Source organism: Nesoenas mayeri, assembly GCF_963082525.1.
Source record: "Nesoenas mayeri genome assembly, chromosome: 2".
Taxonomy (NCBI): Eukaryota; Metazoa; Chordata; class Aves; order Columbiformes; family Columbidae; genus Nesoenas; species Nesoenas mayeri.
The window spans coordinates 46518244-46773422 of NC_137543.1; the positions used below are offsets into that span (position 1 = coordinate 46518244).

The window sequence follows — 255179 nt, forward strand, 5'->3', positions numbered from 1 at the left end:
TAATGACAATGCCTTATGCCTTCTTGATGATCTCCTCTGCATGAGGATCTCTTCCTTTAATTGCAAGATGTGATTCAGTTTCTTCTGCAGTATTGACCCTCCTACTACAAGTCTCTGCAATGAGGCTTCACTAAGTTGAGGAGTCTGCATGGCAGCGAAGAGATGAGCTAAGGGAAGACTAGTAAAAACACAACATCTACCAACCTCTGGCTTTGAAAAGATGAAAGCACGGGGCACTGCCTGCTGTTCTTCAGAAATGCTGCTTAGGGACAGAGCCCTAAAGCTACAGTTGGGAAGGCTCAGCAGTTAGTATGTGTTCAGTGCCTCGCGGGAGATGCTTGCTGCTCTCAATGGCAAGTCTGTGATGGTTTTAGGCTTATAAGCTAGAGACACAAAGTCCCTGCTTAAGCCAAGCGGCCAGTACATCTAGTTTTGCTCCAAAGGAAAAAAATGGACAATTTTACATGGTGCAGATCTGGAAGTAACTGCAGAAGAAAGAAAACACATGGCATTTTTCTGCTGACAGATGCCACCTTTAAGCGGCGAACTTAAATTTTCTACTTTGCAGATGAAAAGGTGTAAAATTTTCAAAAGCACCCAAGAGAGTTAGAAACTTTGAACTCTCCTTTCAAAAGCACTCAAACCCATTTAGAAAACACCATAGCCACGACCTTTAGCAATATTTGTCAATTGTAATTCGTAAGTGACCACAAATCATAGACATAAGAGTGAACTTTATTTCAACTTGTGTTAGTGTACCAAAGTTAAATACAAATTAACCAAGTCTTGTTTTCATTAATGAGGAAAACATACCAGTATGCTAGTCCCAGAAACTTGCTACACATTGGCACAGACCTATTTTGGCAGTTTACAATGGTATAGGAGTGTGTTACACATCACTCAGTGAAAACTGATACAAAATCCCGTGGAGACTATTTACAGCTATTACAGCAGAAAAGTTCAACAGCACAAGCATGATATAAAAATTATTCTTCCCATCTAGTACAGTTGGGAGACAACTCGCATCACTGAAGATACCAGCTATTATCGAAATGGAGGCGTCTTATAATTCATGTTTCTCTTCACTTGAACAGGGTCAAAATCTGGGTGGCAAACAGAGTACAGCTGGAAGGAAGGGGTGAGACAAGAGGCGCAAAGCAAAGGGTTTTAGAAGGAGCATATGATGGTGTAATTAATTTGGGAAGAATACCATGCCTTAAAACAACAGCCACCTAATTTCTCTAGGAAATTTCTCGCAGAAATAATTGATGTCAAAGAGAGGAGTAAGGGAGCTATCTGGTGAGGAAAAACAGAGAGGTATGGCAGAACTTCTTTTTTAAGGTCACCAGAAAATAAATGAAAGCAAAACCTGCCTTGATGCCTTTCAGTTCCAGTCCTTTGCATTCCTGAGCAATCTGACTCCAGCTCTGTAAATGCATTGGCATCCTTGGGCAAGTCAAAGGGAAAGACCATGAGACCTGGCATTCAAAGTCCGCTCTTGGTGTTTATTTTAATTAATGGGAGCCAGAGTATTATCTGGGAAAGGGGAAGGGGCTCGTGGCTTTCACATCAGGTACAACTTTCTCTAAGTGCTCATTTCAGTCTCCTTTCATGCACATTTCATTCAAGGGCATCCATTCCACCTTTTTTTGTTTCATTTTCTTTTTTCTTTTTCTTTTGTTAGTTTGTTTTATTTTGTTTGGGGTGGTTTGTTTGTTTTGGTGGTTTTGGTTTTTTGTTTGTTTCGTTGGTTTGGTTTTGGTTGTGTGGCGTTTTTTTGACAATTGGAGGTTTGACAACAGAAGAACAGAGCTATAAATGTGAGGGTGCAATATATCATGAGGTAAAGCGTGGAGAACATGTCCTCTGCCAAAATGCCCCTTGGTGGAAAGAAAAAGCCATAAATGCCTACAATGAGAATTCCCTCTACTTCTTACAACTATAAAGGAGCAAAAACCAAAACAAAGCCCCAACCCGTGGGCTGTGCTGTGCACGTTTCTAGGCTATCAGCTATGGCAAAAAGTTGAAAGGTTATGTTTGTGAAATAGCAGCTGCTTTTCTGCCATTTGATTCAGGTTTCTGCATTGCAAAGTCTTGAAACCAAAAGACAAATCTGACAATATGCTAATCTCCCAATAAAAAAAAAAAGAAAAGAAAAGAAAAGAAAAGAAAAGAAAAGTGACTTCTGAACCCTTATCTGTTGAAGAGCTGACAGTGAAGTTCAGAGACGGTTGTCTAACCAGACAAAACGATACAGAAAATATGCCTTCAAACAAGATCATAAATCTTGAACAGTGCAGGGGAACAAATGTAAAGGGAACGTTTTACCACTAACACCATTTAGTAGCCTCACTTTCTTTCTCTCCCTTCCACCCCTCCAGCCTCATCATACTTGCAAGAAAGGAGGATGTATCCTGTCAATGCAATAATATAAATACAAGGTGGGTGGGGTGGGGGTGAAAATATATCGGGTACTGAAATCAGACATTATTTCCATCACATCTAGGGTGCATCTGGGGTGCAGGGGGAGAGCAGAGACACAAAACAAATACTGTGCAACCTGAATACAACAGACTTACCCCCACCCCCCCAGCAACACACACACACTCGCACACAAAAAGTTTGCATATTGCACAAGGTGCTTGAAGATCATAAATCTATGCATGAGAAAGATGTAGTGGAAATTTTTGGGGGGATTAGAGTTTATTTTTGTCATCTCTGTGAGACAGCTACTCATTCATCCAGATCACAGCTAAGAAAAAAGCTGGTCACAGAAATTAGCAGTTTCAGCTCAGCAGCAAAGTCGCCAGCCTGTGAAGGCAGAGAGAAATTGACTAATTAGCAATGCGCACTAAAACTTGACGGTTCTTTATAGAGAGAGAGAAGAGAGAGGGAGAGCGAGAGGGAGGGAGGCAGAGAGGAGGGGTGGGGGGGGCTCGCTTTTTCCCCTTCTTTCTTCCAAAGATGTTTGAAATCGCAGTCATTTACGCTCGACAATTTTTACAATAGCCTTGAGCCATAATTTTGCGAGTCTCTCCAGCATCCATCCCCCTGTATGGTCTCTCTCCACTGGCCATGCACGACCGTTTCTCTCCCCAACCGTGGATTTCCTATTACTCTCGTTACGACTCACTGAGCCCCAGGCCCAAGGATAATGATGTGTTGTTTCTTGGTAGCATAATTTGTCACACGTACATTTTTTCTTCTTCTTCTCTTGCAGAAAGCTCTGTGCTCTCTCTCTCTCTCTCTTTCTCTCTCTCTCCTTCTCTCTCTCTCGTACATTTTCTTGCTGTTGCTAATTCATGGTGATCAAATGATGTACGACAAAATAAATTGTAAAGAGTGACTGCTCCGAGTTGGGAACCAGAAGGTTTTTTTTTTCTTTCTTTCTTTTCTCTCCTTTTTTTTTTTTTTTTTTTTTTTTGGAAGGAGCGAGCAAACCTTTAAAAAGGAAGGACAATTGATTTTTTTGGGGGGGAGCTTAAGTGAACCTTTACTTTGGCAGCTGGTTGTGGAGCAGGTAAGTTTCTGGCCTTGTGTCTAACCGTCTCTGTGCATTTTCTTGTGTCTCCTGATTTGTTTGTTGTTGGGGGAGAGGAAAGGGGTGTCTGTGTGTGCGCTGGAAGTGTGTGCGGGGGGAGGGGGGGGGCAGTTGTGTAACGAACGCGTTTGCAGAATAAACTCCGATTGCAAGAAATGGGCAAAACGAGGAAGAAAGAAGGGGAGGGAGAAAGAGGAGGAGAGTGTGTGTGTATGTGCGTGTGTGTGTGTGCATGTATGTATGTGTGTGTGCGGTGGGGAGGGGGGACTGACCGGGTCCACTTAAAGGGAGAGGCTCCGGGAGGTTTCTGTTGCCGGCGGCGGGGCGCGGAGCGGGGCTGAGCCGCGCCGGGGCAGGGGAAGCGGCTGGAGAGAGCCCCTCACTGTGTCGATAAATCGGGCTGGGTGGGTGAAGGGAAGCAGAGGAAGCCCAGAGCTGGCGAGGAGTGACTGAGCGCGTTGCAATGGCAGGAGCGGGTCTCGGCGGGATCCCGCTGAGGAGGAGGAAGAGCGGTGGCGGCGGCGCTCCGCGGGGCGAGATGCGACCAGCGCGGGTCGGTGGCTGCGCAGTCCCCGCAGGTGCGGCCGCAGCTCGGGGTAGAGGAAGCAGGTCCCGGCACCGCCGAGTTGCCAAAGCGTCCAGCGGAGTCGGGGGCTGGCGGCGGGCAGGGCTGTTCGCCTCCCCGGCAGAGTTTCAGTCACTTGGTAGTTTCTCTGGGCATCGCTGAGTTTGGGGGGGGTGGGGAGGGAGGAGATCTTACTTCCTGTGTGTTCGATTGTTTGGGTGGTTGGTGCGGGTTTTGGTTTTTGTTGTTTTGTGGGTTTTTTTTTTGGGGGGGGGGGGGGTGGCTCAGCTCTGAAAACGTCCCCAGTTTCCTCGCTCCTCCCCTGGAGAGCAAACCGGTGTGCACCGAGGAGGGAGGAGAAAGGGGTTGAGTGTGTGCATGTGAGTGTGTGTGGGGGAAAAGACGAGGAGAGGGGGCGGGGGTTGGAAAAAAAAGAAAGAAAGAAAAAAAATCTCCAGCCCTCCCAAGTTGCGGCTCCTCCAAGCGAGCCCGTCCGTACCCGGGCCGGGGGGGAGCGGCTCGGCGGGCAGAGGGGAGCCCGTCCCTCGGCCGCTCCCCCCCGCCACCCGTGCGTACACGGCCGGGATGCACCCTCCGGGCCTCTAAAGCTCTGTGTTTATTGATGTGTCGTCCCGTGTGTCCCCCCACCCCGCTCTCCTCCCCACCCCTCTGCCCAGGTTGGAGGAGGGTTTAAAAGGCAGGTGTGTCGGAGGCCGCTCGCCATGTCCAGATCCGGGGACAGGACCTCCACCTTCGACCCCAGCCACAGCGACAACCTGCTGCACGGCCTCAACCTGCTCTGGAGGAAGCAGCTCTTCTGCGACGTGACCCTGACGGCCCAGGGCCAGCAGTTCCACTGCCACAAGGCCGTGCTGGCCTCCTGCTCCCAGTACTTCCGATCCCTCTTCTCCAGCGGCGGCGGGAGCGGCGGGCACCCCCACGCCCTGGGGCTGGGACCCGGCGCCCAGGACGGGCTGGGGGGCCCGCCGAAGGAGCCGCCGCCGCCGCAGCCGCAGGAGGAGCCAGGCACCCCGTCCTCCTCCCCGGAGGACAAACTGCTGGCCAGCCCGCGGGCCATCAACAACCTGGTGTTGCAGGGCTGCTCGTCCATCGGGCTGCGGCTGGTGCTGGAGTACCTGTACACGGCCAACGTGACCCTCTCGCTGGACACGGTGGAAGAGGTGCTGTCGGTCAGCAAGATCCTGCACATCCCGCAGGTCACCAAGCTGTGCGTGCAGTTCCTCAACGACCAGATCTCGGTGCAGAACTACAAGCAGGTGTGCAAGATCGCCGCCCTGCACGGCCTGGAGGAGACCAAGAAGCTGGCCAACAAGTACCTGGTGGAGGACGTGCTGCTGCTCAACTTCGAGGAGATGCGCGCCCTGCTCGACTCGCTGCCCCCCCCCGTCGAGTCGGAGCTGGCGCTCTTCCAGATGTCCGTGCTCTGGCTGGAGCACGACCGGGAGACCCGCATGCAGTATGCCCCGGACCTGATGAAGCGCCTTCGCTTCGCTCTCATCCCGGCGCCGGAGCTGGTGGAGCGGGTCCAGTCGGTGGATTTCATGCGCACCGACCCCGTCTGCCAGAAGCTGCTGCTGGACGCCATGAACTACCACCTGATGCCCTTCAGGCAGCACTGCCGGCAGAGCCTGGCCAGCAGGTGAGGGAGGCGGCGGGGAGGGGGGACCTTTCCTCACAGGCGTCCCCTCGGCGGCTCCTGGCCGCGGGAGCCCGGGGGAGCGGGGAGCCCCCGCAGGGCGCGGGGCCGAGGCAGCGGCGGGCAGGGACCCCGCGGGGGCCGGGCCGGGCCGGGCGCCGTCCGGCGGGGCAGGGAGCGGCGCGGCGGCTGCGGCCGGGCCGGGCGGCAGGAGCCCGCCCGCGGCAGCGGCTGGAGGGGGGCGGCGGTGCCGATCTGCCCGCCCCCAGCACCGCCAAACTTTTCGTCCCCTCCCCTCAGCCTGGCGGGGCCGCTGCGGCCGGGGGCGGGGGGGTGGCGGTCGGCGCCGCGCAGCGCCTGGCCGGCCGCTGGCCCTTCGGTGCGCGCACAGCCGGCCCGGGGCGCCCAGGCGGCGCTAAGGGCCGGACCCACGGCAGGGCAGCGGCGGGGCCGAGAGGCCTCCTCGGAGGCGGCCGGCGGGGTGAGCGGCGGAGGGGGCCTCCCAGAGCGTGGGCCCCTCGGGAGCCCGGGCGGGGAGGCCGTGCCCGCCGGGCTCTCCGGCCTCCTGGCGGGCTGGCGGCGATCGCAGCTCCCTCAGCCGTCGTGCCTGGTCCGTGGGGCTAAGACGCGAACAAGAGGGACCCCGGGCCCTGGGAACCTGTTGTTCTGTATAATGATTATTTATTATAGGCCATATTTATTTATTTACTTTCCCGCGATGTTACTTGTACCAAGGAGTTGCATCTTCAGGTTGCTTTAAGCTCTAATATTCAAGTCCTAAACCTAATTAGTTATTTTCATAAATAACCACATTATTTGTGCGTTTCCTGGTATACCTGGTATTTGGGTGATGTCCGTAGCGTGCATGGAAACCTGTGACTTCATAGCCCTTATATCTACGACATGCCAGTTATTTTCATTTAATAAGGTAATGAATCATGATGTCAGAGATTGACAATATGAGGTTGGTAGTAGAAAGTGAAAGCACAGTGTGTAGTTTAATGAGCAGTAAATATACCCTAACTGAAGGGGGTATTTATTTTTTTGTCTTTTAAAATACGTTTATACTTCATTTCATTCAAAAATTGAAAGATAATACCATCTTTCAAGTACAGTGGCACAGTAGCGTAGAAATCAAAGCACACGTTGTATAATTCAGCTTTTTAACTAATAGGTCCATATTATTAATGACTTAGGAGCAAGAAAAACTAGTACGTTATTATATATTTTATATAATACGCTCTGTTAGCATTAATGTATTCTTTGTATCTTCATGTAATAGGTACCCCGATGATTTAACTTTGAAAACGCTATGCCTTCTTTTATTATCTCTGGCTAGCGCTGTGTTAGTGTTTTGTTGCGCTTATCACCTTGCTGTCTAACCGACTCTCACTCCAAAATCCTACAGTAAAGGACAAATAGCGGCATTTTGCAGTGTATTTTTCAGACGCTGTTGTTGCAGCTGATTCGTACCCTTTGCATTTCAATATTCAAAACTGTTGACTCTCAAAAATGCAAACCCCACCACCTCCTTCTCAGTGGCGATTCTGCACGCTGCCGGGGGCATGCCGGGGCTTGTGTCCTGGTGGATTGCTGAGATACCAGCCGGCTTGGTTCAGTGCAGATACCTTCCAGCTTCACTGGTCCATGTCATTTGAAGGATATGTAGTGGTGTTCTGACCACTGAATGCTTACAAGTGTCATGGATGCTGCAAGAATCTGATACCCCTGGTGCTGGGAGCTGCCTCTCCCTGTGAGCAGGACTGTACACAAAAGGGACACGCTTTTAGTAGACCTAGATTGGATTCTAAGTTGCGCTTACTTAATGACTTACAGGGTACTCCATGTATCACAATCAGCACGTTTTTTTGTTTGTAATAGGTTTGTGTGTCTGTGAAGAGAGTGGCATTTCAGAGACCCCTAACAGTAGTGGAAGAAAATGTACTGTCACTCTCGACTTTAATGTGTGTTTAATGACAGTGTCATAACTAGCTTTTCTTGATTGGGCTCTACAGTGGTGGTGAAATCGGACCAAAACTATTTAGAGTTTTTTTGTTTATAAGCAGGCATTAGAACTTACTCAAAATGTTAACATTGGAGATGTTGAAATGCTCAATGATAGAGAATACAATTGGTATATTTTCATTTTGGGTCTTGAATGATACTCCTGGGAATTTCTGAAGGTCACAAAGGCTGGTCTTTGAATCTTAATAGTTTTAAGATTTCATCAGGCTACCTAAGTGCCTTCTTAAACATGAATGAAGAAACAAAATAAACATACCTAGCACTATAGAGATTTCCAGACTTGTCCTTCCTGTTACTCATAGTTTCTTTAAAGCTGCAGTGACAGGTGTCACTCAGTAAAATTTTATTTTAAGGAAGAAAATCTGCAAAGAGTTTCTTAAGTTACAGAAGGAAATCTTAAAAGTAACTAACAGTTAAGTACATGTGCAAATAGAGAAAAAATATTAGACAGAAAAGGACTTTAAAACTTTGATTACTTTTTCTGTGAGCAATGGTGACCTTGGTAATTTGGAATTTAAAGTTTAATGAAAGGTCATTCACCAATGATTCACATGTCTTTAGAAAGAAATTAACTATTCCTCCTGTGCTGTGTAATGTATACTGCACAGTACAGTATGGGTCAATGAGAAATACAAGCAGCACAGTGCCATAGCCACCTGCTTACTGAAGAAATAAGGAGAATTGCACTCAGAATTAGAACTTGCCAATAATTTTTCTGCATTTTTAAAACAAAATTATATTTTTGTAACACACTACTTAAAGTGTGTACTCATAGGTACGTACATATCCGTATGCCACTTTGGAGTACTTTGGAATTTGGGCTATATATGTTTCTTTTAACAAAATGAGTGTAATGTGAAGCTCGAAATACGGTGATTCTCCTTTGAAATGTAACTGTAAAAATAGCACTGATTCTTTCTTTAAGCTTATTTTTTATTTGGTAAATCACATGTGCTCACTTTTCCAACGAACACAAGTTTTTGCTCTTGTCAGGGCTGGAGGAAAGCAATTTTGGATCTTAAGAGCCAGTCTGCACACTGTGAATGGAGTTATTTATAAAGTTTGTGCTACAAATGCAGGTCCTACAGCACAAGTGATGCTGGGGCTAGAAGGCACCCAGGTTGCCTTTTGTGCCACAGTGAAAAACACTATTTACCTCCAGGGAGAGCAGATTTTTTTTTTCCATGAAATTTCCCGAAAGAAGGTAACAATTGAACTCCCTCCTGCATTTTTGCAAAATTATTTTTCCAAGTGCAGCAACTAAACAATCATCGTTTAAAAAGTTGAGGAATGATGTTCCTGACTTGTGAACCTTGCTGTGCACTCAGAGGTTCAGGACTTTACCAGGGGGTGGGTTTTTTGGCTCTGATCTGGCATTCAATCAGGTGCTCAATTCTAAGCAATTCTAAGTAAATCTGTGGACTTTGATCTCCCTTTTTGAGGTTAATGCTGGAGCTTTCTGGCCTCTGTGATCCTCACCTACAGTGAGCATCAGCACACAAGCTGCTGTTAAAGCCTCTTGAGGCACAGTCAGTTTTGCCATCAGTAGGAAAAATCCCAGTTGATTTCAGCATGGACTGAATCAGGCCCATTACCGTGACCATGAACATCAGGCTTAAGTGACATTTGTATGTCCCTAAGAGACACAGGTAACTCTATGCTGTGTCATGTTTTCTGTCCTTCTGGGAAGAAAATGCATTTAGATAGAGGAGCGTTCATCTTCCAGTTATTTATTTGACTCTCGGGACTTCACCAGAGTATTGAGTTGAATGAAATGCCTCTGTGCTTTATTGTGTAATATAATATATTTTATTCAATACACGGTATGTGTTTTCAATTTTTAAAAAAGTCTGGGTTAGAGCATCACCGTGTTGCTGGAAAGAATTTCACTTTTAAAGATGAGTGAGCTAGTGAGAATTATTACTGCTTCCATGTTTACTTGCAGCAATGAAAATGGTTAAAAACACATCACTGCTATGAGACGTTGAGCTTTTAACTTTAATTTTGCTTGTACTGATGCACAATATAGCTGTAGACAGAGACCGGAGCATTATGGAAAAATATTTAAATTACAGGACTTATTATTAAATGTTTTTACCTAAATATTGTGGCTTTTTTATAGAACATTCCCGTGATTTTATGGTTCCACTTACCTGCAACTATTTACAATGGCTTCTGTTCCAGACAGGGATGCGAAGATAGGCTGGGTGCAGAGAAGCAGCCCCTTACGGCCTGGGAGCTGTTTGTCGGCTGCAGGACACAAGCAGCTCTGCTCAACATCCATGGGCGTGTGGGCTGGTTTGCTGGCAGAGCAGCAGGTAGATGTCTATACAGCTGCATCAGGTACCTGAAGGCAGAGGGGAGTGAGGAAAGGAGAGAGGAGAATGCAGAAAAAGAAAGAAATTGAGGTAGCCCAGGGGAGAAACAGGACATAAGTAGCGGAAGCAAGGAAGTACAAATGAGTGAAAAGGGGAGAGAAGAGCACTTTTGAAGGGAAAAAAGTGAAAGAATAGGATACTACATAGGAAAGGAGACAAGCAGAACAAAAAAAGACCTTGGCAGATAAGAGAGGGAATGAAGCAAAAGAAAAAAACTCTAATTCTTAGCAGAGGCAGCATCTGTTGTCAATAACAGCTGAGTATTTCAGTTTCTGGTAAAGCTATTTCAGATGTGGGGGAGGAAAAATGGATGGGGATTGAGGAACTGAACTGAAATTCGATAAGTCGTGGGCAGGAAAGATGGAATTAAAAAAAGAGAGAAAAGAGGAAAATAAAAAGACAAAGAGATAAGAAGGCTAAGCCTGACTGTGCTGTTTCCTGGGTTCAGTAAAGTCCCAGCATTCACAAACCCAGCTGTTTTTCTATACTTTTGTTCCCTGGACTATTAGACCTTGGGGAGATTAGAAGTGCAAATTCTAGTCTTGTTGAAATTAATTATAGGGGGGTTTATTTTTCTTTAATTTCAAGGAAGAGAGGATGTCATCCACACTGTTTAGTGTTACATAATATTAGTGAAAATGACAGTAAATTAAACAGTGACAAGTGATGAAGATGATATGACCAGTTTTCATTCAGTAGGAAGGTGGCAACTGTTGAAGAAGGAAAATGTAAAGTGCTGAACAGTGTGAGATGGTAGCATTTATGTGGAAGACATATAACAGAGGAGATTATATATTATATGTTATATATTATATAACAGATATATACAGAGGAGATTAAAAATTTGAAGAATCCTTGGCAATTAAACAATTTCCTTCTTAAATGCACTATTTGTCTCCAAATCTATCAGACTGTAGTTAGATTTGACTTGTTTTTCTACTGAGATTTCTGTAGGATGTCAGTAGGGCACGTTTGATGGTTGTAAAAATTTGCTTGTTTTTCACTCAAGTACATTGTTGTGTGTTCTGCTGATAGCTGCTTGCCTATCCCTTTGTGATCCTGACACCAATATTTGTATTTTTAACTAATACTTGTACTCATGGTTAATTGCAAGTGAGAAGTATTTCAGACCCGAGATTAACATTCGGATAAAAATCATACCTTAAAATGTATGTGAATTAATTATTAACATTTGCATTACGGTGTGGATGAAGTGAATGTGAGGCTCCAGTTTATTTTAGTGGGCTTTGGATCGGGTATTATGTGCCTGAATTAATATGAGGAAATTGTACCTGTGCCAGGACTCTCTCAGCTGAGCTGCAGAAGGAAGACTGACACATTAGAGGCTGTGGGGAAGTGAACCACAGACCTGTAGTCAGTTTAATCCTGGTTAGTCTCACCTACTTGCCTTGCTTGCCTTATGTGCATTCATTTGCCTCTAGAGACAGGCTAGTGCTGAAGTGTAAGTGGAGAAATGTTGAGTATCCAAGAGAGAGGAAGGCTTGGAGCTCAGGTTAGGGTCAGAGGCAGCACTGTTCTCCTAAAAGGACTGCTGTGGGTCAGGACACTCCTTGGGAGCCTTCTCAAAGAGACACGTAGGTCCTGGCTGATAAAACCCTTGAGGGCTGCGGTGGCACAGGTCATAGCCAGTTTCTTGTCACAGTTATAGTACTTGTTAGAACAAACATAATCTATGGAGGGCATTTAGTGGCCTTTCTTATGGGCAACCATCTTTCCAACAGCTGTAGATGAAGAAGGGATGCCAAGTACCATGTGCAGGTACTTCTCTTCCCCTGCCAGCCACTGTCCTGGTCAGGGGTACTAGTTGGGATAATCTCCTTTGTAAACTGCCAGCCCCTCCTGATTTATGTCCTTAGGTGACACATGGTCCCAGTATCTCCAGCACCTTCCCCACCTCCTGCCCTCCTTTGCTCCAGACCTTCAGTTCCTCAAAATCCCCTACTTCAAAGCCTTTTGGTTGTCCAAAATAACTCATTTCCCTTACCAGCCTGTCTCACAGGCTCCTCCTTGCTCCCGGGCCACTCTGCCAGATAGGGCTCTTCCCAAGATCCAGCCTACCTGAGCTTCACCTCCACCTGTTCCTTCTCTTGAATCCTCTGCTGCCATGGCCCCTCGCCCCTTAGTGCCCCTTTCCACCAGGCTCCCTTCCTCACCCACACCAATGCTGACTGCTCCAGACCTCTCAGCTTGGGCTTCCAGAGGCTGCTGTGGCTGGTTGGGCTGTGCTGCTCCTTGGCTTTCTGTCATCCTGCCTCTTCTACCACTTGAAGCAGCTTTAAGTATCTGCATCTGCTTGTCCAAACTCTTTTTCCAACAGGGGAAATCTTCCACTGGATTTCAAGGCACCTTGTTCTAGAGGGAAAATTAAGTTAAAAAAGATAATATTACTAAGCTGCTCAAACTGAGAGCGAAGAGCCTGGAAAAATGGGAGCTTCTTCCTCAAATGTTGTATTTAAGCAAAAATTCCCCCTTCTACCACCTGCAACTGTCTGTGCAGCTTCTTATAAACCCTAAAAAAATGGAGCTGACTCCCATGAGGTCCTGTGCTGTTCTTGCCCATGCTTTGGCAGCACAATCCAGGACTGTCCTGTCAGGGAGAACGTAGGTCACATGTGGTGCAGAGTCTTCTGCATAAGGAAGTTCCCTCTCAAACAAAGTCCTCTTGGTATGAATTATATTACACTTAGGGTGTACCTTTTACAAATGGAGTGTGCTGTAGGATGACAGTGATCATCACATACACCTGTCTTGACTGCCTGTGTGTCCTATCTGAGGCTTCTCTGTTCACTCTTTGCCTGATGTGCGTCCCCTTCATGTGGAGAGAGGAGATAGAAAGGAGAGGGTCTTTGAAGGCACGTTGTGGCCTGGAGTCACTATAATTTTTTCCTTATGGGAGAAGAATACGGAGGTTCTGACTCTGTAACTGCTGAGCAGTAAATGGAACAGAGCTGAGACAGTGTAATTGTTTGGATTTGTACTTGAAGAAAAAGTACAGCAAGCCTTGGGGCCAAGTGGAGTGAGTAGAGCAAACGTAGAACACAAAATCAACAGAAAATAGCTGACCGGGAAAAAGGCTTTGGTTCTATTAAACTCACATTATGGAAAAAATCCTCATAATGTGTACAAACACTGTTTTATCTTTTCAAACAGCTCCTGCTTTCTAAAAATCAGAGCAGTTGTCTAAATCACTGCAAAGTTTGTTATCCTTTGCAAAGTATAGCCTTCATAGATTGAGCAGGAAGGTAATAGGAATCCTGAATTAAAGTTGTGAGCTGGACTTCACTGCTCTGTAAACATTTCTCCTGCTGACTTTGTTGAAACAGATCCTGTCTGTATTACTGGTTCACCAAAGGACCATCTAAAGAAATTAAATATGAGAAGTTGATGTTCATTAGTAGATACTTTCTGGCATCATTTTTCATATTTGCTGCCTCCCTGCAATTTTCTTTAGAGACTGTCATGCCTAGTACTTAGTAGTCAACACTTCTTGCTGTATTCTTGGAAAGCAGACAATAAACTTTGAGCAAATATTATCAGCTGCCAAATTCAGTGGAAGCAGACGGTTCGCAATGAAACTAGAAGTAAGTAGAAGTTGGTGGCACAGTTGGTTCTTTCTGCCTTCCTGGACTGCTGTCTCCTTTTAGGAAAAAAAAAAAAAAAGCAGTGGAAAAGGTAACCAGTCATAGTTTGGGTGACACAGCAGCAAGTTGTGTTTCTTCTCCTCGGTTTCCTAAGGAAAAGAAGCCTCAGCTGGGGAGAACAAAGCCTCTGATGCAGAGACATCCTGTCATCATGGGCATATAGAATTAAACAAAAAAAAAGGACCTTCTTCAATTTTCACAGTCTGAAAATCAAAAAGAAAACTTGGTTGAAACTTCCTAGGGGAAAAATGAGGATTTCACCACCCTGAAGCCTTCTATAAACATTTCCTTTTTACCATCTGTGTCTAAAACAAATGAAAAATCCCACAAAAGCAAACAAACCCTGACAGAAAAACAACAGAAACAAACTAACAAAAACCAAGGAGGTAGGGAAGGGAAAGCAAATTGCAAAAGCATCCAGCTTTGACATTGTCTTTAGTTTTAGTTTTGAAAGTGCTCAGGATCAAGGGAGTTTCTCTAAGGTTTTTGAGATCTTCCAACAGTATGGAAAATCAGTTGTTCGCATAGTTTTGCCATTAAGATTCATTACATGGGAGGTTTTGTGACTCATTTACCAACAGAAGCTTTGCTAGTAAAATTCCTTTGATTCAAATCCCTTACAATGTTTCGGACAAGTCACTGTGTGGCTCATAAGGATATCTTCAGCATTCAGCTCTCAGTGAGACTTGTTTTCAAATGATCTGTTTGTGTAGGTATTGTCACTATAGAAGTACTGTTCATGATCTCACATAGGCAACACATCTATTAAAGCCTGTCTCGACTATAAGGAACAAGCATTGTGTACGAATACAGCAACCTTGGCAGGACTCAGTACGAGAAAGCTACTGAGCATCTTTCTGGGGAGCTGTACCAGTCTCCTGTCAACATGAAGAGTAAACTGGTAATACAAGGAGACAAAAATGAGAAAGACATTCCTGTGTGTTCCTCCCAAAGCAACGCTGGTAGTAGATGCCACTCTTCCAGTATAGTTGCCCATCCATAAGCTGCCAATTAGTTCAGAGGCTTTTATGCCAAAAGGCAGGGGACATTGCCTTTAAAAATCTTCCAGGTAAAAGAATACTCTAACTCTTGAATATTTACTTAGAGACCATTCCACATTAGAAATGGCAGTGGTATTGGATTCAGAAAGAAAAACTTGGTGTTCAGAGCTCCATACAGATTATAAGTTATTTTAATATAGGGGACAGAAAATCATCTGGCAAATGTAGGAATAAAGGAGACATGAACTTGACAGGTAACTTCGCAACAGCTGAGTGTGGCCTGTCAGACAAAAGGTTCACTTACCCTTAGATTTCTGCTTTTTAGATAGAGGCAAAAAGGAAAGATTGTTGGAGCAAACAGTGACTTTCCTTTTTTTTCTATGCATTTATTATGTTTTTTTTTTTTAAATAACATGGGACAAAGAAAAAATTCTAGTAGATTCAGAGGCCGAAACCAACAATCAATGTCTGCAGCAAATCATTCCAAACTTAGTATTTATATTGCTAAACTTCAGTCTGTCAGTGGTCAGCAACATGTGTTAAATGAGCAGGAGAGCGGGTGTCTCTTGGGCATCACCGAACCTCTTCAGTGAACATTATGGTGAGCTCTGCTGCAAAGGAAGCTTGTGCTTGGAGCCTTCTGCTAAGCATGCACTAAAGTGAATTATAAGACTCATTGTCAGGTATAATATTTATAGAAAGCTTTTTCATGTTCTTTCAAGTGTGCCTTGGGCAATAGATGTGCCATAGAAGACTCAGAAAAATCTGGTCATAAAGTGACATTCATACATTCAGCATATTTTTGAACATATTTTGTACCTAAGAACTAAATAATTGCTTGGTCATAATTCGAAAGAGACCTCCACCTGCTTTAGGTTTTGACAAAATTGAGATATTCTTTTAGGTCTGTACTTTGCCCATAAGAACAAAGATATTCCTGATGCGTCAGAGTTTTAGCACACGTCTGACCTGCAGGACTTGGTCTGGTAACTGTGAGGGCTCATATCCTTCCCCTGGCAGTGCTATAGGGTTAAGAGATTCTAGATGGCTATTCACCTGTAAATTGTCATGTCCATTAATTCATTTATTGTGATAACAAAACCTCGCAAAATTTCTCCATTCAAAATAATTTTTACATCGCATCTTCTGGTTTTCGTCAAGTTCATAGTTAAATTCCTGGATAATTATACTTCCTGTCTATTAAACATGTGTTGCCAGTCATGGCTGTCTTTGCAGTCAACCGCAACAGCCAAAATCCATTGAAATAAGCAGTTTTCATGTGACAATTTTGTTGTGCTGAAATGCCTATCCAGAAGTGTCGAAGGTGACTGTCAAAGATCTCATCACATGTTCTGTGATGGCAAAACAGTTTCTTCAGTCACGGGTAAATGGATGCTTGCAGCATCAGTTCAGATTTGCAGACTGCAGCTAGATTCCCCATTAAATTTTTATTGGACACAATGCTCCTTCAGATGCTTTTTTAGAAGAAAAAGCTTGCTAAGGACTGTTGTGGTTTCTGAAGATTAGATTAAGTCTTTAGAGTTAACAAACAAAAGGTCTTCAACTGAACTGCTGATTGGGACGGTATATTTGTGTCTTTGTTACCTTGAGATCAGTATCTAAACCTCACTGCAACATTTTGGGTTAATATGGACACTTTTTCTGACATTCTTGCTACTTATTATTTTAACAGTACCACTATGTGTCAGCCACCAGTTTCTCAGATCCTTTGATGTAATGAGATTTGCGCATTTAAGTAAAATTCACCACTCCTTCACCTGCTCTTGCTGGATCTGGGCTGGTTTTCTGGCTGGTTTTGTTTGCACCTGAGTTCAGTGAGCAAACGCCTCAAGTTCAGTTTGGCTGTGCTGTATTTGAGGTCAGCACTCAAGGCATCCCATGTCTGTGAGAGCCTTGGTCTGAACAGGCACCTGGCTCGCTCCATAATCAAAGCCATAGTGATAACCTATATTTAAAGAGAATCAGTTATCCAGATTTTTTGTTTTATTGTAGCCCTGAGTTAGAGGAAAGTATAGTTGGATAATCTTTTTTTTAATTGTTTACCATGATCACCTGTATGTCCAAGACGCACCTTTCTTACTGATCTGTAACACTACACCAAATGCATTAAGAAACACAGGACTATCACGTCATCGTTTTATTCTTTCTATTTCTTTGCATTCACTAATGTGAAGGGGAGCTTTATTGCATTGTTTAGAACTGGAAGAGTCTGGAGCCAGCCTGTTGTTTGAGGCTTGTTTTCTTGCCAGCCTTGGTAGAATGAACTTCTACTAATTGTCCAGATAAGGAAAACCCATCAGTGCAAGTTTGATGGATATGCTAATAAACAATATACAGTAAGAGTATTTCCCATTCATGCATTTTCCATTAACATAAGATTATCAAGGTTGCAAAAGAGCTTTGGGTAGGAGTGGTTGTCAGGAGTATTGAGCTCTGTTTCTGTCTTTTCTGCTGATACCATATGAGTTTATAAACTCTCTTGAGCTCAGCATCTTGCCCTGTGTATTCACAGTTAGTTTAGACTATGGGCTAGTGACCAGAGTTTTAGAGCTGAATCACATCTGCTGCTACCTTTGAAGTGAGCAGGATTTACATATGTTGATGGGTATTCGACATCTCTGAAAATGAAGCAACTTTCATGAGTTATCGAATTCCGAGTTTGGTGTGCCTGAAGGAATTGTACAAATTTGAAAATATTGACTTTAAAATACACTTTGGTTTCTGGTCTTCCAAGTAGACAAAATAAATTTCCCATCACATGGGGTACTCAGGAACTTAATAAGGGTGAATTAAGTGGTTTAGAATCTTTGCAGAACAAGATCTGTAAAGTGTATATGTAATAATAACAGCAACATGTATGTTCATCAGTGAGAACTTGAGTTTTGTATTCTAGGTATAATAAATGCTTTTAGAATAAGAGATGGATAAGTTTATCTCAGCTTTTTGCCATGACATCAGCCTGCCAGGTCATGGTTAACATTATTTTAGCCTCCCCTGACCACAACCTACAACTATTAATTGAACATGAGATGATAATAATAGCCTTGCTAGGGACACTGTGAACCACAGTATGTAACAGAATAGTATATTACACTGTGAAATAAGGACTATGAGTGTTTCAGATACAATGCACAGCGTTTCACATAGTAATGTTGAGTTATCTGAACAGCAAACATGTAGTAAAGCAAGAAAAGGAGAAACTTTACCTTGCTAAGGTATTTCTAAATCCTGCCTTCATTGTAGTATTTCACAGAATTACATTTTTATTACTATTTGGAAAAGTCTTCTACATATAAGCAGTGATCATTTCCATGTCTCTCATATTTTAGAATGTATTTTAAGATTTTAGCAGTACTACTTGGTGCAATATGAAACACAAATATAATAGATTTTTTTTTTTTTAACCTAAAATGTAGCAGTTCACACCAAAACTTAAAAATAAGAGTTGTCTCCAAGAGAACACATCACTTTAAAACATGCATATCTTTAGTAAATGTATTATCTTTACTTGGTTCACTGGGAGAGCTTTCAAGATAGTTTAATTAGATACTTTGAGTAAAAGAACCCACCTCTTCTTTGCTATGTGAGAGTTCCCTGTTCTTTTGGTGGAGACTGTGCTGGCTATTAAGCTCTTATTAAACTTTTTATTAAGGGCTTCTGTTCATGCAACTTCCCATTTTAAACGTGTAAAATAATAAATATTTTTAAACATTCCCATGTAGCAGTGCTGCTCCATCTCAAGAAACAGTAGCTTCTCAGATTGTTTAGCTGAAAAAGTAATGTTAAGGATAGTTGCAGCTGCCAAAGTCTGGAAACTCGGAGTTACCTCTGACATTTCATTCTTCACTTTAGCTATTGAGCCTTGGCCATTCATTGGTATTTCACAGTGCTTTGGAGTTAGAAGGGAGTTTTACAGATGAAAGATGAAAATCAAAATAAACTCCTTTATCAAGCAAACCTTGCAAGGGCATTCTGAATTTTACAATACACAGGGAGTTGATTGTGATATAACATACAACACAAGAGGGTTGGAATAAACAATTTATTCTCTATCGTTAGGGATGACCATGCATAACTGACTTATGGCTCTGGTTTGCTCTGCCACTTGTTACGTGTGCAGTCATCCCTAACTTCATACCAAAAATAGTTTATCATACTCCTGTGTTGCATAGTTTTTATAAACTGTTCTCTCATTAAAAACTTCACTGGGATGCTGGAAACGCTTCTGAAAAGCTTTGCCCAGAGCTTGGTCTCACTGAATGGAGTTGGTGCTGATGACGACCGTGAGATGGTTCCTGATATCCTGCACAAATGCAGTCTGCTGGGCAGGTAACTGTCATCATTTGACAGTATGTAGCAGGTTCAGTGCAGAGGTCAAAGGCTGGCTTGTCAGAAAGATTGAAGGACTCCAGGGGCTCCCCCCAAGTTGGGAGCAAAGCAGAGGGGCAGGACAGCAATGGGAGAATGTCGCAGTGTCACTGCTGCCCCTGCAGTGAGGGCTTCATTTCCTCTCCTGTCAATTCAGGACCTTCCCTGGGCCCTAAAGCCTTTCAAAACCAAACAAGGCCATCTGCCAGATAATTCCCTGGCCATCCTTGGGACAGATGTCTCTGCAGTCTGTAGTTGTCTTTTGGATAGCCATTTTAAAAGGTTTTATACCTAAGCATTGTGTATATTGAGCCTTCAGCTGCCTGCTCCCTTCCTGAAGGAGGTTACTTTTGGGTACTGCATGTCTACAGCACAACCTCGATCGTTTTGCCCAGTCTTCACAAGAGAGGACAGAATCCTGATACAAATGGAAGTTGTTGGGTCCCCAACACTCGTTCTAAGTAGCAGTTGGAGCGAAGCCGCTGGTGTGCCTTGGTAGCAAAGCACCTGCTGCCAGAGTGCACTGCTGAGCTTGGGGCTCCCGAGCAGTGGTTTGACCCTGCCACGTGCAGTTGGGGTAGTGGGCTTTGGTTTGTGGCATTCTGTACCTTTCTTGGTGAGGAGCATTTGCTGCAGACTGACACACAGACTGCTGCAGTGGTGTTGTTGTGCTTGGAGAGAAAATGTTGGTGCTTGACAAGGGTGCTTTCCATCAAATGCGTGGTCCCCCTGCACATTCATTCGTATCGATGCATGTTTTCTGGGCTACGTCACCTGCCTACTAAACAGGAACATTTTGAGCACAGACCTTTATTTCAGCATTTTCACACCCAAGCTTAGTATAACTGATGAAAGTTCAATTATATGTGAAGTGACTATTAAAGCATCAGGGCTCATCTGGGGGTCTGGGCCTCCCCTCCCCTTTTCGCTTACAATTGTGCTTAATCCCTTAATGTTGCAAAGAAATCGTACATTCATCAGGTGGAGCGTTGGAGGCCGGGGTGCAGATAACCGCTTTTACTGCCTATGAGACATTGCAGTCCTGTTCTTAAGAACTGCCAGGCAGATTGGGAATCACGGTCACGGTTAATAGCAGCGAATTGCCAGCTCTTGATGGGTGGGTAGTCACTCCTTTCAGTGGTTGCCCCCTGGGGGAGAAGGTAGAAAAACAGAGGGAGGGAATTAGAGTGACTTTGCACAGTTGAGCAGGTTCATGCCGCTGGATCAGTGGCAAGCATTGGCAGGGCTCCACTCTGGGGAGGCTCACAACAACATCACAGTCTCATTTTTACCAATTGGTGTTGCTATAGCCAGTGGTGCACAGGGGGAGAGCAAAGAGAAGGAAGGGAAGCTTTGGGGGGGAGAGTGAAAGCAAGAGTCTGGACTAAATTAAACAAACAAAAGTGCTTGTAAGTAGCATTTAACCCATAGCCATTAGCCCAGTGCTGCTAATTGCGCTAAACAATATATCTGAAGTTCAGTGTGTGATTAAAGAGTTGGCTCACAAACTCTCTGCATAACCTTAATTTTTTCAAGGTTCTTTGAGTGTAGAATGGCTTATAATAATGATTTTGACTAATACGATTTTTGACATGCAACTTTAATGCTTAACCTTAGTACAACTCCAGAGCATTTCATGTGTATTCAGCTGTAAAGAGTGATGATTTAAAGGGATAATATAAGAAAAAGGTCGTTCTAGAATGAACCTCTAACAAATTGCATAAAGGAAGCTTATTATTCCATGAGTAGAGAGATATGCAGCTTTTCTGATCATTTTTCTGCTTGGTTCAAAAAATTGTTGAGACATGATTGGGGAAAGAAACACAAAAAAATGAAATAGAAAACTGCAAGCAGTGAATATTCTTTTGATGGTTATGATTTTGTTGCCACTAAAAATACCCTCAGTAATGTGGTTGTTCATCTTTCCTCTTGTTTTGGGTGAAGAATTCGCTCCAATAAGAAAATGCTGTTATTGGTTGGAGGATTGCCTCCCGGACCTGACCGGCTACCCAGCAATTTGGTTCAGTATTATGATGATGAAAAGAAGACGTGGAAAATACTGACAAGTAAGTGGTTTATTTTGGTACAGTTGTCTTGATGAATTTAAAAACATGGTTAATCAAATTAGACACTTTATTGATTTGTTTCTCTTCAGAGATTTGTTTATGTATCACAAGGGGCTTCACAATGGAGCAATAAATTGAGATTGTAGAAGATGTTAATTTTATAATAGGATAGGCCTAAATTAACATTGGCTTAAAATCATTCCAGTAAGTTTTTTAAGTCAGCTTGTAAGTCTTTCTTACTGCGACATGAATACGTGCATATTTATGTACAAATGAATAAAATCTGGTTTAGGAAAAAAAAAAAGGCAATATTTGAGACAGTTTTCTCCGAGTCAGATCACTGGTAAGCAACAGTACTAGAGCACACCTTTGTTTCTCTTTTGCATTTTCATTGCCTTCTTCTAGCTTTATCTGTTGTCCACAATCATTAAAGAAAGGGTTTCTCTGTGCTGCCCTGCATCCATTGCTGACAGAAGCCTTGGTGGAATATATCAGCTACAGCAAATGGTGCACAGAGGCTCCTATCACAAAATTATTTCCCACCTTCTTTTAAAGGTTGATTGTGTTTTAGAGTAAGTATTTTGCCTCGAGCGTAGAGATTTGGAACTTATTGTTATGTTGGTTGCGATTCCCAGTCTGGGTTGGTCATGGAATCAAATCATAGCTTCTTGAGTGCAGCAAGCTGTGTGTACATTAGTCCCCTTGTGGCTAAACTGGCTGCATTGGTCAATAAAACTAAATTTTAACTGTCAAAATTGCCCAAAGCAGTATAGATAAAATAATAAATGAGCAATTTTGATCCATGAATCAAAGCCATGCTTCTGAAACTGGACAACTGGTAAAACCTGGATTTCCTAATAGACGTGCTTTTTTTTTTTTTCCCCAGTAAAATACATTTTAGAGAGTTCTATTCTTTATCTCTTATCCAAAGCTCTCTAATGGGATACAGCCACTTCAGTATTATTTGCACAGGTTAGGATGAAAAAGAATTAAAAAGACTGCTGTGATGCAGGACTCGAAATGATGCCTTTGGAAGTTGCTTTCTCCCATGGAAAATTTAGGAGCCTTTCTCAAAGCACTGCAACATAAAGACTGCTTAGGTATAGATGCCCTGGACTAATAGTTGTATGAATAGTGGTATGAACTGTACATTAGAAAAGTGTACAGCATCTGTACTAGGGAATAGACTATACTTCACATTTTTCAGAGTAGTGAGATATAATACTCATGTCTGTATTCTGCTTCTAAGAAATTTGTGAATATAGTAAATCGGTGAAAAATCAGTGATAAGGTAGAAATGTTCAGGTTTTTTGAATTTGTTGTGTCTACTCCAGTGGCTCACCAGGAGAGACAGAAGAAATCTATCTTATGCTTCAAGATCTGAACTCTCCACATAATTAAAATAAAAAACTCTATTTTGAACCTTACATATCTCTAGATAGGTCAGATTTTTTAAGAATTAAATTTACGCAGTTATTGATTACTTACATTGTGATGCTGTCCCCAAGACTGTGGGAAACTGGACCTGGAGGCGTGATACCTAAATGCTCTGCTAAGAAGTCCATCACTAGTATTTGCATAACACCACGTTCTGTGGTGTTGTTGAAAGATTTTTCTCAATTATTTTATGTGATTTTATCAAAAGAATGTAGTCTTTATTAACTCTAACAAATAGTAAACAAAAATTCTCGTTCCAGTCTGGTTACTGCACATGACCTTCTGTGCTGTGATTAAAAGATAATGGTTCTGTTACAGCAAGCTCATGTTCAAGCTCTTGGTTCTCAGCACTCAAAGTCCTGGAGGTCCCAGGATCTGTCTTGGTGTTGGCTGAGACAATGGCTGTCAAATACATAAACCTTTCATAACACAAGTCTTAGAATACCCCCTAGAAAAAGATGCCCTCTTGTCCTGGACTACTGTTCAAGGAATGTGGAGGAGAATGCTTGTCTATTCACACTGAAAAAGACTAAATGTTAGCAAGCATGATTTGTTAGAAAATATTATTACTGCTTACTAACTGGTAGCAACAATTTTTTTTTAAAGTTGAAATAGGAGTTTAAAGTATCCACTGCTTTATTTTCTAACTTAATTTAAGAAAGGATAGGAAGTAGAGACAAGTTGGAGTAGAACTGCTGTCCTGTCCTTCCATAAAATGTTGAAGGACTCTACAGCATAAGAGCACAGGGACTCGAAGAATTGTGACCAAGCAGTTTTAGGGAGGACCACAAACTAATCTCCTTATAACATGGTGCTAGTTCAGTGCAGTCATGAACATACTATGACATATACGGTGTGTGGGAATTTAAGGACATTGTTCTATCTTTATTTTACATGTACCTTTTGCAATTTAGGAAGAAGGACATTTATTTCCTTCTTTTACCCTTTTAACTCTCTCCCAGTCCACAGTTTTGGAAAATAATTGGTTAGTTTATTCTTATCAGAGATATACAATCAGCAGTGAAAGAGGAGGAATTTTTTTGTTTCTTTTTCACTTGTTTAGATGGTACTGTCAGTCCTAAGGTTGCAGTTCACTCCCATCTCATCAGTGCAAATGAGGAGTTTGCTCCCTAGTGAGCAGGGACAGAGCAAAAACCATGTCCTGTTCATGAGTTTCTGTGATGGGAAGAATCTCAGTACTTGTAGTCTGGTATTTTAGGTTGTTCTATCTTACTGTCACCTTAGATGTATTTAATTTCCTTGTGTATGTGCAAACATATGTCCCTCCTGAGTCTGTACTGGTACCAGACAGCTTAATATCTTAATCAATGACATAGACATTGGGACATAGGACAGGCAAAGACAGTTGGGGTTGTTCAACATGGAGAAGGCTCTGGGAAGACCTTATTGCAACTCCCTCACATACCAACAAAAAGCCAGGCTTTGTGCTTAGAGGCTTGCTAATCCAATGTGACTGTGCACAGAAATTCCCCTTTCCCTCCTCCAAACCCATCTACATTAGTCATTTTCTGCTCACTGTACCAGTGGCATTTGAGCATAGGGAAAGTGTGAAAGAAGCTTGCAGACACTTAGTCCTGGGTGCAGTGGCAGGACAATAGAAGGAGATAGATGAGGGGAGACTGAACCTGCTCTTGTCACCCTCTGCTGAGAGGGGCCCTGGAAGTTACTCAGCAGAGCCTACAAACCCATTTGAGGGGGAGCTGCTTGCCTGTTGCCTTTTTCCTTCTTGGAATGGAAAGTGCAGCCACTCAGTTGTTTGTGGCTCTGTGTCCTGCCTTGTGTGATGCATAAGAACAGCAGAAGATCAGCCATCAGAAACTGCAAGCCATGGCACTGCAGCTGGAGCTCTGAAGACAGTTGCAGGTGGAACAGCACAAGCTATTGAGTATGACAGCTCAGCGGAGTAGCAATCCCATTTTGTTCCCGCTACAAGACTAGATCTATTGGCAGGGGATACTGCCCACCTCTCTCTGCCTGGCTACCCAAAGCACCAAATGTATCAGTACTAATGGCAGTAATTCTAAAAGTATCAGGAAAACAACTTGCCTTGTTCATAGATCCAGAAGAGGAGGGGAAGTATGCACCCATTTCCAATTTTTTAATGTCATCGTCTATAGGCAAGAATGCTATGGCTCAAGAGATCGGTAGATTTTTCACAGTCTAGTATTACTGTGTATTTTTCCTGTCTGGTATTTCTCAGTTATTTTCTCTATGTTGGCAAGAAAGAATAGAGACAGAGTCAAGAAAGAAAGGAGAAAGTAAGTGGCATTTTACAAACATTTTCTGCCACCTAATTTTACTCGGTGTGGGCACAATCCCAATGTGAGATTCATAATGTGCACGTTGCTGTTTAATTTGAAACATTGCTTATTGCACAGTTGTGCCTGAGTGAAGTAGAGGCTTTTATAGACTGTATGGTAAAGTGCAGTGAGCAGATCTTCACTGTGTGGTTTCTTTTCAGGCTTGCCTACACACACACAAACACCAGTTTATTTTTTAACTGGGTACTACCTGTGTCACAGCAACAGGCTACCACTGCCTGGTGACACAAGCTGAACAGCTGATGGGTGTTTGACAGTACTTAGTAACAGCCAAAGTTCTGCTCTATTAATGAGGTTTCATTATTCCAGGATATTTCGGAATCTTCATAACTACTTGCTGGATGTGGGGCAGTCGGGGGTTCCCTGTGTCACCACCTCATGCCTCACTGCTCAAAACCAGCCACTGCAGCTTTGGTTTTAATTGCCAGCTGCAGCCTTGCCAGGAGTCCTTGTTTAATCATAGAACTCCTTGGGTTGTTCATTTTAACTGCAATGTTTAAGATTAATTAAACTTTAAGGAAGTGAAACAATGTTTTGTTTGTTAGAATTATTCTATAATTATTGCACATTTCAAAATCCAGAGCCCATAAAGATTTTTGTGTGTTCAGAATTGCACAGCTCTCCCAAAAACCCTACTGCTAAGGCAATGATGTATTACTTTCACTTTCATTATATGTTTTTAATCAGAGCATGACTTCACACTAGACAAAGCGATGCTTTATGCATGGTCTCCCTTGTTTTTTGCTAAAATCTTTTGACATGATTAATTTTACTTTAATGCTTTTGTCTTGTTGTAATGGTAAGGATGATGGGTATAAACCAGGGCAAAAAATACATGCTTTTCTGTCATAGCGCCTCTAAGCATTTAAAAAATATATTAAATGAAAGAAAAAAATATCACAAGAGACTGATCCAACTGGAATTAAATTTCTTGCTGTGTGAACAGAGAATGCAAGAAATAAATAAAAATGATGCAGTCATTGTTTTATTTTTTTTTTGTATTTTTTCCATAGCAATGTATCCATCTGTCTGATTAGAAGCAATGAATAGGAGAGAAATTGTGTCTTACAGATTTCTAGGTATACAGCAAATCCTCCTTTCAATGCACAATTCCTTTCTCTCGAAAGCACAAAAGGGTAAAACATTAGAAATGTTACTGAACTCTTACATGGTGTGTTCCATCCATGTGATGCTGCAGCTACAGCAGACCTTTTTTCATATTGGTATTTTGTTTTTCAATAAGATGCTAATTGTAACATTTCTTAACCTCCCTCGTTAACCACATAATCTTGGTAAACCGTAGAGAAGGTCCATGGGGCATCAAAATAGTGGCAAATACATGTATGGGCAATCACACAATCACAGAATGGTTGGCTTTGAAAGGGACCTCTGGAGATCATTTAGTCCAACCCCCTTGCTAAAGCAGGTTCACCTAGAGCAGGCTCCAGAGGATCACTCCCGGTCAAGTTTTGAATGTCTCCAGAGAATCACAAAATCACAGAACGGCTGGGGTTGGAAGGGGCCCCTGGAGATCGTCTGGTCCAACCCACCCACTACAGCAGGTTCACCCAGAGCAGATTGCACAGGAATGTGTTCAGGCAGGTCTTGAACGTCTCCAGACAGGGAGACTCCACAGCCTCTCTGGGCAGCCTGTTCCAGTGTTCTGGCACCCTCAAAGTAAAGAAGTTTCTCCTCATATTCAGATGGAACCTCCTGTGCTTCAGTCTGTGCCCATTGCCCCTCCTCCTATTGTTGGGCACCACTGAAAGGAGTCTGGTCCCATCTTGTTGACATCCACCTTTGAGATATTTAGAAGCGTTGATAAGGTCCCCTCTCAATCTTCTCCAGGCTGAACCAGACCCAGCTCTCTCAGCCGTTCTTTGCAAGAAAGATGTTTCAGTCCCTTAATCATCTTTGTAGCTCTCCACTTGATTCTCCAGTAGTTCCTCATCTTTCTTGAACTGGGGAACCCAGAACTGGGTGCAATAGTCCAGATGCAATCTCACCAGGGCAGAGCAGTGGGCGAGGATAACCTCCCTTGACCTGCTGGTCACACTCACCCTAATGCACCCCAGGTACCATTGGCCTTCTTGGCCACAGGGCACATTGCTGGTTCATGGTTAACTTATTGTCCACCGTGACTCCCAGGTCCTTCTCTGCAATGCTGCTTTCCAGTCCTCAGCCTGTACTGGTGCCTGGGGTTATTCCTCCCCAGGTGCAGGATGCTACACTTGCCTTTGTGGAACTTCATTAGATTCATCTCCACTCAGCTCTCCAGCCTGTCCAGCTCTCACTGAATGGCAGCACAGCCTTCTGGTGCATCAGCGACTCCTCCCAGTTTGGTATTGTTAGTAACAGAACCAGTTTTACAAAATGTTCCTGAAAGGCTGAATCAGTTTTGTAAACTGTCCCTGAAAGGATGTTCAAGCATATCATGTTCGAGTATACTCTTATCTTAACAACCTAGCTTTATCTTAGCCTAAATACACATAGAGTGAGGAGAAGTACACGCAGTATCTCCGGAGGTTGAGCAAGTCAGCAGTTATCTAGCTATAGAAGTAGTACGCCTGTGCAGTACCCAAAGGTGAAAGGGACAGAAGTGATGAAGACTACTTACTTCATCCTGAAGACCCCCTGAAAGACCACCAGAGGACACTGCACATGATCAAAATAGTTCCAAGATGTTGCAATCAATGTTGCAATCAATGTTGAGTAACCGTTACGTATCTTAATTAATATATGAATATGTATGTGAATGGACTGTATAAATACTGTGTAACTTAAACTGACCAGTGAAGCCAGCTTTGGGTGCGAACCCCTGGTTTCCCAGCACTGAAATAAAGCACCGCATATAACTATGCCCGTGGTTATGTGTCCTGATTGCTAACGGTATCATCAGCAAACTTGCTGAGGGTGCACTCAGTCTCTTCATCCAGGTCATTGATGAATATGTTGGACCCAGTATGACCCCTGGGGAACACCACTAGCTACAGGCCTCCAACTAGACTGTGCTGCTGATCACAACCCTATGAGCTCTGTAATGCAGCTAGTTCTCAATCCATCCTACTGTCCACTCATCCAGTCCCCACTTCCTGAGCTTACCTATGAGGATGTTATGGGAGACAGTGCCAAAGGCCTTGATGAAGTCAAGGTAGACAACATCCACTGCTCTCCCCTTATCTATCCAGCTAGTCTTGCTGTCATAGAAGGCTATCAGATTGGTACAGCATGATTTCCCCTTGATGAATCCATGTTGATTATTCCTTATAACCTTCTTTTCCTCCACATGCTTAGAGACAATATCCAGAATGAGTTGCTCCATCACCTTTCTTGCCCTTTTTGAAGACTGAAGTGACATTTGCTTTCCTCCAGTCCTCAGACACCTCAGATACCTTTCAAAAATGATGGGAGAGTGGCTTTGCAATAACATCTGCCAGCTCTCTCAGCACTTGCGGATGCATCCTGTTGGAGCCCATGGATTTATGGGTATCCAATTTGCCTAAATGATCTATAACCCAATCCTCCTGGAACAAGGGAGAGTCTTCCTTTCTCCAGACTTTCTCTCCTATCTCTAGGGTCTGGGATTCCTGAGGGCTGGCCTTAGCAATAAATGCAATAATGCATTTATGCTTAGGGCTTGCACTGGGTTTGGATTTTTGTCCATTGTAAAAGCCAACATCACTGTCCAATGAGAAGAATGACACAGGTGATATATTTGGTTAGGAAAGACAGGGAAATGTCCAGAAGGTTGCCAGACTGAAGAGTTTAGTTGGAATGATCAACATCTAATTTCTGGTTACCTCTTTCCCTAGTTATCCCTTAGTCTTATTTTAGTTATCTTGACCTTCCTGCCCTTTGCTAGGTATATTTAAGTCTGCTGTGTTTGGTCAATGTGTAAGGACAAAATCAGGCACTTTGATTTCCTTCTCCATCCCTCTCCTTCATGTCAGCAGCAATCACACAATATCAGGGAGCTGTCATTTATTTGTCTTCCTCTGACTCACTGATCATAACAAGCAGCTGGTAACCTTTTCATCCTCAGTGCTCTGATAAAGGCAATCTGCCTGCTCCTTCCTTTCCCGGGTTGGCTGTGCTTTCATTTTTACATGAGGTGGTCTCCACTGCAGGTAGTCTGGTCTGAATACATCTTTTTATTTCTGTCATCTTGACTTTTTAAAATTTCCCTTGAATATATTCTATGACAGTGCAGCCGCCTTTGCAGTGGTCTTCCATCATTCATTTTGAATGTCAGCCAGCACTTAGGCATACTAGTGGTTCTAGAAACACTTTCAGCATCATTACTGATGTATTTTATCCACAGGAAAGTCAAGTAAAAGGAAGGTAGAATGGTTTGCTTCATGTCACAGTCAGCATAAGAGACCCTGGGTCACTCCACTCCCCAGCCTACATCACCTCTGCTGGAACAGGTTATATTTTGTTCTTCTCTGTTTTCTGTGACAATTCCATGGTGCTCAGTTGTATCAGCCCTTCCCGTACAGGATGATACTTTGTCCTTCCTGGGTAAATTACTAACAAACTCCTGTTTCTCTGTTTTTCTGAAGTGGCTTTGGAGTCACCAAACACTTCTTGGTCCTTCATGTGTTGGAGTGCTCTATCCAGTTTTCTCTTTTCCAGGCTGCTTATTTGCAAGACAAACAGTATGATTGATATTCTTACATGAGAGGTTCTTGGGAGAAATTTCCAAAGGCTTAAGTACCACTAGATGCCTAGCACATATGGAAATGTTACGTTGTTTAAGTAAATAAATTAATCCACTGTAGAGCTTTTACTTTTTAGAAGAATAACAGTGTGTTAGAAACAAAGGTTTCCTCTGTCAATTTAACCCAAAACAGTTGGTAGCTGAATAAAAGAAGTGCTTGTGAAAGGTGAGTTGAGTCGGATGGACAGGTTCTCTTGACACATGCCACTTATAATTTCTTCCCACTTTCTTTTGTCACTTGTGAGGACAGTGCACACTTAGGTTATTCAAAAATACATCTTGATGAACACTTCTTGGCAGCACTGATGAATTTCATCTCTTCTTCTCCATTTATCCAGCAGCCTGGGATGCTGCAGCTTCTGCTTCAGTGCTGCGTCAAGGATGGTTTCAGCACTGCATTGAAAAGCTTGAATAAGCTTTAGCGTCTTGCTAAGCAGAAGCCTTCATATTAACCACTAGACAGGTTTAATAAATGTGGTAGATATATGTAGAAGTTGTACAAGTACATGTACACATATGCACATGCTTATATGTATCCTCTTTCTTAAACAAAATCACTAATTTTAAACAGAAATTCCATCCGAGTTTTCCATCCTCATATTTAGACCCTTTTAAGAGGTTCAAAACCAGGAAAATATAGTCACAAAAGAAGAGGGATTCATCCACAAAAAAGTTGACTGGTATGACTATCCAACTTTAAGCCTGGATTTAAGAGATTAATTCAAGGTGGTCAGACACATTGCCAATAAGCCACATGTTTTACACATATAGAGAAGTGAGCACATAGAAGTAAGAAACAGAAATATAGCAAGGAGTCTTTTTTATGTGTGACATACCAGAGGTTAGCCACAACTCCTATTCTGAGAATGATGCAAGGGAATTCAACCATGCAAGTGCCATTAATGGTGCACGCCTGCGTATCTAAGAGCAAGACAGAACTCTAAGAAGGAGTGAAAATGTACCATGTTCTCACAGTGAATGCTGTATTTGTGCATTAAATATTGCTTTCTTCTGCACTGCCATTTGAGATAACTTTCAAGAAATGTCAGCCCTTTTTCTGTGCATTTTTCTCTTTGATTACAATGTTATTAGCTTCTGCTTTTACACAGATGTTACTTGACGGTGTGTGTCTTTTGTGATAACCTCTGTACTTTGTACCTCCTTTGTAAGCATGGTGTCTTTGATTCTGGATAGCTTTTTTTTTTTTCCTATATTTCCAGTCCCTTTAAATCTTGCTATGCTGTGTCTTTGAAATGGCTGGTCTCGTCACTGTGTCCAGTCTGTTTGTGCTGAAGGCCTCAACAGTGTTTCAGCTTCTCTTGTCTACTTTCTGCCCTTTCTTATGGACTTTTGAATACCCATGTCTCTGGATACCAGGCTGTTCGTTTTCTTCTGCATATACAAAGATGCCTGAATCTACCCACCCTTATCCTCAGAAACTACACTGGCAAACAGTTACTTTTAGGTAGAATCCAGAAGTGTTACCTAAATGTCCTGATCCTTGCCTGCACTCAGCCAGGACTGTTTGTGGTTGAAAACGTGCGTGGGACAAGAGAGCAGGACACAACCCTTTTCCAAGACATCCTTAGGCAGGACACTGAGACAGTGCAGAGCACAGCTGTGGCTGGCTCTGAGTAAGAAGGCAACAGGTGAAAGATGAGTTATAGATGATACATGCCATTTCCACAGCAGATGCTGATGTCAGGCTTCTGCAGAGATGTCTTACAGTGAAAACTGCTGGTTCCTGGAGATGCTGCTCCCTGCTGTATCCTTACAAATACATTAGAACCTTTGACTCAAAACCTTCCTCCTGGATCGCGGAACTTACCTTTTCCTATCTCATATTTCAATTTGGGTTATGTATCTTTACAGATGGCTTGAGGATGACAGTTCCATTTTGCAGCAAATTCTACAGCTTTGTTCCAAGGCAAAATGAAAACAAATTCCTTCAAATGTTTTTGCAAAACCAGAGTTGTATCAGAACATCCCTTTTCATCTCAACATCTCTTGCAGGCTGGGGAAGAAGCAGGCAGTTGAGGTTCAAGTCTCTGCTTTGCTTAAGTCAGAGTACAATTTTTTAACTTAGGAATCCCACATATATATCTCAATGAGTATTTCACAGCACCACCAAAGTTTTGTCCAGCTTGGCAAGGCTCACTGCAAACCGGAAACTGCATAGCTACAAATAACAAGCTGCTATGACTTCACAGGTAAACCCTGGTGATCAGCAGAGCATAGATCCTCAGGCTTATTGCCGTTCTAAAGAATCTGCAACATTTCGAATCATCTCAGCCTATGGACGTTGTGTCTCTGCTATGAACACACTTATCCTGGTCTAGTAGGAACTGGGAGCTACATTGTCCTGTCTTCTGTCCAAAGCAAGTGTCTCACCTGGCTAGATACAGATGTCAGTAAAGTCACCTAATTTCTAGCGAAAGGAAATATCATCAAAAGTGTTCTCAGCAGATCTGTTTGTGTAGGTCCATTAACACTATTTGGCCACTGTCTTTAAAAAATCAACCATCTGGAATAACTTCCATGCAAAATTATGTGGCATTGTGTGAATTTAGTACTCACTGCAACCATGGCTTTCTGTTTCTTAGATGATTTCAGGTAAAATTTACGTGTTTATTCTCATCTAGTTACTCTGGGATTTATGTAGCCTTAATGGGAGGTAGGCATGTATGGAGATGAAAATGAACTCTGGTGTGTTTCTAGTTGCTTACTTTAGAGAGTGCTCCCTTTTTTCAGTATCTAATGTGTTATTTTATTTATGTACGAATGGGTTGCAAACAGGATGGCAAAGGACCACTAGCTGGGCAATATGTTATCATAAGAAATTCTCATAAAAATCCTCAGGCTTTTTTGAGAAATTGGTATATAGTTTATAAACTTTCTCCTCTCAAATGTTCCTAAAACAAAAGGCAGTTTCCTCCTAAGAAGTGTTTTGTGCACAATTATTTGCAATACAGATACCAGAAGCCTGTCTTAGCTTTCTCAGTTTTGTCAGTGCTATTAGTGTGCATTTTGCATCCTCAAGCTTATTTGCTGTTGTATGTCCTTCCTGTGTTGTAGTGGCTCTTTGCAGGGAATCATTCTCTTGTCAATTTTCCTCTGTTTCCTCACAGCTTGATTAAGTTTTTTTCTCCCTTCCTGTCTCCATCCTTTCCCCCTTCCCTGCTGGCTCCCCTACTCCCATACCTTCCCTCTGTTTAAGACAGAAATAAAATTTATTACAGACTTGAGAGAGGCTTTTTCTAAGCTTTCTGTCTCATACCAGGTGTTGTATGAGCTACTGCTTTCATTTAACTGAAGGCTGCAGTATCTGCAGGAACAGACTAATATGTCTTTACAGGGATGGGTTTTGGTATGTTGTTTTGTCATATTTATGTATTGTGATTCGACTCCCAAATGGGGATTGTGCTGCTATAGGGTATGCAACTGCAGAATGACTGTTCACACTGAGCAAAAAAGTGTTAACAAATTGAATAGTAATGAATTAACCTGCAGAAAAAGCATTTTACCCTAGTACACAGAAACCCTGCATAACTAGAGCATATAATTTTAAATGAAGCAGGCTCTAGGAATGCCTCAATGGGTGTGATGTCGACAGTAGCTCATAATTCATGGATATGAATTATGGCTGAATATCAGGAACAAACTTCCTGACATTGAGATCTATTAGGTTGTGGAATAATATCCCATGGGAAATGGCAGAAATCCCATTGCTTAACATCAGCCTGAGCCCTAGGAAAGGCACAAATTCTGGCCTGGCCTCAGTCTTTTAGGGCAGATGAATTAATTGCTTTAACATAGGCCTTTCCGTCAGTCTAGACGAGTGATGCCCTCCGCTATTTGCCAGGCACGAGCAACAAAGGCAGCTGTAGTAGGAGCTGCCTCACCTTGCCCCGTGGCTGTGCCCCTACTGTTGGTGAACAGATCATCCCCAGGCTCAAAAAAAAGAAGTCAGTGGACGAGGGCAAAAACCAGACATAGGGTGGTCTTGTCTGTGGCACCTGCAGGAAGCAGTGTGTGAAATAAGCTGGGCTGTATTTTTGGCAGGGTGGGGGCGGCTGATTTCCATCTGTGATGCCCTGAGCTCACCTGCATCATGTGAAGAGCATGTGAGGGCTGAGGTGTGGGAGCAACCCCAGCACCCTAAGCACTGAGCGTGAGAGAGCCCACTTGGGCTTCTTAGGAGGTAGTGAGAGGGACAGCAAAAGGGAATTGGGATCTTTTCCACAGTGGGAATGTCTGTTTTCCATGAACCCAGGTAAGCCTACCCAGGTGCTTCCTGAGCCCAGCAAACACCCAGAGCTTCCAGTGCCTGATGCAAGCCTGCTGTTTGCAGTAACAAATTATCTGTGACTGAATCATTTCAAAATTTCCTATTTTTTTACAAGTAGATAGTGTATTTAATGGACATGATTTTGGGGATGGGAGGGAAAGTCTTCAACTCTGAGATGACTAGAGCTAAAACTATTAAATCATGCTCATTTCCTTGTGAGTAAAAACTAAATAGGTGTGAGTGGAGCGACTGTTTTGCAGTGATGACAATAAGCAGCACCTTAATGTATATGAGTAAGCCAGTGCTTTGAGTTCTAATTATTAAAAAAAAAAAAGGGTTTGACTCCAAAACTTGAAAGTAGGAGATGGCAAAATGCATCTCCCTAGGTTAAGCAGGAAAGGGGAAAAGTGAGAGAGAGATGCACTTGCATCACTTTCAGATGGGAAGGCTTGGCAAATTATGTTGTTAGAAATCATTAACATAGATTTAAATTGAATTATGATGATAAGTGATGCAAGAGCCACGTTTCTTCTCTCCTCCTCCCTCCCCCCAAGTTTTACATGCAGAGCGCAGGGCTCTGATCTGTACTCATGAGCAGCTGCTCTCTTGCTGGTCAAGAATTACAGCTGGTGTATTTGCACAGCCTTAACAAACATACATACCATATGTGAAAAATACTTTTCTGACTGAAAGGACGTGAAGTGAATGTCAAAGAGCTGCCAGATCAGAGAGAAAGAACCAGATTTTGTTTTCCTAGATGAATCGTTAAAGACTAACAAAAAATAAGTCCAATTAAAGGTAACGGAACAGTCTTCTGCCCTCATGCATGTGAAAGGCATTGTGCAGGCATAACTAAGGCAGAATTCGACTCCCAAATTAACTCATTTGCTGGTTGCAAAACTGAAAGAAAATCCTTATGACCAGCTTATAATTGTATATAATGAAAAATTACAACAGCAGAAAAATGTATTCATATCATATCTCTAATTCAGCAAAGTATTAATCGCACTGATGTTCAGCAGTGTGTTTAAATACATGCTTAAGTACTTTACTAAGTACTGCCTGTAAACAGCTCTATATGACAATGCATTACCGTAGGACATAGTTTATCTGTACGCTCTCTCCAGAGAACTACAATTATTTCAAGCACCGTGGCAGCCGGTAGCACAGAGCTGGATGATCTGTGGTGTCCAAATCCCAGATTTCTGGCTAGTCCCTGTGCAGTCCTTGTCTCCCAGCTGCATTACCACCCATTTCTGCACAGGCTCACTTAAACTTTGTTTTATTCAGAAGAATCATAGCCACTGGAATCATCTGGGCATTTACTGGCTCACATTAACTTCAGCTCCAGGACAGAAAGAGTCGTCCAGGGCATTGGTGTCCCATGTAAAGATTTATACAGTGCTCAAGTCTCTAACTTAAGTCTTGAGCAGGGTGTTTCAGGGGTTTCTGCACTGGGACGCATTTCACCCTGCAAGGTTGGAGCCACTGTCCTCCTGTCAGCTCTTAGGCTGTCTCCAGTGCAGCTCCAATAAATGATCATTTCTGCACTCAGAAGTTTGATTTTTCTTAACTGCAGAGATTTACAGCAGCAGTAAAGCCCTGACATAGCGTCGCTTTTCCTGAAGCTGTGATTTGGCTTCACCCAACTGCTTGATTTTAACAGCCTGGCCTCTCAGGGAGGCAGGGCTGCTATTGAAAGGGGTGTACTTCCCGGTAAAATAGCACTGGTACCCACCTGAAGCAGTTGCTGCTACTTGAGGGCTTTCATTGGAAACTTTCAATATTGGAAAATAGTTCTTTGTCCTCACAGAAAATAATTGATTCCTTAGAGAAAAGTCCTCTGGCTTTACATGGCACAAAAGAGTAGGGTTCAACTGGAGTGAAGATACATCTTTAAATAATAGAAGAATTTGTTTGAATAATGCTAAACTCACTGTTTCAGGGCAAAATGTTTTTATACAGAAAACTGCTATTGATCTATCACCTTCTATTGATTTTCACCAAAAAAAATTCTTCCAGGGTTGGGTTGGCCATTTAACTGTACAACACCACTGTTACTTGAAGTCAGAGAGCTCTTGAGAGCTCTGCATTTCCCCTGATGTTCAGAGGCTTTGCGGAGTGCTGCGGGGGTTACGTAGCAGTGGGCTGCTGGAGCTGCCCATGGGTGAATGACCAGGGGTGGAAAGTCTCCTTCTCTTGGCACAAGCAAGGCTGGAGAGGTAGCACTGACGTACACACCATTGTAAGGAACCCCATGGAGGGTGCAGGAAGGATGTGGGAGTGTCTGCTTTTGCTTGGTTGGGTTTGCTGGGGGTTGTATGGTTGGACAAGGAGGGCAGATAGCAGAGCTGCCCACTGGTGCCACAGCTGGAATTCATCTTGAGTGGGTTCCAGAGCCTGGAGCAAAAACGTCATCTGGGTGTCACAGGAAAAAAGCACAAGCAAAGGAGAGTCTGGGCTATTAGGAAAAGTGAACTGTGTAGGAAAAGTGAACTGCGTGGACCGAATTCATATCACTTTATGAAATCTATGGATGAAATCTCTTATAAATTTGATGTCTGTTCCACTTTAAAATGATTTGTGGTTGTCTGCAACTCACAGATACTAAAAAAAAAACAGGAAGAAGTATTTGATTTACCAATTTGTTGATCATTTCTATATGCTTTTTTAATGTGTTGTGTCCTGCAACCAGTGGATACAGCACCTGCTGAACTGGGTCCTGGACCAACTAGGACCTTTGAAACAAAAGAGGATCTGAAAGTACACCAGTTTCGACTCAGTCAGCAGCATTAAGTTAGTTCAGGTATCCCTATCATAACAGTTTTGGTACTCACAGTTCTACCCTGAGACTATCCCTGCAGAGCGCAACAATAATACTGCCCTTTGTCATGTGTCTAAATAAAGCCAAACTGAGTACCTAATTCTGAGTATTTCAGGGAAGTTGTTGCAGAGTTACATTAGCAGTGTCGCCAACAATCTTATCTCTGATCTTGCACATTTAGTATATTAAGACAAAGCTTTGTGATTCAACTGATGATTTTTAAATGGGAGGTTTTGGTCTTATGGTTGAAAATTAAAAGGAAATTGAAAGTAAATTGAAGAAAGTAAATTGAAGGGGCTTCAAGAATATGTAGCATCTTGAATTTAGTGGTCTGGATTTAAATTTTCGAAAATGTTTTAGATTATCAGCACTTCTACTGTGGAGAGGGGAGCAAATAACAAATCCCAAAAGATTTGTAATGTGCGTTGAAGACAAGATTTTTGCAAAAATGGTTAGTTCTCATGCTTATCAAAACTGTGTTTATGTACCCTGGTAGCGCAATAGGAAAGAGTTTGTGAACCCCCAGTGGCATTGAACTCACCAAGTGTCCCAAACAGGTTTTTGTAATCGCTCAGAGGTTCTACGTATTGCAGAACACCAGAAAGTACTTATTTATGTCAGTAAGCAAAATCCATCAGAGGACCTAAAATTTCAAAGTCTATATATAGCTAATCAAATGGAGTTGTCTAAAGTTTTGCTTTAAGGAATTTACAGAATTTTAACAAAGGTATTTCTCTAATAAAAACACCACACTACTTCTTGGGATATGTATAGTAAGTGCAAAATTTCCGTGGTTTTGTACTGTGTAAATGAGGTAAACTGGCATAAGGAGTAGGCTGATTTTACCAGCTCATTTTGCAAGTAGTTGCTGGTATTGTTTGCCATCTCTGAGGTTTTTTGAGTCTAAATCCTTTGTAATTTTTTTGTGGTCAAAGGATTGCAAGAAATCCAGCTTATCTACTTTTCTCCAAGGTAGCACCCACTAGTTGAGACACAATGCCTGCTAGTGCTCGTGTTCCTAGGTGGTTACAAATGTAAGGTAAAATGTGCCATTTTAAACAATCTAATCAGTGCTTTAAGGTAGTTTAAGCTAGTGGCTTTTTGTAATTGTAAGAGACTAGAAGCAATTACTGCAGCCCAGCTGTTAAGTGGTGACTTTCACAAGCACAGTGCTAAACCAAAGCAATTGCGTTGATCATCTGTTCGTGCTCTGTAGTATGAATCAAAACTGTATCAGTGGTAACCTAATTTGTGTAAAAACACATTTATTTTAACCAGATGTGGATCAGCAGTGTCCTTATGAATATATATGATCAACTGCACTGCATTTGGGATTATGTTCTGTCTTTATTAATTTACAGGAAGACTGCAAACTCCTCAGGCAGGATCAGTCTGTATTAATGTCCAGTAATGATGCACTGTGCATTTTGTCAGTGTTTTCACAATGAATTAAAAACAAAAAAAACAAACAAAAAACCAAACAAAACTAAAACAAACCAACTAACCAACCAAAAAAAAACCCCAACAAAACAAAACTACTCAAGTTCACTCTCTAATTTTATTTCCTTTGTGTTTCTTTTGCTGCCACATTTTTTATCATGTGTTTCTCTTTGTGAAAATCCAAGTTCATCAGGAATGAAACTTGAGTTTTCACGTGCAGGCTATGCGACAGGACATGCTGTTGGGCAGCACAAATCTCTCTGCCCATGCTCATCTCCCAATTCACAACTATAGGCCTGTGCTGCACCAGCTGTGACAAGCTGAAAAATGCAGGTACTCCCATTGCTGGAGTAAAGAGGAGAACTGAGGATGTGCTTACCCCTCCCAGTGTTGCTGCCCTGTGTTAGGAGCATCCCCAGCATCTGCCCTCGGTAGTCTTCGTCCACTGAGTGCAAGGAGGACTTTCTCTACTCATGGTAGCCAAGCAAAAGAAAAGACTGACTTCCAAATGATCCTGGCATTTTGCTCTCTTTCTCTTGGCCATGAAGAAGGAGTCTGCAGGAGATAACATGGCAAGGTCATGAGAAGAGGCTGTGTAGGAGGTCTAGGGTATCTGTATTTTCTTGGAGGGCTGGAAGAAGCTGGATGTTGGACAGGAGTGCTCGGTTGTATTTTATTTACAGGTCTAGTAATAAGTAGTGTTACTGGAATGGATGATGCTTTGAGGGGAACAGTTCTTCTTGTAGGCAGTTGGGAAAGAGTGAGAGAAGACGTAATTCAGCAGAGGTGTGTACACAGGTACATATGGGTCCCTTTGCACATTCGTGATGGAATAGGCACCCTTCAGCTTCTGCGTGCCTTCCCAAAAAAATCATTCTTTATGGCTACAAGAAGAAAGCTGTAATCCAGCCACCTTAATGCAGTTCTCTTTGAGATTAACCTTGAGTAAAGTGCTGTGTTTCCATTGGAAAGGAATGACTATTTTAGAAAGGATTCTTTTTTTTCCCTGTGATTCTGTAGTTTGGTTGGTTTGTTTGTTGGGTTTTTTTTAAGCACAGTTTCCTCACATCCTCTTTCCCCTTCTTTACCCCTGTAACGAGGAAGCACGCTCTTTGTCAAAAGCGAGCATGTTGTTCTACCCAGCTTCCAGATCATTATTAAGAGAGAAGAGGGAGTGAGATTTGGAGGCGTGTTGGTGGGGAAGGGAACCGTGCCTGCTGTATTTTGCTGGGACTGGCGCGCAGAGTAGCAAAGCAGATGTGTGCGGACTGCCAGAGAATTCGCTGGCTGATCCCCGCGCAGTCTGGGTTCGGGGAGCTGAGACAAGACGAGGCAAAGCAGGTGTGACTGATACCTGTGCCAGGGCCCGAGCACCCTCCGTGCCCATGGCAGGCAGTGGGAGCCAGGGGGGCTCAGCACCCGCCAGGATTGATGCGCTGAGCATTCGACAGGGTTTGCACACTCCGTTTGATTTCTTCCCTTTGACACCGAACACGAGGAACAAGCAGAAGTTAACTGCTTAGGAGGAAGCTGGCTATGTCCTTTTTTTTTTCCTTTTTTTTTTTTTGTCTGCTGCGTTTCACCTATTTTGGTTTTTTGGTTGGCTGCAAAACCTGAAACCAAAAGATGATTGAAATGCTTCTCCCGGGGGAGGGGGGAGCCGAGCACCCCGCACCCCATCTAGTGGCTTAGACTCAAACTGCCGGCGGGAAGGAAATGCGGCAGGAGAAGGAGGGGGGTGAGGAGGGCTCCTGCAACTCCTGCCGTGGGCTGGGTAGATTTGGGACTCCAGAGCGACTGCCTGGGTGATCCTGGGACGCTGAAGCAGCTACCAGGTAAAGAAGGCGCTGGCTGCCTGTCAGACCTGGGGTGGATCACACACAAGGGACTTGCACCAAGCTTGGAAAGAGCGTGAGACAGACGGCGATACCAACCCCTCTCGAGTTAGGAAACGTGAGAATTAAACTGCTTCTGCAACCTTAATTTGGCCTCTGTTTGCATAAGCGTTAAGATACAATCTCTAATGATATCACACACTATTCTTTGTCACATGTCAGTGCACAGAAGGGACTGTGCTGAATTTCTCCTTACGCTATTTTGTTTTCTCTGTTGTTCAGCGAGCAGATCCTGTCCATCACATACCACTAAAATCTTATGAAGACCATTTTTTCACAAGGTTTCCTTTATAGTGTTCATAAGAAACAGGGGCCAATTGCTTCATTGACATGTTACAGTGTTTTTGCACTATCCTCTTTGTGAGGAGTGTAGTCCATAGTTGTTCCCATTTTGCAGATGAGGAATGGAGGTGCAAGGAGGTTGAAGTCAAAGGTATCCTTTATTTTGGGGTGCCCATTTCAAGACCCCTCACACCCTGCTTTCCAGACTGCCTCTCCCAGCTACTTCAGTTATAGCAGCGAGCACAGAGTGCTCCTGCATATCAGGCACAGGGATCAGAACAGGCTCTCCAGAAATGAACACACATAATCAGTGTTCTCAGAACAGGGGAAACAGGTAGCTGTGGAAAAAATATCTTAAGGGATTTGTCTAGCACTACAGTAAAATCCTGTGGCAAAGGCAAGGACAGGATCACATTCTCCAGCTCAGGGCACAGCTGCCTTAACTGTGAGATAGCCCATCTGCTCCTGCAGCCCCCTAGCCTCTCCCTACACACCTTCCAGAAGTGAAGCAACCTCTTGCAGTCAGAGGTCTTGTTCACTGTCACCCAGTTCATTCGTAAGGAAGCTTCGTCTCCTGCATGGCCACATGGTAGATGAAGCTGTTGCTGTCGTTTCAAGTTCCTTTCCACCCAAACCCCATCCCATAGTCCTGTCTCCTCCTTCATACCAACGCTGCAAATCACGGGTGAGCCTGCTCAGGGCATTAAACCAAAATGGAAATATACTTTCTTGTTTTCTGGTTTACTTTTCCACCAGATTATTACTTTGAAAAGGGTTCACTGAGGGGTGCAAGCACAGGGAGACTATGCTTGCACAAAGAGAGACTTGGATTGCCTGGTCTGCATGAAGAGCAGGACCACAGCAGCACTGGGTTAGACCCATTTAAATGGTTTGATATTGTGTATTGAGGTTGTAGAAGCTGTTGCAAGCCTGTGCTGCTGCTTGTACATCAGTCCTTTCCTTCCCATGGCCTCGCACTCCCGCTAACTCCAATTTGTGAGGCCAGGCAGGGAAGCTTAGTGGGGAACACATCTGGGTTAAATTCAATGCACCTTAAAATAACAGTGTGGTTTCTTGCTTGTTGATTGCTTGGCTGCATGCATGCATCAGCCATCACAAGGAGTGATGGGACCTGGGACAAGAAATGGCAGAAATGTTTCTTGCAGTGGCAGCTTCTGCCGGTCTCGGGTGTTCGTGGGACTGAACCTTCAGCAAGATGGGTAGTTTGGAAGTGTCACGGTCAGCTGCTTAAGGACCAAAGGTGCCAGAGGAGATGCGCACTGCAGCTTCTCATAATCGCAGTCTGTAACTTTTGAGAGTCCCACATCTCCTCAGCATTTTCATAGACTTGGAGGTGAAACTGTCTTTTCAGGGTACGCTGAGAAACAGTTCATCATGTAGGCTGGCTTTGTAGACCTTCTGTGTGTATCTCCACCTTTTGAATTCAGGTGGTTGCTGGTGACAGAGGAGGCTCTATGCCTGGGGAACCAAGTGGTGTGAACAGCACAGGTTTGCACCCAGATGTGCTGACAGCAGGAGAGTGTGAAGAGTGCAGGACTTGGGGCTCTGGATCAGTCTTTGCTGCTGTGTTTGCCGATTTTGACATCTCTTCCTCCAGTCTTGGTCTCTTCTGCCACATCCCCTCCAACGTGGCCCAACCCATCTCTGTCCATTTCAGTTTTATTCCCTTCTTGAATTCAGTCTCCACCAGAACCTGGTCCAAGGCATGATTACTAGCACAGGGAGTCCTAGTTTCATTTGTGCAGACTGTGTTGCAGTCCTCGCTTCCCTTCACCTAACTAATGGAAAACGATACTTTAATGAAGAACACTGTCTGCAAAATTAGCTTCTTCAACAAAAGATGCAGGCCAGTTGAGGATACTTAGTTTTGTATACTTTAAGTGTTTGTGATTAATCATAATTAATTTACTCTACTGTAGACATCAAATCCTGCAGTCCTGACATGGCTAGTGATTTAAATGAACCCGACCTTTCATCCTGTTTGTCAGCAGTCCATGACCATGTACTAGTGTGTGATTTGTGAATTATTTGTGATTCTGTGTGAACGTGGTCTAGACCATGAATTTTGACACTGCTTGATTAAAATAGCAGCTGCTTGTGCTAGGATATTCAGCTCCATATTCAATTTTAAGAAACACAGTTTTGCGTCTGTTTCCTGGCTAGATGCTTTCTAAATCCACAGAAAGTCTTTGAGGAGATAGAACAAAATTTCTGTTATGAGTGCTCATATGGAGTGAATTTTTCTGGTCATTATGATTAGGCATCACAACACATTTTTCACAGCAATTTTTCTGAAAATATTAAACAACTGTTATTATAGAAAACAAAAGAAAATTAACATAAATTTAGTCCAAATCTATTTAAGGATTTTTTTTTTCAGAGCTACATTCCAATTTCATCTTCTGTGTATAGATTTATGAAGTAAGTGATCTGTGCCAGTTTTATAGAAGCATTGCCTGTGAGTCTGCCATTTCCCTTCCCTGGGAGCTGATCTGTGGGGAGGGTCTAGGAGAACATTTCTGCCTGGATGGAGAAACCAGTCTTTGGTGTTACTTGACTTATGTGGATTGATTCCTGTGTTTCCTTCAGTATTTTTTTTGCCCAGTGGTGACTACATTCTACAGTGGGCTTTTATTGTCCATCCTGAGAAAATATACATTGTATTCCTTTCTGTCCAACATGGAAAAGGTGTCGACAGTAAAACACTAATTTCCTGGTACTTGAATGACTACATTCATTATGAGAACGTTAAGCTCCAAGTGCCTCTTTTCTCAGGGTGCTGATAGGGATGTGCAGAACTGAGGGAAAGGCTGGGATGCTCTCCTTGCTCAGACAGCAACATTCCTGCCTCTGTGCCAGGGTGTGGAGGGGCTGGTAGCTCCATGAGGACAGGCCTCAACATGTGTCCAAACTCCATCCAGGAGACAAGGCCAAAGACAGGACTTGAAGATGTGCCACAGTGTACCTACATGGGGTCTATCCAGGCCAGATCTGGACACCCAGGCCTAAGCTGAAATAGGGCTCATGCACCCATGGGCAAGTGGTGTTGGGGGTCAGGGTCATTGAGCCGTATTGGTGCCCTCAGCACCCCGGCGATGCGTTATCTGAGTGGCCTGTCTATTAAAGATGACCTCAGAACCTTCTTGTGGTCCCTGGCAGCAACACCTGAGCTTTACTTAGGCAGCCTGGGTACTTTAATGTAATACCACATGGACATTTGTGCTTCTACATGCTGTGCTTGGGGATACAGGAGGTTTGGCATGTTGGAAGTTTCAGACTTATCTTCAGATACCCATACAAGGTATATCTCTTCTGAGAAAGAAAGGATTTTTTAAGCTTTTTTCCTGGTGGTAAGCACTGGACAGATCCTTCCACCCTCTTCTGCTTTATGTTTAGTGCTTTACGTATGTGCTGGACTCTCTTGTAAACAAAACCTTTTGTTTGCGAATACTGAAGTATTTCAAAGGAAAAAGTAAAAAAATCTATAGCCGTGCAATTCTGAAGGTTTCAATTTATCTGTTATGAGTGAACTAAAGTATATCAAAAGTGCTGTTCTAATATGGTGAAACATGGGCACATCCCTCTTCCATGTAGAATTTTCAGAAGGGAATATCACATTTTAATTCATCTTCTGGAATGGCTTCAAGACCTAGCAGGAAGAAAAAACCTTTTGTTTCCTTTAAAAAATGTGTTGATCAGGAGTGGAGATTAGGATAGGTGCTGAGACCAAGAAAGAAAATAGTGAAAGGTTCAACTTCTGGGACAGTGGGGGCCAAGTAAGATCTTGGTGCATGTGATGCATACTTTTAAAGACATGGGTCCCTGAGCAGGATCCTGCCAGGAGAACACAAGAAGTGGTTGTGGTTGTTCTGAGCTTGGAAGGTTACCCTCAGGGGAGACTACAGAATGCATACATCTCAAGGTTGGGTAGAAATTGAGTCACAAATGGATGCAACTGGTCACAAACACCTGGGCACTGACACATCACTCCTGGTCGGGGTCTTCTGTCCTGTGGCTCTTTAAGAAAAGGGAATGCATGTCCTTGAGCTGCCATCTTGGACGATCTGAAAGCCTCCAGTGGGACAAAATAGTATTTATTTCTGGAGCTTTCTAGTAAATCTGTGGTTTTCTCCCATCAGGGACTATTCATCATTTTCTCCATGAGGAGATTTTGTTGTGCAAAATGTCACACAGGAACATTTCATCATGTGACTGTTACGGTGTGACGAGATATCATTTCCCTGTACTATATGTTGGGCTCTACTTTAGAGACCATAAACCCAGGCCTGAGTAAGTACACAGCATATTCCACTGGGGAGCAACCATCACTGAGCTAGCGTTGCATAACTCAGGGTGGTGGACAACAAGTGCCTCCTCATAAACCGTCTGTGGGAATTGCTGCAGCATTTGGGTGGCCAGGAGCAGCCTTCAGCAGGTTGACAGGTAGGCAGAGGATAATAAAAAGAGAGAAATTGTTGCTTTGAACCTTTGTGTAGGATTGAGCATTACATTCGCCTGCTCTGCGTCATGCCAAGAAGTTGGGTGTATTCATTTATATGTGCTCCTCAGATCCTGTATCAGCGTTTCAGCTGCACGGGGTCATTTCCATGGGAGGGGCAGCAGAGTGTGCATAGCTTTGCTATATATTGCATGGAGAGGATCGTGTCAGGATTTTGGTACAGCAACATCCGTTTTTAAGGTGAAAATACAGTATTTTTCTCCTTTATTCAGACACTGTTGATCCAAGTAAGCAGCTTTATTTTATTATTCAAATGAAATCCAGATGGGTGCATACAGCTTTTAAAATACATGGGTAAAATTTGTTCTTGCAAACAGGCAAATGCATGTGTTGCTGAAAACCCAATAGAACCTTTTGCCATAGGGTGAATTTCATCCATGGAAGCAGACAGGTCTGTACTGAGAACTTGCATCCAAGTAACTTTAAAACAATTTATTTCAGGGCGGAGTCAACCATGCCAGCTATTCCTGATGCTAAGTTTGCCTGATCTGGTGCATCAGCATGAATTTAAGTGTCTTATTTCAGATGCTCACGTGCAAAAAATTGGCCCATTAAAACAATTAAACTGAGAACCCTGCTGAAAAAGTCTGGCTGGCATTATTCCAGAGAGTGTATCAAAAGAATAACTCCTGACATTTGAATGAAAATATTGGTATTTCCATTAATAAGAAATATCTTCGTAATGTGAAATATCGTAATTAATATGAAATATCTTAATTATATTAAATACCATTCACTATGTTGTGAGTGATTCCAAGGACTTCCATCTGCTCAGATAACTCTTAGTGCTTATGTTGTCTTGACTTGAAGGTAGATTTGGGGTGGCATTTTACCTTTGCTATCCTGCAGCCTCAGTTGATGTAGGGGCTGTGTCCTAGATGAACTCAGCTGCCCTATGCACATCCTACCTGTGATGGCTTGGATGGAGGTGCCACACGACTGGCACGGGGATGAAGAGGTGGTGAAGTTTCTAGCTGAGCTGATAAAGTTCTCTGCAGTGCTACTGGACCAGAGCTTATACCAGTTATTTGTTCTCAATTATGACTTTGAGGTGCAGTGCTTCATGCTGATCATTTTAGGATTTTCTGTTTATGGTGACTGCTGTTGAATTGTCCCAGGCTTTACCCACTGACCAGAGCTCAGACACAAGATTGACATCGGTGTGTTACTAGAAAAAATACTTCACATGTATTTGCTTTAGTTTGAGGTGAGGGGTGCATTTTGGCCATAAGTATTTGCCTTATACTGTTGATTATTCTCCTCTTCTAACTTTTTTCTTTATCTTTTGAGCAGAAAATACCAGTGATTTAAAACCCAATGCCTTTAAAGTCAATGGCAAAACTTGCACCATGTTCACCAAGGCTAGAATTTCATACTTATTGTGGTCAGTCTTTCCCCACAGCTAGTAAATAACAAACAATTGAAGTGAGCAATTCACAGAGGAATCCTAGCATTTATTTAAGTAACCTCCTTGGTTAGAAATAATAAGTAACATAGAGTAATAAGTGCCTAGTCTTCCTGCAAATGATGTATGAACCAAAGAAAGGTGAACAGTATCTGATATTCTATTCTCTGCAAATAACAGGACCAGCTGTGGTCTGGACAGCATTTTAGGGAGAGAGTTGGGAATGAAATTAATATTGTGTCTCTGCCATGAGCAAATTAGTCTCCTAAAGTGAGTTTGCAGGTGCCTCCAGGACTGGAAAGAGACATCTTCTTACATTACTCTGCCCACTAGAGAGATGTGAAAATGACCATTTCTCAAGTATCAGTAGTTGCATGTTGTGTAGCCAACAGGTTAGGCTGTGGAAAGTCATTATTGACTCCGTATGTCCTCTGGTAATGACATCCTTGTTCTGAAAACACACTCTTGAGTCATCTGCACAGGTCATTAGAGATGATAAGCACGATTTCTGGGTGCATACTGAGTCTTGGAGGGGCTATGCTCAAGCTATGCCGTACCTGAGGCAGAGATTTCTTGTCTTTCTTCATGGTACCTCCTGCATCCCAAGCAGTTGAATGGTTCAGGGCGGTGAAAAATCTGTGGATTTTTTTTTTTTTTTTTTTAACTTTGAGTAGAAGAATCAAGTGCAGTTTCTGAAAGGAGTTTTTAGCACATCAGGGGAACGGCTATGGGCTGTATCACAGCTTTCAGACCTCCTGGGACCACAGCTCATCCTTCCTTCTGTCTTGAGAAATGTCATTCCTGTTCCCCCTTCTTCCCTGCTAGTTAGTGGTGAAGTGAAGATAGACAGGGGAAGGTGGGTTGTAAGAAGGAAGAGCTGATGACCCCTTGATTAATGTTGGAAAACAACCAGATGCTGTTTCCTAAATGTGCAAATGTTGGCAGAAACTAAGAAAAACACAGGGTAAGACCAACAGCACACACTATTGTTTGTTAGGTGAGTGAGGTGTGTCATTGTCACCCCCATACGAAAGCTGGAGATGTCTTTAGAGCATCATTGCATCTGGCTGACCTCATAGGCTTCATGGTTGAGAATGTTTGGTTTCATGAATGTTTATAAGCTGTAGGCTCTGCTTTTGAAAGTAGGTCCCAGAACATTATGTGGTACCTTTTATTAACTAAGGTATGGCATATGTGAGGATTTTTTGCCTGGGACAGCTATCCTGATATGTAGAGTGCTACTGTCTTCCACCTGCATCTGCGTCTGAAGAACGTCCCCGAGTGTCACCTCCTGCGCAATGTCACTGGTGTTTGTGTGATGAAGTATTTCTTAGCAAACAACAGCAGCCTTGGACTCCACTGCCTTCCAGATCATTCTCAAGGATAAATCACTTGTTTGGTTTTGACCTAGAAATCTCTGCGTGTTACATATCTGTACCTGAGAAATTGCTTCCCACCTTACCGAGGGTCTGCTACCAATCTTAGCTAAATTACATGGGCAGGGGGCTGGTGGGGGTGTTGTCCTCTGTAAAGCTGCTTGGACTCCTTTGTGCTTTTGTTCCAGGGAAACACAAGCTTGTTAACTATGGACCCCCAAAGCCTTGGAAGTGTGTGTGAAGGGCAAGGGTTTCAGGGGGTGGTTTCTGCCCGCTCCGACTAGCCTGTTTATATATCTGCCTCCTATAATTCGCTGGTACCTATTGCCATGGTACCTAAACATGTTTCTCAGATGACCATGGCTTTTTTTTCCATCTTCTCCTCTTTTTAATAGTCTTTTCTCTTTCCTTTAAAATGGGTCTTTAATAAAGTTGAGAATTCTTGCACAGGGTTTTATAAACATGTGTTATTAAATTTTAAATCTGTTTTGAAAGTGCCTCTATCCTACTCCCTCCTAGTAAAGTGACCTTTTTAAATGGAGGGAAGTGGGTTTAGATGACAGTCATGATAAATGCGGTCATGTTCACTCAATAAAATAAGGCCCAGTGCATTTGAGGATAAATCAGTGAAATGTACAGCCCCACCTGTCTGTCTCCATCATTCATTTCCACTGTCACTTTCACAGTGGCTGATGGATCACAGTTGCTGTAAAATTAGACAGCCTTTAATCTCATTTCATCCTGATTAGCTTCTCCTTACCCTTTCCCTCTAACTCACTGACTGACACGCTAAAAACTCACACCGGGCTGTGTTTGAGCGTGGCGTACAAACTTCTCTTCAAATACCCTTTTTGCGGGGCAGGCAGGTGTTCCACTGGGTTGAAACCGAAAAATGAGAAGATGGGATTTTCACATTATTAAAGGAAAACAGCAGACAAAGGCTCATATAAAATTAATGAAAGCAGCAGCTTGGCCAGACTGTGTGATGGGCCAAATTCTTCCTGATACACCCTGGCAAGCCCAGTGAGTTTCAGAGGCTGTTTCTTCCAGAGACTGAATTTAGCATACTCATTGCCATGTAATTTTGACTATATCTGTGAAAAGTTACGTCTTGTATGGCTGTGTGTTCATAAAGAATTACGGTTTACAGCACAAGTTTTCTGGTGCTTTCAAGAGGTGTTTTACAGCAGTAAAAAAAATTGTTCCTTCCCATAGTTTTGATTTCTGTGGATCTCTTATAATTCTGAGGGACCCTGAAAATGGTTGGGAAGAAAGACTGAGATGTTCATGATTTCATTATTTCAGGGACAAAACTCTCTCTCTCTTCGATGTCCACAATGTTGCTCCGTCCTTCCTGTTTTGTCCATCACCCTCCAACCCCATGGGCAGATTCATGAGACCAAGAACAGATTTTCCCCAAAGCTCTGTGAGAAATAAAGGTCATAGTAAAGGTCTGCAGTGTTTTATTGCAGTCACCTTTCCTTTTGAAGCCCAAATACTGCCCTCCTTTCTAAGGCAAGCTTCCCTTTAGCTTTCCCGTGAGTTATGGATGGTATTTTGGGTCATTTGGGCCCAATCCCCTATCAGTGGGAATGTTGCCATCAAGTTAAGTAGGAGCCAGGATTAAGCCCTTAGTTTTCAAGGTTTAATTATCATCCTAAGTGAGGGAGTCTTTCTGCATAGTTTATATGCATGGAAACAGCAGAAAAGCTTAAAACATAATTTCTTCCTCTACTGGCCCTGTTTGTGTCAATATAGAGGATAAATAAACAAAACTGTTTGTAAAAATGAAAACATGTGAAAAACATGCATGTACAGTTCTGATAAATGCCAGCTCTCTCCAGGCTGCCCAAAGGAAGACCCTGGCTGAGAGTACAACCAATTCCTTGGATGTAATTTTAAACCATAGCAGAGCATTGGGTGAGGTAAGAATTGAAGCCTCTGTGGACTGATCCTTCTTGAGAGGAGGGGTCCCAAAAAATATCTAAGGAAGACAACAAGTTTCCCGTGGGAGACACAAATCCATTGTGTGTTACAAGTATCCACAAGATCAAGGAAAGTACTGTGTTTTTGAGCGAGATATTTTTAAATAGAGAAATATCTGATTTTAAAAATGATATAAATATTATATGGGGGCTAGGAAGAAAACAAAAATATTTTCATTCTTTCATCCCACTGTAGGAATCTGTAGATAGTATAAAATCTTATACAGTGCCTAGTATAGGATTACTTACCAGTTATAGAAAGTATAGTAGTAACAAATAACCTCAATTAATGAACTTTCAGTGTACCTGGCTGCCCAGTTTAAGAGCTGCTTCACTTACGTGACTTGTAAGAGCACAGACTATGAAAATTATATTCGACCTTTACTAGAAACTAAAAATGTACCTTACTTATTCATCATTGCCTTGGCAAAAACTTCAGTAAGAAGCTTAAATGAACCCACTTGATCTCTAAGAAAATGTGTCCTAAATAACAAAGCTGCGCATATTTCTTCTTATTATTATTTGCATATGCTATACTGCACAACTGCATTCTGAGAAAAATAAAAGATAATAAAACAAATGAAATGAGAGATATATCACCCAAAATAATCCAAGTGTGAGATAGGCTGCCTCTTTTTTTTTTTTTTCTTTTTTTTTTTTTTTGGCATTGGCAAAAGAGCACAAAGTAAGAGCTGGCCCTGAGTCATATTGATTTCCCACTGCACTGGTTTCCTAAGTGCTCTGTTGATCCGTGTCAAGCAATAAGTTCCCTGCCTGTACATGCACATCACCTCCCCATTTGTCCTCACCTAGATTTAAGGTGCCCATATGATGAGCTGAACAAGGACATCATTTTTCCTACTGGTATCACTGGGCCAAAACTACTTTATGTGGCGTGATAACTAATGCTGTGTAAATTTACACTTACCATATAATATCACAACAGCGCTGTATGGCACACCACAATGATATGTGCATATTATATATATAAGTGCCTTTATTTTTTTCTCTTACCATTTGCAGCGGAAGATAGAAATTTGGAAAAAATAGATTATTGTGACTGTAGCTGGTCCGTAGTAAACGCGACACCTCCAAAAAAAAGGGATATTGCAAACCTAATGCCACAGTTTTGATCTTTGTTAACAAAGGGCTTCCTGATTAGATGAATAGAAAATGTGTGATTGTGCTGCTAATGACATTGTACAGGAAATTAAGCGTATACATTTGGAAAAGGCATTAAATCAGCAGGACCTTAATTTAAAAACTTAAAACTGTATGGAAATGCAGCTTGTTCATTGCTGTGTAATAGAAAGCTACTGAACACACTGACTCTTCTTGTGGAAACATTACCAGCAGAACAAAGCTGGGCTGAGGGTTGTTTTAATGTCGCCTAGCATATTTGGATTCCTAGCATCTGCTTGTTTTCAGGGAAATATCAGGCAACTTCACTCCTTTTTACAAGTTGTTTTTAGGGCAGCATATATGGCAGTTGGGCAGATGGGGGGGTCACTGAGGGGCAAGAGTTCCAGCTTTTTTCCTCAATTATTTATAAGATTGCATAATGTTAAGATTGCTGATAAGTGGCTTTGTCTGCTGCTAACTCAGTGGACATACATGCTTGGGGTGATGCATTCCCCTATTGTTTCATACAGACGTAATCCCAGTGCTGTATTTTGTACCTTTGGAAATACCTGATGGGATCATGGGCTGACAAAGAATTCTTGCTTTGCTTGCAGTTATGCCATATAACAGTGCCCATCACTGCGTCGTGGAAGTGGAAAACTTCTTGTTTGTGCTGGGAGGAGAAGACCAGTGGAACCCTAATGGTATGTACAGAATATTAAAAGGCAGCACCAGCCTTCCTCATCTGTCCATCGGGTCAGCTGATGTAGTCATTAGCAAGGGATTTTGAGGACCCTCAGCCTAATTGTTGAACCTAGTAAAGGCTACTTCTAGATATTGATGCAATAAATATCTGTTACTTTAGCATTAGCATCTCCGTCATTCATCAGCTCCCACATCCCTTGAGAAATGCCACAGGCAGCAGAACAGACTCTTTCAAGTGCATGCACCAGGCAGCAGCTGTTAAGAATTTTAACCTTCATTTCCAGTCTCCTTCCAGTCATAATATAATAATGCAATTGCAGTAGATGAATGCTTCCTTTCTATTGTCAAACCAGATACTCGCAGCTAAAGTTGTTAATGTGTTAATTATCTAGACTCTGAGATTCTTAAACCAGTCCTTTTTTTAGTCTTGTGCAGGAGCTTCTTGTATAGATTATCTGCTGCTACCTTCTTTGATTTGATTACTTCATAAATTTACCGCAAAGAGAAATTAAACAATTTAACAGGCTTCTGAGCAAAGCAAAAGGAGAATACCATGCCTTGCAAAATTCACAGAATTGTCAAGACATTGTTAAAAAGCTTGCACACGAAGAAAGAGTTGTAGTTGTAGCAGTCTGTGTAACAGAGATAATTATGACTGAGAAACCATAAAACAGCTTGCAGGTACACATTTTTACTTTAAAACACCAGAGGATCCAGCTGAAATTACATATACTGCATATATTTTATTGTGAATGCCCCATTTCAGCATCTGCACTAAACCAAATTATAGAAAATTGTTACATCTGTTCACTTCCTAAAACCTGAGACAAACAAGCCAGTCCACCCTATAAGCATATTTCCGCTGTAGTTAAAAATATCACTAAACGTCTTGGGAGAAGAGCCCTTCACTTCTGTTGTTGCATCTCCTTTATATTGAACAGGAGATAGCATGGTATCATTAACGACAATTATTATTAGGAGCATCAGCCACATCCAACAACCGAGGGCCCCTGTTGTGCTTGGTGGTAGGCATATGGATAATAAGAGGCAGACCTTGTTCCAGACAGTTTATAATTAAATAGCCATGTCACATGAAGGAAGAAAGAAAGAAAATAAGTATAATTACCCACAATTTGAGGATGTGGACACTGAGTTGCAAGATAATGGAGAGATGTAAGAACAGGTACATATCCTGCATCTGAGACAGGAGTTGAGCACAAGTTTGAGATGGATAGTACCTTAATTCTGAGGTCACCTACATCAACTCCTGACCTGAAGACGTTATCATCGGACATCTAACAGCTTCCTTGTTCTATGAATACCAGAGCTGTGATTTGTCTATAGAGGAGACAGGAATAAAAGATGTAGGAGCATTGCCGATACTGATCTCTTTACAAGTTTGCCCACCAAAGAAGTGGATCTTATTTGTCACAAAAAATGGACTTGAAAATCATAACCTGCATCCTGTGCTATTACTGGGCTAGTTCTTTCTTGAAACTGATTTGGTCTAAATGTGCAGCTACATGGAAACTGCTCGCACATACCCACTTGAATTTATGTAAAGGCCCTTGTCTGCATCTTCATAGTACCAAAGGGACTTCCTATGGACCTAGCTGGAACTCTCTTGCCCAGAGCATGACAGGACTTTTGATTTGAATGAGAATGTGCCAGGTGTTTTTCCAGTGGATAGAATTATCTTTGAGATGAGGGCAATGGAAGGAGCACCATGCATTTCTTCAGCCATCAGACCTGCAGGTTCTGGAGAAGCAGGATGGACACTGAGGAGTGCCCATGTACCCTCCGTGCTGCTCCTATGTCTTCCCAATTATCTAGAGAGCACGGGATACATTTTTTCTCTCTTTTTACATCCTCCTATGGCTATGTCTTTCCAGTCACAAGAGATCCTTGCGTGAGTAAATGCTGATGAGAGCAGGCTGCAGAACACAGACGTGGATTAAAACCAACCTTCATAACTGTCAGAGCCCTTTGCCTTTTGGCATGGCTGCAGAGACCTTCCTGTAGAAAGCAGAGAGCAGCAGCATCTGCCTCTTTTTGTCCCATTGCCCTGATGTGCTAATCCTGATTTCTAATCACTTGTTAGAGTTTCTGCATTCTGGCAGGTGCCTAATGTGGGTAAACCTCCCCACTGGTGAGCAAGACAAAATAATAGATACAATTGTCTTGCAAACTGAATTCCAAAATTAAACTGGAGTCACACCAGTTACACCAGGAAGCTTAAGTAGGTCATTGAGTCCTTTTCTTGCCTTCACAGGCATCATATAGTCCCATTTTGTACATTTTCTAAGCACCTTTCAAAAAGCAGTTGGATTTTTAGCCCCTACTGCTCCTGTTGGAAAGCTGTTACAGAATCCAATTGCTTTAAATGACTAGGAGCCTTATTCTAATTTCCAGTAAAATGTATTCTTTGACTGTTTGAATCACCTTGTTCTCATGCCAAAGTTGTCCTTTAGCTTAATAGTTTTTCCCCTCCTGGAGATTTGTTCCTGTGATGTATTACAGACGGCACTCCTATCCCCTTTTAGCTTTTGTTTTCCATGGTACAGCAAGCCAAGTTCTTTGTCTCTTGCCGTAAGATAAACTTTCTGTTCCTCCTGCCACCATAGTGGCTCTTCTTTGGGACTGTTCTAGTCTGACTTCATCTTCCTTCCTGTGAAATGACCAGATTGTATCTTGTATTCCCACTCCAGGGTCACTAAACCATCTCTCTCTACCCTATGCTATACAATCATCTATGTATGTGATATTTGTAGTGAATACGTGTGTGACACATGTTGTCTTAGGAGGCCAGGGTCCCCAAATCAGATGTTTCTATAACATAATTAAAAAGCTGCTATATAATGAGTGACCACTGAATTCCCCAGTAACTCTGAAAGATGTAGTGAATACAGCAGCATTAAAAACTCCTACTAGAAGTCCAAACTTACAATCAATACGTACATTGCTTTGAAATTCTGCTTTTTGTAACAGAAATAGAATAATAAATATCCTGAACAGTGATGGTCAGATGCCTGCTGTTACTGCTTTCACTGTTTATTGAATCTATAGCTGTCAATGCTTCTTTTACTAAATTGTCTGCATAGACTAAAGTAATTCGGATAGGGACCAAGAGCAAAGCCTCTCTTTACTAAACCCAGTGGCAAAATGATCAGTTGCCCTTAGCATACGGGGATATCGTCCTGTGTCTTGGGATGCATTTGAGTGGTGCTCAGCATAAAGACCTTTGGTCCTTACTAGGCATCGCACTGGATTTGAAGGGGAATGTTGCGTTACTCGTCAGTCTTCTGCTTTACCCTCCTCATATGGACCATGCTTATAACGTAGCAAGGGAATGAGTTTGCTTCCAGATGGAGTGGTCAACCTGGTTTCTTTCTCGTGTTTCCTTGTAGAACATGATCTTAAATTACTACGAATACAAATTCTAGCTGTGTCGTTATTCTTCCCTACAATCTTGATGGTCTGTTTACACATGCTGAAGTAAGTGTGGAAAGAAACAAGAAAGCAAGCCAATCCTGCAGAGGCTCTTCCGATGCAAAAATATTTGCCTTGTAGAATACCCAGTGACCATTTATAGAACTGTGACATACACAGTTGGGTTATTCTGCTGGCTTGTGAAGCTTCTAATTCAATTTTTTAGTCACACATACATAAACAAAGGTTTCTGTTTCCGAGATCCTCATCTGTTGAAGTCTCAGGTGTTGCAGGAAATTGCCATACACTCTTCTTGCTTCAATTTTCTTGCTTTGATGTCAATCTGCATGTAAAATAAGGTGAAATCTTAATATTGTGAAGACATGAATACAGTCCTTGGGCTTGACAGCAGGGATAAGCTAGTTAGCTGGTGTATGTTGCTCATGTTTCTTATTTTAGCTAACACACTTGGAATAAATCTAAGAGTGTATTCCCCCTTCGATGCACATGTGTAATTCCTTCTAACTTAACACTGAAAGTACATGGTAGAATAAACCATTTAGTGCAAACACTGCATACCCCATGCTGATGGCTTATGCAGCTCCTGGTTATTTGCACAAGGTTTTTTTTGCCGTGTTCCACACAGAGATGATGTGAGGAGAAGAAAAGCACATGTTCTCCCTTTGATTCTTTTACCTGACACAAAATACTCTAGTCATAAAAATACTGCGGGGATGCCCTCTTTTGGGCAGTAATTTTGTTTAGTGCTGTGATTTATTGTGGCTGTGAAAGTACCACAGCATCTATAAGTAAATTTAAATACACATTTTCAAGATCTTATTACAGAGAGCAAGAATAATCTCTATCTGCTTCTACTGCTAGCAATTGCTAATTCAAACCTTACAGTGCCCCATTTGTTGAATTATTACTGTACACATAGTGTAATCATACATTGTTGTAAAAGGGGGAACCCTTCATAAAAGCTGTCAACTTGTAAAGTATATGTAATATATATTACAATCATGATGTTAAATACATGAAACAAACAGCTGAGTGTCAAAATAATCTATCTTTACAGGGAAACACAGTACAAACTTTGTTAGCCGATACGATCCCAGGTTTAACAGCTGGATACAACTTCCACCCATGCAAGAGAGGTAAAAACCTGCTATGTGTTTTTCAATATATGTTTTATCATCCTAGGAACAGCTGAAGTTTGGCTTAGTTCTGGGAGTAAGGAGGCATACAGAAGCATTGAAAATACTGAGATAAAACTGCAGCGTGAAGTTGCATCCCATTTGTCTCCCAATTTTTTTAAACTTCCCAAATTCAAAACTCCAAATGCCAAATCCTGCAGTGTTAACTCATGCAAAATAACCGTGGACTTTGTGCAATTACTGGTTGCCTGAGTACGGTCTGAAGGATTTTTCTGAAGTCTCCGTAGTGTCCTGTCATATCCCCTGACTGAAGTGTCATGATGAGTTTGCAGTAAACAAGCAGTAATTACAGTCAGATATCTTACAGGGAACTGAAACCTTCACATGTTGCCTCCATCCTGTTTTACCATGCCAGCCATGAAAAGTTCTCCTCACCATGACTCACCTTGTCAGAGAACTCTTAATCCTGGGTGGTCTTTGAGTGAGGTTGCTGTCAGTCAATGCATACTAGAAGAGCATACGTTTTAATCTTACTGTATACCAAAGTGCAGAGGTGCATGTGGACTTGCGCAATGGTCCGTAAAGATGGTTTAAACTTAACGCTAGACCCCAAGTCCTACCCTGGCAGGAAAAAAGTGCCCCAAATCTGAACTGAATTATGCGTGTTTCATAAGGAAAATCTCAAAGGCATGAGATCCAAAGTTACAGTGTTTCATGAAAGAGCATTGCATGTCCATCTTTCGGTTTGACACCCATCTTCTCATGGATCCAATGTACAAGAGAAGATCTCACAAGGTCTTCCTAAGACACTTTACTCGTTCCCCGTGCTGTCAGTGCTACAGATCTTTTTCTGTTGGCTGCGCCAGTGCTCAGGCGTCTGACAGTCATATACTGAACTCAGTGCGACTTTGCAATTCAAGGTGTGTAATATGAGATGCATAGAAATATGGCTGTCTCTTCAGATTTCCGGAGGTAAAATGTCAGTCTGCGGGGTTTTTGAAAGGCTTTTGTCCAGGATTCAGTTTGATTGGCCTGAATCCATGTGCAGGCCCATGTGTAATGCCTGTCACCCAAAAATGCTGCATTGTGCCACTGCACGAAAAAGCACAAGTGGAACAGATCTGAGGAGGCTCCCTGTTGGAGCGGAGCAAGCCGATAAAATTAGCAATATACATAGAGATAGGAAGAGGTTCACAATTTATCATAGTCTCTGGCTTCTCCCTTCCTCCCTCCTGCCAGCACTGCAGGGTGACCCCACGACTGGATTATTTACCTTAAAACAAAAGGACACCTTTCCCTTTGCTTGAGCTCCCTGGACTGAGTCACCACCAGCCCAGGTGTTGGCACGGGGGAGAGAGGAGCTGTGCCTGAGATTGAGCGTCGCCGTGCAGGTCATCCTCAGTGAACCGGGAGGCTGACTAGCGGTTGTACGGAGCCTGAAGCTCCTCTTTGGAGCCTAATCTGTGTCCTAATTAGGTCCTCTGGGTATCTGCAAGCAAAACTCTTGACGGGCATATGTGGCTGGCTGAACGGTTAGGTTTATTTGGCTGACAAACCTCAAAAGGCAGAAGTAGGTAGTTGAGGGTTGGAGAAAGCAGACAGTAGGAGTTTTTTCCACCTCCAAAGTGTCCAGTTGTGTTTCACTAGAAAATGAGTTTATAATCAGAGGTGCTGAATGTGACTTGCCATGTGCTCTGGTGGAAGCTGCCGCCTTCAGCCACAAGTCAGAAACTCTGCTGGACATTGTGATAGTTTAGCAGCTGCCTGGTAATAAACCGCAATGCGTTAGCATCCCAGCTCCTTACAGTGTTATTTAAATGCAATTTAAATAACTCATACATCATTCCTTCTGCAAGGGGCTTTACTATGGCAATGTTAATTGTCACCTCTTTTGTTCAGGATACATAACTCATGGGCTTGCCTGTTATTTTTCTCTAAAGGCTCCTAAGTATTTGGGCTATTGTTAGAAAACAGGAATTTTCCAATGACTTTCTAAAATGTTTTTAATGGTTTATTTACTCATCCTTCATGACTTCCTCAGAGTTGTTGCAGCCTGGTCTGGCCCAGTTTTTAGAAGATCTTACAAACAAGAGAGAGTTTTAATGCAGTCTCCTTTTACAGCTCCTTTAGTCAGATAAAGTTCCCATTAAAGTCAACATGCTATTTTTTTTCCCCTAGGAGTACAGGGTCATGCCCTGTCTCTGCTGGCATAATGCAGGCATCATTGACAAGACAGACTATTTAATGGGTTTTTCTGAGTCATTATGGTCCATCAAGTCAAAACCTGCTTAGGAATTTTAGTCTGAAAATAATTGGTTGGATAGACTATAATAGCTCCTTTGAAATGGCTGCCAGGTAAATGTGGGTCTCATTCACAGACAGTATATTCTGAAGTTGAAAATCTGTATGAAATATTTGATGAGTAAACTTTTATCTTATATGCTAAAATCCATATCTGATTGATTTTACTGTATGAGCTATAAAGCAAAGTCTAATCCCATTACAGACTCAGAGCCATCAGCGCGGTTTTTCTTTAAAGCCAAGTTTGGTTTATTTTCATTTGAAGAACATCTCAAAAACACATGCTTTCAAAAAGTGTGTACTACTTCCAGGTGTATGTTGTTTAGAGAAGCAGCAAATGACTCCTCGACTTTTGAAATACACATCTGCCTGATGATACAATAACAATGGGATGCTTTTTGGAGAGCAGTTCTGTTAGACTAGGTCTGGCGAAGGAGTGAGTTTTGCAGGAGACATGTCTGAATTTGTGGAATCAGCTGGACACCTCAGTCGGAGTACTGTTGGATCTTGCCAGCTCAGCCCAGAGCTGGATGACGTGTGTAGAATATAGTAATACCTAAAACATCCTTTTTCTTACATCCTGAATGGAAAGATTTTGCTTAAAGACCAGCAAAAGATAAGGCATAGCACAGGTGGAAGTGAGCAGGTGAGGCTGAGCGAATAGAGAAAAGAAGCTACAGAGAAAGAGATGAAACAATATCACATTTTATGTCTTTGACTTTAATAATAGTAGTTTAAACCCTTATTAATACGACTTTATTTTTTAAAAAGCAAAGCATTAGCTCTGACAGTGACTCTGAAATCAGGTCCAGATATTGCAATGATCAGCAATAGCACTGGTAGGTTTAAGCCTCCAACTGCTAGTTGTATTTCTTGTTTCAGGGCATAAATTAATCATCTGTGGAAATCAGAAATTCTTCCATTTTATGTGTGTGTACTTACGAGTAGTTAGTTGGGTTGATTATTGAGTGAAGGGGTGTGAAGGGAAAGCATTTCAGAGATCAGTGACTGTCAAGTACTTGCAGTCCTGAAGAAAACCACAAAATAATTGTAGTCTTTTCCATATTCAGATCCTGAGGTGGATTTTATTTATCTCATTAGAATAGATAGTCTCTTCCCAGTTTTGTGAGGAAAGCTGTCGTGCAAAGATTGTTGTATTATATTTTAATCTGAATCATATTTTACAGCAGTTTTAAGAGTCATCACTTAACAACATGCCCCTTGCACACTGTATCATTGAAAAGTAAAAAACCAAAAAGCTTAAAATACATGTTACAGGAGCAACTGAGTGAATATTCACATCCAAGCAGAAGAGTGAAGCATGCTGACACTTTCATTTTTGCTCCTTATAGTGACACTGTGTGGATGAAACCAGGAGTACATGTACAGAATAATGTCAATGAAATCCTAGTTGAAATGGTGAAGCCTGCAAGTTGTACCTACCTCCGTTTTTTAAACCTGAACTGAAAAAAACACACTGAGAGCAGTTTGTTAATGGGTTTGTCAGTGATGCACAAGGACAGATGAGTGGACATGTGAGCACCCCCAGTATCAATGCCAGGCATCCTGCTGGTTTGTGCCTTGTGGCTGCTGGACGCAGAAGGGTCAGAGAATGTATGCCTGTCCATGCAGGGTCTCTGATGTTTCATAAGATGTGACCTCTGCAGCTTTTCCGATTTTGGGGGCCACTACGGGCTCTCTTGCTTCTGGCCTGTCACATACTCTCAGGAAGCGTATAGACACTTGATTGCTTCTAACACCTACACCCTCTGTCAAATTAGAGTGAAATCAGCCAGACGGTTGTTGTTGAGGAGACAACACGCAGGCAGACATGGATACACATACAGCGTAATCAAATAAGCTTTGTTTCCATAGAAAATCAGGCTAAAAACATAGATGCACAATTTGCTGCCCGACCATGCAGAGCAATAAATGCCATCAGCTTCTATCTACCCATTGACAGATAAATTAAATGATCTTATTTAATTCGTCAGCTGAGCTGAAGGCACTTAGCAGCATTCCTGTCCTCCTGTTTGCATCATTTCTTTTGGTAGCCTTACCCCTGTGCCAGTGCTGCTGCTCAATGAGGGGTGCTGTCCTGCGGCATCCAAGTTGTCCACGTGCAGGCAAGGTGAAGGCCAAGAGGTAGGCAGGAGGTCTCAGTGACATAGCTCCTCTCCAGTCGGGTGAGGAGTCCTGTCAGGTGTGCACCAAATCCGAAACGTAAAGCCAGAAACAGGCAGCGTTGCATCAGGTCTGCTTCTGAGTGCCCAGCCAGCCCTGCCGTTTCCACTGCCATGTCTTCATGTCTGCCTGACCTCTCCTCCAACTTACGAACCACCAGCCAATCTCAGACACGTTTAACAAAGAGGGAATTTCTCTAAAATGTTAAAGCATACTACAGATTTAGTGAAAATCGGCAGCTGGGTAAAGGGCAGAGATCTCACTTGTTCCTTCACTGAAGGAAATGCTCCTGAATGTGTGCCTGGAGAGGTGGCAGGTTGGAGACACCGCACACCAGGCTTTGCGAGCTCACCTGGTCACAGGGTGACAATAGGGAAGCCTGGGCAAGAGTTGGGACATACCAGAGCTGTTCACTGCAGGGTGTTGTGTTCTGTACTTGGACTGCCACTCATCCCAAATGCCTTGCAGCGCTCCGTAGGATTGAGCCCTTGATGGTGCAGGTGACCATTGAGCCCCCAGGATTTACTGTGCAATTGAGGAGCGCAACATGCAGCTGCTCCCAGATTCAGATTCGGGTCCCTGGCCAGGAACTGGAGCACATTGTGTCAGCCACGGAGGGGGTTTGGCAAGCTGCAGCCACACTCCAGCGTGCCAGCTTTGCAGGAGCTATCAGAGGTAGACCTTGCTGTGCCTCACCTGCCTGCTTATCTCTGGGCTTGCATACCGTTCCAGTTTCACCCAGGAGAAAATTTGAGGTTTGGGACTGACATTTCTTCTCATTCAACATTTTGTACAAGTCTTCATCCTAGCCTGGCTGTGCTCTTTTGCAATTTTCTTTCTCATATCCTTGCAGCTTAAAATGAAAGGCCTCTACCCTAGCAAACCTTCCTGCTGCTGTATAATCTGGGGAGCTCTCCCTGCAAGTAGATTACACCAAACGGGGTCTCTCAAAACCGTCTACTTTTACTTCAGCAACAGACACTTACCGTCAATTTTGGAGGTACAAAGAAGATGAACCAATATATGCTTAGCAGTCCTGACCAGAAAAAATCTTTTCCTGCATACCTGAGTTGCATGTGAAAGCAAACAGGTGGCTAAATTTTTTCTCGGAGCTAGCTGGATGGAGACAGACCTCTTTCGAGTTAAAGGGTGGAAATACAATATTGTGCCTAGCATAAGGAAAGTTGTTCTATTTGCAGTACTGCAGAAAGAAGAAAAAAATGATAATTGAAGAAAAATTTTGATGATGTGGTTCTCTTAGTAAATTGGGAACAATGACCCTTGAAGGACCATAAAGAAAGTGAATGTCAAGATAATTTATTATTGTTACATTATCTACCTCATTTTTCACTTTGTCTTACTGAGTTGTTATATCCCTTACAAGGTAATGCCCCAAACATTAATGAGCACCTTTTTATCTTTCACGGGTGTGAAAAAGCAACAAACAGCTTTGAGAAAGGGTATTTTCTTCCAGAATTATGTGTGCTTAATTATTTTGACACCAAAAAACTAAGTATTCATCTGATGTGGAACGAGCATTAGATCAGCAAAGCAGCCACAGTCTCTGGGATAGCTGTGAGCATGTGAGGCTCCTGGTTACGTCTCTCTGAAGCAGCGTTTGAAGGAGCCACTACCTTAGTTCGCAGAGGGAAGAAACAAGGTTGACGTAGCTAATTAGTTTGTTGTTGGCTTCTTTTTGTTTTGTTCTGCCCTGTCCTTCAGGAGAGCCAGTTTCTATGCCTGTCGCCTTGACAAGAACTTGTATGTGATCGGTGGAAGAAACGAAACTGGCTACTTGTCCAGCGTGGAGTGCTACAATCTGGAGACAAATGAGTGGCGTTACGTGTCGGCCTTACCACAACCTTTAGCAGCCCATGCAGGAGCAGTTCACAATGGCAAGATTTATATTTCAGGCCAGTATCTTTTATAATTCCTGCTGTATAACAAAAAAACAACCCAAAGCAACAACCGTGAAAACCCAGAACCCAAAATCATGGAGCTAAATTCCTGCTGCAGCACAATGTCTCTATTTACATTAATTAACAGAAGTATCTTTACTTTGCAGGAGGTGTTCACAATGGAGAATATGTCCCCTGGCTGTACTGCTATGACCCTGTGATGGACGTCTGGGCCCGAAAACAGGACATGAACACAAAGCGAGCAATCCACACTTTGGCTGTAATGAATGATCGACTGTATGCAATTGGAGGAAACCATTTGAAAGGTCACATTTTCAATAGTGAAAAAGCATTTCAGTGTTTCCCGTCTCCTGATAAAGAATATTTTTGTTAGACAGTCATTGTTAAATACATTATAAACCAGGCAACACAATTTAACAGGACACTTGAGCCAGCAATTTTAAAAACATTTTATGCAAATTATTTTAAAATTATAACAGTACATTAAATATATGAGTAATGAATGCTTTAGATAATAAAAATGGGAGCTTCCATTACTCAAAGGCATGGACAATTTGTCATTACCAAGAATTCAATGAAACAAACAGATTATTCTTTGACCCGAAAGTACCAGCAATATTTTCCTCTGTAAATCATTTTCTAAAATTTGCAGTTAGAGAGAGCTTTATTCAGGGCAACATACAAATACAAGCTCCTGATTTAATGAAGAGAAAACAAAACAAACCTTCAGCCATTAACTATTAGGCTCTTTAGATTCCTTTTTAGTATTAAATATAGCTTGTTAATTAGAATTCTTTTTAGAGGTCGTTTTCATCTTTTGAAAAGGTCTCATATTAAAATAACTACCGTTTAGGCATCTGGTAATTTTATCTTAATACCTACATACTGTTGCTCTTACTGCTAAAGAGATTCTGCTTAATCCAGCCACTTAGGCAAAAAGCACAGCTCCTGCTCCTTTCTCCCCTGACAATATTTGACAGTTTTTGTTCCCTTTTTTCCTTTCTCCTTTCATGCAAGATTGTAATGCAAAAGGAAAACTGATGTTAACTGCTAGTAACACCGGCCCATGTGCCTGGTTGACTCTGGTACCCGATTCCCTGTGAGGCTCTGAAACCACGTGCTCTTTTTGAAGATCTGAATGGCTGTCGAGCATGGAGGGGACAAAGTCACAGATGTACATTTTCCCTGGTAAATAGTAGTGGTGCATAAACCCCTGCAGCCAAGTGCAGGGCTGCTGTGCCTCCATGTCCCACCCCCAGCTGTGATGGGTGCTCCTGGACTGGACCTTATGGGCTCCAGCAAATGTTGTAGAGGTTGCAGAGCTACATGTTGTGGGCTTTTTCACCCGCTAAAGGGAAAGTTTACATGTCACAGCCCTCCTACAACCAAAGCCTACTTTGGTTTCTGTAGGCTTGAGTTGTTTCCATCCTGCCTTTTTTTTTTTTTACCCAGTTTCACATACCATCCTCTGGGAAAGAAGGAACTTCTAATAAAAATTGCATTTTTGCCTCTGCAACTGCTGCCCTAGATGCCTTTACTAGGTATGAAGTGCTTGCTGTTGTGAGAGGTATTTAGCATCCAGGTTTCTGGAAGGCTGCCTACTGTCTGGAAGAAGGGCTTTTTGCAAAAATGGTTTCTTCTGCACAGTGAAATAAAAGGAAGAACTGCAAGGAAAGTGAGAAGTGGCGGAACTGAAGCATGGGTGAAATGCTACAAATTCTCCAAACTGGTGGGAATAGCTGGTCTCCACAGCAAAACCCTTCCTTGTGACGCTGGATCTGTGTCAGCAGCGCATTTACCGCACCATGGCCAGCCATGTGCGTGCTGCAGTTTATTATGGAGCTTTTGACAGATTCTGGGTGCACTGAGGTGGCCTTTCTGTGGCCCCTTACAGTCTTTACAGTGATGAAAAATTATTTTATCGCAGCTATTCTTTCCTGACATAAATAATACTCATACAAGCAGCATCATTGTGAAGTACTGAGATCACCATATGCCCTTTTCCAGAAAATCTAACTTCTCTTTTCTGTCATACCTTGATGGAGAAGACAGCATTGTCAAGTAAAGCATCCCAGCATATTAAGAAACCCATCATTTTACTGCGGTGCTCTGATAAAGAAAGTAGTAGGAGATAGTGAAATGTCTAAATATTGGAGCAGGAACCAGGACTCCTGGGTTCTATGTCCATGTTCATCTCAATTGATACCTGACATCACAGCTTGAGAGTCTTGATCTGAGACCCATCTGCCGTTTGGTGACTACATGGAGCCTTTGTTGATCTGTCAAAGAAGGATGGGGCCTCCTTTTTTTTTTTTGTTACATTTTCTGTCACCTTAAAGACTTTGACACATGACAACTACTCAATTAGGGTACACCTTAAATCGGCTGGAAAATTGAAGCTAGTCCGTAGCATCACATCCCTTGTGCTAAGCACCTTGTCCCTCTGGAACCAAGTGGCATCCTCAGTTGTCTAAGGTTTACCTTGACTTGTTAGGCATTGATTTCTAAGCAAGATTTAATCTGTCAACCTTTGAATAGATTAGATCTGCTGACCTTTGAGAAGGACTGACAGGAGTCTTTTTGAACCTGTTCAAACTTGTATTAGCACTGAGAGATGAGGAGAAATACTGCTTTAATCTGCTTGCGCCGTTGATAGGTTTTTATTGAGTGTTACTTTCTAATTTGTTCAGGCTTTATTTGTGTATTTGCGATTTGTAGAAGACTGTACAACTGATGATAAAAGCTTTCAGTTTTTGAACTGAAATAATGAGACATTAATGTTACAGAAGATGGCTTAGATGTATATGGTAATATTTTCTAGAAGAAAGTTGAGCAGTAGTGTTATAATTGCAATAATATAATTGCAACTGTAATTTAAGAAATTTAACCATAAAACAAATAGTAAAACAGTATGTCAGAACACACGTTCTCTTTTGTCAATGCTCTCATCTAGGTTTCTCCCATCTCGATGTAATGCTTGTGGAATGCTACGATCCGAAAGGCGACCAGTGGAATATCCTCCAGACTCCAATTCTGGAGGGTCGCAGTGGCCCCGGCTGCGCAGTCCTTGACGACAGTATTTACCTTGTAGGAGGCTACAGCTGGAGTATGGTGTGTACCTGCTTTCTGCAGTGACCCTTCCACTCCTTTCGAGCTCTTGCAGCCAGTCTGTATGTAGCTCAGATGGGATGGAGGGGACACAAGGGATAAAGTAGCTGTAGGGGCAGGTTTTGTTTTGGCTTTCAGCACATGGAGAGCATGGAGTATTTTTTCACCTTTGTGTGTTTCTGTTTAGATGAGTTATTACAAGGTTGTGTTCGCTGACATAGAGTAATATAAAAATCAGAGGTAACTTGGCAAAAGTGACTTACGGGACTGTATGCTTATAGATCTGCTTATAAGGGACTTGTGGAGGAGCCTGATTTGCAAAGGCTGGGTGCTCAACCCATACGAAAACCAAGCCTCTTGGAAGGCTCTCAAATTAGGGCCCAAAACGGCGAGTCACTTTCAAAAGTGGCTTTTCATCTTTAAAGATGATGTGTAACTTGAGTTTAATGTAGGCCACACTTAATATGACTTTTTGTTCTGTTACAGGGAGCCTACAAATCTTCTACCATTTGCTATAGTCCTGAGAAAGGGACTTGGACAGAACTAGAAGGAGATGTCGCTGAGCCACTTGCAGGACCTGCTTGTTCAACTGTCATATTGCCAGCCTGCGTACCATACAACAAATGATAGTCAAGGAGCACTGACACGAACACTGATTGCATTTGGGAAAATAATGACGGGTGACATAAATATTTTATTAGAACAGGATTCCTGTTAAAACAAAAGCTACCATAATTGACCCCTTATTCCATATTTATGCTTTAGGAGCAAACTAAAAGAAAACAAAACCCAAGTATTGTCCCATCTCAGATAGATGCCGGTGTCTTATGAAGCAAGTAGCTAAAACACACCGAACATTACATGCTGACAGACTGCCATTTCAGACTGATTTTAACTTTTTTCCTGCTGCAGAGATGTTCCTTACGTCAAATCTAACTTTACAAAAAATGAAGGCTAAATTTTCAAATACAGCCTGAAGAGACAAGATCAGTATTGTGCATTGTATCTACCTGCATGTGATCTGTGTTGAAGTCATGGGGATGTTGTTTTCATGAATGCTTCAGAATTCAGATAGTGAAAAGCTCGCACTGCATTGCAGAATTATCTCCTCCTCTGTAATCCTAACCTACAGCTACTTCACATGCTCTGCAAGCAACACAGCGTCAGAAGATTATAAAAGGTAAAGAAATATCATTCAGGTTTTGCACAGCTTGGCATCTAAAATGCTCTGCCTTCAAAGTCCCCATGTGTAAGTGCAGCAGAAAGCAGACTACAATGAACGCCATGCTTTACAGAGCACTTCTTGTAATAGCAGCTTAGGGATTAGGATCAAATTCTTCTAATCACACTTGTGTAAAGTCAGAGTAATTTCACTGAAATCACACGGAATGACTGGTTTTGCATCGGTATAGCAGAAATTTGGTCCTACACCTTAAATTTTTGGTTCATAGAGTAAGTTATTTCTATGGCCACTTAACAAAGCACCGGAACCCTTACTTACTTTTGGCTAACCTGGTAGATAGGAGCATCTGTGCTAGTTGCTTCCAAAGACAAGAAGACTGCATTTAACTTTGGACTCTGAAAAGATTATGCACAATTTTGGAGAGATGCTGGTAAGTAAAAATACTCCTGTGTGGTTCATCTTCAAATGTACTCTGAAAGATTTTTACTGTTTATCCAAAGTAATATGAGGCTAGACTTTCCACTGCCTTATAACCTGTGTAGTTATTTACACGTTACAAAGCAAGTTCAGAATGCTACCACGTGGGACCAGTAGCATTTAGAACTCGCTTCATATGAGCTCATGGTTGCTTGCACAAATCAGGCTGTCCATGCTTTAGGCTTCCGTCCTGGCTTTGCAAAAGCAGTAACAAAACCTGAGCCTGATTCTTCGCCACCTTGCAGCTAACACAATCATCTACACCTCAGCAAAGTATATGTATAATTCTTCCATTGCGGTTTACTGGTGCTGCATCCATTACTCTCAGGAGCATCCTCTTCTCTGGTATAAACTGACATTGCTCGGTTGAAGCCAATGGATGTACTTTTGTTTATGTCCGCTGCAAACCTGGTCTTTAATTTGCCCAGCTGTAACTGGCTGCACCAGATAAAAGGCAAAGCAGACTCAGATCCTGCATTTTCAAGCCTCAGCGTATCTTTCACGACTTAATGCTAGTGCATTAAGCAAGGAGCAGGCAACTACTGGAGATTGGTTTCTGCTGCAGAGGCAATAGATGGGAGGAAGAATTCATTCTTTGCTTTGCAAAATAGAAAGAGGGTGAGTGTACACAGAAATTACACTATATATTGATGCTTGAGAGCAATATAAATAATGGAGAGCAAATACCATGGGACTGTTTCTCTCTGGCATCAGTCCAGTTTTATTGCAGTGCAACTCCCTTGCTTGCAGCAGAATTACACAGTTGTAAAACTGGAGTAATGCAGTAAAGACTGATATCATACAAATGCAATAACCCAGTGGATGAGGTAGCTGCACGCCTGGAAAAAAAATTGTTTAAACAAAGTAATTATCTGAAGATGCTAATATTTGAATGTGCCGTTGGGGAGTTTTCCATTGAGCATCACTAAGGAACTCAAAAAAGTGGAGTGTATATCCTGAAATCTCAATCCATTTCTACTATATAGTGCAATCTTAGTTGGTTTTCTATTTATTTATATTGTTCAGATCCAAGGGATCCCTTGTAAAATATATTTGGTGCAATCATGACTTTTTTTTCCTTTCCTGTTGAAAGTATATAAATATAAATATATATAAAAAGGAAACTGTTAAGATACTAAATGAGGAAATCTTGAATGACATTTAAGATCAGGATAAGGTCTGCCATTAAACACTGACTGTCACCTGTCGCTACTGAAATGTACCATTTTTAAAGGATATTTGTTGTCCTTTTAAGTGGTCCTTTTTTTACCAAGATAATTTAAAGATTTATGAGGACTGTATGTAAATCTTTCTATCTTTCAGGAAGGCATGACCAAGGAAAGTGCTAACTGAATAAGTCACACAAAGAATGTAAATTTTGTACAGTACTAGACTGTGTAAATGAAGCTTGCTTGTAGGGGGGAAACTTTAAATAAAACTTTATGTACTAATTCAACTGTCTGCCATATTCCTACTTACAAAGTGTATGTATAAATAATATCTACATTAAATCCTTTGGAACTTTTTTTATCATGTAGATGCGTAAACTTCTTTTATTTTGTGGCCAAACACAACAGCCTCGTTGTTCTCAGTGCCTGTACCTACAGCGACACAGTAAAATGTAGTGACTCAGGTTCTTCTCCTGAGCCACATGTCCGGCCTGTGCTTCCAGCAGGGAAAGCCCCACCTGCGTGCTGGTGGGCAGAGTTGGACCTCAGAAAGTCACCGATGCCATCATATGCCTGTGAAATGCCTCTGCCTTGAGCTGCTCGGCCCGTTCCTCCATCCCACGGTAAGATAAGTGAAAAGGATGCCACCCAGTTAAATGCCATCTTACCTTGGGGAATTTAATGCTGGTTGTGGCAATTTCTTCCCTCTTCAAAATGTCCCTCCTGTGGTGATTGACCCTTCTAATGATGGGTATTTGTATTCTTGGAGGGGAAGGGCTGGCACAGGTGAGCAGGAGAGGAATTTGGGACAAGAGCTATTGCCAGGCTGAGAAGACAAGGTCAAGGCAGAGGTTTTATCAGGAAGCAGAATCATTGTCAATACCAGTTACTATACTACATGTTTGATTTATTCATGCCTACCAACCTTTACATGGACCAGAACCTTCCTATGCAAACCACCAGCGGGTGCACTGAGCAAACAAAAAGCCAGGCCCTGACCCCGCATCTATAGCAAGTGTGGGCTGTGCTGAAGGTGGCCAAGAGTGCAGTGGAAGAGTCTGGTCTAACAAGAGGGGATTGATCCTCTTCACATCTTTTATGAGGAAGGGTATGGCGAGCCAACAGCAACTATGGCAAGACAGCACAGCATATAAGACTGTTTGATTAATGAGGTTATTTGAGAAAGGGAGATTTATATATATTTTTTAAAGTAATGCAAGAGAAGAAAGAAGAGGAGAAGCTGGAAGCAATGGGCAGAGATATGATTTGGAAAGGAAGGGGTTGAAGCAAGGAAGAGGTAAGAATGAAAGGGAAAAAACAGAAAATGAGAGCCAGCAAGAGGAGAAAGTGAAAAGCTCTTGTGGATCAAGGGCACAGAGAGAGTAAGGGCTGGAGTAATGAGGAAGGCAAAAGTGGTTTCTGAGAAGCACATATCAGAGCAAGCCTGGGAAGAAATTACCAGTGAGACCATACAGAATGCAGAAGAAAAACACGAGAAAATGCAACAAAAGAGGACAGGAAATGCACATGAAACTAAATAAGCACTTGGTGATGGTACTGCTCCCATTTCCTTCGACTGATCATTTGCAGTGGTTTATCTGTCAAGAAGAAGGAGCAAGTCGGCAGAGAACTTAGGTGTTGCAGCATTCAAGCTTTCAATGCACAGACTTCAGTGCAACAGAAATCAGGACACAGCTGCCCAGTGACACATCTCTGGGGTGCCTGGGCTGCAGGAAGCACCCAGCTACAGCCAGCACTGGTGGAAAGGGACGAAGAGCTGCCGTCAGCAGCGAGAAGCAGAGGAAGAGCAGATGTGTCACAAGTCCAGATGCCCACTGGGCTGGAAGGAAGTGTCTTCTCCATTTCCAGTTCACAGACTAAAGTCGTCTGTGGGAGTCAGACACCTGGACTGTTCCTCCATTCTCCTTGTCTGCTGTCCTTCTTGCCAAACATTAATACAGTCATAGAATGCCAGGTTGGAAGGCACCACAAGGATCATCTGGTCCAACCTTCCTTAGCAAAATCAAGGTCTAGACAAGATGCCGCAGCACCCTGTCCAGCTGAATCTTAAAACCATCCAGTGTTGGGGAATCCATCACTTTCCTGGGGATATTATCCCAATGACTGATTGTTCTCATTATGAAAAATTGTCCTCTGATGTCTAATCGGAATCTCCCCAGGAGTAACTTGTACCCATTACCCTTTGTCTTTTCCATGTGACTCCTGTTAAAAAGGGGGTCTCCATCTTTGTAGCCACCCTTTAAATACTGAAACATGGTGATAAGATCTCCCCTAAGCCATCTTCTCCTCTTTGTCCTCAGCATGACAAACTTGCCAAGGTACATTTGTGGAGCTGGGCCTGGCAAACAACAGACTGGTGAATGGAGCTGTTTCCCTGTCCCTGAGCTGTGGTCCCATCCTCTGCCCAGGAACCATGAGAAGGGTGGCTTGCTGCTGACTTGCAACCTGTATGTGTGCCCTTAAGGAGGGCGGAGATGGTGCTTCAGAAATATGCTTTTCCATTCATTATAGCACTGCCTTCAAAGGCACTGTGTGCACCCACCTCCCAAAAGCTGGCATTGCTTTCCATCACAGGTTTGTCCCCCTTCCCACTTTTAATACAATAATTTACTCAGCTAGCTGCATCTGTGAGCCAATTTCTGAGAAAAATCCATGCCAAAGCTCATTATATGTACCGGTTTGTAATGTATTATAATTGCTCACCAATACAGTACTCTAGTTTTCTTGCTTTTAAGGGACACACCGTGTTTTAATTTAAATGGAAGTCTCAGGTCCAGACCAAAGAAATAGCGTTGGCAGCACTGGAGGTCAGAGTGGTTAGCGGGAAGGAAAAGTACACTAATGAGTTCTGGAGGGCTTGTAATACCATAAAAGATTCAGTTAATCTGCAGCATAGATGTTGATCAGCGAAACTGAACGTAATTCTCTGGACCTTGTCAGATGTATTCTGTGCATGTCAGTGTTCCACACCAATTACAGATTTTAGAAGATGCTCTCATGCAAAACTATGTGCCCTAATATATAAGCCAGCTCAGATGTAACTAAAATTAAAATCTGACTGTGGCAAATCTCTGTGATCCTGATATATGAAAATCCAAATAAATGATTTGTTCCCAGAAATGAAAAATAACTTCAGCAGGAAATTTCAAAATTACTTATGCAGGATTAATCCAGTTCAATGAATGCATCTTGCGTTGATTAATAAAGCATTCCTGAATTGCAAAGTAAAATGAGAGGAGACTTCTGGTGCTGATACATTTGTGTATTTCTGAAGCTAGAGAGAAATGTGTGCTTGCAAGTGATGTGGTCAACCAGTGTAAACAGAGATTGAATACAAATAGTGATTTTCTAATTGTCTGTTTTCTCCCTGCAGCAGAAAACTAACTTTGTGTCATTGATCCTTTCTTGAAGAACATAGGTACTATGTTACCTGCCACAATATTGAATGAGAACAGGGCATCTAACACGGTTGTACAATGACTCCAATTAGCATCCAGATGACATCTGCAGTCTCATCTAGCAAAGAAAAGCAAAACTTGAGCTACTTGCTGCTGATTTTCTTGCCACGCACAGTAGAGATTTTGGTCAAGTAACACTAGCTTTTGTGATCTACTGCCCTTGAATTTAATTGGGTTTCGAGGTGAATAGGTACAGGGAAACAATTTAGAAAGCAGAAACAAGGGAAGGAGATTTTAACAAATGCATCATTTTCCCAAATTTTTCTTCAGCATACACACACACGAACAAAAACAATTGAATTTATTTAAAGTGGTCACATTTGTTAATCTAAAAACCTATTCCTCAGTTTGGAGAATGACTTTCAATCATTGCAGTGTTTTCCAAAGCAATATTTATAAATGCTGGAGGTATTTTGCAAAATACCTTTAACACCCTTATGGTTTTATCTTTAAGACATGGTTCCTCAAATCACCCTTAAACATCTCCCAGAAAACCACACTGGAAAGGTCATATTTGTAAAGCTTGCTTAGGATCCTGGTATTTTGTGGGGTATTCAGTTCCTGATTCTTTGCAAACTTGTTCCCATTTTTGTTTGCATTTGTGCAAAACAGTTCGGTTTTCAAAAAAACTTTGACTGATCAAGAATAATTCATATGAATGGAGTAAGTGAACTTTAAACATACTTCGCTGTGAATAGTAAATACCAAGACTGATGATCCATTGCATGAACAGTAACAGAAAAATGGTTGCTTCCTGTGTATTTAAGGGTGTATAAATATACATGTACATATTTGCACCCAAAAAATGTCAAGTTCAAAGGCCATAGCAAAGTCTGCTGCGCCATTGTTTTCACTAAAACTGTGAACTTGGTAACAGCACTGCAACTTGGATCTTTTTCTTTAAAAAACACCTCTTGAACTGCGAAGATGCCATTAGTCACAGCGGGGAGCGTAACCAGAAGGAGGATGTCTGTAACTATAGCAAGAGAGCACATTAAACTGTAGGTCAAAATCACGACTGACTGATTACCTTCAGGGTGAAAGTAAATCTTCAGACTTGCCGGAGTGACAGGAAGCAGGACTGACGGGGGCTCGCCGAGGTCATCCCCTGCCTTCCCCACGCCACGGTGGGGCTGGCGGTGCCCAGCGCTCTCCCAGCAGACGTTTGCTGACTCGCCGAACCTCTGTAGCGATGTGTGACGGGATGCAGTCATCGTCATCATTAGAAAATGCTTCCTAATGTCTAGCTTAAATGTCTCATTAGTCTAAAGAGATGATTGCAGGAAGAACCTAAAAGAGAAAACAAATATTTTCCAAAAATCTAAGTCTGCAATTAAATCGTCTGAAACTTTCACAAATGGCACAACCTTCAAAACTGCTTTTCCTTCTGCTCTCAGTGGATGAGAAGTGCTTATTCTCACTATTTTGCAGCAGCTTTTTTTTTGCAAACCTGAAGACTACCAGTCTTCACCTTTCTTTAGCCCTGTGATTCAATCTCTTCTTCCTGACTATGAATTTTACATGTACCAGCAGTCTGATTTTTCCCTTTTTAGATGAACTCCAGCTGACCCACCTCTTCAGCTGTGCATTGACCAGCGCAGAGAAGAGCAGAAGATTCCTAACATGCAGGAATGCAGTCCAGGGTTGCAAAGGAATGAAGCTGTGCAATGAGGTCTTTCCTTCATCAATAAGCCTCCCACAGGCCAGAGCTGATCAGACTGATATTTAAGCAATATTCAAAATGAAGCATCCTCTTAGCAGCATTTCCACTAGGGATGGCAATGAAAGTTACAATCTGGCTGTGCAGGATTCAGGTATAGAGTCCAATATGATAACCTTTAGTGAATGGTATTTACATACAGGACTGCATAAAGATTAATTATACTCCTGTAGGAAAATGTGGCACTTTTATCGGTGGCTGGGCACTCATTAAAAAGTACTGTAGTCTTTTAAGACCTTGCTTCTTTTTAGTGGAACAAAATTAAAGACTTTTGTGAAGAATCCTGTCTGGTACACCACCACCTCTTGTGACTTACTCGCCAAGCATTCACTTTTGCCATGATACATTCCACCACTTTCAAGAGCTACTGAGCACTGCCAGGACCTGAAATGAAAAGATAGATCATTTCTCCAACAGTGATTTATTCTGATTAGCACAAGGGTGTAATTCTCTGCATTCTCTCCTCTGGCTTTTAGATGGTGGCTTGAGGCAGAACAATTTTTGTAGCTATGTTCGTGCTTCTGATCACAAAAACACTACCTCTCCTGTTTGTCCTGTGAAAAACATAACCGGACATCAATTTCAAGTGATCCCAGCATGGTTACTTATTTTGAGGATGTTTACCATCTCCATGTCCATCTTAGATTCATCTCATGAAATGTGAAATATTGCCATTTGAAGGAAAGAGTGCCTGGTGTAAACAGAGCCTCCAGCATAGTCCCTGACAAAACCTGTGTTGTTCTCCCTTTCCTTCCCAAGGTCTGGCACAGAAAGGCTGCCCGCCCCTGTCTGCACCCTGTCTTCTCCAGAGACACATGTGGCCGGGCCCTGTAGGGTGGGCTGGACCCACTTCACATCAAACCATCTCCAGCTCAGCCCTGACTTCTCCCAGTCAGCTACAGGCTGCCATACGAGCTGGGTCAGACCCACTGGTAGTTGCTGAGTTACTGTACTACAGAAAAATAGTTGCATCTAACCAAAATGCTGAATCACACTTTTAATTGTATCTTATTCGGACTGAGGTTTTTTGCCCATTATCCCTCTCTTTTCCTCCCTTTTTTAAACACAGGTGAGATTCTCAGCCTAGAAGTAGGTACCTCTGGCTAGTTGTATGTCTCATGTTGGCAAATGCCTTGCACTGCCGCTGTAGTTCAGAGTTTAATCAGAAAACCTTTTGTTGCAATCCTTAGCAGTGCTGGATGCTGTTACTGAGCCTTTGCCCGCTGTGTTGCAGTAACACTGGCGTTCATCTTATAGTGGGAAAAAAATAAATGGTCATAGACTTGGCCTGCAAGAGTAAATTGTATCTTAGACTCCATGTTTGGTCCAGCCCAAAATGTTGGTGAGTGAAGCCTCAAACTGGCCTACACCCCAGTCACTGTAAACCTTGCGTTTCCATGCTAGCCCATCAGGCAGACCACTGGCTGTGTGACTTCACTTCCTCCTCTCTCCTCCATTCCCTGGAAATAGGCAACAACTCATCCAAACGCCCCCAGGGTGATCCCCCCGCCCCTGCAGCACAAGGTATTCCCAGCTCTTGCCTTCCCAAGGGCCCGTCACCCACAGCTGGGACTGTCACTGTGCCCTGACACTGGCTTGTTTCAGATGAAGCAATGGAACTACACTATTTTAGGCAGTTAACCATGTAAACATTTTAGGACCCAGCTGCGGAACAGAATCAGCACTCACATGCTTCACCAGAGGACACTTATTGATAGCTATGGAGAGGACTCACAAAATCATGTTTTAGACCTGGAACAACACTTAATAGATGAGAAAAAAGAGTCTTCACTCTGTAGTCATTGGTTCCAATTAGAGGATGAACTGTCCCCTATTTTCCAAAGTATGTTTAATTTTGAATGGGTTTCTCATGGACTGTGGGCTACCATAGGCAAATCTCATTTTGACAAGTACTAATTATGGACAACGCAGTGGCAGACTGTAATCTCTGTCATGAGAGCTATCAACAGGGTCGCAGTGAAGGCTTTAACAGTGGGTGGCAGTACTCCGGGTCAAATTAATCACCACCATAATGACAATGAAATCAGTAGAGCTTTGGGATGTTAAGGTTGATAAAAGAAGCCATTCTGTTCTCTGTCTGGCTATTTACATCGCAGCCTGGCCTCTGCTTGAGCTAATCCTTTGTCATGGTCTTCAGGGCTGGCTTTTTTTGGCACAGGGGAGAGAGAACAAAGAGCAGCCCCCCTTGCAGAAGCAATGTTTTCATGTCCAGATCTGAGCTGCTGCAAGTGGATTACCTAAGTGTGAAGGAGACAGCCCCAGATTTGCACAGGCTGCTGTTCTGAGGCACATGAAAGGATTCAAAAATGTAAGTGGAATTTCTGGGAGATGCAACCTCAGAAGTGCTGATGTGCATGATCAGCTCTGTTTGGCCTTGGCTCTTGTCAAAGAGGTTTAGACAGGCCTGTTCTGCCTCCTTTTGCCATGGCTACAGGGCTTGAGGCCTGAATGAATACTTGGTTGGAGCGTGATACAGGCAACGACCAGGCATGAAGAGATATGCAGTGACTGCAGATGCAGCTGAAAAAAAAGACTTTTCTACAAATAACCAGGTGAACAGATCCTCCATGTAATGATGCTACGCTAAACTGTGTCAAATTTTAGCCCAAGCCAGCCTTGCCCTACAGCTATGGACTTGCTCACCGAGAGTGCTTCACACTGCTTTATTCTGCTTTAGACACACGTTTCATGCTCTGCTGCTAATGGCTGTTTCTGTAACACAGAGCTTTGGAACATTTCTCAGCATCTGTATCCATGTGTGCACTCCCTCTGGACCCCCAGAAAGGATTCGTGCAGGGGCTGGACAGGAGCTGCCACCCTCCCTAGCAGCTCTTTGGGCTGTTATGGGGGTAGCAGGGCCCAGGGCATCATCCCACACATCCCAACAGGTCTGTGTGGACACAGACACAGTGAAAGACTTTGCAGCTTGTGTACTGATGTGGCCTAAACACAAAACACCTCCTTGTTTTGCCACTCAAGTCTCCTCCATCCACTCCCCTGCACCACTCGGGGTTATCTCCCCATGTCTTCTGACAAATTATCAAATGATGCTTCAATGAGGGAGATGTAACCAAGCTTTTTGTCTGGGGCTACCATGGCAAATTTTCATTCCTGCACCTACACTCTCATATAATAGGAAGAATCAAATGTAAAACAATGTCTTTCCATTCATCTGTTTAGTACCAGACTGGTCACAAAAATATATAACTACCCTAAAATCCAACTAAACTGCCAACCATCCGTTTTGGATCCATTTTGTAACTATGCAGAATAATATGTTCTTTTATTAGAGCGGTTAAAGGAGATTTAGAGGGAGGAAAGAGCATGGTGACTTCCAAGGGAAGAGTGAGTGATTCAGTGCAAAAAGGGTAAATTTCATCTGCACATTCTTAACTGCGAGGACATTCTGCACATCTCAGGAGTGCACTAAGTGGTGCAGTAAACCAGTAAATTAGAAGAATGTAAATTCTTTAGTAGGAATTGCACGCAAGGGAAAAATGCTTCCTCACGCTCATATTTGTTTTCATGAAAATAATGTACACTCTTCCTAAAATCAAACTGGTACAGAGCTGAGTAAGACATCAAAACCAGTAATAGATATTACACTGGACTAAGAAATGGCAATGACACGATTATCTTCTGTGTTTCTGATCATCACTGTGATAAAACGAGGAGGTGGCATATTTAGAGCCTTGCACCGAGCAGGGAGCCTTGTAGCTCCCTTCCCCTCTCATTCTGTCTGTCTTATTTATCTCTCATTAAACTAAATTGTATTCTTGTTGGCTGACTGACCTCTGATATTGTTATTAATTGATTTATATAGTGCCTTCTGCAAGCCTCAAGGCACTGCAGAGAATTGCAAATATATATAGGGATCACTTCACCAACCACCTAAGTGCAGCCACCTTTGTGGTGGAAACTGGTGGCCATTGCAGTGGAAATAGTTTGGGTTAGAAAAGAAGGCAGATGAATGGAGCCAGCATCTCCAGCAGTCCTACTGCTCAGGAGCTGCCTTGAAATCAGACGGGAAGGGTCAAAAAGCTTTAAGAAAAATGACCATGTCTGGTAAACGATGAGTCAACAGAGCATGTTCAAAAAGAAGTGCGAGGCAGAATATTTTTGTGGTGAATTCAGTTGTGGTAAGGGCATTTCTATAGGAATTGAGACCAGAGACTGAAGCTGTCTTTAGCTCAGGACCCAAAATATCACAGTCTGCGATGGCAGCTTAGCACCACTGAAGTGTTTCCCTGATGCTTACACCAGTATGAATCATGAAGAGAAAAAGGTTACAATAAGCTAACGCACAAATAGTTGGTGGCCACAAAGAAAGGAAGGGGGTGCACACACTGAAAAATGACACAGGTCTTCTCCACAGAAGGGCACACCATCCTCCCTTCCTTACCCTCAGCAGTGAGCCCCAGCACCACAGCAAGACCACATCTGTGGTGTCTGTGAGCATCAATGCCCATTTCTCAAATGCGAGGAGACTGCAGTTTTTCAGTGTAAGAGGTTGAGCACTCACAATAAACATTTTTAATACTTTCCCATCAATTATAGATGAGAGGGCTTTGTGTTTTTTCAGAATATTACAGTTTTGTCTTCATTTGAAACATCTGAATGCCTCTAATTAAAAAAAAAAAAAAAAAAAGAAAGAAAAAAAGTGTTTCCGAAGGTGCAGATGTAGCAGGGAATATCAGAAATATCTTTGTTATGTTGGGTCATTAAAGCTACTTAAACCTGAGTGAAATGCATCGTATAGATCTGAAGGTTTTGAACCTTTCCCCATTAAAACAAACCCTGAATATGAAAAAGTGCACCCCTTTCCAAAGCAGAATTAATTTCACTGCCTCCATTAACAAGCAGGTCTGCTCTCATCTTATCTTTCAAGAATTCTATGCCTGATTGCATTTATGTTCTCATTTAGCATCTCAAAATGGGCACTTTCTTTCAAGAAGGGTTAGTGCATGACTCACCCGCTTAGTTAATCTGACTAATTAGCATACTGTCGCCCATTAACAGCATTAGAACAACAACTGTAGCTCTCACTACCTTGGTGTGTGGAAAACAGACCTCTTCTAGTTTGCAAGGACATTGGTCGCTCTCCATCTTTTGGTAACCATGGGGTTATTTATCACACCGGCACAGGATTTGCAGATAGCTCTGGAAGGGGCGATATAATTCTTAATATCCTGCAAAAACCCTCAGCCCATAATCTTGCCTGGTGACTTATTGGAAATTATTCTAAAATTAAGTCTTTAACTCTGCAAGAAACCTCTCTGGCATTCGAGCTGCTCTCGTGCACTTCTTCCAACTTAATTCAAAGAAACTGATGGTGGAAATTAAAGAAATATTTCTTACGTATGATAAGTCACAATAAGTGTATCAATATTAAAATCTTTTATACTTCAACCAGCCACGGTGGCCTTGTACTTATTTCCCACAGCTATTCTAGGTGTATCAAGCCGTGCTCAAGCAGAACTAAGGTTTATGGGTCCTTAGAAGAGTGATTTTCCGGGAAGCATGCCTTGCAAACCAGGAATGTTTTTGTTCATGGATGTGATGCTGGGAAGAGCAGGTTAAAAGACACAACTAGGGAGGCCAAGCCAGCAACTGTCACAGCTCCTTCAGAAAACTGCAGAGTGCCCAAGGTGCTCAAGGAGAAGTACACACATAGTTTCAGCCTGCCCCAAATAGGCTGAAAAGCTGAAAGGCCCATGTAGGGGTGAATTTCCACTCTTTATCTCAAAGGGCTGTTCATGGGAAGCCTAATTATGGTCACTTAAGTTCCAGGACAGTTAATGACTTCACTGCAGCTCACCATATCAGAAACACGTGTCATCTAACAGGCTTCTTCCATGCAGGTGCCACACACCCTCACACCACACTCCCTGGGAAAAAACCTGTAGCGGCCAATGCTGCCTGCAGGGCGTTCAGGCTCTCCTCAAAGTGTGCTGGTGTGTATTTCATCTCCCTCGCTCTTAGCACAGAGCTGTTGGATGCTGGTGTTTGGCTGGGTTATTCAAGTGATGCTGGCTGCCTTGAGTGCCTCGGACCCCTTCATGGTGTGCCCAGAGGTTTTGTAAGTAGGGGTCATCAGCCAGCGGTGAGAATCAGCAGACATAATAGTTGAAAGCATGTGTTTTCAATGTAATATTATAAGCTTTAGAAATCTGAAATGTTTCATGGACGTGCAGGTTTTACCTGATGGGAATGTCACTGTTTGACGACAGCAAATCCATTCGCTAGGGAGGCTCATGCTGGACATCGCCAGAGCTCACTCTAAGTGGTTTCTGTCTGCTTGGAGTGAAAGCTGAGCAGCAGATCCCCTGGCCAAAAATCCCTTGCACAATGCTGGTCCCCGCAGGAGGTGAGGCTGCTCACAGCCCCCTCCCACTGCACAGTCTCGTGACCAGCACCTGTAATGGCCGTCCCCACTGCAGCTGAGGCTGAAAAGAGAGAGATCCCAGCACCGATGGAACAACACCAACACGTCTCGGGAATCTGAGTCTTGGTTTCAAAGTGCCCCTGATGGTACTGAAAATTATTTTGTCCAACCAACTCACATTAGCAGCTAAACTAGTTTCAGGACCAGTGGAGGACAATATTGCTTTGGCTTCGTGAATAAGAGGACTTAGGCATCAGCAAGGGTGCTGAGGTGGTGTGTGCAAGGCAAAGCCCTTTCTCTGGGCACAGGATGACTCTTTTTGCTCCACGAAATCAGTCCCCAGGGTGTACGGCTGCTGGAGTGCACCACCTTGTGAAATGCCTCACTCCCCAGACAACAGTTTGCTGTAGAAACGGATGCTTCTGTACAGGCACCGTGACCCCAGACAAGCACACATGGAGAGGTGGGAACAGCTCCAGGGTGAAACAGGATCTCTGTATCCAGCAGCTGCATCATCCCACATACAGCCACACCACAAAAGGGCAGTTCTACATCCTCTTTAACATTTGCCCCCAGCCTTTACCGTAAGTGGTTTTACTGCAAAAGCACTATAGAAAGGACTCTTCCTCTTGCAACTTCTGCTGTTTTCCCCATTACGAGCTTGACTCAGCATTTAAAAATCTTGCAGCTCTACATTTAGCAAGTCCAAATAAATATATAAAGGAGGTCAAAAAAGTGGTACTAAGTCCATATTTTGAGGAAATACAATCTAGTTAATGCAGAACCTGAAGCACTTCTGGACTTGAGCAAACTGTTCAGAAGGTGACATCATCAAGCCTGCAAAAGTAGCAGGTGACTTAAAACCTTTGCCCTTTTTAAAAACAGTCCCTAGACTCCTGTTGTAATATTTAATCCCTTATTTTAACATGAAGAAGGAATGTTCATATTTTGTGTTCCCTCTCTTAGCACTTCTGAACTGACCTTGCAGTGACATGATTTATTCTGCTATAATTTCCTTCTCCTGTTTGAGACTTTGATTCATTAAGCATTTCCCTGGAAAAAAAAGCTCTGAACCTGTGCTCAGTGAAGAGCTGTGGTGTTTCTCCTTTTTCATATTTGGCGTCTGTGGCAAGTGACGGCTGTGGAGCAGATGGCTGCTGGCTGGTGAGTGGACTTGCCAGTAAGATGGAAGAAGAGCAATGGGACTGAAGGCTGGTCAGATGGAGATGCTGCCTGAACTAGAGGTAAAGCTAGGGTGTCTAAGGGCTGAAATTAAAGCATGATGGGGTGTCACTGTTTGATTGCAGGGTGACAATAAACCATGGCAGATGCTTTGTTAACCCCCTCCCCATTCTCCACCCCCTCTGAACCTCCCTGCCTCCCCACTAAGGAAAGGCAATAGGAGGGCAAAGAGAGGCAAAGAGAGGCAAAGAGAGAGAGAAGGCTTGCAAGTTGGAAAAAGTTAAAAATGTTTTACTAATGCTACTAATAAAACAAAGAAAATAATACAAAATATACAAAACCACTCTTCAGTTTTCCCAGTAGCTCAGCAGTGCTCCAGCAGCTGCAGGGCAGGCACCCATAAGTCCTGGGTTGGACTATGCAGCAGACTGGAACTGGATTCAAGGATGCAGGATCTGTCACTAGGCCTCAGGTCGCAGGAACAGCAGACAGGGCTCTCTCCAGATGGTGGCCACAGTCAAAGAGACAGCAAGACCCTCATGATCGCCCACTTTTATATGGTGTTATGATGTGGATGGGATGGAATACTTAGTTGGTCAGTTTTAGTCACCTGTTCAGTTCGCTCCTCCTTGCTTACAGGATGTGGATTCTTATCAGCGACCTTGCATTCCATTGCTATGTCTGCCAAAACATGTATCCAACTTCAGAAAAGTGCTGTTACTAAGAAGAACTTAGCTGAAAGAAAAAATCACTAAAAGAGAAACTGGTCTTGTTTTTAACAAGACCGGGACATGGGGGTTGCAGGGAAAGGTGGGCTTTTGAGGGGCAAATGATGAGTTTTTTCCCTTCCTTGCCCCATTCACCTCCTTCTCCTACATCCTTGCTTTGTCCCCCTTCCGCCGTGTCTGGAGGGACCACAGTCCCCATGGAGGTTCCTAGAGCAGCAATGGCAGAGCCCTGGCACACACCACCAGCAAGCACTGATGAGTTCTGTCATCCAGGCTGCAGTGGGGCAAATCTGTCAGGACGGAGGATATCTTTGGTTAGACCCACTGATTTAGCTGTAAAAACATAAACAAGCTTTCTAGCTGTTTCTATCTGAAGAGAAGTTTGTGCCTGAAAACTTGTATATTTTTCCAGCTGTACTAGTTGCTCCAAGACAAAAAAAAAAAAAAAGAAAAAGATATGATTTCTTCCTGCAGTCTGTGTGTCTATCTGTCATAACTGTAGACCATCACAGCTACAACATGATTAGGAATTTAGAACATGCCATTCAGTGTGAGCTGAAGATCTTTGCCTGCTGAAATGCTGTCCAAGAGCCAGAAGCATGCACCTCAGACCATTTTTGAATTGTGACCTGTACATTTTCAACCCTGCCTTTGCAGTGAGCAGAATTTATTTACACATCACAGAAAGTAGTAGAAGATTGGAACTAAAGCCTGGAGAGCCTTAACATGCTATTGGGGTTCCTCTTTGCATGAGAGAAGCATCTATATTATTCATATATAATTATTAATAATAGAATAGCAGCAAAGATAAGTGACTCAGTGGAAGCTAAGTAGTTTCTCAAAAGTCATGGATTGACATAAAATATCTCTATTTCATCTTTAACATGTGACTGCAAAGAACAGGTTGGCAATGCAAAAATCAATCCTTTTATTGATCCATTTTACATCCATCTTTCTGAGAGAGTTTTGATGTTAGAAATATTATTGAAAGTTTTAGTGAAGACCTGAAATCCTTAATCACCAAATAGGTCCTTCAAAAACCTGAAATGAATTTGGGCTTTGAACTTTTTGCCTTTTGATTCTACCGGGGTTCTAGTGGAACCAGGAAGGTTCAGCTTCTTTTTTATCCTTTGCTGTGATACTTCTGTCCCAAGGAGTCCCATATTACTGCAGTACATGTACCATATTTCTGGCTCCAGAAGACAGGGGGGAAATCTGTTGAAAAACTTCCATTTCTCCATGACAAGAGGTGCTGAATGCTCAAGGCTCAAGACTTCAATAAAGAAGTTTCTGGTACGTAACAAAGAATGCACCTCTGCATGTCTGCAGCTCTGATCCAAATGGGGGAATGTGAAGAGTCTGTATGGTTATATGACTGTTGGCAAATCACATGGCATGAGAATGTGTTGGTTTTACTGTACTGATACCAGTTAGTGCCTCTTGTAAATCCATGCCTTCTGCTTAAATTCACATGCTTGCCAACATCACTGCTCAAGTCAGGCTCAGCATGCAGGCAGGAGTTTGCAGAGTTAGTCTAACTCAGAGGTGAAAGCTGAGAAAGAAGACATTATCTTCTATTACATTTAGTGTTATGTTACCAAAAATATTGAATTAGAACTTTATTTAGATAGATTTATTAATTGTCACATGGGTCTTTAGCTCATTATATCAGTGCATCCAATGCAGACTTCTTGCTCCTTGTCGGCAGATTATTGTTGTCCTCTTTGAGGTTAGTCCTGCCCTCTTTGCCATTTAAGTTTTTGAAGATGGTTAATCTGTCTGCGTTAATATCTCTCTTCCTTATTTCCTTTAGTCTTGCCAAAGAGTTTAGAGGAGAATAAACAAAATGGCTCTATACACCTTCTTCACCTACATCTTTCTTTAAGTGTTCCAAGTTTTCAAAACTGGACACAGTTCTCCAGCTGAACACCATACCTTCACTGAGCAGAGGAAGAAAACTTCATGTATGTTGTAGACAAAGTGCCTATTTTATACAGCCCATTAACTCATATTCATTATAACTTCCAGATCTTCTCCATTACTTTTATGCTGTTTCAGCTATTCCCAGTTTTGCGGGATTTGGAGTCCAGAATTTCCTTTCTGAGTGGAGGGTTTTTCCTTATGAATTTGCACAGTATTTTGTTCTCATTGCCTTCTCCAACATACTGGGTATAGTCTGGATCCTATTTCTGCCTCTCAAAGTGTTTGCCACAGTCCCAGCTTAGTGTCTTCTGCAAATGTAACAAATACAGTCTTTGTTACATCAGCAATGTTGTTACTGAAATTGACTCTGAATGAATATTCAACACTCAGTATTATCAGGTCTGTGACAGGCCTCTGGGACATTCCTCCTCAAAACATGCTCCAGTGTGACAGTGATCTACTAATTTTTCCCTTTATTTTTCAAAATGGTTTTGGACTGACTTACTCAGGCTGTACTTCTCTTGCTTGCTCATGGGGATTCCACAGGTAACCATGACAAAACATTTCCCTGAATTCATGATTTATGGACTTCATTCCCTCTTCCCTAATCCATAAGGCCTGGTATCCTGTCACAGAAGGAAATTAGGCTGGTTTAATACAATTTTTACTTGACAAATCCAATTTGTCCTTGCAGCTCATTTGATTATTTGTTCCGTGAGTCTTCAGCTCTTCCTTTCCCTGCTTTCTCAAGAAAAGCATTCGGTTTATCATTTTCCAGACTTGTCCCATGTACCTTATCTGCCACACATTTCATTACTCGTTTTGATCTCTAGGTTTTTCTGAAGGTGAGATTTGGTCAACTTCACCAGTCATCAAGCAGCACTCTTTTAAGCTGACACACTCTTATGTGCTTTGCAATGTGCGTGATCAATAGCTCCAGAAGAGCTTTGGAGCACTCCCTCAGTGCTAACTATCCTTATTTCAGAGAAACTATCGATGCTCATGCTTGTGGGTAAACTACAGTCACCATTGTCTCAGTCTCCACAACCACAGCACCGCTGTCAACTTGTCAGCCCTGCTTTGGTTAGCCAAAGCCTGCAGTGATTCTGTCCCTCAACCGAAACAAACTCCAAATTTCAAACAAAGCCATCTCTGAGTCAAGTGACTTCTTGGATTTTGATTTAATTTAAGAAAAGTCATGTCCCCAGTACAGCACAAACATTTGTAGTCTGTAAAGGACAGAAGAGTCAAGTTTCAGAGTCTGCTTCAATTTTCTCTCTAACAACCCACCAGCCCCTGTGTCCGCCATCCTGGCTCCTCTCACCTCTTTGGTCCTATCAATACACCAGCTCCTAACTGCACCTCGTGAAGCACAATGCTGGAGGGATATGCAAGGTGGAAACCCTAGAAAGGGTGTGGGAGATGATGGATGTGGCTGCTGTGAAAATAGCATCAGTAGAGTTGCACAGAGCAGCATGTGAGGAAAACAGGAGCTGTGTGTGTTCCTGGGCAGCACATCAGGTCCCTCAGCCACACTCCTTTAAAAAGTCCTAGCAGTGACTCCAAAATTGCTGGTGTACAAATAACCAGAGCAGGTTAACAAAAATAATATTGAGCAGAATAATGTTCTCTGAGAAAGCGCCGGTTTCATACTGTTGGATTGTTCTGTGGCAGTATTAAAACTTTCCAGGCAAAATGCAAATAGACACATTTTAGAAATGTGAAACTGATTATTTGTTTTCTGTTGGAAGGGGAAGTGAGTTTGTCACACAGGTGTACAACCCACCTGTCCCACTGCATTGTTTTGCTAAACAATGCACATGGCCCTTTCTAAACATTTTTTCACCGTCTCTCCAAATGACATTCAATTGCTTGATCAATATTTCAAATGATGTGCCAACTTGCTCTTTCACCTCTATGTATGTGTGTGGACAAGGATGGAAGTTTGATTTGTTTTGGCTGTAAATCACAGAAAATGTTCTTGATTTAGAATAGAACTTTTGCTTAAGGGACGCGTGACTTCAACAGCATTTGGTTGACTTAGAATTGAACATTCACTGTTTCATACCTTTGAGGCACAATTGAATCTTCTCTTATGTGTCTCTTCAAGAGGTACTAAACATTCGCATTCATATTGCTTCCTTCATCTCCACACCTTCCCCAGGACATTTTAATTTGAGGGCATGAAACCATCCACATTGCTTAGGAATCTGTAGACTATTTATTTATTCCCGTTTGTTCTACAGTTACTGTTCTAACAGCTCATCAGAGAGTGTGAGCTACTTAATTACATTTCACCTTCACAAACTGTTTTATTTCAAAGCACAGCATGAGAATATTAATCCTCAAAGTAAAGCCAAGTAGCTTGTGAATCAATGATGTCACCAAGAAAACAAAACACGGGATAAACCATTGAATATTCTCAGGTATCTTCCACCCTAAAGGCACATTTCAGGCACTCTCACTCCAGATCCCCAAGGAGCGGTAGCCAAACTGATGTCAATTATAAGATGCTTGGTGTCAATGGGCAGCCTGCCAGCACTGATGGCCAGGGCTTGGCTGTGCTCCCTACTTCATCATCCAAACCACTCACACAAGCTCCTCTAGCTCATGCTAAACATCTTAACCTGTATCCAAATTACCGTGGAAAAATGATCAACATTAAAATGTTTTTTGTGGATGCACAAGGGCAACATTATTTTCTTTCACCAGGGCAAGGTGGAAGTGGTCTACCATCATCTAACCTAAAACTGCACAAGTGGTAGCAAGCAGAAAAGGTGTCATGGCCACATCGACTCTCTCAGCCCTTACTGGAACACCTTACAGGCTCAGCAGCCTGTTACTGGATTCGGCCCCCAAGGCCTTTGATCCTGATAGAAATTCCAAAAGCAAGGAAAGCCCTGACACTTGTGTTGCTCACCTGAGGCAATACATCCCTGTCCAAGATACAGAAAGCTACATTAAACTTTTTTAAACTCTCAGCATATCTAAATCACTTTTTAAAAATTGTAACATTAATCTAGTTCATAAATTAAAAAAGAAAAAATTCTAAGGTCATACCTTAAAATTTTGAAATCATTATTAAACATTTAACAATTTTGAAAACCTTGAATACTGTGATGTAGTGAACAGTTTTATTTGCTCTCAAAGGTTGCCTTAAATGAAAGCTACATAAGAACTGAATAATAACTCAAAAATCAATAGCGCCTCCCTGACAAAACTTATGATTAGAAGTTTTTTCAGAGTAATTATTATCATAGAAGAAATAAATAGGTTGCATTTGCTCATACTAACAAGACATTGTCTCAGAAACACTAGTTGTCCAAGTGATGCAGGCAGTGATAACAGAAAAAAGAGGACATTCATCAGCCTAAGCCAAGGGTATCTAGGAAGGGAGACAATAGTGAAATAGAGAAAGAGATGAGGAATGGAATGTATCCCACAAAGTCTGTGTTTCAAGGAGGGAGGTTCTCACATCTAGAATCTCTGCTTCAGACCAGTGAGGAACAACTGAAGGACACAAAAAGGTGGTTTCCAGAAGAGTTAATTTCTGTCTTTCTAGCAGATTATAATTTCATTTTTACAGAACTGTCGGGTTCTTCAGCTTCTTCTGTGTCGACAAAATGTATTTCTGTTTAGCTGAATCATGCAGTACAATCCCAATAAGTCTTCCTTCCAGGGCTGCTTTCTGCAGCCCGTGCTTTTATGGGACTTAGATGAGTTTTTGGTGATTCATAGTACTTAAACTACTCAAGAGCACTTTTTCAATTGGAAAATTCACTTGAAGTAAATGCATCATCAGCATGATTGTCCATGCATGAAAGAACTACAAGCAAAACAATGAGCACCATTTTTTAAAACCTACACTTAAGCCAAGAAAAACAGTTATCATGAACTATTAAAAGACATTATTTTTCAGTTTCCATGAATCTCTCATGGAAAACATGGGTTATCCTTGTCTCTGCATCTCTTATTCTGAGAATCACAAATTGCAAATGAAAACAATATCATGTGCACATTGTTTTAGAGTCATTAAAATGATACATAGCAACATAAATTATACTATCTACAAGAGATTAAGCTACTACTGATTTAGCCTTATTCTTGTAGCAGCCTTTTTTAGGAAGAAGCCTATAAGATCTAGTCATTGTATACTCTTATTATTCTCTTTTGTGTGTTCAGAATGCTAAATATAAATAAAATGCTATTTAAATCTTTTAAGGATTAATGGAAGATGCTCTGATATCTGCCAAGCACACTGTGGATTTGAAGAATATGTCAGGTACTTAAATGAAAATGGATGTCTGCTTTTTTGAAATTTATCTGAAGGAAAAAAATCTTTCCATGGGTTATGTGTGTGCATGTGCCTATATGACATTTTCACAGATGATTTGACTGTGGTACTTCCAAAATATTTCTACTCGTAATAGCATCAATGCAATCTTTCACTCTTACTCCATTGTGGTGCTATTTATTTATTTATCCACTCAAATAGATTTATATGATACATAAAAAGGGTCTATCCACAACTCTGCATTCTTTTGATGTATAGGAAAATACAGTCAGACTGGTGAAAACAAATATAAAACCAGCAACCTCCATTAAATCAGAAAACAGTCACTCAAAACTATTCCCTGCTCTGGACAGTCATTCAGATAACCTGTACTAACCAAGACCATGAGGGCAATTTGAAAAGGTGACTTCAAATCGTAGGAGCCTTTGTAACAGGGAACCACAAAGTCCCCAACTCTGAGTGTACCCAGCCCTGTCCCAGCTTTTCACACTGCGGCAGGGGGACTGGAGATGGGCCCAGCAGATCTGAAGGCCAGAGGAACCAAGAGATTTCACAGCAGAGCAGGACAGTCTGAATGTGAAGGCGCTTCACTGGGACCTCCATGCCAGCATCACTTGTTCCAGATGAAAAACAAGAGGACGGGTGCTCATGTAGCACTTTGGGTAAGGTTTGGGTGCAGCTGGGTGCTCTTTAGTGTGGAAGAATTTCCATGCCCTGGAAAGCTGACCTTTCTGGGGAGCTGCCATACAGTTTGCTGATTGAGGCTCAGAGGATGAAATGCCACCACCAGCACACAGCAGCATCTCTCCAAAACTGATGTTCAACTGCAGGCAGCATGGCTGTGGCCTAGACTCTGCCTGTGATGGGTTGAAAGCCACCTGGGGCTGGAGACGCAAGCACAGCTGAGGATGAGAACACCCAGCACGGGAGCTAGTGGGACTGGCTGCATCAGGACACATGGAGATGGGAGCAAGCTGGTGAGTTTGGTTTCACTCCTGCCAAAATCCAAGTTAGCAGAGGCGAGCTAGTACCTACAGACTAGACGGACCATCTTTGCTGGTTTACTCCTCCAGCAGCTTTGGTTGGTGAACTTGAATTGAAATATGGGCATTTCTGCTAGAGGTGATACAGATGAAGTCTGTGTATTCTCAGGCTTGTCTATAAGCAGATCTCTTGCACGGTTTCTTCTTTTGTTTCCACTGCTAGACAAAAAGTAGTGTGAATAGTATGTAAAAGCTTCCCAATCAAAGCTGTCTGTCATGGCCACTTGGCCTTTGGTAAATGACTTCTCTAAGCCACACACTCCATTTTGATCTACTAAAAGTGCTGGAGGAAATCTCTCCCATAAACAGTGCCTACAGGCCCCTGCGAGGATTAATTCAGTCCTTCACCTCTTCATCTGCTCTAATTTTCTACTCCTTGTCCCCCTGATTTGGAGATCAATCAGCCCCCTCAGTCTACATGGTTTCTGACACTACAGGTGCTAAGGAAAATCAGAATAAGCAGATGTACTTAGCATCCCTCTCATAGTTCTTATACCTAGATATAACAATATATCTTTCCACCTGTTCTTTCTTCCTGTTCCTGGGGTTCTTTTTGTGATTTTAAGATGTTTGCCATTTTGGGTTTTTTTTCCAAATATCGCAGATTACTGTGGCAAAGTCCCCTGCAGACCTGTATTCCACAAGAACAGAGTAGGCGATTAGATGGATACTGTTTCCAGGTGCACAAGTAAGGGTACTCTCAGATTTTGCTTCCCATGGATATTCATGCCTGGACACTTGATGTCTGGCTAAGAAAATGGGGAGCAGAGCAGAAAATAGGCAGGGATGCTCTTTACCAGGATGCCTGCACTTCAGGAGATAAGGGAGGCAAACATGGGAGGTAACTTGCAATGTGCAAAACAAAATAAAGCATAATTTTATGCCTAAATTATCTTTCATAATACACACACATCAGCATAAACTCTATCGGAAAATAAATTGAGTTCTGCCATAGTTGTCCAAGTCCAAGGGCTTCCCATGGCTACAGATGGCTCATCCTATACCTTAAGCTAACTTTGCACTTTGAACTGACCATGAAGCCCAAATAGAGCAACCTGAGGTCATAAAAATCTCACTACAGAAATTAACTTCTTGATGAGTATAACAAATATATAAACCTTGTCTTTTTTTTCCATGTGTCTGCTAACACTACAAATGTAATACCTTTTTAACTCCTTTTAACTATGATGTAGTACCTTTACCAGGGCAGAAGAATCCAAGGCAGTCAAAGAAGGAAAGAGGAGAGCGAGGGAGGAATGAAGAAGACCAGGAAGCCACTGAAAAGGTGGGGCTGTGCAAACACTGAGTGCCTCTTCCTTTTGTACACTGGTCTGTTCATATCATCCGTAAAATCTGAGAAATAAGCAAATGTTATGTCTTTCTCTGTAGTGTATCAGAATCAATCCTTCCCAATGGTCTTTCTAACTAAAATATTTCTCTGCCTCAATCATCTCTCACTCTGGTTACAGAAATCCTCTTATCTTTCATTTATTCATCTTGCTTTTCTTCAATAAGCTGAAATTACCTGTTACTGTGACCATCATGCTGCCTCTTTTGAACATACTGATAACTTGTTTTCCCTGGTTCATCAGCCTTGATTTCTTGACTTTGTCACGGCAGAACCGGCTGGAGTCTCTCACCTGCCGCATTCTCGCAACCCTTCCCTCTGCATTGCTAGCAGCACATTCTGCATAAAATATTCTCCCTTCTCCAGCTGATTAAGCCCCTGACCTACCAAATCTGTCCTAAAATAATCACAGCTTTCATTGTGGCCAAAGAAACGTGTTAATAGCACATGGATTTTTTAATGACAATAGCCAGTCTCCCTGCACTAACCCTGGGTAAACAGCCCTTGCTGCCTCCAGCTCCCCAAACTCTCCCCTCCCTGCATTCCAGGAGATGCTCCTACACACCATAGCCTCTTCTTTGGCTCTAGCTCTCAGCCCATCAACTACCTAAATCCTCAGAAGTGTTTATTTATTTTGTCTTGTCCAGCCGAGCACATTTTCAACACAAAGGAAATACTACCCATGTGCACTTCATGCCTTTTGCAAAGCCAGCTTGAATTCTTCGTATTGGACTGTTTTATCTAATCAGATTCATTTGCCTTCAAAATAAATTCTGTTTCACAAAGTTTTGCAGCAGCGCTAAGAATATAGTGCCTGACCTTTCCCTAGTTTTGAGCCAATATCATTTATTTAACCATCTAATAAAATCGACATAATAGAATCAGGAATATGATACTCCCATTCATGTTCTGTTAAAACCTTAATCCCTTTTTTATCAGTTTATTGTGGTGACACAGTTTTATCAATGTTAATGAATTAATTGTCTTTCAGTTTTGTCTTATAGCAGTTTCCTTATTTGAATAATAACAATTTTCAAGATTAATATAATCTTGGAAATAAACAAAAAACCCTGCATAAACAAACAAACAAACAACACTTTGGAATTTTCCTCTCAAAATACATTTTCTCCCACCAAACTAGCACCCATGTAATTTTTAAGGTTTTGTTGTTTCAAATAAAGCCTATTCTTATTACAAAATGTTTCAACTTTTGTTGCAGAGTCACAAAATGCTTCTTTGGTAATTCATGGCAGAACACTTAATTTTTATTAGATTTAGAGAAGAGGCTGCAGGCCATAGAAGGGACAAGCAGAAAAACCCTCTGGAAACCTAGGAAAAGCAGAAGCTGCTAACACACATCCTGCAGGCGGGCAAAGCATGGAGCTAAAAAAAGGCTAAGAGTGAAAATGCAAAATTATAGACAAGTGGCCTGATATCAACACCTAAAAAGACTGGCATAAATATTATTTTAGTAAACACACAGAGGTGAAAATCCAGTCTTGATGAATCATATCAAACCTAATTTTTGTTTTTCTTCAAGAGTAACTGTCTGCTTAGACAGGAAGTATCTTAGACTATGCTCTTGCCATTTGGGTTTTTTTACGTGCATTCTCATGGCTTTTGGGTGGCAAAAAATGCAAATATAATATAAAGAAGAGGCACGTGGAGTGCTTGAGACACTTCTGAGCGCTGTAGAAATCCCTGAGCATGTATCTGGGGGTGTTCACCTGAGCTGCACGGCATCTGCTGCAGGAGTTCAGTCCCTATGGTCAGCAACCGCCTGCCCAAAGACCTAATCTCAGTGCTCCCCTCCACACAGATAACTATTGGCAACCTGGCACATAGAGTATTTCAAACACTTCTGTCTGATGAAAACACATTAGAGTAATCCTCACAAAATATCTGGAGGGTAAATGTATCTTTTAAAGAATTAGCTTCTAATATCTTATTTTCTAAAGCTGTATGTAGGCAACAAAATTAATTACAAAATTTCTGAGGGTCCAGCAGTTTCCATTTAGCATTCGTGCAGCTGGGTAACTTCTTAAGTTCCTGTATATTAATTTAGAAATGTAACACTGAATAACGATTTTGAAAATCTTGACCAGATAATTAAGCAGTGACCCAAAGAAAGCACAGTTTTGAGTAACGGGGAAGCCAAAGTGACTCTGTGAGGAGTGTATGTATTTAAAGTTTGTTCTTCTCAGACTGTTGAGTGAGCAAGGCTGACAGCGGTAGATAACTCAGATACTAGAACTGGTCAAAAGTTTGTTTTTTCAAGAATTTCAGTTTTCATTTACAGTGCACTGGCGCTTCAGTAATAGAGATGAGGCAGGCTCAAGCTAAGGGAAAAATAACATTTGCGACCCTGCCATCAATGTGCATTTTTCTGAGCAAACTTCAGGTATAATCAGGATTTTATTAACTATACAGATGGCAGTCTGTATAGTCTCTTAAAACAGCTATTCCTTCTGCTGCTCCAGATTCAGAAAAAAATCATACTCTGCAAAAGAAGCTGCAGAAGAAATATTACTTTTACCGATATGGGAACTCCAATACGTCCAATTTATTAAAAAAAAGTGTTCTTAAAGTTGCTCAGTTGCAATTTTCCTAGCAAATTACTATATATTCATAGCTAAAATGTTCTGTGGGTCCAAGAGCAACGATGTTGAGAAAGGGCTGAAGGCAACACTTGCATGGTCTCCTTGTTGGTCTCAATTCTAAGTTATCTAAGGGGTCAGGACCCCTGATGTAAGGTTTGGATTACTTCAGATTGTTCTGCTAATATTTGTCTTCCTTATCATTAGGTCAGAAGTGTGACTTTGCATCTGGAGGTATCAAGGGATACTCTAACTGAAGATAACAAATTAATCCAGTGATGACTTCTGTTATTAAGTAAAATAAAATTAAAAGCCCCTACAACTGTGAACCAGGTCATGAGCAGCTACAAACAATGGACACTTCATTGCAATCACTTTTCAATAGTTTTTATCAGTAACCCCACATTTGAGTCATTCTGACTTCAAGGGGTTCCCTGTTCTCTGGTGACATCTTAGAAATTATATTCTAGTTTAACAGTGAAACCTGTCTCTTAAATAGCTAAAATGCTTTGCAGTTGGCCGAGAAATTTAATTTAAGGATTAGTGAACCCTGTTTAGCCTATCATGAGTAATTTACCTCACTTTTGTCCACTCAGGAGTGGTTTTATCTTAACACTAATGAAAGCAAAGAGTTTCACTTTGGTCACTTTGCAGAATCTATTCAGGGAGTTATCTTCACGAGCAGTGACTTAGTATTGAGGATTTAAAACCCAAATTAAACGTTGCTCTTTCTTCTCATTACCATTTTTTAGCTTATACCTGCAGCTCAGGAAAACTTGCATGAATACGCTGCTAACATTTGTAATTGCATTAATACTCCAATATTCCATCAAAATAATTCAAATGGAAATACACTGAACCTCTTTGCACTATTTTGTAAGCTTTATTTCATTAAGGAGCCTGTGGCATCTGTAATGGTACAATTATGTTTCAGAAACAGGGCTGTAGTTGAATGCTACTGTTTCTTCATCCCTGATTAGTGGTTACATTAGTCTCCTTATCTGCTTTTGTTTGTTCATTTGGGGTTTGTTTTGGTTTGTTTTGGTGGTTGTTGTTGTTTAAATAACGTTTACTTGCACGAATATCCAAAGCAGGCTTAGTGACAAGATTATGCTGGATGTTTTGCACTAAATATGTTGCTGAAGAATCTTCCTGTTTCCTTCCCGCGTTCTGAGTAATTTACAGCACTTTCTGTAACTGCAGTGAAGAGTTAGCCCAATCTTTGCAGGGGTTTGGCTATATGAAAAATCAGCTGCTGTAAAAATTAATTGACTCATCAGGAGAGACTGGAGTAATATACCACACTAAAGTGAACTTGGTGGTGAATCCCCAAACGTATGTGAACATTCTCAGAATTAAAAAAACATGGCTTCGCCTTCTTTGCTCAAAGTCCTCCAGTACTCTGAGAGTAAACTGAGCAGTTAGTCCTAAACTGAACATTTATGGTAAGAGGCAAAAATGTATCATATCTATAAAAGTAACACTAGGCGTTTACAGGCATTCAATGAAAAAGAATGTGATGTTATAATAACCAAACATTTTATAAAATTAAATTCTAATAGTTCTAGTCATTTTTCTGTGTGAAAATGAAAAGATGTCTCACTAAAATGCTATTAAAAATTATGTCATTATTATTACTATTTATCACATTTTTTTAAAGATAGTCAAAGAAATGGAAGTGACTAATCGAAAAAGCTGAATAAGAAGCAAAGACATCCTTTTCCAGGGATATCTCAATGAACATTATGGACACTTTGTTTTGTGCTTTGCACTAATTGTCTTGTATCTGCACAGTCATCATTTTAAAGTCATTAGCTTCACCAAACTAATGTTACTTATTATTAGCTCTATATGTACAGTAACATCATACAGTTTACAGAGATCCAGAACTTTTTCATTAAAGCATGAAACACGGATTTTTAAAGAAAAATTAAATTTCATTCATTGAATGGTAGCTTTTCAAGGAGCTAAGTTTTAAATGGTTTTAGTCAGTGGTAAGAGATGGAAAGACTGTCCCCTTGTGGATAGGAATATGAGGAAAGTGATACTGTAATTCACTGATAGCAGCGGGAACCCTGGGTTTCATTAGGAAATTAGCTACAATCCTGCCTTGTGCATTGTTCATAAATCAACACTCAAACGTACAAAATACTGTGGAGAGCCTTTTAATGTAATTTGATTGGCCTGACAGACAACAGAAGGTAAAGACTGAGCTAGTGTAGCGTCATTGCTAATACCATCAGTCCAGGCTATCACCTAAATCTAACTTCTGTAGGCAGCTGCAGTGTTGCCCTCACTTGAAGAAAGCTATTTTGTGAAGAACAGCTTCAGATTAGAGAATGGGAGAAGGCTCCACAATAAAGACAAAGTCTTATGGTATACCTGACCCATACTGTGCTGCCCACATGCATTCATCTGCCAAACCCATCCTACAGCACCCATCTACAGGGTGGAGCACCAGCCTCGTCCTTGCTTCTGCAGCCACACTGACAGAGGGTCTGGAGCAGGACTGACGGACAACTGGCTGGAGACACCCGTCCCTTGCTGCAAACATTAGATTATCCATAAAGGTTATACAGATTCCATGCACACATTGTCACCTCTGACCCATAAGAACTACCAGAAGAGGCTTGATCTCTATGAGAACTACCAAAAGATACTGGCACCCTGTTATCACTCAGTTTTGGGATAATCAATGGTGGCTTCAAATTTCTACATGAGGAAGCAGAACTTCAAGGGGCTGCTGAGATAGCAGGGGATGTTTCTTATAGGAAGTGTTCTGGTTTATGAAGTCCAGTCCTTCCCTGTTGCAGGCGGCTACAGCCTCCCTAACAAATTCACCTTGTTCTGCCTTTATTAAGATTTTTCTCCTGATTATCTCAATTGCAAGAATTTTCTGAAATATCATTAGAACCCTCACAATTTTTAGCTTGGCCACATTCACTCCATTATCCCTTTCTTTAAGCAGCTTTTTTTCACCTCCTTATTGTCTAATTCCTGCTAGACAGCAATCATATTTCATCCTAGTCATTGTTAAAATAAGCAAGCCATATGCTTGCAGGTTTATTGTACAGGAAGGGCTCACCAAATGCTTTCATAACATACTTGTGTCAACTGAAAGTGTCCTGGGAGGGTCAACTTTTTCCACCAACCATCATTCAGGAATGCTTTCAGTCTTATCAATACGTAGCATTTCTCTGTCTCCAGCAGAAACAGTCTGACTGACACCTTCTTCAGCAGTATTGGCTTTTTTACACAGTCACATCTCAGAGATCAGTCCTAAAAAGACTGTCTAACTCAGCAGTTAATTTTATCACTCATTTCTTACTGATTATTTCCCAACTGGTAGAAGAAATTCTCATTCTTCCAACAATGAAGGAAACTGCACTGATCCACCAACAAGCTGCTGCCACCCTTCGACAATCTCCAACCACAAAGCCCTAAAGGTTTATGGCTACCAAGCCTGAGAGCAGCAAGTTGAGGTTGCAGGTTGGTGTGGGGTTCAGAGTGGGGTGGTGGGGAACTAAGCCTGAAGTAGAACTTGTCCTTTGATAAGAGAACATCCGGAATTGTGCTGGGTGGAATCGAGTCACCAATTGTCCTTCACAAAAAGCGAGTATGTTACATCGGCTGCTCTGTGATAGATAAATTGATAGAGGAGTTGCTTGAGCAGTTGAAGTTGAGAATGTTAAGATCTGTGGGGAGTCATCACAGACCTAGATAGTCATACATATTTGTAAACATCTGTTAGCATTTTTAACTCAAAGTGTATCCCATTCCTAAATTCATTACACTGGGCGAGTTCAGTGTGCACATCAGTAAACGGTCAAGGGCCCCATCACTTGGACAATGAGGGATTCTGGTAAAAACATCCACAAATACATGCAGTAGGTCTACACTGTAGATACACTTTATTTTTATATATATATATATAACAAGTCATTTTGACTGTCAGCTGAGAATAAACCAAAAGTGAATTAAGACGAAATTCTTAAAACCTCTTTCCTCTGTCTCTTGTCTTTAACGTTAGGAAGTCATGAGAGACCAGACTGGCTATTTCTGTACTTCATGGGGGAAGTGTTACGGGGGTTGCGAAAGTTCCCTCTTTCCTCCTCACTGACAAACTTCATGAAAAAAAAAAAGCCCACATTTGCATAATTTCATAACTGCTGATTCCGAGCAGTAGCTGAAGCACAGCCTGTGGGGTCCAGCACAGGCCTTGTAAGAGGTGTGCACAGCGCAGTGTGGCAATGGGCTGCCATGTGTAGCACTCGTCATCTTAACTGCAGTCACAGAATCACAGAACGTTTGGGATTGGAAGGGACCTCGAAAGATCATCCAGTCCAATCCCCCTGCCGGAGCAGGAACACCTAGATGAGGTTACACAGGAATGTGTCCAGGTGGGTTTTGAATGTCTCCAGAGAAGGAGACTCCACGCCCCCCTGGGCAGCCTGTTCCAGTGCTCTGGCACCCTCACTGTGAAGAAGTGTCTTCTCAAATTTAAATGAAAACTCATGTGTTCTAGTTTACACCCATTGCCCCTTGTCCTATCATTGGTTGTCACCGAGAAGAGCCTGGCTCCATCCTCGTAACACTCACGCTTTACATATTTATAAATATTAATGAGGTCACCCCTCAGTCTTCTCCAAGCTGAAGAGATCCATCGCCCTCAGCCTTTCATCATAACGGAGACGCTCCACTCCCTTAATCATGTTCGTGGCCCTGCGCTGCACTCTCTCCAGCAGTTGTTCAGCCTGGGGGCCAGCACAGCGGGTGGTGACAGCGCTGGGGCTGCTGCGGGCCACAGCACCGCCTGGCAGCACGGCATCTCTTCGCATCAACCAGTTTGGTCCCAGCTTTTGTCTCTTTAGCAATTTTAGAATTAAATAATTTAGAGCTTGACCCCGGTTTCAGATTTCCTAGTATGTACACAGATATTTTTGGCTGCTGTGACGACCGCAACAGTCAGATTACGGAAAAAAAAAAAAGGCCAAAAAAGCCAAAAAAGCCAGATAGACGCTTTACTCTTCAACACCGGTTTAAAGAGCCGGGTTGCGGTCCTGCACACGGCCTCGCCCAAGGCAGTATCCGGCCCTCCTGCGGCCCGACCCACCTGTGCGGGCGGGGTACAGCGGCCCCGGCCCAGCCGCCTCCCCGCCAACACTGCGGGCGGGGCGGTGTCCTCTTGCCCGCTCCCTCGCAGCGGGACCGCCCGCGGCGCTGCGGCCCCCGCCCCGCCCCGCCCCGCCCCGCCCCGGCCTGGCTCGGCTCGGCCCGGCCCGGCCCGGCCGGCACTCGGCGCCCGCCATGGCGGGGCTGTGGCAGGGCGATGTAGAGAAGCCGCCGCTGCTGGTGAAAATCGTGATGGCCGGGGAGTCCTGCGTGGGGAAGACTTCCATCGTGCGGAGGTACACGGAGCCCGGCTCGCCGCCCGCCGGGGCTTCCACCTCCTACCTGGCCACGATCGGTGAGTGACCGCGGCCCCCGGCCTGCCGCCCCTCAGCGCCCCGCAGCCCCCGGTGCCCTTCAGTGCGCCGCACGGCCGCGGCCAGCCGCCGGCTCCCGCAGCCCTCCGCCAAGCCGAGCCCCGCCGGCGGGCGGCTCTGTGGGCAAGTCCGCGCCCGCCCCACGCCCCGAGGGACTGGCGGGTGTCCGGCGGCGTCCGGGAGGCCGCTTCCCTCCCTCTCCTCATCCTTTCCCGTCCCCGGGAGCGCCTGGCGGGCGCAGGCCGCGGGTTCGCGTTTCGAGCACGACCTTCCCGGCGTGGCAGCTCGGATCTGCCTGCCTCGGAGATCTCAGATCTCCCTCTCCTGACCTATTGCGTGTCCGCGGCCACGTCTGGCAACTTAAACCGTTGCAGAGGTTTGCAGGTGTCAGGAAACGTGTGTCCCTGCCTCCAAAAACTCGCTGTGCTGGCTGTTGTGCAGTGCCCTTGCTGTTCGTCTGGGGCATTCACAACCTACTTTTTTTCTTTAAAAAAAACTTATGAAGACAACTTGTTTCCTACTCTTTCTTATTTCCCACGACTCCAGACAGACACCTGATTGCTATACACTGGTGTGGCCACAGAGGAAACGGTATCTACCTCGAAGAGTTGTCCGGCATCAGTAAAATTCCCAGTGCCTTCATCTTTCTTGCTAGAAAGGGGTTTAACTTCGTGTTAATAATTTTGATTGTATAAAGTCAAGGTGTTTTCTACTGTAGGTAGCCACATGCCTTATTATTAAGGCAGAGCCACTGCTGTGGTGAAAGTAATTTTCCCTGGCAGACCACGGCAGGTTTGTGCTGCAGCACCACGCTGCCTTCCCTGGCACCTCCGCAGATGGGGGGTGATGGGGGGCTCCCCAGTACTGTGGGACACCAACCCCACGCTGCCACAAGGAAAGGCAAGTTGACTGTCCACATGCTGAAAACAGGGTCATCAGCATAAAAACGTGTCTTGTGGGTGCAGTAGTTTGATTTGCTGTGGAGATTTTCCCAATTTCTGATTAAGAAATTTTTGGTTTTGAAAGTTTGCTTGTGTGTAAGGATTTTTTTTTATTATTTTTTTCATTTTCTGTGCTCTTGAAGAGGAAGTTTAAGTGTGCACAAGGAATTGTATATTCCTGCATTTGGAATATGCATGGCTTTTGTATGTATTTTTCAGTGTGGAAGGAATTGGCTTAACTGAATGAATAACAGGTAGTAGCTGTGGCAGCCATCGGTCCAGGGAATATTTAATGTACAGGAGGTGAATTGACCTGCCCACATGAGAACAGCTGAACTTGAACCACTTTTTATTTTCTTGCCCACTCTTGCAAAGCAACATTTGAAGCCAACATGAACAAAAAGGGAGGAAGGCAGCTAGCAGTAAAGTTGTGACATTGATCCTTTTAACAGGCGACTTGTTACCAGGCTCAGCAAGGAGTCCCAAAGAATGACTGAAAATAAACAACAGCTTTTTTTAAGGGGTTTCTATAGGAACATAAGGTCCTGACCGTGAGGTTATTATTTTGAGATAGAATTTCTTTTAGTTCATTCCACTGCAGAGTTAAGAACTCTTGTATGGTGATGATGTTAAGAATATATTTTCCAAGTGATGGGTTGTAGTTGCAAAATAGTTTTGTGACTGCTGTGGACTGAGATTAACATTATTAGTTTAATTACTGTTCCTGAAACCTATTCTTGAGACATTTAAAAACTTTTAAAACAAGTGTTTATCTGAAATGTAAATGAATCATCCAAATATTGTATTTGTTATCTGAATGTGATTTTTAAAGCTCTTTCTGAAATACCATGTTCCATTTAAATCCATTTTAGGAGGCGTTTTAGAGCTTAGACTTCTAGAACGAATGAGATTGTGAGTGATGGCTTCCAAAAGAGTCATGTTGGAAGCAGAAGTCTTTTTTTCCTGAAGACAGCTACAGCTGAGAGCATGGCCTATAGGTTGTGGCCCATAAGGGTGCAAAGGAAAAAGACGCAATGATTTTTCTGTTTGCGATGTCTTCTCCCTCTTTGTTGACACCATCAGAACAAATAACTGCTTTCATCCAGATGCTTGTTTCATATAAGCTCAAATGATTTCTGTCATGCAGCCTATTGAATACTAAACTGTTGTTGATTTTTCACCCTACCTGTCCAGCTGAAATAGTGAACTGAGTAAAGGTAAGATTATCCAGGCTGTATAGTCTCTCAGCCGTCCAAGTTCCCTGAAAAAATCATGTGCCACCCCCTTCCGTAGTGGCAAAGGGTTGTAGGCACAGAAGTTAAAACGTTGTTGAAAGTCTCATTTCTGTGTCATCATGGATCACAGGGCTATGTTACTAGGAAGAATCCCAGTGTTATTGCAGCGGAAAAACAAACAAACAGAAAACCCCAAGTATTTTGTAGTAGGCTCCAGTAGTAGTCAACATCTCTAAAATTTTGTATTTTATGAAAAAAAAAAAACCAAAAACATCCACAGTAAATTTTCATTGACAGCGTTTTATGCAGCATTTGAACACTCAAGGCTGGGTACCCTTCCTCCTCTTCAGTTACACAGTATGAGTGAATTATAAGCAGTTACAGCTTTCTAATTAAACTTATATGCATCATAAGGCAGATGCACTGTATTATGGATAGACTATAAAGAAGAAATGTTTTTATTTGAACAATGACATTGCATATAAAGCCATAGAGAAAGCTGATGAACAAAAAAACCCCTTGTATACAAGTGAACAGGACTGTCATCTCACACAATGTGAGGTTGTTATTTTGCCGTATTAACGGTGGCTGTGGTCCTGCAGCACACGTGTTTTCTGCGAGAAACATTTTTGTAGAGGTGTGAGTCCTCCTAGATCAGTCACAGTTGAAAGTGGTTCAACTCCCACTTCAGGATTTAAAAAAAGATAATTTTATTTTAACTTTTCCTCAAAAGAAAACATTTACTTTTAATGCCTGTATTTAAAAAGAAAACTTATTAAGAGTGAAGTTGCAAATTCAAGTGATTTACACTTTTGTTTCTAATGTGCGGTGAATAAGAGAACCAGTTCAGAAGTCTGTGTAGATTCCCTGATACTCACTTTAGAAGAAAATAGAGTTAATTGACAAAAATGAACTATATTGAAGGTAAACATGTCGTGTGTTAAGAACAGTAGTAGCAATCTGGGTCTTTATTGTTTGGGTGTGGGGTTGTTTATGTTTGTTTTGCGTGTACCAACTGCTTCTGTGTCTCCAGAGTTGAAGAGGCTGTAGGACAGAAAGTGGGCAAGGTAGAACCTGCACCTGGACATGTACCAGCCTCTGTCTGTGCTATCAATATTGCATCCTGCTAAGCTGCTCACACTCGCATTTTCGCTAGGTAGACTTTTTTTTTTTTTTAGCATTTTGTATCAGGAACTTGCCAGCTATATTGGGGTGAAAAGTGTGTTTTGATTTTCTAGACCTCTTTGAAGAGGACTTTTGCAGATGGACGAAGACTATTTTATAGATATTGAAGGAGGAGATGGGCAATTCACATCTGAATTCCCCTGTGGATGACGATTTTATAGAATCATTTCAGTTGAGAGACCCTCAGAATCATCGAGTCCAACCATAACCTAACCTAACTGTAGCACTAAACCATGTCCCTAAGAACCTTGTCTAAACACCTTTTAAACACCTCCAGGGATGGTGACTCAACCACTTCCCTGGGCAGCCTGTTCCAGTGCCTGACAACACTTTCCATGAAGAATTTTTTCCTAATATCCAATCTAAATCTCCCCTGGTGCAACTCGAGGCCATTTCCTCTCATCCTATCACTTGTTACCTGGCAGAAGAGGCCAACCCCCTCCATGCTACAGCCTCCTTTCAGGTAGTTGCAGGCAGCAATAAGGTCTCCCCTCAGCCTCCTTTTCTCCAGGCTGAACAGCCCCAGTTCCCTCAGCTGCTCCTCATCAGACTTGTGCTCCAGACCCCTGACCAGCTTGTTGCTCTTCTCTGAACTCTCTCCAGCACCTCAATGTCTTTCCTGTTGCGAGGGACCCAAAAACGAACACAGGATTCAAGGTAGGGCCTCAGCAGCACAGAGTACAGTGGGACAATGACTTCCCTAGTTCTGCTGGCCACAACTATTCCTCATCAGACTTGTGCTCCAGGCCATTCACCAGCTCCGTCGCCTCTTCTGCACTCTCTCTAGTACCTCAATGTCCTTCTTATGAGGGACCCAAAACTGTACACAGTATTCAAGGTGGAGCCTCCCCAGTGCGGGGTGCAGTGGCACAATCACTTCTCTTGTCCTGCTGGCCACACTATTCCTGATACAAGCCAGGATGCTGTTAGCGTTCTTGGACACCTGGGCATACTGCTGCCTCATACTCAGCTAGCTGTCAATCAGTACCCCCAGATCCTTTTCCATGAGGCAGATTTTGGTGCTCTTTAGACGTAATTGTCTTTAAGGGACTTCAGTCCTAATATGGGAATATTTATTAATCTCATAACTGTAGAGTTTGAAAACAACAACTAGAATTTGAACTTGTAGTAACAACTAGAATTTGAACTTGTAGCCAACGTACCCATTCTTAGTTTTATTTGACAGCTAAAAAGAAGCAGGTACAAGCTGTTGCATTCAAATAACATTTATCTCAAGAGTGGTAATCAATGCTCTCTTTGTTATGTTGATCGTGTTATATAATACATGGACCTAAAAGCATCTGAAATCTGTGAGCTGTCTTTGGCATTGTAGTTCTCATTTTTCTTCTCTGTCTTTCCAATTTGCTAAGTTTGCTGGAAATTTCATATAAATACATGAACAATTCATGCATGCAGAACATATTGACTTCTGTTTTTCACTAACATTCATTGACCTTTTAGGTCAATACATTTTGAAGTTGACTTAAGAAGTCAATAAGCCTTATTTTAATTTAGATTAAGTTTTAGTCTGATTCAGCACTCTGCTTCCCCTTTTATAAATTAAGAAGAAAAAAAAAGCTTATAACATTTTATTATTAAAATGTATGTCAAATAAGAAATGTTTCCTATAGGTTTTGGAATCCCTGGCTGGATTATATGTTTTTGCTGTATTCCCTATGCACCATTTGTAAGTGACATTCCAGCCTCCTACTGCGTACTTTGTCCTTCTCAGCTGTTCTAACATCAATTTTAGGAAGTGATACAGATAATTAAACAAAACCATGTGAATTTCAGGAGCAAATGTTTTCCATCACGTTGGAATTTCACCTTACATGAGCAAATTTGACTGAAATTACATTTCCAGCTGACATTATTAATTCCATCAAGGAAGCTTTGCGTAATATTAATTACAGATACCAATTATATTATTTCATCTTTCCATTGGAGCTTCAATAAAAAATCATCAAGTGAAGGACGTGATTATCATAATAATTTAAAAAATCCACCTGAACTCTTTTACCACATACACACAAAAATGTGAATAGCAATGGAATCATGCATGTGAGAGCGTACTTGTCAAAGTTTTGTGCACAATACCTCCGTCAGTGAAAGGGAAGGGAGCATTTCCTATACTGCATTTTTGGGTTACTGCCATGGATGCTTTCCTTTGATAAAGCAGTTGGCAGACAGGTTCTTACAGAAATCAGTGCAGTTGTATTAACTTATTTTTTTTCTTTTTTGATATGTTTAGTTCTTTCAAATGACATTACTACTGGTGAAAAGCCACTCTGAAAGTCATGTTGTTTAGACGTATTTTGACCTTACGGAATTGTGACCATGCAGTATGGCCAGCTGTCGTAATGTCACCTTCACTTAATATAATTGACAAAAATAGCCTTATTGTTTTACAATGGGGATAAAAAATGAGCAGATAAATCAGGTGGTATTTCAAATTTCAGCAATAAAGTAATTGGGAAAAAAATGGTTAACTGTGAGGAAATGTCTTACACTAATATAGCAGCCGATAGCTGGCAAACTCTGATGTTAAAGATTTGAGCTTCAACAACCCATAAATCCAGGTATCATCTATCACATTTGGATTACTCATTTGATAATATAATAAAGGAAAACATTATAATTTATAAGGAAAGTATCTTTGAGGAAAGACATGTAGTGTATGTAGAGACAACATTCTGCAGTGATTTTATGTGCTAGTGCTTGATTTTAGCATTAGCACTCTGGATCTGAGATACACAGTGATTAAGGCTGTAGAGACAATCCTCTTCATTTTGTATCAAATCTAGTGTATGTTTATCTTTGCATTTAACTAGTACAGCTATTTCTTGTTCATGTAACTCTAGATATTTTTTTTTTTTTTTAGGGATTTGGAAGTAAGGACATAAAAAAGGTGTTGCGTGTGCAACAGCTTTGTGAGCATTTCTACCTGCCCACTCATAACTGCAACGCTGTTGTGATGAAACTGGGAACAACTGAAGTCACCAGTTTATTTGCCAAGTATTACTGTGCACAGGCCATGAAACTGCTGTCATGTCACTTGCCAATTCATGGAAATATCTACCTGTAGTTTCAGAGTATCTGCACCTTTGCTTTGACCTGCCCCTCCATTGTTTTGTATTGGCATTGCTTTGTATTGTAGTTGTGTGATGTACTGACACGTAGTTGTTTTCACCATTGAATAATTTCCTTTTACAACTTCCATCTTGAATGTGTATGATTGGCTAGTTACTTTTCATTTGATATAGTTCCTTTTCACTTTCTGTTTGAAGTTGCATGATAACTAGAGCTCAGAAACAATCTTCAAAGGGAATCCATGTTAGCACAAGAAATGTTACAGATTTTCTTCTTGCTTCTAGGCATTGATTTTAAAGTAAAGCCAGTAACGTTTAATGGTACAAGAGTGAAACTTCAAATATGGTAAGTTTTAATTTATATCACAAGTGAGAGCCAACTAAATTACATTACAGCATGAAAAATCTCATCTGCTTTTAATTGTGTGTCTTCCTAAAGTGCAATTTTTCCTAATAGGTAATTTCAAAATTTTAATTTGGACAAGGGGAGCATATTTTTTGCAGCAACTAATGTAAGTCAAAAAGAGGGTTGTGGCTAGGTTGCTTTAACAATAAACTTGCAGCATACAAACATTGCAGATCTGTGGTCTGTATCAATTATATTTAATTGTATAGAAACATTGAAGGAAGTGACAAAGCAAGAAAATTTTACATTTCATTATCCTTCAAATGCATGGTCAAAAGGCTCACCGAGAGAAAGCTAGTAAAATGAATCTTTGGGAACATACGCTCTATTTTTTGCTTTTGAAGTTTTTCTAAAAGCTGTATGGGGTTACTGACAGATATCTCTCCAGATATCCAGCATGAAGGTAGTCCAAATTTACCAATATTTAACTTCTCAAGGAATAACTCTGTACATGAATTGTCTTACCAATATTAATTCTGCGGTTATTCCATCTCAGGTTTTAATACAGAAGTCTTAGAGGATTGTTGACAGCTTTCTTAAGGCATAATTATGTGTAGGAATCTCTGCATCCCTGTATTTTATGGCTTTTTCCTAAAGCCTGACTTCTGTCTACACCAGCTTACTATCTGAGTCACAGTTTACAAAGGGCTTGTCAGAATGTGGGTTGTCATCTGATTTCTGCAGTGCTTGTACTCCAGATTTTATTAATCACCAGAGGTGTACTGATCTTAATGATAAGGTATATAAAGAAGCAACAGCGGACTTTAAGTTACACTCAGACTTCAGCCACTGGTTTAGCTTCCCTAGTATAGCTGTATTGTTCAGAATAAATTTCCAGTGTATTTCTTTCACTGCTGTATCTGGCACCCTGATTTTTTCATCCTTATCTTGCCTAGGGTACAGCACTGAAAATTTTTACAGTGCTCCTTAAAGTGTTTTTTCTCGGGGGTTCTGCAGTTTGATCATCTTCTTTTTGTTTGCGTGTGTGTGATTTCTTACAATTTCTTTCAGGGATACTGCTGGCCAGGAACGATTCCATACACTCAGTACTAGCTATTTTCGTGGCGCACAAGGCTTTGTTCTTGTATATGACATCACAAATCTGGACAGTTTTCGAAGTATAACAAGCTGGATGAGAGACATACATGAGGTAAATATATCTAACAGTGATTGATCTCTTACTGAAAGTAGTTGATGAGTTACTGCAGTTAATATTTTAAATGATTGCATGTGGTTAATTCTTGTTTCTTGAGCTTTATGTTTCTAAACAGAATTCCTTACATGTAACACAGCACACAGTATGATAGCAGGATTACTGTTACCTGAAACTGGAATACAGTGTAGATTATCTGGGACAAGCCCATGATGATGCAGAAGTATTTTCTGAAGTACATTTAAAATGTAGCTTCTAGTCCAGTTTTGTGCATGCAGAGTTGTGGTACTATTGTCGCTGGTGTGGCTGTGCATGAGCCAGTCTCCATGATTTTAGTTGGCTTCCACATCAAAGTTGCATATCACAGCCAGTGATTTCCCTTTTGTAATTGCATTACTTTAGCATTGTTACCTCATCCCAAGAATCAAAAGAAACAAATCCAATTAAACATCCTCTTTGTCCTTGCTGGACATTCCCTTTGAGAGGGTTGTTTCAAGAGGGAGGAACTTGGAGAGGAAAGGGAAAATCCCTTTGTGGTGGCAATGAGTTGTTTCGTTCGCTCAACTGCTCGTGGTACTACAGCCAGAAACACGTGCTGTCGTGCAACATAAGAAGTGATTCAACAGCCCATGGCTGCCAGTTGGGGAGTATTCCCACCTCCCTTCCTGCTCCTGAACATTGACTCCCACTGTACTGCTTCTGGAGCTTGTCAGAGCCCTCTGAGGTTCACTCTGACTTTCTGACATGGTAGAGAACTAATACAGCAAAACCAGTTGGATGGTTTTCTGCTCTGTCAATGAGTTTAAGAGGGTCATAGAAAGGTCTGACAGTTATTGGGGTTGGAACAAGGTAAACAGGTAGGAGTAGGAAGGAGAAGAACATGTAAGAACAATGTGAGGGAGGAACCAGGGAGGCAGCAGTGGACGAGTCCTTAGACATCAGGTCATTCAGCTGCCTGTAACCCTGTACCCTGAGTCTTTATTGCTAGGTCTCTCTTGATGTGTTCTCTGTTAGGTAGAGACAAGTCAATTTTAGAACAGAATGGTTCAGCTAGAAGGGACCTACAGTGATGACCTAGTCCAGCTGCCTCACCACTCCAGGGCTGACCAAAAGTTAAAGCATGTTGTTAAGGGCTTTGTTCAAATGCCTCCTAAACACGGACAGGCTTGGGGCATTGACCACCTCTCTAGGAAGCCTGTTCCAGTGTTTGACCACCCTCTTGGTAAAGAAATGCTTCCTAATATCCAGTCTGAACCTCCCATAGTGCAGCTTTGAGCCATTCCCACGTGTTGTATCGCTGGGTACCAGGGAGAGGAGCTCAGCACCTCCCTCCCCACTTGCATCCTCAGGAAGCTGCGGAGAGCAATGAGATTGCCCTAAGCAGCAGCATGGTGTGTAGTTAGCACACTTGAATAAGTTAGTATGCTTGTGTAAGAATCCAAGCAATTTGGTGCTCTTTGTTGATTAAAATCAAGTAAACATACAGGCAGTTTTTGTAATACTCTGTGAATTGGTAGGAATATTATATGATGGATGGAAGAATTCATCTTAGGAAGGCAGACTCGAAATAAAACCATCGAATGCATCCTTTTCTCTCTTCATAGCTACTTTGTATGGATGAATTAATGAACTACACATGGTCATATATCCAATAATATATACATAAGATACCTTATACTCGTGGTAAATCATTACATTTACATTACTTCAGTATTAAGAATATTACTATGGTGACCTAGTATGTCATTATCCTGGATCTTAGAGCCATTTTAAAAGTTTAATGACAGCAGAGCCTAACTTCACTAATGTGTCACAAAGGAGATTTGATGATACAATATTCTTACTGGCTTGTCTGCACACACTTCTGACTAACACACGTTTTATTACTCCATTAAGGAAAGTGTGTGCCCTTCTCCTGTTAGGCAAACTAACAGAAGTCACAGAATCACAGAAGCTCAGAATGGTTGGGGTTGGAAGTGACCTCTGGAGATCATCTAGTCCATCCCACCTGCTAAAGCAGGTTCACCTAGAGTAGATAGCACAGGAATGTGTCCAGATGGGGTTTGAATGTCTCCAGAGAAGGAGACTCCACAGCCTCTCTGGGCAGCCTGTTCTAGTGCTCTGGCGCCCTCAAAGTAAAGACGTTTTTCCTCATATTCAGATGGAACCTCCTATTCTTCAGTCTTTGCCTGTTGCCCTTCATTCTATCTTTGGGCACCACTGAAAGCAGTCTGGTCCCATCCTCTTGATACCCACCCTTGAGATATTTATAAACATTGATGAGATCCCCTCTCATCCTTCTCTTCTCTCGGCTGAAAAGACCCAGCTCTCTATCTCTCTTCATGAGAAAGGTTCTCTAGGCCCCTAATCATCTTTGTAACCTGCTGCTGGACTCCCTCCAGTAATTCCTTATCTTTCTTAAACTAGGGAGCCCAGAACTGGACGCAGATGGGGCCTCGCCAGGGTAGTCACAGCTAGATATGCTACTGGTCATACAGCTTCATGGTTAGCTAAGGTTTAACTCAGTATGCAGTATGACAGTAGGTTTACTGTTGTCTGAAGCTGAAAATGTAAATTATCCATATATATCCATTTGTATATATATATGCAGATATCTATCTATCTATCTGGGTTTATTATTATATTTATATATAAAATATGGATCTGTTTCCACACTGCTTCCAAAGGGGTTATTTTGTCTTGTCATCTTTAATTAGATCAACAGGATGGTTGATTCAGTGGGCTACAATGCAAAGCCATAAACACAATGAAAGTATCAGGACCATATGGCTAGGTGGGAAGGAGGGATGGGACCAGCTCTTATAGCCACCATGCAGGCTTAGATCTGCTCAAATCAATCAGGAAATCACACCTACACAAGCCTGTTTTCTCTTCGTGACACTTCAAAGCTTTCGTGTAAACATACTCAAGCTATTAATATTTAGGCTGTTTAATTTTAACCCCTGAAGGTATTTTGTTGGTTTGAAATGTAAAAAATGGAAAAATACTCAATTTAAAACAATTTCTGGGAATGTGAATTGCATGATTGATTGTACTAATCTCAAAACTAGCAATTAGTGAGTGTTGTAATAGAGCTAGATAATAATAAAAAATTTAATTTGATCCTAGTGGGATATCAATTTCTGAAGTGTCTTGGTGAAAATATATGGGGCCATTTATTGCAAAAGAACTGTTTTTAAGCAATAGCTGTTAAAACACAGGACATTTCATTAAAATTAATTACTTACTGGAGGTTGGTGACATTGCCTGCATTTGCTTTGGACTGTATTTAATTGCCCACCAATGCCCACTATCAAAGTGGCTGTTGCCACAGCACCCTTTAAAATATGCAAGTGTAGAAAAATTAAATAAAATTTAAAAAGAGAAACAGATACAGATACATTAAACAGCAGACTAATAGGTAACGTAGAGTTTGTACCTGAACCAAACAGAATTTTTTGAGACAACTCAGTTATTATGCTCTTATTTTTAATTCTCTGTACATAGAGATTTTAAACAGGAAATTTTAAAAAAAATCTATTCAGTGTGCTACGCTATTTTTACAACAATTAAAATAACAATCTAAGCAATTTAGCATTCCTAAAAACCCCATTGATTTTATAAAACCTGGCCAGTCAGTGCTATTACAATCAGATTACCAGTAATGTTCTCATTGTATTTCAATTACTTTAAGTGTGTAATACAGCAACTTTCCTATTACAAATGAATTATTGTTCAAGCAAGTTCAAGACACAAATATGCTGCCATATCTGTATTGTTGTAAAATTTGTATTCAGAACTAGAGGATACTAAGTAACATGACTGTACTTAAAAAGCTTACTAGAAAAATATACTTGCAGATTAATATCTTAGGATATTATTGGCAAATCCAGTACAGGTATATTGGATTTGTAATGCACTCATTATGAGCATGATAATTGCAGGAAAATTACTTTAGAACCTGAAACCATTCTTTATTTGCAGGGCTGTGGCCATGTCCAATATATTAAGGTGTTGCTCCTGCCTGCTGACATAGCTTTTAGCTATTGTGTGCAGCTGTTCTGAAACGCTGACTCTGTTTGGCCTTTAAAAATTAAATACAAGTAACTGTGTACCAAATCCATTTGCAGAAACTGTTCTTTCCAGGGTATTTTGAACAAGATTCCAACTAACATATTGGTAAAAAATTCCTTATAATAGAGAAGTCAGATGCTCAGACAGGTGCCCAGAGGCGATCTGGAGATACTTGAAACTTAATTCAACAGGGCCTTGAGCAACAGGACCTGACTTGGAAGTTGGCACATCTTCGAGCAGAGGGTTAGACCAGATGACTTGCAGAAGTCCTTGCCAACCTAAATCACTCAATGATTCATGCATGGCATCTGGGTCTCCAAAAACTTTTGACATAGATAATAGGTACTAGTTTTCTTTTAAATACATCAGACTAGTTTTCATTGTGCTAGTCGCCTGGTGTGGCCATGAACCATTGGCAGTTCCTAACAATTATCTCTGTGCTGGCAATTCTCTGCTAGCACAGAATTTTCTGCATGGAGAAGATAATTTCATTTTCTCATGTGGTAGGAAGTCTTGGTGACATAATTTAGTGTTCTTGGAGTACATTAACTTTCTCTTTGTACCTGAAGAAGTGATCTCACAGCCAGGGTATGAAATGTAAGTGAATGTCTTGGGTTACTGCTGTTTTTGCAGTGTGCCTTTTCCCGATTCTGTTCATCTGATGCACCTGAGAACTGGGATACTGGACTGTCTTTTGGTGGTTCTGCATCATACTTAAATAAAAGCAGCACAGCAAACTGCTTTACAAATGTAAGTTAGTTTGACTTCACACTCTTCTGAGCTTTTCTTCCTCAGATGGGAAAGCTGGATCTAATTGTTCCAGTTCATAGATGGGTTTGTTGTTTTGGCTCTGATTAGAACTGAAAATTCTTGTTCTTGTCACTTTACTAAATTGGTTTAGCTCTAATTCCAGATTGATTTCAGGATAAATTGCTTTATATCTAGTCATGTCTAAGTTTGCTAATAGGCAAACAAATTCTATCGTTCATTTATTTCCACTGAAGTCCTGGAAACTAGGCACTTGTAACTGAGGTCATAAGGTGGCACTTAAAATATATCTAGAAAGAGACATGTATGGGAATCATAATATGAACAATACCCATGTGATGCCGTCAGAGTCTGTGAGGACAATGTATTCCTAACAAATTACTCTTCATTAATGTTATACAAAGGGTAAGTTTCTAGTGTCATTGCCTAGTGAGTAGGAAGAAGAAGCTTCCCAGCATTATGGCCTTTCCCAGCTCTGCCTTCATCCTGCTGCATGACCATGTGTATCCTCTTCAGATCCGAAAAATTATGTTAATGCTACATTTCTTCCTCAAAAACTAACTAATTAAGTGTTACCATAGTGTATTTGTCAGGTACGGGTTCTCAGCTTCACTGTTTGGACCTCCAAACAAACTTCTGTTCCCTCTTCATACCTTAATCAATGAGCATCAAAATCATGCAGCCCTGCACAGCTGCACCCTGGAAAGGTGGTGGAGGGACAAGTCGGTGATTCTGTAAGATCTCCCACTGAATAGATGGCTTTATGCGACAAGAAGTCTGGATGAGCTGGTCATCACAGTTAGTTTGCTGCAGGGGAGGCTGCGGCCAGCTGTGCATGGTAGGGTCTGTGCTCACCATTTAAAAAGTGAAGGGATAGTTTTTTCCAATAACCTGTAGGTACAAATGTGACATCGTTCTCTTTTAATAAAGGTGTCCATGCTACTTTTGATACTTGCATGAACTCACAGCACTTCTGTGAAATAGTTTCCTGGCAAAATGAGAACAACTGCAGAAAAACAGACCTAACATTTAGAAAACAACAACAACAGCAAAAAAACAACATACAAAAGAGATGAGCAAAATATTCTCCATTTTTGCATTTTTAATTTCTGTGTTGATAGCCACATAGTGAAGCAGTGAGGAGGGTGTTTATTTCCCTGGCTGGGTGCACAGGCTGGGTGAAAGTTGAGCAGCAGGGTAAGTAGTGAAGGGCAGGACTGGATGGCTCCTGTGAGTGGATGGGACACCCCAGTGTTCTGCTCTGGTTGGTGGCACCGCTGCGTTTGGGACTCTGGGGCTGTCCCCCTCCCCTGGGCTCTGGTCTCAGCAGCCAGGTCCCTGCCACTGCTGATCCAGCTGCCAGGGAATCCAGTGAAGGTAAAAAACCTTTTTGCAGAAACCTGGTGATTCCAAGCTCTGCCAAACGCTTCAAAAAACTTGGTCAGTCTCAGTAAATCTCTTGACTCCAAGTTTTTGAGAGAAATACAATGTTGTTATTTCCTTTTGGGATGATTTTTAAAAAAAATAAATAATAGGCTAGGTTTTCTCCAAGTTCAGATTATCTTTATTTTATGTTTTAGTAAAATGTGAACTTTGAAATGTTAAAACCAGGAGAAAAACTGAGGAGAGTGAACCAAAAATCTGGACATATTTTTGAGATACCAAAGCAAAACACTTATTTTTATTTTTATTTTTTCTTACTTTGCAAAAAAAATTGGGGTTTTTTCACCTTGATGAAATTGATGAAATTTTTAGTAGTATTTTTCCATGACATAGGAAAAAAAAATGTTTCCTGACTCTATTAGCTTAGTCAGTGCTGACTTGCATAACAGCATCTTAACAACTGTAAAATAACCATCCGCTTTTTAGCTATAGATTTTGCATTTGGAAAGCTTATTCCTTAGCTATAAATAAAAGAAGATGGAAATACAGAGTGAGCTTTTGGAAGCACTGAAGAGCTGTATTTTTGGCCAATTCAAATCAGTGTACCTCTGCAGTTTTTATGCCAACTGAGCACATGGGCAAACTTCTGCCTAGTCATATTGACTTAATTTTTTAAGACTTCATAATAAGTTTTCAGAATTTAAAACAGACGTCATTTTGATGTATAGCCTTTAGTTTTCTAAAAGTAAGAAGCTACAAGATATCATATTTTAAAAGGGAGCACTTTCAGTGCTTTGGTGGAATGTCCAGTCAAATTGCAAATACAGTATTACATTATATGGACGTAGAAATAATAGTTATTTGCTGAAGTAAATACTTAGTGATTGATAATACTGATAAATGCTGAAAGACCTGGTACCTCTGGCCTTCTTTAAATTTTTTTATTGTTTGAAGCTGTTTAGAAAGAACTTTCCTATTGCAAAAATGGGTGCTGTTTGTACAGAAATGAAGTTACAGAATGAACGTCATGGTTTTGTACATACGGTGTGCAAGTATTTGCCTTTGACCTTTTACTTCAGAGCAAAATCAAATGTCACTTGTAAAACCTTCAGCTGCATACAGTCTTCTTCCAAATAAAAAGCTGATTATGTGATGAGATTAAATAGTCTATTTACCCTATTTTAAGGGCTGATGTATGTGAGTTTATGTAGGAGAGCCATTGACCTTAATGAGTAAAGCTGCAACACATTCCGAAACAGCCAACATTTTGGTCTATTAATCCAGGTTAAATTGATTCATTTGTACTCTTATGTTGAGCTTACTTCATTTTAATACTACATTATCTTGAACATCAGCTGTGGGTATGAAATGAGATTAGCTGACTCTAAAATGAGTGGATTAAAAAAAAATGAAATAGTGTTCCTTAATAATAAATTGTGCCTAGTGCTGTACTCTTCAAATGAGGCAACTTAGTTGTAAAAGTGCAAATAAACTGAAAATAATAATTCTCTCACCTTTAATGAATAGAGGTTTTTCTTTGCATTTCTCTGAAGGGAGGGATGTGTGTCCGTATGCATGTGTGTGAGCTCTGGGGAAGAGGATTGTGCTTGATTTTGTCTATGGCAAAGTTATAAAAGTAAGACTTTGACAGAGATCGGAGATTTCATCAGGTCCCTGCAGGGAGAGCTGCAGCCTGAGACCAGGTGTTTTTTGAGTCATCAGAGAAGCTGTGTGAACATGTATAATACTTTCAGAATATAAGCCGTGGGATCAGATCATGTTAGCTTTAATTGTCTCTAGATTGACACCTTCAGGTTCCTCCATTTAAGCATCAAAAGTAGTATTAAATATTATTTTCACAACAAATGTCAGTTTTCAAATTCCACATGCTGTTGCAGAACTGTTCCATTTCCTAGTCATTATTCCAGACATGTATAGTTACAATGGTTTATCTTAAAATAACACTGATATAAAGAACCCAGTGAATTTCACAGTCATCATGTACATAACTGGATTAGTGGAACGAAGGATGGAGACAAGGTCAAAAAGCTAGATTTTTCTTCCTTTTGAAATCAATGAGCTTTTAAAATTTTATTTTATTAAAATCTTTTGCCTTCTTCCAAGTGTCTTGGAATAATCGAACTTTTATGTTGAGTTTGAACGCTTTGAATCTAATTTTACTGTCTGTGTGCAGAAGTGAAGCACAAAGAGGTGCTCTTTCAGGTGCAGCAAATTCTTCCCTTTTTGCTTGTGAGTGCCGGATGTAGACCAGACTAATATGCTAATCCACCAACCCATTACTTTAGGGAGGGCAGTGCCTGTGAATTTGGGGCATTTCTAGTCACTTTAAAGCCTGAAGATGGAGCATTCATCAGAAGATGGTGCCCATGCACCATATACTTTATATCTTATGAAAGGGGTTGCAAATCATGCCCTGCACTCGTAAGCATATTTTTTTCCTGCTCTTTGCAATCTTGCTGTTTTCCAATCCCAGCAACTGATGGAAAATACCTCCACAGATGAAAAGGTCAGGACAGAATTCAGCCTTTACTTTCAAGGAAATAAAGTTTTGAAGGTTAGTGTGAGCTGAAGGTGAAAGGCTTTTGTTGTTTGCTCTTTTTCCTACTTGATACTTTATTAATGCTGGTTCTTTTTTAGAAAGCAGGTGATGAAGTGGACGTTATACTGTTGGGCAACAAGTGTGATAAGGAGTCAGAACGTGTAATTCCAAAACAGAAAGGAGAAAAGGTATCATTGGTACTTTCTCCGGGTTCTCTTAAGTTTCTTAGTATGTGACTGTAAGGATTTCCAAAAATTCTATTAGGAATTGCTTCAGAAGAATGGTGATGGAGTTCTGGAGTGTAAGTAGGGGTTTTTGTTTGATTGGTTTGTTTTGGTGGTTTCTTTGGTTGGTTGGTTGTGGGAGGTGGGTGGGGTGTTTGTTTTGTTTGTTTTTTAACATGTGAGCAAAAATACATTAAGTAATTCCTAGCTGATCTCCTTAGAATACTGATTTTTATTTTAAAGGTTTTAGGTGTTACGATAGAAATCTTATATTTTGAATTAAAACTAAAAGTATTTTAGAATCTGTATTTTCAGAATACTGTTTTATTGTGGAATATTACAATGTAATACATAATACATTCTGCCTAATTTTTCTGATACCACCCATCAATGATTTTTTTTGCTACAGTCTGACTATAAAGGACTCTTCTGGCAGCCTGTGCACAGTGATCTGTGTTGTCTGTGAATAGCCCTAAATAATACTGGACAGATACATTTAGGAAACATCCCGCTCCCCTAGATCTAACTGTGTATGTGTTGTGCAGCTGAGACTACAGTAGAGTTCATACCTGCTGCCCACATGTAGAGGAAGAACTGGTGTTAACTGGGGAGTGCTGTTTTAAAGACAATGGCAAATTGCATCCACGGGGAACCAATGAGGAAATCCAGGAGCCGTCACGTTATGGCGGAATAAACTGTGATAATGACTAAATGTCTCAGGAGAATGTGTCCTGTATACCAGTAAATTTTGCAAATGCAAACCGTGTGCATCTGTTGTCTGGAACTTGAAATGAGCCCTTCTATTATGCCTTCGGGCATGGAGAGTCAGGCAGGATGTCTTGTGTTTTACGAAAAGAACACTGATAATTTCTTGCTAATTATATAACCCCAGATTAAGGAACTTTAAAAAATAACATTGCCTTTTCAACAGCATTGCAAATGGAAACTTTTGAAAGTTCATTGTTCATATGCAAGACACTTTCAATGTCAACGTACTATATCTGTGTACGAGGAATAAAGTTGCTGAAAAATAGCGTATACTCTCACTTAAAGGATACACTGTCAGAAATCTAAAGAGTCACTGGATGTGTGTGCACAAGAGGGCAGTAGCAGGGTTTTGCATATGGTATTAACTGTGACATTTTCTGACTTCTATGTACTTAGCCATGCAATCAAAATTTGTCTTAAGGCAGTATTTTTTTCAGAAACAAATCATTACATCCACACCAATGAGTCTGCTTTCTAGATTTCTCCTGTGTTTTGAGGCAACTCTTCAGTTACACTATTTATTTTTCTTAATGTGATTTACAAACGCTAAAGAATGTGATGGAACCAGCTAGAGAAAGATGCCATTATCAGAGAGCTAAGAGAGGAAAATAGTTTGATACTAACTCTGCCACATTATAATTCATACTTACATATTTCATATTACCCTGTGAGTATGAGCTGTAAGTGTTGTTCTGTTCAGAGTCTTGCAGGAAAAGCCCCTGGATTCCCTGGGAATCTCATCATCTATGTTGGCATTTTTGTAACAGTCTGTTGTAAATAAGTAGCTATTTTATGCCACTTTTTAGACTTATTTAGCACTGATAAATTTGTTTTGTAATTATATAATTTTGATCACTCAGAAATTGATATATTTAATTTTACTACCATGAAGTATTTTCTTGTATTAATAGTTTTTCATTCACTTTGAGAAAACTTTGAACTCAAGCTTCTTGGGCTCCTCCTTTCCCTTCCACCAAAACCATCATATTTTTCTCTGAAAAAATAAATTAAACCTTTGGAGGTTATATGACTTGGTAGAATGTGGCCGTTTTTCTCCTATTGAATCTTTCTAAAAGAGAGAGCCAAGTAGAATATTCTTCCTTTTTTTGTTCCTTTTGCTATCTTCACGTGCCTGACTTCAAAGCTGATTTTACAAGTATAATACAAATGAAAAAAAAAACATTCTACACAGTTCTAGGAATATTTCAGACACATCTCTCTGATACAACACTAAGAAATTGTAGCAGCACATTACTATGAAGTAGTGTATTTTGAGTTAAAAGTAATGAACAACTGGAATTAAATTCCATCTTGAAAGAGGTATGACGTTACTTACTTTGTTATTGTAAGAAAAACGTGAGCTTATTTCATAAAAAAATCTCCAAACTGTTCTTAAAGATAATATAAAATAACATTTCCCAGTAGCATAATTGCCATGGGTTTGTAAATGTATTTAGGTATTTTATTTATTGATTGATTCAAGATGCTCCCAAAGGCAAAAAAACCCCAACCAAACAAAAAAAGTAATTCTTTGAATGTGCCTTTCTAGTTTCTTTATGGGGGGGAGGAGCCAAAGCCATGTTCATACTTCCAAGTGTGCTGCTACATTTTTAGAGGACTTGCTTGTCACAATACTTACTAGTATGCAAGGTGAATTGGAATAATATATACATTAATCTTCTTTAACTGATACTGTGCGCATACAGAGAAAATTGGGATGCATTGAAGGGGGCTCGGGAAGCTATAGTCAGTCAGCCTTGCTTCAGTCAGTGGAAGGATCGTGGGGCACGTTGTCATGAAATCCTTTTCCAAGGACATAGAGGACACAAAGATAATCTGGAATAGTCAAGAGGGCAAATTGTGCTTCACCACCCTGGTTGCACTCTGCAATGCCAGGAAGTGACTCTGTGGACAAGGGAGTAGTGGTGGTTGTGATGTATCTTGATTTTAATAAGGTTTTTGTCACCCTCTCCCATGGCATCCTCACTTGGAAGCTAGGAAATGTGGGCTGGGCAAGTGGACCATTAGATGGACTGAAAATTGGCTGGACTGCCAGAGGTAAAGGGTAGCAATTGAAGGCTGTGTGTCTGTTTTTTAGCGAGTAATGAGCAGAGGACATCAGGCTTGTCAAGTGGGGCTCACGTTCAACATCTTCATCAGTGATCTGGCTGATGATACAAGGAGACTTGCATGTGACTTGAGGTGGAGGGATGTGACTGGCACACCAAATGGGAGAACACCAATTCTGTAGGACCTTGATAAACTTGAGAAATGGGCCAATGGAAACACCATGAAATTCAGTAAGAAGTGCAAAGATTTACACCTGGGATGGAGTTATCCCTGGCATGGGTCACTGCCCTGCTGGAAAGGACCAGTGGGTTACAATGAACACCAGCTTGAATACAAGTCAGTGGTGTTCTCTCATTGCTTAAAAGCATGCTGGGCTGCATTAGAAGGATAAAGGACTGTAGATCTGGGAGATTATTACCCCCCTACTTAGTGCTGGCAAATCCACGTGGAATATTGTGTCCAGCTTTGGCTCTCCCATTTCAATAAGGGTGTTGAGAAACTGCAGAGGGTCCAGCAGACAGCTGCAAAGGTGACTGAGGTCTGGTACTGGTAATCCATGAGGAGAACTGGGGGAACTGGGTGAAGAGGAGGCTGAGGAGCAGTTATTGGTCTAGAGCAATTGAAGTGTCTCTTCTCTGTAGAGACAAACCATGAAGCAAGGGGCAGCAGACACAAGCCCTGGCTTGGGAGGTTCAGATTGGAGATAAGGAGAACCAGTTGCACTAGAAGGGTGATGTAGCCATGGCAGGGGGTTCCGTAAAGGTTATAGAATCTCCATCGTTGACGGATTTCAAGACTCGGGTAGGCAAAGTCATGGCTGCCTCCATGTTGTCTGGACAGTAGCTCCATTTCAAGAGGGGTTATATTTCCAAATGTTTTTTGTGATTCCATGATTAAAACAATTGTGTTCATCGGATTTTGTACATAGGTAGCCTCTAGGAATCTGTTACATGACACAAGAAAAAAAAAAAAAAGGAGAATTTAATAGTAGATTCTGTGTACATTACAAGCTGCCAACCAGTCGTCTCCACTTTATTAGCCCAGTATTTTTTTATTACCTGTATTTTACTTTATGAACCATTATGCATCATTGTTGTGCACTGGCACTTGCCAATAGTCCAGTGATCTTAACTTTCCATAACAAGTTGCTGCAGTACCAAAAACAGGTCATAGCAGTCAGCCGGAGTTTTAGAATCCTTTATGAAGGTCTCTGCTTTAAGAAACAGTCCAGATCTCATCTTGATTTTTGAAATTACATTTTCTTTTAGCATTTTGGAAAAGAAACCATTGTGCTTACTTTTACTCTACCTTTAATATAATCTTTATTATATTTTGTCTAAAACTTTGAAGTCCAGTTCTTGTACCTTCATGCCTGATTTGGGAATTTTGTTATTTCTAGAGCACATTGAAAGCAAACATAACTGCCAACATTAGACTTTTTATACTAATGGAGAACCTTCCCAATAAATCATTAAGTGGTCAGTAATTACAGGATTTTTTGTACAATGTAAGCAGTATTTTCTTTGCCTGCGTTTGTCTTCTCCAGTTGTGTACTGAGAAGGAATCCATTGCAAAGGGAAAAAATAGACTCTTCTGCTGTGTTCTTCTTGCAGATACTATTCCCACCTTGGCCCCCTCCCTCGGGAGGCAATGATGCAACTGGTTTTCTCAATATATTTAACTGTATAAATTAGAAAAAGTTTAGGACCTTAAAAAGCTATAATTTTGGTTTTTTTTTTCTCATGCCAATATATCTCCAAGCTGTCTGTAAGGGAAATTCACTGGAAATAAGAGAGCATGAAAAAATGAGATAAAATCAACCAATGTAAAGTATATGCTGCCCTTTTCTTCTAAGTATTTTCTCACTCCTCCTGCTACCAAAATAGGTTTTCACATACATATCTGTTATTTGCTTGCCTATTATCATTGTGCTTCTCTCTCTCTGGTAAAAAGGAACATCTCTTTTTTTCTTTTTTAATGTTTCATCATGCCTTTCTTTCTACAGTTTTTGTCATATTTTTATCTATTATTTTCTGCAGGCACTCCATTAGTTTTCTCTGAATAATTGCCTAGGAGCCAGTTCATTTTCCAAATAAAACATTGAGAACAGACCCACTAGAGTTTATTCTTCTTATTTGCAAGTAAAGATAGATTAAAAAAGCTGTTTTGAAAATGCAAAAAATTAAGAAGAATGTTGTAAGAGTTACCTGAATTTTATAAACTGAGGATAAATATAGAGTACTTTACTGAGCTGACATTTACTAAATCAGTGTTTATATAGCATGTTAGAAGCTGTCCACCTCCATATCTCTTGCTATTAGTATTAGGAAGTGGTTTTTTTTTTTTCCTGAAGACTGTTCATCCCATTGCCTGCATTTGTTTTTCAGCTTGCTTGGGAACATGGAATACCCTTTTTTGAAACCAGTGCTAGAGATAATGTGAACATTGAGGATGCATTCACAATCTTGACTAAGGAAATACTGGAAAAGGTAGGCTCCTTTTCTGAGTAGAAAGAAAATGGGAGATTTTTCTTGGCAGATTGGGTAGACAAGGTTGTAAATACAGAAGAGGTTTAGCAAAGCACAGGCAATGTTGGTTTTGCATCATGGAGTTAATATTTTGAGGGCATCTTGTAGCTGTAGACATAGAGGAGGAATGCGGGAGAGAAGAATTGTGGGAGAAGAGAGCAACAGAACTGGGGAGCAGGTAAAATACAGTTCAGGGAGAAGGCGAAAATCCAGGAAAATTGCATTTGTGGCATTCCTTCCCATGCTTCTCTTCAAGGGACATGTTAGCAACTCTAGAGTAGTTCCACTTCTGTGCCAGAAATTCCCTTTTATGTAGGTTTCTGCAGAGTATGCACACTGTGAAGATGCTGCATGCTGATGGAATGAGCAGACCTTTTATGTTCAGCAGTCAAATGCTTTATCCAAAGTTCATAGTTGTTTGTTTGGATGATTTACGCTAGTGCTTTTGAAGTTATTAGGACCTAAAAAATTGAGTTAATTAGTGGTAGAATCTCTATTGTAGCTGTCAGAGCCAGTATCTCTAACTACCTCAAGTGTGTTGGCTTAAAGGTCCTTACTCCTCAGAGTTGCAATACTTTTGTAGGACTGAATTATTGTTAATTAGCTTTGAAAATGTTTTGCATTGCAATTTACTTTTGGCGAGTATAATATTATTTTAGACATTAATGGATGTTCTTCATGCACTGCATTATCATTGCCATTCATCACCAATATTAGTTATACAAAACTAACCTTCCATTCCGAATACTCGTGGAATCATAATAAAGATAAATGAGCAGAATTACTGACAAAGTCACACGTTGCAGTGTTTTGTAAGTAGCCATAGGGGATGGTCAGAATAATAGCTCAGGGTTGGACTGCTTCTAAATCAAGGTCTTGTTGTATTACATAATGACACAAGCTATAGTTGGTTATTTAGGGCCTGGGAGGGGGAAGCTTTTGATTGCTTTAGCATGAAAATAAAGCTCAGCAACTCAGCAGTCAAATGTCATTTAGAACAGGAGGGGAGTGGCACTGAATAGCTGCTGGAAAGTCTCAAATAAGATAACTCTGATTTCTTGTAAATGAAAAAGACATTGTCTGCTGCAAATAGAGAATGTATTTGTTAGTGTGAAGCATGAAAACCACAGAACAGTAAATATGATTATAACTTCTGCAAAGACAAATATGTGTGAAGTGAGCATTTCTGCACAGTGTGTTTGGGTAAGATCCGAGAGAAGCCTCTCCAGCATGCAGAAAATATGTTTGGGTATTTCTCACATTAAGGTTGCCTGCATTTATTTTACTTTAAGTGGAACGCTAGTATTCCTACTCATCTTCGTGAAAATTCATGGGTTTCATAGCATGGACATGCAAACAAATTCAGACCATGTTGAAAATATTACACTGCTGCATGGCTTGAACTAGAACTGCTTGAGAATACAGTTGTACACTCTGTGTGCATGTGTGTGTGTTTGAAAAGTATGTCCGTGAGAATTTGTCAAGTTCATAGTAACATTTCACCTCATCTAGAAATGTTTACAGTCCATGATGGGGCATCAAGTACCTTTCCTTTGATGTATAATTTGCCATTTTTAGTGAAATGCATTTGTTGATTTAAACAAGGACTCCTTTAGCCAATTGGTTTTGCCAATGGCCTGAGAAGAAAGAGTTCACAGTAAAAAAAATAAGTCTACCATACAGTTTCATCATGGTTTTCAGGTTTGACAAAATAATTTGCTTGTTCACAAAACTGTGAAATCTGCATGGAGCACTTGAATTTAACTTCCACTAACTGATGAAATGTTGGAGAAGGGAAGATGCAGTAGGAAGTGTGACTAGTAGCTGTGAAAAATGACATGATAGGTGCCAGTCTGAGATCAAGTTCAGTCAAACATCCAATACATAGTGGTAAAATATGCACTTGATGATTGTAAAAAGGAGATTCAGCTTTGCACAGTGTTTTGGCCTGAGACACCTGTGTCTGAGGTAGCAGGATATCAGGGCCTCCCTTACTTCTGCAGTAGGACCACCTGCCCCAGACTGATGAGATGCTTCAGTGGAAGTGTGTCATTGCTTTGCCAGTCCCACATAGGAAACTCAATTAAAGCAACACCCTGGAATAGTGTATTATGGCCAGGCTTTGGGGAAGTATGTGGAGGTCATTCAGAAGTAAGATAGCCTAGGCAGGGCAAGCTGGCTGGCAGTAGACCATTTTCAGATGCATTAGTCTGAGGAAATTAGGACGTTTTTTTTATACACACTCTTGTTCACCATCTGCTATGGGCATTTCTTTATTAACTACATCTACCTAAAATACTCCTATAGATGGGGAAGATCAGTGTCCAGACTTACAGATCTCATACAGAAGTAATCAGCTTCTTGATTCTTTTAAAATTTAGAACAAGTTGTGGTTCAGTGGAAGACTGGGAAAAAACACATTAAAATGTGTCAGATGTAAAAACCAAAACTAGGCAAACAACCCCAGTTTGCATTGTCATTATTTTGTGCTTCATTTTCCTGTCTCTTGTGATTTTACTTGTAGTGGGCCTAAGGGAGAGAGAAGACTTCTGTATCCCAGCGATTCAGATGATAACTAAAGCACTGCTTGACCTTTCAGATACTATCTCAGCCATTCTATGCTGGGTCTCAATCCCACAGTTCTAATTTACACGGATAGTCTCATTAAAACAGTCGGATTTTATTTGATGGCTAACACCGGTAACAGCTAAGGAGGTTTGTTTGGACATGTTGACAAATAACAACAGTATTTTATTTATTCATGATTCTTGTGAGTCTCAGATATGCTTAAACCTGTTCATTAATAGATGGCAGCTGTTCCTTAACAATGCTTCTGGTTGCCAGTGAACTATTTGTACTTCTGAGTCAGTCCTCAAAAAACAACCAAGACAAAAAAAAACCCCACCACCAAGAATGCAGTTAGTATTTGCACTTTTGTGTTGTTTGGTTTCATGGCTGATGAGCAGTACTCTTCTCAACTAGCTTTATAAAAAAAACATGACAAGCCTTTATATTTCTGTCTTTGTGGGTGTGGTGGTTGGTATTTTTCTAAACTAGGACCATAAGGAGGGAAACTCTATTCAACAAAGAGAAAACAAAACAAAAACAAAAACAAACAACCACACACACACACAGTTTTTGCTCTTCTCTGAAGACTGCTGTAAAATTAACCAAAATTTATGTTCTGCCTACCTCTCAAGAGTGATTGACTACTGAGATTGTTTTAATATAATATTAAATAAACATATATCTGCTGAGCAGAGAACAGCAAAAATCCAGTTAAGAACTTTCCCTGTGCTGTTGAGAGTAACATCTAATGTTTAACAGCTGGATGTCATTTGAGATGAACATTCAGGCATCAATTCTGTCCTTCCTTGATCTCTTTACCTTCTCCTATGGGAACAAGATTTTTGAGATTACACTGTGTGTCCAATTCCTTTGCTCCTAAAGTACCTTTGCAACTCACTAGCTGATTTTAAACAAATTTGGCAGGTCAAACTAAAAGATAACTAAGCTCCTGAGGAGTTCCTTGAAAATAAGGTGTTGGGTGGAGGAGAGGCAGAGCACTCTGCACAAAGAAAGTCTCCAGCCTTAGTTCATACAGTGTTAGACAGAGATGACTACACAGAGAGACTGAAAAATGCTTCAACCAGCCACTCCAGCTGGAACTTGCATCATGGATATCCAATTTAATTCACTGCAAGACCCAAATCCATAGGAAATCAGATTTCATTATTGCCAAGGTTCATGGAATTATTAGTTTGTCCAAAAGATCCCTGTGTCTCCAGCAGTGCACATTCAGTGCTTATTATCCTCAGTCACACATGGAGCCCCAGGCTTTATTTGCCCTTTATTTATCTTGTACTGACCACAGCATATTAATTTCTATGTGAGGTTTTTCATAATGCTCGTAATGCTGTATTTTAGATCTATTTTAGATTTTTATCTTCATAACCGTCTTAGTAACATTAGGTAGTATATTCAGCATTGGACACATGGGAACCAAGGTACAGAGATTAAAGCAAAGAGGATAAATGGTACCAACTCGGTGCTGGTGCAATGTAGGGCATAATTTTACTACACTATCTTGGTTAATTAAAAAAAAGGCTGTTCTGGACATTGCATGAGCCAGATATTCTTCTGGAAGCAGTAGCATATAATTAGGTAATGTAAATGAAAACTTAATCACATAATGTTTGAATATAGGGGATGAGATTCATCTTAGCATACAACCTTAGCCAGCTAAAATTTACATGACTGGGTTGGTGTGGTTGTATGGAATCATCACTATTCATTGAAAAGAGATGCATCTTTTTAGGATAAAATTGTGTTCTGGAGGTGCCTTTCTCTTTCCATTGATTATGGAAGACCCCATATCTCAGCCTATATGGTTTCATATGGTCAAAGTTAAATAAATTAAACTGTGGGAGACCAAAGGAATGTTATACATGTGATTGACTTCTGGCATTTGCTTCTTCTGCAAGATCTTGACTTTGAAGCCAGATGGCTCTCTTAATTGGGGTTTTTGAGGTGCAACTATATTAATCCTTACATAGATGATCTGCTGGGTTGGGGAACCTTGGAGTAACAGCACAGTGGTCTTCTCAAGTTTGTGAAATAACTAATAACAGTACAACATTGTTACATTCTACCATGGTATTAACAGAAGAGGGAGATAGAGGCCCACACTCTGCCACCGGGTCAGATGTTATAGCGTGGAACAGCGGGCTTTGGGAGCAAGGACTTTATCCCCACTTCTTGAGAAAGGTGTTCAGCAGCAAGTAGGTCCTGCTGTGCCTGATCCCCTGTCCTCTCCTGCTCCTGTCCCTGTCTCCCCAGCGATCACTTTCTCTGCTAAGATATCCCTGGCTCTTGCTTGATACTGCCTGTGACCTGTCCTGCCCATTCCTGTTGCAAGAGGACTGTCTTGCATTGTGAACAAGTAATCAGAATTACAGAACAGAAGGAAAACACATCAAGAAAACGGCAGGACCGATCTTACTAACTGTGCACTCTCTGCTGGCAGTTCAGGCACAGAAATCACATGAGCTGGGTTGCATGAAGTTCTCAGCTATGCTTTGCCAGCCTTGCTCAACTATCACTGTTACATATAAACAAAATTATTGCGGTCATTAAGTATGTTCATTTTGTCATTAGAGAGGGTTAAAATCCCTGGAATTTCAAGAAGTTGTAAATAATAGTAACTTCATTATTACTATAGTCCCTTCTGCTTGTTTCTCTAAAGCCTGTGGTTGTCCAACAGGCACTCCAAATCTGCCTTTCTTGAGGGCACTGAAATGTATAGAGTTAAATTCTTCCAGACCCATAGTGAACCACCTCCAAATAATTGAACCAGTATCAAAATACCAAGAAGTAGTACCAGAGTAGGTGAATCCAACTGGGTGTGACACTGCTAAATTGAGCAGTTTCCAGCAAGGAATGGGCAGCTGATCTTAACTAAGATCTCTAAATTTACTCCACTAGAAGCCATTCAAAGAGCTTCTCTAATTTTATTTTTTTTAATGATATTTCCCTTTGTATACTAGCTTAGCTTTCTTTACCTCATTAAAAAAAAAAAGGCAAAAAACATGGTGTCTCTGCCATCTCATCACAATTCCTGTGTCTAGAAGTTAGGTATCTATTTCACACCAGTGATACAAACCCTGCTTAGAGCTGGGGAGGAGAGACAGCTGGCTGTAGAGAGCAGTTCATCCTATCTGATTTTCTGCACTGATTCAGCAGAGAGCTTAAAACCAGCTTAAACAGATGTGTGCCTGTTAGGTGAGACACGTCTGCTGTGCCATTTAACAGGAAAAACTAGTATTTGGTGGCAGGAGGCTTCAGTGTCTTACTAAACTGTAATTAGGGCTTCTTCTCCAAAAAAGGTGGATCAGTAGCCCAACTGATTGCATCTACATGGACACATGCAGCATGGACAACAAACAGGAGGAGCTGGAAGCCATTGTGCATCGTAAAAACTATGATAGACTTCCCAACATGGAAACATGGTGGGATGATTCACACAACCGGAGTGCTGCAGTGGAATTCTATAAACTCTTCAGAAGGGATAGGCAAGGGACGTTGGGGTAGCTCTGTATGTTAGGGAGTGTTTTGGCTGGGCCCAAAGAGTTGTGGTGACTGGAGTTAAATCCAGTTGGCAGCTGGTCACAAGTGTGGGCTCAGTATTGGAGCCAGTTTGGTTTCACATCTTTATCAGTGATCTGGATGAGGGGATTGAGTGCACCCTCAGTAAATTTGCAGATGACACCAAACTGGGTGGGAGTGGTGATCTGCTAGAGGGTAGAAAGGCTCTACAGAGGGATCTGGATCTGTGGGCTGAGGCCAATTGTATGAGGCTCAACAGGGCCAAGTGCCGGGTCCTGCACTTGTGTCACAGCAATCCCAGGCAGCGCTACAGGCTCGGGGAAGAGTGGCTGGAAAGCTGCCCAGCGGAAAAGGATCTGGGGGTGTTGATTGACAGCCGGCTGAACATGAGCCAGCAGTGTGCCCAGGTGGCCAAAAAGGCCAACAGCATCCTGGCTTATATCAGGAATAGTGTGGCCAGCAGGACTAGGGAAGTCATTGTCGTGCTGTACTCGGTGCTGCTGAGGCCTCACCTCGAATCCTGTGTTTGATTTTGGGCCCTTTGCAACAGGAAAGACATTGAGGTGCTGGAGAGAGTTCAGAGAAGGCCAACAAGCTGTTGAGGGACCTGGAGCACAAGTCTGATGAGGAGCAGCTGAGGGAGCTGGGGCTGTTCAGCCTGGAGAAAAGGAGGCTGAGGGGAGACATTATTGCTGTCTACAACTACCTGAAAGGAGGTTGTAGCATGGAGGGGGTTGGTCTCTTCTACCAAGAAACAAGTGATAGGATGAGAGGAAATGGCCTCAAGTTGTCCCAGGGGAGGTTTAGATTGGATATTAGGAAAAAATTCTTCATGGAAAGGGCTGTCAGGCATTGGAACAGGGTGCCCAGGGAAGTGGTTGAGTTCCCATCCTTGGAGGTGTTTAAAGGACATGTAGATGTGGCTCTTAAGGACATGTTTTAGTGGTGAACTTGGCAATACTAGGTTAATGGTTGGACTCGATGATCTTAAAGGTGTTTTCCAACCTAACGGAGTCTGTGATTCCAAAATCACTGCAGAGTAGAGCAGCATCTGTGTCTGTGGTGGTATTTTCGAAACTGAACTTTGTCCAAGATGCTAAAGTGGAGATCTGAGCTTCTCGCTACCATTCTGGTTCATCTCACCTTTTCACAGTCTTCTGCTGATTGTTGGCTGGCTTGTAGGGGAGTGCATTAAAACAAGCTGTGCTGAAATGTGAGCTGGCAGTTTAAGTGTTCAAGGAGCCCTGAAGAAGGAATGCTGCCCGCCTTGTTCTCACAGGTGGGAGAGACTTGCATACCTCCCTGCTGTAATTTCAGGAGAGGAGGGTGCCCCACCTCTTCCAGGGCTGGGCTGAAGTTGAGCACTACGTGGGATTGTCCAATTGTTGCTTCAGCACTTTATGCAGGACTCGTGGTATCTCTCCAGGTTATGAATGTACACTTTTAAAATGTGTGTATAGCACTTTTGCTTAAATGAATCCCAGGCCTTTATTTGCTTGATGAAGGTCCTGTATGGAATAGTCTTATTGAATTGAAGTGATTCTCAACATTTAAATAGCTTTTAAATCAAACTATTACCTCTTCTTATTTGTGGAGAGATGGTTCTTGTCTTTCTGTCCTAATTTGTTGATGAACTACTATCAAATAATGATTTTACAGATTATATGAACAATTACATTGTTAAATAAGTTTCACCATTCTTAATCACCTAGAGTACTAAGGATCCTTGCACTACTTACACATGAACAACTTACTCGCCACCTAAAAGTACTATTAAGTAGTAAAATATTTGCAAATAAGTATCTTCAGTGTTTAAGGAACATGCAAGTGTCTCCCCTTTAACTAAAAGCATCAAGTTAAATATTACCTGCAACACTGTAAAATTATCTGTTTCCTCTCAATTTAAGTGAAACCTGAATTCTGAAATTGTTCAAATGGGAATTTTTCTAGACCTCTTTTACTACTTCAACTGTTGGGTTTTTTTCTTTTGAAGAAAAAGCAGAGGTGAAACAAAATCTACTTTATGTCCACAATAATCAATCCTCAGTGTTATTTCTTGGCCTCAATAGAGTGAATTTAAATTTCTTATTGTACCATTATTTTCCAAAGCTTTTTTTTGTTTAATTTTTCTCCTCAGAATCTTATCTGTAAACCAGAGTGGTGTCTTGTTGCTCAAGATGACAAGGTCATGGTTGTGTACTTTTGGTTCTGCTTTGCTCCCGCTTTTAAAAAGGTCTTCATACTTTACATTTAATTGTCTGCACTTCAGAACTATCGGATACTGTCTCCACCTAGCACAGGTCACAATGGCTAATGCCTGTACTCAAGCACCTTACGCAACTCTGTAAAAAATTAAAACAAAACACAAGTTACAAAGCTGCATGTTGGAATTTGTGTGAACTCTCAAGGGTAATAAAAATGTTATGTCTGTTGGTACTTGTCGCTCAAACAAAAAAACAAGTCCAAGTGCACATGCTGTATTCTTTCATACGTGAGTTATACGTGACTAATGACAAGTAATTCCTAAAATCAGTAAGTCACAGTCCTCCAGTGTCCTAGAAGTCAGAACATCATGTTAATAATTTTATTGATGACACCTTGAGCATCCATCCATCCACTACAATACCTTTCCTGCCCTCTGCTCCTGCCTCTCTCTGTCACTTCTGATCCCTTCCCAGGTGTTTCATTTTCTCCCCCAGCAGCTGCACTGGGGAGGCCCCCTGGGGAGGAATGAGCTTAGCCCTCTCCTGGTGGGGATGGCCCTGGCAGGGGCAGCTGGAGGAGCTAAAACTACGACTACAGAAGGAAAAGGGAAACAAATTTCATGCTTTTTCTCCAGAATTCTAGGTAGGGTTAAATATTCTCAGCAAAAGAGGCATAAGTTGTATTGTAACATGCGGGAACCTTTTATTTTCCCCTGGTTTTGAGTCAGCTGAGTGATTTTAGGTGAACCTTTCTGGATGTAGTCAATGTTCAGCTACCCTGTGACATTGGAGGTTTAAGTTCTCAATTCTGAATCACTATTAGCATTGTACTACATGCTACCTTTTTTTCCCCTCTTATTTTTTCCTGTGCTTTGAATTGGATGAATTCCAGCTTAGGTAGCTGTCCTCTCTGGAAGCCTCTCTTTATTGTCAGAAATGGCGATTTATGGCTGTTGGGTTTGGGGTGAGAGAGGAATGTGGTGAATCCAGTGGTTGCACTTACTTCTCTCTGTATCATTACGTACTTGGCAAACCTGCCAGAAGTAAGCAGGAAAATGGCAAGTAGAGAAGTTAGGATATTTATTATTATTTTTTTCCTAGGCATCTGACAGTATTCTCTATGTCTTTCTGCCTGAGTTCAGGATTCGGTGTTCGTAGTTTTAGAGTACAAGATTGCAACATGTGCTTATACTGTATTACACAACTGAGTTTGATTGTTTCTGTGGTCAGCACTAATTATCTAGTTGAGTTTATTGCTGAAAGGAAGAGTCCTGCTTTTCTGATAGTTTTTTTTTAAATCTGCTTTTACAATCAGTACATAGATGACTTACAAGGGTGGAGTGCTATTGTGATAATTTATCTTGATAAAGATGGAGTTGTTTCCATTTGGGGCTATTCCTGGTAATTAAATAGAGGCAAGAAAATAGAGAATTTTAGTGAATTTCACAAAACAAGTTAACATCCTTTATAACAATTAATAGCCTGTGCTATTTTTAGTGGGTACTGATGTTCTGTATTTCCCTGTTCCTTTCAACTGGATTTTTGCATGCCATGCTCAATACTTCAAAGATGAGTATACTTCACTGTAAATTAGTGAAAATTGGTGTAGTCTACAGCAGAAGCTGTACAACTAGAATAATTCCTGTGACTAAAGATTTACAGGATCAATTTGTATAGTTTGTAGTGTCTCCTCCAAAGATGCTTTCTATCATCCATCACCTTCAGAGTTAGGAGAGATGTTTGAGGCAGCTAAATAATGTAAAGATAGCAAGCTGAGACCTGTATGTGCATGAATCTCTGTCTAGTTTATTAGAAAATGGCAATCTTTTAATTAAATATTCCAAGGAAAAATATATCTTGTGACCTCACCAAATCTTTTACATATTAAAATATGTGAAAATTCAAGCTTTTCAGCTGTTGAGTTCTAGTTATCTTAAGCATTTGCTCTTTTTTTTTTTTACAGAAAACCTGTGTATTATATGACTTAGATGTTGTGACTCTCAGTGAAAGTAAGAAGAGAACCTGCTGTGCATTTTGAAACACTCTTTCTTATTCAGTTTTCTCTTCAGAAAATATTAACTATTGCAAAGGAACATACAAGTTTTTAAAAGTGAGCCTGTAATTCTAAAACACAGTATTTACGCATCCTTTGTATTACACAAACTTTGTTGCCAAGTGTTTTGATATGTTTATATTATATATTTTCATATTGTTAATGTAAAGTTAATTATCTGACTTCGGAATTATTGGATGCATCACAGGATGAATGCATTTGCATACAAATGTTTGCAGAAATGAAATTTAAGTGTACTAATTTTCTCTTATTAAAAAAGATTACCTCGACTATTTTTCCTGTGTTATTTAGACTAGATTTGTAATGTAATGAACTTTGACATTACACAGGCAACCTTCTGATATAAGAAATCACTTATGCTATTCCCCAGATAACATCTCTTTAAGTAATTTTCTGGGAAATTTTGGTGTTGTTTCTTTTATATCCATTTCAGTGACATGTTACTTGAATACCCTTGAACAGAGAGGCTGCAAAGGTGGGAGCTGAGAGAAAAGAATAAGCCATATACAAGATCAGTACATTGCCAAACATTCCTTAAAAGGCAGAAGACATGGAACAATAGAATGCATCCAGTAATAAGTATCTTGTTAACATAAACTTTTATCATTCTATAAATTAATTCACGCAGGTGTTAGCAGCATACCTGCATTTTCAAATGTCCCTTTTGTTGTAAATGATCACAATATTAAAAGGGTATGCAGTGCTACTTTGATAGTATGAGATATTTATATTATTTTCTTAAAGTATAAATACATCAGGTATCTGATTTTGCTCATTTGGATCCGTTTTATACTGGTATGTAATATCTTTAATTTCAGTGGAGGATATCAGATTTTCTTTAAATTTAAATGAGGGCAGAATCAGGATGCCAGTTTCTTTTTCCTTAATCAAAGAAAACACAAATGAAACCTGCAGGGCATGCACAAAGCAAACATGAGTTGGGAAATCTGAAGAATTGTTGTGATTATATTGTCTTTTTTTTTTTTTTTCTGGGAGATGTGGTTCTTGCTGATCATTAAATTTGTTTTATTACTATTTGTGAATGAATAATATTACTGTGCAAAATGGTGTTGTGAGCTATCCCAGTACATGCAGAATAACTAACTTCACTGCCTTATTGTTCTAGAATGTCACTACCCTCCTGAAATATGCCTGCTGCTTTTTGGGGGGCTGTTTGCAGATTGTCGTAATATCAAATTATTAATTCAGTTTTATATTGAGACAGCGAGCTCAACTGGAAGGCGCTTTTCTGAAGCACGTGGGACCTCGTGTGGCTGAGCACCCTGCCAGTCTGCTGTGCCACTGGGCGATGTGCCGTGCCTGCGGAAGGGGTGCAAAAGGACGGGAAGGGGTATGTATTTACAGCTGCTCCCCAGGCTACTCATTGTAGCCAGTCACTTCAGCTGGCTTTTAGAGCAAAATCTGAGAACAAGGAACAAAGGATAATGGTGCTGCCAGCCGGGCGAGGGAGGTGATTGTCCTGCTCTGCTCTGCACTGGTGTGGCCTCACCTGGAGCACTGGGTGTAATTCTGGGTGCCACAGCATAAAAAGGATATAAAGCTACTGGAGAGTGTCCAGAAGAGGCTTCAAAGTTGATGAAGGATTTGGAGAGGAAGCCATACAAGGAGTGGCTAAAGTTACTTGGTTTTTTCAGCCTGGAGAAGACTGAGGGGAGACCTCATCACAGCTACAGCTTCCTCACAAGAGGAGAAGGAGGGGCAGGCGCCAGTCTCTTCTCTTTAGCGACCAATGACAGAACCCAAGGGAATGGCAAGAAGATGTGCCAGGGGAGGTTTAGGTTGGACATTAGGAAAAAGTTCTTCGCGCAGAGGGTGATGGAGCACTGGAACAGGCTCCCCAGGGAGGTGTCACGGCCCCAAGCCTGACAGTGTTCAAGAAGAGACTGGATAACGCCCTCAGACACATGGTGTGACCTGTGGGGTTGTCATATGCAGGGACAGGAGTTGGACTTAATGATGCTTGTGTGTCCCTTCCAACTCAGGACATTCTATGATTCTATGATCCCTGCCTTCGGTACAGCCATAGCAGAGGAAGAAAATGGTGCTGTAAGGGGTTTTGAGAGGCTGTCTAGGTCCTCTCTTTATCTCAGCCTCAGATCAGCTGTCCCTGCTTGCATTGCGGGAAGATGTTTGGAGACCTGCAGTGATGGGGATTTCTGTGTCTCCAAGTGATATACAGTCTTTACTTAACTGGTTTGGCAAGCAGGAGGTTTCCTGCTACCTAACCTAACTGGTACACATGGAAAGCAGGTTCTCATTTAACCTGTTTATGTCAGTGATCATCTCTGCCTGCCCTCTCTCTTCTCTTTAGGCCGGAGAACTCCCATCCCTTCTACCTTTCCTTGTAGTTTGAGTTTTCTGAATTCCTTTGCCATTTTTGTCTCTCTGCTCCTGATATTTTTAGTTGGTTCTCAGCTATCCTGGAGCGTAGACCTGAAAACTAAGCAGACTATTCTAGTTTAAATAATAACGGATGGATAAATTTAATTTTTTTTTATCTTACTTATGATACTCCTATTCATGCATTTCAGCATCAGCATAATGCAAGATAGCTGAGCACTGCTCGTGATCCATGATCTCTCTTTTCTGAAGAACTGCTTTTTTTACCCTGGTACATACTTGTGCAGTTGACTATTCCTTTGTATGCGTAGAACCTTCTATTTCTCCTCATTCCGTGGCATTTCAGTTTCCTCAATCTGCCAAGATCCTTCTGAATCGTAATGCTGTGCTCCAGCATAGCTGGAGCCTCTTCCTGTAGGTATGGTCTCCAAATATGAGTAAGTGTACTCTGTTTAGTCATCAAAGATGTTGGTGAAAGTACTGAATAGTTCTGAATCCAAAACAGATCTTGGTGAAATCCCGTACAATGTAGCCTTTCAGCTTTGGAGTACTAAAAATTTCCAAATAATTTTGCACTCATTTTACATACTTGTCTAGACAGTATGATTTTTTAGTTAAGAGCATGTTATATGAAACCCTATGATCCTCAGTCTCTCTACCCTGTCCATGAAGCCTTTTAGCATCTGCCAGAAGTAGGGAAGATTGATCTGGTATTATTTGTTACTGAAAAACCCATGCTGTTACTTGTTACATCTTTACTTTCTAGATTCTTGCAAATGGCTGGATTACCTATTTTTTTTTTTTTAGTAGAAATTCAGCTAACCAGTTTGTGGAGTTCTTTCCTCCCACCCTTTGAGACATTCAATCATTTTTGAGTTTTCTGGAACTCAGTCATTCTCTGTTGATTCTTGGAGATACTCAGTAGCAGCTCTAACATTGCTTGAACCCTAAGGGAGTTTCATCAGATCCAGTCTATCAAAAAATCTTTAACTTACCTAAATATTTTCTAGTCTATTTCTTCATTTTTTTTTCTAGTCTAAGCTTTTAGACATTTGTCAGTGGTGCTAACAGTGAAATCACATCTGCCTTTTTAAAGACTGAGGTTAAAAAAGGCATTCAGGATACTGGTGCCTCAGCATCATTAGATGATGATTAAATATATTTCCTGTCTATGGAATATCAGACTGACTTTTTTCTTGGTCTTTGCACTATGCACCTTTCCAACATCCTTGATATCCTTTAAATCAATTTTTCTAACATTTTGGGACCTTATCTTTCTGGTTTTGTCCATACATAGTCTATACATTTATTAATAATTTAGTAATTTGACCTACTTTCTGCATTATTTCGAGTCATTGAAGATCTTACGCTTCAGCCAAGTTAGTCTTTATTTTACTTCTTCTCCTTCCTGTGTGTAGATCAAATTCTGCAGCTTTGCCTTCAGCAGCAGATCTCCGATTAACTTAAGCTGTCCTGAGCTTGCAGAAGTTTAGATACTAGTGCTCAGAGTTTAAGTCTCCGTTTAGTTTCTCCTCTTCTTCCTAACAATGAAAATAGATAAAAGATGGTCTGATTGATTCGCAGTTTTAATTTCTTCTCTGTATAGCTAATCAGAGTTCCAAATACAGGTATTTCTTCTATACATTTTTCCTTTTCACAGTGTTTTCTACTACTTGTGGCTTGGGTATGATCCAGTCACTGGCCCACCTTAGGGAGATGCAAATATTTAGGTTCCCATGCAATGTTTGCAGGATGCCTCTCCCCTGCTAGCTGATGCAGCGTGCTTCACCTAACACTCCAGGTAGTGTGAGCACAGTCCTCTTCGCATCTTTCGCTGTCCTGGAGCAAAAAACCTGCCTTTTTCTAAGCATCTGCATTGTGGGCTACATTGACAGCAGTGTGCCGCTGGGGAAGAAACACCACCCTCACTAGAAAGGACCAAAAAACCTCCCACCAAACTGGAACACTCTGTATTTGGAGGCGTTTTCCCAAGTAGAAAAGAGGATGTAAGTTGAAAGCATTATCTTCATTTAGTTCTCTCCAAAACTCATTGGATTATAGTGTTGCATAAATCCCCATAGATGGAATTTTTAGAGTAAATGAAGGTTAAATAAGAGATTTTACTGGAAAAAGGACACCTGATAAACTGAAATAGAAGAGAAAACATGAACGTTCACACCAACCCTCAGATCTCTTTAGAATACCTTGCATGAGCAAAGATTGCCTGCATTTTGCCAGTAAGACAGGAATAGCATTCTATTTCAAAACACAAGATGCGCAGACATCAACGATACCAAATGCATTGTTTTCCTTCCCCTTCTCCCTTGCCTCAGAGAAAGGTAGGTATTTAGTATCTGATAATGAAATGATCACTGCATCTGTTGTTTCCCATTGGACTTGGAAATATTTATTATGAAAATCAGGCCTTTGATATAAAGGCAAATCACATGTAGGAAGAAGGAATGCAAATTCATAGGGGGTTTTAAAGAAACGCTACGATGGCTTCACATGAAACTTACTGTATAAGGCTAAGAGTTTTATTTGGCGTATGCGTACTAACTACATTGTAGAGCATGTTACCAGATTCATACTAAAATCAGTTTGTTGTGAACAGCTCCACTTGAAATTTTAGTGTAGACAGGAACTGATGATGATCCAAAATATTTAAAAATCATTCTATTGGCAATAAATACATACTAGGGATTTTTACAGCCTGCTGCATAAACATGTTGTGAAATCCACGTGAAAGTCAGTCAATTCAAAATGCATTTAAGAATAATTTCAGGAGTTAATTGGAGTCCCCCTGCCACTGCTTATGGTTTTATGGTGACAAGTGGCTCTTGATACATAAAGACCATCTCCGAACGATGCCTGAAAGGCACATATGCAAAAACTAAAATGTTTTGTAACTGAGGCCCTGGTCCTGAGGTGGGTCTGCTCCCGGGGATTCCTCTCGAGGTCTGATGGCTTTCTTAGCATTTTGCACTTGTAAGAGACTCGGGTAAGAGATCACCTAAGGGACTAAAGCATTGCTAGACATCAGAGAAATTATTATCTCTAAAGTATTAATTATACATAAGGTGCAGTTAAAGGAAGAAAATATCAGAGATTCATATACGCTGGTGATTTGAATATCGTGTATGTTACATTAGGATATATTACATATATTGTACATATTCAACAAGGAGGTTGAGCTATAGTACAGTTAGAACACATTAACAAAGTCACTTTGAGAGCCCCGGTGAGACATTTAAATACTAATAAGCTTTATGATGTCTCTTTGCCTGGAAATAACTGAATGAAATTTAGATAGTATCTCCAAGGTACATATTTTTTTAAATGCATCCTGTTCCAGTAGGACCAGTAAGAGGGGGTTGGGTTTCCACTAGTTGGAGAGAACACAAACATGGTTGTATGAAGACTGACTTACAACACATCTAAAACTGTCTGAAGAATGAAAAAAATCTTTAAAGAAAAGTTAGCAGTAACTATTTCTGTGTAAAAGATGAATTTCTTCCCAGACAGGAGAAGTGCATATTGTCTGAGAGAAGCATACGCTGTGAGACAGTATTTATCCTGGAATTAATGCTAAGTATGATTGTATTTAGAAGCAGTTCTTGACAGACAAGTGTCTGAAGTCTTGATGAATCCCAGTCTGACCTGATCTGCTGTGCCTTATACGCTGCACCCAATAACCTTGTCAAACATGAACGAGTTAAAGCCACACTTTTGCTTTCCGTATTTCTACAATAATGCTCTTAGCAAGTATATTACTTTGCACTTCAAAGCATTTCGTGAAGTTTGTAAAAGGGAAGACACTTTTGAAAAAAAAATGCAGTGTCTTGTTTTTAAAGGTAGTTATTCTGGTAGGAGTGATCTACCAGCAGCATGACTGAAATGTAGAGAAGGAAGGTTTGCCATAGCGCTGGGAAATCCCAGTGCCAGACTGCAGGGCTAAAGCAATGAACCCACATCAGGACGAGGTTCAAACTAACCCAGATCCATTTGAAGCAAGACAACTTGGGTTTTCTGTAATCCTCTGCGCCGACTGGCTTCCAGAGCCTTTGTTTCCTCTTGGAGAGCATGGCTGAAGTCCCAGTCTCTGTTTGCAGCGGAGCAGAACAAGAGCGTGTCTGTCTCAGCTGTCCCCGTCCTGGCGGTGCTGCTGGCACCAGCCGTTCCAAGGCACGCAGCGCAGAACGGCCCTGCACCAGGCGGGTGAGGAAGGGCAGGAGATCTCCTTGTAGCCCGGCTCTGCCATCCCCAGCCAGCGCAAGGAGAGACACTGGAAAAGATGGCACCTAGAAGGAGATGCTGGTGGTGGATGTTTTCAGTTGTTTCACAAATCACTGAAAGGCACTTCTATGTTTCTAGTCAACACTACAGCCTAAAGTGCAGCCGAGTTTACTGCAATAAAAGAAACAGTTTTGACGCAGAAGTGAACAAAATAAACTTAAGCACGGTACAATGCAACCACCCCGGAGTAGGTTTTTCTGGTTTAATTTCCAGGAGTTCCTGCAGTCTAGCAACCTGGAGATAAAAAATTCATAAAAAATTATAAAATTAGTTAAAATAGCTTATAAAGATCATATGAGACTTCATCACTTTGAAAAGAGAACTAGTAGTTGATTGTAAATTTTCTCATGGTCTGATGACCCTTGAATTGTCAATATATGTAATACTTGCATGTGCAGTAACAATGATACAGGTAAGTCAAAGATCTTCCTCCAACTTCTATGCACTACTCTTAGTACTTTAAATACCCATTTGTGATTCTTCACCAGTGAAAACTAAACAATATGTAATCAAAGTTGCCATGTAATTGGGTTTTTTCTTACTGTAGGATAGTTTCTACAGTTTCTAGTTTTTTTCTTATTGTGGGGTAGTTATAATGTCATAGTTTCTATGCTAAATAAAATGGTGAGAAAATGCAGTGCGACCCACTTGCTCAAAACTGCTTTGATAAATGAAGCGAGACATTTTGTCTACCGACGGTAAATGTAAACGCGCATGCAGACAGACCTCCGTCCTCTTTCGCATGCGAATCCCTGCGCTGCCAGAGACGCCACAGTGTCCAACCTGCGGGCCACCTCGCACCCGGCTCCCCGGCTGCGCTGCGGGGCTCTCCCCGCTCCCCTCCGGCCCCGGCGCTTGGCGGGCGGGGCGGAGGGCACACGCACACACCTGCGGGGCCGCCCGCGGCTCTCCCGGGCGGGCTGCACGTCGGGCGAGCGGTCGGAGGGTGGAGTGAGAGGGACAGGCTCGGCGGCGGCGCTCCCCGCCGGGCAGCCCGGCACTTTTCCTTTTCGGCGCGGGGAGGAGCGGCAGCTGCGCAGGCGTTGCTCGCACCCTGTTGATTAGTCAGTGCTGGGATGGCGCTTCCTGGGCCAGGCACGGCGGCGGGCGGCCCCAGCCGGTCCCGGCGGGCGGCGGGAGCAGCAGCAGCAGCCGCCCGGCGGGTCTCCCGTTCTGCCTAGCCCGGCATGTCCCGGGGCGGCTGGCGCTGAGCGAGGCGGGCTCCTTCCTTCCTTCTTTCCCTCCCTCCGTCCCCCTCCCCGCTGGCTGCAGCCCCGCCGGCGCTGCCTGGCTGGCTCCCCTGCCTCCCCCTCCCCGGGCCAGGAAGATGGACCCAGGCCCGCCGCTGGGCTGCAGCCTCAAGGACGTGAAGTGGAGCGCGGTGGCCGTTCCCCTGGACCTGCTCGTCAGCACCTACCGGCTCCCCCAGATCGCCCGGCTGGACAGCGGTGCGTGGGGCGGCGGGCGGCCGGCTCTGCCCGGCGGCGGGCGGGGAGTGGGGCCGGGCGGGCTGCGGGGCGGGCGGGGAGCGGCGGGGCCGCTCCTGGGGCGGGCTGTCAGACCCCCGGCTGCACCCGCTTTCCTCCCGCGGCTGGAGGGAGCCGGAGAGCTCCGTGGCTCCCTGCGGTACTTTCCGTGCGGTCCCTACACCGGCATCTGCAGCTACCGGGTGTCGGTGCAAGGCTTGGACTCGAAGCGGAGTCCGTGCGTTGCTTTGCATCGAAATATCTGGGTAATGCTCCCTCCTCCCTTCTCCCTACCGTGTGTATCAAGGGGAGCTTGGTGAAGCTTGTTCGCTGTCAGCTGCCTGGAAAGGTTCTCTCAGTCTCAAATCGCAGAAGACCAGTCTTCTGTACTGGAGACCAAATATTGTGATGAAGTGATGCTACACCAAGGCCAAGTAAGAAGGAATATTAAATAGCCAAGTGGGATTAATCCCAAATGTTACACTTTACTAAAAAAGCCCCAGACCTGTAAAAAGAGGAGTAATGTGAGAAGCCTTTACAGTCTCCAGATAACTTTTTATTACTGTTCACATGGGTGCTCACCTGCGGTTTCCAAGTCTACAGCATTCTATTTACTCCAGGAAACAAGAAACAGGTCTGACAGAATAGCTGTGACAGGAGCATTTTACCTTTCCTAGATACATGTCTTAAAAAGTAATGTGTCAGCACAGAGAAATATGGGGAATTTTTTATAAAGGCTGAGGCAGATGCTTTGTGATAGTGTGTGTATGTGTGTGTGTTGCGTGGTAGCTCCATGAAAACTGTCCAACTCGCCTGTCTCTAAGGGAATGCAGAAGATAACTCACAGATCAGGAAAAAATTCCAGGTTTTAAAATTCATTAGCTTATGAAATTGCCTTCTACTTACACAATGTAATAGAGCAGTCCTTTTATTAAGTTTTGTGTTGATTTGAAAAGTTAAAAATGAGCACAGACATTGTCCTTGCTTACTCCCCACTGTGCAGGTCAAGACCAGGATTGGTTTATTACTTAACTGCAGTTCTCATAATCCAGTGATAATTCAAGCTTGGGCTTTTTTGACTTTGTCCCTCGATTATGCAGTACTTTTCCTGTCCCTTGTACAGGTTCCTCAGAGCTGGTGCTCAGAAGCAGGTTAAAGAAAAGCTTCTTTGCCTTTTTAACTGCAGCTCTTTGTTTTTCATACTGCTGAATGTATATTGTCCTGTGAGACTGGCAAAGCTGGTATGTTAAGGAGTTCCTGGTGGTAATACCTTCTGTCACTAGAAGCAGCTAAGATGGCCTCCAGTCACTGCACTTAAGGCTGTCAATTTGCTTGAGATTCCTGGCAGTGATTCAGACTTTAACAGGATATATGTATTGGTGATTTACTGATTCCCCTCTCTGTGTGTTATACTTCCCGATCTCCCTGCTCCTCTTTTCATGCTTTGTTTGAAGGAACGTGAAAGATCTTGGTGGGCAGAGAAAGTTTATGGGTTTTGAGGTAAGTAATTTCGGTTTTGGTCTTATGTCAGACCTGGTGACGAGAATATCCTATTAGGATAGAGATTAGGATAGGTTAGGGAGATGAAGATGTGGATTTTGTACAAAGGCTTTTTTGTCCCATGTGTCAGACTTAAAGCATACGCACCGGCAAGCGATGTAAACAGACCTGAGCTCTTTTTCCCGTGCCCTGAGATGGCCAGACATGAGGCAGCTGTTGGTGTAGGTGTCCTGTGGTTCAACCCCATGCTAAACCCTGCTAAGAGACGGGCTCAGGCACTGTGCTGAGGCCGGGGCTGGTTGAGGTTTGCCCAGTTCAGAGTGTGGGCAAAGGCTCTTGGGTCTGCTTTTACCTACTCATGCGGATGTACCTTTTAACTTCTGGGACTACAGCTGGCAGACAAATCAATATTTTATAAAGAACACAGACGCCATGGTCTCAGTGGTACAAAGAGAACACTTCTGCTACTTCCAAAGGATGTTGTCTTGTAATAAGAGAAAGCAGCCATGAATCAGTGCGTAGCCTCCTGAAGGAGTAAACTTGGGAATGTGCAATGTTTGTGGAAATGACTGAAGCACCTACTGTCCTGGGGTGGTTGCTCTGCACCTCTGTCCTTGCCTTGCAAAGCTGATAAGCTCTGTCAGAGAATTTCTTGGTGCGATACTGAAGAGAATAAATACAAAGTCCAATGCAAGTGTGCATCATCCAGTGCTTGGGAAGCTTAAGGCTACTTCTTTTAACAAAGTAGCATCTTGTGCCAGTTTTTGAGCATACAGCTCGCGTCTCCTCCACACCACTGGGGATACCAGTCGGGGTTCTGTTGCACAGAAATGGCCTCGTCTCTTCTTTAGGTGCTGAATTCCTTTCTAGATCAGTGGAAGCTGCGTGTGTTTCATGCTGTTGGAAATCAAACCACCTGTAGATGTCTGTCTTCAGTCACCTTTTCGTTTCGTGGTTGGCTTCTCTTGTCTGTAGCAGCAGGTTGTTTCAGTCATCATGAGGTTTTGTGAAAGCCAGAATTTGTTTCTTTTGGAGGACCAGAATGTAGAAGAGAATTGAAAAACTGGAGCTGTATTTTCTTCAGAAGACACCAGCCATACTGTGTTGTTTCTACGTTTCTTAACGGGTTTAGCTTTCAGCTGGTAATGTTCTTGGATGATACCCACAGAAGACTTCAGTTTTTTGCTGTTGCTTCACCTTCAGGCCTTTCAGTTTGAAGGCGGAGAATGGGTATGATGAATGCAGTTTTGTTCTTCGAGTTGGGATGTGCAGCTCCTGGAAGAATGCCCTTAAGTATTTCAGTTTGATTTCTTGACAAGTTGAAGTTATGAAATATTTATGCACGCTAAATTTGGTCCTCTGCTAAGAAGGGAGGGGTTTTCTTGATGGTATGGATAAAGGAGGAATGGGAGGAAGTAGTCTGTCATTACATCAAGATATAGTTGGAAGTAGTTGGGCAACAGTGCCTGCCTTATCCATCTAGAATTGATAAATATGTCAGCTTCTGTTTTTTCAGATGAAATTTTGAGACTGTTCAGTTGTGTTTCGGGTTATGCTTTTGGATGCTGTTAAGTTGTAAGTCAAGTTTTGTTTTAATGTGTTCAGTTGTTTTAATATTTTGCTGGTGAATATTGCTATATTAATTGGAAAAATATACCAATGGGAAAAAAGAAAAGAAGCAAATGTTTGTTCTATGTTATTTTTTTTCAAACATATAGAATGGCTTAAATATTTCTAGAGGATAACTCAAATGCAAAACTGCTAGAAGAGTGCTAAATGAAACACCGTACCAAATAAAATGAATGGACTTTATCTCACACTGTGGAATTCACTGAGTGTACTGTTCCAGATGGAAAAAGGCAAGACCTGAAGAGCAGGAGAAGAGTGAGCTTTGTGCTGTTTTTTCCTGTCCTCACCCCTCCACCATCCTGATCTACAGTGTCACAGCTGGATTCCACCTGGTGACACCGAGAGGCTTTTGTGGGTGGGTGCAGTGGGGAAAAGATTTCGCTCTGGAACCAGCAGCAGCAAGAGATCTTATCGGAGTGTGGTTGTTGCAACAGGGCAAAAGGTGAGCAGTGCTGCTCTTGAAGAAGACACAGCTGGGCGTGAGGCTTGGGCTGGCTGTCTTCGGGTCATTGGCAGAAAGGGCTAACAACAAAATCATGGCTGTATCTTGTTCCTCATGCTGAAGCAACGTTGTGTCTGATTATCCCAGGGCTTTAAATTTCTGGTAATTATTTTTTCTAAGGATCATTTTGGAGGGTAAGAGAGAAATGTTGTCAAGATTAAGATCTGGAAAATATTGCTTTGCATAGAGCTGACCTTCAAGCTGAGCTTTTCTTCATAAGCTTGCTTCTCCATTTGGACTCTAAGAGTTTGTTACTTTTTCTTAGCAAAACTCCCTTTCACCCAGTCACTGTTGCTGTGTGCCCACAAGGGCAGCCTTTGCTAATAGGTAGTTTTCATCCACAGATTGGGTGTGAACTGGAAGAGTTCACAGAAATTCTCACCTTGTATACAAAGACTGAAGTTTCTGGGATTAAGAGGGTGTGTGGTCCTCTGATTTTATTTATTTATTTTTCATAAAGGATAAACTTATTGATGCACATTCAAAAAAAAAAAAATGGTTGTGGAAACTGGTCCTCTTGGGATCAAAGACAGTGGCACTTGTCCTCATCTCATAGAGAAGTGGTTCCCTGCTGTGTGGAGACAGTGGATCCCAGTGAGCCATTGAGAGTCCAAAGGAAATTCTTCTTGTAAGTGTGGGGTTGCTGTAAGATAAAATGTCGTGATTAGTGGCTATAAATAAAGAAAAATCTATAAAATAGGTAACAAATGTACTTTTTAAAAGTTGTTTTTTTCTTTCCCTTGAGTGAAGTCCTGTGAATATCAGCAATGGGTGAATGGTGAGTTTGTGTTGCTATTGCTCCTGGGGATAGAGAGATTTTATTTACTGCACGTATTCAGGCTCACTTTTTCTCTCCCATTTCAAAACTTTTCATGGTGATGTCAATCTACCCCAGTCATGTTCTGGGGACCATTTTTCTCTGACACACATTACTGTAGGGCTTATTCTGGTTTGAAATATCTGGAAACTGAGCAACCTTGCAGCTTATCAAAGAACATCATACTCAGTAGAACAGCGTGGCCATGTACATAATGAAAATTTCATATTGCGTCACTAGAGTTGCGGGTTATCTGTGCAGCCAAACAATACTTTGAAACTACAAAGAGACTTATTCTTTTAATGTCTGAGTGCTGCTATCCGTGCTTTAATTGTCTCAAATGACCTCCTTCTTTTGAGAAGCTAGTGCAGGGTGTCTCAGCAGTCTGCTATTGAATAAATAAAAGGAATCATGTTGGGGGGCAGGGCAAAGCTTTCGAGTAGATCAAGAAAGAGGTCTCAGATATGCTCAGCCCCTGGGCAGTGGCTGCGATCTGATTTCCTGCTCTAGGTGTGGCCGTCTGCTGCGTACTGTGGCGGTAGGTGACAGCTCTCGGACGCTGTGCAGACAGACGAAGGCAGAAATACTCAAGATGTGCTGTATCCACACAGCTTGATTTCTTCCTTACGTGCTGAGCAGCTTTGAAACCCCAACTGCTTGCACCGCGTGTTCTGCTATTAAAGCATAATTTCAGAAGCATCTCTTCCTTGTGTTTTCTTCTTTCCTCCTTTACCTTGTGGTCTGCTGTTTCCATCAAGACAATTGAATGAAAAAGCAGTTGACAGGTTGCCACTAACCGCTGCTCTTGGGCTTTTGTTTTGGTTGGCTTTCTTTTTCCTTTTTGCCTTTTGCTCTGCTGGCAGAGGTGTGCTCCAGAAACATTTTAGTGAAAAAGCTTTTAATTCATTTAAAATCTGCAGCTCCCAAATGGTGTCTGTGAAGGTTATAGTGCCCTCCTGGAGATGGAGGCCAGTAACTTGGCAACATCTATTCCCAGGGGTAGCACAGGCTTCCAGTGAGACAGATAAAGAGTTCAGCAACGTACCTGTTTAAACTTTAAAATCCATTATTTCTTTGAGCTGCTTTCATGTTTGGCAATAATGTTAACGTACAGTAGTGGATACCATGTATTCTTTAATCAGTATGCAATTTGCACTATGCCGGAGTATCTTGGTAGTGTGGTACGGCTGCTAAGATGCAAAATCGGTGCCTTGCTCTTATTTCTTACACACTTAATAAATGTTTGTGTTCTTTTCTGCCATACAAGGTGTGGAGCTCTTTGTCTCAATTTCTAAACTTTTGGCTCTGTTAGGTGAAGCCTGTGTGTACATACCTGGACAAACTCTTCCTGGATAATTCTCTAGTTCAGGTTTTGGAAGGTGAAACACCATTCATCTTTTCTTATCTGGAACTCAAGTGCTATAACTTTAAATCCGTGGATAAAGTCCTTGAGGAAGCTTATTGTCTTAGCTTTTTTTTTTTTTCCCTTCATTTAAATTACATATAGCTTTCAGATAAGGCACAAGGTACACATGAAATCAAATGAATTAAGGTGTCTTGAACAGTTAGTAAAACCCTTAATCTTAAAACAAATGTGGTGTGATGAATCATACGCTGCTGTTGCAAGATATGGTAGTAAGGAATGGTACAAGTGTAGCATAGGAAAGAAGAGTTTTGTTGTTTTGCGCTTTGTCTGCAAGTGTTGTTCTGGGACTAGGTGTTCCTGGCTTCGGTGATTACGTGAATTGGCACTCCCTGTAATAGCCCAGCACAGGCAACTCCAGGGAGTATGCCAAGACGAAGCACTGGAGGGTATTGGACAATGTGATCTGGTGCTCCAGGCTTCAATGGAAGTTGTGGGAAGAACTACAGTGTGTTCCAGTCATTCCAGTGGCGGTTTGTCAGCAGTGAAGGGCAAGGGTGTTGCTGTGTTTCCTTTTGGCATTAGGAGTAACAAGTTGGTTGGATTAGGGAAGCTTAAGTCTCTCCCCTATAGGAAAATATTCATCATCTTAATGTGGATTGCATATGACTCAAAGCCAACCTTCATAAAACCCAGTGAGCCCATATTTCAAGTCTGAAATTTTTGCTTTTAATGGTGCTTCCCTTTGGAACGAGTTTTACGTAGCTCTTGTGGTCTGCGATTTTCATACCATTTATAGTATAAAAAGCTTGCAGAGCTAACTTCACTGCACCTCCACCTGTGAGCCAAATCTGCTAATTGAAGGCCTAGTGCAGAAATGTAAAACTGAGGTGCGTAAGCAGATTGAAGAGTGTGTCTTTGCTGAGGATCGGGGCCATGTCTGCTTTGCAATCTCTGTGGCGGTGTGCACGTCAGCATAAAACTGCTAATATTGGGGCTTTGCCAGAGCACCTGCACGCTTGGCTGAGGCATCGCATCAGCAAGAAGAGCTGCTCGATCTCGATAGCTCCTGTATGGCTGCTGCATGTTGTATCACCCCGTCACATTTGCAGACCAAGTCTGCTGTGAGGAGGGAGATGCTCCTGAGCCTGCGGAACACACAAAAAAGGTCTGGATTGAGCCGCGATGCACACCCGAAGTGACAAGTGATTGCTGTTGGAACTGGGGGCTCAGGGGGCCTGGGGAGCCCTATGCCAGGGGCTGTAGCATCTGCATGCCCAGGCAAGAGCTGGTCTGCTCCTATCAGAGGAGTGGAAGATGATTTTACCAGGAAGAATGGTAGGGAAGGTACTGTGATGCTAGTATGGACAGGAACTTGGACCTTACTGGAGTTGCAAACCTTTAGGAAATGTAAAATTGTTTTATAAGTACCCTTTTTGTTTGCATGCTTTTTCTTTTCCAGTGTAAGTTGTCATCCCAGAGAACTTGGACTTGTCCATGTTTCCTTGGCCTGTGAGAATGTCACTGGGCTCCTGAAGAGAACCAAGGATAAAGATTTAAATACCGTCTCGGAGGCTGGAGGATGCCTGAGAGCTTAATTTGATTAAGTTGATAGTGGAATTACCTCATGCCAAGGCTAAACTGTAGTGGCTTAGATGTAAGTAACACGACATGCCGCAATAGTATTTGTGAAATGAGCAGGGGAAACCTTGCTGGCAAAGTGGTGGCAATGAGGAAGTTGGTGGGGTTTCTCCTTACAGTCAGAGCTGGGGGAGTGGGAAAAAAAACTGAGTAAGGGTCTGAAAGCCCCTTGGATTGGCTGATGTGCATCATGCACTGCTTTGTTTGCTGTCTCTGAGCCTCTGTGGCAAAATGGGTACCTGGCAGGGGTGAGGATGTAGCTCAGTGGGTGGCAAGTCTCCAGAAAAAGGTTGGGGGGCTTCAGATGCTGGGGGTAGGAGCAGTGGCTGGAGTGCAGTACGGGGGGGTGCATCCTCTGGAGATGAGGTGTCGGGCGTGGGGTTGTGGCTCCCATCGCAAGAAGGATATGGGCTGGTTGGAGGGAATCTAGAAATAAACTGCCTTGAACTGCTTATTCACTGTCCTGAAGGGAGAGGTTGTGTGCCCAAGACTGACCTGAGGGTGTGAGTGAGGAAGGTCCCCGTGCATACCCTAATTCACACCTGTGCCCGCTGCCCTTGTCCAGACATTCCCCCCAACGTCCTGCTGCTGAGTGCCGAAGCGAGCTGGGCTGAGACAGGGCACGCTGGGCCTGTGGCAGTCATGCAGTTTAAATGCTCAGTTACTAAATTGCTTCCAGGAACTATTTCAAAGTAATCCGCAAATGCTTGGATACCCTCTCCCATGTGTTTTTGTTTTTGCAGCTTTTTTTAATTTTTGTTGTTCCAACTGGCAATTTTACTTACTTGCCCACTAAAAGCAAGCACTGACTATTCTTGTTACTTCCTGGCATCTCACCACTTTGGAGATGAGAGAAGGAAGATTGGGGAGGGGAAGATGAAGGAAACTTTTTATTTAAAGGAGGGGAATAAAAAGGCAGATGTGCATAGATCATCTTGTTGTCCAGCTTTCCTGTTGCTTCTTTCAGAGCATCCTTTTGGGGCATGGTTGGATTCAAGGAGTCCTTAGCTCCAGTCTGTGCCACTCAGTCCATCCCCCAGGCTATTGACCTGCACTTGTGGGCTTCCAGTAGATGTTGCAGCATTATCTGCAGCTGTTTTGAAGTTCACTGTGAGGTAAAACACACAGAATGGAGCAGTGCAATTTTTCTGTTATCCTTTATTGCTTTTAAATAGGATAGTCCTTCTTTCACCTCTTCAGCACTACAGACATGTTGCTGTTGTGTTCCTGTCCTTCAACTTCTTACAGCTCCTGTGCAAAATCTGCTTCTCCATCCCTCCATGCCCTCCTCTTTTATCTCCATGCCCTCTTCTTTGCCCTTAATTTAGAGGAAATCAGGGTGCTTCTGGGACCAGACAGCAGCATTATGTTTGGCTGTACATATACTAGGAGTGATTGCTGTGTATGTGCTACTCAAGGTGAGAGAGTAAGCATGGAATGTTATTTCAGATGCTTCTAGAGACTTGAAAGTTTCTGGTTGCTGAGACCAGAAATTGGAACTGCAACTCATTGCTGTTGGAAGGAGATAGGTGTTTTGGATTTCACTGCAGAGGGATGGTTTGTATCAGTGCAGATGACACAGGATCTCCCCCTGTGGAGTCTCACACTTCGCTGTTGATGTGCTGTTTGATGTAACTTCAATAAAGGGAGTTTTGCTGGCAGGACTCAAACATGAATTGGTAGGCTTTGCATGTAATGCTTCCTTTTGCCAGGCAGCACTGACTGCTTGCTTGACTTACAGAGAGTGAGTGGAGGTGCTATTTGTAAGAATAATAGTAATCCTTGTCCATTTGTTATGTGACTAGACAGGAGGAGGGCCTTATGTGTATATTATTGTTGGAAAGACTCGTTTCCAAAGTATTACATTATTCCTGCATCTTTCTTAACAGTTTTATTCAGGCTTCTGTTTATTAAAATGTCAAAATGCCGCTTTTCCACTTTGAAGGGGGCCACAACCACACACATTGGGTAATATCAAAGATCTTATCTGAGTTACATTTGTGTATAATAGTTTCATTATGGTCGTACTTTCTTTCTGTGTCTCCAGTGTGAAGCTACATTATACTCATAGCAGGAAAATATAGAGAGTGTTGATGCGTATGTGTCTTGGAGTGGTGATATGGTTCCATAGGATTCCACACACAAATACAAAATATGACTAGTTACACGTGTGTTACTACAGTCACCAAACCCAGGATGTGACTGTAGACAAGCAGCAAAGCTGCAGCACCACCACAGCTGAATGTAGGGCAAGCTGGAGAAAAAGATCACTTCTGTTGCATGTTTTATGGGTTGCATTGTCAAATATCATTTGGATTCCTGTCAATATATAACAAAGTATCTTGAGACCAAATGGACTGTGGGCAAAGATAAATGTGCCCTCAAGGGGAAAGTGAGGCATGATGGGCTTTTCTTCACTCTCCATTCTGCATGCTGCTCATGGGAAGCAGAAGCTTTCCACTTCACAGGAGGGTTTTATTTTTTCTTTTTGTGCCTTCTTCAGATTATAAAAATATTATCAACAGGGTGTTATTCACCTATCCCTTGTGTTTTATTAAAATCAAAGCCATTCTTTTTCTACCTTATGGTTTAAATGTAGATATCTCTGAAACAATGGAAATAAATTGCATTCAGGATTAGGGCTGTTCTTGACCAGAAAAGAATTAGGTGCGGCTCAGATTGCATTCCTCTTGATAGTATTCTCACATTGCTCAGATACTCTTACTGTACCGGGAGGTAGCCAAACCAGAGATGCCTAATCACAGTCCAATGCCCAAAATTTCTGTGTGTGTATGAGGCATTACCTTCTTAGTAGCGAGACTTGAATTTTTCCAGCTGGAGCAAAGTGGGTAGGATGGACACAGCTAAAATGCAAAGGCAGCGGCAGCCCCGACGAGTGGGTGCCGTGTCTGTGCAATCAATTAGTGCCTGCCGGGTCTCCGAGGGCACAGGGAGATGGGCCAGGCCACCGGGCAAGCAGCCAGGTGGCAACCCCACTTCAGAGCAGAGCTGAACTTTTGCTCCCCTCCCGCTGTTTTTATTCCATCCTTACCCAGGCTGGGTGGGGGGGAGCCCAAAAAAACCAGACGCAAATTAAAGTGTAATGATGATTTCTTTCAAAGCTAAAGAAAACTATGCTTGAGCTGCTCCTTCGTTTTGGCTACTTTATTTTTAATTGGGAGCCTGTCCAAGATGCCCCAAGTTCAAACAGGGATCACTGCTGTGCAACACAAAGCAGCATAGTGTCTCTTTAGGACTTGGGGTATATAATGAGAGGATGGAGCATGTTTACTTGAATGCTATTTTAAAATATCATCTAATTATAAATAACTGACAATGAGAGCTCCCCAGCTCTTATACTGTGCCCAGGAAAAGTCTGAATGAATCGGCTGCTTTTCTGTCTGCCAAGGCAATATAGAATTTGGTTCTAGGTCCTAAACTCATGAGGTTGATGGGGTTACATTTTCTTCATTGTCATCCTGAATCTGGGGAGCTTTAGCCAGACTTCCCTGACCAGACCCCCAGCCAACTTACACAGGGAGAGATGATTTCTGCAGCAGCTGAGGTGCGCAGCCGCCTTCAGTTTCATCAATTAAAACGACCGTTCAGTAGCTGTGCTTGGAAATAAATATGAGCCAGTAAAAGCATGTAGTGCAATGCTAAATGCCCACCTCTCGCCTCTGAAGTATTAAATTTCCCCAACTAGGCACCTGATGCTAAACAGGCACTTGGAAGTGTATCCTCTGGTGGACTTCACAATATTTATAGATGTATCTGAGCAGGAGCTTTTCTAGCATGAGGAGTGCTTTCCTCTAATGAAAGAAAACCTCGGCTCTCCTAATGAAGTATTTAAAGGAGCTGGTTTGGCTGGCAGCAGGCTGCTCCATCATTCTCTTTATCCAGACTCAACAGACTGCTTATGAAAGCTGCTCTTTGGGTTCCTCATTTCCAAACCTGGTGCCTTGATTGCAAAGGACAAATATTTTAAATCTTTTTTTTTTTTTTCTCCCCTGACTTTTGCGATTGGAATTTAAAATGGAAAACAAACTAAACATAAAATTCCTTCGTATCCCTCTCTATGGTAACACTAAACTAGGCTGGAACCTCTATGGCATGCAATGAAAAGCTATTTAGCTTTCTCTTTCTTATTACTTCTAACCTGTGGTCACTTTAACTGTAGTTAAACTTCAGGTTCTTTGCTCTTATTCTTAATGCTTCAGATATGTGATCTTAGGTGACTTCAAAACCAGAAAACTTTCTTCCATAAGAATCTCAGATTTCAATTAATTGATTCTATTTTTTTTTTCCCGTCAAATGTAAGTTAGCATGATAAATAGTTGGCACTATTCAACATGTTGCAGGGTACTGGAGCAGTTTAAAGAATTGCTGAGACTTTCTAGGGTGGTTTGTAAGTAACCATGGCGATTGACTGTTCTGTTGGATCAATCTTACAGCTAAATCTGTTGTGAGCATACAGCAAATCTGGAGTTACAGCTGATGATGCTCAGTATTAAGAAGAGTAATTATGATAGCAGCAGAAAGTTACTGTGTTTTGGAATGCAAATGTTAGGATGTTGTTGTACTCAGTGGGGTTTTTTTTCCCCTGTGTGGGGGTGGAGAGCAGTCTGTGTTGAAAGATGTGTTTTGGCTTGTTTGGCTTGAGTTCATAAAAAGTAAGGTTTCTCATTCCGGGATGTTTGTTCTGAAGGCTTGAAACAAACACAAACAAAGCTCAATGAAATCTGTGTTGTTACTCTTCTCCACCTCCCACTTCTCCCTCCCCCAATATTTTTCTTATGAACACAAAGAAAGCAAGATGCCGAAGTTTAAACTGTGAGATTGAAAGTCAGCAGAGCATTTACCATCAGTGGTAGTCGTACCAGAATTCCACTTAGTGTTTATTTAAAATATTTGTGCTCCTCTTCCCTGCAGTAGGTCAAACAGGTTTTTTTGAAGACTCACTGAGATGCTGTCTCTGTGTATTTGCAGCTAGAGAAAAGCTCGTCTTGGAACAAACTGGATTTTTCAGTGGATTAATCTGTCCCATATCCTTGTAACAAGATTATGGTTTATGCTGATTTGTTGCAACAGTACTGGTATATCCAGTCATTCCAATAGCAAAATGCTAATCCTAAAGAAATAAATCTGTGTTCTTGCTGGCAAGCATAAAATGAATAGGGGGATGGGAGTCTCTTCTCTCTTGTTTGGTATTAGTGGGTGATAGCTAAAGTTCAGCATCAGTTGGATTGAAACAATTTGATTGTATCAGGCTTTTGCAGAGAGACTAGAAATTGCCAAAGTAAAGCCTTATCTCCTTTTTCTTGACTGTGGAATACCAAATGGTCACCCGAAGTTCTAATCACAGTTCCACGAGGCTGAAGGATGACATCAATGAGCAAAGCACCGCGAGTAGCGATGTTGGGCGGTCCGAGGGCGATGCCGTCCTTGCCCTTTCCCCACCAAGCAGGCAGGGCCAGGGAAGCAAACTGGGCACTCTGTGGTTCAGACATGACTCACAGTTGTTGCAGCACAGCCAACCGTAGCCAACAACAGTTGTGTTTCATCCACGGAAAAAGGTGTGCAGTGGGGAGAGGCTTAATGTCGGACAAACTGTTTCTTGGGTAGCTGCATCTTGCTCAGCTCTTCCTGAAGCTGTGAGGTGATGCGATGTCTCTCCCTCCACCATCCATGGCTGAGACGTAGTTGCTGGTGATGGACCTTGCTGCAGACAAGCAGTTTCAGGCAGCCAAGTGTCTCCATCTGGGCTGGATGGAGTGGCATGAGTCTTTTGGGTGTTTCCTCCACAGCCTCCGCAGCAAAGAACCAAAGAGGTGGTCGGGAGCTCTTGGTCAGTTTGTGGGACACAGCCTGAGCTGGCTTTGATGCCTGGGCTCTCCTGCGACTCAAATAAAATACTTTTTGGGGAAAAACAAACAAACAAACACACACTTTTTTTTTTTTTAACTCTTTTGTAAAGTATAAAGCAACTCTGATAGACCAACTGGTTGAATGTCAATTTGAGAGACAGCAGACAAGATTTTCAACTAATTTTGCCTGATGTTCCCAGCTTTAGTTGCAAGTTTTTCCTTTTGGGAAGCCTTTCATTCACGGAAAGATGTGTAGTCCATGCAGCTGATGGAAGGTCAAGTCAATATTACTTTGGATTTCTTTTGAGAGAGGGGTGTTTGACTGCAGTTTGAATCATGAGAGAAATACTGGTTGATCCAGATAATAGAAACAAACACAAACAGATGTGATGCAGGATGGCAGCACATATTTAAACCTGCTCGGGAAAATGTTTTAGAAGGAAGATGGCAAACTGAAAAGCGAGGTTGATTATCAACAGTCCTGGACAGAACTGCAATTTTTATTCCAGATCTTTGTGTTGTAAGCTCAGAAGGTTGCGCAGTTGGGGACAGTGCCCTCTGCTTTCATCTATTCCTGTATGTTCAGACACAGACAGTCAGATGAGACCACTGTCAGGCTCTCCTAATGAATCTGGCCCCTTCAAATTAAAAATTTAGTACGCTACATTTTATAGCCCTGAGGTATTTAAATTTTAACATGGGTTGGGTTTGTCTTGGTGTGTTGGCTTTTTTTTTTTCCTTCTTCCTCATCTCACTCCTAGAAACTACAATATTTGCTCCTAGAAATTACAATATTTACCCTTTTATCTCACTGGCAGTCTGTATTTAGACTTTGCATGATGCACTCCCATGCAAGTTGTTTTGCTTTTCTGTAAACAAAGAAGTATGTCTGATCAGCTAGATAATTTTTTTCATCAACTTTTTTGTGTGTGTGTCAGCATGGAATGACAGTGACACTGATAACATGAAGAGGTTTTCAAAGCAGGTTTTTCTTTAGTAGTAGCAGTGTTTTCTACAATTATATATTCTTTTTACTTCTCTCCCATTAGGTGTTTTATGCAAGAGTAACACTTCCAAGCATCTGATCAGTTATAGTGACAAAAAAACCTCCTTAAAATTCTCAGTCGTTGTAGGTCCGATGTTAATTAGTGTTGCTACAAGTGGGGTTCTTCATGTAACAAAACACTTCTGGGGTTTTCTTTCCTTCCTTCCTTTGCTAAGGAATGCTACAAGGATGTGCATTTTTTTCCATGCAAATTACCATTGCTACTTCAAACTGGAAAATTCTGATGTTTTTCGCCTAATCAACTTTTTCCTCTGACCTATGTCATAGACCAGTGCCAGTTTCATTTTTGCAGGCACAATGGCACTGGTGTGCTTAACAGCTCATTGAGATTTGACTCAATAACCAAGTACAGTGCCAAAGCTTAAGCAAGCAAACCACCCTAATTTAATATTTGTCTTTGATATTAATTGAGGTATGTCTCCACAGATATATACCCAACAGTTAGTCTGAAGTATGATGCAGCATGCAGAAAACAAAAGGTTTGATTTCCTCCCTGCCACCCTCCCTCAGAGTTCAGATAGAAGTTATTTGTCATGAGGGGTAGTCAACTGCTTAGCAGGTTGCATGACCTGCTGATAATATAAAAAAATGAAATTAATTGTCCTAATGTGACTATTCTGACCTCGCAAGAACTTTGTGTGTCTTCCTCCAAAACATAAATTTCAAGCTCAGCATTATGGGAGAAGAAAGCTTTAAGTGTTAGTGAAATGATCTGTAGAAGAGGCACCTGTTCTGCCAGTGAGATGTTGCTGCAGTGATATGACAATGCTGGAGGTGAAGGACCGTAGGTTGAAAGCACTGTGGTTGGTGGGATGTCGGATGGAAGCTCTCCTGTGCACTGTTAGTTTCACTTTGCCTGAAATATCAAAACTATTCAATGACTCTAGATGGAAATTCATGCTTCTAAGGGAAACAGGGCATTTGCTCACTTGTCATCAAGGGGAGGAAAAAACCAACTGCCATCAGATGGTCATGTATGACAGCACCACAAGTATTTGATTAACAAATAGAATATAGTAGGTGGTTCTACTGAGTTGTCGCATACTCATTTATTTTGTTTCTCCTCTGCTGCATGTATTAAAACCAGAAAAGGTTATTTAGGAGCACAGTCTTGTCCCCTAAGTGAAAGAATTCATGCTGCTCTTTGAATTCAGACTCCAGTAAAAATAGATGCTAAGCCTCGAAGATACTGGAAAATGGACTACTCAGAGTTCTCTTCCAGTAGTATATTGTCCATGCTAACAGTTTGGGGTTTTTTTGATTGTGTTTCTCAAATAACTTGTCCTCTTACTTACACAAAAGCAATATATTCAGTGCAGTGCTTCTAGAACGCTATTGATGTTTCTGTGTGTCCCTGCGTCAAATGAAACCAGACAGAACAGTGAAAAATCTTTGCAATGCAGCCCGACAAACACCTTGATCTTTTTTGACTTACTTGTCTCGTGTGGAACAAGGAGTTGCTGCCTACTGATTTTTATGGATGGTTATGCCTTGTTTTTTGTTGTCTTGTATTTCAAGAGATCAGAAGCCCAAACTACCAACTGGCTGAACAAGACGCAAAGTGCTTGGGAGGTGTTTGAAGACTATGTAAAGGAAAGGGAACACATATTCCCTGATGAGAATGGCCATGAGTTACGACTGATTTTTTTTCTTTTTTTTTTTTCTTTTTAAAGGTAAAAGGATGCTGTGGTACCCAGCCTGATTTTAACACCTGGCTGAAGGTACCTTTGGTGCTCACAGACCCCGAGGCGGCTGAGGTCGGTGTGCGCAGTGCCCACAGATGTTGGGTGCTGGCCATGCCCAGCCGCGTGTCTCTGACCTGTGCACCCTCTCTTCAGGTGTGCTGTCTCCTCACTGCTGGGCTCCCCCCTTTTAGAAGGGGGACCCCTGAGCTTTTGTGCTGAGAGGAGGCCTTGGCTTCTGTTTTACCTGCTGTGAATCTTCCAATAAGACAAAAAGAAATCAAATTTGACTAAAGGTGTTAATCTGTGTGTGAGCTATGTGACTAGCAAATGTTTATAGAAAAACAAGACAGCTTTTATTAGTCGACTGGTGTACAGTGCTGTGGATTCCTTATTTTGGAGTGGAAGAGAAGTTCTGGCATTTATATTTGTGCTAGCGGTGTGACCTTCCTCTGACCTGAAACATCTCTTTGCACAGAGCCATGAAGTTCATAGTACTATATCTTTTTTTTCGTCTTTTTTTTTGACAATAGATTATAACTTCATTTCATACTGGCTGGGGCTGTGCTTTGTTTTTCATGGTGCTATAGGATAAAGCTAAGGTGTATTTTAATGCACGGCTTGCTTGGTTCTCAGCCAGGGCAAGTTCAGTGAAGCTTCACATCCAGTGAAGCAGATACCGTGTAAGGCTCCTCAGTGTGATGATAGCATGATAAATAAGTAAGAACCTCACTTCTTTCTTTTTTTTTTTTTCCCCGGCTTCTAATCATTCTGCATTCTCTTAGCTTCTAGTTGTTGCAAAATAACCCTTGGTTGCTAGTCTCCCCTGGTAACACTAGCCACATGCTGACAGTTCTTCCTAGTTACTTCACAGCGGACATGCTCACCTGACCAGACAGCCACTTGTTTTTGCTGTGCCACAAATTAACCCTTCATTCCTAGCAAATGTTAGTGCAAGCTCAAGTGGGGATAAAGTTCAAGTTACTCGTTTATGTGGTTTCGTAGGTAGCTGGCTGCATGCCCACTGAAATTATTTTTAATGGTGCCGAGATTTTCCTATATAATGATATGTTATGTGATTGTGGAACATTAGGTGGAATAATTAAACTTACTCCCTATTTAACTGACCAAAGCAGGGTGGGTGATACGCTTAATTGTATGGCATCTGATACCTTGCATGCAGATGGTGTTCAGGTTTAATGAAAACACATGGCCCGAAGTCTTGATGAGTTTCCCCTGAGGTTTCACAGGCAACTTCTTCACCAGCTATTTCACAAAAGGCATCTGAAGTTTCTTCTGAGCTCCTAACTATTTTCTGTAAGCCTTTTTGTTCCAGGAAGAGTAAATTCTGCATGCTTGAACTGATGTGCAAGGGGCAGCATTAAGATCACTTTACAGTCCTCTGTGATGAATGAGATGAGAGGAATGTCTCCATAACCATCTTCCTGGCAGGAGGAGACAGTGCCTAGTTCATCTGGCGTGTATAAATGATATCTGTTACGTTGCTAGAACCTTGCATGTGACTTCATCTCTTTATCCAAATTGCTTGTTACCTACTATTTTAATGTCTCCAGATGCAAAGCTTATGCTTTAAGGCAGTGATGCAAACTCTTAGCCAAGATGACAAAGCGTGTGGCATTATAAAGTGTTTATATTCCTGTAGATCGCTGCTTATTTTTAGCAGTGTAGTTTCTGTGAGTGAATGAGTCATGTTGGTCTGCACATTTTGCAGTGCCTTGAATGTTAGTTTCTCAGTGCTAGGAGGAGAACTTTAACTTTTTTTTTTTTTCATTTGTTTTACAATTTTTCTTTAGTGGTTGGTGTTGAGAAGACACTGTTGTCTTTGGCAAACCATAATATATGGAACCTGCATGAATTGTCTTTTATGGATTGTTAGTGGGACAAGCTTTCTTTAATTGTTGATCCAGAAGGAGGTGAAGAGGAGGTGGGAGTGTTCAGACCCTTCAGAACCAGAGGGGTCTTGAGTTCTTCTCCCGAGGCTTTACTCCAAACATTTGGAAATTGTGAAATGCTATACTAAATAAAAGTGTGTGTCTTTAGACAGTAGCTGGTGGCAACAATGTGTGGGGGAGGTCAGAGCTTGCTTCAAAAGAAACGAACTGCCTTCTGTGCCACAGTGTTGCTATACACAAACTTGATCCCTGCTTATAGCTACACACTGTTTTCTCACCTCATTCCTAAAAACTGCAAGTGAGAACAGAAATTCATCTTCGAACTTGTAGATCGAGGTATCCTGCTCCCAGTCTTGCTCCAGTTGTTAACTGTTAATTTGAGATTGGAGTGTTTACAGTCACAGAGCCAAGATTTGGCAAATGTGGATGATCCGGTTTTGGAACTGGAAAGAATTATTAAAGAAGCATTGACATTTAATGTAGGTGGTATTTAATAAGCATGGGAATCTTGATTAAGCAATTATATATTTTTTTACGGTATCAACATGTGAACAATTTTACTTTCATGGTCAGCATTCCCTCTGCAATTGCCCTTCAACAAGGGTGGGCTTTGCAATAGTTGTAGTTTTTAGGAATTGTGTGGAAATGGATTATGTAATTAAAAAACTGGTAATACACCTTATTTGCAATGAACACATGAATAGCTGTTGCGGTGCTGCTTCGGTGATGCAAGATAAAGTAGCCCAAGTATTGGCTGTGGTCAGGGTGCTTATAGGAGGACAGCTTGTGTAGGAACATACTGACTGGAACATTATGGAGGTGTGAGGCTTTTCTAGGCAGGCAAGGGTGCGTGCTGATGCTTTATTTGGGGTTTAGGTGCTGTTAGAGAATCATGGGTTTCATAGTATCAGGCATTATTATGAATAAACTTGACTCATGATTTAGAAGGAGGTAGGCAGCTTGGGGAGGGGTAGGGAAATTGCATGTGATAATTCATTGCTTCTATGGTTTTTATTTGGGGGGAAGAAAAGCAACTCAAGTATTTACCTGTAGGTTCTTTGTTGTGGTTTAATTATATTGCAGGCATGTGGGGTGGGGAGGAGAGGGTGAGAAGATAGAGCTAATCCATATTTGATCATAAGAGACAAAAGTGTTACTAAAGATGAGTGGCCTGTGTTCCCTGTTTTCTCATGGCATTTGATTTGTGTGTGTGTGTGTGTGTAAGCAGCAGTGTAGGAGTATGTTGCATAGGTGAGAACCGAGTTGCACAGTTGGTGGATGCGAGGACTGCTGAGTTCTATCCCACGTAGTTAAAATGTGATTAATGAAAGGCTTGCATAACTTGTGTTACCGAGACGAGGAAACAAATAAGATTGGATGCACGTGGCTGTTTTGCAAGGTACGGTTGGCTGAGAAAAGCGTAAAGGGGTAAGTCTGGGCTGTGCTTGGGCTGCGAGCTGAGACGGGTAGCTGAGGTCCAAAGTGTCTCCTGCTTGCAAGGTCCTCCTGTCCAGCAGACAGAGAGCAAGTCTCACAGAGGGGAGACAGACTAGAGGAAAATGGAAGAAAGAAGAAAGCATGTATGGCCATGTTTTGTTGTCCTCAGTCATGTTTGACTCTTTGTTGTATTTTTCCCCTATAGCATGGAGGCCATCGCTCACTAGGTGTTTTTGCAAGTCCATTCATTCCTTTGGTGACAAGCGGCCTCTTCCTGTAAAGCAACCCCAGGAATCTGGCTTAGCCCATGGTTAGGAAAGATCAAGGTTTGGTATAGATACACCTGCCTGTTGTGAGGGAGCCGGAGGGACCGTGATCTCCCCGTTGCATCTGCTCCGCCTCCTCTCTTCGGCTTAAGCTCCCACGGCAGAGCATGAAATTCGTTTCCGATGTAATCAATTGCAATAAATAATTGGTGCAACAAGAATTGTAGTTCCGCAGGTTCTGTTTAAAAAATACAGCTACTTCCAGCTGCGGACTTAATTACGTAGTCACTCTTGGGCCTGCCTTAGTAATCTCTTTTTACACTCACCTGTCCCACCCAGTTTTAGTGGAGTAACCACTTAGACTGTGGCATGTGAACCATGACTGGAAGCACCTTTTCATAATGGGTGTTTTTATTGTCCTGAGAATATCTTTCCCAGACTCTTTGAGGATGACCCATACTGTAATTATTTCCCTGGAATCCTGGGTGTAGAATCTAGCCTTCCTTTAGGTAACATTCTGAAATTTTACCTATCGATTTTAAGACAAAGAAAAAGAATGTCAAAGGTGCTGTTTTCTTCAGAATTTGTTTATCACTGTCGGTGAAGCTAGTAAAATATTAGTTCTTCTCTTAGGTGTCATTGGTTTTATTTTGTTGTGGGATGGGATAGTTACTTGCTGCCATGGATTATAGAAGCATTTGTGTAACTCTCTGAACTGAAACATGAGTCTCAGAAAATGCCATATATTATTATTATTGTGTTTTCCCTCCAAATTGTAACCTTCTTCTGCAGCAAGCCGAAGATCATTTTTATACATATTAGGAGTTGCCCTGTGAGCAGAGAACAGGAGATGCTCAAGGTCAGATGATTTGGTAAGATTTAGCAGGTGCATGACTCCTCTAGCAAATATATCTGAATTTCCCTCAAGATATGGAAAGGACTAAAGAGTTCTCCTTTTTCTGCACAGCAGTTTTGCTGCTCTTCCCTCGGCTTACCAAGGTTCCATCTCCCAGCACGGGGTGGGTGGAGAGCTGATGCCTCCCAGGTAGCAGGACCTGGTGTGGAGCAGCTTGTCTATCTGTCTGGGCTGCCAAGGACCATGGTCTGAGGGGCACTTGGAAACCGGTTCTTAAGTGTCCTGCTTACCTGGAAGCTGCTTTCTGTTCTGCAGAAAAGAGGAGACCTGCAAGTGATACCTTCTTGGGAGCAAGAATCACTGGTACTGATGGGCTCTATATGCCTTTGAGTTTTTTGGTTCCCCCACACACCCCCATAACAGCACCATAGCCATGCTTGTAAGTTAAAGCCCCAGATGTGTAAAATGGAGACTTTTTTTAAGGTTCAACAGGCTGTGGGACAGCAAACACAGGGAAGTCCATCTCCTGAACTCTGCAGGCAGGTTATGAGGGACCTCTCCCTTGTGTAGCCAAACCCATGTTTCTGGAAGAAAGGAACAGAATCCTGTGGCCAGAGAGTGTTGGAGCAGATGGTTGTAATGGTCTCTTCTGATTTAAAATCTAACCGTTCTCACACACACCAGTTGCTGTGTTTTGGATCGTGTAGGAGGGCACTTTCTGATAGAATGGGAGCATGAAATCAGGCAGGAATGGGGTGTGTAGTAGCTGTTGTCTATGGTGAAAAGGATTGCCTGGTGCGGGGGGAAAAAACAAAACAAAACAACCAAAACCACAAACCAAAGACAAACAACCAATCCAACAAAACAACCAACCAACCAAACAAACAAACCAAAACAAAAAAGCAAACAAACAAAAACCCCACCAAAAAAAAAAGCTCAATGGGAAGCATCTCTCCTCTGCAGAGACTGAGCAGGGGAAATGTCTGCTGCTCCAGGCTGAGCGAAGTCTTATTATTCCACTGACTCCAGAGTATCAGAGGACAGTGAAGAGAAAGTGCAGTTTGTTTTAGTAGCTGAAGGGGATGGGTTTTGTGCAAACTTGATCCTAGGCCTAAACTACTTGCTTTATTTTTGGCTGCGACTGCAGAGGGCTGGTGGGATAGAGGGAAAATGAAATTGAAAGCTTCATTATTCTTGGCCCTTGTTTAGTGCCTGCTGAGTGTTCCTGAAAGTTCCCATGGCTGCTTTAAAGGCACCTGGAGAAAGGCCGTTTTCTGTGTGTTCGACACAGAATTGTACTGAGCAGGACTGTGGATATGTAAGAGTAGTTTGCCTGCTCTGTGAAACTTCGTTCGTGTATCATGCTTGGGATGTGTAGCTGGCACTCCGAGCAGTCTGTCTTGATGTGGTTCTTGCAACTGCTGCAAAGCCAAGCAAAGCACTCCAGTCCTGATCGGGCGCTTGGTGGAAATGCAGAGGACTTGGTAGGGACGGGGGAAGAAAGGAGAGCTGGATCTCTTGCAGACCTTGGGATGATTTGGCAGACAGTACAACAGAGGGCATTGCAGAGATGCCTCTTGGGAGGCTTCTGGTTTTATTTATTTCTGCGAGGAGACTTTGGTGTGTTAATATTTTTTTTTCTTCCTCTTTATTTGCAAGTGGCAGGGTTAAATTTACAGATATAGGAATGGCTAATTAAGCAGTAACTTGCAAAAGGATAGAGTGATGAAGCTGAAATAGCTGTATCTGCAAGTGTGATACCCAGGTACTTCATAGTGACAAACAAGATTTGGTTTCAGGTGGCTGTAGCGTAGTGTGATGATCTTTCAACGTATGGAAATGTATTTTTTCCCTTAAAAATTGAAATAGCTCTGAATTATTTGTAGTTATTGAGATAGGCAGACAAAAATAGAGATATGAAAAGTCTGTTTATGCAGAAATCTGAAAAAGAAGCCCCAGAACAACTGCTGAGTAATCTGGATTGCATCTCTGTGGTATTGTATACATGCACTGAGTTGTTTTGCTTTGTGCTTGTTTTCTGTAAGGTAAAGTGCTTACATTGCAAAAGTGAATACTGCTTAGGATTTAAACTTACTTAATTGGATTTTTCAATATCAAGGTCTGAAAAAATAAGCAGCAATAAGAATAAAATGCTTGTTGTGAAGTTTTCCGAATTCTTCATGCAGTGTGATGATTGATTGGTTGATTTATTTATTTATTAAGGACATACATCTGTTTTGCAGGAGAAGCTGTAGAAGGCCTTCGAGAGAGCGATTATCTTCTGATTCATTCGTGTCGACAGTGGACAACAATTACAGCTCACAGTCTGGAGGAGGGTCACTATGTCATAGGGCCAAAGATAGAAATCCCTGTACATTATGCAGGTAAAGCTATTGTTGACCTTAAATACAAATTCAAAGAGAATGAATTGCCTACCACTTACAGTGATCACTTTATTTGACAGAGTGAAGCTAAGGCTCTGGTGGCGGTGACTGTGACTTAACTTTTTAATAATGTTACAGAGCACAAGAGAATACTGACTCCCAGGGCTGCTAAATAGATGTATTTCATTGGGAAGCACATTGACATAACATGTAGCTACATAGAAGAATTGGTTTCAATTTGAGTGTAATGAATTGCCAGCATTTCTCATCTGTGAACGTGGTGACAAATGTGTGAAAGTTTGAAAATGCCTTGAAATGTTCAGTCAAAGATGGAATGGGTTTTACACTTCATTGCATACTCAAGCTGGAGGGGATGTTTTTAATATTTCCATGTTAAAAGCCAGGGACCCTTGTTAATAATACTGCAATTTTACACTAATCCTCTGTGGTAGTTCCTTATCACTGTCTGCCTTTTTGGATGATGCAGTAATGCTGTTTCTCCAAGTAAATATGATGTAACTAATCCATATCTATTTTATGATTTCAAATTATTTTTACTTACCTATGAAATTGTTTTTAATACTGTTTCCTACTGCTTAATGTCCTTATTCACAAGCTGAATAGAACAATACTATACGAGTGGGAAGTGCTTATCTTACTGCAGTAGATACAAAAATTTTAAAAGCTGGAAAGTATGAACTGGAAGAGCCATGGCTACAAAGCAGATACAGGGGCTTAATATTTTACTTGGTTGTATGTATAGCCAATTATCAGTTGAGTAATTTACTCAGCTCTCTTACAGCCTTCTTTAAAATGTTGGTGCAACGAGGGTGCGCTGAGTTGTACAAGAGCTGACTGAAATGCTTTGTTTCAATTTCACCAGTGCTACAGCTGCAGTGATGCACCCTGTTTCAGTGATGAAACTTATTCCAGTTGCCTTCTCACGTACTCTTTCTCCTTGGAGTTCACTTCTGTAAGGCTGTTTTTTCTAAGACATATTTAAAAGCTTTGGTATGGTGGCATATAGTGTCATAATATATGTGGCTTTGGAACTCTCTGAATTCAAACTTTCTAAGTGTGAAGAGGTTCTAGTGCTTGTGCTTAGTAATATTGTGGGTTTTGAGTTTTTCTTTATTTTTTTGTTTGTTTGTTGTTTGGGTTTTTTGGTTTTGCTTGTTTTTATTTGTGTGGGGTTTTTTTACATCTCTGGGCCGTATAAGCTTCAGTGCTGTGGCCAGATAAGTACTTGGCTCCTTTCAAACTGAATAGTGCACTTTAAAATCCTCACTGTTGTTCCTGGAAGAAGGAGAAGAGAAAATAAACTGCTTATTGACATGAAAGATGATTGGATCTTAAGAAGTTTACTAAAGCTCGGTTCTTAATTTTTTAAGAAGTTAACAAAGATGTGCTAATTTGGGTTTCCTTACTCATCATACATAGCTCAAGTTTACATAGATACCAGCAAAATCAAAATCTGTCCCCTAAGATATTGCAAAAGTATCCATGTGATTTTCTTCCTGGCTTGTGTTAGTGCAGGAAAAGAGTGTGTGTTTAGTCGGCAGAACATGTTTTGCCATCAAACAATCTCCAGTAAGTTCCCTGCCATAAACGCCTTGTTGATGAGATGAAAATACACGAAAGTTCAGGAACCACCTTGTAGTGAGGGCACACACTGAATATGTGATGAGCTCTGATGCTGCCAAAGGAACTTTGGAACAAAGACGGTCAGTGCTCACTTGCAATACCAGAGCATGTCTGATGGGCTTCCCTACAAGAAAGGAGATATGTGTCTAAGCACGTGCAGGTTTAGTTATCAAAGCACTCCGGAATCATTATCTTTCTGAGGAGGACATGCTGCTTCCGAAAGGTAGAACCATCAAGTGGCGATTGCGGGAGAGAGCTTCCCATCTTTGCCAAAAGCACAAGTAGAACAGATAATGTAATGTTTATATGGGGCCTGGCCATTGGGTTTTGGTTTTAAAGGAGGGCTTTTATGTCCTCATAGGCAAATATTTGTAAACTGTACTTCTGTATAAATTTTGGGTTATAGAGCCGACTTTTTGCATGCTTTACCTTTTAAACTTCTGTCAGGTATTATGAACACACAGCTGACATTAGTGCTTTAGTGCCTACCAAAATGACCCTTAGACATTGAACAAAAGAGTTAATTTTAAATTACTTTCCAGGTTTGTTTCTGCTTTAATGGAATAACTTTTATTCTTTTTTTTTTCTTTTGTTCCCTGGCAGAATTTTAACATAGCAAACTGCAGCATGATTTTGGTTGCAATGGTTGAGCAGGAAGGGAAGTTGAAACTGATGTTATTCTTCTGAGATTATGGGCTTAAGTACCACTAAGTCATCACTCATATATATGAGTATGAAGTAAATCTTATCTTGCTACTTGCTAAATCAGGTTTTGGTACACTTATTAAATGTAAATACAATAAGGCCTTATTAAAGAAGGAAAATGTTGTATTTTACATTTAAGTGAAATGTCGTTAACAGAACCTGAGTTCTGCAGTCCTGCTGATGGTCCTTTCCCTACTGGGAAACTGCTACCCTGGTTGTTTCTGTTAAGAATGGCTGACAAGGTTAATTTTTGCTGTTGCTGTCAAAGAACAGTCATATATGACAGCTGTTAGTCTAACAATTCCCTCTTGAATACTCTTTCCAGTCTGCTTCTCTTTTTATAGTAAAAGCTGAAGTTAATGTAGCATCGGGTTCAATTTGTTTCTGGTTTCTAAAACAAAAGCGGTCTTCACATGCATATGGAATGGAGAGTGGATCAAAATTACTGTCTTGATAGTGCCCTGTCTTGACGTGAAAGAGCAGACTTCACGAGAGCCCAAGGTAAACCATCATAACATATGAACATTGCTTTTGCTCTCCTCAGGTACCCATAATTCACACTTGGTACATACCAGGTCTTACCAGCTTTCTGTCCGAACTAGTTTTATGTTGCTGTGATGCTATGATATCCTTAATACTAAATTTCTACTCTAAAAGTGAGTGTGTATCTATCATCCATATCCTCCTGCTGGTGTCAGATGTTACCACTAGTTTTGCCTTAAGGCAGGTCTGTAATCTTTACCTTGATAAATGTCTCCCTTAGTAGCCTCTGGAAAAATACCATTTTATGGTCTGATTTGGAAGATACAGGGCATGTTGGCAACTTGCAGAACTAGACTTCACTGTGGTGCTGCTCATCAAGAGGAAAGCCTGTTGTTCCTCCGTGCAGAGGTAGCTGCATGGGAAGATTTGTCCCAGGGGTGTTGATGGCTACGTCTCAAACGTATTCTGTGATAACTGAAAGCAATTGAAGTCACAGTCTGGGACTTGAACACTGTGGTCCTCAGGTGTTGCCTGACCCTTCTTGTATTACCTTCCAGGGCTATATAGCTCAAAATTATCAAAAGAGCTCTAGCTGCAGAGGTCTTCTGTTCTGACTATAAGCAGCTCAGTTCAGTCCTGCAGACGCCTGTCCTACAGGGCCACCTACAGAGTATAGTCTTTTGTTTCAAAGACTGTGCTAGAATTGGTGGGTGTATGCAACAAAAGATAAAGTACTTGGGGATCGGTTGGCAGCATCTAGGTTATTTTGCCCCAAATACTCACTACCATGTTTAATCAAAACATAACACAACCTTTACTGTTGTTTGTTAGGGCCTTATCTCTCTTGTTGCAACTGATGGTTCATTTGTCTGTTTGAGGGTTTTTCCCTCCTGAGAGTAAAACTGATCCCTTGAAATGATGTTTAAAAAAAAAAAATCCAAACCCCTACCATTTCTTTTTGTTTAAGCTTCTACTCAGCTTTGTTCAGGGTTTGGAGGGAATACCTCTTGCATCAGTGCTGCCATCTGTGTGCTCCTAGGAGGCAACTAATAAAGAAAATACTTCTATTAAGGTATTAGAAAGTAACACCCTATTCCAGGGTGTGCCATGCTGTAACACATCCGGGGTGTTGGAAATAGTCTTCTTGTGAACTCACACCTCCCCGCCTTACAGTGAAGGTGTGCAATTGCTAATGCAGAGTAATCGCTGGTGCCCTGTCCAGTTGCTTACGTAAGTGTGCTGATAGCTTAATTAATGTCTTTTAAATGAGGAAATATAAAACCTTGTCATGTGAACCTTCTCAGGTGGGGCAGCGGGTGGGAATGAGTCAGAAGTCCCTTCTCTGGTGTTAGAACCAGCGTACAGTGAATGTCCTGCTGAAACCTGTTTCTACTGGTTTGATTTGTTAATCATGGAGTGGTGCCTGATGGGCCTGTTCCTCATTCTGTCCTGCTAACACAGAGAAAGATGCTCTCTGCAGGTCTTCTCAAGAGTGAACTTGCCTTTGCAGCTGTAGAGCAGGAGAGCTTCCAGAGATTTTGCAATGTGCAGCTGCAGAAGTGTCTCTCTCCTGTCCAAAGGCATCCCTGCCTCTAAGACACAATTTTGTGGTCCCACCAAGCCCACTCTGGGATACTCAGGCATGAGATGCTGAGGGAGGAGAGTGCTGAAGTATGGTGTGAATTAGGCATCTCCGAGTTGTCTTGAGATGGTGACAGCAGCTGCTCTTGCTCAGTGCCCACCCTGAACCTGTTTTACCCGAGATCTGGAAGAGCTTGGATTTTGACTTTCATGATACTGAGCACTCTTAGATGTTTATAGTATGTTAGGTCTTCTGTAAGTATACTGTATGGCTCTCTTCTGGAGAGAAGAGCAAACATTAGACCTTTGCTTGATGACTTTATGGTATCTGCTGCCAAAACTTGTACTTCTCTGGAGACAGAGGGGTGCTTCCCCATCTTACATTCAGTTTAGCCTCTTCACTCCCTCAAGTGCAATTTAATACTGTCTGCTGGTCAAGGAAGGTGATGTTGGACAGAAAGCTCTTTGTCTGGGGCTTTGCCTGCCTGGGAACAGCGGGTGGTGCCAGGGAGAGCTCAGCCTGTTGTGTGTAAGCGGAGCAGTACAGCTCTGATGGGGTAACTTTTAAGTTCAAAGAGGTGGGTAAGATCTAAGACAGGGAGGGACACTGCTCTGGAGCAGAGAATGTAAGTGATTCCAGCCAACAGGTACACCACTCCTTGATATGAAATTATGTTTTGCATTTTAATTTGTGTTTTGCTTTGAACCTAACCTGGCACTCAACTATCATGTTCTCCTGGGGCTTTTGTGCTACAGAACTGAATGTAACTTGTAGAGAACAGGACCCAAATGCGGTGCTTCTAAGAGAGGCAGGCTGCCACGTGTCTGTGGGCTGGTAAGTGGTGAATGAATATATGTCCTCAGAAGAAAACAGAACAAAACGCTTAACCTTACGGTACTGAAGTTTTGTTTTGTTTTTTCTTGAAAAAGGTTGTGTCATCTGAAAAGCAGTCAGAGGTTTGAAAGCTTTTCTCTGCAGGTACTACCAATAAATGCACTGCCACCAGCATATAGTCTTCACACTTTTTAAAAAGAAATATGACTTTTGTAACTCTGAATACTTGACTGTGTGAAGTTTCCTGAGAATTGCAACCCTTTTCTCCCTGTAAACCAATAGAACAAAGTCTATTCGATATGGAGTAGTGCCTGGGTATTGCAGAGCAAGAGGGCACCTGTTTTCATGAGCAGTGTGTGCCTCTTCAGCTATATGTCTGAGATCAGTAATGTCTGGAACAGTTGTAATTGCCCTTACAGCATCGTTCCATGCTTTTTATGTCAGGGAAATGATTAGGCTTTAAAATATATTTATCTACTTGCTTTTAGTTTAATCGGTCCATCCATTTTCCCTACCAAAGGCTGAGTTTTACTCTTCTAGGCAATCACAGCTTTGTCGTCTGGAAACTGTCTTCATATTCCTGAATTTTTCAAACCTGTCCCTGTGAAGTAATGGATGAACTGTTCTTCCATATGTGAACACATATCTATATTCTTCATTTTTTTTATTATTTTTTTCCCCACAGAGTTACCTTCAACAAGTTTAGTTGTGGTCAGATTTCCCCATGATCCTATCTGTTTGTTATTCCACATTTCTGTGCCTATTTAAATTTTGGCAAATGCCTCTCAATTGATGTACAGTGCAGTATCAAATCACAGGATCAAATGCAGGCACTGAAGTTGCGGGCAAAAATTGCTTATTTCTTTTGCACCTGTGGGTGCAGATGTTCTTCCTGTTCCCTCATCTCCCCCCATTATGCAGTCTCATGAAGCAGCACCTTTTTCCTTAAGTTTCATGAAATATTCCCGTTTTGTCTGACCACCTGTAACAAAGAATCTCTTCCACTTTACATTTTGTTTTATATCTATTAGGAATATATACATATGTCTTCCCATATTTTTTTGTTTGCTTGCTTCCTTACTTAATTTTTGATTAAACAGTTTGTCCTGAGCCCAAGGAGTACTGAGTATATACGGTAGTTGCTTTCTAGTATCACGCACCGGCAGCTTCCCAGAATGCAAGCTATGGATGAGGAATACCTTTTCCGTGTTGGGAGATGGTTCATATTTAGCTTCTAGTGAAACAGCAGTATGCAATTCTTCATCAGGTTGCACTGCTGACAGTTTTCACTCTCAACTTCATCTTTCTCTTGAGTCAGCCAGACTTTTTTTTGCAGTGTCTAGTTTACTTAAAGTTATCACCCTCATAAATTAAAATCAGCAGACTGTGAGACTGCTTCTGTCTTTCTGTGTATACAACCTGATGTCTGTGAGAGATTTCTGGAGTCACCTACAGAATTTGCAGAATTTGCTTGAAGTTCAGTTTGGCTGGATGTATCAAAGTTTGTGTTCAGCCTTCTGGTGAAACCAAATTCAGCTCTGTTTTAGTTCCCATTCACTTTCCAGTCTTGCTGAATGTCTAAAATGGCCGTAGTGTCTGCAGCTCTCAAAGGCTTCTGCTCTTTGATGTAATGAGAACAGTAGAGTTAGTTCACAGGGTAGTAGTATTCCAAGTAATGGAGGAAGAGTCTGATAATGTACCAAACTTCATGGAAAGTAAATTCCTGCATTTTCTCTCTTGCTTTGCAACATGGAATAAGAGTTTGTGGTGTGCGGACACCAGTTTGTACTATAAAATCTGGTTTGTTTCATGGGGTTTGCTTAGTTCCTGAAAGGGAAGCAAAAATTTGTGATGATAGTCATATTTTTCAATACTATCTCAGTGAGGTACAAGGTGGAAAGAGGTGTATGCTTTTAGATACATCAGTCTTGCTTTTCTCTACTTTGACTTGGGCATGAGTACAATCTTACCCTTGTTTAAAAAAAATCTAAGATTTGCCTAAGCATTGAACTTTCGACATTTGATTTGTGAGAAGGGAAAGGGAGTAGGAGGAGAGAGGGAGAACCTGCAGTGCAACTGATGATTCGAAGTATCACACGTTCCTCTCAGACTTTCACAGTTTTTTGGCTGTTACTCTAAGTCTGCAAACTTGCAATTTGCTGAAATTCAGCTGTGACCTTACAAGCATTCACTGTAAGGTGTGGTGGTGTGTGTGTGTTTGTTTCATTTGCTTGTTTCTGATCTCTGTGGGTAGCAAAGAAGCTGATCTGAGTTGCATCAATTAGGAAAAAAAAAAAAACTCTAGAGGCTTGTACAAAAGAAATTAACTGGGGAGGATGACTTTTTGAGAGATTGCAGTTGAGAGAAGGGTAGAATAGCAGCCAGGAAACTGGCTCCCAGAAGACTTGGAGATGGGCCGATTTGCTTGGAATTGCTTGATTTACTTTGCCTTATATGTCTGCTGGTGCAGTGGAGCACCAGGCTCATTTGCCTGGTGCTAGAAAGACTTAAGTGCTTGGTGCTTGGGAGAAAGGTCTTGAAAGCTGCCTAATTTAACCACTGGGAAGCCGAGAGGGAAAGGCTGCCCCCCTGGGAATTCGAGGTGTATTTAGGGCTGCACTCGAGGTTCTGCTCTGATCCCATGTTGCCGACCACTTGAAGCTGCACTAAGTACTGACTACGAGGAAACTGGGAGTGTGGCTCCTGAGTTCCCACGAGGAAGCTGTTCTCCTCTTTCACAAAATATAACTTAATCCTTTAAAAGGAAGGAGGTGCATGAATGCCACAGCATACCCAGCTCATAATCTACTGCCAGGGAGGCTCAGGTAGGGATGAGCTGCCTGTTTCCAGGCACTGAACAAGGCATGAATTAGGTGTGAAGCTGTTTCACCCTTTCCCATCCTGAAGTAGATAATCAGGCACTGAGAACACCATACAGTTAAAAACTTTAAGGGTAGATAGGAGCTCGAAGAGGGTCTGTGGTCTATAGTTGCAAGTCTGGAACTTCACAGCTGTTTTCCTAAAGTAGGAATTTTACAGATTTAATGCCACTTGTCTGGCTTCAAAGTTGACCCTTGATGGGAGAAGAGAAAAAAGAGAAGGCAGTTGTGAAGGCCAGAGTCACTGGTTAATCAGTAAAAAAAAAATAAAATGTGCTTTCCCTTCTGTGCAAACCTTGAGGAAGAATTTGTATGAAATCTGTTTGAGCTGAAAAGTGGCATGTTTTGACATGATAGTCCACATGGATAATGATGCTTTTTGTTAATCTCTTAAGTCTAGAGCATGAAGCTGGGTTTTGTGTTTTCATATGAGCAGAGTAGCAGGTGCAGAACAAAGGAAGCACATGCCGCTTCTGTGAAACCCATGCAAAGAGTGACACAGTCACCAATGTGACTGTCCTATGAGCCTTATTCTTACCTGGATCGTAGTGCATGCTAGTAGCACATAAAGAGTTTTCCTGATAAGTGATAAGTACAATTCTTAATGCTTAGGGAATTGGAGTATAGTTTACTGCATAGTTTATTTTTTAACTTTATTGGCTGCCTATTCTGCCGTTGGTTTCAGTTTGTCTTGAGTTTATCCCCTGCTTTTGCTTTCCTGATATTGTGGCTTGTTATGTAGTCTAAGTCTGCATGGGAATTTGGGAGGGAAGAAATCGCCACAAGCCTCCTATGATTAGTCTAAGAAATCTCTTTTAGACTGACTGTCCCTTTTGCTTTTTAGGGCTGGAGGGGAAACTGTTACAACAGAGCTAACAAGCAGGGCCAAAATTATTAATGTCTTTCCCTTCTGTAAATACACAACCCAGCTGGCAGGAATGTGGAGCAGGGTTTTTGATAGGTTGTGTGTGTTTGGGAGAGGGAGCTGCAGGGAAATGTGTTGCACAGGATGATGTAATCTTGTGAATTTTTTGATGCCCAGACTTTCCCCCCCTTCCCCTTTCCCCCCAGGGGCCAGTATTTGCTGCTCAAAACAACCGATAGGAAGTGCGGTAGGAATTCTTCGGTCAGCGTCCTCCCCATGGAAACCAACGCACTTCACGTCTGGGAAGGAGAGCTGGTCACGTCAGTGCTGCCTATTAAAGCAACTGACATCACGGATGTCTTAAGCTTCGGCTGAACTACTGTACCGATTGGTGCCAATAGGAAAATAAAACCGTGGTATTTAAGCCATGTATAACTCTGTTTATATGGAGAATGTAATTTGTGTGTTTAATTTAGCCTGTGATCCAAGGCAGTAATTCTGCTGTGTCAGGGAAGGGCACTTCTGTGAGCTTTGAAACTTCGAGGAGTGGAAAAACTGGCTTTTTTCTGTGTCGCGAGCTGTTACGCAGAGGTTTTCTGTTCTCAGTTGGCAGAGGCTAACTTATTTCGAGGGTGGGAGGAGAGCTGTTAACACTAATAGCAAAGGTGACCATTTTTAACTGGATGGGAGAAACATGAGCATTTAGCTTCTCATTCTGAAGGACATAAGCATGAGGGGGAGACTGAAGGCTGTACTTAGTTCCCTCACAGCTTTTATGTATGGATGTGAAACTCAACTTCTGCTCTTTGCCTTTACTGCAGGTGAGACTCGACTCTTGTTTTGAACCAGAGCACGCAGTTTGATCCCAAAGGCGGGCAGAGCAGGGGCAAAGAAGGAAATACAATGTACTCTGCAGGGGCTTTCATGAGTGTTCTCAAACTAGGAACACCTGGCTGGTGAGCCACCTGTCACAAAATCTGTGACACTGACAGATGCCACTGTCATCTTGGATGGTTGATAGCCTATATGGAATAAGAAGGACCTTTTAAATCTAAAGGCTAAGATTATGTTTTTCAGGGAAGTCACCTTCACAGCACGCTCTTTAAATATTTGTCAGTGGTTCAACCTTTTCCAGTTCATCTCACATGAATTCTGTATTGCAGCAAACTGGGAATAGCCAGCCAAGGCTGGCTGGCTGTGTTTGGGAGACTGAAATAGTTCAAGCTGGCTGAGTCTGTTCCTTGTTGCTTTATTTCATGGTGGTCATCTGACCCCTCTTTTGGTCTATGTGTGGACTAACGCATCATGTGGAAGGTCAAGCTTTTGTAATGATGGTTGCACACGTGCGTGAAAAATAAAGAGGTACACGTGGTTGGGATGTACAGTTGTATCTGAAGGTTTCTGAAGATCTTCATCAAAATGATGGGAAGTGCGTTTGCTGTCTTCTGCCAGAAGAATAGGGTTTTTTTTTCTTTGTAGGATTTTTTTTTTACCATTAATAACCTTGCGAACATAGTCAAGTATGAGATATGTATCTATGGAGGAGTAAAAGAGTGTTCAGCAAGAAGTATTTATTGAGGAAAGTAGTCTGTCATAGAATGCTGCATGGGCCTCTGTGTTTCCAAACTCGAAAAATAAAGGTTATGTAGGCTGAGTGGAACTCGTGTGAAGCTTGGTGGGAAAGGTAAAATCTTGGTGAGATGGATGGGCAGGGTGGTTTCCATAATCCAGTTCTTTAGCTACTGTGTCCCTGTTAAATTAATTGCTAGGGTTCAAAGCCTTTGGGGAGAATTATGACATTTATTACACAAATGGCATCGCCAAAAAACCAAAACAAAATAAAACAATGTAGTGGTGTGCATAAGATGTGTGGGTCTGAGTTCAGAGATTCTTGGGAGCGTGACTTGAAAACCCAGAACTAGCTGCTGGAAAGGATGAGTCTCTCAGAGTTGGTATAGGGGTAGGGCTACAGTATATCTGAGGGTGTGGGTTGAGAAATACTCTTGAGTAGGAAGGAGAGTTGCAGTGTGATAGTAAATCAGCTTTAGCCTTCTTTAGGTGTTGTTGGGCTGTTAGTTGGGGAAGATGGTCATTACTTGTAATGGTTCATGGTATCATTTTTTTCCTGTGAAGTGCTTTCAGATCCTCCAGGAGGACAGTTGCTATAGAAATGTAACGTGAATTTAGACAAACTTCCTAACTAAAATTAATGGAGAACCTGAGTTGGCCTTCAGACTGGTAGAGTCTTAAAACAGTATGTAAATAGAAGAGAGATTGACATTTACAGCAAGATTTAGTATGCATATGTTTCTATCTGTAAAACTGCTCTATCTGATTCTAAGGGGCTGAGAGATGCACTTTAAATCCTGGGTGGGGAGTTGTTGTTTGGTTGGTTTCCTTTTTGTCAATTGGATTCCTGCTGATGGACTGCTGCCCCATTGCAGGAAGCCTAATGAATGGATGCCTATTTTTGTCTCCTCGGGTGGCGGTATCCACACTGCTAAAGATACATTGCATGGACCTAAAGCTCTGCAAGAGCTGTTCTAGATGGATGATTGGGAGATGATGTGCTTATGCTACCTTCCCAAGCTGGGAGCACAGGACACAGGCTTCTGGATGGCAGACAAGCTTGTCAGCTTACATGCCTATAGTCATGGTGCTGGCTGTGGGAATGAGCCCTAGCGATGTTAGGGAGGTGGTAAGGAGGGAGAGGAATGAGAGGGAGGTGGTGGTAGAGCGGGGGAAGAAGGAGACAATAGCAGTGGCAGCCTGGGTGGTGGTGGAGAGAGGTAGTAGGAAGAGGTGGTGGGACTGGGGCTCCTTGCAGGAGGTTGGGAGATCCAAGGATGAGGTGTTCTGCCAGTCCCATTTTGGGATCTGGGCTCTTGTTTCTCGCTCTGAGCACCAAGTGGTTCTCAATATTCTCATGCTTAGGAAAATTTCTGGTACCGTTTTAACAAAAAGTTGCTCCGCTAATCTGCATTTCTGGTTAAAACTCTAATGACTAGAATTAGTCTGTCTAGAAGAAAGAGACATATGGCAAGCAAATGGCCCTTTTTAATGAGCTTCCCACTCAGCAGTTGGCTGCTCATCCAGTTTGTGTGTGGCACAGCATCTTATTGCCAGAAAAAAAGAAAAAATCCTGCAACCTTTTGGTGGGTTTTCTCTCAGGGAGAAGGAGAGCAGATCATAATGCAAGTGTTAGTGAAGGACAAAGCCTCACATTACCTTCCTCAACAATTTGTTGACAAAACGATAAGAAAATGTTCCAGAACCTAGTTTTAGAGAGCTGGAAGCCACCCAGTTCCTTATGTCTCAATGGTGGTTGGGTGCCATATGTACCTTTTTGCAGCATGTGGGTTTTCTAATGATAAATAAGTAACATAATAACTGACTTCTGAAAGTCACAGTAGTCCAAAAGGCCACAGTAAGTGATTGCAGCTGGTCTTTAAAATCCTGTTCAAATTAATTTCATTAAAGAATTGATGGAAATTACTGTGTTTGGTAGCCAGTAGTAAGTCTGGAGGATTGATGGGAACATTGTTCCTAAACTGTAGGTGCCACGGGTATGCAAGCATAAAATTTGTGATAACAGGTCTCTGCTGTTAGTAACAGCTGTGTGACTGATCTAAGGGAAGTCCATTGCTGAGGTGTAGCTGTGTAAGGAGTCATGCAATTAAAAACGTATTTATTTATGCCCAGCTTCCTCATTTAGCCTTATGACTTCACATGAACACGTAGCAAGGTCAGGCTGTCCTTCACTTTGTCTGCTGAAGAATATTCTGTGTTATGGCAATGACTTTTAACGTTGAATCTGACTTTGATGTTTGTTCTCATATTGGAGTTACTTTGAGTATAGCAAATGGAGCCAACCTTGCTCTCCATCATCCTGCTACTGATCCACTCTGAAGCTCTGCTTCATCTGATGTGCAGTAGTGCCACTTCTTCCAGCTGTGATTTCTAACACTTCTTTTTGCTGCTCCATGATGGTTTTGAAAGTCCAAAGTACTTTGCCCCACTCTGCGTGCAGCTGGGACTACCCAGCCCACAGCTAAAGAGAGAGGGCTGCTTGTGCAGGCTTCGGCTTTGAGCATTGCCACCACATGGTGGTTTAGCTGAATCCACTGTCACTGTTATAAAGAGGCTGGTTAAGTATTTCTGCAAGAAAGAGAGGTGTGGTTTGGACCTGTTTCAGACGGACTGTCTGCAAGAAAAGTGGGGAGTATGGGAGGTCACTGGGGTGGTTGCAGCAGTAGAGTCCACCTAACCCTTCACCTGGCACTGTGTACGCTGTAGTTGCCATGAATAAAATTCTTGTTGCTCTTTCAGAAAAGGAAGCTATTAGCAGCCACGATTGTGCGCATCTAGCTCTTTTGATAAGATATGAACTAGTCATTGCAATTTAAAATAACTTCTCCCAGTTCATTTTGTTAGCCATGCACTCGTTATCTAAAGCAGCCCGCAAAACAGGGCTGTGTTGCTGGCCTCGGACGCGGCCAGCTCTGCTGTCTGACAGGCTGGTTTGCAATCTGGGGACGGGCTTTTCAGCTGGCCAACACAGTCTGGAGGGTTTTTTTGTAGACTGTTAATCTGCAGTCTCACGGGCTTTCTTCCAACTGTGTGCGTCTCGCAACAACTCTTGCGAAGTTCTCCCTGCCCAGACCTCCTGTGGACGTGCGCCAGCTCAGCGCGTACGTACAAACCTTCTCTATGTCAAAGTGCTGGTGACCAATTATAGCCCTACAATATGGAAGGGAGGAGGGGGAAGCATTTGAATCTCTGTATTTGCCAAGTCATATTATCATAGCAAGGTGTGAGTAATAGCCACTATATATACATATACACACAAATGCCAGATCTCACTTTGATTTGGTTTCCAAGGTATCTGTATGCCAGAAGCCAGACTACTTGCAGATACTTCTTTGTGTGCGAGCAGTAAAAACCATTCAGTGTGAGTGGGTTGAACTTTTTTTGGGGAAAAATGTAAATATATTTTAAGGAAGCTCTGCTCTGATGTGCAAAATTGTCTACCTAATTTGATAATGTCACTGAGCTAAACTTTGTTCTTTGCTGTTGGGATGCATGTAGGGGGATTTTTAAATTATTTTATTTTTTTTTTTAATCTAGTTTTTCCATTGTAAAACATAAAGGGACTGTACATGCTATAAAACATAGCATGGTGAATTAAATAGGATTGATCAGGATTGGGTAGGTCCTGCCGACTGTACAGTGAGTGGTAGAAACTTTTCGCAGTGATCGATCCTTTCCTATCTGGGATTAAACTGCTAAGGTATCTAGTTTATTTTCATTGTCTTGAATTCATCTGAAAAAGGACAGAGTAAGCTTAATGCAACACAGAAGCAGAATTTTGAATTTTCCCTGTCTGTGGCTACTTAAATAGCCAAAAGAATTATCTTTCATGTGCAGTTTTCAACAAAACTAAGGTGCTTTACACACTTGGAGGTAAATGAAATACTGAAAGACATTAATGTCATAAATTTTAAGAACATAGAATAAAGTTAACTAGTGTGCTTAAAGGAGATGGGGAAAGAGGTCTGGGATGCAGTGGAATTCCTGTATGACAAATTGCCACAGCTTTTACACACCTGAGTGGCTGTGCAAGGAAGCCCACGTTTCCATTAGAAAGTTTCTGCAAAACTTGGTTGCAGTGGGTCCTTTCTATTTTGAAAAAGTTCCAAAGGGAGCAGGGAAGGGGGCTGAGGCTTACAATTAGAAACCTAGTGTTTAATGTCTATGAAAATCAAATTTATCTTCCTCAAGTTTTAAAAACAAAACCACTGCAACAATGCTTCTGAATGCATGAATGCTCTGCAATCAGTATCAGCTGCGTTGTTTAGTACAAGGCTACTTTTTCAGGGTAAGAATGTTTTCAGCTTTAAGCTCCTGTTGTGCCCACAAGCTGCTATGATGGATAGGAGCTGTACTGCCTATAAATAGAGACCCTCACTTTGAAGGGCCTACATCACAGGAACCATGTGTGTGCTTTATGTCCGTATTTCTAATGTTTGCTGTTGTATGTGGTGATGATGGGTATTGATCGCTTTTCATAGTGCGTAGTCACTGGTTCATTCACAGTGATCTTTAGATGCATTTATAAAATAAAGTGGAGGAGAAAATAAGCATGACTGCCTGGGGCCCCACCTTGAGCAACATTAAGTCTTGGTCTTCTCAGTCTGAATCAGACATCAGCTGTTGCATTTTGAAAGGCAGCACTTGAGTAATTCTTGACTGTGTTCATAGTTTAGTTGGAGCAGTTTAAAACAAGCTCTCTTTGTAAAGGCTGATTTAGTTGTTTGTAAAGCTCAAAACCTTCTGTGCATAGCTATTTGGAAAAATGAAATGCAGGACCTGGTTGGTTAGCATTTGCCCTAGGCTTCAGTATCGTTGACTTCAAAAGAAATCAACAATAGGCACGACTTGGGCTGGTTTTGGCGGAGGAGGCTTTTTGTTTTTTGCTTTCCTCAGTTGGAGGGATCATCTTGGGAACAGAGGCAAAATACTTTGACTAGCATGGCTATAAATGTTAGTCTCCCCTCCAGGAACTCTCTGTACTAAACAAATAAACAATAAAAAAACTGTTTAAAAAATTCATCCTTTTATGTGAGGAGCTATGAGAACAAAACCAAGCACACCCTCTTACCTATGTCCTCAGACAATTTCTCTGAAATGGGTTTTAAAATAACCTTGTGTGCTTACTTCTTACGGTTGGGGTCTGTTTGTGGGATGCAGCCACAACTCCACGTTGCTGCATTCCAACATGTTATATTGGGGCTGCTTAGAGCAGATGAATTTCACAAATCAGTTATGCTTAAAAGTAACGAATGATTTAACTCAGAAATTTGTCTTGAATGATCATAGTTCCAAGGCTCAGTAACCCTCAACAGGTAATCCTTTACATCTGAAAAGCTCATCAGTCTTTCATCTTGGTAATGCCTTACTGGAGGAGAAAATTCTTCTTTCTCTGCTGTAGGAGTGTGGTTATGGCACATGGGTGATATCAGAACTTTTGGGTAATGTTTGGAGTAAGTGAAAACACAAGCAGCATCAGGGAGGGATTAGGTGAAGATCTTCTTAACTGACTTCTTAGGTCAGAGGAAAACTTTCTGTAACAAATAATTTTGCAGAAGTATGTAATGAAAGTCCCACTAATATCAATGGGAGCAGAGCTAGATTACTGATAAGGGCTCTTCGGAAGAACCTGCTTCTAGGTATTTGAAAACACTTGTATTCTCTGGTATTCTGCTGATACTACCGTAGTTCAAAAAGTGAAAAATATAAGGAAGCAATGTGGGTGACTTGTAGCTATTTGAACCCAATGCCCTGGGTCTAGGAGATCGCTTCCATGAGAGGAGGCAGAGGCTACAAATTGCAAGGTTTCAAATCTTATTTAGCAACAACTGAGATCAAAAAGCATGATGCCTTAAACTTTGAAGCTTAATCTAATGGCTATAAAGGAATGTCCATCTATATCTGTATAGAAAGAAATTATAGCAAAATCAATTTAATGCTCAAGGGTGGATGTGAGGATGCTTATATTTGTTTAGCTGAGTCCATATTAAATGTAGTTCGGTTGTAAAAGCAGCAACAACAAAAATGTGTACTTATAAATTCAGAGTCTGAAAGTACAATTTTTAATTTTAAAGGCACTGAATTAGGCACTCCCAACCACCCACAGCAAGGGATTTATGGGTGTTGCATTTTGGAGCACAAAATTTTGGTTCCTTACTCTTAGCTGCTATGGCTCAGAAACATCGTAGGAGTGAGGAACTGTGTAAATGCGATTTCCACTGAAAAGAGCAGGTGTGAGAGCATATACAAAGGACTTGTATTATTTTAGAAGAGTACCTATTCTTGTAGGAGTTGGGCTGCAGACTGTTTGAACCATATCCAATCAAATATTTGGAAACAGATGCACTCAAATGTTGTTTCTCCTCTTTTCCTTTTGAGTAGATACAATTGCACATATTAAAACTAGCTGATAAATTTTGTATACTAACTTTTTATTTAAAAAAACCCCAACAACAACAAAAAAACCCACACCACCCAAACTGCTGCTTTTCATAAGTAGTCAAATCTACTTGTTTTCATGGCCCTGTAAATTTATAGAATTTTTCATTGTCAATGGAATGTATATGGTGCAGAAGTCAATAAAACAGTAAATGTAAAATACCACAATACTGTTTCCATGGATGTCTTCCAGTCTGTTAGTGGATGTTTTGGTGGAGATTTTGGGTTTATCTTCTCAATTTCTTTTACAAACTTTTCTACGTAGGAGTTATCACTTATGATTTGTGGAGACCTAATAAATACAATGTTTGACTCTTCCAGAACAGCCAGCAAATAGAGATGACAAAATTTTGTCTGCAAACAGTTACAGATGCGAGAGTTTAGACCAACATGGAAATCAAACTTTGGGTGTCGACACCAGTATTCTTTTAAATACTGTAAACAACCAGACAGATTATTCTTAGCAATGATTTACAAACCCACTAGAGATTTGATTGCATCCAGATTATAATGCAACATTTCCCTCTGAGCTGCAAAGTCAGAGTTATTTTGTCAGTAGAGGTTGTTAGATTGCCACTATTTTTTGCTGTCATTTTGAGCTGTGTGTGGTATCACCTTAGTTTTTCTGGCTGCTCAACAATCTCCTGTTAACTAACACAAAATTAAACAGATGAAGAACAGCTGAGTGATTCCTCAACTCCTGTAGAGATGTGTTAAATTCCCCCAAAAGAAAGAAAGGAAGAAAGCATTTCTTTTGTGCTTGGCAAAGACTTTTATTGGAATTTTTCCCTCTTATGCTATGAGACTGATTTATCTATTTATTTACTTCTTTTTTACCCTGCAGATGTATTGGCTTCAGGCATTGGCGACTGACCCGAGTTATATTTGTGGAGTTGATGTCTGTATTGTATTGATTGTGCTATTCCTAAATATAGCAAAGTCACTTTTAGACTGTTCTCTCCCTCTCATTTTGCAGTTGTTCAGAGATGCATGTTCTTCTGTGAGCTATTAAGCACCACTATCCCGTATGTTCAATACCTTAATGTTTAGGTTTTGAGTAAAAGTAGTAGTTTAAAAATATTTTTATGCTGTAATTGAATAGCAGATTTTTTTAATAATCTTTTTGAATAGCTCTTAACTGTGGGCATAGTTTTTAGGCCATTTTAAAAAACTAACCACTCCCCTCTTTCATTGTGCCATTAACAAGACCTATACAGTAGTTGGCAAAGGTCATTATTACTTTTCTACAAAGTTATGGGTATATGGTCTTAAAGGCTGTTTTGTGTTACAATAAATCTTTCTTGAGCCAAAAATATTGTCAATGGGTTTGTTCAGTTCTGTAAAGCTTTCCAGTAAGAGACTACTTGTTGTTAGAGTCTTGCAGGATAAGAAAGTGGGTCATCCTGGTTGTTCTTTACAAGATGACTTTCTTTCCTGACTGTGAATGTGCTGTTGGAGGTTTTATTCTGGATGCATCTCAACTATTAGGCCCAGCCAGGAGAAAACAGGAGAACTTCCCAGGTGAAGCAGGATGGTGGATGAGACTGAAGGTCCCCAGGCTGGACATGTAGCAAGAATTATAACCCATGGCTGGATAAGCAGCTTCTTTAAGATAAGGCACACTATGTTTTTGTAGACCAGATGGTGCAGCCTGAGACAATGTAAGATGAGGAATTTCTGACTTTGAGTGGAAGGACTCAACGTGGGCTTGTCCGACAGAGACCCCAAATTAGGGATAGTAATTAAGCTAGCTTGATTATGAACAGAGACCGGCTTTAAAAGTACTTGGTATCTGGCTAGAGAGGAGCATTTGTGAGAACAGTTGTAAATTGGTACTGAGTTGCAGTGTATTCGTGGGCACAGATGCAAAACTAGAAGAGAATCACGTAGTTGCAGTGGAAAGTGTCTGTCCAACCACTAACATCTCAAAAGCAGCAGCAGCTTTTGGTTATGTAGCGCTGGAATCTGAATTTAAGTTCTGTTCATGTGCCCCAGCTGTGCCTCGACTCTGTAGTTGTCGTGTGGGCTGGAGCATTGGCCCTGTGGAGGTGCCCCATGGCTGGCACATGGCCACTGGTGGCCCAGTGGGACGCTGCTGCAGAGCAAAGTGGGACACCTGCTGCAAGTTCCTTGCATGCTACTTCTGTTTGGTAAACAGAATGTAAAGCACTAGAGGAAGTAGTAAAGACAATAATTTATAATCTTAAATCCATTATGTAATCAGGATGCTTAACAAGAGGGGATTTTGTAACTGTCTCTGCCGGTTTATTAGTATTATCTTGTATTGCAAAACTCTTCCTATTACTGGATCTGTTTGTAGGTGTGTTTATTCTTAGGGGTTGGGACTTTTCCTTTATCCACAAACTGCACTGTTGATGTCTGATGTATTTATGTTACACCCATTTTGCCGTTTTTGAGTCATCGAAAGATTCCAGTCTGCAGTTTAATATTCTTCTGCTGACCGTATCGTATTAGAACTGATTGGAGTCTGATTTATATGACCTTCCTCTTTCAAAAGAACAACCAACCTGGACAGTCCATTTCTGCTAAAAATTCTGAATTCCATACCTTTTCCAGTCTTTTCTTTATCCTGCTGAAGCTAGCTGGGAAAAATCCTTTTATTTTGTTTGCATGTTGATTGCTTTCACATAGATGTGGATTTGACAGAGCAGTTAGTTGCAGCCTGCTATGTGTCTAACAAATTGACAAAGGTTTTAAGCAGGACTGAAATCTAGCTAAGAAGAGCTTAAATCATGCAGCTAAAGGATACGGATATGAATGAAAATTTGTCACGTGTTGCAGCCATAATATCTAAATGGTCATTAAACCCAAAACAAAACAAAAAACAAACAAACAAAAATAATTGCTGATTTGTTGCCAAGTTTTTCTTCTGGAGTTTTTTTATTATTATTTCTTTAACAGAGGTGGGAAAGGTGCTCGAGCTGAATTTTTTTTTCCCCTTGTCTTGGAACCTTATGCACCCAGAAGTACAAAAGTGTAATTCTAGCAACTTGTCTTCAAAAATGTAGTTATTAAAAAAATTCTAACCTTGTGCTGCAAAATATCATAGACAACCAGGAAAAAATGTTTGTGTAAGTAAGTTCAGAAACCTCTTACGTGAATCAAACTGTGGCTGGTCTTAAGCTGTACTTGGTGGTACTTCCAAATGAAAATAATACGTGAACAAGCTGGGCAGAACATGGAGTGGTGGAACCATTTTTTATTACACACATAGTTTACGTACAGCTGACGCCATTTCAAAGAACATGGTTCCGCGTGTTTGTTTGTATGTATGTGCACACAGTGATCGATCGGCAGATGACAGCTCATTTTCTTACATCTAATTCTTTTAAAGAAAAGTGAGTAGCTGTATCACATGGTCGATTTAAAACTTGGTTTAACTAGTTAGAAAGCTTGACAATCCTTTTTTGTCTTCATAGAGCAGCAATAATATCTTAAGCCCCATTCAAATACATAGGCAAATTGTCATCCTGCTGAAGTTGAGTGGAAGAGGAGACGGGATATACATTTAGGGTTCTCTTTAGAGTTGCACAGATCTTGTTCAAATGTCTATATGATTATTTTATTTTTTTTTTAAGCTGGCAACCTCTTCCGCGAGTGAGCGATGCTTCCTGCCTCCCTTTCTTGGTAGGGAGCCCGCGTGTTCTGCCAGAAAGCAGCTGTCACTTGACACAATCTGTTCCCTGCTTTGGCGTAGGCTGGCTGCTCAAAGGGGAGCTCTGTTGATTCTTACACATTAGGAGATTAGAGAGTGACTTCAACCTCCCTTGGTTATTAGGGCTTAAAGACCAGCTGCGGAATGAAATATTTGGAGCCTGTATCACTAGCTTTCTTCAGCGAAGTGGGTCAGGGTTATGTGTTGAAGGAGGGAGGGGTATGCTGTTCTGCCATCTACAGATGCTCTATCGTGGTAGATGTGGACAGGGCAGAATTTAGGACTTTTGGGGGATTTTTAAAGAGTTTATGAAGTGGTATTTTGGTATTTTTTTGTTTTGTTTGTTTCTTTGCAGGAATGGAAAGGTAAGGTCCATGTTTTTAGAACTGATATATTATATGTGTATATGCCTGTGCATAAATGAAAGTGTGTGTGCATGTATACACACACACCTCTCTCTCTATATATAAAACTCATCTCTCTCTCTCTCTCTCTCTCTCCATATATATATATATACACACATATGTATAAAACTGAGTACTAATTACTGCCACTCTTTTAGTGACCCTTAGCAATTCAGAGTTGTACGATGTTGCTGCCGAAGGCAGATTTCTTCTTACAGAAGAATAACAGGGTAGTAATACCGAGCTTCCTTAACAATAACAAATGAAGAAAAAAAAAAAAAAGTATTTCTGAAGAACTATTAAGCCTATTTGGTGGTAATGAGCACCAGAACCACGTGCCAAGGCCCAGTTGCAAGGGGTTTCTGAGTTACAAGAAACACTTGTATGTGAGTTTAATTCACTAAAATAAGCTTCAATTAATAAAGGGCAGTACATTGAATTTTGCCATCTACTAAGTTGTCTGAGAGTCTTGTCTGAAGTGTTTCCTCAGGGCAACTTTGGGAGAGCCAGTAGTGCTTACTCCAGTTGCATGTAACTGTTGTACTCAAAGGGGAATGTTTCAGTGATTACCCTACAGACTTTCCAGTCTGATAAGAAAGTAACACTCATCTTCTCCTGTGATCTTATAGGAAAGGTTGACCATATAAAATTTGATCCATTTGTTCTGTTAGAAAAGCTATTATAGACAACGTATGAATGATTCCCATCTTGGAAAAAGATGGAAATTTTCCAAAGAATGCAAATGGTTTAACAAACACCAAGTTGTCTGTTTCATTACAGCCTCATGCTGTAGTGACAAGTTGTGGTACTTTCTTAGTTTCTTAAAGAAGTGGCCTTCCTCTCCTTCAAGTTGTGAAGTTGAAGTTTGTCACAATAATTCAGGAAATTCATGAGTTCCACAGACATTGACCATGAAAGTTTCAGCTGTTCAACTTTTTTAGAGTGCATGAGATCGAATCATTCTCGCCTCTCTCCCACCCCCTTCCCTTTCTTCTGTCTGTAAAGACTGTTTTGTTTGTATAGTTTCTTGGAACAAAATCCACTGACAGCAGTCTGTGCAGTAGATTTATTAAGCAAATACAGTAGCTCCTTCTGTAGCTTCCTTTCCTGTATCACGCCTGTGACCCTTGGAGTTTTTCCAAGATAATGTCAGTCTTATGCATGATAGTTGGATACATTAATTATGCTTATGTGGAACAGAGCCTCTTAAGACTTCATTCATTCATTGCTACTCTTCACAAATCTTGCTGAGTTAACCAGTTCCTAGAGGTGTTAAGTTCGAAAGCAGAAGGTTTTTTAAGTTATGGCCTGTGGGACCAGCTACTTTGGAGAACTAGCAGGGTGGTGACACTGTGCTGCTTCTTGTTTCCAACTTTTACCTAACGGCTGAAAGTTAAAAATCAGGAGTGCCCTGGAGGCTGTCTCAGCACAGCAAACGTGTTATGTTGGTGGACAGACTTGTGGTGTTGAAAACCAGTCATTGTAACTTCACTGGAGGGGTTGGACCATTCACCTGCTGCTGAAGTTGTACAGGATTCTGCTTTTAATGTTATGTCTTTGAGCCATCTGAATGTTTTTCTCAGTGAAGATCCTGATACTTCTATGACCAGTGTAAGCCTAATAACAAAGTAAAAAAAAAAAAAAGCTTTTCACAGTTGTATTAAATGTATTAGGTGGACCATTAAAAGTCACTACTGCAGAGGGAACAAACTTGGAAATCTTTTTGCTTCAAACTCTCTCATTTACTGAAGTGTGAATACTCTTAACATAACTTCTCTAAGCCTCTGTAGGAAAATGTAAGACAATTGGTAGAAAGTGAAAGGCAAAGAAAAAAATTAATGGTCATACCTCACTGAATAAACATACTTGAAACAAGTACTCTAACTAATATGATGATCACCAACCCATCATCAGGCCAATTTAAGATGAAGGTGTGGTTCTTCTCACCCTGTTCTGCTGTTGTAGTTGTGAGCTGCTTGGTGCTAGACAGCCTTGAAAATCTTCTGCAAAGGTGTCCATTTGGTACATTTTCACTTAGGTGCTGTATAAAAGTAAGAGCTTAAGTGAAAAAAGAGTTGAAATAGTGATAGAGATGGAGCAAACGTGGCAATCCTCTGTGTTGACACCTTTCTTGTGACAGTGAGAATAGGAAGCGTGGCAGCGTAGGAGGACAGAACTGGGGTTTGGTTACTAAATATGCTGATTGCTGTCAGGTCTCTACTACTCTGATTCTTCCCTTGTGCCTAGGACGTGCAGGGTTTGTGCTTCTTTAGCTTATTTTATATATTGAAACTGTAGCTGCTGTGCAGGCTGAAGTGTGTTTACATCAAGCAAAGGACCACGCTGGTCTAACTTAGATGATGAAACTTCTGTTTATGAGGATGCTTGATTGCATATTGATTCATTTACGCCTAGTTGATTGAGACAACACTGTACCAAATTAAAATTCCTTAATTTGCATATTACTTCTGGACTAATCAAGAAAAGCTTTAACTACCAAGTACTTGATTTTGTCATGTCATTACTCTGAAGCACAAACTTTCTGTAGCGTGTGTGTTACCTTTTGCTTAACAAGAATGGAGAAGGCCACATTGCCTAGCTCAGTGTTTCTGGAAACTTGACTTGAATGGAGTTTTTGCTTAAGGTGGTATTTGGGTCTAGTGGATTGGCCTCATGATTTTAAAAGCAGTAGATGACAAATCAGAGTCTGTGGTGGATGTTGATTGCTACCAGTAAAAGGAATTGTTGGGGGGCCTGCCATAACACACAGTTACATTGCTTTTTCCAGGTGTGTTTTTTGTTTGTGAATTCTCCTGCTTTACTAAATGCATCCTAAGGGCTTTCCTGGAGATTCAGATACTGTCTGTAATCTTATAAATCAGTTTATAAACACATTTAATTAAAATCTGTATAAGGACCTAAGGTGTGTAGGTAGTTATGACTGTCCTGGATCCAATTAAAAAGATGCCTGGCAACATCACACAGGTGGATAAATGTTAGTAGACTTGTTAAAGCATCCATAAGAAGCTTAAACACACTGCTTGTCCTCTCTCTGAATTGAAACTAGAAGCTCATGGCTTACATGTGTTGCATTAGTTTGCCTTCTGAGGCTGCACAGATGAGCCAAACTGAGGAATATGTCCCATAGCATGTATTGACAGGAAAACTAGCTTTTTATGGGTGGCTAGTACCTCCTTGGATGAGGTGAAACATTTTTGGCCACCTGTGATCCTAGCAGAAATGTTAGCCCTTGGACAAGGGCCGAGGCTTCTGGATGAAAGCTGAAGAAGCAATTCAGGATGAAGAATCATCTTGGAATGAACCTTGCCTGGTAGCAACGGCAATGACCGTACTCAGAGCTCCAGCTGCCCGACTGCCTCTTCCGAAGGGCGCTAGGGAGTTTGCGCTGGCGAGGGGTCAGTGTGGCCGGGTATGAAGCCAGCCTGGCTCTGCAGGGAGGCTGTTCTCCTCTCTGGGAGGTGGAAGGATTGTTTGGGAAAAGATGGAGGCCTAGGCTCTTAATCTGGGTGCATAAACCTGAGCCACCTCCCTGCTGAGGCTGTGGAGAGCTACGTCCTCCAGCTGTGTCTAGGGAAAAGAGAGGTTGGTAATGCCTTCCAATTAAATTAAACCTTTTGTAGAAGAACCACTTTGCTTTTACTATAAACCATAGGGTAGTCCTCCTTTGGTCACAGAGAGGCCAATGCAAAATCTTGTGGTGCCCGTGTCTCAAATGAGACAATGGGTGTTGGTTATCCTGGAAATCTTGGTGAACTACAGAGCTGTTACTGTGACCCTCTGTGGTTGCTCAAAACACAGAACTTAATGGCTCAGGTGACTCTTTCCAATCCTGTGTTTCTGTGGATGCTGCACCTGGCTGGTGCCAACATGCCAGGTAATATTTGAGATATAGAGGGCAGAAGTCCTTTGGCTAGCACTCCAAGCAGTTTCAGTCCTTTCTCTGTAAATCAAATAAATGACAGCTTTTTAGGTAGCAGTTTGAGCCCTGACTTTAAATCTTAGCTAAAGGTTTAAAACCTGGATACCCTGGAATGGCCTATTTCTTCTTCCTCTGTAGAAAAAGTGAGGAAGAAGGAAAAATGCAGGCAGAGAGGGATGGTAGCTGTACTGTTGGTATGTATGTTGTTTCTCTGCAAGGAGAAGTTATATAGGGAGACATAATATTTTTGTTAGACCAGCTGGAATTTCATGAGATGCAGTTGGAAAAGGCATGCAGACTTTTGGGCACACGGTCCTTAGGGAGGATCAGCTATTTTTGCACTGCACGAGAGGGATGAGACACATGGAGTCCTTGGTGGGAGGAAAAAAAATGGGGGATGTGAGTGTTGGAGTAGGAGAGCAAAACACAGTTTGACGTGCAGCAGTACATGATCTCAGCTCCTGATCTCAGCCTTACAAGGCGAGACTTTACATTTGGTTTTCTGTGTGACTGAGCATTGTTGTCACTCATTGGATAGCAGTGTGGAAAGCCCAGTTTAGTGCTCTGTGGGCACCATGTTGTTGTTGGAGTGGTGCGTTCAGCTAAGACCTCTTCTGAGTCTTAGTGCTTCAGCACCTGAGAAATTTGTCTTCTGTGTGAAGGAGCACGTGAGGGGAGGAGACTATCTGGTTACAGGCGGTGAGGGGAGAAAAAGCCGTGTTAGAGACCTTCTTGTAGAGTAGTCAGCAGTGCTCACCTGAAGACAAGTCACCTCCACTTCAGTCCTTTGTATCTGGACTGGAAAGCTGGACCTCTTGTGATGCAGGTGAGCCTGCTGACTGCCTGGCTTTTGAGGCATGGAAGTGAGATGCTGCCTATTGTCCCAAACTGAAGAAGTCAGCTATGAGGAAGAATATTGTAGGATCTGAGATCCAGTGATGATTTCTTAGAAATAACCATTTTTTTTGTTTATATGGTTAAAATAGTGTGGTGGGTTTTTTTTGTTTTGTTGTTTGTTTGTTTGCTTGTTTCCAATGGATTCTAGTAGTATTTAAAAACAACAACAACAAAACACACACAAAAAAACCCCACTTTTGTATCTCTTTACTGTAATATGTCACTGTCTAATTGGATGTGCCTTCCTAACCTCTAATCTCAACCAGTTCTCCTTTAGAAAAATGAAGGTGATTGTTTGCTAGTAATTTTACACTTACCTGATTGAGAATGGGTTCAAGGAGACTTTTGTTCTGCAAGTCTCTTCTTGAAAGCGTTCATTTAGTAGCTACCCATAGTGGAAGGGTTCAGAGAGCAAGCTAGATACATGGTCCTATACTGCATGTGTTCACCATCTGTGATTAATCTGGTTTACAGAAGCCACACATGTAAGGACTTAATTTAAGCACTTTAACCATGTCAAAGACTCTCTTGGTGTCTTCTAATAGAGCTGAACTCAAAGATATTATTAAAAAAAATGTTATTCTCTAAATAACGTCCTAGCACTGTTTTACTTCTGATGTCATTCAGATCCTAAACATCACGGTTGCTATAGGCATCAGGTGGGCAGCAATAAAGGTAAATGTGATATACTAGGCACGTAGGAGAAGATCAGTGTGTAAAGATGCCTTGCACACGTATTGAGTTGCTTAATATGTCTATATAGTGAAAAAGTACAGCAATCTATCTATGTAAGAGAGCAAGCAATTGGCCTTTCTAGATTTCTTTCATTAGTCTTTATTGGGAGTAGTAGGTTTAGTAGTATTTAAGCTTAGGCAGCGTCCTGAAAAATCAGATAAGCCAAGAGGTTCTTAAATATGCTTCTTGTTGTCAATTGTTAGGGATTAGAGAGGACTAACCACTTTATTTAAAAGAATATTGGCTGGTCATCTAGAAATCTTTCTAGAACTCAGAACACTTTCATATTCTGTTACTACACAAGACTGTTCTTGAAGTTTATGTAGTGTTTATCTTGGTATACTTAGTAAAATAACATTGCTTCCATGAAAAACTTTGAAATTTTGGCTAAAGTTAGGTCACTTTGATCCTACAGCTGAGAATCCAAGCACACCAGGCAAACTGGAAAAATTATGTTTATAGTACAAAATACTGCTTAGTAAAATGTGGAAAAATAGATTTCAAGGAAAGGATGAACTACGTTCATTGACAGAAAATGCAATTCGTGATTATTGGTCTCATGTAACACAGTAGCATCTTTCATTATGAATGAGGATGGTTTTAATGGTATTTACTGCAGTTTAAAAATACTTGTCTCCCCTGTCAGATTTGAACATTGCTATAAAATGCCGTATTTGAAGATATTCAGTAAAATCTACCTTAACTAGTGATTCAGAAAACGGCCGGGCAGAACTCTTTCTTAAATGTCTCTTCTAGAATCCAGAGGACTAGCCCAGTGTAACTGCTAATACCTGAAAGAAGTTTTCAAGATTCAAGCCGGTTTAAGGACAGCCTCTGCACTCGATGTACAAAGTACAGGAGTTGGCTCACTTAAACTGCTTCATGGTTTATGGCTTTTAAAAGAGAAATCCAGGGATTTTTATTTCTTTCCGGAAAGAAGAGTCTAGCCTGGCATATGTCAGCTTCCAAAATTTGTGCAGATATATGAGGTAAGGAAAATATTAATCATTACTTGGGAGGCATCACTGAGATGTCACATTTTGTAGTTCTTAACTTTATGGCTCATTTCTGCCTTTTATGGTATTATTTCACTGTTTATTTCTGTAAACTCTTATGTATTCGTAATGTTTCTTCTGACTCCTTTCCTTAAGAGGGGAAAAAAAGTATGTTTGCCTGACACCTTTCAGAAAAAGGATATTCAACAGAAACGTCTTTGTTTTCTTGGTTTCTTGGACTAATTTACTTTGAGGAATTTAAAGCCTGTGTCAGAACTTTCAAGCATATCTTAGGAAGTGACGTGTAAAGACATAAATTTAATTGCTTCAAGCAACAGATTGTTTCATTCACTACCAATCTGTGTGTCCAACAGCATTTAGAAAATATAGGAATCTTTTTTATTAAAATGAGGACTTCTACAGTTGTTTCACAGAGTTTGTTCATCTCTGTTCATTAGAAACTATGGGAACCTGGTTGCAATTATATGCATAGTATTGCTTCTACCCATTATTTCACCTATTTAAAATGCATCTTTTGATGCTTCCTCAACTCACTGCCCATCTTGCATGGCCCTCACTGCTCTTGCACATCAGTTTCCCATTTGGGAAACTATTGTGATGTTCAATACAAACATCATCTATTCTATCAAATGTTCTAACTCAGTATGGTTTTGAAGTGCATATTATTTACAAGCATTTCTTAAACACAGGGAATATATGTGTGATGAAAACAGCTGGTTTTATATATAGGGAATAGAAACTGTCTAAACTCAAGAATGTTTTAGAGAGCTGTGGCCTGAGTACTCCATGGCTGGGTTTTTATAGTCTTTCTGTATCGCTACAAACACAAAAATATCTGTGAGCAACTGAACACTTTGCTTATTTGTCTTAGTGATCATTGCAGGTGCCTCTTTTTCCTAATTGTGGTCCAGTTCTACTTCACTGAAACTGTAAAGAATAGAGCAAGTTAAGAACATGGGTTTTTTTCCTGTTCTATATGACACTCGAGTTTGTTTTTAAAATACTGTGTTTGCCATCAGTAGCTCTTTTTCCCTGTTCTTTGATATATTTTTTTTAATGATAGATTTTTTTTTTCCTGGAGAAATAGCAAAGATATCATCCATGCTGAGTTGGTACACTGGAGAATGGTTGGGGGTAACCAAAATGAAAGCGTGTTCTTTCCACCCGCACAGAGAATTGGGAATCAAGCAAGTAGTATTTATGGTCTTTATCTGCCACTTCGTTATGCTTTTATTTATTTATTAAGAAAGTGGCTTTCTGATATGTCTGAAAATCAACCATCCAAGCTACTGACGGTTGCAGTTTGAAAACTGTTGACAGTTGAAAGGGAATCCACTTCAGAACGAGAGCATGAAAAAAGGTTAAAAGGCAGGCATCAAGCACATTGCTGGCAACAGACATCAAAGACCTTATTTTCAGCTGGATATTTAGATATGGAAAACAAATTTAGTAATAGTTTACTTCTGTTTATAGATCTGAACGTGAGTCAACAGAGTCATGATGTTGCCTCAAGGAAAGGGGAGTGGTGAAGTGTCTGAGATGAAACTTTTAGTTTGTGGGATGATAGGATTCTGCTCTTGGCTGTTGGTAAAGCATCAGCTGAGCAGCATGTTCACATTCAGCACTGTACTTCAAGAAAAATGCAGACAAACTGAAAATTCAGATTACAGTAGCAAGAATAACCAAGGTGTGGAAAACAACAACCTCTGAAGGAAACAGTTCTAGCAAGGCAGACGTAAATTAGTTATTTCAAGTACCCCAAAAAACTTTTCCAAATGCGAGATTTCTATGTAATGGTATGAATTGCCTAGGCAGTTTGAGAAATCTCTCATGTTGGAAGTTTATAAGAACAGGTCAGATATTTACCAGAACTGTTTTAGAGACAATGAATTCCTCACTGAAAGCAACAGAAGTGGGGGAAGAGGGAGTCTTTGAATGTCTGCTTTTATTTTCTGTGAATTAGGAACTGAGATTGTATAAGCTGCATTCACATCCATTCTTATAGATATGGGTTTTTTTAGTTATTTTATTCATGCATTAAAGGGCTGGGATACAAGTCAAGACGTAAGTAGTATAGTAAATGAAACCAGGTTACATATTGATCTACATTAACAGTTACTATTTCAGTACAGACAGATACAAAAATTATATATGCTGGAGCAAAGGAATAGAAGTTATATATACAGGATAGTGGAACACTATTTTAAGAAGCATCATTTCTGTGGTAAAGGGGCATAATGTAATCAATGGGTATGTAAAACAGAGGTGTACACAAATCTCCTTCTCTCTTTGGGACTCATGTGACTGCAGCTGGGATGCAACTTACGGCTGATTTTCACAGTGGAAAAGATACTGGGAGAATGATAGGCTGGAAAATAATATTGCTTGCAAACTCTGGGGGTATGGAAGGGAAATTAGTTTTATTTGGCTGTGGTCTCCAAGAGCTTTCCTTTATCAAAGCGGTGAAATTAAGCTACACAATATTAAAGCCAGGCCAAGTCACAGCAGAACTGCAGCAAAAACTGAACAAAATGGTAGCAATGAGCACGAGGAAAAACTATGAATTTGAGGGCAGAACTTCCTTCTCTGGAAACATTTCAATCAAGCAAAAACCCGTAAGCCGTAACCCAAAAGAAATAATTCATTGCAATCCTCTGGCTTGCGCTATCAAAGAGATAAGACTTAGCTGATTACATTGGCTCCTTCTGGCTTCATAATTTATTTTGCAAAATGGCGGAGGGGTTAAATGAGAGATTAGCAGCTCTCATGGGAGTGGAAGGAGGGTTTTCCCATGACTGCTGTTTTGTAATCTCTCTCTGAAAGTGTCTTATTCAGTCTCTGTGCCTGATCTTTTTAGGTCAGTAATATTTCTATCAATTTTGATGTCAGAAGAGCATCTTTTAGATTCTTTTCTTCTCCTAGCAGGGAGGGAACTGTTCAGTTACCATCAAGGGAATTCCTCTCAAGTCTTGATTTTAATTTTTTTACTTCAGTAACTGCTTCATTTGTTATTTTGTCTAACTTCACAGTTTCTGGAGTCACATAATTACTGACACAAGTTTCTTTCATTCTTAGTAAAGAAAAGCTAGAAAATGCTATACAGATGTATCCCGAAGGCTGCAAAAAATAAGGAAAATGTGGAAGTAAGCAGTTGGTGCTGTGGATAGTTTTCATATTAAATAGATAATGTATTTATTTTGGGGTAGAGGAGGCTTGGCTTGCATTTCTAGTATTTTGTTAACCCTTTATAGATACTAAGAGTTATGAAACCATACACTTCATGTTGAGGGAAATGGCAACAACATGCTATATAAAGTGAAGTAGGTGATGTCAAAGAAGGATGATCACTGACTTCAAAATTATCTTGATGGCAAGCTAATTTAGTCATTAAGAGCTCTCTGCAAATTTTAGCGTATCTGGAATTGGTTAGAAACAGCAAAAAGTCACTGGCATAGTTGGGGGCTGTAGCCTCGGGTATATGAGGAAAGCTAGAGGAAATCTGGCTTGTTCGGCCTAGAGAAGAAGAAACATGGGGGTGGCCAGTTTTCCACCAGCCAGACCAGGTCTGACTCTTCTTGAAGGTACACAATGGAAGGGTAACGTACACAATGTCCAACAGGGAAAAGTCCACTTAAATGTAAGGAAAAGCTTTGTCATGATTGTGGTTAACCTTGGAAGGGATTGCCTACAAGTGCCATGGAGTCTCCATCCTTGGACACCTTCAAACTCTGATGGAATGGGATGCTGGGATCCACCTTTCAGCTTAGTCTGGCTTTGAGCAGGAGATTGGACTTTATGACTTCCAGAGATCCCTTTCAAATTAAATCATATGATTCATTAAGGACATTACAGATTTGTTTTGTAAGGGTAGAAATCCCTTCTCTTTATTTCCTGCTTATTACTAAAAGCTGAATCTGTAGTACTGAAATGTTAGTTTAAAATGGGTAGTTTTATTCTGGCATTTATCTTGTTTAATGAGATGCTGTTAAATGCTGGGCAGCAAGACAAGGAAGGGACTGAACCTGTCTTTATTACCCATAGTACACTGGTTCTCTGCTTTCTGAATTATAGTATGAAATTTGGAGCTGATGGTCAGATTAACTTTTTTCTTGCTTTCTGCTGGGAGCTGGGGATGTGTGTGGGAGGTTGGTTTGTTTTCCTCCTCCCTTTTCTTCCTTGTATCTCTCCAAAATAGTTCTTTCTGAACTTTACAAATATTGCCAGGAGAAAATTTGGCATATGTGTACAATTTAACTGTTCACTTGTTCCTAATCAATGAGAGTATGACTTCAAAAATACCAAAAATGTTGTCATTTTGCAGTTTGTTTTAAGGTTTGTTTTGTATCTAATTTGTGACTAATTGGCTATAGCATATGGTAACACTATTTTGAAATAAGATGCCTTGATTTTTTTTTATTTTCTTTTCATTTTTGTTGATTTAAAGGAATTTTTTTGCTTAACTTTTGGTGTGTTTTCTGGACACTTCTGTAAGGGCAGGTCTTGAGTTCATAGCTGAGGTTCACTTAACAGATGGCCTTCCTTGGCTAACTTGCTTGTTCTCCTCCCCCTCTCTCCCCTTCTCTTGAGAGAGAAGGTCTCAGTGCTCGTGGCTGCTAACTTGTGAAAACTGGATCCTACTGGTTTAAGTCCTTATGCATCCAAGTTGGGAACATTCATGCTCATCTGAGCGGTTGTGCTGATGCACGTAGTTTTTTTACTTCTTCAACCCCCTTGTTTTCTTCCTGTCAGGAAACTTTCCTCACCTTTCCAGGTTGCAGCTTAGGCTAGTCAAACATCCACACAATTTTTCAAGATGTGATCAGGTAGGAGAAGAAACCACGTGCTGCATCCTGGGAGTTCTTAAGGATAAATAGCCTTTTGCCCATTTTTAAAAAATCATCTGCCCTCAAAATATCTATGTACTTGAACATTCTTGTAGTGACCCTGATATAATACGTAAAAGGCAGGTTAGTCGTACATTCTCTTCAGGGCGAGTGCATGAATTGCCAGTGCTGTGCTTGGACAAATTCAGGTTCAGAAACCTAAAGCTGACAAGCACCACTTTAAGATGACAAACTCCTTAAAGGATACTTGAGCGTTCTGGAGGAGTTCGCAGGACGTGCTTGCTTTAGCACGCTGGAACAGCTCCTTGCTGCCTCACACCTGCTTCTCCCTCCAACGTCCAGCTTTGCAGCAAGCGGCAAAAATCTGACATCCTGAACTTTCTGATTGAGCAATAAACTCTGCCCTGCTTAGTGGAGTATGAACAGAGATCTGCTGATCATGGTTTTCTTTGCCTGAAAATAAGGGGGCTTTTCTGTTTCTTGTAAAATACTTGAAAGCAGTGTTTAGTGAGCAAACAATCTAACTACTAAATCCTTTACCAGACTGAAGTGCTCTGAACTATTTAATATTAACCAAACCATTTTATGAAAAGTGCTATCTCGAAACAAACTCAAATACAGCTTTACCCAGGAAAGATGTGGAAACGCATTTATTTTTTTTTTCTTGTTCAGCTGGAAACAAATGTTCTGTTCTCATACCATGTGAAACTGGAATAGATTCAGGTCAGTCAATGCATATTCATTCCTTGAGACTCCTTGACAGTTTTAACTACAGTCACTTCCCTCTCCAGCCCACTCCTTTCACTTCTAACTATGAGAATGGGAATCCCTTTGTCTTTCGGGAATTGCGCTTGCGTATCTCTGAGCTCTGATGGGTAAAAATCTGTTAAAACTTTGCCTAAGTGGAGCGCATTTAGTATGTGAATTGTATTCTTGGGTCTTGTGATATAAAAAATATCAGCATTCACCAAAAATGGCTTTTGGTGGGAATTTTTTTTCCTGACTTGTTGTGGGCACTTTTAGACTTTTTTTTATATTACTAAATTTGTTATGGGAAATATTAATCTGGGTGGATCATGGTAGATCAACAAGCCTTCCTTGGGTATGATCTAAAATGCCACTGATAAAGCCTGAAACCTTTTCCCTAGTCAAATGCAGCTATCCGCTAGTCTGCAGGGGCTGCTAGTTAGTCATGTGCAAGCAGACACGTAATGCCTTCCTCTCCGACCTTCACCGAACATCTGATTGGAAATATGTTCAATACATTAGTAACTGTCTCTTTTCCTGGAAAGCCAAGAAATACCGATAGGGTCTGTTTGTATAAACTACGAGGTGCGGAAAATATTTACATAAAAGTTTTTAGTAGTCCTTAAGTCGGCATATGGTATTACACTCAAAGGAGATTAAAATCGGTTATTTGCTTTATTCTTTTCAAAATTGTGCTTCTCTCGCCTGTGTACGATATGAGGGTTCCAGTGGCAGCGTAAGAGTTGAGAAGGCTGTATTGTACTGCACAAAATGAGGGCTATTCTCCAAACCTCTGTTGCCTGCTACACAGGGTCCATCTATACTGAAGGAAAAAGAATAAGTAACAACAGATTAGTTGTGCAGGGAAGCACAAAACACATTGCCTGTATGGAAGATTTAGGCCTCTTCTCAACATTGAATTCATCTGCTACTGAAAAGGTCTCCCCTCCCCCACAGTGTCAAATCAACACCTTTTCTTTTTTCTTTTCCACCTTAATAATGTCTGTTACAGAGGTTAAATGTGCTGGAGGTGGTTGAATATTTTTCTTATTAAAATGTGTGTTTTGAATAGTTACCAGGTCAGCAAACTGGCTAAATAAAAAGGAGGAGGATTTAGCAGAGTCCGAGCCAGCCATTTACAAGTAAATCTCTTGGGGTCTCTAATCACCAGCAAATACAACCATCACTTGGATTTGAAGGGAGATTAAGGATTATGAATATTTTATAAATGTATTTTTAACTTCAGTACCGTTATACGAAAGTGAAGGATTCAGTGCTACTTTTTCACTCTTCCTTACCTCCTGCAGCAATCTGGAATGATTTAGTTGGATAGACTGAAAAACGTTAAGTGTTTCTACTCTGTCCATACCCAGTGCATGAAAGAGCTGTCAGTGGTGTGGCCAGTAATGCATTGGTACAGAAGTACAGAAATTTTGGTATCACAGAATGGGGCTGTGGAAAGAAAGGGTTTGCCTGGTAAACTTTTAATTCATGCAAATCATGGGTGAATATTTTCAACTTTCATGTCTCTTTATCTTAAAACAAGTCTGAGCACTTGTGCCCTGATTCCCACTGAGGAGAGATTGTTCTCCACGGGATGATGCAAGTCCTCGACACATCACTCCTGGCTTGCTCTTGTGTCTGGTAGGGAAACATCCCTTGCTGTGGTTTGTCATCAACCTTCACAGGGATTTCAAATGTGAGGGTTGAGTCTATGTAAGAAGAATTAAGCGTCTGGATACAAGGTGATGATGGACCTGCCTTCTCCTATTGTACATGTGTTTTTGCCTCTTCCAAACTTCTGGGTAGCCTGGTCCTGGCAGTGAGTAACTTGGCAGGAACACTGTGAAACTCTGTCACAGAAAAGCCCTGTGGGAGCACAAGCAACATCCTTAACTTCCACAGTGCATTACACCTTTTCCTCCATTCCCCCCTTTGCCATTGGCACCAGTTGCCTGAACGGTTTTGCTCTGCCAGGTAGATTTAATTCGGTCACAAAGCAGTGGCGGGGCAAAAAGGAAGGGGAGGTGGAAAGGATGGATGGCTCCTATTTCTCCAAAACAAAATGTTAGAAATATTAAAAATAAAATCCCAAAACTATCTGTAAATGTTAATGAAATTTAGCTGGGCTAAAGGTGTTGAGGTTTGCCCACAAATGCCATCTGGATATCTGTCAGCACAATGTTTGTTCTTTGTATTATTCTTTCAATCTTCTGTAAACAATTTCAATGGCTTCTGGACTTCCCCTTGATATACAAATAAATCTTCAGCGCTGATCTTCCCTTTGATTCTCTGTTATCAGTTCTGATGCCAAATGAAAACAAAACTCCCTTCTGTGTAATAGCTTAACTGCGTCTCTGCTCCCGTGGGACTAGTCCTGACAGGGTAGGAAACACAGCCCCAGCCCTCCCTCTGCCACCAGCCTTTGGGAGAGTTTGTTGTCAAGTCAGAAGTGAGCAGAAAGTCAAGGCAGAGACCTGATCCTTGAAAACTCTCTCCAATGCGTCAGCTATGGCACCCCCAGCAAGGAGAAGAAGCAGGGCAGAGGATGAACTGCAGCTCTGCCCCTTGCACCGCTTTGTGTGGAGCCTTTGAACCCTTGCCCTGAGGGGAGCCGGGGTGCCCCTGCAAGGCAAGGGGCTCCTAACAATGCACCCCTTGTGCCGGCTGCCTTCTCCCAGCGCTGCTGCGGCGTCCGGGCTTGTCCTGTTAATTGCCTGGTGAGAAGGAACCCCCTTCTGGTGTAAGAATGATTTCCCACTCTTGGTGATGGATGAAGCTGGAATAAAGCAGTTTAATTTTTAGAAAACCGTTGACCCTGAAAGGATTGAGCTATTATTTTAATTACTGTAATGAGCAAACACTACTTGGCAATCATTAAAAGAACGTATATACACAGCTCCAGATCCTGTTGGCTGATGTGTATTGATGAAACTTTTCTTGAACTAGAGGAGTGTGTGTTAATTTTTTTCTGCTAAATTGATGGCAGCATGGGCAAGACATTTTGCTATTGCTTTGTATTGCATTTCTGTCACCAGGAAATTTGTAGTCAAATACAGGCTATTAGTAGAAGTGTGGGTCAACATTGTGAGTGAACATTCATAATGATCTCTTCATAGCAGTTTGAGATCAGAGTTGGCAGAATTAATTTTCAGCTATATCATTTCCTTGGGAATGTTGACCTGTTGGAACTACTGCAGGACGACGTTAAGCTTAATCTGAAGGGTTCTGTTTGTTAGTTTTGAATTTGAAGGCTTTTCAGATTCACAATGGAAATAGAAAAGAAAATTGTACCATTCAATAACTGGCAATTTAAAACTTCAGCCTATAACGTGTATTTTCATGCATTTTTAGGGGTTAAATCCCTACTCATATGGTTCTACTTAGTATAGATGTCATTCAGCTGACAGGAGCTGGAGCACTGTGCATTGTGCAGATCCTCATGGTGGGCAGGTTTCTAGAGCTCATTATGCTTCACATTGGTCAGTGACAGCAGGTGGCAGATGATGAAGATGGCAGATGAGCTCATCCAGCAGCAGCATTGTGTCATTTCTTTGTCTGCACATTGCACACGTGCAGTTTTCTCAAGGAGACAGCCAAATCTAGTGAGATAGCCCTACAGTGTCAGAGGAATTATTTAATGAGGAATGAGATCCTAAGACATTGTGGACCTGGAGAAATAAACTGAAAAATAATTTAGGAAATATTTTTGGGGGGAAGGAAATTCTTATTATTCTTGCATTGCCGTGTTGCCTTCACCTGCAAAGAAAGAGCTGTCATATTCTATCCTTTTTACTATTTACAGGTTGAACTCTGCTACAAGGCTCGGTCAGATGACCCCACATTTGGGTTTTTTCCCCTCACTTCTTTCCTTCAACACTGTTCGAGTGTGCATGAGCCATGGAGGTGGAATCAGATTTCATAAGGGAAATGAAAATCTTATTTTCAGACAGATGTTGCATATCAAAAGCAGAAACATGTTAGAAAGCTTGATCTGATGAGCTCTACATATGGCTTAATTTTTCAGTAGAAAGTGTAATTAAATTGTCTGGCTTTCCTATATTAGCCCATAGTGCTTCATGCTATAATCTTGCACTAAGATCTAAGGGTGTGGTTTTAATATTTCTGGTATATCTAAGCTGCTAATATTGTATCTTTTCTGTTGTGAAGGACTGGTATCTCTCTGAATGTATTGACTAATTAATCTTCCTTTTTCACTGATCATTAGAGTCCTGTGCTAAATGGTCGCAGAAAAGCGCATCCTCTATTATTACTATGGGGAGAATACTTTTTTAACTTTCATTTCTCTCAATATTAATGCTATATGTAAAGCTTTTTTTTAATGGTGGTAGAAGAAAAAAAACCTCATTTTGAGTAGCATAGATTTCTTTGCTGTACATTTCATTCATTTACTATGAAATTTGGGTCGTAGTGATTCACAGCTCTTCTTCTTAGAGGTGAGTCACAGAAAATATTTTTAGCATACTCCTTTACTTGCTTTTCCTTTCTTTAGAAGGAAATAATTCTGAGCGAGTGAGGCAGAGAGCAGGGAGGAACTGGCACACATGACGTTTGCCAGACAAGAAGTAAGTAAAATGTAAAGGGCCGTGCTAAACCTTCAGCTCTGCACAAAGATGTGCACAGGCTTCGCAGACCAGCTGTCTGACATGGCCTTAGACTTTCCCTTAGGAACCCTGGAAGGCAGGGTCTGTACACACAGCGCCATGGACATGTAAGATCACATCGTGTCCTGTCTTGCCTGATCAACAATAGCTGGGAAGCAACATCAGCCCAGCATGTGATAGCAACCAAGGTTGCCAGGAGTCCCTGGAAGATGTCTTGCGCTGTGGAGAATGAAACCTGGGGCTGCCGTATCTGTCTTACTGCTGTTAAGTGTGATGGTTCAAGGAAGCAGATGTATGTGACCTTTGTATCCCTTCATTCTGCTCAGATGCACCACTAGTCTTCTCTGCTGCTCAATATGAAACTTTTGCATGTTGCCGATGTTTGTCGCATCATAGTGTTTGGTTGTCATAAGCTTTGTTTAATGTGAATCAAATGGAAAGTGTGTAGAGTGGTTTTCTGACTCCTGTCCAGGGAAGACTTTGGGTCACACGCCATACAGCTTTTGGAGAGCTGGCTCAGCTGAGTCTTCCTGGAGCTGGTAACTGGTCAGCGATGAGGAGCCCATAGCAGGCAGGAGTGCAATGCCAGGGTATGGCGAAGGGTAGAATAGAAGAATAATTTTGGTTGGAAGAGACCCTCAGGATCATCAAGTCCAACCATAACCTAATTCTAGCAGTAAACCATGTCCCTAAGAACCTTGTCTATATGTCTTTTAAACACCTTCAGGGATGGTGACTCAACCACTTCCCTGAGCAGCCTGTTCCACTGCTTCACAACCCTTTCCATGAAGTTCTTCCTAATGTCAAATCTGAACCTCCCATGGCACAACTTGAGGCCATCTCCTCTTGTCCTGTCCTTTGTTACTGGGGAGAAGAGACTGACCCCCTCCATGCTACAACCTCCTTTCAGGCAGTTGCAGACAGCGATAAGGTCTCCCCTCAGCCTCCTTTTCTCCAGGCTGAACAGCCCCAGCTCCCTCAGCCGCTCCTTATCAGACTTAAGCTCCAGACCCCTCACCAGCTTTGTTGCCCTTCTCCGATCTCTCTCCAGCACCTCACTGCTGTAGTGAGGGGCCCAAAACTGAGCACAATATTCAAGGTGGGGCCTCAGCAGCAGCTAGTACAGTGGGATGGGTAACATGTAGGTAACATGTTAAGTAACTTCTATAGGTATTTAGGCTCCCAGCCACTTGGACAATTCAGACTGCAGAGTGGCTGGGGAAGCAGAATGTTTACAGGGGAGAAAGATGAGGACCCTGGCATTGCTCACTTTGGCATCTCTCAGTCAGAGAGCCCAGCCCCCAGCAGATAAAATGACACAGATTTACTGTAAACCAGATCATGTCTGGCTTGGCTTAGCTGCTCATAGTCTTTCCAGTGATTTAACTAAACATGTTTTATACTAATTTAGTTAAGCAGACAGTGAAACTGTGTACTCAGCATGTCGTGTTGGCCAAGTTTACTGGTGGCAAAGACCCTCGCATTCAGTGGCAGGGTTTTGGTGGGATGGACACTCAGTCCCCTCAAGGCAACTGAGCATGGTAGAATGAGGTGGCAGACTGAAGGGATGAGACAAGTGTTGGGGTGTTTCCTTGGAGCAGGTGACCCTTCTGCAAGTGACCTTGGGCAGCAAGACAATGGCTGTGCCACTGTATGTCTGTGGAAGCTGCTGTGCGGGAGGCTGTGTGTGATGTTGGGTTTTGCTCTTGCTGGGAATGCACTAATGCAGTTGAAAAAGGAAGCAAAGGACTCTTTTAGGAAATTACTGCTTCAAGGAGTGCAATTCATGTCATTTCAAAGGTGAGGTTTCTTAGATGTGTCTTTGCCTTTCTGCTCCTTATGTTCAGAAATCTCAACTTCATTTACCTGAAAGGAACATCAAGCTGTTGGAAAAACTTTTTCAATGCTTTGTCATAACTCCAACAAAGACTGATCTTTTTATGGTTTTTGGGTTTGAGTTGCTTTTAGCTTGGGATGTCCCAGTTTTTCTGGTCTCTAAGCATCAGCCGTCTTTTTTTCTTAAATATCTACAGTGATCTATTCTAGGTGTCTGAAACCCTAATATCCTTTTTTTTCCATCCATGGCATCTTCACAGCTTCAAGTTTACGTGCTAACACAAAGTTCTCAGTATTGATTTAGTTTCATTTTTCAAGGAATAACTTATTTCTTTTGAACCAAAAATATTAATAGTATTTTTCTGGAACATTTGCAGAAGCTAATGTTAGCTTGTATACTTAGAAGTCAGTATGTAATAACATATCTCATGTTAATCTAGCAGCCGGGGAAGTCCATGTGCATTCAGAGGCAAATAGGCAGCCAGCCACTCTGATAATTACCACTTCACAGCCCTTTCTGTGAAAGGCTACAAAATGGAATTGGTGCAAGAATGGCTTTCAACCGGAGATGCCCTAAACCAATATTAGCAAGAAGGTTTCACTAGAAACACATATAGGATAAAATATTCAATAGCATTTCAGAAAGCATTAGCAAGGCGTAGTACAACTCTTTAAATCATGAGTTATCATTTACATGGAGAAAACAAAATCCCCTAACTGGTCTTCTAAAAACACTTTTGAAATTAAACTTCCCCGTGTGTAGTCTGTAGCATTTATTTTCTGTCGAGGTCTTTTAAGCTAGGCTGCCTCTACTAACTGGTTTCATTTGGCTCTCAGCAAGCTGGCAGACATAAGAGGGGAAAAATTGGCTGGGAATTCTTTTTCTTTATACCTTTTGGATTCAGCTATGATAATTTGAACTGCCAGAGATGTTTAGATGGTACTCACCTTATTTAAGGTAATGAAACAAAATATGTGTGAGGGAATGCGTTCAAGAGAACTGAGGCAGGTACATATCTTGCTTAGATCTGAATTTTAGATTTATCATCTTTGTTTCCTTCTTGAGTAGCAGTGAGAATTAAATTAAATGGCAGTGCTGAACCAGTGTACTCTTACCCAACATCGCTGTTCACCCACCTTTTCAGCTCATCTGTTTTCCTTTCGGGTAACACTTTTAGCACATGCTGTGAACATACGCCAAAATGCTCCTTCTTAAAAGCTGCCTTCCTTCATCTCAAGCCGTTATCAAGAGCTCTGTCTGCTTCATAGATAAATCGCACAACACTGAATCAATGTCCTCCTGTACTGGGAGCCAGACAAACGATTCTGACAGAAACTCTGTCGCATTCATACAGAGTGAGAGAAGAAGAGCTGGTTCACCTCATGCAGAATACGGGTAGCAAAACATCCTCTGCTTCTCACCTGAGAAATATAAACGTGGCTGTTGATCCTAAACCAAAAAATTAGCAATGTTTGCTTGCTGCAAGTTACTTTGCATGCTTGAGAGATATTCCAGTGTTATGGATGATAATTTTTGGATCATGTATTTCAATAAGGTGATTTTTCAAATCGTGTTTGTTGGGGTTTTTTTGTCTTTACACTTGTTTTAATTATCTTTAATATAGTTTTGGCTGTAGCATAAATGTACTTAACACTGAATACTCTCCTTGACAGGAGACTTCAGCTGAATAAACCAGATCTATTGTGTAATTAAGGAGTTTCTTTGGAAATTGGCTTCATTTCAGTTTTAAATATGTTGTCTAATTTGTTCCAGAAGTAAAGTGAACTTGTTTTTTCAGAACTTGCTCATGATTGCTGGTGGTCAGAGATATAATAAATTGAGTTCTTTCCTAATTTAAACACTTTGTAAGTATGTAAGCTAAGCTACAGTCTGCACACCAGGCATTGGCAATACAAAGTGATGGTACTGTTCCAAAGAAAATTGTCTTTTTTAATCACATAGAAGAACAGCAACGCCTCCTTTCCAGTGCTGATACACAAATGTTGGGAACTATTTGAGCAACAGGTTTTCCAGTAATTTGAGTGCAATACTTCAGTAGACTTAAGCTTAGGGAGAGAGGAGGAGGAAAAAAATACAGGCTCTGCTAGAGATTGTAAACCACATGTATATTCAGCAAGCAAATGAGCTACGAGCTTTGAAACAATAAGCTGCTCTATAATGCACAGACGGTCTTTCAGGCTACCAAGCCCAAGCTCTGAAGTCTCTCTGCACATTGATAAAAATGTCTAACTCTGAATGAAATACGTTTTTTCTGTCTCATGTAAAGCCCTGTAAGCTACTGAGAACTGACTGAGCTGCTGACTCAGCCATTGTTCCTGGTTTTTACAACTCCTCCCATTCAGTTAATTAAAAAACCTGTTCCTGAACAGGAAACAAAAGCACTTTTTATACAGAATTGATCTATGTACATTTTCAAGATTTCTGCTCCGTGAATGCACTTTTTCTTCAGCTTTGTTTCTTGCAGCACAAGTGCCTGCCAGAGGCAGTACTGTGGACACAACTGTCCTTCTCGGCTGGAATATTTTACTACACACCGTCCTACACTTGTGCCACGGCCCGTTGAGCATGGGATGAGGTCAGAACCTGAAAAGCACAAAAGGCTTGTCAGCGAGCAAGAAAACGATGAATGAAGTTAAAGTCAGGTCATAGAAATGGAGATACTCATGTGGGAGTAGCAGGAGGAAAGAGATATCTCAGCAAAAGAGCAGAAAGCATAAAGGGTGTTGGGTTTGCGGTCGAAGAAACTGTCTTTGCACTGTGGCAGAAGCACTAAGAGCTTGAGTTTTGGTGAGTGTTGACTTTGAAGCTTTTGCAAAATAAATAAAAGTTGCTACTCAGTAAGGCGAAGTTAACTATTAAGCTCAGCAGTTGCTGCTGTTATTTTAGCAAAAGCTTCAACTTGGCAAGAATTTGCATGAAGTTGTTTGGAAAAGCCACTTTCGTTCTGTCAAATTTAATTTTTAAGAGATGGCTACCAAATTCAAAAAGTGTCTGGTATAAATCCACAAGTCACTCATAGCTAGAATCTCTGAAGAATCTCTGAAATTCATGTTATGACCCAAAATATGTTTCTACACATCTTAACTTCCTCCTTATAATTGCAACTCTCCAATTTTTTAATCAACAAAGGGAAGTAATGCAATTCAGAGCACACCTGACACAGAGATTGGGACCTGTTAGTTTCTAAATTGCAGGAATTTACTTTCTTCGATGCAGTTGAAATTTGCTTCCATAAAATGATTAACCTCTTTCCAAGCTCAGTTGTTCCTCTGAGAATGAAGCCTCTTTAATCTGACAGTGTAAGATTTCTGTGTTGCCACTGGTGGATGGGATTTCTTTTTTGAATGCTCTCCAGTTTTTATCTTAACCTCAAATAAATGTCATCATTCACTTGTGTCCACTGGTGATGAGGAGATGCAGTGAACTACTCTCTGTAAGTACAGTCCATGTTTAAAATGCTTTTTATCAGAGCAAAAATCCTCTTTACCTTTTTGAAGAAATTTAGACAATGAAAGTAGAAGAATCTGTTCAACTAGAGCTGCACTAACATGAGTCCTGGAATATTTCTGCACTTAGAAACTACTCCAGTTTCTTTCATTGACAGTTCAGTTGCACAAGAAACTAAAGCTTATTATTTAGCAACCAAAATTAGGAGAGCGAAAGGGAAGAAAGGTTTCTTCCCGTGTGGATCTCCCGTGAGAAGGCTTCCGCTGAAGGGGAGGATGGAGTTGGGTTTCTGTACTTATTTACTTCTTGGAATCGGACAGATTATGATCTACAGCTGCACCACTGCTGGTGGGGGCATCAGCCCAAGCAGAACAAACTTGTGTTAACTGTGTTTTCTTAATATAAATGTTGTTTACTAATGATCAGAAATTTTGTTCTGATAAAAGATAGGGTTTTGCTCTTTCCGCATTAAAGAGGAAATCTTGCAGATTTATAATTTCTACTGAAATCAGTGTTAATGAGGTGAGGGAATCCGTGGTGTGAAGGCAGAATTTTTTTGATGCAACTGTGATATAAAATCCCAGCACACTTGGTTAACCTTTAACAGGTATTCTAATATGGCGTGTTTGAGCCTGCTTGAAACTAGTAATATTAATTTCAAATGTTAACCAGGAGTTTATTCTGTTACTCTCATCTCAACTTTCTTCTGTGCTTTAATTAAATGTTAATCTATTGTAGACAACCCTGTTCTTCTAATGAATAACTTGGGATGAGTGTATACTGATGATTTGGGAGGAGATCACCTAGTTAAGAGTAGGCCCAAAGGCAGATTAGGTTTGTGCTGCCTCTTAATTTTAGATGTACATAATGTCTTTCACTGAAATGGGAAAATACACTTGGGCAGAACAATGTAAGGATGCTGTTAAGGGACTTGTCTGCCATCTAGGGCAGGGTTTGATCTTTGACTTGCATTGACATATCTAAGCTGAGTCTCTGCACCTTACAGCAGCTTTTTAGCCCTGAATCAGTATTAAAGTATAAATTAAAGCAGTGTATCTGCCTAGTAAGACAAGTGTCTCAAAGTACAGTAAGAACTGTAACCATGTACTTTTTCACCTTTGATTCTATGTCATTTTCCAGCTGTTCATGAAGAGGACAGAAGTTCTCGATAGAGGTTTTTGTTAAGTCAGGGATAACTTGGTTTTGCCTTCTTACGAAATCTTCCCCTCTGGTGGCAGGCTGTTCCACCAAATGTTCTATGGATCCTGGTTGGTGCTGTAGGAGACCAGAGCCATAAGCTTTTAGTGACTCTTACCATTTTCATAACTGAGGTCTAAGTGGGCCTCCACTCCAGTGCCAAAGGCACGGTGCTAGTAGTCATGTAAGAAAAGCTTTTGTCGTTGGGCAGCTGCAGTTAAACATAGTCATCTCAGCACTGTTTCATGCAAGCCCAGGGCTGGTTTAGTTGGGCATTCTGTAACTTTTCTCCTCCTCTGTGTTTTTTTATCCTGCCATCTGGATAAGCTCTGTTACTCACCAGGAGAGCATGCCATCTTCATGTGCATGTCTTTATACTCTTACTGTTCAACAGAAAACTACCAACAGCTTTTGTTAATAGTAATTAGGATAGTCAAATGGTGCAGTAGTCATCAGACTCCTCTGCATGGTCACTTGAGCATGTGAACTAACACACAGCCTATGGAATATTCTTGGTGTCTGTTGGCAGTGCATGGGAAAGGAATAAATGATGTTCATTACAAGTTAGATTGATGATAACCCAGTGAATAAGTTAAATCTAGTTAACTTACAGTCCAGACACTCAAACATGTGACCCCATAAAATGAAATGTTTCATTGTGGCAGTCTGGTTATTTGTGATGATAATAACTTATGAAACAAAGGTTAGAGGTTAGGCTTGTTTTCCCTGTCTGTCTTTGTACATCATCTGCAACCTAAAATTCCCTCTCATGCAAAATCTGTGAGTTAAATCTACTTTAAGCTATCATCAGTCACCATTTGAACTGATTTTTCTTTGTTATGCTGCCAATAGAATCAGATATTTTTGTTATGCTGCTTAAGAGTCATGAAGGTAAGATAAGAGAAACAGGCTGTACCATCCCCTTTGCTTTGCCACGGCAGGATTAGAGGTTTTGATTAGCAAGCATTGCGTTGCTGTGTGGGAAACATGGTTGGGTTCCTTTCCTTGATCTCTGGAACGGTGTCTGTGAGTCCGCGCAGGTGATGGATGTGTCAGCGTGCTGGTGCTGTGCTTCAACATGTCTCACCAGCCTGTCAGGCCTGACTCATTCTGCCTTGGTTGAATGGATATCTGTACCACAGACATAACACAGAGAGGAATAAAGGCGTTGGAGGCTTTCAAATCTTCATAATACTTCTGAGAAGTAAAGCTATTCATTCTGAAGGGCTCCTTCCCCATGAAATGTTGCACAATCGCTACTGACTGAATGTGCCTTTGTGCCGTGCCCTCTGCTTTGCAGTGCCATAAGTTTAGCTCCAGTACACTTGATGAATTCTAATTGTATTATGTTTACTTAGATATGTCTCTAGTTCATGTTTCATCTGGGGTTTTTTAATACATTTCTAAAATTTCCTTAAGATTGGGTACAGATGGGGACACAGGAGGTCCTCTTCTTCATCCCTTTCCCACCCGTCAAGAAAAAGTACTGACAGGCAGCTCTTGAAAAACAAAGGCAGTATTTCAAAGTCTGTTTAATAGCTATTTCATGGTGATTATAATACAAGAATCAATCATAGTTTTTCCAGTCTGTGGCTCAGTCATTATCCTTTGGAAGCTGTGTATCAAAGACCCTTGTTTTGTGTTTTCCTTGCTGTATTCCCCACCCTATCATAGTCTCCTGTATGCTTTCAGCAGGCTAAAATACACAAATAAACAAGTTCTTAAAACTCAGAAAAAGTTCCTTTTTCCCTGCCCTCCCAAACCTTTTTTTTTATTTGTATCTCACAGATGCTGTCAGCATGGCAGATAAGGATGAACCTGAACTGTTGGTGTATTACTGTCTTTGACTGAGGGGATGAACTTACCATAGCGTTGCATCCATGTTAGTTTGCAGCCAGGTCCCAACCTGAGGTAAAGGTGGTAGCTCCTTCAATAGGAAACCCAGAGGTGATGGAGCAGGTGATCAGCTTTCCTCTCCTCTCCATCAGCACCAGGGATGTGAGCTGTTTGTGGACTGTGTGCTCCCACTATTGAAAACAGCGTTCTCTAATTCCATTTACACTTGCAGTTTCTTTTGGCGATGCATCTTCTCTCACTGCACTGTCCTCCCTACAGAGGGGACTCTGCAGCCCTGGAGGACCTGGGCATGGGGGCATTTTTCTCTCCTCAGAGAGCTATGAACAAATCCTAGGTTTCAAACCAGCTGGAAGATGACATAAGCAAAGCAAAGCATTTATTTCCCACTCGTTCGTTCTTCTGAGTGTATGTTAAACCTTTTCACAGTTACCTAGTGATCGGTCCCCAAAAGAGCTGCAATGTTGGCTTTACACCTTGGTTCCAGTTAGTCACATAATAGCAGTGTCAGAGAGTTGTGATAGATTCTTTTTTGTTCTCCTTTTTCTCAGGTCTACTACTGACAAGTACTACCACTGTCATGACAACACTTCTTGCAACAACCAAATGCCGCATGTAGGTTCTGTGCAGACGTTTTGGCAAATGTCAATTTAGATAAAACCCCAATTAAAAAAAAAAAAAATACACGTAGGCTGAAGTGACAGAAGTGTTAGGATTATGTCTTAATATATTATTTCAGAGTCTGGTTTGCTATGCTCACTCTTGACTGGCTGCCTTGTCTAAGGATTAGGTAAGGAAGAAATAGCTTTACCATATGATCTAGTTGATGGGGTGACAAGTGAGACCATAAACTGAGATTTCCTTCCATTGTCCCCCACTGAGACAAATTTATTTCTGCATCAGGCATTGAGGACAGTTGTGTACCCTGTCAATGGAAGACTATACAGGTCCACGTAAGAACCAGGCATGCTGAAGTGTACTTTCTAAGTCATGCAACTACATTCTCCCTGGTATCTAGCAAGCCACCTCTCCGTGCCCTTTGTTATTACATCTTATTTATCCTTTAGGCTTATGCTCTTCAACTCTGCTCACTTCTATCAAGGATCATCTTTTTTTGGGAGGAAAACAAAGTTATTTCCTATCTGCTTTGACAGGAATGCTGAAAAATGTAGACAAAAATTGTCTTTTTCCAGAATGGTGGTATTTGGCAGGTAGAGGGCCTTTTCTTTTTGAGACAGCTCTGCTGTTCTTTGAAATACTGAAAAGCAGTCAGCAGTCAACAAATAATATGAAACATAAACCTCTGCAGTACTTTTGCTACCCTGCTGTGCTGTCTGCGCATTCTTGAGAAGCGCTGGGCTTTGCATACAGTCTCACATAGAGAGATGTGAGACTTACTAAATAATCAAAGCTGCTGAAAGACAATGCAACTCCTGCCTCCTTGGAGAAACATTTAACAGCGAACGCAATTGAGCAGATGTTTCACTGACCTTCCATGTTTCCTACTGATGACATGCAGCTACTTTGGTTTGGTTTGGGTTTTTTTTTTTTCCTTCTCAGAATTTCTTTGTTCAAATTTTCTTTTTGGTATATAAGCATATACATGCTCTCATCCTTTTATATCCATAAAAACCTGACTTTTTGCTCAGTCTGTGAACCCTTGCAATAAAGACACCCTTGGTCTAGGCACAGTACAGACACAGTACAAAATGCATGTTTCTCTCTTGGAAGCATCCTGAACTCTTAGAAATGGTTAAACCATCTGGAAGTGAGGGGTGAGTTGCTGCAAAAAACACGGGATCTGACATTACAGAAATAACCTGTATGAGGTGGGTTAGAGTTGTGAACCTGTGTAAGCCTGGAAGAGCCTGAGCAGTGACAAAAGCAGAAGCAGCCTGAAGTCTGGGACTGAAAGGGCTGGTTAAAGCCGCTGCTTGCAGATACTGCAGGGCCAGCTTCTGGTGAGAAGGAAGATGGACTGATCTTCCTGCTCCTACTGGTTTTTAATAAATGCCTCCAAAAACTGGAGGATAAGCCCTGGTTTAGGTCTTTCCCTGCCTTTTTATCTTTCTGGACTTACTTCCAGCAGTTGTGGATTTACTGTCTTTGCTGTAAGTACCTTCACAGGGAAATAAGAATTCATAATCTGCAGAGATAATATATACTAGTATGAAACTGTTCCAATACTGTGCCTGCCAGAGGCCAGACTGGAAGATAAAGAGATATAAAGCTTGCAGTAGTCGTTCATTACTCGCTTGCATTTGGCTGCAAAGGAGTAACCACACCTGCTCGGTGGACCATGTAGGTGTTACAGATCTTTGATCTTTCTGAACCTGCACTGATTTACTAGCGAAACATCTCATTATTCTTTTTGTGCTTGTAAGAGAGGTGGGGCTGCTTCTATTATAGTATAACTTTAGCTTTAGATTTTCTTAAAATTTTCTGTTAAATTCCTAATTAACACATACTTAAATTGTGTTGTGATTTGTTTAAGATTGCTGTCAGGTATGTAGTCTCCCAATGAAATTTTGCCTCTTGTGCAGTGTAATAAAATTCCACTTTAACTTGCAGTCAAGCCAGACTTATGTCCATTTAACTTGTATTTCAGCCATACTGTCTTTTTTATGGCAGCTTGAGTAGAGACCAGGGAGAAACATCATAAGAAATAGTCTCCTTCCTCTCCATTAGTTAGTTACTTGACATCTGGCTCAAATGTGTATTGCAGGCCCCTCTTCAGGCCTTCTTTCCTTCCAATAAAAAAGTCTGCCTTTTTCAATGCGGAAATAAATTTCAAAAAAACTGTCTATAGAAAATCTTGAGTTATAAGCCATCTCTTCCAAAAGAGAGGCATTTTAACATCCAACCCTGACAGCTTCCATGCACAGCATACTTCTTGATTTCGTAACAGGAGGAGATTAATGCTGCCCTTCTATTATATGCTTTGGGATCAGTGTGTACTCCTCTGTAGTCAGCCCCCTCGTGAACTGCTGCTTATTAGCAGCAGAGGCACAGACGGCTTTGTGTTTGTGTGGCTGAGCTGAAGGAAGGGGAGGATGGCACAGAGAGAGACATGGATGGTTCTGAGCATCTCTTTGTACTGAAGCAAAGCTCCAGCTGACTTTTCACTTATTTCAGAAACATGTGTAAGTCAACAATAGATAGCAGACCCTGCTCCCAGTTGCACACAGCCTAAAGCATTTTTTTTCTGTGCTGAGGAATTTGGGACTTTTTTGTGGAAGTTTGGATTGTAATGAGTAACTGGCCTTTTCTTGCCACCAGACTATCTGTTGTTAAGTACATAACAGTCACAGTAAAATAATATTATTATGCTTCCAAACAGAATAACTAGAGAACCTAGAATTAAAGACCACTGTCTCATTCAAAGTGTTGGATGAATATTTTTCATTTAAGGTTTTATTATTCAGTGTGTTGTTTTGCCTCCTTCTTCATGTGAATTCATGCTTTGTTACTGTGCCCAACTCAATTCCCACTCTGAAGTGAGAGTCCTCAAATTCTTTCTGAACTAGCAAACTTTGATCACTGCACTGTTTCACAGTTTCAAACAACTATGTAGCTTTCACACAGTATTATATTTGACTCCATTCTGTACATAAGGGGGGAGTGTTAAATCAGAAGTAACCCTACTGATTTTAGATCTGAGGTTACTCAAACTTGCTGTGGTTTTGTTGGGGGGCTTGCGTTATTTCTTTGAGAGGGAACTTAATGTATGAAATATCATTATAAACTGCAATCACAGCTTGCCTTGGATAGTAACCACAGCTGAGAATCTTGCAAATCAGACTCGTAGATCCCAAACTGGGCAATCAGGATGGCATCTAGGTGGTAGTTGCAGAGGACCCTGAGGAGCAGTGGTCCCTGAGGAGCAATTCAGAAGTAAGCAGGAGAGAGCTTCAGTCTCAGGTCAGCCCATGGAGAATGAACACTGTGTGATGACATGTCATCCTTGGTGACTCTCTGTGAAATACAGTCATTATGCTCTAGAGTGGTAGTTTTTCTGTGCTGTCAGGTGTTCTCTGATGCAACTCATAGTCCATGCTGCTACGTGATGTTCTGGCATGTCCTGACTCCATGGAGGAGGAGGAGGAGGAAGTCTGACTTTGCTCCCTCCCACTCCTGACTTTCCTTGGCAGGAAAATGGAGTGCCTGCAAGGGAAAGGACCTGCAGGGCTAGAGAATGCATCTTCTTGGTTAGGCTGTGGCTGAGGGGGAAATCCTGAAACCAGGACTTACATGACCTGTATGGCAGACTGGGGATTAAAAAGCAGGGTTCTTTCTTCATATCTTCCTGTCTGGGCATCAGTCACAACATGCTTTCCAGCTTTGGTTAACTGAGCACCTCCCTGCTTACTGTCCAGATTCCCTAAGCCCAGAGGAGCTGGCTGCCTGGCTCCTCTATTGCTTTGCACGGAAGGGTCCTTGGAGTGGACAGGGTCTTGTATTAATTTTTGCTCCAAAACTAATTACTTTTTATATGTATAGCTGCCTGGACACTTTTTAATTTGACTTCTTTTATGAACTGTAACTAGGACTTATTTTCAGAGTAGGGCTTATATTTCAAGCATCCTCAAAAATACTGAAAAATCATGTTAGGGCTTATTTTTTGGGTAGGTCTTATTTTTGGGGAAACAGTGTATGTTGCTGTAATATACTATAGGAATGGCTTCAGCAGGTCAGACCAGAGGTCCTGCTGCATCTACCCCAGTGTTGGTCTTTGAAACACTTGAATTGTCTCGGCTGAACTTCAAATCTTAGTGTGTCCTGAAGCAGACACAGAGTTGGGAAAACTCCAAGGCAACTGATTTTTGAAGTGTGGTGAATTCTTTTCAACAGTTGAAGGTTGTAGTCACGTGGTGGGAAGTACCAGCATCTTTTCTTACCCTGCTGGTAGTACTTCAAAGTTACTGTGGTCACTTTAGAAAGACAAAACTTATGGCAGGCAATAAAAGGAAGTCTTCTGCCTTCTAAGTTGATATTTAGGCTTGTAACCACAGTACTCAAGCACACTGACTAGAAGAGTGTTCCTCTGTCAGCGGGGTTCTGGGCTTGGGTGATGGAACTGAGCCTCTTGGTCTCCCACCTCTCTTGGTGTGCGTGTGTGTGTGTGTGTGCACACATACACACACCTGGCAGGGTGGTGGGATGGGTCTTTCTCACCGAGCGTCAGGAATTGCTGAGCTTGCATTCGTTTCCTCCTCTGCTGCTAGGTGGCCTGAAAGAGTTTAGTGTGGGTGAATTCTCTCAACATGTCACAGATGTCTCAAGTCTGAGGGGATATATAGGAGCAGCAGGGTGTTGTGCACAAAAATGCTGAAGGAGTGAGAAAGTATTTCTGTAGGTGGCTTGACATCCTGATGTATTGGATGAATTTTAATGAAGTTGAGCACTCTTGGGGAACAATAATCCACTGGCTGCATGCATTGCTAATTTTAGAATATGATTTACAGCAAATGCACTAACCATTGGTTTTACTCAGCCTTTTACTCTTTTTCTTGAGTTGTTTGTTGCCTCGGGTCCTGCTGTGATATCCTCTTGCTGAGATCAGCCTTTAACTTAGTTGTAGTTAATGTTTCTAAATTTGGGAAGATCACTCCACTGATTTTGAAGTCACACCAGCAGCAATTGTGTCCTTCTAAGCTTTCATTATCTCAGTGTTTGTTAAAGAAAGCTTTTAATCTTTGTGTTCACAGCGTGCAGAGGTGGTTGATGTACCTGACTGTCCCTGGGAGGTCTGCCCGGGGCAGCTGCCTACGTGTTGATTCTTGCCTTTTACAACACTTAGGATATAGCCAAGGTTTTAATGCTGCAGGGAGGTAAAGTCGGCAAGAAACACTTCTTTCTAGTGCTCTTCTGAAGGCGACCACCTTCAAAAGGGTTTTAAATGTGTATGGCTTGCTTTCTGATGTTAACTATAGGTTTCAAAGGGCTTAGTTTATGATTAAGGAAAGTTAGGTGCTCTTCCACTCTTAGGGAAGCCTAGAGGAGAAAAGGTTTTAGTCTAGTATTTTTAAATAGCTATTTGATGATGCTAAAAACAAAACTCTTATGTTTATTGTTTGGGGATTTTATAGTAGTGGGTGTGTTTTCTTTGTCTGAAACTTTTAATATTAAGGGCCAAAAAGTGCTATCTGTACAGATACTATTACACCGAATTGAGTACACAAACACAAATGCCTCCATAGTTATTTACTATTTCTAGAGAGCATGTGATAAAAAGATCTCTTTTAGTTTAACTTTGACTCCCGCACGTTCTTTTCCTTCCAACCTGGTGAAACTGGGTGTCTTTCATGGCAGGTTCTCTCTGCAGACTTTCTGCGATCTCCCGTCTTCTCGTTTGGCTGCTAATAACCGGAAAAATTGACCAAGCAAAATGGTGAAGAAGTTGAGCCAGCAGTTGCCACAGTGACAGTTGTCCAATATAAATATCTTACAACTCTTCTGTTTATCATCTGTTTTCAGGGCAGTTTAAGCTGCTGGAACAAGACCGAGATATTAAGGAGCCAGTGCAGTATTTTAACAGTGTGGAGGAGGTGGCTAAAGCATTTCCTGAACGAGTTTACGTCATGGAGGAAATAACATTCAACGTTAAGGTAGTCCCTGAATAAATATTTATCTCTGTTTAAGTGATTAACTGTTACAACCTATATACATGGCAAGTGAGTAACGGTGCTGTGTGGGAAGTGTGCTTTTTTTTTTTGAGACAAACGAACCTTTACTGTCCTGCAGTCAGTGATGGTGCTCTTCGGGATAATTTTTCCAGTTTTAAATCAACATGTCCTCTAAGGGCTCTCCTGTCCTATGGTACTTCAGGGAGCAGTCCTGATGACCCATCCAATAATTAATCTAATTAGGATGCTCCTGCCAGATTTTAAACAAGTGTTGCTTGTTGCCCCCTTTCACCTCCCCCTCCTGCAGTATGAAATTTATTCTCTGCTAAGCAGCAGCTGCTCAAATCCCTATCCAGAAAGCCTTATTCTCAGAGAGCATGCAGGGTGAAATGATGGGGTTACTTGTCTCAAAATTACTGCAGCTAAATAGCATTGTGAATAAAACAAAAAACAAACAAAACACACACGGAAGAAAAGACACACTTGTTCTCTGTGTGCGTGTGTGTTTGTTTGCATGTGCACGCCTCTTGGGCTCATGGAAGGGTCAGCAAACCCATGAGTGTACGAGGGCTTGCTGTCGCCAAGCATGTTGCAGGGCAGTGGCATGAAATGAAGAAGACAGAACTTGTTCTTCCTTTCCCTACCTGTATGTGTGACACGACACAAGGTAGGTCAGCTCTGCCAATGGAGTAGAGTGGCCTTTGAGCTCCTCTGATTTGCTTCAGTTGATTCACCACCTAAGTCTGGTAGAAGAGCATCCCAGAGCTGGGATGCAGTGGCACAGATCCCTATCTTGTACCCTGCAGGGGAAACTGATTGATACTGGTGTAATAGTGATGTGGGTTTATTATAACAACCTTTTAATGGCTCTTTCTTGCATTGTAAAGTTGGGGGACACCAGCTAGTCCCCAGTTATAGCTATGAAACAAGATTACTGAAGACTGCTCTAAGTGTGAGAGCTCATCAGTTAATTAGTTTAGCAACACAGACTCAGGCCTTTCAAGGCAGTAGGTTGTTTTCATTTGTGTTCTCCATTAAGCTGAACTCATAAAACAGAGCCTTTCATGAATGAAGGCTGCATGACAAAGCTGGAACACTTTTTTATGTTTAGGATGTAGTTGGGCAAATCAAGGCAATCAGAACATTTCATTTCTACCCAGGCAAATCAACCTTACTTTGGGACTGCTAGCCTTATCCAGTGCTGTGCCATTATTTCTCAGTTGATCAATGATTAAATCAAGAGAGTGGCATGGTAAAATGTACAACTTTAGTATTATAGAGAGAAAAGTATTAGTCTGCAGACTTGATTCAGTGTAAAACATCATGTCTTGAGTTTCATATGAGTGTTCTCAAAACTCTTTCTTATTTAGCAAACTGACAATTTAGCATAGCTTGCTGTTAGATATCAAATCAATTTTTAAAAGATACTATAGTTATACTCTTTAATGTAAATAACAGTAATAATAATCCAGGTTTAACCTAGTTACACAGTTATCTTGGCAGTATTTCTCTTGGCAGTTTTTCCAGTTTCATAGAAGTCTATTCCAAGGTTATAATCTTCCAAAAAATAAATGAACTTAACAGGATTTATGAAAGTGTTTAATAACCATTTACATGCAAGAGAATTATGTACGCTGAAATTTTAATATAGGGGAGATCCTGTGAAACTGATTAGAGCAAAGGGAGATATACTAAGTACAGTTTATTTCTGTCCAATGTGGCATGCCTCTTTAAATTCAGAAGAGAGTATCGGGTAGCTAATCTGATATATATATATATATATGTATATATTTTTTTTAATTATTATTTTTTTTTTTCCTAATGCCTAAAATATCTGATGAATCATTTAAAATGAGGAGGAACTCTGAAGTCTGGGAATTCTTTCTTGTTCTAAATACTCCAATCTTCCATGGATAATTTTTGAAGAAAAAGCCTATAGAGTTGCGGTGTGCCACCAGAGAGTCACTGCATGGTTTTGCCTGTGCTTGTTGAGGTCTGCCAACCTGGGGTCACTTTATTTTTACTTCGTGTGAGTTGTTAAAAGGAAAAAAAAGCCCCCTTATCCTGGGAGAGGCAGGGGAGGTGGATCTCCCTTCCTTCCCCAGGGGTTTTGCAGCTAGGTAGGATCTTTGGGTAGTGCACTGAGGCTGGGGGTTTGGGACCTGCTTGATATTTGAAGGAGCGCTGTAACACAAGCCAACAAGCCGAGCGGGGATTGCAAGGTGGAGAATACCAAACAAATATTTTTGTAATGATTAAAACTACTTCCAGTAATTTCTTTGGAGGTACATATGTATCAATAGTGTGCTTGTGTACCCAGTTGCTTCAGGTACCTTGTGGCCAGCAGCATCTACAGGCACTGCAATTTGGTGTGTTCTGGGGCTGACCTAATTTCACACAGCCAATAGGTCAATCTGTTCTGACTCTCTACAACTACCTGAAAGGAGGTTGTACTGAGGAGAGTGTTGGTCTCTTCTCCCAGGTAACAAGTGACAGAATAAGAGGAAATGGCCTCAAGTTGCACTAGGGTGGATTCAGATTGGATATTAGGATAAATTTCCTCACGGAAAGGGTTGTCAGGCATTGGAACAGGCTGCCCAGGGAACTGATGGAGTCACCATCCCTGGAGGTGTTTAAAAGGTGTGTAGATGAGGTTCTTAGGGACATGGTTTAGAGGTGGACTTGACAGTGCTAGTTTAATGGTTGGACTCAATGATATTGAAGGTCTTTTCCAATCAAAATGATTCTATGATTCTATTATTCACTGACCAGATAGGTGATAACCTTTTCTGTATTAATATTCAGCACATAATTGCAGAGAATTTTGCTTATGTATCAACGTTACACTACAAAGATGAGGAATTTTTTTGTTCTCTCTGCTAGGAAGAAAAATATTAAGGAAATCGTGCTACCCCAGGGCTCTAGCTTTTGCTGAGCCAACAGCAGCAGGTTTCTGCAGTCGGCTGCTCTGGTCCCATGCAGATGGCAGGCTGTACAAACACCCAGGAAGCTATTTGCATTAACACTTAAAAAAACCAAACCAGGAACAGAAACCTCACATCATACTGAGGGCAATTCACAAAAAGTTCTCTTAAAAAAGCAACAATATTTCCTGATAGGTTGGACATTGGACAAGCCATGAATTCCTGCACTTTGAAAACCAGCCTGCTTAGTGTTGCAGGACCTTTCAAACCTTGCAGGATATTGGTTTTGTCCTGAAGATCCCACTCAGTCTCCCAGGAGAGGCTGTGAAGCTGTTTGCAGGGCTTTTCCAGGATGGAGAAGTGGATTAGTTCATTAGCCCTATAACAATTCTTTTCTTTCTTGTCAAAGATATTGTTTGGCTGGTGTGAATTTTTGATACCTGATTTGTTCAATTTTTTAATGTAATCCTCTTTTCACAATGGTTTAACTGTGTTGTCTCATACAATGTGCATTTCAGCAGAAATAAATCTATAGTGAAAACTTTGCTTTTTTTTTTTTTTTGACAAATGTGAATACAGTACAGAGAAGCAAAATTGACCTCCTGATTTGACTGCTTGTAACCTATACTGGCATTTTTATACACTACAATAGCAACTTTCTTGAAATCAGTCCATGTGTAGGTTTTAGCTCCAAATTGGGAAGCAATTCATAGTACATCACCTTGAGAATTAGTGCTTTAGTCCCCTCATCGCTCTATGGCTCAATGCCAGCTTGATGGGGCTGCAAGCCTTGTCTCCAGGGTGGTTTTTCTTATTCTCTTCCCCTGTCATTCATAGCAGATGCCAGCTGTGGCACCTCGGTGTTTTGCGCTGGCCATGCAATGCTGTGGCAGCCTCTTCCTTCCAGCATCTGGTGCAGGGCTTGAGCGAGAGAGAAGCAGATCTGCTGCTTCGTGTCTACCTTCGTGTACCTGCCAGAGGGTTTCTGCTCTGCAAGGAGCCCGGGTAGTGGGAGCCATTGCCTCGCAGTATCTTCCTGATACCTCACGTGAAGAGTCACTTCATGGTGGAGCTCTGCAGAGAAGTGATTGTGCCACCGTACTCGGCTCTGGTGAGGCCCCACCTTGAATACTATGTTCAGTTTTGGGCCCCTCATCATAAGAAGGACCTTGAAGTACTAGAGAGAGTGCAGAGGAGGCGACAGAGCTGGTGAGGGGTCTGGAGCACAAGTCTGATGAGGAGCAGCTGAGGGAGCTGGGGCTGTTCAGCCTGGAGAAAAGGAGGCTGAGGGGAGACCTTATCGCTGTCTGCAACTGCCTGAAAGGAGGTTGTAGCATGGAGGGGTTGGTCTCTTCTCCCAAGTAACAAGTGATAGGACAAGAGGAAATGGCCTCAACTTGCACCAGGGAAGGTTCAGATTGGATATTAGGAAAAATTTCTTCACAGAAGGGGTTGTCAGGCATTGGAACAGGCTGCCCAGGGAAGTGGTGGAGTCACCATCCGTGGAGGGGTTTAAAAGGCATTTAGACGAGGTTCTTAGGGACATGGTTTAGTGCTAGAGTTAGGTTAGGTTATGGTTGGACTCAGTGATCCTGAGGGTCTCTTCCAATCAAAATGATTCTATGATTCTGTGTTATAATCTGTCACATTTTGGGTCAGTTTTGGAACACTTTGATTTGAGACATCCTTAAATGCCACTGAAGATAGCTTTTAATGTAGTGATTGGGGCAAAGTCCCTCTCAGCTGAGAGGGAAATGCCCATATACTGACATGCAGAGTTGTACTTGCTGATTCTCTGTCTTGGGAGACAGATTTTCATAAAAGAAAAATGGGATACTATCTCACTGAATTTAGTCAACTTCCTTGAAAAAGTTTGCTTATTTTTTCTGCTAATAGATCTTCTGAAGACTCTTCTTTTTATATTTTAAAAATCTTAATCCGTATTTTGTGACCTGTAAAAAATGTATATATATGTAGTATATATTATATGTATTTTTATATAAATACACTACTGTGATTGGTCCCTTGGCTTTAATAGTAAAAATAGTAAGCGGTAACTATTAATCAGAGACCTCACAGTTGAAAAGAACTTTGCCAAAAAAAAAAATCCTAACTGTGTATTTTTAAAGTGAATGCAATGCTTGCATTGATCTAATAAAACCTAGCAGGTATAACAAACAATGTGAAGCCACAAATCATTTTTGTAAGGAGTTCATATGTGTCCAAGTGATTAAAGACTTCTACTTCAAACTATAACAAATTAGAACAATTGGAGTCTAAGGCAGGATATTGACTTGGGTATTATCAAAATCTATTTTTTGGAGTTAATCTTTCCTTAAGCAAAAAGAAACAATATACTTGATCTTTCCCAAAAGAACATCTTTCCTAAATAATCATTCATCACTTTCCTGATGCCTGGCTTCTGCAGGAGATAGAATTGGCTTCTGAATTGCTATAGAGCTGTGGGAGTCTTCAAATTTAAAACATTATAGTGACCTAACTGACCTGTGATTTGCAATGTGTTTGATAAGATGTCTGTAAGCCAGTAACCTTCCTGGGCAACTTCCCAGCACCAATACTGAACTGTTAGAATGGATCAATATTCACAATAGGGAGGTGGAGGGTAAGTGCAGCATGGAGTAGGTTCTGATTTTGTGGGTCTTATGCATTAGGAGTTGTTCGATTTGAACATCTCCTAGTGATTTCTAGATGTCTTTGGAATGTAGAGTGACAAGCATAGAGCTGGGAGCGCTGCTTATTCTCACCTGTTAGCAGAAAGTGAAAATTGGCTGGGAAGGGCAAAAGAGCGAGGGGCAAATAAAACTGCAGGAGTCATTGTTATAATGTGTGAAGTATGAGAAAATATGCGTAGATGTTTCAACTCAGATTTTCTCGGGTAAAAAAAAAAAAAAAAGTTACAATAATACTTATTTTTTTGAAGTAATTTCCCACTAGTAGTTTAATATGGAGATATGAAAGCAAAGTTAGCATAGCACAAATTCTGTATTTTTACTGAGCCACACATTCCTTTTACAATTAAGACTTAACTTTTCAGCTAAAGTCACTGGGTTTGCTCATCCTGGAGAAGAGGAGACTGAGGTGTCCTCATCACATCCTAGAGCTTCCTCACAAGAGGATGAGGAAGGGCAGGTGCTGATCTCTTCTCTCTGGCGACCAGTGACAGAACCCGAGGGAATGGCAGGAAGATGTGCCAGGGGAGGTTCAGGTTGGACATGAGGAAAAGGTTCTTCACCCAGAGAGTGGTGGAGCACTGGAACAGGCTCCCCAGGGAGGTGTCACAGCCCCAAGCCTGACAGTGTTCAAGAAGAGGCTGGACAACACCCTCAGACACACGGTGTGAACTGTGGGGTTGTCATATGCAGGGACAGGAGTTGGACTCGATGATCCTTATGGTTCCCTTCCAACTCAGGACATTCTATGATTCTATAAAGCATTGTTGTGATAATGTGTAAAACAGAGAGAGCAGCCATGAAGATAAACATGTTTGGGGAAGGAATGATTTCAGAATGCTCCCAAGCTAGGAGAGGTTGTATTTATTAGGTAATGACAGCAACTGCAGGTGTGATGGTTACTGCTGCATATTGTCCACTGAAGAATTCCTGGTTTAGAGGATGTGAGGAGGTGGCACACACAAAGAATTAAAAATATGAGGGCACAGTCCCGCTGTGGAGATATTTGAGGAAAATGTGTTGTCCTACCTTTTTTCCCCCCATTCCTTCTGCTGGTCTCAGCTTTCTGCCAGTTGCAAGGTCTTCACACCTGAAGGTTCAAAAACCAAACCTGGCAGAGAAGTCTCAAAGGAGGCAGGAGCATTGCTCAAATGTGGGCAAAGCAGGAGGGAGTTGACTGAGCTACAAGTGTGGGACAGAGTGGAGTGCCACTGGAATTCTAGCTGGACTTCCCAGATATGTTATGTAGCTGAATGAAGGCTTCTCAGGTGCTTTCTGCCTCCTGTAGCATTACCTGTTTTCCAGAATTATGAGGAGATTTGCCACAAAATTATACTATTATTTCTGCACCAGCCTGTGTTCTGGACCACCTTAACTCTGCCACTCTGAGATAGCGCACTGCTCCGTTCTGTCCATCATATACCAGCGATACGCCGTGTCACATGCGTGGCCTGGGATGTGCCGCTGGCAGCTCCAAGTGTCTGAAATAGCGTAGGGCTCTGCTACACCCCACCCATGATTTCGGAGCAGAAACCGAAGGGTGCACGGGGGATCCTCTCAGCAAGGGTGTAAAGGAGCGTAAGGGTGCTTGAAGGTACAAATCATCACAGAAGCTCAGAGGGCAGAGGAAGCTGAGTCTGGTGAGGTGTTACTCATTCTGCCTTTTAGGAGTAATTTATGAAATGCACTTTCTCCCAGATCCCGTTGTCTTTAAGCAGATTATTTGGCATGAATCAGATCTGTTCTGAGCAGCTGCTGTGCTTGGCTGGTTCCTGGGCTGATCGTGGCCCAGGGAAGTTCACCAAAGACAAGTGCAAAGCCCAACACCCGGGAGGCCATAAGCCCTGTGACAGGCTGATGGGTAGAAAGTGGCTCTGTGGAAAAAGTCTGAGCAGTGCCTGGTATACAGTAGTAGTGTGTGGTAAAGACAGACAAAAGCATATGGGGCTGTGTAAGCAAAAGCATAGTCAGCAAGTCGAGAACGGTGATTATTCCCCATCATTCAGCACTTGCAATGCTACAGCTGGAGTGTTGCTTCTAGTTTTGGAAACATCTTTTTTCCCATAATTCATTATACCAAGATGGTCAAGGGGCTGTAGCAAACTACACATTAGGAGAGGCAGGGAGAACTAGGGTTGTTCAGCCTTGAGAGACCTGAGGAGAGATCCCTCTGCTGTGCATACCTGCCCAATGGGAGGGTATAAATAAGACAGATTCACTCATCTGATGTGCTCAGTTGGAGAACAACAGGCAACAGGCACAAGTTGGAATTCTGCTCCCATATAAGAAAAAAATATATTTTAACATGAGAGTGGTTGAACAAATAAAGAGGTTGCCCAGAGAAAATGTGGATTGTCCATCTTTGGAGAAACTGAAAATTTAACTGGACATGGCCCTGAGCAGCCTGCCATAACTACACGTGATTTGAGGAGCAGGTTGGACAAGATGACTCTGGGGGTCCTACCCAACCTGGAGGATTCTACAGGTGTCACCTGATGTCCTGTGCTAAAGTCCATGACCCTATTTATTGATATTTTTGTAAGTTTTATGGCCGCTGATAAAATGAAATGTCTGAGTGAACAAGACAGAGCAAGTTTGATTTTCATAGGTCATTGCTACAAGGACAAAGTAAATATTTAGCTATGTAATCTGAGAAATAAAACTTAGAGATATCTGTGTTATGAGTTTCTAGATTATTCTAGTAATTACTATGTATGGTATGATACATGTTAATATATATGCATACATACGTATGATATGGTATATATTTGTTGCTAATGTCCTGGAACACATATTTACCTACTATGTATGTTTTACACATGTTAATTACTGTGTGGTAATGAATGAATTAGCCTAACACAAGACGAGAGGAGATAGCTTTCTTGACTTTCAGAACTTACATTTTTAAACATACTCAGCCTGGTGAGGTGTTCAGCAGCCTTAGCGTCACCATAGGAAGGGTCTTAGATTTTTCATTTCACTTTTTAAGTTTTTTTATTACAATTTTGGACAGTTACTGATACTTTATATTTTTGTTCAGAAGGAAGAGTGCAGAACGGTATTTTTCTCAGAGTACCAAACTAGAACTGTGCTGCGATTTTTCTTTTGTTCCAGCACAGTAAAATTCAACTTTATTTCACCTGTTATCCTGTGACATTATATATTTAAAAAAAAAAAAAAAAAAAGAAAGAAAACAAATTTTTGAATTAAGAATAATTTTGACTTTAAACATACCTGTTGAATCTAAAAATCCATTTGCTATTTGGCTGGTTGAAATAGATGCCATTAGTAAACGTCTGCTTTATGATACCTTTGCTGTAAAGCTCGGCCACTTCGTTACCTCTGTGGTTCACATCTGACCCACCATTTCCTTCTACAGAGGCTTGTTTGTTTGTAAATCACCAGGGAGCCGTGAGTTGGCCAAGCAGCAGCTCCCACAGCCGTAGGGGGTGACACCTCCCTCGCTCTGGCCGGTGTCCTGCAGGAAGCGACAAAAAGCTGTAACCAACCGTACTGTCTACAGTTAAAGTTTCTGGCAGCGTAGCTCCCGCTGACCAAAGAAACCATTTGTGAGAACTTGTCGATGCTGAGAGAGCTGGGTCTGTTCATCCTGGAGAAGAGAAGGCTGAGAGGGCATCTTATCAATGTTTATAAATATCTCAAAGGTGGGTATCAGGAGGTTGGGACCAGACTCCTTTCAGTGGTGCCCGTTGACAGCATATAGGGCAACGGGCACATACCAAAGCACAGGAGGTTCCATCTGAAAATGAGGAGAAACTTCTTTACCTTGAGGGTGCCAGAGCACTGGGACAGGCTGCCCAGAGAGGCTGTGGAGTCTCCTTCTCTGGAGACATTCAAACCCCACCTGGACACATTCCTGTGAAATCTGCTCTAGGTGAACCTGCTTTAGCAGGTGGGTCGGACTAGATGAACTCCAGAGGTCCCTTCCAACCCCAACCATTCTGTGATTCTGTGGTTGAACAGTACATTCACAGAGCCCCATCTTTCCTCAACACTATCAGCTCCACCAGAGGCAGGGCTACATGGCCACAGCTCAAAAGCAACACTCTGTGGCGGTTTTGAGGAGAAACCAGCAATGATAGCTGGTGCTATCAGCAAAAAAACCCCAAGTGCTTTCCTTTCATGTCACAGTGACCTCCTGGCCAATGGTGTGAACTGTGAAGGAGTATTGCGTACCATAAAATCCCAGCAGTTTCCTTGATTAGACCAAATACTGTTTGTTTAGATAATTCAGGGCTTGAATGACTTCCTCTCCGGAAGCGCTGAGACAGAAGAGCTGAGGCGGCACACCTCGGCTGAGCCGCCTCTGCCTTGGCTCTCACAGGCTTGCAGGAGATAATCACGTCTTTACAAACATGGGTGAGACGCAGATCACATTTTACAAGAGGAGGCATCTTTCACAGCACTCCTCGGTTATTAACTGGTTGGACTTACAGCCTTGACTTCATGCAGTGGCTATTCTGTGGTGATACCCGAGTTTGAAGCCTGGAATATGAACTTCACACGGCTCCATGAAGTCTTTAGGGGTTGCAGAGGTGAGGAAGGGTTGTGCAGTTTTACCATATGTTTTCATTGGCTTTTTTCTTTGGTATATTCCATATTTCTGAGTAAAATGGTCTATAACAGGCCAGTAGTGTTTATCTAATGCACCTTTCTTTATAAGCAGTTTGCTGCTGCTGCTGCTGAGAAAGAACTGGGTGGGTTCTGTTAGATCCCTGAAAATGCCCTTTGCGTTAAGCCACTCAAATACAAAGCAAAGGAATCTTGTCTATAGAGAGTTCTCTCAGTCTTAAGGAAATAACTTCAGGAACAAATGAACCTTGGACATCTGGTTTGCTTTTTTTTTTTTTTTCCCTAGTACAATTTATATAGTGGAAAAGCACACACATGGCTGTGCATATGTTGTTTAATCTCTTAAATTGCAATTATGATCAAAAAATGAGGAAGGAAGTCTATGACTAGGAGAGCAAGGCAGAGGGGGGAGTTAGGCATATGGGATAAACTGATATTCTTGACCTCTCCTTCAGGGAGTAGATGTCATCTGTGATTCCCCCTAGCCTGGAAGAGATTATAATAAAGGGATATGCTTTACCTTTTTTGCTCCTCAGGGAGCTGAATATTGTGGAAGAAGGAGGTTTGCTTCCCTCAAGAGCCTGGCAAAGAAGTTCTAGAAAACAGCAAAAACTGTTCCCAATGGTTCCCAAGAGAATCCAGACATGCTCTGTCATAGCTGTATGACAGAAGTGACCGTTTAAATTGCTGGAATAAGTGGATGCAGGAATGTGCAGGACCATAAAAAAAGGTTACTTGGCCAAGCTTCAGGTTAAACACCTTGCACTTGACTACTCAGCTGTTCAAATAAAGTTAGTTTAATTTCTCCTAGTATATAGTCTTGTAAGTTCAGTCGTGATAGATTTGATATGATTTGAAATCTTATCTTCGGCAGGGAAAAACCAAATTTTTTATTATTATTTTGCAGGTGGCTTCAGGTGAATGCAATGAAGACACTGAGGTTTACAACATTACCCTTTGTACTGGGGATGAGCTCACTTTAATGGGGCAAGCAGAAATCCTTTATGCAAAATCTTCTAAGGAGAAGTCACGACTCAACACCATCTTCAAAAAAATTGGGAAACTTAATTCAATTAGTAAGCTAGGCAGAGGCAAAATGCCCTGTCTCATATGCATGAACCACAGGACCAACGAAAGCATCAGTCTCCCTTTCCAGTGTAAGGGCAAGTTTAGCACCCGCAGCCCGTTGGAGGTGCAGATGCAAGAAGGGGAGCACACGATTCGCAATATAGTAGAAAAAACCAGGCTGCCTGTTAATGTGACTGTGCCGAGTCCTACACCAAGAAACCCTTACGACCTGCATTTTATCCGTGAAGGGCACCGGTACAAGTTTGTCAACATTCAAACCAAGACTGTGGTGGTTTGTTGTGTGCTTCGTGGTAACAAAATTATTCCCATGCATTTTCCCTTGCACTTAACGCTTCCAAAATTTATTCTGCCCGACAGTCTGGTAAAGGGGGAGCTGTGGCATGAATCCCTCATACAGCATTGGTTTAATATATGCCAGGAACAGTTTGACATAGACGAGTATTCCCGTGCGGTGCGAGATGTGAAGACTGACTGGAATGAAGACTGCAAGAGCCCGAAGAAGAGCCGGTGCCCGGGGCACAGCCACGTGCCCAACTCCCTCAGCTACGCGCGGGATGAGCTCACCCAATCCTTCCACCGGCTTTCTGTGTGCGTCTATGGAAACAATCTGCACGGGAATAGTGAAGTGAACCTCCACGGCTGCAGGGACTTGTGTAACGAGTGGGCCCTCTTCTCTCACGATGCTCTCCAGTACCAGGAGTCTGGTGACAGTGGCAGCGATTACCTTTTTCCTGAAGTCAGCGAAGAATCGATGTTTCTGCCTACAAAACCAGAGCTTCCTTACGAAGAGCTGTGGTTGGACCAAGGGTCTGGAAAGGCTGGTGACCAGCCTCTCACTCGCTCGCTAAGTGAGAAGAACAAATGTGACAGCTACAGGGGGTCTTTCCGATCAAAGTGTGGTACCGCATCCCTTCCTGTGCCTGCGACTGTCGGAGTAACCACAAAGTCTTCAGAAGTTTCCCTACCTCCACCTCCAGTGCCTCCCAAATCAGAAGCAGTAAGTCAGGGTTATTTATGTCGATTCATTTCTTTTTTTCAGCTAGTTAAGAGTTTGCTTGGGAATTTTTTTTTAGGGAAGACTTGGAGGGGGGCACATAGAGGACAAGGAAATAGTGAGACATTGTAAGACGTACAACTTCAGCTACTTTCCTACTAGGTGTAAGTCATATTCTAAAAATTACTGGAGTATATTTAATAAAACTGAAGTAGTAGCTTCATCTTGATACTCTCAGGTGATATTTATTGGGGTATTTTGCTCAGACAAACAAGATCTAAGAATGTTCTGGTCACTTTCTTCCCTTGCTTTCACATCATCTCTCCACATGGCCACCGTGTTTTCTCATATTTTCTGTGGCCAAAGTATGTGGGGCATGACCCCACTTTGAACTGCCTCAAGTCACCTTAGTGTGTGTGTCTTCAATTAATAAGTCCTGTTAATGAGGACAGCTAGAATTTTTATGTATTTGAAGTATTTGTTAAGGACAAATTGTCTTCTGTGTTACAAGTCTATTGCAGATTTTGAAGAATATTAAATGTCATCGATTTCAAGGAAACTTTATCAAACTAGACCTGAACTAATCACTCTGTACTGCTTATTGAAATAAAACGTGTAAATAGGAACACTGCAGAGCTGATAAATGAGCTTTCTACAGGACTCGAATTTAAATAGAGCACGTTTCCTATCCTAGGGTTTCTAATCAAAACTAATGGGAGAAATCACTTCTCCAAACCTGAAATGTCATGGAGACTTCAGAGACAAAAATACAAATATGTTTTATCAACAGGAGCTTATGTGGACTGGATGGAAAATCCAACCATCATGTGGTCTCTTGTCATAGTCCTAAACATTATTTTTTAAAAAACACAAAGGGAATATAGAAAACTTCCCCCAGGAAAGAGTGTCTAGGAATATTTAGCAAAATTTAATACTCACATCACATGAATCTTGACAGATATAATAATGTAACAAATTAATTTTGCAGGGTTTGTGCTGGAATTTAAATAAACATTATTCCATTTGCAAGTCCAATGATATTTTCAAGAGCGTGGCTGCACAGTAAGCTGAGACTAACCTAAGACCAAACTGCAGCAGAGGAGAGGAGAGGGAGAGGGAGAGAACACCAGTGTAGGGATGAAGTGTACAACTACAGCCCTTTGACTGTGCTGCCAAAACTTCCCCAAAAAGCAGCTGCAGCAGCTTCAGGAAATTCAAGACATTACGTCGTCTTAGCAAAGAGTGTTTACGTGTAATGTCTTAAGTGCGGGAACCCAAGAGCACTTCCTTGCCGCAGAGGTCAGGTATGCACTGAGGCTTTGTCCAGACTTTTGGACAAGTGCCCAGCAGCACCGTATCGGGATGAGGTTCCCTGGCAGCCTGTGCTGATGTAAACCCGCACGGGGCTGGTCCCACCCTCCTCCTCCTCCTTCTCCTTTCGCAGCCACACAGTCCTGGCTCCTGTGTTGTGCTGGCTCTGGCACTCCTGCGCCTGGGCAGGCAGCCAGGTCTGGATCTGGAAAATTATTCGTTTCCTGCTGATTCCTGCAAGCTGAACTGTTTCAGCACGGGGTCAAAAGAGCTCCGGAGCCTGCACCGAGGAGCGGGTGGGAGGATGAGGGGGAGGAAGGTTGCCCCCATGATGGGGTGAGGACAGCCCTCCTGACAGGGGATGATCCCCCGGGTCATACCTGAGACATGGATGTCTCATGTCACAACTGAGGCGTGGGTAATGGGATGCTGGGAGGGCTGTGGAGCACCTGTACAGCATCGGTGTGGACCCTCAAACGATTGGGGAAGCCTCGTGGCTTAGCATCTCCCTTCTGGGGGTAGCTGGATGGCGTTTGGGGCACCTGCATATGTTGCTTTTTAAGGTCACTTGGAAAAGTGTGTGACTTTGTCACGTGTGTCTTACATTAGTGATGTAATGTGTGAATGCTGTCAGCAGTTTTGGTATTGCTTTCTAGCCATACAGGAGAAGTAATTTCTGGTAAAGATATTATCTTGCATTTTAGGTGGGCGTGGGGTGTAACCCCTTAAGAAATAAAACAAAATTTTTTAAAAAATGCATCTCCATAGGTGATAATAATTTAGGCTCAGTTTTGTGGCTTCCTGGAACAGCTTTGGAATTGAGTATCAGTGGCCTACCAAATTCATCAGTGGGCTGGAGCCAAGGAGATGTTTGCATGGTTTCCATGTAGAGTATTTATAGAATAAGATCATCTCAGGACCTGCTGATGAACATGGGGTTTAGTCATCACTCCCTCTAGAATGATATTCCATAGTGTTTCTGTATAAAGCTTGGCTAGCAATTGTATTTTTGCATGCAGTAAATTTAAAATCAGTGTATAGGAGAGCTGTTTGTAGGAGAGAGAAAAGGACATTCAAGTGTTTCACAGGCTGTTCTCATTTTCTTCTCACCAGCAGGATGGAGCATTCTGATATATAATGCTTATTTTCTAAATACCTTTCAGAAAATCCAAGTAGCATGAAGGCAGAGTGGGGGATGGAGCGGGGGAAATGACCTCTGAATTAAGGCCTGTAAATTAGAAATTGCTTCAGCCTTCAAGCACTAATTTGCATAAAATCAGAGGCTGTTTTCCTGATTGATTTAAAGCAAATCCCCGATGGAGTGTGCTGCAAGTTCAGACTCCTGGCAACAAGGAGTGTTGAACAGCTTTGTATTACATTCCCAGTCATGCCAGTGATGGGGTGAGTTTTATCCAGGTGGCCTCAGAAGTGATCACTGCCATGGGCACTGGCAATGCCCAGGTTTGGGAGTGACACCCCAGGGGCCTGGGGTGCTGGCGGAGCTGAGGCTGACACCAAGGCAAAGGAGCAGAGGTCTTAAAATCCACCTCATGCCATCAGAAGGCGGTCCCCATCCCTGGGTCATGGGAAGGAGTGTTGGAGCATGGAAGGGTTCTGAAAGTGACGAATAGAAGTCCTGGGACATGCAGTGCGAATGCGCTTTGTCTGTATCTGGCAGCCGCACAACATCTAGTGCTTCTGGGCAAAAGAGTATTTCCTACTAACAGCAACATCCATCAAGGTGATTGGCAGGTTGCACCGCAGCTGTTCCCCTCCTCTCCCACATTTGTTTTTTCATCTATGTTCACTTGGACCTAGTGTGAGGGAAGCTTACCTCTGAAGTTTCCCCTCGCTCCTGTCAGTTTAATCTGCAAAATCTCTCCTTTTTATTCCCCTGCTGGGTTTCCTGAGGGCTGTGTCTGGCAGCTGTAGTCACAGTCTTGTGACAGGGACCAACTGGGACTGCAAACCGGTATTATTTACGGCCCCGTTCTGATCTGCAATCTAGGTCAACAAAGGAGCTTGGCATAGTTTGTTATGCCAGCACCTTTGAATGCCAGCAGTCTTCCCAGGAAAGAATCCCTTTAACCCTTGGACCATCTGCTGTGCTCCAAGAGCTCCCCTGAATGGTCTCTCTAACCCTGTGGGTATATATTCAATACCATGCAGCATTAACTTTGCCTACTCCAACTTGGGAGATTAAAAAAAAAAAGAGTCCTTAGGCATCCTTGGGGCACAGCACTAAAATGGCTGAAGAGTTTTATGCCTGAATTCAATAACAAACATGAATAAAATTGACTCTTTTTTTTCTTTTTTTTTCTTGAAAGAGCAAATAGGAACCCTTAGAGCAAGATTTATTTCAGTGCTTTATGCTGTTGGGCATTTCCTGTAATTTTGACTTGTTTTGAATTAGGAAAAAAATGTACTACAGTGTCCCAGTCCCCAATTTTCCATTTCACAAAAGTATTAAATGGGTTGTTGCATTTTGAAAGCACTGAAGTGGATTGCAAAAGGTTCCACATTTATTTTGGTTTTGAATAAATTAAATCACTTTAATTGCTAATTGTGTGTTGCAGAACTGCTAAGATAACTTTTAGTTCTGCAGTGTTGTTAAATTTTAAAATAAACTGTAACTTTCAAACACAAAGAGAATTTCCCTTTTCTGGTGCATCTGAGACTGTTTCAAACAAGGAGAACAGAGAGGTCTCCTCCTGCCAGGGGCAGGTGGTGAGTCCTGAAAAATCTTGCCTGACATCCTAATTCTCAGTAGCCTTGCTCACCTTTAGCCCTAAAGATGCTCTCCCCAGTATGTCCTGATGCGATTAAGGTCTTAATTCCATCATTTTTTCTATGGGGATGGATCCTAGTATTTTGATCCTACCTAGGCAGACCAAAGTAAATTTCAGATAAGCACTGCTGCAGTAATTTGGTTTAAGCTGCAAAGTTGGCTGGCTGCAAAAAGTGGACCTGTAGGCTGGGTGTTTTACTTGAACAGGCTCTTCTGCCCATGCCTTTCAGCTTGTATGTTTTGTTGTTAACCTCATCCGGGAATGCTTGGGGTAGCTACAGAAGGACTGAAGCTCCAGGTTTTAATGCCAGCATCTGGTAAATATGAGACAAAACCAGGACAGATGGATGTACTTTTCTTGGGGGAGGAACACTGAATGGCTGAGTATGAAATAAGTCAGGAAACACTGAAGTCTGTTGAGATCTTCTCATTACGTAAGCTTGGTTCATTATAGCTAAATAAACAACGCTAATGAAGTTTAAGCCTAATGATTTGCTCCTTATAAAATGTAAAGTATCTGGAACTGTCTCTCTGATTTTCTATGGTACTGGAAGGTTCTTCTACATCGTTTCACTGCTGCTACTTTTTAAATGAGTGGATATCAAAGTACTGAAAAACATCCTAAAAAAGAGTGCTAGTAGCTCTACTGGCAGTAAAGCATTCTTTTGGACTTCTTTATGACAGCCACATACTGTTGCAAATGCACATCCTTAGCATAATTTTTCTCTTCTCCTCCCTTTTTAATTATTTCCTTTCACAGAATAAGGCACAACCAGATGTGTTTCATCTGGTTGAGAGTGCTGTTGCCCAGATTTTCTTGCTACTTACTGTCATGTTCTTCTTTTGTACAGGTAAAAGAGGAATGCAGGCTCCTGAACGCTCCCCCCGTCCCACCACGGAGTTCAAAGCCGTCCTCCACCAGTCCTTCCATCCCTCCCCGCACCGTCAAACCTGCGCGGCAGCAGACCCGCTCTCCTAGCCCAACTCTGTCCTACTACTCATCGGGACTGCACAACATGTATGTGTTTTTGCTGTGAGAGCCCCATGCTAGCTCTTTTTGAGAAAGTTAAATGAAGCAGTGCTCTTTTTGGAGGCACTTGTTTGTAAAAGCATGGTACTGGGTCAGAGTTGCTGACTTTTGGTGAAATGGGCTAACCTGCCACAGTATTTTTAAAGATTCAAGCAAAGCTTGAGGATTTTTAAAGATTCAAAGCAAAGCTCCAGCAGAAACTATGTTTTACTAGATATAGGACATAGCGATTTATATTAAATACCCGCACATATTGGTGTAGGTAATGTCACTGTAAGGTGACACAGGCTATCTAAATGGAAAATCCTGCACAGTTCTGTATAATTCTTGAAAGTCTTGGATCTTCAAACTTGTGCATCTTCAAGCTAGTTTCGAGGTGGGATTTCAGTGCTACATGTGTGCAGTGCAGTCAGCTCTGATAAGTGGGGGCACAAAAGGGACGTGGTAATCCAACAATGCGTTGTGCCAGCTATATGGGAACCTGTGGGGTGGGTGTGATAGAGAACAGGGAGGCCAACAGACACCACTGAGTGCAAAGTGAGATGCAGCAGAAGACGGCCAGACAGCTTCCAGATCAAACACACTTCAGCACAAGCCTAGCCCACAAAGTAGAAAATTGACTCAGGCTAACCAGAAGTTGACAGTAGATTTCAAATTCTATGGCTGCATACCTTTGCCTAGCAATGCACTGTTCTTCCTTTGGCTTTAGAAAGTGTATACACCTTCTGGAGTCTTGCCTCCTTTTTGACTTGAATGTCTTGTTGCCATTATTTCTGGTATCTCTTCAATGACGAGGTACTACCTGTCTGGATATTACAGACTGATCTGAAATGCCACTGAAATCACTTCAGCCTAGATGCAGTTAGAATAATAACTTATGCTGCAATTGCCTTTCTAAGCCATACTGCACATTTGCAGCTTAGTATTGTGTATCTGGCAATGATCACTCTAGAGCAAGGCTGCTCGTTTGTTTTTATGAAAGCCTGTTGGGTAGTTCTGTCAAGGACGCCTCCACAGGAGGTGCAAGACCTCCCAGCATTTGGGGCCCACCAAATGCTGCTTTCCCTCTTTGTAGCCAAGAATACATCTGCCTCCCAAGAAACAAGGAAAACAGTGAGAAGTGAAGTTTCTCAGGAATGCAGGTGGTATTATTTGCCTCGAACTTCACAATATTTGCATGAAATTCATCTCCAGCTTGGGTCCAGACCAGTTTTCTCCATTTTGGTAGAACTGACCTAGTGCTGCTAAAAAATTGGCATTGTGTGGAGTAACCAGATTGCTGGTGAAGTTGCTTTTCAAGTCTTGCCATTTTTATCCATGATCTTATTTTCTGGATCGTGAATGGTTGCAAGACAATATTTTAAACACAAACGAAAACAGTATGATTTGTCCTTATCTGCCTATAAAAATACCCGATGCCTGACTTCAGCTGTATTTCAGGTTTCTCTTGGATCCTTTGGCACTGAGTCTCAGTGAGTTAATTTTGGTGGAGGACAAATAAGGAAGCACTTTGGAAACATTACTTTATCGGTTTTCAGTAATTCGATTAATCTTTTAAATCATTAAATGTTCCCATTTCTGATGTTGTATCAGAGAACAGAAACAGCATCTATCAATTTAATTTCTGTGTATTGTCCGTTGTTTACGACACCTTACTGACTGTCTTCTGTGAATTGAACAGCCCAATGGCTAGATTTGTAAAAAATGCTTTGTGCTGAGTACATTAAAGCAGTTGGCCTTTAAGCAGACGGAAGTGACCAGTTGGCAGTGTGTCCTTGTTGAGGTAAAAAAAAACCTCTGCTATCGTAAACATCCAACTGCTTTAACTTGCAGGTTTGTATTTATGACATAAACAGGAAAAACATTTGGAGGGCATGGAGTAGAGAGCAAGGGATGGGTGGTTAGGAGGAAACTGCATCTGTTGGAGCTGAGTTTACCAACTAATTTTCCAGTGATACAGATTAGAGCTGCTTATACGCATTTGTACTTTGTGTCCAGGTTGGCTTCCTCTCTGACTCACTCTGAGTTCATGGAGGGCTATTTTTTATGTCAATCCATTCAAAGCTGTGCTGGTTTTTTGAAAGCTGCTGTGTCCTCCTCAAGCAGTTTTCACTGAGCTGTCACAAAATGACTATAGAGTTTCTATCTTGAGTAGTTAGTTTGCAGGAGAGAGAGGTGAGTGATTAAAACCATTATGTCAACTGTTAGTTTCCCTCTGTTGTGTTAAGTTAGGATTTTATACATCTCCTGATTGTTTTTTCAGTGTTCTGGCTTAATTGGCCAGAATTCCAGAGATAAACTCAATCCTTCAGACTTTCTTTTAGAAAGTGGCATAAAAGCAGCAAACATTTGCTGTTGATAACAGGTTGCATGCTTTTGTTGATATCCCTGTCTTTCAGAAGCACCTCGATATAAAACCGTAAGTTCTCTCTGACAAGCTAAGCTTAGTTTACCACCTGAAAGTAGGTCAGGGTTTACTTTCTTAAGGTGCCTTTGGAAAGCAAGTGTTTCTCCTCATAGATTTTAAGGATATGGGTGCATAAACAGGTTACTGTGGGATAAGCTTAAAGCCTGACACTTCAACATATACAGCTGGGTCTGCTTACCCTTCTAGCTAAAACTCTTCCTTTGGCTGTAAGCGTTAACTTATTTTGTGGTTTTGCACTGTTGACCAGTGTGGAAGGATCCTGTGCCCGGTGCATACGCAAGTACCATAAGAAATGAAAATGTTGGCTCCAAAAGGGCCTTTGGTCATCTCTTACATCAGTCAAGCTTGGATCTAGTGCAGTGATGACCTGCCTCTGTTACGAGCGTGTGCATCTCATGACACATCTGTGCTGTGTCAATAAAAAATACAGGATTAGAACATCTTCAGTATATGTACGGCTGTTCCTTTTCCATGGTGATGTCCCTCAGAAATTTGACAGTGGAAAAAATGAGTGTTTGGGAGATGACACAGAACTGAATTGGGACATCTATTTTTTTACAAGCTTGAAAAACCAAGACGTAAGTCTTCCTCCTGAGGTTTTTGGGTGTATCAGCATCTTGTTAGGCTTGTAAAAAAAGTGAAAGAGCTGTCAGTGCATTATTCAAATGTATTGTTAATTCAAATCTGAAGAGTCCTACCACAGGAAAGAAGATTCTTTCCTTGTGACAGCCACCCTCTGACTCTGTCAGATGGTTTATGATTTTATTCACAAGCCACATTTTTTGTACTAACTACATCCTTTCTGTTTTGTTCCTTAAGCAATGTCACAGAGAGTGACAACACCAACCCAACTGAGAGCACACCTGTCTCCTGCTACCCTTGTAACGCAATGAAAACCGAATCCAAAGAGCCTGAGAGCACGATACCTTTGGGAAGCCCCTCACCTGAAGCTCTGCCTTCCAGGTTATCTTGGCCAAACCATTTTTCAGGAACAGCTGACGGCCTGAACAGGAGTGATTTCCTGCTTGATCCAAGCAGGAGCTACAGTTACCCCAGACAGAAGACTCCGGGCACGCCAAAGAGAAACTGTCCAGCACCTTTGACTTTTGACTTCGATGGGTGTGAGCTCCCAGCGGGATACTCCCCGCTGACCCCAGCAGAGTTCACCAGCACCATCTCTAGCTGTCCAAAGTCGGCAAGTTACTCTCTAGACTGCACTGACGAGAAAACTCTGGGAGACAGCGATGCAAAGCAGAGCCATTCGTGTCCTGCCTTACCTCCTCGGGCACCAAAGTCAAGCGAAGATAAACCAGTTACAGACATGTGTCCCTTGCCGCTGAAAATAGATGGTGCTGAGGAGGAGTCAAAAACTGGTTCTCCAGACCTTTCGGAAGATCAGTATCTCATTAAAAAGGGCATGCAAGATACATTCTCTATGTCTTATCCCTTCTCGTCTCCCCTCCATCTCCAGTTAGCACCAAGGTCTTGTGGGGACGGATCTCCTTGGCAGCCACCCACAGACCTTTCTGGACTCTCAATAGAGGAAGTGTCTAAATCGCTGAGGTTTATTGGTCTGTCAGAAGATGTCATCTCATTTTTTGTTACAGAGAAGATTGATGGCAATTTACTGGTTCAGCTTACAGAAGAAATCCTGTCAGAAGACTTTAAGCTAAGCAAATTGCAGGTTAAGAAAATACTACAGTTCATTAATGGCTGGCGGCCCAAGATGTGATGCCAGCTAGTTATTAGTGAAACTATACGAGATGTGCTTGATGCACTTCAGCTAATACATCACTTCCTGTTTTTTGCACTAAAAGTCCTTCCTGTAAATAGTAGTAGAAAAATTCTTACTATGCAGATAAACGTTTTTGGGTGGTGAGTGGATATTTTTTTTTAATGTCAATAATAAAGGTAGAGAATCTGCAGAGGTGTGCCTTGTGCATCCCTGAACATTCAACAGCTGCTAAAAACTGGACACTAAGGGAACTTTTACTCCATAGTCTGTTAAGGCTTAGTTGTATTTATTACTGAACAATTTGATGCTGAAAGACACACACCAATCCAGTTTACAGTTTTGTGTTAACTGTAAAAAAAGTGTATTTCTTACGGGATTATTTCTGTTCAAATAATATTTGGTAACATGCTGTGACTTTCTTCAGTTTCTTTTAACAAAAAGCATGTTCAGATATATGAAAACGCGGTTTTGACACTACATCTGAAAATGTTAAGATTTGCTGTGAAGTGCCACTAATACACTATTCTTGCAGCGTATTTTTATTAACAATATCTTCCTGACTACCTGTAATGTGGGTGCATTTTCCATGTTACTTCGAGAAAAAGAGTTAAATGTAAAGCAAGAGTCTTGCTTAGCTCATTGCCCAGAGGGGAGGGAGAAGGGGGATTTTCCTACTGAGCCACTCTGCCCTGGCCAATTAAAAGTTTATGACCTGTAGATTTCAAAAGTTGCTTTTGTAGTTGGATGGCTGGAGTAAGGAGCACAACTTCTGGCCGTGCAGCTTTCTCATGGGAAAGACAGTTCGGTGCCCAGACTCTTCCCTCGGCAGATCCTGCTCCTTGCAGTAGCTTTGCTCTGGTGAAAGGCAACTCCCAATGTTTCCTCTGCTGCTGTTACGATCATCTGAAACTGTGCACGACGGGCTGCCCTAATTCTTTGGTCGGATTTGTGTGGGAAGGTGATAGTACCCCTCTAGGATGCCTTTGAAATAAAGCATTAGTGAGGTGGGACGGAACAGGAACAGCATATGGCACGCTGGTGAGAAGGGGCCAAGTGGGGTTTGGGCCTTGTGATATTTAAGTTCACTGGTACTGTTTGCAGTGGGCTGGGGGGATGTGGGTGTCAAAGTGGGAGGGAGTGCAGTGTCATAAGATGTGCTCTTTCACTTGCCCAGCTGCAAAAGCTCACTGCTAGAGATGTCATGCAGGAGTAGCCATCAAAAGGGAGCGCAGAGATGGGAAGGGGGCATTAGGCTGCCCCTGGAGACCTTTCAAATGTAACTGCACAGAAGGCTAGAAGTAGAATTAGTTTTTGATAGTCCATTACAGATTTCCTGTGCTTGGCAGACCGCTCCGAAATATGTTTAAATAACCCCAGCATCCCCTCCCTTTGTAGTACTGGATGCAGGATTTGTGGAGATCCTCAGAAAACAGTCTGTGGTGTCCATCCTCGGCAGCTGTGTGTGCCCAGGATCTTCAGGTGGTCAGAGGCAGGAACGCTGGAGCAGGTTCAACTGCACCTTCTGCTGAGCAGAGCCCTGGTCCAGGTGACACCATCACCTGCCTTTTTACCTTTTTGAAGTTCAAAAAAATCTCTCTTCATTGTAGAGCACATAGTGGGAGCACCAAGAGGAAATACAGAAGAGGGACAAAAATGAGAAGCTGATTTTGCCTTTTTTCCTCAATATAACTGACTCATTTAAAGGATTTTTTTTGCAAATGGGATGGAATCATGGAATCATTTTGGTTGGAAGATACTCTCAAGATCGTTGAGTCCAACCATTAACCTAACTCTGACACTAAACCATGTCCCCAAGAACCTCATCTACACATCTTTTGAACACCTCCAGGGATGGTGACTCAACCACTTCCCTGGGCAGCCTGTTCTAATGCCTGAAAACCCTTTCTGTGAAGAAGGTTTTTCTAATATCCAAACTGAACCTTCTCTGGTGCAACTTGAGGCCATTTCCTCTCATCCTATCGCTTGTTGCTTGGGAGATGAGACCAAAGACCTTGGTGCTACGACCTCCTTTCAGGCAGTTGTAGAGAGCCCGTTGCCCAGGCAAATTTCATGTTAAAGCCAAGATGCATCATTTGTCTGGCAATAATGCAAACCACCAGTTCCCAAACAGACAGCAAAGCCCATTTGACATGGGTACTAGAAAGCAGTGAGCCAAAATAAATATCCCAATAGAAAAATCCTAAGAGTTCATAGTTGTCCTCCTTTTCTTAATGTATTGACTTTTAGCAACAAATCAATAGCTTTCTCTGGATGCTTTTTAATTAGCATCCTAAAATATTTTAGCTGCAAGTAGAACTAAATCAGCTGTGTATGCTTGTGGGTAGGCACGTGCAAGTTGAAGTCAATTGAATTTTAACTCTCACTATGTCAAAGTAGCATTCAAATTTGAAAGGGCCAACTTTGAAATGTCAGATACTTCACTTTGTTTTATTTGGCTTGTTAATTCCAGGTTAAAAATAAAAATGTATTCTTGGTAATATTAATACTAAATATTTGTAATGCCCCTAAGATGTTAACCTCTTAGAAGGAGAAAATAGTGGTCTTTGAGTACGGATGGACACCTATACAGATTATCTCTGCTTACCTGCTTGGAATGTTTTTTTCTTGCAGGCAGCCTGGTGGTATTTGCATTCAGGAGTGTGCTGCGTTGACATCACATATGCATAGGCTGAAATACAACTGGTCTGTTGAAAGGCCCAGAGATGTGCAAGGATTTCAGAAGCAAATCCTGTGTGCAAAAGTACCAACTAAAACCTCTAATTGCAAACTTGCTATTCATGTCCTTTCACTTATCTTGTTCTGGCTTGGTACTGCTTACTTATCTTCATGTGTATGTTAGCATTTGGCCTTTTCTTTTGCCCTTAGCAGCTCATCACCTTAGTTTTCCAAGCCTTTTTTAGTGATTTAGGTGTTCTAACCCTTGTGTTGTGTGACTTATATGACTGTGGTGGTGAGCCACCTGCTGCGATGCCCAAGCTGGACTGAAGTGTCTGCTCTGTTGAAATTGGGAGAGGGATGAGCAAACGGGCCAGCTGGAGCACAGTGGTTCGTTGTCTCCACCTCTACCTAGGTAGCCAGGCTGTGGCAGCGTTGATGCCGTGGGATCTGGTTTATTTGCTTTCCTCTTGAGCTTCGTTGCCGTGGTGTTAGGGGGTCAAGACCATCTTTGGCACAGCAGAAGGCAGTGTGAACAGGGCAGACACTCTCACATTGTTCTCATGGGAAGACTCTGGCAGTAAAGGGATGGTGGCACCTTTGAAATGAGGCAGGAGGAGTCCCTGGGGCCTTAGCAGAGAAGCACACAGTCTCTTGAGAAGAATGGGATGTAAAACCTGGAGACTTAAATCTGTAAAAAGTTACAAAATGCTGCACTGCTTATTGTACTTCGAGATGGAGGGTTACTTCAGTGTTCCCGCTGTGGTTTGGAAGTATCTGAAAGCTCTGGGGAATATCCCTGTGATATGAGCTCTTTACGAGCTGATGTGAATAGGAGGAGACAGCACTCAGCCTTCAATAGGACTTGCAAACTATCCTGGCACACCGAGCAGCACCAGGGGATGGGCAGTGTCTCAAGGGAGTCAGTTCTGCTGAACTCTTGGGGTGGCTTCATGCATGGTTTGGTGCAACCCAACCAGCCTGTGCTGTGAGAGATCCCAGACGCTCCCAGGCACCGCTCGGAGGTGAGCGATGTGGGAAACCAGCCTGGGTGTGGAGGGCAATGGAGTTCTGCCATGTTGATATGAGCCGTGTTGGTTGTCCTTGGGGTCTGAGAGCAGGCTCTGGGCCGTTTTTGACCCTAGCAGAGGTGTAGCCATTGAGTTCAGGCAACATGTGTCATGCCACAGCAGACCTAAAATCTTTATTACTTTTTGGAGGCTGCCTGCTAAAATAGGCCAACCCTAACCTCAGACTTCTTTCCTCAGATTAAGTAAAAGCAAAGCCTCTGGTGCTTATTTAGATACCAGTGTCTGAAGTCATGCGTTATCCTCGTAGTTTTTGTTTGACTGGGGGTTTTGGTAGCAAAACCTCTGGCATGTCATTCTGTATGGAGCTGTCTCTTTGTCCTGCACTGGGAAACACGTTATTTCTATGCAACAGTCACGTGGCGGCACAAGAACTGATGCGGCCTTCAGCGGCGAAAGCTGAATTCTGGCCTGGGGGCTTTTCTGGAGGTGGACACAGAACTGGCCAAGGGATGGATGGGGAGAAAACTTGGGGAAATGCTGGTTTCCTTTAAACTCTCATTGTGCCTAGGATTAAGATTCTTTGTATTGCTGCCTGGCTGTCTAACCAAAGCTTTATTGAAATCAACTCAAAGTGCGTATTTGCATTCTTGTTCTTGCATTGTTGTAAAAATTGCCTATGGCCAGAAACCTAGAGACAGAAAACATTTGGTCCATCCAAAATTAGAAGGAAAATGCATTTCGAAGCATTCTTTGCAGCTAGAAACAAGGGTTTGAAATAACTGTATATTACACAGGGTATTTTCCAATACAACAGTTCTATTTGCCACGTTAATTGACTTTATTCCACAACAGCAGCTTCAAGAGAAACAGCATAAATAGCAACGCTGTCTCAAAAAAACCCACTATGTTTCAAATCTGTCTATAAATATTTGAACTGATTTCTCCTATGTTTTCTTCTTGAGTCAACTCCATTATCTCCCAGCTCAATAGAGCATCCTGGCACCAGTTACTTGGTCAGCAAAGTCCTGCCTGCGGGCCGGGCAGGGGGTACGTCGCGCCACTTAAAAGCCGAACACCAGCCATATGTAAAAGGACCAAGGCTTAGCCAAACTCTCCTGGCTCCTCTTTTTGATGCGGCATTCCAGTGCACAAGCTAGAAGGTACAAATGAAATCATAATCGAAATGAGGGTTCGTCCATTTTATTTGCGGCATTAAGGACGGCAGGGCAGTAGGGAAATGCAGGCCCCTTGTTGAGACCTAGCAATAAATGACTCTTCATTTGTTGTGTCTTGAACTCCTAATAGTCCAGGAGTTGATCAGACATTACTGTTTCTGTGTGTAATAACCAAAATTTTCAGCGTGAAAATCTGCAGAGTGATTCTCTTGACTTGGACAATCTTCTGGATTATATTAAAAATATTTGTTAGTTCTTAGCTCTTTAGATTCACTTTGGGTAGGTCAAAAAAGTAACACTTGGGATAAAAAGAGAAAGCCCCAAATCTTTGGCTTAGTACATTTCCGTTATAAAACGAAGCATGGTTTTTGTGGAATTCTGTGCTGTTTTGGGCTTTTGTGTAAAAGGCTGAAGGCAGTTTATTATTTAAACCAGGTGCAAATAAATATCCCTGTAATGTATATGAACAAATTTAAACCACGTATTGTAAGTGTATAAACTGTATATTAAAGACACTATTTTCATGATATTTCAAATGTGTACAGAATTTGTTGTACTAAATTGGTTGGGTTGCACGTATTGTTTAAGATGGTTGATTTTCATTTAGTAATTTCAATGACTTATCCTCTTGCTCATCTCAGTATAATTCAGAAATAAGCGCCTCTCAAATAGTGAATTCACAAAGTAAGATTGGGATAATTGAGAGGAGCAATCAGGCTTTTGCATTTAAGCTCTCAAGACACATTACTTTTCTCTGTCTTGCAATTTCACTTGATCCCCTTCAGCAAGAGTATCGAGCGGTGTGTTCCCCAAAGAATTTGTTACCAGACAGCTTTCCTGTCTCTAGCAGACATTTGCCTAAAACATTATTTTCCCAAGCTTCAGCCTATTATCTTTGTCTTAGTGAAATGTGTTCAATTATAATTTGGATATGCTTTCAAGCACAAGGCCATGCGCAGGTATTTCTGATTTGCAAAAAGTCTCTGAAGCATTTATTGGGTGAGGAGAAAATTAGAGATAAAACAACGTTGTGCTCTAGGTTGCCCCTTCACGTTTCCTCCGATATTGGCAATAGGGAGAAATGTCAGCTCTACAACCACCTAAATGTCATGCAGATAAGTTGCTGTTGTGCCAAATTCTTCTTGGGCTGATGCATCGTTTGCTGATACTGGGCCAAAAGATAGTGTACTCCAGCGCAACAGTAGTTGTGGAGGGTTTTATGGAGAGACTCATTAATATATGTTTATAAGAAATAAAGCAGGGCAGAATCTGCCACAGGGATTGCCATTGGATTTGAGGCAGAGGGGGTTTACTTTCCTCCAGATGTCAGTTGGGAGAGGGGAGGAGTGTGTCTGGAGGCAGGATGTGCATCATGTGGGAAGGGGGAACAGAGAGAAGCAGAACTGCTTTCCCAAGTTAAGAAAAATCTCATTTACCATGAGCAGGGCTGTCCAGGCCACATCTCTTCTCCCTTCTCCAAAGAGGTGAAAGGAAAATATTTAATTTTCTGAATGCTCCCATCAGCTGGATCCAGGTTGGGTGAAAGGGTCTGCAGGAAAGTATTCAATGCATGAAAGAGAAGTGAAGGGAAGGGCTATAGCACAACTCAAAATGTGGCCATCTCCCTGTCAGGAAAGCGGTGTTCTAAGGCAGATGTTTGCTGTTCATGTGTGTTACAGCAGTCATCAAGCCTGACACAAATCTCCTGTCTAACTCTAGTCACCGTGGCTACCTATAAATATGAATAAGGAATACAAGCAGAAGAGGTACCTGAAAATGCAGCTCTCATCTCTTTGGGAAGTGCAAGCTTAACCTTTACGGATGTGCTGTTCCTCTTGGCGTGATGCGTACACCAATTGGAGCTCCACTAGATCTGTTAGGTGGGTATTTACTCTGTTCTCCCTCCACTGGGGCTCCTGTCCTTGAGTTGCTATGGGATTCAGGACACTGAGAGCGCCTGACGTCCTGTCTCGTGACACCAGTGACTAATCGCTGCTGAAGTCCTTAGTTGCTGTAGACTGTGCTCAGGTCGGCACTAGCTTGGGGCACTCTACACCACGCTCTGTTGCCCAGGTATAAACATGCTTTATGTCACCAGATGCACAAATCATCTGCAACCACTTTTTCCCATGCACAGGGTGATCAAAAGCTGCAAACCTGGGCAAAGTTCTCCTGGTCTCCCTGTGTTCCATGCTGTAGGCAGATGATGGGATTTGCCATTGCAGAATGAACAGAAAATCTGGGCTGCTCAGGCAGTTGCTCTGGGTTGTTTTGCCCAGGCCCATGGTGCTGCTGGACCATCTCCCTAGCAGCCTTGCTCCCATGGCAGCATGATTTTTGGTGGTTCCCTTAGTACACCTTACTAACTGCTGGCTCTGCTTCTATAGGTGGCTGTTGGAATGGCAGCTCTGATGGTTGCACAAAACCTCAAGATTAATTGTATTCTGTACATAGATTTTTTTTTTTCTTCTCTTGCCCATCGTTGTCACACTTAGTGAAGATCATTTTTTGTTGAAAGGTGACAGTGTTTATATTTTTATTCAGTTGCCCGGATCCAGTATCTCTCCCAGGATAAAGCATAGCTATTCATTTTCACTCAGCACAATGAAGAGCTGACATTGAGAGTGGCTTTGAGACGGAGGTGTCTTCTCCCTGTTCTCACCATCAGATTCCAAAGGTGGAAAGCTCAAGATGGGTAACCAAGCCACCACAATGTCAGCATAGAAATACAACCCAAATCTTAATTTATTGCTCAACAAGACCTCAAAATGTCCTTGACTCCTGGGTGGGACAACAGGAATCTGGTGCCAAACACACTTGGATTAAATGAAAACTATTCCTCACAGGGAGGCTGGGGTAGGAGGAAGAAGAATGAAAGGAAACAAAATAAGGAGGAAGGAAAAAACATATTTAAGGTGCCAAGTCTAAGGAGCTGGCAGTGAAGCAGGGGGACATGTCCTCTTACTTTGTGTGGCGGTGGCTGCTGTAGTGCTTGTACGTGCCACACAGTGTCAGACTGGCACACAGCCGCAGGAGACAAAACTGCTGTAGGGGTTGCAGAGGGTGATAGATGGGCTCGGGGATCTCATTAGGACCTTCTGCCAATCCCATAAAAGCTCTGCCATGAGAGGAGCTGTTTTAATTGTGCTGTCACTATTCCATTATACAGTATCGACAATTATTCTTAATGAATACGGGGGTCAGTGAGGCAGGTCTCCAGGGCTGGGTTTCCAGTGGATTAGTGCAAACAGAAAGCAAGAGGAAACTCTAATGGGTTGACACTGTAAGAATTGGCAGAAGGTCTGGCAGAGCCCTGAAGAACTGCATATATTTTGGCTAATCTTATTTATTTAATGGCAGCTCTGCAAGTGGGAGAAATGTATGACAGCTAGAAACTATCCTAAATGCTTGTCCTAGTTAGCCTTTGCTCCTGAAGAATACGGCACAGGCCATCCTGGCAACTGGTCCTTCAGTTTCGTCCTGAAGACAATGAGTAATTTTATCCTTCAAAAAGACTGGAAAATCATACTGGAATAGTATTTCATTGAACCATACAACGGTTTGGGTCAGAACGAACCTTTAAAGATCATCTAGTTCCACCCTCCCACCATGGGCAGGGACACTTTCCACTAGACCAGGTTGCTCAAAGCCCCATCCAGCCTGGCCTGGAACATTTCCGGGGATGGGGCATCCACAGCTTCTCTGGGCAGCTTGTTCCAGTGCCTCACCACCCTTACAGTACAAAATTTCTTTTTTATATCCAGTATGAATCTGCTTTCAGTTTAAAGTCATTGCCCTTTGCCCTGGCACTATACACCTTGGTAAAAAGCTTCTCTCCATCTTTCTTACAAGTATTGAAAGGATGCAAGAAGGTCTCTCTGGAGCCTTCTCCAATCTGAACAACTCCAACTCTCTCAACCTTTCTTCACAGGAGAGGTGTTGTGGCCCTCTGGCCTTTTTCATGGTCTTGAAATTTCTCCCTTTACTAATAAATCAGTGAAAATGCAGTAAAGATGGGCACAGCCCACTGTCTATATCTGTCGCACATTGGTCTGCAGTTCCTCTTGCCTTACTATTGATTTCTCAAGCATTTTTGTCTTCTGCTTCCCATAATGAAAGGCAGTGATAGTTAAACAGTTTTCTCTTACCTATCTAGTAAGTTTTCCAATAACCCTTCCTTCCTGACTTTAAAAATAAAAAAGGAGACATATTGTTTCTTCTTTTGATTCTTCTCTGCTGCAGCTGGTTTACTGAAAAAAACAAAACAAAACAAAACAAAAACAACAAAAAAAACCCCACAGTGTAATTTAACAGTGTTTTCAGTGCTTTTTTTTTTTTTGCCTTATAGAATTCAATCTGAGTTTCTTGTGCAACAGCAAACACTAGGACTTGGAAACTGAGCCTCCAGTGGGAGTGCAGTGGGCCAAGGATAAAAAGCCCAGTAATTAAAAAAGCAACAAATAGTACAAATCCAGGTTTCCCAGCTTGACCTACGAACCCAACCCAGCACAGCTTTTCATTTTGTTGCCCTCTTCAGCTACTCTTTGGCCTCCACAGACCAACTGGGTTCCCCCCGCTGTGGACTGATGGGGTGGTTGCAAAGTCTGCCTGGCTGCCTCTGGTCCCACACAGATCCCTACAGGTATGTCCAGGTGGACTAGCCCATCCTTTTCTTGCCCTGCTCCTGCTGTCTGTACCCCTCTTGCTCTGAGAGCTTTAACCTCTGAGCTTCCTTTGCAGATAAACTTGGTCTTGGTTTCCACCATGCCTGCAAACCCTGAAGGACTCAGGTAGGGTGATATCCACATATAAAAGCGCATAACTAATATTTGTAAAATATCCCACTGCTGTTGAGCAGTGAGAACTGTTTTGAGGACTACAGAGCTTTCAGTTGATGGAGTTTCTTTCATTCTTCTTCCCTGCTTCTTCATATGTGAAATGAATCCACTCCCAAGCCCAACATATGTCACGATATTTCTGCTCCTATCACCCTGAAAGCAGTTTGGTTATTTCCCCACTCTGGGGATTACTGAGACAACTTCAGCTACTGTCTAGTTGTACAGAGTTCAGTTTCCTAAGCATGTATAACATCACTTGTATTTGATTGCCGGCAGCTAGAATTTGATTTTTGTAGCTTATCCAAATGGCTTGTGTTCATAATTCCTTAACCCAGTGTTTTTATAAGAAAATTGAAATACCTACCTAAAGTAAAACTATATAGATGATCCATGAAAATTGGTATCATCTTATTCCTACTGATGGCTTTAAACAGCAAAAACAGAGAAGTAAAATGAGTTATGTTTAGGCTGCAGTTTCTTACTCTTAAGCTTGAAATATCAGGGCTGATCATGAACCTGCCTGGAGCCATGAATTTCCATATACAAGATGAAGCTTTGAAATCTTTTTCGAAGTCTTATGTTTGAACTGCAGAAGGCCGGAGATGAGAAGACAGTTTCTAAAGGAGAGAGGAGACGCCTCTCTGTCACACTGTGCCTTTCATCTCTAAACACAAAGGACCAACGTACTGAAGAAGAGCCAGCATAGGCTGAGACACAGCGGCTCAATCCAAGGTTGTGGCCTGGTATCACCTCCCTTGCAGCAGCCCCAAGTGAAGAACATGCCAAGGATACACAAGGATATTTCTTGGGACTGGTTTCCCCATCTCCAGTGACTTATATCTCAGGGGCTTTCAAAGACAGAAGTGGTATTTTGTATTTAAAAGTCCCCATCCTCAATAATGGATTTCAAAGTTTCGAAGTGTCATGCTAAAATGCAAATTTCTACCTACAACGTATGTTTTGCTAAGCAAAAGTCAAGATTTTTAGGAACAGATGCATTTAAAGACCTCAGTGCCACCACTAAAACAGTATCAGCACATTTTGTTTGTAAACTATACATGACTCTGTTTCTAACACTTTTGTTCTTGCATGCTTTTCCAAGATGTTAGATCTTTCTCTTGGTACTCACAGAGCTTGAGATTCATGCAATAACCTGTGAGACACCTTGAATTATGGGGATACTTGTTTCTGATGGAGTAAAATGAAAACCCTCCCAGTTCTCAAGGGATGCAGTTTGCACCCACTCATTCATGTGGATCTAAAGGAAATGTGGCCAAACACTAAGGAATAAAGTGAATGTTGTCTTGGACCTCAAATCTCAGCATTTGTCAGCTTCTGTGTGAAACTAACCTAACTGCATGGGTTTCTGCATTTATTTCTCACACAAAATTGGCCCTGAAATGAAATAGGATGTTTCTGAAGCCAGAGGGGATTCCAGCCAAAAAACTAAGATAATGTTCATCAGCAAATTTGACCCAAGGTATTACTGAGCCTCCTAGGCCTGTGTTATATATCAGAAAAATTCTTCCCAGAGAGCCATTCTCCATAACAGCAGCTGCTTATTGCTCTGCATTTTGCTGTAAGCCAAGCTCATAAATGCATTTTTAATTGATGTAATGGTAGACTTGGAATTTTCAGGGAAAAAAAGGACTATAATTCCTTCAATTATGCTGAAATACTTGTGAGATAATTTTAAATAGGTGTCTTCTAGAAGGCTTCTATTTCTTCATTTTTAATACTTACCATAAGCTATTTCAGATGGGAGCTCTTTAAAAGTCAGAACATCAATAAAAGGTTGTTAAAAGAAGGCTAGTCTTTGGTTAGCTCAGTTTTTTACTAAATCTGTATTATGATACTGAATGCAGGTGTGTCTATGCACCTGTGTGTCTGTGTATATATACATGTAACTAACAAAAAATGCATGAATAAAAAATCATCTCCTACTTGTCTGCTGCTTACTGTACAGCTTAATTGCCTCTGCAATACCAAAACCATGAGTTTTTCTAGCATATGAGAACACGCAAGTCAACTTGCCTGACAGACAGGAAGCAAAATCGTGTTTGTGAAGACAGACTGACAGTTCAAGTGCAGGGAAATGGGAAAAGGGTAATCCAGGCTCCCTTTTAAGTTTGCTTAATAATAAGGTTTCCTTCTCTTCTGAGAAAATCAAAGATTACATTCACACAGGCAAAGGGCTTTTAAATGCGATTGTTTTAACTGAGTTTCTTTATGCAATTTTCCATTTGATTTAATTATATTTAGTATGATAAAGGCTGCTTATTCTGAATTTCTTTTTTTTTTTCATGTATGAAAAACAGAGATGAAAGATTAGGTTCTAGTGACCTGCATCAAAATATAATTTGGCTGGAAATGAAATGAATTTGGATTTAGCTGTATCTCCTGGATAGTTTTGCTGCAGCAACAAATCTTCATAAAGTTAAGCTCCCTCTGCTCAAGGAGTGGAAGAGGTGTGTTCAGCTGAGCTGTGAGAAGCTCCCGCGGTCTCTGCCCTGCCTGTGTGTGTCTGACTGGAGTCAATGCCATCAGATCCTCAAAATGTAAAGGAATTTAGGATTTTAAAGTAAGATTACTGCAGCAGCTTTTCATGGTTTAATTATTTTATATTGGAGGCTGCTGAATGATGCGTTTGGTGAACTGATTGCTTTTCAGAGAGCATTAAAAGATTTAGTCGCTCCATGTTTCAAACATTTGGAAATTCTCACACTGGGATTGAAGGAAGCTGTGGAGCAAATCATGTCTCTCCCCAGGCGCTGGCGGCTCGCTTCCTTGGTAGCCTGGGTTGTGTGGAAGGAATTGTAACAAAATGTAATTATTTTGGATTTAAGCTTTGTTGTAACTTGGTCTGTGTTTTGTCTCTCAGCTGTATAAAAGGCAATATGCACTGCTTGTCGGGTTTTCTTAATCGGTTAGTATTAATGGCAAGTATTAACAGAGCATTTTCCCCTTGCTCTGCTGGTGGCACCGGTCCCACTGGCTGCATGCCACCTGGTCTGGGCTGGTCCCAGGCACATGGCTGTGGTGGGGACCCAGGTGGGCATCTCCTCAAAATCCAGGTATCTTAATCTACCTCAGGGCATCAGCTGCAGCTCGGGGTGACACAGGCACCAAAACAGCATACAGACAACTTACCTGCCATCTCATGCTCCCTTCCTCACTGCACCACTGGGCTGGAGTTGCCATCCATCCTCCTCCTCAGTGGGGAAATATCCAAATATCGCGTATCCCAAGAGCATACGGTTCTACTTACAATATTACAAAGATAATATGAAACGTATCGACAGAAAAATGTATTTCTTTTGGATGGTGCCCAGGAGGAATAAGCGGTCACAAAAACCTCCTTGCATCAAGGTACCTCTGACTGACACCCCCTCTGCAGGCGGCTGCCAGCTGGCCTTGCACTTGGGCATGGCAGCAAAGGAGACTGCCTGTCAGGATGGGCTTGAGATGAATTTGGTATCAAACAGAGGGATTGGCGTTTACTGAACGGTTAAAAAAATCAAGTGCTATTAATTCTATGGTAATTTTCTTCTGCACTGATTACCAAAAAAAAAAAATCTTGGCAGCTCTTTCCTAAGGACCTACTCAGAAAAATCTCATTTTTTTAGAGCTAGAAATAGGTCTTGCCTGTGGCTGCTGCCACCTGCCGCTCCCTGTGCCACATGGGAACCTCTGCCATGCTGCTGATGGAGCTAGAACAGCCATTTCCACCTATCTTGCTCTCCTCTTTAACAAATTTCCTCCTGTTACCTGGCCCCAGACCCTCCTCAGTGACAGCTGAACATCCCCTGAGATGTCTCCGCGCTCTTCCATGCACTGTCCTCATGGGCGGCTGTGATGGAACCACAACTCAGTGCTCACCTGGGCAGGGACAACATGGCAGCCAGGGGACCTCTGCCTGACCGCAAAGGCTGAGACAGGGCCAGCAAACACGGAGGTCTGTCAGGAGCCTCTGGAGCAACGCCAAGGCAGTCAAGAAGGAATTGGATTAGGTTTTTATTTATTTTCTGTTCTTGTCCTCTGTATTGAGAGGCGGGACGATGTTCCTACGCAGATCTTGGAGATAGTTGATATCAATTGCACTCTCCCCTCCTCCAAGCATTTTCTTGTGGCCCTTCTGAAGCATCAGCTGTCTCACCAGCACTTCCCTACAAAGCCTGTGAACTAACAAATGTTTGATAGTTTCACAAAGTAGAAGTTGAAGTGGTGTTTCGCCACTTTCTGCTTTAGAAGTCAGGCTTCTGAGAAGATAGCTTTTTCTTACCCTGTGGGGTTCGAAGACATGTCTGATCAGTGTGTAGAAGGAGCCCAAGTTAAGTCCCTGACAAGCCTTTTGAAAACAAAGCAAGAACTGAGTTGTCCTCTCTCTTTTCTTCCAAGGTAGCCCTAACAACAGAGTGCATTATTTGATAAGACATCTCCTGCCCCACTCCATGCAGATATCCTACCTGCTCGTATTGCAGGCCAAGGGAGAAATGAAATCCCCAGCACTATAAAGCTCCACAACGTAGTTGTAGTTCTTTCGAATCCTCACAGTGGAACTTCGTTAAATCCTCCTTTATTGTGGGTTTCCCTCACTAAGCCATAATAAAATGGATAAATCTAATAATTTCTCTGAATTTGATTCCACTTGCACTTTCTCTTTCCTAAGCAGCTTTTTGTGTCATGAATAATTAATAGTTCATCTATTTAATAGTTAATCTCATGACATTTCTCCGCATCTGGTAGAAAATACCCAGGACAATAATGCTGGCTAATAATGTTAAACTGATGAGCAAAGAAACAGCACCTACATTCTCAGCTCATGATGTGGCAAAGATCAAGAAATTCTGCAAAGCTCAAACTAAAGTAAGATATAAATTGCACTAATACTGACTAATGGATAATGAGATTCCACTCTAATGTTGGTAATGTGCAATGTAAGTGTTTGCTGTTTCTTGAATAGGAAATCTTTGACCATTTAAGCAAGTCTTTAGCACCAAACGTTCATGGCCATGACTATATTAAAAAAGCCATTTTGTGTATGGTACTGCGGGGTAATGAGAAGGTTCTCAACAATGGGGCACGCATTAAAGGAGACATCAATATCTTATTATTAGGTAAGAGCATGTAGAGTTAATAGTGCATTGATAAGTTATTTTATTATCCCCCCTCCTATCATGCCAGTGTAGTTCTGTTATGCAATATTAGCAAGAAAATAAAAGCCAAACCAGTACAAAGACTCATTTCGTCTTATATAAGAATGTTTGTTAGTGTCTTAGGATCAATTTATTTTATCCTTGGGCACATTTTTACAATTATTTCTGTTTTGTCCCACACTTCCCTATTTACTTGACATCTGTTCTATGTTTCTGAGTAGTGCCGGCACAATGTGCAATCGAGTCTAATCCTGCACTGCTCATTCGGGCGAGACACCCACTGATTTCACGAATGGGCTCCAGTTTATCGCTCGAGCTGATGGAACTATTCTACTTCTGTCACTTGTAGGCATGGTGGCTGTTCAGTTGTGACTTCATTTCTAAATGCTTCATTTTCAGTACCCGTAATTAAGTTACATTAGCCTGACAACACTAACCTGCTCCATAACAGCTCCTGGCAGAGGTGTCAGCTTCTTTGCATGAATCAAGCTCTTTGTTTGTCTACAGAGTGTCAATCCAATATTCGATTACTTTCTTTTAAAACAGATTAACCTAAAACAATAATCCTTTCCAAATCTTTCTATTTGAGTATGTCCTTTCTCTCCTGAAGAGGGAAACTTGCACGCTGACTTATTGGCAGTACTGAAACAACTCTTCATCCACACCCCACTACTGGCATTTTAACCATGTCAGTACAGGTGGGATGAGTTGTCCAACAACCCTTATCAAAAGCACCTGCCCAGCACCTGAATTACCTTGCTGTATATCCAAATATATCATACGTGGAGCCACAAAAATTCAAAGCAGTTGTATAATGGCACTCAGCGACATGGTAATGGATCTGCTAGGCCTTGCAATCCCAAGAACTGTCTATTCAAGCTTTAATAACCCAAAAGCTGGTCCCTTAATAACATGCAAAGCTAGGCTGGACAAAGCCATACTTCTTTGAAATTTGAAATGATATCTTAAATTTAAAATATATATATATTTATTCTGGGAAGGTTCTGAAGGAAGAACTCTAATAAGGAAAGTACGGTTTGAGCAATTGTATCTGATTTATTGAAACAGCAGGATTTCTGAGGATGTCTGTAGTACCTACCTATGTTGCAGTAATGTCTGAAGGGGTGTTAGGTATGTGGTTGCTTTATATATTTTTTAATATATAAATACAAATTGATATTTATAAAAGTTTGCACTCCTGACCTTAGAAATGCCAGCTTCTCTTTCTTTTCAGTTTGAGGCTGAAATGAGAAACTGTAATTCTTATATGCCAGTACTATTGGCGTAACTTTACAACTAAAGCAATTTAGAAGCTAATCAGTGGTGCAAGATTTTCAAGTTTGCTAAGACACGATCATTCTGGAGGGGAAATGCTGGGAAAAAGAAAACAAATAAACAAACAAACAACAAGGTTTTTATTTGATTTGCTCAAAATTTTCTCCTGCTAAAATGAAGCTGAATATTACACCTCACAAGATTTATATGGAAGCTGTGCTTTTTAATAACATATAAAAGGTTGCTATCTTAGAAAAAAATGTACTGATGATGTTTCAAGGTATTCACAAGGTTTAAGTGAATGTTTTATACTTTGAAAGTTTTTATCTTTTTTTATCTGAAGAGGAAAAACTTTTCCACTTCTCAATATCCATCTCAGCATACTCACAACATACTTGCAACACTGTCAGAAGCATCTTCTTTTTACAGCAAAGGAGCTTAGAAACACTGAATAAAAAACACTTACAAAAGCTGGCTGTAACCGCCCTTCAGCTACTGGCAAACTGCATTTCTTGAGGCCATGGCTCCAGGTTCCCCTAGAGTTGGCAAAATTAGGTTTAGCATCCTCTGCCCCATCAGCAGGGACTCCTGGCTCTACTGCTTCTGCCACCTTCATCCAGCTGCTGAGGTCTGGCTGCCCACAGCAAGGAAGATGATGACTGTTGGGTTTTGGGGTCTAAGGGGGAAGAAGTGTCTTGGTGACCATTGCGGCCATGGAGGAGCATTGCTGCCAGAGGTCCTGGGTTTGCTCCCACCAAGTGCTGTGTCCCTGCTCATGACTGCTGGACAAAATGGCAGCAAAACATCAGACCAATAAACAGGTACTGCTGGGTCACCTTTTCTCAATCTGGTGTGACAACTCTGTGCTCTTACTTAACCCTCCTAATAGTCCTGATTTAACTGTCTTCCCAATAAATTGAGGAAACTGTTTTCCCATTTCCCAAGGGTATTTGGGCAATTAACTGTAAAAATACTTTGTAAGTTCAAGAACATTTATCAAGTTCTTTCCTGCCAGAGCCTGAAAGTATCAAGATTCAAGTTTACTGGAGCAATTAGCCCCTGACATCATCAGCGTATATTTAATGACTATCCCTAACACCCAGCTCCAAGGTCTGATCCTGCATCCTGCAGTCACTGGATCTGAAGGGGATGATTATGATGCTCCTCCTCCCATCATTTCTTCTGCACATCGATGGAGAAGAGTCCAGGCTCTGGCTGCTGGGACCCACAGTGTTTCCCTTTCCATAAAAGTTTTGTACTACACATTTGTGTATTTGCATGGGGCTATTATATTACTAGACATAACTGAAGTTTGAGGTTTAATGACAAATAAGCTCTGCTGCAGCTGGGAAAAGACCTTTGGCAAGGGTAATCCTGCTAATGTGTGGCTCCATCTGAGATGATCCAGACCCTCAGGAGCACATGGCTATGTCTTAGTGACCTTTGAGAGGGATGTGCAAAAATATTCTGACTTCATCAGTAGCTACTTAAAGTTCAAATAATTTCAGCACCCCTTGTGACAAAAGCCAAAAGTGGTGTGGAAGGAGAGGATATTTACTGCATTCCTCTCCAATAAACTAAGGGAAGTAATGCACCCACAGATACTGTATATGTTACTCAGCACAAATTAATCATTCACATAGATGCTGAATAAAACGGTAGAAAAGAAAGGTCAGGATTTCTCTGCTGCTTATTAGGCTATTTAGTTTTTTCCAGTGCTCTAAAACCAGCATGCAAAAGGCTTTGGCCCTACAGCTCAAAGAAGGCAAAGTGCTCTGCTTTCCCCTTTAAGAGGTGGTCTTTGTATTGCAAAATATTCCTAAACCACTTCCACCATCAGCAGGGGGTCACCACGGAGGCAGTTGACAGCAACTGTACCTGCTGATTAAGAAACTCATGCTCAGCCTTGCATTTCCAAAGATACCTAAATTTCCGTCTTCTGAGCTCTAAAACCCTTTTGTCGTGCAAC

At 41.7% G+C, this 255179-nt stretch overlaps 3 protein-coding genes across 3 annotated transcripts; all 3 read left to right on the forward strand.

The window, feature by feature from the left end:
• Positions 1-4828: 4828 nt before the first annotated feature.
• Positions 4829-66370, forward strand: KLHL14 (kelch like family member 14; the record flags this gene model as incomplete). Its single annotated transcript, XM_080339986.1, has 8 exons — positions 4829-5766; positions 21163-21284; positions 51555-51644; positions 56153-56231; positions 62439-62629; positions 62782-62940; positions 65589-65746; positions 66230-66370. The coding sequence occupies 8 exons, from the start codon at positions 4829-4831 to the stop codon at positions 66368-66370; spliced, it is 1878 nt and encodes a 625-aa protein (XP_080196112.1).
• Positions 66371-97940: 31570 nt separating this feature from the next.
• LOC308038155 (ras-related protein Rab-10-like) lies at positions 97941-131635 on the forward strand. The gene is made up of 6 exons (XM_080340443.1): positions 97941-98759; positions 105514-105574; positions 106646-106784; positions 115671-115760; positions 121022-121123; positions 131435-131635. The coding sequence occupies exons 1-6, from the start codon at positions 98600-98602 to the stop codon at positions 131507-131509; spliced, it is 627 nt and encodes a 208-aa protein (XP_080196569.1). The 5' UTR covers positions 97941-98599; the 3' UTR covers positions 131510-131635.
• A 7894-nt stretch (positions 131636-139529) lies between these two features.
• On the forward strand, positions 139530-237056 carry GAREM1 (GRB2 associated regulator of MAPK1 subtype 1; the record flags this gene model as incomplete). Its single annotated transcript, XM_080339905.1, has 6 exons — positions 139530-139650; positions 162451-162591; positions 215329-215459; positions 226592-227770; positions 232718-232884; positions 236144-237056. The coding sequence occupies 6 exons, from the start codon at positions 139530-139532 to the stop codon at positions 237054-237056; spliced, it is 2652 nt and encodes an 883-aa protein (XP_080196031.1).
• Positions 237057-255179: the final 18123 nt, after the last annotated feature.

Coding starts and splice junctions, on each gene's coding strand:
- LOC308038155 (XM_080340443.1), top strand. CDS start 98,600: ATGGCGGGGCTGTGGCAGGGCGATGTAGAGAAGCCGCCGCTGCTGGTG. Junction 105,575..106,645: donor AGAGTGAAACTTCAAATATG/GTAAGTTTTAAT, acceptor AATTTCTTTCAG/GGATACTGCTGGCCAGGAAC. Junction 121,124..131,434: donor CTAAGGAAATACTGGAAAAG/GTAGGCTCCTTT, acceptor TTTTTTTTACAG/AAAACCTGTGTATTATATGA.